This window comes from Pristiophorus japonicus, chromosome 2 (assembly GCF_044704955.1).
Source record: "Pristiophorus japonicus isolate sPriJap1 chromosome 2, sPriJap1.hap1, whole genome shotgun sequence".
Taxonomy (NCBI): domain Eukaryota; kingdom Metazoa; phylum Chordata; class Chondrichthyes; family Pristiophoridae; genus Pristiophorus; species Pristiophorus japonicus.
The window spans coordinates 329674671-329963028 of record NC_091978.1 but is presented as its reverse complement, the minus strand read 5'-3'; the positions used below and the strand labels follow the sequence as shown (position 1 = coordinate 329963028).

The 288358-nt window shown below is 43.5% G+C and overlaps 2 protein-coding genes across 7 annotated transcripts in view; both read right to left on the bottom strand.

Annotated features, from left to right (window-relative positions):
* LOC139248186 (la-related protein 1B-like) overlaps positions 1-88017 on the bottom strand; it is a 105322-nt gene extending 17305 nt beyond the window's left edge. The window contains exons 1-16 of one of the 6 annotated variants that reach the window (XM_070871928.1): positions 87549-88016; positions 86171-86623; positions 61042-61103; positions 53122-53181; positions 50244-50424; positions 43948-44091; positions 42362-42517; positions 40252-40414; positions 40018-40162; positions 35851-36025; positions 24778-24950; positions 19349-19705; positions 15639-15762; positions 6467-6675; positions 5400-5506; positions 2096-2256 (exon numbers count right to left, since the gene is read on the bottom strand). In XM_070871928.1, the coding sequence (XP_070728029.1) occupies positions 2096-2256; positions 5400-5506; positions 6467-6675; positions 15639-15762; positions 19349-19705; positions 24778-24950; positions 35851-36025; positions 40018-40162; positions 40252-40414; positions 42362-42517; positions 43948-44091; positions 50244-50424; positions 53122-53181; positions 61042-61103; positions 86171-86552 (2599 nt within the window). In that variant the 5' untranslated portion in view covers positions 86553-86623; positions 87549-88016. Of the gene's footprint in view, positions 1-2095; positions 2257-5399; positions 5507-6466; positions 6676-15638; positions 15763-19348; positions 19706-24777; positions 24951-35505; positions 35591-35850; positions 36026-40017; positions 40163-40251; positions 40415-42361; positions 42518-43947; positions 44092-50243; positions 50425-51578; positions 51673-53121; positions 53182-61041; positions 61104-86170 lie in introns of those variants that run through there. The other 5 variants (XM_070871936.1, XM_070871943.1, XM_070871962.1 and 2 more) reach the window with 5 other exon arrangements.
* Positions 88018-101682: 13665 nt separating this feature from the next.
* abhd18 (abhydrolase domain containing 18) lies at positions 101683-234409 on the bottom strand. The gene is made up of 14 exons (XM_070871918.1): positions 234041-234409; positions 230624-230804; positions 208047-208167; positions 206339-206423; positions 197422-197522; positions 187140-187218; positions 185334-185418; positions 183720-183747; positions 166324-166462; positions 162217-162306; positions 137845-137946; positions 126944-127319; positions 110367-110529; positions 101683-102417 (listed from the first exon to the last, which is right to left on the bottom strand). Exons 3-14 carry the CDS (start codon positions 208136-208138, stop codon positions 102366-102368), a joined length of 1392 nt encoding a protein of 463 aa, XP_070728019.1. The 5' UTR covers positions 208139-208167; positions 230624-230804; positions 234041-234409; the 3' UTR covers positions 101683-102365.
* Positions 234410-288358: the final 53949 nt, after the last annotated feature.

The following is a 288358-nucleotide window of genomic DNA, read 5'->3' as shown; positions in this document are numbered from 1 at the left end:
TCTCCTTTCCCCCCCCCACAATCTCCTTCCCCCCCCCACCCCAATCTCCTTCCCCCCCCCAATCTCCCTTTTATCCCCTTCTCCCCCCCTCCCTCCTCTTTCTCCCCTATCCCTCCCCCTTCCCCTTCCCTCCCTCGCTGTCAGAAACACAGACACTGACAGACAGAGAATGAGACACACACAGACAGAGATGGAGACACTGACAGAGACACACTGGGGGGGGGGATCCCAGCACGCAGTTGGAGGGCTCCCGGTGCTGCAGTCGGTAAGTAGAAAATCTTTTATTTATTGATTTTTTAAAAAAAAATTATCTTAATTTTTTTTGATTGATTTTATTGGTTGATGTATTGATGTATTTATCATTTATTATTGATGATGGCTCTTTATTTGTAAAACTGAAGTGTTTAATGTTTGTAAACTTCCCTTTAAACCCCACCCACCATTCCCTACGCCTGATTTTCTAAAGTGTAGACAAGGTTTTTTCGAGCGTACAAAAATCTTCACGTACTCTATTCTAAGTTAGTTTGGAGTAAGTTTTCACTGACGAAACTTTGAAAACAGGCGCAAGTGGTCGGACACGCCCCCTTTTGAAAAAAAAATTCTGTTCCAAAGTGAAACTGTTCTAACTGACTAGAACTGGAGCAAACTAAATGATGAGAATTCCGATTTCTAAGATCCTCCGTTCTACACCAGTTGCTCCTAAAAATCAGGAGCAAATCATGTGGAAACTTGGGGCCAAAGAGCTGTGGATTTTTCCTGTAATTTTTAGCTTTCAGTTTCACGGCCTACTTCATACAAAGCAGCTACGAGGAGCTTTATGATATTTGCATGGTATAAATCAAGTATTGTGCTACTAGTCTATTTCTGTATTCTTCGACATCATTTTCTCGTTTGTAAATACATTTGATTATTATTTTGGACATGAACAGGGTAGTACGACTGGTATTTTGAGTGGATAGGGATGTGTGGTGGGCAACCCAAGTGTTCTCCGGTGTATAATCCTGTGGTAAAGGGGTAACTTAATCCTATACCACGCTATTGTATTCATGATATGCAAACAGTGCAAGTTTCAGTTCATAGAAGACCTGGCCCTCATGTAGAAATTGTCTTTTGCTGTGCGTACAAGTCAAACCCAGGAGAACACCAGAACTGTAGCAATGAAGCTCTATGAAGGAATTCCCCAGCAGACTTCACGAAAATATGACATAGAACTCAAAATCATCAGAGCTCGATAATATTGCATGTTCTCCAGAGATTTACAACCTTGCAAGTCTCTGATAATAAAAACATATAACTTCCTTCTTCACCTACTTTCAGAAGCATGGGGCACTTCTTGGGTCGAACACCAAAGAACTGAACAATTAAGCAACATTTGAACACATTTTTTCACACCAGAATTTGTGCGTTTAGTTTCAGGTTAAAAATTAACTTTTAAAATGAATCAAAATCTTCAATTATGTGATAATTGCACTGGTAAATGTAGATGTTACATTTTTTGGCATCCAGCATTAGTAATCTAGATCATGAATAGATGTTCAGTCTATGCTGCCCCAAACACAATGTCAAAAAGCAACCGCCAGTTGTAAGGATGTGAGTTGAGACTGATCAAACACATTTAACATACAACCACCACCCCCCCGCACCTCCATCATACAGCATGTCAACATCTTTATGGTCTCTGGGACAGCCAAACTATGCTCAGTTGCATGTAACTGAGTCACAGCTACTGGAAACCAAGTTGAAACTGCTCAAACACAATTAACGCAGGACCCTTACAACCAAGAGAAGCAGTCTGTCCTGGATTAAAACCCACGACCCCAAGAGGTTCAGTGGCATTTGTCATTACTTGCTACATCACCCAAAATTCCCATCTTGATAATTTAATACATTAAAATATTTTTATTTTTACAGTGGTACACTAGAAAAGAAACCTTCATTATCTTAAGATCAGTCTAGTTCAAAACTGTAACGAGATTTTGAAATGAAAACACCGTACAAGCTTTTAGTATAAGCAACTGCTATTTTTGATGAATAATTTATGTGCACTTTACTCTTGAATGATCCAACCTCCACAAGATACAGGAAACAGGCTCACCATTTAAACACCTCCGACGATATTTGTGGTAAACTTGTTGGGTGAATCCATTTTCTCTTAAAAGCTCATGGGAAGGATGCTGGAACTTGGGCAGCGAGTTTGGTGTGCAACCGTAACTTCCAACAAATGGTGTACCTTCTGAAGGACTGGCATTTGAACTACTAAACAAACAAAAACAGCATCAAAGCTAGGAGTTTAATTTTTATTTTCCTCACTAGAGTATCTCTCATCTCGTGTCTTGTGGATCCAATGCTGAAGCTGGATTGTACTTTCTCCACTTTCTGGTCAGGAGTTTCCGCTAGTTTGGACTTTATTTTTCAGTGCAATTCGCCAGAAATCGGCCAAACTAATGCAAAAGAGCGTGGAATTTTAAGCGCTATTATGTTCGCGCACAATTTCCGTGATCTTTTGCGCTAGTTGAAAAATCATCCCATAAGCCGGCCCTGTCCACAAAACTGGCCACGTCCCCAGATCAAATTAATCACCATTGTGATTTTCTACTAATGGCACGGTTCGCAGGTCTTTGAGGAGGCACTTAAAATCAAGCTTCTTTTAAGCGCAAGGATACCAATAGACATGTTTTGAATTAAGTAGCTGACTACTGTACACCAATGTAACTTGTAAATGTTTCTCTATCATTTTTCTAAGTCAGTTTCAGTTTTTAAAAATCAGGTTACTCACAGGTGGTGGATTGGACACTGATTAAAAATACTTATTTTTTGTGATATACTAATTTTCAGCTGTATTAATAAAGCCGTACCAGATGACCATCGACTACATCAAGGGACATTTTTAATTCAAATTTTTAAAATTTAAATTAAGTTATATAACAGCTCGATGGCAGATTCTACGTTCATCAACGTGCAAATTAGTTTGAGCGAAAACTAGAGCAATTTGTGCCCGGATTGACGATATCGCACAAAGTGGAAAATCCAGGCCTCTACCCTGCCCCCTCGGTTTGTCTGTGCCTGTGACGATGTCTATTCTTGCTTTCCTACTGTTTCTGCTACCACTGCTTTCATAGTCTCCCCATATAGGTGGTAAAATTGCTGCTTAGTATTAGTGTCTGTGGAAGCGAAAGTATTTAAGTTTTAGGGTTAACTGGTTGTTTCAAAAGATTTATATTTACTTCTTGGTAGAACTTCTTCAAAGAATGAAAGGTTATCATTACTAAAAAGGGAAAGAAAAGGAAAATTCTTTTGAAACATGGCATTTGCTGTAATTTATGAACCTCTCGATCCATAAATCAGAAAGAATACTGATATTTAATGGTTGCCAGTACTTTGGAATTACTTTAAAACAAAACAATGAATGACATAAAAAGGAACAAAAAGAAAAGGATCAGTTCTGGAGGCATTTAGTTTGTTTTTCTGGACATTGTGACATTTACTCAATATTATAGTCTTCAACTGGAAGAGCAGGGAAATCTGGGTGCAACAGACCTGGAAAACAATTAGTGCAAGTTGAATTGCAGCAGTTCTAAACAACGCCCCTCTTTCTGCAACACTTTTGAGCAATGCAGTTCAGATGTCAAATTTATAACCAAAGCAAATGTCTGAGAAGGGGTCAGAGATTCAAAACTTGGAATCTTCCAGGCTGACATTTATATAAGTTACCCGAGTTACTGGATGGCTCTAACAAGGAAGGTTTTTAACACTCATTAATTCTCTGTAAACTAGTCATGAAAATAACTATTTTGCATTGCTGATGCAGAGTAAATCTGGAGTGCTACAGCTGCACACGATAATTTTACTCAGTATATTTTGTTTTGCCAAGGAAGTCATTTTTGTTAGTTTGGAAAACAGACATTCAAAACCAGTCTATGGCATTTGCAAGTTAGATGTAGATCTTTGCAAACTTCCTAACTATTCATTTCATCATAGGGTTAGATTTTCCACCTAGGCGAAGGAATTGAATGTAATATCTCCAAGTTTGCAGATGACACTAAGCTGGGTGGCAGTGTAAGCTGTGAGGAGGATGCTAAGAGGCTGCAGGGTGACTTGGACAGGTTAGCTGAGGGGGCAAATGCATGGCAGATGCAGTATAATGTAGATAAATGTGAGGTTATCCACTTTGGTGGCAAAAACAGGAAGGCAGATTATTATCTGAATGGTGACAGATTAGTAAAAGGGGAGATGCAATGAGACCTGGGTGTCGTGGTACATCAGTCATTGAAAGTTGGCATGCAGGTACAGCAGGGGGTGAAGAAGTCAAATGGCATGTTGGCCTTCATGGCGAGGGGATTAGAGTATAGGAGCAGGGAGGTCTTACTGCAGTTGTACAGGGCCTTCGTGAGGCCTTATCTTGAATATTGTGTACAGTTTTGATCTCCTAATCTGAGGAAGGACATTCTTGCTATTGAGGGAGTGCAGCGAAGGTTCATCAGACTGATTCCCGGGATGGCAGGACTGACATATGAAGAATGACTGGATCGACTAGGATTATATTCACTGGAATTTGAGGGGGGGATCTCATAGAAACATGTAAAATTCTGACGGGATTGGACAGGTTCGATGCAGAAAGAATATTCCTGATGTTGGGGAGTTCCAGAACCAGGGGGTCACAGTCTAAGGATAAGGGGTAAGCCATTTAGGACCGAGATGAGGAGAAACTTCTTCACTCAGAGAATTGTGAACCTGTGGAATTCTCTACCACAGAAAGTTAGATATATTCAGAAGGGAGTTAGATGTGGCCCTTACAGCTAAAGGGATCAAGGGTTATGGAGAGAAAGCAGGAATGGGGTGCTGAAGTTGCATGATCAGCCATGATCATATTGAATGGTGGTGCAGGCTCAAAGGGCCAAATGGCCTACTCCTGCACCTATTTTCTATGTAGCAAATCTAGCCTATTGTCACCAAATGGTAATACACATTGGGTTAAATAGAAATACATACTTTTGAATTACACATTTTAGTCATCAACAATGCTTTCTGTAGCATAAAAAACTAAATGTTTAAGAATGCAGCATGAACAATGAATAGAGGAACTTCCTGAAATTTGAGGAAAGTATCTCCTATTAAGCTATTCAGAGACATATCCAGTGTACAGATATGCCATAACCAGCATCTCAATTTCTGTCAATGTTGCAAATTTGCTGTCCCAATTATAGTACATATATAGAACTGCATTCTCCATTTTTGTGCACAAGTTATGAAATTGCTATTTATGCATTTGATGTACATCAACTAAGCATTTTTGTAAAATTGATGTAACTATGCAAGTATCCCAATATTGGCTTACAATTGCATTGTGTTTCTACACTAATAAAAATAATGTAGTCAGATTTATTAACAAAAGCATTTACCTAACAGATGACGTTCTTGGTCTGTGTTCTTTCGAATCCATAACCCAGCCAATATGACACTCAAGTGGTGGATTTGAACTATGTCTGGTCTTTCTTTTCCTTGGTGTCTGTAATAACAACCACCTTGAAGTTAAAAACTACCAATAACTTAGCTTCTGTCTCAGTAAATTACACTTTACCCTCAGTGTACACATTCACATCATGTATTTGGGCCAAGTCACTGTGAGGTCAGAAAGGGCCTGAGGTAAAGAGATTATGAGGTTAAATAGGGACGCATTGCAAGACTGGTACTGCACAAAATGAATATGATGATAAAAGTAATAAAACATAGCTTGATTTACACAGAATTAAAGGTGGCTGACTAGATTAAATTGCTTATCTTTGATAGTTTAGGTTTTAAAGTTTTCATTCTATTTTATGTAAGTTTTTGAATCACAAATTTAACGAGGATTCCTTTCATGCATTTCCCTGAAAGCGAACTCGCTTTCCAACAGAGAAAATTGTGTTTGGTAAAATAATGTTCTGGGAGGACCATAAAAATATTTTTGAAGTATTTCTTAAAGTACATTTTATAACCACAGATATATTGCAATATGTGGAGAAAGACAGAATAAAATAAATGGGAGGGGGAAGGAATAAAAAAAAAGCTAAAAGGAAAGCACCCAAATTGAGGTACTATACTACATAATCAGCAATATACCAGCATTCCATAATCCTGAGCAATGATACAAATAGACCTTGTATAAGGAGAACCTGCTGGATAATATGGCCATAGCTTTCAAAAAAAAAAATTAAAATCATGTATGATTTAAACAGAATACAATAGGTAAATAAATAAAACTGGAATGATAAAGATAATGGTAGATTTTTTATTTCAAATTAGTACTAAACTGATGCATACATTGCAAAGTGTAGTTCTCACTGGGCTGCCTATTCTCAATTGTGACGTTTTACAAAATACAAAAACTGAAGGTGACATCACTGTATATGCATTCAGAATACTGGGTCAAAAATAGTGGTACTTTAAGATCTATGTCACTCAAAATAAGAATAAACATTTATTATACCTCAATATCTAATGGTCGTCCTTCTTTCACAACAGGATAGAACCGTGGAGTTTTATTGGGATCCTGTAGCCTAGGTGTACGTGGAGTCCTTGGCGTTCTGGCAGGACATACTGGAGATTCTGGTACAGTTGTAGGCAAAGAACGGGCTAGGTTTGATGGTGGTGGCTCTGCAACACCAAACAGCTTGTTGGCTAACTCTTCAGCATAATCTGTCAGACACAAATATTTCAAGATTTGTTTCTTTAACACATTCTTTTGTTTTAAATAGTAGCTAAGTTGCACCACTAGTACAGAAGTGCGTTACATTCAAATGATTCAGATTCTGCTATTCTCAGGGGTGAATGCCCATTAGTTCATAGCTAGGTACTTAAAGGACACAAAATGGTACTTAAACAAACAGTAGTAAAAACCATGGGTTAAATGGAGGATGGCAAACATGCAGGCAAAGGGATGAGGGACTTCAGTTATGTGGAAAGAGGAGAGATGCTCCGAATGTTCTACTTATAGCAGAGAAGATTATGGGTAGATTTAATAGAAGTGTTCAAAAATGTGGGTTTTGAGAGTAAATAAGGAGAAACAGTTTAAATTGGAAGCAGGGTCTGTAACCAGGAGACTGATTTTAAGATAATTGGCAAAAGAATCAATGGGGAGAGGAGGATAAATTATTTTTTATATAGCGAGTTATGATGATCCGTAAGGATGGTGGAAGCAGATTCAATAGTAACTTTCAAAAAGGAATTCGATATATACTGAAAAGGAAAAAATTGCAAGGCTATGGGGAAAGAGCAGGGGAGTGGGACTTATTGGATAGCTCTTTCAAAGAAACACAATGGACCGAATGGCCGCTTTCTGTGCTGTTGTATTATTCTGTTTCTACAAATTGGAGATTCGGAGAAATTCCACAAATGGTCCCATGTTGCAGTAATTGATAATCAAACCCACTGTGCCGGTCTCAGCAGGGCATAGCAGCTGGGAAATGGAACAAGATTGCAGGTTGTCAGAAATCTGTAGTTGTAATTCCTTTGGAGTTCCCACATTAAGAGAGAAGCTTCGAGGATTGCTCATCATATTTTAAAGTTACTTTAAGTTGAACATGTACAAATTAGATACAGGATTTTTTATCAGAAAAATACTTAAGGATGACATTACTAAGCCCTATAAGTTTCAAATAAATTCCAGATGGCTGAATAGTAATGTTACAAAATCATAGAATAGTGCAGCACAGATGGCGACCATTCGGCCCATCGAGTGTGCGCCTGCTCTTTCAAAGAGAAATCCAGTTAGTCCCACTCCCCTGCTCGTTCCCCATATCTCTGCAATTTTTTCTGCTTCAAGTTGCACAGATTTTGTAAACCTTTCACAACACAAGCATGGCATAACATGGAAACTTTCAACATAGAAAGCAAGTTCCTCACCATTCCCCCCTTCAGTTTACAAACTAGGTTTAAATACAGATGCAAATTTGGATGTGCTAACTTTAAAGATGCAGTGTCCTATAACTGCAAATGCACCAAAAATAACCATAGTATGTGTTCATTTCAAATATCATTTCATTGCTCAAATATTGCCATTTTATGTAGAGATTATTTGTTTTTTGACGTCACGAAGTAATCATATATGCAGGTAGAACATCCGAAATCCGGAGTTCTAAAAATGAAATTTATGCAGATTGCAAGAGTTGTCCAGAATCCGGAAATATTTCCCGAAAACTGGACTTTTAAGCTGTACATGCCTTTTTCCAAACAGAAATAAAAAAAAAGACGCAGCGTGGCGGGTGCAATGCTCCGAAATCCGTAAATACACTAAAATCAGCCCACGGGTTTCAGAATTCAGGACGTCGGATTGTCGCCGAATTCCTGAAATACCCGAAACTCGACCCAGTGGTTTCTGGATTCGGGACATCGGATCGTCTCCGAAATCTGTAAATACCTGAAACTCGGTTCAGGGGTTTCTGGATTTGGGGCGTCAGATTTCTTCTCCGAAATCCAGAAAAAACAGAAAACCGGAATGGTCTCGGTCCTGAGGTTTCCGGTTTTGGGATGGTATACCTGTAGCTGCTAAATGGACATTCTAGTTTCACACTGTAAAGAATCAAAATTCAGCTTATTAAAAGCTGGGTGCAGTGACCTCTTGATATTTCATAAATTCCATATGGTACCAGATTGTTTTTTTTTTAAATAAATCTACAATAGTAAATATGGTTAAACAAAAATTTCACAATATATTTTATTTTCATGTTAAGTTCAAATGATCAAGAAACATGTTTTTAAAATGATGCAGCATCATGCTTTTAATAGAGATAAGAGTTGCAAAGCAACATATTAAAATGTCAATCTATGCCACCACCCCCCCCCCCCCCCGAGCTTGTTTCTTTTTTTCTCCTTATCTCTAATGGCAGCTGATAATTATTCCGCCATTCACACCCTATCCTGACTAATGTTTTTCTAACTCCTGGCATTACCATTTTAATCCATCCCATCATCCCTTTTGTCCCTCTAATCGCTCCTGCCTTCCACGCTATCACAGACCTTCCCTTTTGTTCTTTCTTCCCCATCTCCTTTCAGTGCTCGTTAAGAATGTGTTCTTTCCAAATACACTCCAGTTCTGACGAAGGGTCATCAACCCGAAACGTTAACTCTGCTTTCTCTCCACAGATGCTGCCTGACCCACTGAGATTTCCAGCATTTTCTGCTTTTATTCCAGATTCCAGCATACACAGTAATTTACTTATATATTAAAACTTTTGCTCCTTTGATACATGTACATGAGCAGCATGGCGGCCCCAACCTGAAAGAGACCATCAGCGGCAGGTCGGGTTCATAAAGGAGCGGCGACTGGAGCAGCGTGACAGCCCCAACCTGCAAGGGAACATCTGCGGCAGGTCAAGACCTTAAAAGGAGCAGCGGCCGGAGAGCAGGGCGGAGGCGTACCACTGCAAAGTACAACACGAGCTGGTGCAGGATGGTGCCGGCAACGAAAAGGGCGACCGGATTGGACGTCATCAAGGTCCAGGTCGGTGATTGGCATGTGGTACAGTAGGAGCGGCAAGGTTGGGGCAAAGGAGCGACGAGTGATCATGGAGCGACGCGATCTGGGCTCAGAAGGGGCGGGCCCAGAGGCAGCATGGGCCAGCCTACACTGCGATTGTGTGTGCACTAGGTCTGTGCAGCAGAGCTGGTCTCCAGTCGTCTTGGTTGATCCTTGCCACTGGACCAAGACCTAGCTCTGTTAAATCCATGTGGTGACTGGTGTGTAATGGCCACCACACATTAAAAAAACCCACGCACAGGCCTCTTCCATTGTTCAGCATGTAGTTCGGGACCTGGAATATTAGGTCCTTCATTGAAAAACCTGTGAACTCATCCCTTTTTGGCGTGAAAGCAAGTCGAAAAGAGAGTCGAGATAAATGGTTCATTCTCGGGTTGGCAATCAGTGGGGTGCCGCAGGGATCAGTGCTGGGACCCCAACTATTTAGTCGATATTAATGACTTGGAAGAAGGGACCGAGTGTAACGTAACCAAGTTTGCTGATAATACAAAGATGGGAGGAACAGCAATGTGTGAGGAGGACACAAAAAATCTGAAAAAGGACATAGACAGGCTAAGTGAGTGGGCAAAAATTTGGCAGATGGAGTATAATGTTGGAAAGTGTGAGGTCATGCACTTTGGCAAAAAAAAAATCAAAGAGCAAGTTATTATTTAAATGGAGAAAGATTGCAAAGTGCTGCAGTACAGCGGGACCTGGTGCATGAAACACAAAAGGATAGTATGCAGGTATAGCAAGCGATCAAGAAGGCTAATGGAATCTTGGCCTTTATTACAAAGGGGCTGGAGTATAAAAGCAGGGAAGTCTTGCTACAGCTATATAAAAAGGTATTGGTGGGGCCACACCTGGAAAACTGGGTGCAGCTTTGGTTTCCATATTTACAAAAGGATATACTTGCTTTGGAGGCAGTTCAGAGAAGGTACACTAGGTTGATTCCGGTGATGAGGGAGTTGACTTATGAGGAAAGGTTGACTAGGTTGGGCCTCTACTCATTGGAATTCAGAAGAATGAGAGGTGATCTTATCGAAACATATAAGATTATTAGGGGGCTTGACAAGGTGGATGGAGAGAGGATGTTTCCACTGATAGGGGAGACTAGAACTAGGGAGCATAATCTTAGAATAAATGGTCCGCCCATTTAGAACTGAGATGAGGAGAAATTTCTTCTCTCAGAGGGTTGTAAATCTGTGGAATTTGCTGCCCGAGAGAGCTGTGGAAGCTGGGACATTGAACAAATTTAAGACGGAAATAGACAGTTTCTTAAACGATAAGGGAATAAAGGGTTATGGGGAGCAGGCAGGGAAGTGGACCTGAGTCCATGATCGGATCAGCCACGATCGTATTAAATGGGGGAGCAGGTTAGAGAGGCCGTATGGCCTACTCCTGCTTCTATTTCTTATGTTCTTATCCTCAATACGAGGGACCGTCTATGATGTTGATAATGTGTGCAATATTGCATGGGAATACATCATTTTCAGAAGGATGATGATTAATTATAGTTGATCACTGTCCAGTGACCCCAGCTGAAGCACATGTATGGACATTTCTTAAGAGCACAATTGGGCTAGTCTCTGATGGTCCACTGGTCTAATAGCATGTTGTAGCTCACTGGCTAAGCTCACAAATGAAGAATAAGAATAGGTACTTGCGTGAAATACAAAACCTTGTGTAACCAGCCCATTTTCCACAAGAAAGAGCAATGGTGAAAAAAAGGAAACTACTTTTCAGTCTGGTGCATTCCAGAATGGAATAGCAACACCCGAATTTTTTTTGGAATGCAATTCCTTGAAGGGACTCTCTTTACTGGCCAAGTTGCAAAGCCACAATGCCAACAGGAACAAAAACTCACTAACAAAAAAAACTTCATGACCGGGAAGTGTTTTACATTGCATTCTAATTACCCTATTAACTAGTTGAGCAGGTATAATCACCTGACAATTTTTTTTTGGGGGGGGGGGCAGGGTGGGGAGGGGATGTGGGCACCACATGCAAGGACAGAATTTATTGTCCATCCCTAGTTGCTTGAGAAGGTGGTGGTGAACCATCTTGAACTGCTGCAGTTCAAATGAAGTTATTCCTGTCAGATAGAGAGTTCCAGGATTTTGACCCAGCAACAATGAAGGAGTGGTAATATATATTCAAATCAGGATGGTGTAACTTAGGGGTGGTGTCGAAGAAGAAATGGCAAGTTGCTGCAGTGCATCCTATAGATAGTACACATTCCAGCCATTATGCACCAATGACGGATGGGCTGCCGATCAAGCGGACTGCTTTATCTTGCATGCTAACAAGCTTCTTGAATGGATGCAGCTGTATAATCAATCATTCAGGCAAGTTGAGATTATTCCACCACACTCCTGATCTTATGTCTGGTAGGTGGTGCAGAGGCTTTGGGGAGTGAGGTGGTGAATCACTCGTCACAGAATACTCAGCCGCTGATAGCCATGGCATTTATGTGGCTGGTCCAGTTGAGTTTGACCCCCTAGATGTTGATGGTGGGGGATTTAGTGATAGTAACACCATTGAATGTCATGGGGAGGTGGTTAGACTCGGTCTTGTTGGAGATGGTCAAAATCTGGCATAAAACTTACTTGCCACTTGTGAGTGAAGCTTGAATGTTGACCAAGTCTTGCTGCATGCAAAGATGGACCGCTTAATGAGAAATTTATATTGGGTTGATTAAAGTCTCCCATTAAAATAACTTTCCTGTTCCTGGTCATTGCCTGGCACGTGTGGTGCAAATGTTACTTGCCACCAGCAGCTAAAGCCTGGATGTTGTATAAATTGCTTCAAACATCTGAGAAATTATGAATGGAGCTGAACACTGCAATCAGCAAACAGTCCCATTTCTGGCCTTATGATGGGGGTGTGGGGGAAGGTCATTGATGAAACAGCTGAAGATGGTTGGGCCTAGAACACTATCCTGAGGAACTCCTGCAGCGATGTCCTGGGGCGGAGATGATTGGCCACAAACAACCACTTCCTTCCTTTGTGTTAGGTATGACTCCAGCCACTGGAGTTTTCTCTCATTGCCACTGACCTCAGTTTTACTGGGGCTCCTTGGTACCACACTCTGCCACGAATTCTGCCTTGATGTCAAGGGCAGTGACTCTCATCACCTCTGGAATTCAGCTCTTTTATCCATGTTTGGACCAAGGCTGTAATGAAGTCTGGAGACAGGTGGTCTTGGCAGAACCCAAAGTGACCACTGGTGAGGTGAGCAAGTGTTGCTTTATAGCAGTGTTGACGACTCCTTCCATCACTTTGCTGATGATTTGAGAGTAGGCTTATAGAACGATAACTGGCCGGGTTGGATTTGTCTTGCTTTGCATGGACAGGACATACCTCGACAATTTCTCCCATTTTTGGATAGATGCAGTGTTGTAGCTGTGCTGGAAAAGCTTTGCTGGAGGCACAGCTAATTCTGGAGCACAGGCCTTCAGCCTTACAGCTGGGATGTTGCCAGGACCTGCATGTAACCACTGCTGTGCACAATGCATTCAGACATTTCTTGGTATCACATGGAGTGAATTGAATTGGCTGAAGACTTCAATCTATGATGGTGGGGACCCTCAGGAGGAGGCCAAGAAGGATGACCCACTCGGCACTTCTGGCAGAAGATGGCTGCGAACGCTTCAGTCTGATCTTTTGCACTCATGTGGTGGGCCCTACCATCAATGGGCACAGGGATATTCATGGAGCCTCCTCCTCCCGCTAGTTAATTCTCCACCACCATTTGCAACGGGACATGGGAGGACGACAGAGCTTAGACTCGATCTGTTGGTTATGGGATCCTTCAGCTGTCTATAAGCATGCTGTTTCTGCTGTTTAGCATGCATGTAGTAGTCCTATGTTGCAACTTCACCAGGTTGGCATCTCATTTCCAGATATGCCTGGTGCTGCTCCTGGCATGCTCTGCTCTACTCCTCTGAATCAGGGTTGGTCCCCTGGCTTGATGGCAATGGTAGAGGGAGAGATATGCCGGGTCGAGGTTACAGATTGTGATGGAATACAATTCTGCTGCTGGCGGCCACAGCGCCTCATGGATGCTCAGTTTTGAGCTGCTAGATCTGTTCTTAATCTATCCCATTTAGGACAGTGGTAGTGCCACACAACACAACAGATGTTCAGTGTGAAGATTGGATATGGTCTCCAGAAGGACTGTGCGGTGATAGTCCCTCATGTTTGTTGTCGCCACCTGCCGCAAGTCCAATCTGACAGCTATGTTCTTCAGAACTCTGCCAGCTTGGTCAGTGGTGGTATTACCGAGCCACTCTTGGTGATGGACATTGAAGCCCCCCCCCCCCCACTCAGAATACATTCTTTGCAACTCAGAATTTTTTCCAATATTTTTCCCACCAGAGGTTAAGCTGACTGGCCTGTAATTACTCGATCTATCCCCATCTCCCTTTTAAAACAGTACAATGTTAGCAGTCCTCTAGCACCACTTCTGTAGCCAGAGATGGACATTAAGAACCATACCCCGTCTTCCGCCTCAATACACGCGTTACCTTTTTGGTCTCTACTAGGCCCTACTCTCTCGAGTTATCTTGTTTTATAAATACATAAAGGGCATCTTTAGGTTTTCCTTGATTTTATTAACCAAGATTTTTTCATGCCCTCTCTTTGCTTTCCTAATTTCATTTTTAATTACATCTTGCACTTTTTATACTCCTCTAGGCTTTCTGCAGCATTTAGCTGTGTGTCTGACATAAGCTTCCCTTTTTTGCCTCATCCTAGCCTGTATACCTCCTGACATCCAGGGAACTCTAGATTTGGAAGTCCCACCCTTTTTCTTTGTGGGAATATATTTGCTCTGAACCCTCTATATCTCCTCCTTGAATGCCTCCCTCTGCTGTAATAGATATACCTTCAAGTAGCTGTTTCCAGTCCACTTTTGCTAAATCACATCTCAGCTTAGCAAAATTGGTCTTTTCCCCAATTGAGAACTTTTACTACTGGTCTACCTTTATCCTTTTCCACAACTACACTAAATCTAACTGCATTATGATCACAACCACCAAAATGCTCTCCCACTGATGCCTCTTCCAACTGCCCAGCTTCATTCCCTAAAACTAAGTTCAGAACCACCCCCTCGCTATTGTTGGGCTTGCTTTGCACTGGCTAAAAAAAGTTCTCCTGAATGCATTTTAAGAATTCGGCAGCCAGTGTATCTATTACACTGATTCTCAGTTAATATTAGGGTGGTTCACATCCCCTACTATTACTACCCTATTGTTACTTCACACCTCAGAAATGTGCCTATATATTTGCTCTTCTATCTCCCTCTAACTATTTGGGGGTCTATAGTACACTCCCAGCAGTGTAAATTGCCCCAACCTCACAGCTATAACGGTTTCTTTAATCATTATTGCGACCCCCTCTATCTTGTCTGAAAACTTTGTAACCAAGAATGTTGAGCTGCCATTCCTGCCCTTCTTTTAGCCATGTTTCAGTAAGTTATATCATACTTCCACATGTCTATCTGTGCCCTCAGCTCATCTGTCTTATTCACTGGACTCCTGGCATTGAAATATATACCATTAAGCACTGCCAAACCCCTTTGTTGTCTATTTTCTCACCTTTGTTTCCTCTGCCTTCCATTTCCAGTTTTGCTTCTCTCCCTTCTGAATGTACGCTCAAGTTCCCATCCCCCGCCAAGCTATTTTACCCCCCCTCGAGAGGATATTGGTCCCGACTCGTCTGGCTTGTACAGGTCCCACCTTTCCCAGAACCGGTCCCAATGCCTCAGGAATTGAAAGCCCTCCCTCCTGCACCATCTCTCCAGCCATGCATTCTCTAGCCTCCTATTTCTGTACTCACTTGCGCATAGCACCGGATGTAATTGAAGTTCCCCAAAATCTGCCAGTAGGACCTCATTTCTCTTTCTACCCAAGTCATTGGTACCAATACAGATGACAACATCTGGTGTTCACATCAGCCCCAGGCCCACTTAACTGTTAAAATTAGACAAGGTATGTCACCCACCACTTTTTGTACACATAAATTCAGCAATGATCATATGAACTTGCTCTTAAAATCATAACAGGAAATTGGAATCAGCCCGTCTTAAAGATACACTAATCAGAATTTGATTTTTCTTTGCCCTAGATTATATCGATCTTACCTTGGTGGGTCTTTGGTGGTGCAGGAGGCACCTCCTGGTTTGGGTCAACTGGTGGTTCAGGTGTCAATGTGTCAAAATGTTCTTTACTGATCACATTCAACTTCTTAAAATTCTCGATTTCTTGCTATATTATGGGTAGAAAAGCAAAAAAGTTACAATGTGTGTTTTAAAAACCTGAATGACCTCAGTCTAATTTCTTCTCACTTGTGAGAAAATGCTATATTTGTTAAATCATCATCTATGTATTGGTATGCATGCATTATCAAGAAAAAACTGGGGCAATTGTCATTGACTGGGTGGTGATGTGGCAGAGTGGATTTCAATGCAATCAAAATACGACAAACAGGCAATCTATTCCGCCACATTGCCACCAGGCGGTGAAATTAAAAATTTAAACCCGATCTTTATAGACTGTATACACTAATTCAACTAGCTGAATGGAGACTGTGAAGTCCAGTAGGTGATCAATTCTACTGTACATGTATAAAATTGTCAAATATGTCTTCACAAAGGTGGCATGTCTGTAATGGTAAAGATGAAGATTCCAGTAGGTTTTATATTGCAAAAGAGGAAAGAGATTTGAATGCAGCACAATGTGCAAAGAATTTAAATCAGTTTGATATCTCCATTCCAAAATAAAATGCATCAATACATTCAGTATGCCCATTAACACCTTACATTAATGCTTTCCTTTTCTACCAATGGGATTTCTCCAACAACCTAACCACCAATTCATTTAGATTATTAAAAATGTTGATTTTGAGCCCCATTTAAAAAAAAAAAACTACCTGACCTAACAGAAGTGCTTAACAGTATGAAAGGATAGGGCCGGGTAGATAGAACAAACAGTCTCCAGTAACAGAGAGATCAAGAATAATGGGCCATAGATAAAAGATTCAAATGAAAGAGATTTAGAACACTGGGCAGAAGAAACCTTTTTTTATATAAACAGGTGTGGGGCTGTGAAATTCACTTCTGTAAAAAAAAAAGCCCCTTTCACGATCACCAGAAGTCTCAAAGCACTTTACAGCCAATGAAGTACTTTTGGAGTGTAATCGCTTGTAATGTGGGAAACGTGGCAACCAATTTGCACACAGCAAGCTCCCACAAACAGCAATGTAATAATGACCAGATCATTGGTTTTTGTTATGTTGATTGAGGGATAAATATAAGCCAGGACACTGGGGATAACTCCCCAGCTCTTCAAAATAGTGCCATGGGATCTTTTACATCTACCCGCGAGCGCAGATGGGGCCTCGGTATAACGTCTCATGGAGTGTCAGCCGAAATTTTTGCACTCATGTTCCTGGAGTGGGACTTGAACCCACAACCTTCTGACTCAGAAGGCAAATGTGCTAGCCACTGAGCTACAGCTGACACCTAGTTAGTAGTTGAAGCAGAAAATGTGTCAACATTCATTAGATTGGATAGGTGGACAAAGGAAAAGGGTTGAGGAATATTGGAACAGTGTGAGTAAATTTGATTAGAATTATTTGCTCACATGGAGGGAAAAAGCACAGAAAGACTGATTGGACCAAACGGCCAGTTTCCAGGTTATAACTTCTATTTATTTCTATGCATGTAAGTAGCCGTATACGGATCGGATTTGTCCATAGCAACGTGACCCATATTCCAAGCAATCATCTAATTATCTGTTTAGACCAAGAGAACCACAAGACCAATAAGGAAAAGACTAGTCAATTTTTTCTTCTAACAATGGCTCTTGCATCTCACCTCTTCTGAACCTCACTCTGTTTTGACCTGACTGGCCACAGGCTGCAGGTTTCATTCTCCCTGGCTTCCCTGCTCTATAGAACTTGGTTTCAATCATATAGTGAGCTGCAAAGGGGCTGTAACGCCGACTATCTCCGCTCTTCACCCTGTTGTTCGCAACCAGGCTAACTCCTTCCCAGTCTTGGCCTCCTGTTCCAGAGGCTGAAGTGAGGAAGCAGTGGGTAGCAGGAACCAAGTGATCCCAAGGTCCTGTATCATTGCGAAGATCCACTAGTACGATCAAATTTCCAAGTTAGATAGGATATTTCCCAATGGATATTACGTGAGCAAAGTGGCTACTGTTATCTCCCTGGCATTAACATTTACAATGAAATGCAATGCAGCATATTTCAGAAGAACTAAAGACCAAAACATGCAATGACATGATAATTTTGGCCAAGAAAATTTAGTGATGTGACTGAAACACTAACTCTATGTTGCCATTTAGAACATTAACCAATAGCCACAATTAAAATCTTAGAATAAATAAATTTTAGGGGAGAAAGCCTTGTTCAAAGTACTCCTCCAATGTATGCACACACACACAAAAAATCAAACAGCTTTAAAATAAACTTCCAATCCGTTGCCCTACAACTTCACCTCTCACCTCCCTCACACAGAGCTGACTCAGTGACATTAAAGGGTTGGACGTGCCCTGGAGTTACTCAATTCACAACTTTGGGACTGATGTGGGAGCAGATCTGGAGTTATCCCATCCAAAGAAAACATGCTTCTGACTGGGATGATGCTGCATACACAACCTTTTTGTAGAGAATATTTAAAATTAAAAGCAATACATCTTATTTCAGAAGAACTAAAGGAGCAAAATACACAATGACACTGCAGCACTAATGCTCACCTTTTAATTATAACCCCCTTCCTCACCCCCTCACCTCAGAAAGTGTACTAGTAGAAGCTATTTATAGAAGCACCTTATTACATCAGAAACATTCCAAAAATGCTTTACATGCAATTAAATTACTTTGAAGTGGAATAACTATTAATAGGCAAATATGGCAGCCATTGACACAGCCACTGGATGAGTGGTCATGAAATATGTTTTTGGTGGTATTGGCTCAAGAAAAAAAAAATTGGCCAGGATATTGGGAGGGAGCTCCCTGCTTTTGTCAAAACAGACAGATGGAGCCTCACTAACACCTCATCCAACAACGCAACAATTCCCAAGTGAAAAGAGACTCACTGAACAGACTTTAGTAAATTATAGGTACGAAGTTCAATTTGAGAATCCAGACCAATATCTGTTACTCTGGCCCACAACACCGATCTCCATTAGCTGCAGGTAAAGGAGATATGGAGAAAGGAAAGAGGCTCAATAATGCTCAAACTTTGCAGCACTGAGGCTCATTTTTCCCAATTAGTACCCCCCTTAAAGAATCAACTAAGTATTTATTCTGGATTGATCTTGTAGATGAGTAAAATGCTAAATTATAGGTTAGCATTTTCTTCATAACTTTAAAGGCTCCTTGTTCTCAATAAAAGTGCTATTTATATATTATACAAAGCCATTTTATAGCACATACAACTGGTAATGGTGGCAACATCCCACTGGACTTTTAAAAAGTTTCATACTGTGTGATATACATGTCTTCCCTCCAGCAACAGTAAAATTAGGGAGAACAAAACCTATCATGCCATGTACAGAGCTTTCAGATGTAGGTGAATATATTACACATCACCCCACGAAAGGTGATGTGATGATTTTTACCCATTTGATAGCAGGCCATCACTGATTAGGATCTAATACACAGAATATTTGACTTAAAAAAAAACATTAGGCACATTAATTTGATGGCAGTACCCTTCAATGGAGACAACCTTAGCACACAAAACCATTCCATTTGATATAGCTATTGACTGGTTCAGGTCACTGACCAAACCAAACACTATTAGTAATATATAGCCAGACTGTGATTCACCTTTATTGTTGAATATTCTGGTCCATTTTCTTCCATCCAAAGATCTTGTTCGTAGTAGTATAAGCCATCATTGATAGCCTTTGCCAGTTCTGTTGTAATTTTTGCTCGTGAAACATGATTTCCTGTACGGTCACCGCCCGGATGTTTGCGCATGTGAGGAGGAGTCTGAGTCACAATCAGGATCTTATTCACATCACGATCATCAATTTCATAGTCTGAGTCATCATCGGACCAATCTGTAAAGGTATTCTTGCGTCCCTCTATCTGTTCCATTTCTTCATCAAACATGAAATCCAATTCCTCCTGCTCGTCTTGCTCCGGTTTCTGAGCTTGTTGAGGTTTGGGCGACTCGCTCTCCTACAAATTAGCAAGATTAGACAATTAGTTTACAATATATATTTATATTTTGGTACAGCAACGAGAAGAGTTGGTTTGTCTTCGTACAAACCTTAAATGCTCATGCCTGAACCACCCACCGTTTCAATATTTCAGAAAGGAGATTGACCATTTAGTGCTGTTTCACAAGAAATTGTAATGCCTTTGCAGAGGGCGTAAATATTTACTAAATGGTACCAGGGATAAGGGACTTCAGTTATGTGGAGAAGCTTAGATTGTTCTCCTCAGAGCAGAGAAGATTATGGGGAGATGTAATACAGAATGTCAGAATCATAAAGGGTTTTGACAGAGTAAATAAGGAGAAACGCTATCCACTGACAGAAGGATCGGTAACCAGGGAAGTCAGATTTAGAAGACATTTTTTAATGTAGAGTTATGATCTGGAATGCACTGCCTGAAAGAATGGCAGAAGCAGATTTAATAGTAACTTTCAAAAGGGACTTGAAATACTTGAAGGAAAAAATTGCAGGGCTATGGGGAAGGAATTGGGGAGTGGGATTAATTGGATAGCTTTTTTAAGAGCTAGCAAAGGCACGATGGGTCGAATGGCCAGTACACCAGGATTCTGTATGATCATACATTTCTGTGATGGGGAATCACCATTAAACTGCAATTTGTTTAACACAAATAATGCACCTCTAATGCAACAATGCTGTTGAGTCCAACAGGAACAAATAAGGCTCTTCCAGCAGAGCAAGTAGAGAGCCAGATGTATCTTCATTTGCAGTACAGGTGACTCTGAATAACAGCCTTAAGACATAACAGGCCTCATCAGATTTCTCTAGGATAGATCATGCTTGGATAACAACTTCCATGCATATAGCATTTTTAATGTGGAAAAATGACTCAAGTCACTTCATAAAGAAAGAAAGCACATGCTAAGCCTATGTGAATAGTTAGGAGAGATAACCAAATGCTTTGGCAAAGAGCTAGTTTTGAAATGGCTTTCAAAGACAGGGGAAGTAGGTAAAGAGGCAGAGGAGTTTAGGGAGAGTATTTCAGAGAATAAGGCAGAGATAGCAGAAAGCTTTGCCACCAAAGATAAAACAGGAAAGAGGGCAAAATTAGTGGGGTTTTGGATTATTTGGAGTTTATGAAACGCAGGAACCCAGCTCGGAAAGGCATGGAAAGCACCAGCAGTGGGCATCTGATACTGCAGAAGCCAGTCTATGCTTACTCTATAGCTGGCTCTGGGCCAGACACTGAGGAACTCTAAAAAATTTCTGATCACTGGGTAAAACTGGTGCTTCAAAGCCAAAACCTGCTCCACATACCACAGGAATGGGAAGAGTCTCGCCAACGACCACTAATCTCACAGGCATCAAAACGTGCAAAGGGAATCAGTCACAATTGCCTTCTCCACACCCACAGGAATGTGTACTCATTCAGCCTACTCCTGCAGCATTTGGAGATTGTCAAACTCCATTTAAAACAAACAAAATATCCTAGGACCAAGTAAAGAAACTGAACTCCTTTGGAAACTTAAGACAAACTTTTCTAGAATTATATATGTACTATGAGCTTTATAAAAAGTCTTTATTCCTTTGGTGAAGAAGAGAAGAAAAAGGAGGGACTAAGCGGAGTAACAGTTATCTGAATTGGGTGTTGCTATGATTATAACGATCCATTTTGTATGGTGCGCACAGGCTGTATGTTTTAAGGCATGAGGATTGCAGAGATTGCAAACAATTGGCAAGATCCCATGAAATTTATTAATCTGAAAAATCGTGAAGTTAGATGCCAACAATTGTGAACATTAGAATTCAAGTTTTTTTTTTGAACGAAAGCACTCATGAAAGCTCAATTAATTTACTTAACCCTTGTGTAACGTCATTTTAAAAAAAAAATCACGCAGAGGCTCAGAGATTGCACCAAAATAAATCCACTATAATGATTTGGAGAAATAAAATTGAGAGTCGAAGGCAACATAAGGAACAATGCAAAGGCTGCAGTGTATCTTCCCCGTCGCAAAAAAGTCTATTTCACTCAGTTATCGATGCTGAATGAATGCCTGGTTTTAAAGGATACTAGAACTAGTGGACACATGTTAATACTGGTGAAAAGAATGTTCAGCAAAGATGACAAAACTTTTCATGCAAACATTAAAAAGATAGTAGATTTACAGTAGGATAGTAATGGCAAAAACCTTTGACTCACTTAGGAAGCAATTCGATGGTGTGATGGAGGGGCAAAATAGTTTTTATTCTTGATGAATAAGCTAAGATGGGCCAAGTGATTGCCCTCATCTGTATTAATCTTGTGGTATCAGACATGAAAATTTATGTTTTCAGTGAATACTGTATATAGCACAGCTAGGGGTGAAATTTTAGGATTGCAATCTGGATACAAATAGAATTTTCCAGACATCATGCATGCTGTGATAGAAAACTGTGAAATTGGCAGCACAACCATCAACCTACAAACTCAAAAACCTTTGTCCAATTTTGTCAATTCTTTACTCTAAGGTTTTATTAACCTGCATGTCTCAGTCACTTAGGGGAGAGGGAGCAGAGGTGGAAGGTGGTCTGTTGAATCTTTGAACATTTGTATTCTAGTCTGTATGTGCCTCACTTTCTCTTACAATCTTATTGTTTTACTGTTATTTCTCTACCACAGTAGTGTGTTTTAAATCTTAAGCGGATAAGCTTTTTTTGTACTTCACATCGTTGGAAATTGATTTTCTAAAGCAGATTCATGAACTTCAGGTTCAATTGGGTTAATGGAAGGAGGACATTGGAGAAGTTAAGTCTAAAAGTAAGAAAAGCATGGACAAGGGTTTCAAGTTGCAGTGAGGGTAAAGACAATGTGTTCAAGGATCTTAAAGAGGAAAGAGAAGCTAGAGGGCAATAATTTGAGATGATAGAGGGCACGAGTGGGTTTCTTGAAGAGGGGAGTGATGATAGAATTTTTAACAGGAAGGGGAACAATGCCTGTGCGAGCCATTAAATATGTTAGTGAACATTTAAACAAGGAATGATAGTTAAATGGTCAGGAGCTGGATGCAGAGGAGACTGAAGGAGCAGGACGTGGATCTCAGAAGATGAGCATAGCGAAGACAGAGGAGAAGCTAGAGCGATGAGGAATTGAGCGTTTGAAACATAAAAAAGATTCAGTACGAATATAAACTCCAAAAAATTTATGGAACTTTTTTCCTGCAATTCGGTAAAATGGCAGAAATCTAATGTTAATTAGATCCCTGTTAATACCACTGCACAAGCTTTACAGATCAAAATGTGATTGTTACTTTTTGCATTTAAAATCAGGTGTCAAACCAGTGTCCAACTTGTGCCTGATTTCAAACACGTTACTTAGCATCTCCCGATTGAAAAGCTCACCAAAAGAAATAGCTGATCTGCCAGCATTGTCAGTAGGAGATCATTGGGCTGACATGTACTGCATGCTCCCAGCAGCTAGCAAAGACCATCCTCAGGAATCCACGATACTGCCAGTGCAGACACGTAGCAGTGAGCAGTGCTGCTGGGAGCAGGAGACACACATTCCCAGCCAGCATGCCAGCAGTAGTGTCTGAATGTTACTTTAACCAGAGCAGCTATTTCCACCAGTGGGAGTTCGGAGTTCATTTCGAAGGCTCACATCACTAAATATATAGTACTGTGCTGAGAGTGGAAAAGATGATTGCCATCGAGAGAGAGAGAGCGCGAGAGAGAGAGAGAGAGAGCGCGAGAGAGAGAGAGAGTGCGAGAGAGCGCGAGAGAGAGAGAGAGCGCGAGAGAGAGAGAGAGAGAGCGCGAGAAAAAGAACGCAAGTGGAAAGAGGAGGAAAGCGAGGAAGCGAGGAGGAGAGAATAAAGCGAGAGGAAGCAAGAGACGAGGGGAAGGAAGAGAAAGCAAGAAAAGAATGAACGATTGTACACACACAAGGAAAGAGGAGGGTGGGCGTGGGAAGGAAAGGAGAAAGCATGCACAAGAAAGAGAAAGAGGGGGGAAATGGCATGCCCCAATGACACCAAAAGGGGCAAAGTTAATTGAGACATTGCATTCTCAAGTTTCTTCCAACTCAATAAATGATTTAATCACAGAAAATACTGAACGTCAACGACCCTTCGTCAGAACATGAAGTCATCGACCCGAAACGTTAACTCTTTCTCTCTCTCCACAGATGCTGCCTGACCTGCTGAGTATTTCCAGCATTTTCTGTTTTTATTTCAGATTTCCAGCATCTGCAGTATTTTGCTTTTGTATAAATGACACAATCACGTGGTCCACTCTCTATTTGTGACAGATTGATCTGGCTCATACCCCTACACTACAACAAATTGAGGTTTACAATTTCAAACATCATGATACTCCAATTAAATTATACAAATTTTATCAAGTTGATTAACTATAGTTAAACATTACAACATTGCTAAACTAAAGAATAGCTCAAGGTTAAAAGGGATTTTATTGAAAATTCAAGAGGAAACTAGTGGCTGTCAGACTATCATTTAAACTCTGGGACCCCAAGTTCTTGTGCTGTTAGGATGAAACTCCTTTTAAAAGATATTAAGGGTCCTACTTGAAATGAGCGTATGCACTATTTATCAAGGTGATTTGTGTGGTAAATACAAAACATCACACTGGTACATTAGTATATTTTTTACTGACAAGTGGAAAAAGCTATCCCCAAGTATTCAAGATGACTGCTACTGGACAAATTAACTGCTTACAAAAATTTTCCATTATGTAAATTTTTGGTTACATTCTGAACTTTACATGTGCAAGAGTTTCAATACACATCACACCCGTATTTGTCAGACAGTATGGACAACTAAACAAACAATACCACACATTTGCTAAGTCTCAAGATTATACCTTAGAAGAGAGGTCAAGGCTTTGATGCAGTACAGTTTACTTTGTCCAAGAAATTAGCATACAATTTCGTTTAGGCCCGACATCACTAGTTTCAATTACAATACATAATTCAATATATAACCTGTTGATGTCACCTTAACAGTTTTGCTACTAAGGGCTTTGGCATGAATGTAGTTCATAATGAAGTATATATCTTAAGGTAGTAAAATCCAGGTATACCTTCAGATTGAGTGGCGATGGACGGTGTCTCTTTTTCACTTCTATCCAAGGATCAGATTCCAGATCAGGCAAACTTGTAGAAAGCCCCTTAGACATTGTCTGAAGGTTACTGGCTTCAACATTTTTCTTTGCATCAACAGGACTTCCCACCCTAGGGGAACTGGGAGCAGATTCTGAAAGTCACAAAGACAAAATATTTTCCAATATTGTGTCACATTACATAGGATTACTACATACAATTACACAGAATCTACAGGACAGAAACAAGCCATTCGGCTCAACTGGTCTATGCCAGTGTTGTACTCCAGACAAGCCTCCTCATACTTTAATTACTTCTACATATCCTGGTTCATATCCCTCTATTCCCTGCTCCCTCAAGTATGCAATAAGTTTTAAATGCGTCAATGTGAGGTTACTCACTCTGGTAGGAAGAATTTAAAAAAAAATTTTTTTAAATGGTGAGAAACTATTAAATGGTGGTGTTCAGATTTAGGTGTCCTCGTACAGGAAACACAGTTAGCAAGCAGATGCAGCAAGCAATTAGGAAAGCAAATAGCATGTTGGCCTTAATTGGGGTTGGAATAAAAGAGTAAGGAAGTCTTACTACAATTGTACAGGACTTTGCTGAGACCGCACCTGGAGTACTGTGCACAGTTTTGGTCTCCTTATTTGAGGAAGGACATACTTGCCTTAGAGGCAGTGCAATGAAGGTTCACTCGCTTGATCCCCAGGATGAGAGGGTTGTCTTATGTGGAGAGATCGAGTGGACTGGGCTTATAATTGCTGGAGTTTACAAGAATGAGATGTGATCTCATTGAAACATACAAGATTCTGAGGGGAAATGCTGGAAACCCCAGCGGGTTACCCACTGAGATTTCCAGTATTTTGTTTTTATTTCAGATTCCAGCACCCACAGTATTTTGCTTTTGTATAAGGTTCTGAGGGGGACTGACAGGGTAGATGCAGGGAGGTTGTTTCCGCTGGCTGGTGAGTCTAGAACTACGGGACATAGTACCAGGATAAGAGGTCGGCCTTTGGATGGAGGGGAGGAGGAATTTCTTTATTCAGAAGGTTGTGAATTTTTGGAATTCTCTACCCCAAAGGGCGGTGGATGCTGAGTTGTTGAGTATATTCAAGGCTAAAATAAATAGATTTTTGGACTCTAGGAATCAAGAGATATGGGGATCAGGTGGGAAAGTGGAGTTGAGGTCAAAGATCAGCCATGATCTTATTGAATGGCAGAGCAGCCTTGAGGGGTCAGATAACCTACCCCTGCTGCTATTTCTTAGGTTTTGAATGTTTCTTAAAGCCATTTGCTTCAACCATCCCACATGTTCCACATCCTTACCACTCAAAAAAAACAAATCCTCTTAAATTTTTTGTTTGATCCATCAGTGGCTATCTTATATTTATACCCTCTTATTCTATACTCACCAACAACCCCTTCATAAATTTTAAAAGACCTCCATCAGGTCTCCTGCTATTCTCTTTTCCAGAGAACAGAACCCCAGAGCTAAGGCACAGAACACAACGTTAACAACGTGCATTGTGAACAGAGTGTGAAGTTTAGAATTTGGAGAATGGGAATTCGGTGCAAAGGGAGGGGTGCTTCTTTTTGCCTTTAATGCTTGTAGTGGTGTGTGCAAGCTTAAGGCATTAAGTAGAGTAGCAGATTTAAACACCACACGAGGGCTGCCAGCAGCAAAGCCCATCAGGAGAAGCAAAGCAACAGACACCAGATCAAAAGAGGGGGGAACTCAAAAAGTGACTTAATAGTCAGCAAAGTGTGGAGCAGCACAGATAAGTTTGTTAAGTCGTTCATTTTTTTTCTCCAGTGGTTGGCATGTGTTTTAGTGTTAGCTAAACAGTTGAATAGCCTTATGGCTAAAAATACATAAATAAATGTAGACGAAGATTTGGCAGAGTCTGCACTGCAGTATGAGAGAGTTTGTGGACAGCAGGACTGTCCCGAGCAAAGGTTTCTGCAGTAGATGTCTCTGCCGAGAATCTCTCCAGTTCCGATTCATTGAGCTGGAGTGCGAGTTGGAGACACTCTGACACATAAGGGAGGGGAAGGAGTATCTGGACAGTTTGTTTCAGACTTTGTAGCGAGGTGCGGGATCAGAACTGGATTTGCGTGAACAACAGTGCACAGAATAAGGGTAACGCAGGTGAGAAAGAATGAGGATATGCAGAAACTGATCCGATCCAACAGGTACATGTACTTGCTACCCGTGAGGACAAGGATGAAGATTGTCGGAAAGGCAGACTGAATGCTGACCATGGCACTTTGGGGCAGGAGGCTTTCCAAAGGTAGTTGTAGGGAATTCAATAAGTAGGGGGACAGATAGCATAGTTTATAAGCAGTATCGAGAGTCCCACATGGCATGCTGCCGACCTGGTGCCAGGGTAACAGACACTTCAAACTGGCTTGAAAAGGATATTGGAGGGAGGATCCAGTTATTGTGGTCCATGTTGGGACTAAAAATATAGGAAAGAGTTGGTAAGAGGTCCTGTTCAGAATGTAACAAAAGCTAGGAGCACAATTAAAAAAAACAGACCCTCAAGGGCTATAATCTCTGGTTTATTACCCGAGCCATGTGCAAATTATCACAATGGCAAGCAGATTGGGAAGGTGAACATGTGGCTGAAGAAGCAGTGTGGGAAAGAGGGTTCCAGTACTGGGACAGGAAGGAGCTATTTCATTGGGATGAACTCCACCTGAACCAGGCTCAGACCAGGGTCTTGCAGAAAACATAAAAAGGGCAGTCACAAGGACTTTAAACTAGTAAACGGGGCGGGGGGGTAGAAGGAGTAGTAAACACGTGGAAAAGGTAGTATAAATAATAATTATAAAACAAATGAAAAGGAAGAGAGTAGAGCAAGTTAGAAATTGTGCTTTAGGCATTACAGGTAACAACTTATATTTATATAGTGCCTTTAATGTAATAAAACGTCCCAAGGCGCTTCACAGGAGTGTTATTAAAAATATAAATGACACTGAGCCATACAAAGAGACGTTAGGACAGATGACCAAAAGGTTGGTTGAAGAGGAAGGTTTTAAGGAGAGTCTTAAAGGAGGAAAGAGTAGAGACAAAAGAGATTTAGGGAGAATTTCAGAGCTTACGGCCTAGGCCACTAAAGACAACTGCCAGTGATGGAGCATTTAAAATCGGGGTTGTCCAAAAGTCCAGAATAGGTGGAGCTCAGAGGTTATGGGGGATTATAAGGCTGGAGGAGATTACAGAGATAAGGAGGCGAGGCCATGGAGGGATTTGAATACAAGGATGAGAATTTTAAAATCGAGAATTTGCTGAACTGGGAGCCAATGTAGATCAGCAAGCACTGGGGAGATGGGCGAGCAGGACTTGGTGCGAGTTAGCACAAGAGCAGCAGAGTTTTGGATGATCTCAAGTTTATGGAGGGTAGAGCTGGGGAGGCTGGCCAGGAGTGCACTGGAATCGTCAAGTCTAGAGGTGATAAAGACATGGATGAGGGTTTCAGCAGCAGATAAGTTGAGGCAAGGGCGGAGACAGGTGATATTACCAAGGTGGAAATGGGCAGTCTTAGTGATTGACTGGATATGAGGTAGGAAGCTCAATTCATGATCAAATATGACACCACGGTTGCAAAAAGACTTGGTCAGTCTTAGGCAGTTGCTGGTGAGAGAGATCAAATCAGTGAAAAGGGAATGGAGTTTGTGGCGTGAACCAGAGACAATGGCTTCAATCTTCCTGATACTTAACTGGAGGAAATTTCTACTCATCCAGTGCTGGATGTCAGACAAGCAGAGGATTCAAAAGGTGGAGGAGAGGAAGAGCTGGTCATCAGAGTACATGTGAAAACTCACGTTGTGTTGCCGTGTGATGTCACCAAGGGGCAGCATGTAGATGAGAAACAGGAGGGGGCCAAGGATAGATCCTTGGGGAACACCAGAGGTGATAGTGCGGGATTAGGAAGAGAAGTGATTCTATGATTATGGTTGGAAAGATAAAAATTAAACCAGACGAGTGCAGTCCCATCCAGCTTGACTATGGAGGAGGCGTTGGAGCAGAATTTTGTCGTCAACTGTGTTAAAGGATGCAGACAGGTCCAGAAGGATGAGAAGGGATAGATTACCTTTGTCGCAGTCAAATAGGATATCATTTGTGACCTTGGTAATGGCAGTTTCAGTACTATGACAGGGGTGGAAGCCTGATTGGAGGAATTCAAACAAGGGGATCTGGGAAAGATGAGCACGGATTTGGGAGGAGACAACACATTCAAGAACTTTGGAGGAGAAAGAGGTTGGCGATTGGGTTGCAAGGACGGAGGGATTGAGGGGATTTCTTTGAGGGGGTTGATAACGGCAGATTTGAAGGAAAGAGGGAGAACCGTTAATACAGTTGAGCGTCCCGAATCCGGCAATCTTGGGACCGTGGCCGAGCCGGTTTTTGTGTTTTTCCGGACTTTGGAACGGGTTTCTGATGTCCGAAATTCGGAAATGCCAGAGCCCAGGTTCAGGTATTTCTGGATTTCGGAACGTCAGAAAGGGGTTGGGGGGTGGGGGTGTGTTCAGGCGGGGGCCTGCCGCAGAGGCAGTGTTCGGGTGGGGGCCCGCCGAGGAGACCGAGGTAAGGGCAGTGGCGGTGAGGCGAGGCCGGGCAGCGGTAAGGCGCGGCGGGACCTCGAGGTTGGCAGGTTCGGAACATTTTACGGATTCCGGACTACCCTGCCACCAATCGGCCCGGCGTCCAGATTGCGGAACGTTCTGGATTTTGGACGCTCAACCTGTCTCCACTAACACTGAGGCCAAGGAGGAAAGTTAGGTTGTCAGCAATTTAGTAGAAATAAGGACAAGGGAGCAGGTAGTCAGGTCTCATTGACGAGATGAGCATTGAAAGGGCAAGGGAAGACGGGGGTGAGGGGGGAAGATAGGAGAGAAATTAGAAATATGCAAATTTTGGGTTAGGGCAGGGTTGAAAGAGAGGAATTAAAGTCTGGTTGCCTGGGGAAGGGAGGGAATTGAAAGCAGCATCAGTTCTATCTTTTTAAACAAAGAAGTTTGTTTAATGTGAGCTCCTCACATTTATTGTTAAAGGTGAGGGAGGGTGGTTTGAGAAGGTGTTTAGTGGTGTTATTTTTGCCGTGCTGGATGATCTTAGAATAGTGGGTGGTTTTAGTGATGGTGAGCAGGGCCCAGAAGTGCTTTATATGATCTAGCCAAATCTGGCAATCGGTGATTAGGCTGACTGTCCGCCAAAGATGTTCAAGTCTGCATTCCTTGTACTTAAGGGAGCGGCGGTAAAGGATGGATAAAGAGGAACCAGTAGATGTATTTGGATATCCAGAAAGCATTCGATAAGGTGCCACATAAAAGGTTATTGCAAAGAATCTACAAAGGGATATAGATAGGCTAAATGAGTGGGCAAAAATTTGGCAGATGCAGTATAATGTGGGAAAATGAGAGATTATCCACTTTGTTAGGAAAAATAAAAAAGCAAATTATTTAAATGGGGAGAGATTACAAAATGCAGTGGTAGAGGGATCTGGGGGTCCTTGCACATGAAACATAAAAAGTTAGCATGCAGGTACAGCAAGTAATTAGGAAGGCAAATGGAATGTTGGCCTTTATTGCAAGGGGGATGGTGTATAAAAGTAGGTAAGTCCTGCTACAATTGTACATGGCATGGTAAGACCACACCTGGAGTATTGCATACAGTTTTGGTCTCCTTATTTAAAGGAGGAGGAGGATATACCTGTATTGGAGGCAGTTCAAAGAAGGTTCACGAGGTTGATTGCCGAAATGAAGGGGTTGTCATATGAAGAAAGGTTGAGCAGGTTGGGCCGATACTCATTGGAGTTTAGAAAACAAAGTGATCTTATTGAAATGTAAAAGATTCTGAGGGGGCTTGACAAGGTAGATGCAGAGATGATGTTTCCCCTCATGGGGGAAATCTAGAACTAGGGGGCGTAGTTTCAGAATACGGGGTCGCCCATTTAAAACGGAAATGAGGAGGAATTTCTTCTCTGAGGGTTGTGAATCTTTGGAATTCTCTACCTCAGAGCTGTGGAGGCTGGGTCATTGAATGTATTTAAGGTGGAGATAGACACCGATTTTTGAAAGATAAGAGAGTCAAGGGTTATGGAGAGCGGGTGGGGAAGTGGAGTTGAGGTCAGGATCAGATCAGCCATGATCTTATTGAATGGCAGAATAGGCTCGTGGGGCCAAATGGCCTACTTGCACCTATTTCTTATGTTCTTATGAGATATGGGGTATACCAGGAGGAATGATTAGGGTGAGTGTGTATAATGATTTTAGTGGGGGCAAGAGCATCAAAGGTAGTGGAGAGGGCGTGATTTAGAGTCAGTAGCTGTAGAAAGGAGATGGAGAATAGTAGACCAAAAGCTAGGTAGGTGGGAATTACAAAAGTGCAGTGGTAATGGACTTGAGGGAGATTTTTTTTTCCAGGGGCAGATATAAAAAGTGGGTTTAGGAGGGGGAAGGCGAATATGGGTAGAGATTGATATAAGGAAATAGTCGGAGATTACGGAAGGGATAGTGAGGCCACGTGAGATAAGATCAAGGGGGTGGTGGGAGAGTTGACACGAAGGGAGAGATTAAGGGAGGAAAGGAGGGTAGTGAGCTCAGGAGAGGGTGCAAGAGGAATTGAGATGGAGGTTGAAATCAGAGGATGAGAAGTTGTTCAGGGCAGAGGGAGGAAAGCAGAAGATATCGCATTAAGAAAATTGGTGTGGTATTTGGGTGAGCGGTACAGAATAAGGATTTTAAAAGAGAGACGCGAGGGGTGGAACAAGATGAGTTGCCAGAGGAGTAGGGAGACAGACCACGGTGTGATTTAGATACTAAGGCTACACCACAACCACCACCACCACCACCACCACCACCACCACCATGGCAGTTTGGGGCATGGAATATGGTGGCAGTGTAGCCAGGTGGGGAAGCTTCATTAAAGGGAAAGGTGTCATCACCCCATAACCATGTCTGTCAATTTGATTGTCCACAATAAGTTCATGGATTCCCTTATTTACAAGTGAATGTACATTTTGAAGGGGAAACCTAAAAGATGTGAAGTAATTAAATCAGGAGGGAGAAATAAGAAATGAGAGAGAAAAACAACATTAGAGCAGAAGGACTGATTTTATTGCGTGGCCTAAATAAGTAGGTGTTCTTTATACAAATGCACGGAGTTCAAGGAACAAAGTGAATGAATTGCAGGTGCAAATTCAACTTAGAGGGTATGACGTGGCAACCATTGCAGAAACATGGGTGCAAGACGGTCAGGACCAGGAACTGAATATACCAGGTTATCAGCTCTACAGGAAGGATAGGGAATCTAGTAGAGGGGGAGAAATAGCATTCGCAATTAAAGATGAAATTATTTCGATGATAAGAGATGATATAAAGAGAGGTAAACTGGCAGTGGAGATTTGATGGGTAGAATTAAGATAAAAGGATTTAAGACTGTAGTGAGTTGTGTATAGGCCCCCTGGTAGCAGCTGTGACTGCCAGAATGTATTAATGCAGAGATTGACAAGCATTTAGTGAAGGCAGAGTGGTTTTAATGGGGGATTTTTACTTCCATATCGATTGGGATAAGCAGATGAGTTCATGTCAGAAAGGTAGCAAATTTCTTAGTGTTCAAGATAGCTTTCTGCAACAATATGTCAGAGAACCAACAAGGGAGCAGGCCATATTGGACAATAAATGAGCAATGAGCGAGATTTAGTTAACTGTGCGTGAACAGTTATCTAATAGTGACCATAATATGATTGAGTTCAATGCTGTGTTTGGATGGGAGAAGCTCAAAACTGTTACTAAGATTCTAGATTTGGGCACGGCTGACTTCAACTGTCCACAATAAACTGGGCAAATCTGTTAATGGGCAAAGTGACAGATCAGTGGGAGGTGTTCAAAAATAAATTTATTATACAGAACCAGTTTATACTCCTAAAGGGCAAGAACTCAACTTGCCAAAAAAAAAGCAGCCATGGTCAACGAAAGAGGTGAGGGAGAACATTAAAAATAAAAGAAAAAGCATACAAGACTGCAAAAAATAGCACAGATCCCAGTGAGTGGGAGGGATACAAAGACCAGCAAAGGGTGACAAAACATATTACGAATTACAAAAAAGTTGCATGAATTTTTTTTTGCAAGGGATGTCAAAATCAACAAAACGCTTAAATATATTAGGAAAAAAGAAGGGTGATTAAGAGCAATTTGAGCCCCTTAAAAACAGACAATGCTGATATTCCAAATGAAAATAAGGAAATGGCGGACATTAAAAAATGATTTTACGTCCGTATTTACAGTAGAAGATGCCGGACATGCCAAGGAAACTAATATTGAATCAGAGACGAGGACTCACCAAATTTAACGTAAGCAAATGAACAGAAAATAATGGCACTAAAGAATGACAAATCCACAAAGCCAGATGGTTTTTAATCCCAGGGTTTTAAAGGAAGTAGGTGAGAACATTGCAGATATTCTAACTATGATCTTCCAAAGCGCTCGATTCAGGAACTGTTCCTCTAGATTGGAAAATTGCGCATGCCACTATTTAAGAGAGGGAGAGAGAAACTAGGGAATTATAGACTGTGTAGCCTAACATCTGATGTCAGGACATTACTAGAGTTTATAATTAAGGATGGAGTGACTGAACACCTTTCAGCTGTTCAGGGAGAGCCAGTATGGATTTGTAAAGGGTAGGTCAAGCCTATCGAACCCGATTAAAATTTTTGAAGAGGTTCTGAAGTAGTGAACAGGGCTATGGATGTTATTTATATGGACTTTCAGAAGGCATTTGATAAAGTCTCTCAAGGGAATGTTAGCTAAAGTTGAAGCTCATGAAATTGGGGGCAAATTATTGACATGGTTAGGAGATTGGCAGGAGACAGAGTAGGGATAATGGACACTCTAATTGGCAGGACGTGACTAGTGGTATCCCACAGGGATCTGTGTCGAGGCCTCAAATATTCACTATTTATTAACAACTTGGATGATGGGATAGAGAGCTACATATAAAAGTTTGCTGATGACACAAAGATGGGTGGTATTGTATGCAGTGTAGATGGAAGTATAAAATTAGAGATATTAATAGAGTAGGTGAGTGGGCAAAACTGTGGCAAATGGATTTCAATATAGGCAAGTGTGAGGTCATCCACTTTGAACCTAAAAAAGGATAAATCAGAGTGCTTTCTAAATGGTGAAAAGCTAGAAACAGGAGGTCCAAAAGAGACTTCGGGGTCCATCTACACAGATTAAAATGCCATGGGACAGGTACAGAAAATAATCAAAAAGGCTAATGGAATGCTGGTCTTTATATCTAGCGGGTTAGAATACAAGGGGTTAGAAGTCATGTTGCAGCAATGCAAAGTTAGACCACAACTGGAGTACTGTGAACATTCTAGACACCACAATTAGGAAAGATATATTGGCCTTGGAGGTAGTGCAGCATAGATTTACTGGAATGATACCTGAACTCCATGGGTTAAATTAGGAGAGATTACACAAACTAGGGTTGTATTTCCTAGAAGTTAGAAGATTGAGTGATTTGATCAAAGTTTTCAAGAGATTAATGGGAACTGATAGGGTGGATTTCTCCTAGTTGGGGAGTCTAGGACTAGGAGATATATCCTAAAGATTAGAGCCAGGCCTTTCAGGGGTGAAGTTAGGAAACAATTCTAAACGCAAAGGGTGGTAGAAGTCTGGAACTCACTTTCGCAAATGACAGTTGATGGTGGGTCAATTGTTAATTTTAAATATGAGAAGAATGGATTTCGGTTAACCAAAGGTATTACGGGATATGGGGCAAATACGGGATATGGATTAAGGTCATAAATCTGCCATGATCAAACTGAATGGAAGAACCGCCTACTTCTGTCCCTATCTTCCTGTTCAATCTTTGCATCCTCTCAATTCTGCTAACTCCCATATAAATGTTTTCTGCATTTTCTCCAGTGCTTCAATATTATTTTTGTATATGAAAACCAGAGTGTGCAAAGATTTAATTGGTTAACTTTAAACTTCCAAAACACTTGAGAAAATAAAGTGAAGCCTGTCTTATGTTTTTTTTTTGGTTTCTGGGATGTGGGTATCGCTGGCAAGGCCAGCATTTATTGCCCGTCCTTAATTGCCCTTGAGATGGTGGTGGTGAACCGCCTTTTTGAACCGCTGCAGTCCATGAGATGAAGGTACTCCCAGGATTTTGAACCAACAACAAAGTACAACTACAAAGAGACCAAGCATTTAGTGTCTGAAGTAGTTCTGAAGCTGATCAGCAGAAAAGTTTCACTTAGTTTTTTTATTTAAAAAAAATCAATGGAAGCAGAATCTCCAGCGCTGTAGTTATCCGAGAACTTGATTGTTACTGTACTTCTCTAATCTGAACTATTTCATTCCTTTTTTTTTGATTAGGCCAATAAGCAGTATCAAAAAGCCAGAAATACCAGTCTGACGGAGCAGCACTTCTGTCAAGCTTTCACAGTATCTTTCTCCCAGCCCAGGAGGAAGCACAATGGTGGTACACAGCAGCAAGGGAGTGGCAGAGAGTTTAGAAACAATGCACAAACCAGTTGATAAACTAGGCAAATCTTTTTGAATATAAAAATGAAAATGCTCGGGTATTTGTTAATCACACTCTTGTGACAAACAGAAAAGGAAGAACGCCCAATACTGAACTACTATTTTCCTTCTTTAATATTTGCCCTGTCACCATGGCCACTTGCCTCCATATATTCTTTTTCAGCAGTAAGGGAAGGCGACTTCCAAGGCCAATGCCTCTCCTTCCTTAGCCTATAGCAAGCATACGTGCTGTAGGGCAAAGACAGATAAAGTGTCAGTTTACACTAAGTCGAGGCAGTTTACATTGCCGGTTTATGTCCAATAGCCTTGCTCTGTACTACAATAATTGGTCACACTTGGGGCTGCAAGTTGAGACCATTTCAAGGACTCAAACCAGAGATGACAGTACTAAGAAGCTGCAAAAGCTCAACTGCCTGACACTCAAGCTGGATGTATTATCAATGATTTTGGGACCAATGTTTTAACTGAAAGATTTACAGTATGCTTACCAGTTTGAGAGCCGTAGATCTGTCCAGGTACAAATTCTGGGCAGTTAATTAAACGGGAAAAGTCAGTTCTTGGAACGTCAGAAACAGGTGGGCCTGGAATTGGCCATTTTTCAGGACTCTCTTTTTTCCTCATTTTCTGGTCCACGATTTGTACCTCGGTGCTCCCTTTTAAAGCCTATTTGATTTTGAAAAAACAGCATTAGTAAACAGAGAAGATTTTTAGGATATACAATAAAATAAATTCAACTGATCTTAGGAACGTAGTTCCAATTAAGTTTACCTCAAACATTGTCTAAAAATATAATATATGTAACGACGTAAGTTGTCTCTGCCCCTCATTTATGATCTTTTAACCCTTTAATTGGTAAAGAATTCAAATAAATACAAATGTTCAGAATAATCTACCAGGCAAGTTAATAGATGACAAAGCATTTCACTTATTCAAAATACAATTAGATACTTTGCTAATGCTGTTGGGGAGAGTTTAAACTTGCTTGGCAGGGGTTTGGGAACTTGAACATAGATGCAAAAGGGTGAGAAGCAAAGCTGGAAATGGAAGGCAAGAAATTAGCGAGTATGGAAGGCAGAGTAAACAAAGGGACAGACAAAGGAATCAGGCAGTGCTTGATATATATTTAAATCTAGGGAGTTTAGTGAATAAGGCAGATGAGCTGAGGGCACAAAAAGAAACATATGATATCATAGCTATTACTGAAACATGGCTGAAGAGGGCAGCTCAACATTCCTAGTTACAGGGTTTTCGGACGAGATAGAAGGGGATTAAAAAAAAAGGGGGTCAGAATATTAAAAAAAACAATTACAGCTGTGAGGGATGATATGTTAGAAGAATCATGGTGAAGCCACATGGGTTGAACTGAAGAAAAAAGGGGCAATCAAATTGTGTACTATAGACCCCCAAATAGACAGAGGGAGATAGAAGAATATGTAGGCAAATTACTGAGAAGTGCAAAAACAATAGGGCAGTAATAGTAGGGATTGCAACTATCCCAATATTAACTGGGATAGAATCAATGTAAAATGTATAGGGGGTGCAGAATTCTTAAAAATGTATTCAGGAGAACTTTTTTTTAAGCCGTAACATATCAAACCCAACAAGAGAGGGGGCTGTTCTGGACTTGGTTTTAGGAAATGAAGTTGGGCAGGCTGAAGTGATTTTGCATTTTGATGGCAGTGATCGTAATTCAGTCAGATTTAGCGTAGTTATGGAAAAGGACAAAGGTCAACCATGAGTAAAAATTCTCAATTGGGGAAAAGGTCAATTTTACTAATCTGAGATGTGATTTAGAAAAAGTGGACTGGAAAAAGCACCTTGAAGATAGTGTCAGAGCAGCAGGAAGCATTCAAGGGGGAGATAGAGGGTTCAGAGCAAAATGTTCCCACAAAGATAAAAAGGGTGCGACTCCCAAATCAACAGTCCCCTGGATGTCATGGCGTATACAGGGTAGGACAAGACAAAAAAGGGAATCTTATCAGATACAGAGAGCCTTGAAGAGTAGAGAGAATGCAGGGGTGAAATTAAAAAGGAAATTAGGAAAGCAAAGAGATGGCATGAATAAATATTGGCAAGTAAAATGAAGGAAAACCCATATATAATATAAATATATATATACATACATGCACACACATACAAACAGCAAGAGGATAACTAAAGAGTAGGGCCTATTAGAGACCAAAAAGGTAACCTGTGTGTTGAGTCGTAAGACATGGGTATGGTTCTTAATGAATACTTTGCGTCGGTCTTCACAAAAGCGAGAGACGATGCAGACAGTGTTAAGAGTATTAGATAAGTTAAACATAGTGAGAAAGGAAATATTAAGTGGTTTAGCAGCTTTGAAAGTAGATAAATCTCCAGGCAAGGATGAAATGCATCCCAGGCGGTTAAGGGCAGATTTAATTGAGGTGTATAAAATTACAAAGGGCCTAGATAAAGTAGCTAGGAAGGGCCAATTTCCCTAGCAGAAAGGTCAATAACTAGGGGGCATAGATTTAAAGTAATTGATAGAAAGATTAGAGGGGAGTTGAGGAGAACATTTTCATCCAGAGTTGGTGGGGGACTGGAACTTGCTGCCTAAAGGTTGGTAGAGGCAGAAACCCTCATCAAATTTTAAAAGTGCTTGGATATGTACTTGAAGTGTCGTAACCTACATGGCTACAGACCAAGAGCCGGAAAGTGGGATTAGGCTGGATAACTCTTTCTCGGTCAGCACAGACACGACACGATTGGTCGAATGGCCTCCTTCTGTGCCGTATATTTCTATGATCTTCAAGATTAAACACCAATTTAGTCTGAAAAAACTCAACCAGTTTGTCAGAACATCACAGTTAGAGGTACTGCCAAGTCTATATGAGGCACTGGTTAGGCCACAGTGGGAGTAGTGTGCAGTCAGAGGCTGTACAAATAAGATTCATCAGGATGAAAAATTATAGTTATGAGGAGAAACTTGAGACGCACTGGTCCACTGCCAATTTAAGACAGGCCTTTAAAATTATGAACGGTTTTGATGGGGTGAATGGAGATCACTTACTTCCACTGGCTTGGTACAGACACAAAAGGGCTGAATGGCTACCTTCGGTGATTTTTTTTGTAATTGTTCCAAGAAATAAACTCTTAAATTATTAGCACCTCAGAATAATCTTGTATTGTGCACTTGAGCACAATTTCTTCCAGAACAGGCAAACAGTCTTCATTATTGGAGGATAATCACTTTCATGCATACAAAAACCTGCAGGGTCTACTGCTTAGCAGGACTGGAACCATTGGACTTCCCCTATCCCCACCCCCTTTTAGGGAATTAAGGTTGGACATATTTGTGGCAGGATAGCTTTTGCCAAGTCTGAAGGCGGCTTCGTAATTCTGCATATTGTAATAAGACAAGAGTTATAAGTATTGAATACTGGAAAGGATCAATTATATTTTACACAAATTTGAACCCAACGTGGACTGGAATTAACCAGCATATTTGAAACAAAAAACATCGACAAAGTGACAATTACTAAATAAAAAATAGCTTTGTCAAATTTCTGAAAACAACAATTTCAAAAGCTACCACAAAACTGAGTTAAGTAACTAAACTGATTTTTTTTTACACATTAAAAAGGTAAAGAACCAAAACAGCGAGTAAAAATATTTTCTGGTGTGTATAGACAAGAAACGGGACTGATGTTTGAGAAAAAAAAGAGCTGAGCATGCAATTCAGAACAAGCCCTCATGTTCAGCTAAGGTGGAATTATCGACACTAAATGGCTGTGAATGAAATTCTTAAAGGATAGTCTCCTTGAGAATTCCTTCATTAGTGAGAGAATAGCATTTCATATTTGTATATGGCAGTTCGAAGAATTTATATCCCACCGCGGCTTATATATCATTTCAAAAACAAGAGTGCTGCATGGCATACACATACAATATGCCAATTTATTTAGAAATATTAGAGCTTCGTTTTTTTTTTAAAAAGACATCATTTTAAGAATGACGAAAGCTGTTTATAATAGAAAATATTTCCTTTTAGTTGTGTCACATCACTTTCATGCATACTGAAAATAGCACACATTTTCAAATGGCAGCTCAAAATTTTAGGAACTTCAACACTATAAGAAGCTACAATTTTACACTATACTGTGTTAATACAATTTGTGGTCATTAGTTGGCACCACTCTCCCCTCAGCCTCACAGCAGAACTTGATCACATAATCCAGGCTGTAGCTCCAATGTAGTAATTCAGGAAGGTGCTGCATGATCAAAAAGCATAATCAGAATCCCAGAGCTTAGGATCTAGGCAGCTGAAGGTGCGGTCGTTAATGATGGAGTGATGAAAATCAGGAATGTGCAAGAAGCCACAATTGAAGAAGCAGAGAGATCTTGGAGGGTTGCAGGGCTGGAGGTTACAGATATAGGGAGGGGAGAGGCCATGGAGAGATTTGAAAACAAGAATGAGAGTTTTCAAAATCGAGCTGGTGTCACACTGGGAGCCAAATGTAGGTCAGCGAGCACAGGGCTGATGGGTGTACGGGACTTGGAGAGAGTTGATACACAGGCATCAGAGTTTTGGATGAGCAAGGTGGGAGGCCAGCCAAGAGAACAAATGCAATTAACAAAGTTCAGCTCCCATTTCCTGCACTTCACATTACAGGAATATTAAAAGATAGTACCTCCAAAATGAGATTTACATCTGTGGTTAGAGCCTGTACCCGGTGGAAACTAGCAATCAGAGAAATAGGTAGAAAACCTTGTTCATCCATCTTTCGCCGTAGAAAAAAATCTCGTTCCAGATTTTCAGTACTGAAGTAATATTCGCTAAAAAAAAAATTACCAATGTTAAAAGAATTCCCAGCTATGGTCATTAGGAAAGCATTGCTATAGCAGCACAAGAAATGTTCACTTACATTTGTCGTTTTATGTACTCCTTCAGTAAAGTTTCATCCACTGTGTACATCTGTGCTCCACTTCCATCATCATAATAGTACATCATGTTAGTATTGTACTCTGGTATATATTGGTCAGAGGTGTCATACGAATGCTTGTACCCATACGGGAAATCGTAATTCACTGAGGAAAAAGTAATCTAAATCAGCTGCGTTAATGAAATTACTTTCATAGTTGAAAGTTACATCTCATCATAACTAGCATCACCTCCCATGCTTGCTCCATGTATACAGCTATTTTGTGGGACTGTATGAATGTGTGTGTTCAATATACATAATTTAATGAAATACAAACACTGGAATACTGAGTAATTATTCACTGTCCCCAACAAAAGTTATTTTGCTAAACTGTTTATTACACTGCCATTTTCAGTTTCTCAGCCCAGAAGTATTATAGCAGAGTGTGATGGAAACCCTGACTTTCTCCAACAAAATGGAATTTCCTCAGAGAAACACTGATGAAACATTATGCAGTATCATAAAAGTAGCTACTTCTGAAATTTTAAATATATTTTACCTTCAGAGTAAACTATCAAAAAATATTTACCCATGCTGACCCTTGAAATAATTAATTATTCCATTACTACCCATGAATAAGCACTGGTTTGTAGTTTTCAGGAAAGAAATAAATGGAAATGCAGAATGTGATGCCATAACACTTGCGAATATCTTGGAAAATCCTCTAATCTTATGTAATAAAAATTTGACCTTGTAGTCAAAACCAACAATTGTAGCCATGAATCACTCATCATTCCCCTTGGAGAGGCTGGTAATCTGCTCCCAAGCCAAAAGACAACCACTTGGAAATAGTGGAACGTTGACCCAATGGCACAGTTAAGCTGTTTGTAGAGTTCAGGCATGCGAAGTAGTAGAACCCCCCGCCCCCCCTCCCTCCCTCCCAAGATGAATTACTTATTTACTTCCAGCAAGGTGGCCGCATGAGTACATGGAGGAATCTGAGAACTGAATCAGGCTCAACTGCGATAGAGGGTCAGCCGACTGTTACTGTGGAGGCCTATACATTAACAACTGCTATTTACGCATGGTAGCAGACGTCAAGTGGCACGTGCAACCCTTGCCACTGCATGAATCATTGCCTTCAAGAGGAGGTGGGAGGAAGGGAATAAGATTGTAAAATAAAAGCAAAATTATATTAGATTCATTTTTCAATGTTCCCTCCCTGGAATAGAGTCTAGTTTCCATTTCATGCCTCTCAGAGATCATCAAAAACTCATCTTGTAGAGATCATGGAAACAAAAGACAACCACTTGGAAATAGTGGAAAGTTACCCCAAAAGCACTATTACCAGGTTACCTTTAACATTAGTTATTGTATCTTTGAACCGTTAACTATTTTGAATGCATTCATCTGGCAATGCAAACAGAGATATAGTGTAATCTGTAAATTAGGAATATCTAAGGTACTTGCATCAGGTGTTCTTTATTTGCAGGTGTCCTTATTTTCAAAACAGCAATATGTACAGTAAACCAGATGGGCCAAATATCCTAGGATCTCCTGCAGCATTCCTTCAGGCCACATGACTTTTACAAATATTATTGGATTTACCTTATATCGGGTGGATCCACTGCAGTTGAGAATCCGTTTATGGTTTTGTACCAGCAGCTGTTGAGAGAAGTTACAAGCACCAGGAGGCCACCAGAGAGCAGGTGAAGATGAGAAACCGAGGACAGGCAAAGAGGAAACCATTTCCTCCATCTCTCCCTCCAAAGTCAGCCTCCATCTCTGTCTCCCATTCCCCCTCTTCCTGAACCCCCATTCCCCAACTCGAGACCCCTGCAATTCCCAGCCCAGCCTCCAAACCGGCAGTTCCTGCCTTTTGTGTAATGAAGATCTTTTGCAGCAGAGGAGTTGCTCTATCCATATGATTGAATGTCTATGCAGCTCTATCCCAGAAATATGCCACACTGCATGCTGTAAAGAAATCTCCATTACAGAAGTCGTTTTTTTACCCACTCCCACCACACACTTACCTGCATGTCCAGCGTTTTAAGTTGTAAACAGACTCACTGTAGATGGAATGGATATGGAAATACATTTCAAGTATACTTACTACGCGAGTTTCCCCTGCCACGTCCTCTTCCTCGACCTCGACCTCTACCTCGGCCTCTGAAACTCCCTCGCACACCACCACCCTCACTTCTAACACTGCCAATTTCATCAGCGTCATCTCTTCTGTCTCTGTCACGCTTGTCATCTCTGCGCCAACCTTTACAAAAATGAATTTAGTGTTATTCAAGTGCGGTTTCGAAGAAAATTGCTCTGAATGTATCACTAACTCAAAGGCCCCAGCACTGCCCTTCAATCTAATTTACTTGATTTGATGGAGTAATGGTCTGATTTTGGTTGATCTGCTAGTTGAAAATCTGTTCAGATACACATTTTTAGATCACAAGTACAATATATTAAAAAAATGTCCACACTGAGCCACTCAGTTTAGTCATGTAGCTTACACTTTAGTATTTCCAATGATAATCTGATCACTGACTTATAACAGCTCTCTATAATACCACATGATGCTGAATGATGTCCCCCTACAACAAATCACTCAGCAAGCTTTCTGAAAAAAACTTTCATTTCCCCCTGCTTCAGTATATGCCAGGGAGATAGAACAGATGGGCATGACATTAGATAATGAAATTAGTAAACATAGAAACAGAAAATAGGTGCAGGAGTAGGCCATTCGGCCCTTCGAGCCTGCACCACCATTCATTATGATCATGGCTGATCATGCAACTTCAGTACCCCATTCCTGCTTTCTCTCCATACCCCTTGATCCCTTTAGCCAAAAGGGCCACATCTAACTCCCTTTTGAATATATGTAATGAACTGGCCTCAACAACTTTGTGGTAGAGAATTCCACAGGTTCACCACTCTGAGTGAATAAGTTTCTCTTCATCTCAGTCCTAAATGGCTTACCCCTTAAACTTAGACTGTGACCCCCCTGGTTCTGGAACTCCCCAACAACAGGAACATTCTTCCTGCCTCTAACCTGTCCAATCCCGTCAGAATTTTATATGTTTCTATGAGATCCCCTCTCATTCTTCTAAATTCCAGTGAATATAAGCCAAGTAGATCCAGTCTTTCTTCATATGTCAGTCCTGCCATCCCAGGAATCAGTCTGGTGAACCTTTGCTGCACTCCCTCAATAGCAAGAATATCCTTCCTCAGATTAGGAGACCAAAACTGTACACAATATTCAAGGTATGGCCTCACCAAGACCCTGTACAACTGCAGTAAGATCTCCCTGCCCCTATACTCAAATCCTCTCGTTGCAAGATAAAAAGTGATATTAAATAAACTAATCAAACTCAGAGGATAAAACCCCTGGTCCGGATGGATTGCATCCATGCATTTTTAAAAAAGCTAGGGAAGAAATAGCAGAGGAATTACTACACATATTTAATAATTCGTTAGAAAAAGATATAGTTCCAGAGGACGAGCAAATAGCTAATGTAATACTTATATTTAAGAAGGGGGACAGAACATGTCCAGGGAATTATAGACCAGTCAGCTTAACATCGATGGTAGGAAAAACAATGGAATCCCGACTAAAGGAGAAAATAAAGAACATCTAGAAACCAAAAATATAATAATGAAGTTACCATGGATTTCAAGAGACATATTCAGGTCACTTACTTCTTGAATAATCATTTCTTTTGTTATTTTGTAGCGATCGTGTTGTATCTGACTGAGATCGTGAACTGTTACGTGAGCTGGGCCTTTCTTGCCCATCTTGTTTCACTTCCTCCAAGTGTAATGGAACCCATTTATGCTTGTTAGCTAAAATGTTTTGAGAAAATAAAAGTATTTATGTATACTTAAAGTTGTACTGTCCATCAAGATGATTTTACAGGATCCAAATAAAAGTTCTAAAACGCAAGTCCAGGAAATTACGATTTGGCCGCAAACAAAAATGTTTTTCCTCAAAACACCACTGTCCTGGTTTTTAAAACTTGGATCATGGATTCTGATAAGCAATTGGACTCAAAACATGAAAACCATTCACAGAAATATGTGCTGATAGGGGATTAAATAATTAAACTTGCTATGCAACAAAATTGCCACAAAAAAGGAGTTTAAAAAATGATCCACTGATCGTGATTTTATGCCAATGGAGTACCATCAGTGAAGAACCACTAAGAAATGATGGACAATAACAGCAGACCATTGTAGAGCACTGAATCACTGCACAACCAAACTAGTTGGAACGGTGAGACATACAATACAATCTAAAGAAAAATATAGCGTTCTGTTAAAATATAACATTTTACTCATCAAGCATATTTGCTGTATTTTATTTCAAATGCTGTATAATTCACTGACATAATAGGTTCTAGATTAGGTCAACAAATGAGGCAACAGCAGAGAATGCTTGTTCTTGTAGTACATGGAGTCATTTGCTGGCTGCACAAAAAAAAACAATGTACCCTGGATCAACCATACATCATAAAATTCACAGCACACAAACAGACTGAGTGTTTATGTTCCACATTTCACCCACTTTAGTTACTTCATCTCATCAGCATATCCTTCTACTCCTTTCTCCCTCATGTCCATATCTAGCCTCCCCTTAAATGCATCTATGCTATTTGCCTCAACCACTCCATTCTCGCCACTCTGAGTAAAGGAATCCGAATAACCCCATGATGGAGTAACAGGTTATCCACAAATATAGAACATAATGATTCAATTCCATATGACAATCTAACCTCAGCATGTGTTTTTTTAAAAAAAAAAGAGGGCTTTTATTTAGATTCAATTGTATGCTGTAGCAAAAAGTATATCTAAAGAAGTATTTGTTATTCAGTACAGGTTCGATAAATCAATCACTTCAATGCAGTCTATGATATTCACCCATCTTTGAAAACTCTTTAGCTACTATCATGAAAATACCATTTGAGCAGGATTTAATTCAGAGCACCTGTAGGGGTGCAAAAAAGGCCAGAGGGCGAGTGAAACAAAATAAAAACTTGGCTTTCCAGAAATCTTGAATGGCTGCCAGCAATTTGTTACACTGAAATAAGCATATTTTTTAAACTTTAAAAAGTGAATTTTAGCTGCAAAATCGTTTTTCTGAAAGGATTTATCGCTGCAGTGTGATTCGAAGAACACATTGACCAGTGAACAGGACACGAAAGTGACACTAAGTGAAACTAGGAAATAATAAAGCAATGATTATTCATTGTGGTTAATTGTACAAAGATACATGATCTGTCCAGATTTTTTTCTGTTTTACTCCTATACTGAATATCTTGTTTTTTCCTGCAGCATTCTTGGAGAAATATATCAAACGTGGGTACATGAACATCATGAGAAGAAATCAGTGGCACAGAACACATTTTAAAACCAACAATCGGCACTGGTTGGTAGCTGAGGTAACCGAGTAAGCCACTGTGGACCAATATTCCAAAATGAATCAATGAAAATTGTGCAAGAACTTCAAAGAAAATGCTCTGCATAACGTAAAATTCCAGGATACAGTTTTCAATGAACAAATACACAAGTGATATGATTTTTTTCAGGTCTGGTGGGGGGCAGCAGGGTTAACCTGTTCACTGCAGTTCTCGAAGTAGAAAATGGGTAGGTTTGGTCCAGAGGGAAGAGATGTGATCTGACAGCACATAGTCTTTTGATAGAATAGAAAAATTCCTCACTAGCTACTAGGCTGAAAATGTGCTAATTCATTTCACTATTTATCCTATCAATCTTGGATTTAAACTGAGTTTCTGACTGTGAAAATGTGCATTGATTCTTTCCCTCCCTTTCCCCTAAACTTGACCTGTAAATGAGGTGCAAGAGTGATTCTTATGGTACTTAGTACTGGGGCAGAAGGGGAGAGCAATTTGGCTTCCATTAGTAATTATAAAATAGTGCTTATTTAAATCCATGGGAAACAAACAAACTAATGTGTTTTGCTTATGCAAAGCTGTTAAGTACAGACTTCTGCCCACTGGACATGCTGGCAGCTCCACTGCAATTTTTTTGAGAGAGTGAAGCATGGCCAGCACTACCTGCCTACAACAACTATGCTGCCCATCCTATTTATTTTGACCATGGCAAATTGTAAAAGACTTAAAAAGTAGAATTTTAAAACAAATTGCCCTCATGAATGCACAGAACCCTCTCATGTAACACTTGAGATGCTAATCAAGCTATTCTCAAAACCATCAAGAGGCACTGCTAGATGGTTCAGTAGATAAATGAATTATCTACTGACCATACATAACCCAGTAATTCCATGTTTAACCCCTAGTTTGTGCTTAGTTTCAGATATTACCAGGGTAGTAAACATTAGCTAAAGCTGGCCTCAAAATCTCACTTAGGGAAGCAAAAGGGGACAACAGACGAATATACCATTTTAATGTCATTGGATTCACCCACTCCATCAATATTTTATTCAATGTGGCCAATGTGTTTTCTATTTATATAGGTATAAACAAAATAGTACCTGTATTAAAAATCTTTGAGATCTGAAAAAACCCAAAATGGAGCTATTAGCTTGAATAGTTTACATTAGAAGCCTCCCAAGGATGAAGGCATCTAATTCAGTAACAGAGGGGGTTAATGACGGTGGAGTATATGGACTTTCAAAAAGGTGTTTGATAAAGTGCCGTATAATAGACTCGTTAGCAAAAAGGAAGCTTATGAGATTAAAAAAGCAGTGGATAGAGAATTGGCTAAGAGACAGAAAGTAGAGGGTAGTGGTGAACCGTTGTTTAATCAGATAGTATATAGTGGTATCCCCAGGGTTCAGTATTAGGACTATCACTCTTTTTGATACAGATTGAACCTCCCTTACCCGGAACCCTCGGGACCTGGCCTGTTCCGGATAAGGGATTTTATCGGACAAGAGGTGGTCACGTTAAATAGGATGGTACAGGTACTGAGCAAGGGGATATCAGGGCTGGCTGGCTTGGGGCTGGGTGTGCAGCAGAGATCATTGGGGGTGTGGGAAATCATGGGGTCAGACAGCGAGGAAGGACTTCAATTTGTTCATGTTGGAGTTCAGCGCATGCGCCACCTGGTGGCCGGGAATGGTTCTGGACGAGGGGTGGCTTCAACCTGTATATAGTAAAGACCTGGACTTAGGTACAGGAGACACAATTTATGACAAGAAACTTGGAAATGTAGTAAACAGTGAGGATAGTGGCAGACTTCCTGAAGACAGACACATGGCAGATGAAATTTAATGCAGAGGTGTGAAATGATGTATTTTGGAAGAAAGAATGAGAGGCAATATAAACTAAATGATACAATTTTAAAGCGGGTGTAGTAACAAAGACCTGGTGGTTCATATCTTTGAAGGTGGCAGGACAAGTTACTATGGCTGTTAAAGCAGAGGGGATCCTGGGCTTTATAGACACAGAGTACAAACACAAATAAATGCTAAACCTTTGTAAATCACTGGTTAAGTCTCAGCTGGTAAGTGCCAAAGCCACATCCCAAGCTGTACTTGGCAGATAGGAACATGACCCCAGAAGTTGCCATGTATTCAGCAACTTTGGAGGGCAGCACCATGAAGCTATCGCTACTTGATGCCATGTGTTTGTCAGTGCCAGCACATTTCAACACAATTTCTGGGCACCACACTTCAGGAAAGATGTGAAGGCCTTGGAGAGGCTGCAGAGACGATTTACTAGAATGGTACGAGGGATGAGGGACTTCAGTTACGTGGAGAAACTGGGACTGTTTTCCTTAGAGCTGAGAATGTTAAAGGGCAATCTAATATAGGTGTCCAAAATGAAGGGGGGTTTTGATAAGTAGATAGGAAAAACTACATACATACATACAATTTGCAGGGCTAAAGAGAAGAGCAGGGGAGTGGGACTAACTGGATAGATCTTTCAAAAAGCCGGCACAGGCATGGTGGGCCACATGGCCTTCTGTGCTGCAAGATCCTACGAAAATGGGCTCTTAATGTCAACTCAGGGAAAAAGCAATAAAGAGTAATCATCTGGGACAAAGGCCCAACTCTTCGGGTGCTGCTTAAACTGCCCTTTAGAGAACAATGGAGTACTTAAACAGGGCTCAACAATGACAAGTGCCAAAGCTATGCCCCAAGCTGTACTTCGCAGATAGGAACGTGTCCCCAGAAATTGCTGTGTATTCAGTGACTTGAGGGCATCACCATGAAGCTATCTCTACTTGGTGCCGTGTGTTTGCCAGGGCCAGCACCTTTCAACATGGACATGATAAAGAATTCAACTACAATCTAGATATCAGTTGATGCAGATAACGACTAATAGTTGATTAACTGCAGCATAAGTAGCTCGACCAAACTTGAAGGCTGCTTGCACAAAGATTTAAAGCCATGCTTTGATATCGGGCACTGGGTGTGGTCCTCCACCAATAAGGGCCGAAGTACATAATGTTATGGAAGAAACCTTGGACATTGTAAGAGAAAGTGAAAATAAAGCAGCAAACTCAAATCATACAGAACAGCAGCGATGAGAATATCCCAACACAGAAATAATGCATCAACCCAGGAAAGGCAGCCTTCATCCCAGCATCAAATACATCTATTGAGAATGCACCCCGACGGTTCTATGACGAATGCTGAAGAAATGAGCTTTTGAAACCTAATTTTAGAACGTACTGAAGCTCTCAAAAGGTGGTGGGTTCAAGCCCCATTCTAGACACTTGAGCACATAATCTAGGGCAAGACTTCAGTACAGTACTGAGGAAGTGTTAAGAGTTGAAGGCACCATTTTTCAGATGAAACATTAAACCGAAGCTTCGTCTGCCCTCTCAGTTGGATGTAAAATATCTCATGGCACTATCTGAACAGCGGGGGAGTTCTCCAGGTGTCCTGGACAAAGTTTAACCCTTAACCAACATCATTTTCTCTCATTGTGGGACCGTGCAGGTATGCAAATTGGCTGTCACATTTCCCTACATTAGAACAGTGATTACTCTTCAAAAGTACTTTTGGGACATCCAGAGGTTGTGAAAAGGACAACACAAGTGCAAGTTCTATCTTTTGCCATCATTAGGGAGCAAATTTATAAATCAGTGAATTTTTAGGTCATTTCATTCTTTGGTAAGTAGTACTGTAAATACATGATTAATGGTTTTGTTTTAAGTGAAACCTAGGTAGTAATAATTTAATGGTCTCCATTTTTCTTTCATATAAAATTTAATGAAACTAGCTAAAAAATATTTAAACTGTACTATGTAAATAAACAACCAGTCACTAAAGTACACCAAGATCTCAAATTGACTGCCAGCAAGAATTTGGCCAATGTATAATTATTTACATCTGAAGAACACACTTGCCAAGGAAAAGCTGCTTATAAGAAATCCAGCCACCAACTGTCTTGGACAAAAGATTATACGCAGAAAACATACATACTTCAGTTACCATTACAGTCAAGATTATGTGCTTGCACTTAAATTGCAACGTTACTATTTGGCTGGTTTACATAAAGGAATGTAATGAATGAGGCTGTCAACTGCAGTTTGAATGTCAATTGGCATGGTGCAGAAACTGCATTTAATTTATCCATATGTATTGCTAAAGCTGTTTACAGGAACAATGTGCTTTAATTTATATGTATTTATATACATTACATTTCTGTACTTTTAGCAGACCCTTCCCATATAACTTTAATTTTTATCAAATTGTTGACATTAGAACTTCAATGTTAGATATCACTCCTTTAATGGATTACTATAGCAATTAGCTTTTTAACCCCACTAAGTCTGCTTTCAAATTTTTTTCAAGGCCCATTGCAGTGAAAGGTGCAAATCCAAGCCCAAGTGTCAATCACAGCACAATTGAAGGTAGTTGATTGTGAAATTGACTATCAAAGTAATATATTTGTTTTTTTGCAACATCATGCTGTGAACTTTTGATTTGGGGATGGTAGGTGAGGCAGGAGGTAGAGAGTACAATCTTAACTTAACACAGGTTTTTGTACAAAATAAACTACCTTTCTTTCCCTTTTGTGAAGATCCCTGGGACTCATCGTCAATGGCTGACTTTTCCTCGTCATCATTTTGCTGTGTTTCTCGGTTTTCTTTGCTTTCACTATTGTCTTTCTTTTCAGTCTTGTCTTTCTTCTTATTTTTATTCAGAGGCTTTTTGTTTGGTTGGTTCATGATGTTATGGTGCTATAAAATGTGAAAATACAAAATAGATACATACTTTAATACAGTACAACTTTTCAAGTCAATAATCCAAAAATCCAGAGATTACCACATGAATTGCAAGTTATAACCATCTAATAGTTATGTAGCAAGGGTGGGAATGCTAGTTAATTCAGTCTTCAGCCCAAATTCAGCCAGAGGAATTCAAATTTGAGTAGCATGAATGCTAGTGGTGCCTAACAATACTCGTTAGCATAAGTAAAGCCACCTATAACTTAATCCCAACATACTAAAATCGGAATCACCACCATCTAGCAACACTGTCAACTTTAATACTTGAAAATTTAGCCCAAATTGACATGCTTACACCTGAGTTTTTAAACAGCCGAGTAAGCCATAATTACTTCGGAATAACCTCTGTGGTTGTGAACAATTAAGGCATGGCACATCAATCTATAGACTTGCAAGCCTGAACTAGCTTTAAAAAAGTCTGTATTGCGAGTTTAGCCATTGCCCACTTTTCCAAATATGACACAGTTAGGATCCAGAGGACAGACAAAAATGGGTAAAAGTGTTTAACATGTGATATGGAAAAGAGTGAATAATAAAATAGAATATTGGCCTCGATTTTGCGGGCAGCGACGAAGGAACAGCGCTCGCCGTTCACCTTGAAAAAAGCTGCACACAAGTTTTAATTGGGCTCTAGAGCACCGATTCAGTCTTTTCCGATGTCAGTTTGAATTTGGCGCCTTCTACAGGAGATCTGTGGAGTCTGTGAATAGGACAAGCAGCAGAGAGGATGATCAGCCACTCAGTTTGAAGAATCCTCAGACAGCAAAGCAGGATGTTAAAAAAAACCAGGAAATACAAATTACATTTAAATCATTGTCCAGAAGACAAAATAAAGGTTGGGCCATAGACATGGAATTAAGGAAGAAACTGAAATAGAAAAAAACAAAATGAAAAAAAAATGTTTTAGAAATCCGCAACTATTAATTTTCTTCTGAAGGAATAAGACTCCACACTTGTAAAATTAATTTTTCAGAGCCAGAGAGGTTGTTCATAAATAATCATGGCTTACTACACCATTAAAAACTCAGTTACTCCTGAATGAACAAGGCTTAAGTTTTTCACCGGTCTTTAGTGCAATAACAGTGGGTATAGGTTTACGTTCTCACCTTAACAGTGATTTCTGTGGTGATTCCATTGGCGAAGACTGCAACACAGCAGCCAGTGGATGAGGACATCACTGACAGCAATTTCCAGATTTCCACGTTTAACTGCGCATGTGCGGATGCCAGAAGTTGCTGTCAGTTTTACCCAGTAATACAGCCTCGCCGTTATTACTACAGCAAATTAAAAGTTAAAAGAGAGAAAATAGGAAACTGGTTGAAGTGTATTACTCAACAAAAATACAATGTTTAAGTTAATCAGAATGATACCAGGGCTAAAGGGATTAAAGCAATGCTCCCTTTAAGCTGCATAGCCACATGACTGCGTGGGACCTCGAGTACTGCACAACCGGTTCATCGGCTTTTAAATAGAAAAAAAAAACACGTGCATGCACGGAATTTTGAATGGGCTGCGCAGCTCATTAAAAAGGCTGCACAGCCCCAAAAAAATGAGAGGAAAGTTTGCATGGTCTGCTTGTATTCCTTCAAGTATAGAAGATTAAGGGGCGATGTAACTGAGGTGCTTAAGATGATAAAATAATTTGATGGGGAGATAAACTACTTCTTCTGGTGGGCAAGTCCATAGCATTAAAATTAGAACTAGGCCATTCAGGTGGTGTCTGGAAACACTTCTTCACACAAAGGGTAGTGGAAATCTGGAAAACTCTCCTCCAAAAAGCTGTTGAAGCTAGGGCAATTGAAAATTTCAAGGTGGACAGTTGATTCAGGCAAATTCTTAGTTATGATTAAGGTTCAGAAACACGGTAAAAATTATGTTTTACAACTAAAAAAACAAGACAGGTAGAACTTTGTTTTTAAACACAAAGATGAGAAAGTAGGTAGAGGAGTTGGGCAAAATAGGGCTTGCCTGTTGGTATATATTCTTGTACCATAGAAGAAACTCCTTTAGAGGTTTTGACCTAGTGATCCACAGGAAACTAATGGTGAAACCACTTCTGGTATGGAAAACAACCATTTTGCTGTCAATGACAGGAGGAAAAAATTTTCAGAATGCACTAAAAAAACTTTAGTGAAGTGAGGAATAGGAGGTGGTCATTTGACTGCATGGAGTAGGAATTTCTTAAAAGGACTGCATCCCAAAGCAATCTCCCCCATTGGATATCAGCAATATGCTATTTGTGGATATAGGTTGAATGAATAAAAAAAAATTTATACTCCGATACAGATTGAATTAAAACATTTAGTTTGCCTAAAAAAAACATTTAAGCCAGTGGTGCATCTTGTTTCAGATGAGGCAGAACTACAGGTTGAACCTCCCTTATCCAGCACCCTCAGGACCTGGCCTGTACCAAATAAGGGATTTTGCCAGATAAAGGGAGGTAAACCCGAGGTCAGGGAAGGGGGGGTGGGGGTGGAGGTCGGTGCCCCAGGTGGGCCCGAAGTATCAGCGGGCCGCGAAGTGCGCATGCACCCCCAGCCACCAGAATCATGCCGGACAAGGGGTGGTTCCGGATAAGGGAGTCCCAGATAAGGGAGGTCCAACCTGTATTTCAATATTTTAAAAAAAGTGCACTACACAGTAACATACCTCTTTATTAGCGATTTCTCCTGGTGTAGGCCAGTTTGTGATGTCACTGAAGTCACTTGACTAAAATAGGAAGAAAATATGGATCATTCAAAAATTCAGCAGACTTGACAGAGAATCTTACAGCACAGAAAGAGGCCATTGTGCCTGTGCGGGCTGTTTGAAAGAGCTACTAAATTAATCCCACTCCCCTGCTCTTTTCCCACAGCCCTGCAAACTTTTCCTTTTCAAGTATATATCCAATTCCCTTTTAAAAATTACTATTGAACATACTTTCACCACTCTTTCAGGCAGTGCATTCCAGATCATAACAGCTTACTGGCAAAAGAAAATGCTCATGGTCTCTGTGGTTACCGACCTTCCTGTCAGTGGAAATAGTTTTTCCATATTTACATTGTTAAAACCCTTGCATGATTTTGAACACCTCCCTTTAACCATCTCAGCCCTAAAGAGAAGAATCCCAACTCTAGTCTCTCCACTTAACTGAAGTTCCTCATCCCCGATATCATTCTGGTAAATCTCTGTGCTACCCTAATCATATGCCAAATGAGAAGCCACTTAATGAACCTTTCATGACAAGTCATGGCCTGGAAATGGAATATTTGTTTGAAGAAATTATAGGTTTAGAAGTTACTGATATGCACTAAATTCAAGCACTTCTAATTAACTTGATGAATGTGAAGTTGCAAATTCAGATTTCTATCAAATTGACATATGGGGTGCCCCCCCCCCCCCCCCCGTCCCAATATCATCCTACCAATGGCAATTGTTGAATAAAACTGCAGCAATGTAGATTCTGAACTGTAAGTCTCTGGTCTCGACTATTCCAATGCTTTCCTGGCTGGCTTCAAATCTCCCACCCGCCATTAATTGGAGCTCATCCAACTCTGCTGACTGTATCGTAACGCACACCAAGTCCCGCTTACGCATCACCCCTGTGCTTGCTGACCTACACTGGATCCCAACAGCACGATTTTAAAATTCTCATCCTGTGTTCCTCCATGGCCTCCCCCACCTGTAGCCTTCTCAAGCCCGAAAACACTTCAGAAACTCTGCGTTGCTCCAACTCTAGTCTTGTGCAATCCCTACTCCTTTTGCCCCACCATTGGCAGCTGTATCTCGTTTCATTTTAGACCCCAAGTTCTGGAATTCTCTTCCTAAACCTTTCCATTTCTCTTTCATCCTTGTAGACCATCTATAAAACCTCTCTCTTTAATCAAGCTTTTGTCAACCCATCCCAGTATCTCCTCCTTAAAGCCAAGGAAGTGGCATACAAATTGGCCAGAAATAGCAGCGAACCTGGGGACTGGGAGAAATTTAGAACTCAGCAGAGGAGGACAAAGGGTTTGATTAGGGCAGGGAAAATGGAGTATGAGAAGAAGCTTGCAGGGAACATTAAGACGGATTGCAAAACTTTCTATAGATATGTAAAGAGAAAAAGGTTAGTAAAGACAAACGTAGGTCCCCTGCAGTCAGAATCAGGGGAAGTCATAACGGGGAACAAAGAAATGGCGGACAAATTGAACAAGTACTTTGGTTTGGTATTCACGAAGGAGGACACAAACAACCTTCCAGTTATAAAAGGGGTCGGGGGGTCTAGTAAGGAGGAGGAACTGAGGGAAATCCTTATTAGCCGGGAAATTGTGTTGGGGAAATTGATGGGATTGAAGGCCGATAAATCCCCAGGGCCTGATGGACTGCATCCCAGAGTACTTAAGGAGGTGGCCTTGGAAATAGTGGATGCATTGACAGTCATTTTCCAACATTCCATTGACTCTGGATCAGTTCCTAGAGAGTGGAGGATAGCCAATGTAACCCCACTTTTTAAAAAAGGAGGGAGAGAGAAAACAGGGAATTATAGACCGGTCAGCCTGACATCGGTAGTGGGTAAAATGATGGAATCAATTATTAAGGATGTCATAGCAGTGCATTTGGAAAGAGGTGACATGATAGGTCCAAGTCAGCATGGATTTGTGAAAGGGAAATCATGCTTGACAAATCTTCTGGAATTTTTTGAGGATGTTTCCAGTAGAGTGGACAAGGGAGAACCAGTTGATGTGGTATATTTGGACTTTCAGAAGGCGTTCGACAAGGTCCCACACAAGAGATTAATGTGCAAAGTTAGAGCACATGGGATTGGGGGTAGTGTGCTGACATGGATTGAGAACTGGTTGTCAGACAGGAAGCAAAGAGTAGGAGTAAATTGGTACTTTTCAGAATGGCAGGCAGTGACTAGTGGGGTACCGCAAGGTTCTGTGCTGGGGCCCCAGCTGTTTACACTGTACATTAATGATTTAGATGAGGGGATTAAATGTAGTATCTCCAAATTTGCGGATGACACTAAGTTGGGTGGCAGTGTGAGCTGCGAGGAGGATGCTGTGAGGCTGCAGAGCGACTTGGATAGGTTAGGTGAGTGGGCAAATGCATGGCAGATGAAGTATAATGTGGATAAATGTGAGGTTATCCACTTTGGTGGTAAAAACAGAGAGACAGACTATTATCTGAATGGTGACAGATTAGGAAAAGGGGAGGTGCAAAGAGACCTGGGTGTCATGGTACATCAGTCATTGAAGGTTGGCATGCAGGTGCAGCAGGCGGTTAAGAAAGCAAATGGCATGTTGGCCTTCATAGCAAGGGGATTTGAGTACAGGGGCAGGGAGGTGTTGCTACAGTTGTACAGGGCATTGGTGAGGCCACACCTGGAGTATTGTGTACAGTTTTGGTCTCCTAACCTGAGGAAGGACATTCTTGCTATTGAGGGAGTGCAGCGAAGGTTCACCAGACTGATTCCCGGGATGGCGGGACTGACCTATAAAGAAAGACTGGATCAACTGGGCTTGTATTCACTGGAGTTCAGAAGAATGAGAGGGGACCTCATAGAAACATTTAAAATTCTGACGGGGTTAGACAGGTTAGATGCAGGAAGAATGTTCCCAATGTTGGGGAAGTCCAGAACCAGAGGTCACAGTCTAAGGATAAGGGGTAAGCCATTTAGGACCGAGATGCGGAGGAACTTCTTCACCCAGAGAGTGGTGAACCTGTGGAATTCTCTACCACAGAAAGTTGTTGAGGCCAATTCACTAAATATATTCAAAAAGGAGTTAGATGAGGTCCTTACTACTAGGGGGAATCAAGGGGTATGGCGAGAAAGCAGGAATGGGGTACTGAAGTTGAATGTTCAGCCATGAACTCATTGAATGGCGGTGCAGGCTAGAAGGGCCGAATGGCCTACTCCTGCACCTATTTTCTATGTTTCTATTATGCTTAAAGTGAATAAGGATGTATTCTTAAGTTAACAGCGCTATAACGGCAATACAAGTTGTTTTTGTTGATCAAACATGTTTTGTAGATATGATAAAATTGCAATATATTGTCATAGCCCAATACAATCAAGTATGTATGCTACATGAACTCCCACATACTCATCACCCCAATGGCCTCATGGCTGCCTTCAAATTTCTGTTCCTCGTCATTAAATCCCTCCACGGCCTCACTATATTAATTATGCAAGCTTCTGCAACACTACATCCCAAGATAGACCCTCCAATTCTGGTCTATGTCCACCACTCTCTCCACACTACTGGTGGCAAAGCCTTCAGCCACTATGCCCTCACATTATGGAATTACCATGCTAAATTTCCATCTCAATCACCCCCTATTTTCAAACACATACTCAAAACGTATTTCTTTAATCAGTCTACTTCTCATCTGCCTTGGTAATGGTCTAGACTTGACTATCCCAACCCTCTGTATACTTGGTCATCCAAAGCTCGGCTGCCCATGTCCTAACTCGCACCAAATCCCATTCACCCACCACTCCTGTGTGCACGGTTAAGCAGCTCACATTTTAAAATTCTCATCCTGGTTTTCAAATCCATCGGTGGCCTCGCCCCTCCCTATTTCTGTAATCTCCTCCAGCCCCACAATTCTCAGATATCTGTGCTCCTCTAATTCTGATCTCTTCAGCATCCTTCGATGTTAATCGCTCCACCATTGGTGGCTGTGCCTTCAGCTGCCAAAGTCCTAAAGCTCTGGAATTTCCTCCCTAAAGCTCTCAGCCTCTCTACTACTCTTTCCTCCTTTAAAATGCTCCTTAAAACCTACCTCTTTTGACCAAGCTTTTGGTCATCTGCCCCAATATCGCCTTATGTGGTTCGGTGTCAAATTTTACAATGCTCCTGTGAAGCGCCGTGGGATGTTTTACTACATTAAAGGGTCTACATAAATATAAGTTGTTGTTGAACTTCTTTCCTATTGTGATCAGTGTCCACCACTCTCTCGTAAAGCACTTTAGAGCAAGCACGATATAAATGCAAGTGGTAGCTGCTGAAGTTGCAGTAGTGGCACCAAATGCTTCCATTTGTTGCTGCAGGCCTTCAAAATGGAGAAGTCTCTGGATGACAGCAACCTGATGGCACATCAAGAATGTGACTCTTAGCTTGGGAAAGATTGTACAGTCACAATCCTCCTGCAGCTCATTACAATTGGCTATTCTTATTATGAGGGCCTAAATAGTGAGCAATAGCACGCTATTTGACTTTCTTTTGGAGGGTGGGCACAGAAGAGTCACAGCCAAATTAAAGTCCACAGACACTTTCCACGAGTGGTACTCTTAGTTGATTTTTTTCCCCTTCTTTTCTTGAACTCAAACTCTAATTAAATATGCTGCTCCATTTCAAACATAAAACCAGATACCCTCTGATCTATATACTCTGTAGAACAGAGACCTGCAAGGAGATGGGAGAGAAGTGAAGTGTGCAATTCAGAACAAGGCATTATTTATAATCATCGAGAAAACATTACAACCTCACAGGGTACAAATTTCTTACAGTCTACTTCAACTCTTCTTCCTTCCTACCATCCCCCCCTCCCCACTCCGCAGTGAGATTACTTTTATGAGGTTGAAATCATAAAAATGAATGTGGTATGTGCTGTCAGGGGAAATCAAGGGCTGCAATCCAGCTCTTCAGAATGAGCTGAATTTTTCTCTCTTCCTTAAAGCACTGACTGCCCTAAGATTTGGTTCCACAATGCAGGTCTGCACAATTTTCCCTCCTTTATTATACTGGCACTGAGGCCAACTGTAGCAACTCGACTGCTCTCCAAGACTGCAGACGGAGGATCAAACATGAATCTTTCCTGGTCTGTATCGATTGGCTACTCAAACAAACCTGCTGACCCTTGGAAAGATTCCTACAATTTTAATTTCTTCATAGCTTAATTTTTGTTTCCTTGGTCACCGTTACTTTCACAGTAATTTAACCATCACCACAACCTGGAGTGGGATAATCAGCACTAATCACAGTGCCATGTTTCCTTCACAACACCACTTACTCAGGCAGTAAATTGTTTTGTTTAATCTTTTCTGCACTACTTTCCTTGCAGAAGATTCAAATGGGCACGATGCAGCAGCACATCAGTAGAATTAGCAAATCTGGGCTTGGCCTCTTGCTGCATGCCCAACCTCCCCGACAGTGCTGGAGTATAATTCCATAGGTGCTGGAAATTGTCCAAGACTATGGCAAAGTGGTCATTCTTCATGTGAAAATAAGGCTGTGTGGATTGCCACTAAATGATAAACCAGTGACACTTGTTGGAAAGTGTGTGATCAGAAGTAGGCTTATTTCATTCCCTCCCAAGTCCAGAGGTGCCAAGGCCAGTAACAACATTGCAAGTAACAACAAAAAAAAAACAAGGATATTTTCAACCTTCTGGAATGCCTTTACCCACCGTGTCAGTGATTCTATATACCTGCAGGATGCAGCAACAAATCTACCAACTCTACTGATTTGCTGATGCCTCCTGCCCATTTGAATCTGTTACAAGGAAATGATGCATAAAATAACAAAAAACAATTTACTAAGTGTTGTTGTGAAGAAAATATTTATGTCAGTGTTTAGCACCGGTTCTCCCACAGCAGATCTTACCATGATAGTTTAAAACAAAATGCAGGACTGTAGATGGGAAAAGATCATTTGGAAAGTTAAAAAAATTGATCCGAGACTTGATGCAAGAGCTTGATGGGTGGATAAAGTGCAAAAATCAGACAGCAACCAGAGAGACAAAGAAAAAAAATGCTGCAAATTTTGGAAACACAATTAGACAGTACTAGGGGTAAAAAAAAGTGTCAGGCTCGGGTTCATATTTTGGGTGACAAGCCTTGTCAGAATTGGTGAATGGTGCATACCCCAGACATTAACTCATCCCTTGCTCCTCTTTTCAGATAGTAAAAGCAGAACAGGAATAGTCACAAAGAATGGGTAAGGCATAAGAAACCTTCAGAAATAATGCAAATTAGGGGGGGAAAAAAAAGTAAAAAGAAATTGGAATTTGGAAAAATGGACCAGAGGGAAGAAACAATCTGAAACCACTGGAAAGAAATATATATTTCTCTAATAAGTTACAGAACATACAAGGATAATCACTTTATCAATTCCAAAACGCAAAGTGTCAAGCTATTTTACAAAATTATTTTTGGCTAGACCCAAAAATATATTTGAGAACCACTTCACTGGGCAATTGGGTGAGCGGTCAATAAAACTTTCCAATGATTGGGGCTATATAGTTTAATGGTTTCGACACATGATATAATTTTAATATATAGGCTCACTATGGCCCCAAGTTTCCACATGATTTGCGCCTGATTTTTAGGAGCAACTGGTGGAGAACGGACTATCTTAGAAATCGCAATTCTCCACATTTTTTTTTCTGCAGTTCTAGTCAGTTAGAACAGTTTCACTTTGGAACAGAATTTTTCTTTCCAAAAGGGGGTGTGTCCGGCCACTGACGCCTGATTTCAAAGTTTCCACAGTAAACGTACTCCAAACTAACTTAGAATGGAGCAAGCGAAGATTTTTGTAGAACTGAAAAAACCTTGTCTACACATTAAAAAATCAGGCGCAGGTTACAAATTAGGCGTCCAGAACGAGGTGGGGGGGGGGTGGGAGGGGAAGTCATTAAATTCTACAATAAATCCTTATTTATACTTATACAAATAAATCCAACCCGAATAAAAATTTATAAGCAAAGAAAAGCAAATAAACCATCTTCCTACCTGTGTGAAAGTGCTTCAGCCAGGGAGAATGCTGCAGGAAGCCTCAAGTTGAAGCAGCTGTTCGTTCCGGGGGGGGGGGGGGGGGGGGGGGGGGGGGGGAAAAAGAGAGAGAGGAGGCAGCCGTTCCCGACGGCGGGCGGGGAGTGCTTGCCCGACCGACCGAAGCAGGGGGGGGGGGGGGGAAGCGGGAGGGAGTGCGGGCCCGACCGACCGCAGCGGGGGAGCCGTTCCAGATGGCGGGCGGGGAGGGGGGGAGTGCAGGCCCAACCGACTGCAGCAGAGGGGGGGGGGGAGGAAGCCGTTCCAGATGGCGGAGGGGAGGGAGGGAGTGCGGGCCCGACCGACCGAACGCAGCGGGGGGGGACGACAACGGACGCAGCCGTTCCCGACAGCGGGCGGGCTGGGGGGGGGGGGGAGGAGACAGTGAGAAGGCTGCAGGAAGCCTCACAAGTTGAGCAGCCATTCCCGACAGCAGGGCAATGTGCTTTTATTAAAAAATGTTCAAAAATTAAACAGCTACAAAGAACTACAAAAATGGCCGAGTGCCAATGTTTCCTTCACACTGCGCGTGCGTGAACGCTCCAACGCGCAGGGTTGCCGGCAGGAAAAAACTAATTTAAATGGTACCCGCCCCCTCCCACTTACAAAATCGGCACGAGTGGTAGGCTCCGCCCCCCTGGGCGCCGCGCCAAGCTGCCATTGTGCTGCTGGGCGCTCCAGAATTGAGCGTTTTTTTTCCGGCGCCGTTTTCGGCGCGAAAAATAGGCGCCCAGCTCGGAGGGTCGCCCATTTTGTAGCATGTGGAAACTTGGGGCCTATAAAACTACACAAGGCAGTCCATTAAGGATCTGTTCGCTTCTTTTACATACCTTTCCCGTTTTCTTTGTCTTGGGCTTGCTTGCCTTGATTACTTTGGTTGAACTTTGTTGCTCTGAAATTGAAATGTTCAGTTTAAGTCTTTTGTGCATAACTGAAAATTCACGCATGGAAATTCAAGAAAGTCAATCAAAACAAAATACGCATCAGAATATTACAAAAAGGATTAAATATTACATGTGGATTTGGCCAACACCAGAAAACCCATAAAATGCACCCCTTTTGTGATGAGACTCCTTTTAGAAAATAGTGCTTTCTTCTGGGTGCCTTTGCAGTAATTTCTCAATACTGTACAATCAAGTGCGCTGCTAGTTTTCACCCTTCCGCTCTGAAGCGTGCACAAGAGTAGCCAGGAACCACACTCCCACGATTCCGCCCTCTCTTTTTTCTCATCCCCAGCAGCATAGCAAAAACAGGAGATTTGGCACATCAGAGGTGCAAATCTATACCTCATTACTTCCTGATGCAATATATTAGTGTTCTAATGAACTGCATCACCATATATTTTCATCTATATGGTTCTATTCATTTATTCCCATACAATTGCATATTAAAACGTGTGTGAACCAGACATTTCAACAAAAGATAACTGAAAGTTTTACTAGTCAGACTTGCAGGACAACACAATGGTCTGCAGATATGGCTTCGTAGACCACAAAACCATGAAGCAAAAAAAGTGCAAAGAAATTATATTCATTTTTAATAAAATAAATGTAACTGCCTACAAAGTGGTGTTCCATGAGGCTTGGTGCTGGCACCACTATTCGTTCACTATTTACAAAAAGACAATTTGGACTCGGGAATTAGAAGTATAATTTCAAAATTTGCAGACTGCACCAAACTTTGCCGGCGGGAGGGGGCAGGCGGGTTGCTGTTAATGTGGAGGAGGACTGCAACAAAATACAGGAGGACATTAATAGACTTGCAGAATGGGCATGTAATTGGCAAATGATCTTCAATACAGCCAAGTGCGATGCGGTACATTTTGGTAGGCCACATGCTCCTTCGAAAATAAGTGTCTAAATGGGGCAGAGGAGCAGAAGTACAGATACACAAATGACTAGAAATAGCAATGCAGGTTAATAAGGCCATAAAACAAGCAAACATCACATTGGAGTTCATTTCTAGAGGGACAGAATTGAAAAGCAGAGAATGTATGTAAAATGTGTATCGAACCTTGGTTAGATCATCGGGTGCACCATGAACAGTTCTGGTTTCCATATTATTGGAGGCACCGGAGAAGGTGCAAAAAACGTTTACTAGAATAATACCAGAACTGAGGTTATACCTTTCAGGAAAGATTGAACAGGCTGGGGTCCTTTTTTCTAGAAAAGATTATGAAAGGATCTGATAGATTGGATGTAGAGAAGATGTTTCTACTTGCAGGTGAAACCAAAACTAGGGGCCATAAATATAAGATGGTCACTAATAAATCCAATAGGAAATTTAGAAAAACTCCTTTAAGCAGAGAGTAGTTAAAATGTGTAACTCACTACCACAAGTAGTTGAGGCAACTAACATTGATGCATTTGAGAAGCAGCTTGGAGAAATAGAAACATAGAAAATAGGTGCAGGAGCAGGCCATTCAGCCCTTCTAGCCTGCACCGCCATTCAATGAGTTCATGGCTGAACATGAAACTTCAGTACCCCCTTCCTGCTTTCACGCCATACCCCTTGATCCCCCGAGTAGTAAGGACTTCATCTAACTCCCTTTTGAATATATTTAGTGAATTGGCCTCAACTACTTTCTGTGGTAGAGAATTCCACAGGTTCACCACTCTCTGGGTGAAGAAGTTTCTCCTCATCTCGGTCCTAAATGGCTTACCCCTTACCCTTAGACTGTGACCCCTGGTTCTGGACTTCCCCAACATTGGGAACATTCTTCCTGCATCCAACCTGTCCAAACCCGTCAGAATTTTAAACGTTTCTATGAGGTCCCCTCTCACTCTTCTGAACTCCAGTGAATACAAGCCCAGTTGATCCAGTCTTTCTTGATAGGTCAGTCCCACCATCCCGGGAATCAGTCTGGTGAATCTTCGCTGCACTCCCTCAATAGCAAGAACGTCCTTCCTCAAGTTAGGAGAACAAAACTGTACACAATACTCCAGGTGTGGCCTCACCAAGGCCCTGTACAACTGTAGCAACACCTCCCTGCCCCTGTACTCAAATCCCCTCGCTATGAAGGCCAACATGCCATTTGCTTTCTTAACCGCCTGCTGTACCTGCCTGCCAACCTTCAATGACTGATGTACCATGACGCCCAGGTCTCGTTGCACCTTCCCTTTTCCTAATCTGTCACCATTCAGATAATAGTCTGTCTCTCTGTTTTTACCACCAAAATGGATAACCTCACATTTATCCACATTATACTTCATCTGCCACGCATTTGCCCACTCACCTAACCTATCCAAGTCGCTCTGCAGCCTCACAGCATCCTCCTCGCAGCTCACACTGCCACCCAACTTAGTGTCATCCGCAAATTTGGAGATACTACATTTAATCCCCTCGTCTAAATCATTAATGTACAATGTAAACAGCTGGAGCCCCAGCACAGAACCGTGCGATACCCCACTAGTCACTGCCTGCCATTCTGAAAAGTACCCATTTACTCCTACTCTTTGCTTCCTGTCTGACAATCAGTTCTCAATCCACGTCAGCACACTACCCCCAATCCCATGTGCTTTAACTTTGCACATTAATCTCCTGTGTGGGACCTTGTCGAAAGCCTTCTGAAAGTCCAAATATACCACATCAACTGGTTCTCCTTTGTCCACTTTACTGGAAACATCCTCAAAAAATTCCAGAAGATTTGTCAAGCATGATCTCCCTTTCACAAATCCATGCTGACTTGGACCCATCATGTCACCATTTTCCAAATGCGCTGCTATGACATCCTTAATAATTGATTCCATCATTTTACCCACTACTGAGGTCAGGCTGACCGGTCTATAATTCCCTGTTTTCTCTCTCCCTCCTTTTTTAAAAAGTGGGGTTACATTGGCTACCCTTCACTCGATAGGAACTGATCCAGAGTCAATGGAATGTTGGAAAATGACTGTCAATGCATCCGCTATTTCCAAGGCCACCTCCTTAAGCACTCTGGGATGCAGTCCATCAGGCCCTGGGGATTTATCGGCCTTCAATCCCATCAATTTCCCCAACACAATTTCCCGACTAATAAAGATTTCCCTCAGTTCCTCCTCCTTACTAGACCCTCTGACCACTTTTATATCCGGAAGGTTGTTTGTGTCCTCCTTAGTGAATACTGAACCAAAGTACTTGTTCAACTGGTCTGCCATTTCTTTGTTCCCCGTTATGACTTCCCCCGATTCTGACTGCAGGGGACCTACGTTTGTCTTTACTAACCTTTTTCTCTTTACATACCTATAGAAACTTTTGCAATCCGCCTTAATGTTCCCTGCAAGCTTCTTCTCGTACTCCATTTTTCCTGCCCTAATCAAACCCTTTGGCCTCCTCTGCTGAGTTCTAAATTTCTCCCAGTCCCCAGGTTCGCTGCTATTTCTGGCCAATTTGTATGCCACTTCCTTGGCTTTAATACTATCCCTGATTTCCCTAGATAGCCACGGTTGAGCCACCTTCCCTTTTTTATTTTTACGCCAGACAGGAATGTACAATTGTTGTAATTCATCCATGCGGTCTCTAAATGTCTGCCATTGCCCATCCACAGTCAACCCCTTAAGTATCATTCGCCAATCTATCTTAGCCAATTCACGCCTCATACCTTCAAAGTTACCCTTCAAGTTCTGGACCATGGTCTCTGAATTAACTGTTTCATTCTCCATCCTAATGCAGAATTCCACCATATTATGGTCACTCTTCCCCAAGGGGCCTCGCACAATGAGATTGCTAATTAATCCTCTCTCATTACACAACACCCAGTCTAAGATGGCCTCCCCCCTAGTTGGTTCCTCGACATATTGGTCTAGAAAACCATCCCTTATGCACTCCAGGAAATCCTCCTCCACCGTATTGCTTCCAGTTTGGCTAGCCCAATCTATGTGCATATTAAAGTCACCCATTATAGCTGCTGCACCTTTATTGCATGCACTCCTAATTTCCTGTTTGATGCCCTCCCCAACATCACTACTACTGTTTGGAGGTCTGTACACAACTCCCACGAACGTTTTTTGCCCTTTGGTGTTCTGCAGCTCTACCCATATAGATTCCACATCATCCAAGCTAATGTCTTTCCTAACTATTGCATTAATCTCCTCTTTAACCAGCAATGCTACCCCACCTCCTTTTCCTTTTATTCTATCCTTCCTGAATGTTGAATAACCCTGGATGTTGAGTTCCCAGCCCTGATCATCCTGGAGCCACGTCTCCGTAATCCCAATCACATCATATTTGTTAACATCTATTTGCACAGTTAATTCATCCACCTTATTGCGGATACTCCTTGCATTAAGACACAAAGCCTTCAGGCTTGCTTTTTTAACACCCTTTGTCCTTCTAGAATTTTGCTGTACAGTGGCCCTTTTTGTTCTTTGTCTTGGGTTTCTCTGCCCTCCACTTTTCCTCATCTCCTTTCTGTCTTTTGCTTTTGCCTCATTTTTGTCTCCCTCTGTCTCCCTGCATAGGTTCCCATCCCCCTGCAATATTAGTTTAACTCCTCCCCAACAGCGCTAGCAAACACTCCCCCTCGGAAGGATATGTTGATGGGATTGAAGGGTGGAAGGAGGCCCGTGTGGAGCATGAACACCAGCAGATCTATGCTGTCAATACGATGCAATACCAAGTGTACAATGCTCAAAGTTACTCCATCTTACTGTCTACAAGAACTATTGAAAAACTTTAAAAAATGCATTTTTTCCTGTAACAAAAATAAATAAAAAGTACAATACAATGTGCCAATTCAGATTCCTGTACAGAATGAGTAATTTAGATTTCTCAATTCTAGCTTTCTTCAATCTAACGCAATGCCAAGCTATGGGAAGCTGCATCATATTACATCAGAAGCTTGAACATATCCATCACCTGATAATGCTGAATACTTTGTGCGCCATTAATAGTTTATGATCAGGAAAATGTATGTGGACATACGTACATTAACTGCAGTTATGTGGCACGTCACCACTTTTTGTGTCTTTGTCAGCGTGTTTGTGCTATCAAAGGCAAGAGACCTTTCCTACATACACCAATTGGACAAAAAGACATCCCTATTCACAATGCAGAGACTTTAAAAAAAAAAGTTCAACACCCCAAATTTCTTCAGTTACAGCTTGCATGCGGCTTGCTGTATTTGAACACAAACTTAGTGATATAGATCACAGTAAGAGACAAGCAACTTTACGAGCAAAACTTAAATGACAAGCTGCCATCAGAAAGTTTTAAAATATGGCAATAGCTGTAGCCATCTATTGACAAAAATCCCTTTCCTCAAACTTTTTAACGCAACATCTTATTTCCTATTTTTACATGATTTCTATTCCTATTCCACAGCAACATCCTTCAGATGAACTTTTCCAATACTTCTACTGTCACTCTATCTGGACTACGTGAAGGTATGAAAGTGTACATGATTTACCTTTTTCTACAATTACTCTTATCACACTATAAAAAAGGTACAACTTCACCCACCACTCATTGTTCATCTGTTACTGCTAAGTTAGTTTAAAAAAGGAGAGAATACGAAGAACGTTGCCAATCAAGAATTAATTCTATAGTACATCAATTAATGCAATACATATTCAATAAAAATATTTAATGGCACCCAGATTAGATCCTTTCAAAACAATTCATCTATTGGAATAATGCGAAAAAGGGTGGCATCAATGAACAACACTGCACTGGGTTACAGTTGAATCAGGTTTGAATATTGACAGTGCAAATATCAAATCTTAAGTGATCAAACTTTGGGCATTGCTGGTTAAGTTATTTAACAAAACATTTATGCAACTTTAGGTTATATTTATCTTTATAAAATCGATGTGAGGGAGGAGAAAGAGCGGAGCAGAGAGCGGTGCGGGTGGGGGGCGGCAGGGGAAGGAAGTGGGGGGGGGGCAGAGGAAGGAGGGAAGGGGGGGGCAGAGGAAGGAGGGAAGGGGGGGGCAGAGGAAGGAGGGAAGGGGGGGGCAGAGGAAGGAGGGAAGGGGGGGGCAGAGGAAGGAGAGGGCAGAGGAAGGAGAGGGCAGAGGAAGGAGAGAAGGGGGGGGGCAGAGGAAGGAGAGAAGGGGGGGGGCAGAGGAAGGAGAGAAGGGGGGGGGCAGAGGAAGGAGAGAAGGGGGGGGCAGAGGAAGGAGAGAAGGGGGGGCAGAGGAAGGAGGGGGGGGGGGCAGAGGAAGGAGGGGGCAGAGGAAGGAGGGAAGGGGGGCAGAGGAAGGAGGGGCAGAGGAAGGGAGGAAGGAGGGAAGGGGGGGCAGAGGAAGGAGGGAAGGGGGGGCAGAGGAAGGAGGGAAGGGGGGCAGAGGAAGGAGGGAAGGGGGGGCAGAGGAAGGAGGGAAGGGGGGCAGAGGAAGGAGGGAAGGGGGGCAGAGGAAGGAGGGAAGGGGGGCAGAGGAAGGAGGGAAGGGGGGCAGAGGAAGGAGGGAAGGGGGGGGCAGAGGAAGGAGGGGGCAGAGGAAGGAGGGAAGGGGGGGGCAGAGGAAGGGGGGGGCAGAGGAAGGAGGGGGCAGAGGAAGGAGGGGGCAGAGGAAGGAGGGAAGGGGGGGGCAGAGGAAGGAGGGAAGGGGGGGGCAGAGGAAGGAGGGAAGGGGGGGGCAGAGGAAGGAGGGAAGGGGGGGCAGAGGAAGGAGGGAAGGGGGGGGCAGAGGAAGGAGGGAAGGGGGGGCAGAGGAAGGAGGGAAGGGGGGGCAGAGGAAGGAGGGAAGGGGGGGCAGAGGAAGGAGGGAAGGGGGGGCAGAGGAAGGAGGGAAGGGGGGGCAGAGGAAGGAGGGAAGGGGGGGCAGAGGAAGGAGGGAAGGGGGGGCAGAGGAAGGAGGGAAGGGGGGGCAGAGGAAGGAGGGAAGGGGGGGCAGAGGAAGGAGGGAAGGGGGGGCAGAGGAAGGAGGGAAGGGGGGGCAGAGGAAGGAGGGAAGGGGGGGCAGAGGAAGGAGGGAAGGGGGGGCAGAGGAAGGAGGGAAGGGGGGGCAGAGGAAGGAGGGAAGGGGGGGCAGAGGAAGGAGGGAAGGGGGGGCAGAGGAAGGAGGGAAGGGGGGGCAGAGGAAGGAGGGAAGGGGGGGCAGAGGAAGGAGGGAAGGGGGGGCAGAGGAAGGAGGGAAGGGGGGGCAGAGGAAGGAGGGAAGGGGGGGCAGAGGAAGGAGGGAAGGGGGGGCAGAGGAAGGAGGGAAGGGGGGGCAGAGGAAGGAGGGAAGGGGGGGCAGAGGAAGGAGGGAAGGGGGGGCAGAGGAAGGAGGGAAGGGGGGGCAGAGGAAGGAGGGAAGGGGGGGCAGAGGAAGGAGGGAAGGGGGGGCAGAGGAAGGAGGGAAGGGGGGGCAGAGGAAGGAGGGAAGGGGGGGCAGAGGAAGGAGGGAAGGGGGGCAGAGGAAGGAGGGAAGGGGGGGCAGAGGAAGGAGGGAAGGGGGGGCAGAGGAAGGAGGGAAGGGGGGGCAGAGGAAGGAGGGAAGGGGGGGCAGAGGAAGGAGGGAAGGGGGGGGGCAGAGGAAGGAGGGAGGGAGGGAGGGAGGGGACCTTACTTTACTACATTTTAAACAGTTAAAATTATACACCAAATTTAAATTGCTCGTGAAATGTGATTACAAGCAACATCAAAGTCCAGTTGTCAAATCTTAAACATTCTCCAACTTCACTTTAGAGACAACGATTTTTGGAAAGGCTCACCTGCTAATGTAGGAATAAAATTCACGTAGACTGCAGTTCTCTGAAATTCTTCAAGGAGCTTTATAATCTTCACTAACACATAATTTGGTCATTCAGATATCTGTATTACATCCTTTCAACCTTGTTCAATGCAAATTGTTGCCACAGAAGTGCCTGCTTACTATCAACCCTACCTTCCAGCAAATTCAGCTGGGAACAGGAAAAAGGCAGTTTTTAAAAAACAACAGTGTCAACGTTCCAATACCAGTCGAAGAAACCCCCTAAACATTCTGTGTTGATTATTTAGGTAATAAACATTCTACCATTTATTGAAAGAATAGAATACTCAATCATGGTTGATTGAAAGCAGATAATAGACTGTAATTGAATAAAGTTTGAAAATAAATCAAATTGCAATCCGATCTGCACCTTCAAACAGCCATTGTATAAAACCAAAACAGCGCTAATATCTGTTAAATGGAATAATAAAATGACCCAAGACTGCAAGGAGATATTGTGCCACAATTCACAGCAGGATACAGCAAAGATAAAGCAATGGCCCGGAATTTGCAGTCAGCAGTGAGGTGAAGGCATTTGATGCTGGCCCCGAAGTACTCTTCGCACAAGGATCGTGAGAATTTCAAGTTTTCTGGCCATCAATTCCAATCAACAAACTGTAGTGAGGATTCCCTTGTGTCAACTGTTGTGTTGTCAATAGGCTGTCTGAGCAATTCTCAGACAGCGAACAAGGAAGTATGTAAGCTCTTAAACTTCTAACTTTTTAAAGTAGTTAGAGGAAAGCAAAGATCGGGGCTCTCACGTGGGGAAAAGGCAAACCTGAAATAAAGATGGACAAGCTTTTTTTTTAAAAAAAGTAAAATTTTTTGATAAGTTCCTTGACTTTAATTTTTATTAAAATGGTCAAACTGGATACTGCACAAAATTTAAATTAGTTTGCATACATCTCAAGCTTCAACTACTAAACTCCAAATATGCAGTTTAACATGTCCTTTCTCCTCCCTAAATCTCCAGCGTGGTGAAATTATGAGGCATCATTCTGCTCGTAACTAATTCTTTCTTAAGTGTGGAACTTATTTTTGGATGCTTTTAAAGCACGAGCTTCTTGCTTTATCTTACTTTCTTCCCCCGCTCCCCCCAAAAAAAAATCATGGTGTCCTTAGAGACTTCAGCTTGGTTTCTCAGTAGAGGACAATCCCAAGGATTCTCAGTGTCTTTCAAAACAATCTGACTCCATAGTCATCCAATTAAAAATCAAATCCAAATTAACTACTCAGAGTATTAAGTTTGTCTTGCATATCTGAGCCATTATACTTAATTATTACTTGTAATGTTGGTTTCAAAGCTGCAATTTAATTGACATCCTGTGAAACAAACAGGGCATCAATTCAAAAGGCATAGAAGTCCAACTCCCTACACTAAAAATCATCCCCAGTTCCAATAGACACTTCTTGCACTTTACAAGATAAACTATTTTACTGCTCAATGCCATATTCAATTGCACCATGTGTCAATGTTTGTCAAATTTACTAAAAAAGTGAAAAATATCCTTAATTGCAGATAGTTTGATATTATAATAAGGATGTGATGTTATATTAGATTCAGCCATTAGCAGACAAGTAGAGGGTGCTTTGTATAATGGCAGCCTGGTGACACACATCATTGATGTATTAATACACTGCATCAGAGAGAAATCTGCCTTAGCTGCACAATGCAGCCAATTTCCCAAACTGTAACTTACACTTTCAGTTAGCCCACTGGGAGCCAATATTTTAGGGAGCCAATACTTACTCTAAATACAGTCTTACTCTTTTGATGTGCAGCCTTCATACAAAATAAGAAATTTGCCAACACACACCCTTTATGGTTGCTGGACAGGAGGTGGGGGCGTGGGGGGGGGGGGGGGGGGGGGGAAGAGGAAGAGAAACAGGAGAATTACCTGAAAAATTAAGAATGTCATCTGCTATGCAACAGTCTTCTTTGGCAAATCTACAGACTTTTTGCCTGAAGAGGGCAGCAGTGGGACGGGCTTGTGTCAATTCAGCAACTTAAATACAGTAACTAGGCCTGTTCAGCACTCGGCAATAAATTACCAGATACCATATTTAGAAAGTCACACTATTTTGTGAACAGGGGCTTACTTCCTTGGAATGAATTCTCAGGACATGGGCACTGCTGGTAAGGTCAACTATTACTATCCATCCCCAGTTACCCTGAGGTGGTGGTGGACTAGCTTGAACCGCTATAGTCTGTGATTGCAGCTGTTTGATTATAAGTTGTGACATCTAAAAACTTTGAAAGTATGCCTCCTATACCCAAGCCCAGGTTATATAAATATACATTAAGAGGCGCACTGAGGAGTTGACATATTTTAATTAGGAACCTAGCCCCGTAAGCAGTTCGAAACTAGTGGCATTTTTCAACCTAACATTATCAAGTAATCGCACCAAACTTGAAACAAATACAACATACTATAATTTTCAAGTTAAATTTCCTTTCCAGTTTTCCACAGGTAAACATGAAAAATCTAGAAAGAGTCACTTTCTGACCTCAAGTTATAGTTGAAGCCAAGCCTCCGCATGTTCATTTATTTGAAATGTTTATATGCACTGTGGTCACATTAGTAGTCTGCAATTTAGATTTTTTTTTTCTGCCCACCATTTTTTGTCAGCTATGGCATCAGGTCATGCGCAATCTGGAAAGTGTAACAAATTTAGCTGGCCATCCCTGCTGTGGTGATGCACTTGACTTATGATTTATGCCTCCCTCTGACAACATGGTAAAGATAGGGAACTTGCGCTATGGGGAAATCACTTGTTTAGACCATGTGCTGCTACTCTTGTCATAGTGTATGGATACTTGCTTGCAAATTTTGTGAATTGTCAAAATTAAAACACATGTTTTTGTTCCTTATTGACCTTAAACACTTTGGGCCCAAGTTTCCACATGATTTGCACCTGATTTTTAGGAGCAACTGGTGGAGAACGGACTATCTTAGAAATCGCAATTCTCCACATTTTTTTTTCTGCAGTTCTAGTCAGGTAGAATAGTTCTACTTTGGAACAGAATTTTTTCTTCAAAAGGGGGCATGTCCGGCCACTGACGCCTGATTTCAAAGTTTCCACAGTGAAAACGTACTCCAAACTAACCTAGAATGGAGCAAGTGAAGATTTTTGTAGAACTGAAAAAACCTGTTCGACACATTAAAAAAAAAATCAGGCGCAGGTTATAAATTAGGCATCCAGAACGAGGTTGGGGGGGGGGGGGGGAGGAGGGGGAAGGGAAGTCATTAAATTCTACAATAAATCCTTATTTATACTTCTACAAATATTATACAAATAAATCCAACCTGAATAAACATTTATAAGCAAAGAAAAGATTAAATAAACCATCTTCCTACCTGTGTGAAAGTGCTTCAGCCAGCCTCAAGTTCGTTCGTTCGTTCCCGACGGCAGGGGGGGGGGGGGGGAAAAAGAGAGGAGGAAGCCGTTCCCGACGGCGGGCGGGACCGCCCGCCCACCCGAACGCAGGGGGGGGGGGGGAAGGGGGAAGAGGAGAGAGGAAGACGTTCCCAACGGCGGGCGGGCACGACCGCAGTGGGGGGGAAGCCGTTCCAGATGGCGGGTGGGAAGGAGACAGTGAGAAGACTGCAGGAAGCCTCAGTGCTGATGGCAATGTGCTTTTATTTAAAAAAATTTCAAAAATTAAACAGTTACAAAAAACTACAAAAATGTTTCCTTCACACTGCGCGTACGCGAACGCTCCATCGCGCAGGGTTGCCGGCAGGAAAAAAAACTAATTTAAATAGTACCTATCCCCGCCCACTTACAAAATCGGCGCGAGTGTAGGCTCCGCCCCCCTGGGCGCCGCGCCAAACAGACAAGGAGCTGCAAAGCGCTCGAGAATAGCGCGTTTTTTTTCTGCCGCCGTTTTCGGCGCGAAAAACGGGCGCCCAGCTCGGGGGGGCGCCCGTTTTTTATCCTGTGGAAACTTGGGCCCTTTGTTTCGAGTCTATTTAATTTAAATCGACTCGAAACAAAAAAAAAGCCCAATTATATAGGTTATAAAGATCAAATTTGGAACATCTTTTCCACACCGCTTCCTTCTGCCATGTCAATTATGTTAGTAAGAAGTGGAAAATGAAAATAGTATTGTAAAAAAAAGTATCTAGTTTTAAAGATGCACTTTTTGTGCCAATGCTATTTTTAAATTGAGGACTTTGTGATCACACAAAGTGTTTAAGGTCAATAAGGAACAAACAACAAAAACATGTTTTAATTTTGACAATTCACAAAATTTGCAAGCAAGTATCCATACACTATGACAAGAGTAGCAGCACATGGTCTAAACAAGTGATTTCCCCATAGCGCCAGTTCCCTATCTTTGCCATGTTGTCAGAGAAAGGCATAAATCATAAGTCAAGTGCATCACCACAGCAGGGATGGCCAGCTAAATTTGTTACACTTTCCAGATTGCGTATGACCTGATGCCATAGCTGATAAAAAATGGTGGGCAGAAAAAAAAATCTAAATTGCGGACTACTAATGTGACCACAGTGCATATAAACATTTCAAATAAATGAACATGCGGAGGTTTAGCTTCAACTATAACTTGAGGTCAGAAAGTTACGGTCAAGATAATATTTACTTGATCCTGATGGACATTACTAGTTCTAGCTTTCAAATCAGCATTAATAGGAGAAATGCACAATTAACGGAGTCATTTTTCTGTTGATCTCAATACAAGAATACATGCTAAATTAAAAGTCACTGATACTAAAGTAAATTTATTTGTGAAAGGTTTCTACACCCCAGAACAGAATGCAAGGATTGCACTATAAAATCAAACAGTTCTAATTTAAATTCTTGCTTCAATAATGGCCTACTTCTCCATCTCATAAACGAACATGGGAGAAGTATTCTAGGGACTCAAATTACTAAATTAACTTGTGCACTCGATTGGCAATTAACTTCTGAAAATTCTATAGTACCTGTACTGCAATTAACTTTGTACTTAAGGCGATGCCGTAAAGGGAAAACAAACGATTACCTAGTTTAAAGCACGTGAGCAATGAGAGGTTGAAGAACCTGGGATTGTTTATGCTGGAGAAGGCTTATGGGAGATTTTATTGAAAGTTCGAGAATAGATCTATGGAATCCCAATAATACGTCTGAGGCTTCTACAAACTTTGAAACCAGAGGATTCGGCCATAGGTTTAGAAGACGGAATCTCACAGGCAATTTAAATTTAACTATTTTACACAGAGGGTGGTGAATGCTTGGTGTGGAAACAGGTAGTAGGAAAAAGTTTAAGGGAAAACTGGTCAGAAATGAGAGCACGAGTGAATGAGAGGTAGCTGTTTTTTCTATTGACTGTATTCTTTTGATCTGTACTTTCCTATGCTCCTAACTGATGCTTGATTCTAGCACATTCCGTCAATTATCAAAATATTGTTCTATAGTATCAAAATTCTCCAATGGTACAATGATAGGAGAGATTTCCCATTTCAGCTTTATTTTAAGAATGCAGCAAGTAAGAATTCGGTATCCCCTTAATTTTGGGCAGGGTTAAAGTTAAAATGAGCATTTTCTTGGTCCACTCTCCTAGCAATCAACTTAACAGCAGCACAGTATTACAAAAAGGGAACGAATATTGAACAGAAGGAAAATAAATGGCAGCTCCATGTTAAAATACAATGAAGCAAATTTAGATAGACTTAACTGATGGACAAAACTTCTGTTGTAAATTCTCGATAATCACAGCAAACTTTGGACCTTACGACTATTAAACAACGAGTCACTAAAACAAATCATTCCACCACCGCCTGCAATCAATATTATAAAACCTTCTGCGATTTCTTTGAAATAGAAAAAACATGCACACACAATTACAATTTTTCTACAAATGCCATGTCGTAAACAGGTCATGGCAGAATTTACTATGATCCAAATCATCAGGGACTGCATATATAGGAAGGTGGAAATTGGGAAGTAGCTAGATCAGAGGTGCTCAAACTACATCTTGTACAACTTATGTTGCCCATGAGCCCTGGTAATCTGGCCCATTAAGGTGGTTACACAATCCAGTTCTCTTTGCACTTTTTACTAGCTGATTTGTCCCATTTGAATTTTATGGGTCTGAAGGTTTGGAAAGTGGTATTGTTAGCATTTTTGGATACAATCCTAAATCAAAACACCAAGATCTTAGTATCCACAAATTTATTGTATATTGGAATTAATGGGTATTATTGATTTAAACTTTATGCATGGTCTATGAAAAAGTTTGGATATTCTTGCATTAAAAATAATTGAAGTTTTGCGAGGGATGAAACTCTTCACTCATGCCTTTACCAAAAAGTCAAGCATAAAATACTTATTAACACGAAGGATTTAGGTAGATCTTTAAAAAAGATACAAGTAAAACTAGCTTCTAAATGTGTTCACACTATTTTCCAGCATGCATTTCTGCTTTATATTTTGAAAACTACAGAAATCAAAAAAATATTTGCTATTGTGGTTTACCTTTTAGAATGTTTGATCTTGCCCAGTATTGTGTAAATTGAGTACTTGTATTACCTGCTGTTACATTAGAACTTTGTTATAAAAGCAGGTTAAATGGAAGGTATAACATTAATAGGAAAGACATTGCCATCAGTATTTAAGTGCATTAACTTTTATATTCTAACAATTTTTCTTCTAGATGTAAATTTAATTCTCCATTTTACAGTCTTCAAAAGAATATAGGCAACACTGCATCCACGTGGTAGAGGGCAAGAATCTGTACCCGCTAGGTACAGAATAGATGGCTCGGATTAATGAATCCAAGCAGACCTCAATAAAAAAGGAAACTTTATCGACTTTTAAAGTGACACAGAAAAAGCAATAATAATGGCATTACAAATAAATAAACTGAATTTAACAGATGAAAGCTCAGTATAAATTGTGCAGCCTCACAACATGCACACGGATTAACTGTAAATGTCCTGTTTGTTTGAGCTGTAGGTTTTTAATCTAATGAAATAATGCAAATTTATTTAAGTGGTAATTACAGCTTTTATTTGATCAAAACGTACAAAATGGCTACCAAAGGTACATCATATTAGAGAGCACTACGCGAGCGATTGGCTGCTGTAACAAATTACGCAGCAAAATCATGCAATGAAACAAAATCAATTATTTTGTTATATTAAGACATTAGGGTTAAAAAAAGTGGACAAATAGATGTCAAAAGGACACCTCATTTAAAGGTATTGTACAGCATAATATTTTAATGTCCTCACACAAATGCTTTCCATTTCAATGTCCTCCATGCATGCAAATTATCGAGTCAGAAAAATAAATGTAAAAAAAAATAAGCACAGCATGCTCTCAAATATCTGGGCCTCAGGCCTCTTATTATCTAGGATGACTAGACAAAAGCTCAAATCTGTCCATACCACACATTAGAAAAAACAGGGACACAGCTTTCAGGGACTGAAAGGTACAGCTGCAGCTCCTAGAACTGGCACAGTTCCAAGACGCCTGAACACGAGGCAAGAAACCGCACTCACTTTACCTTTTCAAACACTATATTACCAGGTGATTTCCACATAGGCTTTACTTTTACATCTTTACGTGACTCCAATTTTATCAGCAATGTCATTATAAAATAGCATAACAATATTACAGCTTGATGCCTCACAAATCTGTTAAACTAACTGATGAAAAATGTTCCCAATTTACAGTACATGGTAGAGCACTTTGTTTTGCTATCATAGGCAGTCCCTCGGGGTTGATGATGACTTAAAGTAAATCAGTTAAGAAAAGCGAAGTCTGACATTCAAATAAATATATAGCCAATATCAATGGAGATTAACATCTTAAAGCATTTTGTTTTGGAATTTAAAAAAAAATAAAATTTACCTTTCAAGTATAATAATATTGAAAAATGTGAATTATGAAGTACAATATAAAACAGAAATGCATACTTGAATAAAGCAGCTAATAAACCATATTACTGAAGATTACAGAGATGTGTGAGGCCATGATGGGATTTAAAGACCAGGATGAGAGATTTAAGTGAGGTGCTGGGGGACTGGGAGCAGAGAGAACGAGCGAGCGCCAGAGAGCGAGACAGAGTGCGCCAGAGGAATTTTTTTTGTGGCAGTTCCCAACAGCTAGCTCAGTGATAATAAAAGGTAACTTGGGGGGGGGCGGGAGAACAGAATAGGGAAAATCAGCCCTCAAACTGTCTCACTCACCAAGGTGCCCAGTTAAGAACAGCAACCAGCAAAAAGTGTTGCAGTTGGAGCACTCGGTGGGATAAAGAGGTAAAATTAAGTTTATTCAAAAAATGGTAATGTTATTTAGTACATCTAGCAGTTTGAGCTAATGCTATCCGTTAAAAGTTTAATTTGCGCATGCATCATAGAATATTTATCAATGTATTAGCATTTTAGCTTTTTTTTTGCTAAATCCTAAACTTGTACTCAATACTGATGGTTGATGGAATATTGCCCAGGTGCATCCTATCAACAAGAAAAATTTAGCGCAGCTGTTAACTGTCCCACCAGAAGCTTCCAATCATCAAAATGATCATCATAGGCACCCTTGGAATCAAGAAAGACTTGCTTCCACTCTAAAAATATATGAGTCCTTAGGTGGCTGAACGGCCCAATACGAGAACCACAGTCCCTGTCACAGGTGGGACAGATAGTCGTTGAGGGAATGGGTGGGTGGGACTGGTTTGTCGCACGTTCTTTCCGCTGCCTGCGCTTGATTTCTGCATGCTCTCGGCGATGAGACTAGAGGTGCTCAGCAGCCTCCTTGATGCACTTCCTCCACTTAGGGTGGTCTTTGCCCAAGGACTCCCAGGTGTCAGTGGGGATGTTGCACTTTATCAGGGAGGGTGTCCTTGTAACGTTTCCTCTGCCCACCTTTGGCTCGTTTGCCGTGAAGGAGTTCCTAGTAGAGAGCTTGCTTTGGAAGTCCCGTGTCTGGCATGCGAACAATGTGGCCTGCCCAGCGGAGCTGATCATGTGTGGTCAGTGCTTCAATGCTGGGGATGGTGGCCTGGTCGAGGACACTAACATTGGTATGTCTGTCCTCCCAGGGGATTTGCAGGATCTTGCGGAGACATCGTTGGTGGTATTTCTCCAGCGACTTGAGGTCTACTGTTAATGGTCCATATCTCTGAGCCATACAGGAGGGCGGGTATTACTACAGCCCTGTAGATCATGAGCTTGGTGGCAGATTTGAGGGCCTGGTCTTCAAACACTCTTTTCCTTAGGCAGCCAAAGGCTGCACTGGCGCACTGGAAGCAGTGTTGAATCTTGTCGTCAATGTCTGCTCTTGTTGATAAGAGGCTCCCAAGACTTTGGGGGGGGGGGGGGGGGGGGGTTGGGGGGCAGTGCTGTGCAGCGGGGACAGGTTGGTGGAAAACCCTTGTCTTACGGATGTTTAGCGCAAGGCCTGTGCTTTTGTACGCCTCAGTAAAAATGTTGACTATGACTTGGAGTTCAGCCTTTCAGTGCGCAGAAATGATGGAAAGAGCCAATAGTACCATTAAAAAAAGATACCCACTCACCAACTTTCCAACACATTCTAAAGAAGCAAAAAAGTTCTTGCATTTATATAGTGCCTTTCACACCCTCGGAACATCCCAAAGCCCTTTCCAGCTAATTAAGTATTTTTGAAGTGTAGTCCATGTTATATTGTAGGAACCGCGGTAGCCAATTTGCACGGTGGAAATTGTTTTTTTAAATAATAGTGATGGTTGAGGGATAAATATTGGCCAGAACACCAGGCGAACTCTCTTGCTCTTCTTCCAAGTGCCATGGGATCCTTTAATTCCACCTGAGGGGGAAGATGGGACCACTTCAACATTTCATTCGAAAGACGGCACCCGATAGTGCAGCCCTCCCTCAGTACTGCACTGGGAATTTCAGGCTAGGATAATGGGCTCAAGTTTCTGGATTGGGGCTTGAACCCACAATCTTCTGACTCAGAGAGGAGTCATTGAGCCACAGTCAACCCAAAAGGTAGCGACTCCTGCAGGAAAATGAGAAGGAATGGGTTCTCTTGTCTCCCACTCCACCCCTCACTGGTTTGATCGGCAAGTAGTCGAGTGATACCTGCCTGGAAGACTCACTATCCTTGATCCACGCCAAAAGCTCGAAATAGACCAGTTGAGCAAGGTGGCTTGCGTCTGTGCTGTAAATTCTATATAATTCCATTAGTTAGCTGATCCGAGCCAGGGAATCAGTCAGATCTCCACAGGGCTCACTGTTGCTTTTGGGGGTGGGAGGAGGAGGAGGAGGAAGGAAGGAGGGTTAAGAGAGCCAGGATTTCCTTTCCTGGTCACTATCCTGAATCTTTCTCCTCAACCACCCTCCCTCCCCCCAAAAAAAACTGGAAACTGCAAGGACTGCTGCTGTGACTTTCATTCCCGCGAGAGAACAGCTCGTGCCAACACTTGCTATCTGAATTTGCACGAAGAATGGGGAGAGATACCAGAGGATAGCTTGCACCCGACACTCCAGCAATGAGTGGGCACGTCAGAGGAGGGGGGGGGGGGGGGCAGAGAAAGAGAGGGAGAAACAAACAATCACAAAGACTGCAGCAGTTCAAGATGACGACCCACCAATAGTCATAGGACAGCTAAGGGTGGGCAATAAATGTGGCCATGCCACCATCACCCACATCCCACGAAAACACAGACTCTTGGCATCAAGTGCCAATAAACACTCGTTTTACAAATATGTGAAATTCAGAGTAAAAATCCATTCCAGGCTGATCAAACAATATGTCTGAACCACAAACCCATTGCACATAACCGATCTTTTTTCATTTCCCCATATAAGCCAACCTTAACAAGACTGCTACTATTCCAACTTATAAGAGTTTTGTCCACCACCCACAACCCTCAAGAGTCAAGTTTGGCCACTGCACACTAAACCTTTTGGGCTAGAGAGAGAGGCAACTTGCTTTTCATTTCCATTAACATTTTAAATAAAAGGATGATCTTCCATGTGTCAACTGGCTCCCTTCCAATAGAATTCCAATTTAATTTTTTTCAATTTTACTTCAACTCTATTTAAAGGCATATAAAATGGTACACATACAATTTTACAGAACCCCAAATTAACTACAATCAGAAGTATTAATAGTGTTAGAAAAATTAAAACTTAGTTCCATTTTAATGACATGTTGGAAGGATGCTGCTTTCATTGGGTAGCCATAGTTTTAACTTTGGTCTGCCTCTATGGCTTCACTAATTCCCAATCCAATTCCACACCATACTGGACATTTCTCCAGTTCATTGCCTGCCTATATCTTTGCAACGCACAGCTGCCCAGTCATGCCTAAATACTGCACTGAATATAATGGGGTGTGACGTTCTGCTCTTGCAGCATTAACGTTATAAAATCCAAATATATTACATCTACTACATTAATTACCCTTGTCTACTCTTATTTCTTCCAAGAATTCAATAAGGTTGGTCAAGCAAGATTCCATTATCTTTCCTACCACTGACGTTAAGCTAGCTGGTTTATACTTCCCTGGATTTGTTCTAGCTCCTATTTTAAAAACCTTAAGTGGCTTCCTGAATTTGTATTGTTTGGGTGGGGGGGGGGGGGTAGGAAGAGGGAAAGAAAGGAAAAGATAAAAGATCAAAGTCCCCAAGGGATTCTCAAAATTCTTTCTAGAGGCTCCAATGTAGCAACAACTTATATAGTGCTTTTAAAGGGTAAAAAGCACCAATGCTCTTAACAGCATCTGAAGCAGATGAGGCAGTCACGGAGAAATAACACTGAGTAATGCATCTAAATATTTAAAAGCAGTGGTGGAAAGAATATTTACAATTTTGCACACATGTGCTATCACGCCTTTCAACGGGTGCTATACTTGAAAGGGTGGACTCAGAGCATCACATCTCCAAACCATTATATGTCTGGTGGGCAAAGATTTGTTATTGGGTACTTGCAGTTAAATGGTTATTTTAGCTATCAGACTGATGAACTGTATCAACTGATTTCTTTATTGTTGGCTACAGTACACACAGGGTTAATACTGGCATCTTAGTTGTTTCTGCAAAGTACACGAATATACATTATGGGGCAGTTTCAGACAGCCAAAAAGGGAGTTGAATATGCCAATATCGACAGAATACAGACTCTGATGATGTTTTGTGACATAGTGCCAGCCATCGCATGTGTTCAAAAAACTTGGCAGCCAATCTATGTAATTAAGTGCTAATTTGTTAATATGTACTGCTGTGACAGAGTTTTGAAATGATGAAACAAACTGGTCAGGTCATTTGGTGCAAATCAAAGAATCAAGCATAGGCCGGAGACATGCGTGATGGGGTAATGCCCATGATTGGCCATCATCCTTTGATTGACAGCGCTGATCACCAGAGAAACTGGGCTAGTTTGACTCCATGACAACATTTCACCACGTAAGGAGTAACCATTTCATGGTCCAGATTTATAGAGAGTGCAGGAGAAACATTTTTGTTTTAATACATGATGGATAGCAAAATTTGTAAGTTAATGTTAATGCTCTTTTGCACTGCTCACTTTTATTTACGATGTGAAATAAATCACCGTGGTTTATAGCTTTGGTCTATATTCAATCTGCCTACCAGTGTATTCAATCTATCTATCTGGCAGCAGGTGAGCCACTCCGATAAGCTGGCATACAGTAGTATGGAATTCTCTATTCAATCTCTGGGTCTTACTATTGTTTACCAATTCATTGCGCAGGTGAAGGCACACTCCACATTCCACATTCCGGGGCACTTAAGGGAATGGTTAATGTCAAATTTTGTTTGATCATGCTCCTTGGGACATTTTACTACATTAAAAGAAAAGACATGATTTATATGGCGCCTTTCACAATCCTGGACGTCTCAAAGCACTTTACAGCCAATTAAGTACTTCTAATGTTATATATTAAAGACATTATATAAATGCAAGTTGTTTTTGACACTGACACCAAATCAGAACAGCGTAACATCCAAAATTATAACAAGGGATACTACTCCTTCAACATTCTGCACAAGGTTGTAGTGCTCCAATAAATCAATATTTTTGTCTTTGATTACATATATCAAACTCTCAAAATCCAACTCTGCACCCTGCAGGGACACAGGAGTGACTTTGGACTGCCAGAGCAATTCACTGATTGACAGGAATTAGAATCAATCCTTCAGATCAAGATTTCTCAGATACGAACTTGCATGGAATAAAGCTCATTAAAGCCCTACCAGGATACAACAGCAGTTATCTTTTTGCTAAGTCAACATTTCCTGATTTATCCAGTCAGCATGGAGTAAAACATTGACAATAATATCTGCAGCAAGTGTTAAACTTCTACATCAACTCCGCTGCTGGCCTAGTGGATAAAGGGAATACTCAGTATAGTACTAAGCCGCACAGATCAGAAAGGTCCTAGGTTTGATTTCCTTTTGCTGACCTCAGCTAAAACAATTGAGGCATAATTAACTTTGATGCCCATGGACTATAGAGGGGGTTAAAAAAAAAACACAGCCGGGGTTCCTTTCCCAATTGCTGGAAGGTGCCACGAATGGTCATTGAAGGAGAAGAGGGTCCAACTTAGCTCTGATACACTTTGTAGTCAAAATTGCCACCTGACATCCACTGTCCAAAATCTAAACAAACAATCTCTAGGGTGAGGTACAGTGGGTTAGCCAGCATGCATGGACCCATACCCCACCTTTTTAAAAGTTGGAAAGGCAATGTTAAACCGCATTGGAATTGTGGTATTTCTTCTCTCCCACAAGTACTTTTGCTCCAAATATGAAACATTGTAGTGCAATTCCCATGAGAAAAGATGCCAGCAATACAACTCCACCTATTTGATTTCTTTAAACTTTGTATGCATCTATGAGTATGAACCAAATGCACAACTGGTATACCGATGTTCATGTCTCCATTTGGCCACAGATTGAGTTCTTAATCTCAAATGTGGGATGGGGGAGCATGGGGGGAGGGGGTGGGGGGAAAAACAAAGAGGGTGTGAAGGCACAGCAAAGGTTAGCCAATTCCCAACAGCGAGGGAAAAAAATAAAAGCTGAGGGCAACTCACCCTGGGATGCTCTTGCACACCTCCTAGCAACTGGTTAGAGCAGCTTTGGCAGAGGCCTGGGAGCAGGTCGCCTGCCCGCCCTCTCGGCAGGGGGGTGGTGCAGGGAGACCTAAAGAGGGGGGAAGAAAAATAAATTTTTAAAATAAGGTGGTGGAGAAATTTAATCTCCAGTCCAATCAAATCTCATCCCGCTTCATAACAAGCCAAACCCTCCTTAGTCCCGATGAATCTTTCTCAACTCCAAGGTTAAAGTTACACACTGCCACCAAAAAAGAACCACCCCCCTTCCATCTATTTTCTTCCCTCTCTTTCCAAGCGCATTAATTATCTTCTGGAGTACAATTCTACAGGTGCCAAACATGGTCTGGTACCTTGCCAAGCATCCATTATTCATGGGACAGCCAAGGCAGTGGATGCCGGCAGGGTACTTGACCACGCAAGTCATAAGCCCGATCCCTTCCTCGGATATTCACTTCAATGGTGCCACTGGTTAGTGATCAGCAATGGGAAACCTGTGCGACTTTCCCCTTGTAGCCAGGGATACCTAATTGGTATTAGTTCCAAACAGATTGGGAATTGTGAATAAGGTAAGTCCCCTGGTCTGTATGGTTCTCAACCTAATTTTTTAAACAACTGAGCCACTGGAGAATTGAACAAACTTTTAGCCAAAGCCATCCCACCAGACTTCAGTATAAAAACACACGACCACTGAATATGAATATTTATAAGTCTTGTGCACTTGCCTTCTAGAAACTTGCAATTTTGCTGGCTTTTACTTGGGCATGTCCGTTAATACATTCATACCCAGGAGTGTAATTCAATTCTCAAATTATACTGATCCTAAAATAGTGTTTTTGCATGCACCCATTTTCAAATCTGGAAGGCCACATAAGCTAGCTAACAAAGTATTAATTTGAAACAGGAAATGGCTGATTTACATCAAAATATAGACACAAGGGAAAATCTTGCCACTAGTGTTCCCTGGTGGTTGGCTACAAAGTGTATTGGCTGCAACCCTGAAGTAGGACATGTACCCTCTCAGCTGCAAAGGCACAACGGCAAGCATTTGGAAGCAGATATGGTTGGAAAAACAAAACATATACCAAAAAAAATTGGGTTTAGCTGCAATGCCTCCTGCTATCAAATAACCTAACGCCACTTGAGAAGGTTCACAGATAAATAAAATACTAGCTCTTTGAATAATGTGTCAGGAGCCATATGCCAGCAAAGAGTTAATGCCTTCGGGAGAGGACAGGCAAGGAAAATACTGGTGGGAAAGGGGATTATATTTAATAATTGGCCAGAAAATATGGCCACCACTGCCTCCAATCGCAAATCTAATTTGTTGTACAATGCCACCAGGGCAACATAAAGTAATAAGAACATAAGAATTAGGAACAGGAGTAGGCCATCTAGCCTGCTCCGTCATTCAACAAGATCATGGCTGATCTGGCCGCGGACTCAGCTCCACTTACCCGCCCACTCCCCGTAACCCTTAATTCCCTTATTGGTTAAAAATCTATGATTTATGATTTGAATACATTCAATGAGCTAGCCTCAACTGCTTCCTTGGGCAGAGAATTCTACAGATTCACAACCCTCTGGGAGAAGAAATTCCTTCTCAACTCGGTTTTAAATTGGCTCCCCCGTATTTTGAGGCAGTGCCCCCTAGTTCGAGTCTCCCCGACCAATGGAAACAACCTCTCTGCCTCTATCTTGTCTATCCCTTTCATTATCTTAAATGTTTCTGTAAGATCACCCCTCATCCTTCTGAACTCCAATGAGTAAAGACCCAGTCTACTCAATCTATCACAGCAAGTATGAAATTACAAGAAAGCGGAAACAATGATGCAATTATAAACCAGAATTCCTCAAACTATGTTAACAGTAAATGTAATTCAGCTACATGACATTGAACATGTTCAGTAACTTTGCAACCACTCAATAATGTGACCAGAATTTGCAAAACAAGATATTCAAACAGTAAAAAAAATGGTGTTGAAGGATATGAATGATCACATTCTTCAAAAAGGTACTTATATTTGCTATATCTGCCATTAAGATGCAAGTCAGCTTTAAACGGTAAGCCTATGCCTCCTACCATGTAAAATAAATTGTGCAGTATCAGGCATGGTCAGTTCAATATTTTATTGCAACACTGTTCACCCACCTCACTCAAATTATAAAACCCCGACTTCCTCCCATGAAACACTGCCTGCCTGCAGTCGCACTACACGTGGGACATTGAAATTTGATCAGAAATGGGGGATGGGAAGCATGCAAACTGCTCTGTAATCCTCAATGTGCTTTCATCAGCAGATTCATACACTTATAGCCATTACCTACAAAACTAAAATATTTGGCAATGGGAAAGAGTAAAGGTAATATAAATCCAACTCAAATTCACATTTGTCTTAAATTTTACAAGTCATATTATCTAAACCTTGCTCACGTTCATAGAAAGGCCACCACGTTTTCTTCCAATAGGATTATGGGTAAAGCTGCTTTGATCTTTGTTGTCTCGGTTCATGGAAATTGCTGAACCACCACAGTATTAAGAAAATAAACAAAATAGCTAACTTTCGAGTGTAAATACTGGGCTGAATCGTGGCAATGATCATGCACACAACTCTTGTCAAACTAAAAATAAAGTTTGACTGAATCCCCAGGAATAGATTTGTAGTTTCCAGACCGTCGTCCTTCCTTGCCAACCCTCGGCAACGCTGCCGTAAGCATAGCAGCAGTTCTTTCATTTAAAATTATTTAATTACGGTTAAATTTCACTCCAGACTGCTGGCACAAACAGACCACACCTCTTAATAGATTTGCTTAATCTGATGCCCATTTATGTAAATAAAATGGATGAATGACACTTACCAATATGGCAACACCATATGAAAACATGGACTGTATACAGATTTAAAGAAACAACACTTTTAGAGGCACGTGAGCTATAAACTAATCCAATTATCAGCTATTTACTTCACCAAACCCAAAGGTAGACAGTCCACGTGATTTTAAAACAGCACGTCAGATCAAGAAACTGTTCAAAGCTCATTTGTAAAATGATACATGCCAACTTTTATTTATTTTTTTTAAATGCTGATTCTCCCAAACTATTACTAAATCACAACTTCGTGACATACAAGTAGCAGACTATAAGCAATTAAACATTAACGGTTATCGCCACTTGACGGTCACCTTTTTTCCAAATAACCTCTCAGCCAGATTTTAAGTATAGATCCGGTGCACAAACCTGTCTCCTGACTGCTGACATTCACGCTGTTGGCAGTGACCATGTTTTTCTTCTTGGTCCAGGGATTGATTTTAGGAGGCGGCGCTTCGGTGAATTTTTTCTGCGATTTCTCCGGCGATTCCTTCTGGTTTTGGTCGTTTTCCTTATTCTCTGTCTCGGCGTCGGTCGCCATCTCCAGCGGGCCGCACCGCTCTCGGCCTCCGGCCTGCGGCTCTAATCTCGCCGATAGGCCGCTCTCCACGTCCTCGTCACCTCCCGAAGCAGACGGCGATGTGGAACGGTCGCGGGTCACCGGCTCTTCCTGAAAGCTGCTGCCGGACGGCTGAAGAGATGTGTCATGATCCGTGGGCTGGAGCATAGGGGACTCCACTTCAGTTGCCATCGTGCGCCGAATGGCTGCGCTGGTCTGGTCTCGTGTTCACCGCTTCCCCCTTTTCTCTTTTTAATAAATTGCTTTAAAAAAATCACGCTTTACTGTCAAATTAAATTAAAATATAAAATGGGCAATAAAAAAAATTAAGTGATGTGGAGCTGCACCTTCACCACTTAAATCCCACGGTCACTGGGGTTAAAAGACAGTAAGCAAAATTTAGCGAGTGCCCCTCCCGCACCCCGAACAAGGACAAACTCAAGGCGATTTAAAAATGGAGATGGGGAGGGTAAAGAGAAAGAAATATACGCACAGCCCGGTGTGCAAAGCAAACAGCTGTTCTACTGTTGCAACTATGTGCAGAAGGGGGTGCAGAATATATATTGTAAGGTAATAAATATACTCGTTCTCGAGAACGGTCTAGACGATATAATGACCACGCGTCCTGTTGCTCACCTCCCCCGTTAGGAGGAAAAAGGTGGTTATTGCAGCGGGGTGGAGGGGGTAATATGAGCGTTTGATCAGCCGGTGAAAGCGCTGCCGCCGGCCCTGGCCCACCACGTGCGAGCAGCGCTACGCTTTGCACTGACGTGGCCGCCGCTCGCTCGCTCGCTCCGGGAGCGCTCCGCCGGCCCCAAGCCGCCGCCTGCCGCCCGGCTTCACACCATTGTTGCGACACACAACTGGTTACTGTGGAAACTGGCGTTGTTTATTGTTTGTTTTCCTTCTCCTGGACCCTGTGGAAATTTTTTTTGTAAAATTCGCGTTTAAAAAAAAACACGCAAGAGGGGTTAAAAAAATTAAACGCGAGGATTCTATAACGGTCAGTTGGGGACCGCGGCAGGCGCGGGTCAGTTCAATGCCGTGCACCAGCCCGTCGATACGGAAAGCAATGTCGACCTCCTCCCCTTAGACAGGGCCTAAAAATACACCCTCAAGTCGCTTTAAAAAAAAGGCCAAGAGGGAAAACGTGTTGTTTTTTTTTAAAAAAAAGGTCAGATGCCTCACCGGAATTTCTTTTTGAGGAAAAAAAAACCCAAACGTCTCCCTCCTGCATGGGGAATTCCAACTCGCTGGGTGAAGGAGCAACAAGCAAATTGAAAGCAGGAACCAGGAGAACACGAGTCAGAGCCAGCGCCAGCACCAGCACAATATGGTGGACCAAAAGACGAGTCGCTCCCCCTTCGAACTCGAGCGCACTGGCACTGCAACAAACGTGGTTCCACGCCAGCCTCCACTCACTCGCCTCCGTTGCTCCGATCCACAGCCTCACCCCACTCCCTCCGAGACCGCCCGGGGATCAGCCTCTTATTCCAAGGAGCACTCCAATTCTGGCTTCTACTTTTTGCTTTCCACTTTACTGTGCTCGCCAGATCGCTTCCCTACTGCCCGCTTCCATTTGCTTAAGCTGACACATGCTTTCCCCCCACCATATTAATCGACAGCTTGGTCATAGCACTGCGCCTGCGTACTAGTTGCTTCGTGTGTTTTTTCCTCCTTTCCCGTCCCGGGGAAGTGGGGAGGGAGGGGGTAACGCATGCGTATCTGTTCTTTTCGCGATCGGCCGGGTGAGCACAGCTTTCCTTTCAAAACACGCCGCCGGAAGTACGCGTCCATTCTGCAGTGTGATTGATGTAAAGTGGAGCCGCATGGGCAATCGATTTAGAAGCGTAATTGTACATGCGGGCAAGAGAAATGTACTTTTGCTGTTTACAAATACCACATTTCTTATGTTTCTTATTTTAATTAAGTAAAGCAAATTGACATCATCATAGGCGGTCCCTCGAACGAGGATGGCTTGTTTCCACATGAGTTCACAGATGTTTCAATGAAGGACCCGGTATTCTAGTCCTTAGCTCCAATTGAAGGGGTCGAAGATGTCTGTGGGTGTTTTTTTTTTAACGTGTGGTGACCGTTGCATATCAGCCACCACACCTGCTTGACAGAGCTCGGATTTTATCCAGAGGGTTAACCAGGACAACGAGAGACCTGCTCTGCTGCACGGACCGAGTGTGCACACATATTGCAGTGTGGGCCGGCCTATGCTGCCCCTCTGTCCTCAGTTCTTCTGGGCCCCGTACCCTCATTTGCCGCACGTCCACCATAATCTCTTGCCGCACTTCCGCCATAATCTCTCGCCGCTCCTCCGCCACAAACATTCGCTGCACCAATGCCACAATCTCTCACCATTCCTCCGTCACAATCTCTCTCCGCTCCTCTGTCACATTCGCCGCATCTCTGCCACGATCTCTCACTGTCCTCCACCACGATCTCTCGCCGCCGCTCCGGCACAAAAACATTTGCCACACCTCCGCCACGATCTCTCACCGCTCAAATGCCCCGACCTACCCGCTCCTCCATTGTACCTGGGCCAGGCCGATGTTCCTGCCCATGCTCCAAAAGCAACCTGGGTTTTGATGACATCACCCAGTCTTTTTTTTTCAAAAATATACTTTATTCATATAAAACTTTCACAATACATTGGAAAATAGTTCAGTACCTTGCGGTCAGCAATTCCATACAATTCGTTTGGATGCTGACAGCAGTTCCATACAATGCATTAATGTACATTTCATTTCAAGGTACAGTTTAGTATAATCCATAAATCAAGTTACATGTAGTACGTTAATTAATAATTTTCTTGTGCGATGCCCCTTGGGGAAGAGTGACCACAATATGGTAGAATTCTTTATTAAGATGGAGAGTGACACAGTTAATTCAGAGACTAGGGTATTCCTGAACTTAAGGAAAGGTAACTTCGATGGTATGAGACGTGAATTGGCTAGAATAGATTGGCAAATTATACTTAGAGGGTTGATGGTGGATAGGCAATGGCAAACATTTAAAGATCACATGGATGAACTTCAACAATTGTACATTCTTGTCTGGAGTAAAATTAAAACGGGGAAGGTGGCTCAACTGTGACTAACAAGGGAAATTAAGGATAGTGTTAAATCCAAGGAAGAGGCATATAAATTGGCCAGAAAAAGCAGCAAACCTGAGGACTGGGAGAAATTTAGAATTCAGCAGAGGAGGACAAAGGGTTTAATTAGGAGGGGGAAAATAAGAGTATGAGAGGAAGCTTGCCGGGAACATTAAAAACTGACTGCAAACGCTTCCATAGATATGTGAAGAGAAAAAGATTAGTGAAGACAAACGTAGGTCCCTTGGTCAGATTCAGGTGAATTTATAATGGGGAACAAAGAAATGGCAGACCAGTTGAACAAATACTTTGGTTCTGTCTTCACAAAGGTAGACACACATAACGTTCCGGAAATACTAGGGGACCAAGGGTCTAGCGAGAAGGAGGAACTGAAGGAAATCCTTATTAGGCGGGAAATTGTGTTAGGGAAATTGATGGGATTGAAGGCTGATAAATCCCCTGGGCCTGATAGTCTACATCCCAGAGTACTTAAGGAAGTGGCCCTCGAAATAGTGGATGATCATTTTCCAACAGTCTATTGACTCTGGATCAGTTCCTAGGGACTGGAGGGTAGCTAATGTAACACCACTTTTTTAAAAAGGAGGGAGAGAGAAAACGGGTAATTACAGACCGGTTAGCCTGACATCAGTAGTGGGGAAACTGTTGGAATCAATTATTAAAGATTAAATAACAGCGCATTTGGAAAGCAGTGACAGGATCGGTCCAAATCAACATGGATTTATGCAAGGAAAATCATGCTTGACAAATCTTCTGGAATTTTTTGAGGATGTAACTAGTAGTAACAAGGGATAACCAGTGGATGTGGTGTATTTGGACTTTCAAAAGGCTTTTGACAAGGTCCCGCACAAGAGATTGGTGTGCAAAATTAAAGCACATGGTATTGGGGGTAATGTACTGACGTGGATAGAGAACTAGTTGGCAGACAGGAAGCAGAGAGTCGGGATAAACGGGTCCTTTTCAGAATGGCAGGCAGTGACTAGTGGGGTGCCGTAGGGCTCAGTGCTGGGACCCCAGCTATTTACAATATACATTAATGATTTAGATGAAGGAATTGAGTGTAATATCTCCATGTTTGCAGATGACACTAAACTGGGTGGCGGTGTGAGCTGTGAGGAGGACAATAAGAGGCTGCAGGGTGACTTGGACAGGTTAGGTGAGTGGGCAAATGCATGGCAGATGCAGTATAATGTGGGTAAATGTGAGGTTATCCACTTTGGGGCAAAAACATGAAGGCAGACTATTATTTGAATGGCGGCAGATTAGGAAAAGGGGAGGTGCAACGAGACCTGGGTGTCATGGTACATCAGTCATTGAAAGTTGGCATGCAGGTAAAGCAGGTGGTGAAGAAGGTAAATGATATGTTGGCCTTCATAGCTAGGGGTTTTGAGTATAGGAGCGGGGAGGTCTTACTGCAGTTGTACAGGGCCTTGGTGAGGCCTCACCTGGAATATTGAGTTCAGTTTTGGTCTCCAAATCTGAGGAAGGACATTCTTGCTATTGAGGGAGTGCAGCAAAGGTTCACTAGACTGATTCTTGGGATGGCAGTACTGACATATGAGGGGAGACTGGATCGACTGGACCTTTATTCACTGGAGTTTAGAAGGATGAGAGGGGATCTCATAGAAACATATAAAATTCTGACGGGACTGGACAGGTTAGATGTAGGAAGAATGTTCCCGATGTTGGAGAAGTCCAGAACCAGGGGACACAGTCTAAGGATAAGGGGTAAGCCGTTTAGGACTGAGATGAGGAAACTTCTTCACTCAGAGAGTTGTTAACCTGTGGAATTCCCTATCGCAGAGAGTTATTGATGCCAGTTCGTTGGATATATTCAAGAGAGAGTTAGATATGGCCCTTACAGCAAAAGGGATCAAGGGATATGGAGAGAAAGCAGGAAAGGGGTACTGAGGTGAATGATCAGCCATGATCTTATTGAATGGTGGGGCAGGCTCGAAGAGCCGAATGGCCTACTCCTACACCTATTTTCTATGTTTCTATGTTTCTATTACTGTGCAAATAAGGGTATTACATGGAGTAGATAAGAACAGGTTTACATTACATTCCAGTATACATTTCAATGCCGATCACGAATCACATTACATGTAGCATTATACAGATGAAAGCAGTAGACGGAATGGATGAGAATACATTTACATTTCTTTACAAGTTACTAAACAGTGCAGAGACTTTTATTATACATTGCACAACACAGGTACACGGTGCTCTATGTATACAAGCAGAGTAACAAGTACAGCCCGAGGGGGATCTGATTCCATCAGCTGGGATTCATAGCGAAGGGATTTGAGTACAGGGGCAGGGAGGTGTTACTACAGTTGTACAGGGCCTTGGTGAGGCCACACCTGGAGTATTGTGTACAGTTTTGGTCTCCTAACTTGAGGAAGGACATTCTTGCTATTGAGGGAGTGCAGCAAAGGTTCACCAGACTGATTCCCGGGATGGCGGGACTGACATATCAAGAAAGACTGGATCAACTGGGCTTGTATTCACTGGAGTTCAGAAGAATGAGAGGAGATCTCATAGAAACGTTTAAAATTCTGACGGGTTTAGACAGGTTAGATGCAGGAAGAATGTTCCCAATGTTGGGGAAGTCCAGAACCAGGGGTCACAGTATAAGGATAAGGGGTAAGCCATTTAGGACCGAGATGAGGAGAAACTTCTTCACCCAGAGAGTGGTGAACCTGTGGAATTCTCTACCACAGGAAGTTGTTGAGGCCAATTCACTAAATATATTCAAAAAGGAGTTAGATGATGTCCTTACTACTAGGGGGATCAAGGGGTATGGCGAGAAAGCAGGAATGGGGTACTAAAGTTGCATGTTCAGCCATGAACTCATTGAATGGCGGTGCAGGCTCGAAGGGCCGAATGGCCTACTCCTGCACCTATTTTCTATGTTTCTATATTTCCTGTGGCGGAAGGGCCTTAGACCGTGGCTCTTCCCCACCGTGCCTTTGCGGCGACTGCACCAACTTTTAGTGCATCCCTCAGCACGTACTCCTGGACCTTGGATTGCGCCAGTCTGCAACACTCGGTCATGGACATCTCCTTGTTCTGGAAGACCAGCAAGTTTCGGGAAGACCGAAGTGTGTCTTTCACCGAGTTGATGGCTCTCCAGTAGCAGATTATGTCTGTCTCGGTGTGTGTCCCTGGGAACAGTCCACAGAGCACAGAGTCCTGTGTTACAGAGCTGCTTGGGATGAACCTCAACAGCAACCACTGCATCTCTTCCAGACCTGCCTTGCAAAGGGGCAATCCCGAAGGAGATGGATAACAGTCTCGTCCCACCACAGCCGACTCAGGGGCAGAGTGCTGTGTCTCTGAAACCCCGGCTGTGCATGAAGTATCTGACGGGTAGGGCCCTTCTCACCGCCAACCAAGCTATGTCTTGGTGCTTGTGTGAAAGCTCTGGTGATGAGACATTCTGCCAAACGAGTTCGACAGTCTGCTCGGGGAACCGCCCGACAGGATCCATCATCTCCTTCTTCCGTAGAGCATCCAGGACCTTGCTTGCCGACCACTGCTTTATGGCCTTGTGGTCAATCACCCAGTCTTTTCTTTATTTCAAAAACATACTTTATTTATATAAAATTTTCACAATACAGTGGATGCTGACAGCAGTTCCATACAATGCACTAGCGTGCATTTCATTTCAAGGTACAGTTTAGTACATTCCGTAAATCACGTTACATGTAGTCCTGCGCAAATAAGGGTATTACATGGAGCAGTTGAGAACAGGTTTACATTACATTCCAGGATACATTTCAATACCGATCACGAATCACGTTACATGTAGCACTATGCAGATGAAAGCAGTACACAGAACGGATGGGGATACATTTATATTGCTTTACAAGTTGCTAAACAGTGCAGAGACTTTCATTATACATGGCACAACACAGGTGTTTTTCAGTACATGGTGCTCTTTGTATATAAGCAGATTAACAAGTACAGCCCGAGGGGGGTCTGATTTTATCCCCTGGGTTTACCGTGGTGGAAGGGCCTTAAACTGTGGCTCTTCCCCATCTTGCCTTTGCGGCGACTGCACCAGTCTTTAGTGCGTCCCTCAGCACGTACTCCTCGACCTTGGATTGCGCCAGTCTGCAACACTTGGCCGTGGACATCTCCTTGCTCTGGAAGACCAGCAAGTTTCGGGAAGATCAAAGTGTGTCTTTCACCGAGTTGATGCCTCTCCAGCAGCAGATGATGTCTGTCTCGGTGTGCGTCCCTGGGAACAGTCCGCAGAGCACAGAGTCCTGTGTTACACAGCTGCTTGGGATGAACCTCGACAGCAACCACTGCATCTCCTTCCAGACCTGCCTTGCAAAGGGGCAATCCCGAAAGAGATGGATGACAGTCTCGTCCGCACCACAGCTGACTCGGGGGCAGAGTGCCGTGTCTCTGAAATTCCGGCTGTGCATGAAGTATCTGACAGGTAGGGCCCTTCTCACTGCCAGCCAAGCTACGTCTTGGTGCTTGTGTGAAAGTTCTGGCGATGAGACATTCTGCCAAACGAGTTCGACAGTCTGCTCGGGGAACTGTCCGACAGGATCCATCATCTCCTTTTCTAGGGTGTCCAGGACCTTGCGTGCCGACCACTGTTTTATGGCCTTGTGGCCAAAGGTGTTTTTCTTGAAAAATTTTTCCACGAAGGACAGGTACTGAGGCATGGTCCAACTGGTTGGAGCGTTCTGCGGCAGCCTGGCCAGACCCATCCTTTGCAACACCGGGGACAGATAGAATCTCAGCACGTACAGACACTTGGTGTTTGCGTACGAAAGGTCTATGCACAGCTTGATGCAGCCGCACACAAAGGTGGCCATCAGGATGAGGGCCACGTTTGGAACGTCCTTTCCCCACTTGTCCAGAGATTTGTACATCATTTCTCTGCGGACACGGTCCATTTTCGATCTCCAGACGAAGTGGAAGATGGCTCGGGTGACTGCCATGGCACAGGAGCGAGGTATGGGCCAGACCTGCGCCACGTACAACAACAGTGAGAGCACCTCACTCCTGATGACCAGGTTCTTTCCTGCAATGGAAAGTGAGCGCAGCTTCCACCATCCCAGTTTATGTTTGGCTTTAGCGATACGCTCCTTCCAGTTTTTGACGCACGTCCCGTCCGTTCCGAACCATAGTCCCAACACCTTCAGGTAATCTGACTTCACGGTGAAGGGAATAAAGGATCGGTCAGACCAGCTTCCAAAGAACATGGCCTCGCTTTTGCTGCGATTTACCTTCGCCCCCGAGGCCAGTTCAAACTGGTCACAGATTGTGAGCAATCTGCGGACCGACTGCGAATCCGAGCAAAAGACGATGACGTCGTCCATGTACAGGGACCTGAATGCCTCCGCTGCCTGGAATTGTCACCTCCCTAATACCCGCATCCTTCCTGATGGACTCGGCAAAGGGCTCAATACAGCACACAAACAAGACAGAGGAGAGGGGACAGCCTTGCCTAACTCCAGACCTAATTAGAAAGCTTTCAGTTTCCCACCCGTTGATTAGAACTGTGCTACTGATGTCTGTGTAGAGCAGTTGGATCCAATTGCGGATACCGTCCCCAAACTCCATCTTGGAGAGCACTTCCATCAGGTACGTGAGTGATATCCTGTCAAAGGCCTTCTCCTGGTCCAAACTGATTAAACAGGTGTCCACCCTCCTGTCCTGCACGTAGGCGATCGTATCCCTGAGTAGCGTGAGGCTATCAGAGATCTTCCTGCCGGGTTCAGCGCAGGTCTGGTCCGGGTGGATCACCAGCTCCAGATTAGACTTGACCCTGTTTGCGATGACCTTCGACAGGATCTTGTCCACATTGAGCAGCGAAATGGGTCGCCAGTTTTGATTTCCTCCCTCTCCCCTTCTGCTTGTAGATGAGGGTGATGATGCCTTTCCTCATTGATTCTGACATGCTGCTGGCCAGAAGCATACTCCCATACACTTCCAGCAGGTCTGGGCCTATCCAGTCCCTTAGAGCCGAATACAACTTGTCACTTCCGGGAGTTTTACTCGTCGCGAGGGACCGGACGGTCTTTGTCAGCTCGTCCAGAGTTAGCGGGTGGTCCAGATTCTCCCGCTCACTATCGTTTAAGACCTCTAAGATAGACGAAAGGAAAGACTGGGAGGCCGCATGGTCTGTGGGCTTGACCTCGTACAGCCCGGCATCCTCAGCATGTCGGGCTGCGAAGACGTCACAGAACCATCTTCTTCCTTTAGGCTGGTGATCACAGAGCTCCCCCTGTGTACCTTTTGGAAGAAGAAACGCGAACACGTCTCATCCTGCTCGACAGAGTGGACTCTGGAGCGGAAGATAATTTTGGAGGACTCTGAGGCAAAGAGCGAGGCTTGCTGGCCCTTCACCTCTTGGAGTTCCTCCGCGACATCGATCCCCATCGGCTGCAGCAGAAGTAGGTTTTGCATACTCTTCTGGAGCTGGGACAATTCCCTGTCTCCCTCTTGCCTCCTGAACACCTCTGAGGATGAAAAACCTCTTGATGTTTGTCTTGATTATTTCCCACCAGTGCATCGGGGAATCACAGAGGGGTTTTACGGTTCTCCAACCTTTGTAATCCCTCTTGACCCTGGAAAACGTTGAGGAACTCAACAGTTTCACGTTGAGCTTCCATATCCCCTTGCCAACTTTCTGGTCTTGCTGTGGAAGGCAGTCAGCAGTAGGAGGCAGTGGTCGGAGAAGAACACCAGCGTGATGTCGGTGGATCTGACTTTGAGCGTGTGGGACACAAACAGGAAGTCTATTGTGGAACGGACGGACCCGTCTGGTCTCGACCAGGTGTATCTGCGCAGTGCTCCGTCTGCAGGGTTGCTGAAGACGTCGCACAGCTTGGCATCTTTTACCATGTCCAGCAGGAGTTTGGGTGTGGTGTCCAGTTTGCTGTCGGCTCTGCTGGATCGTCCAGCCGCATCGATGATACAGTTGAAATCACTGCCCAGAACGACCGGTCTGGATGTTGCCAGCAGCACTGGGAGCTACTGGAGGAGGGCCAGCCGCTCGCTTCTGAGAGGCGAGGCATACACGTTAATTAGCCTTAGAGGAATATTTTTATACAGTACATCTGCTACGAGGAGACGGCCGCCCACCACCTCAACTTCGGTGATCGTGAAGTGGCCTCCCCGCAGCAGAATGCCCAGGCCAGAGGAACGGCAATCGTTGCCTCCTGACCAGATGGATGGTCCGTGGGACCACCATTGCGACCACTGCTGGTAACTGCTGAAGCCACCCTCCTACAAGAACAGCAGGTCTGCCTTGACCTTGGCAAGGTACCCCAAGGTGGAAACACATCGCGTAGTTGGCTTAATGCTACGCACGTTAATGGATGCAATCTTTAAACCCATTTTTAAATTGGTGATTACAATTCAAACATTACATTGCAAACACAGTCCTTTGGCCCTGTGGCCTGTTCCCGCATACATAGGTTAGCTTTAAACTCTTCTACTGCACCTTGGCCAGTGGGCGACTGCACTTCGAAGCTGTTGCACACTTATAGCAACTCGCACCGGAAGCTGCAGTGGTATGCTCTTTTATCCTCCCAACCTGCGATGGTGTTCTCTCGCAGGTCAGGGTGGCCCACAATGTTCCAGGGGTCCGTGGTGCTCTTTTAACATCCCAACCTGCGGTAGTGTCTGCGCGCAGGTCGGGGTGGCCCACAATGTTCCAAATTGACAAGCCTCCAGCTCAATCACATCTTTTAAAAATATGATTTGAATTGCGACTACTTTTCTGCCAACCGACTTCATACAATTCGTCACGCAGCTTCGATGAGCGTGTTCATATCCTTCAGTTTCATTGCAAAATTGGGACCATTAATTAAAGGAACTTGTTTCCGCTGGAAAGTTCATTTTATAAACAGTTGTACCATGGGTCATTTTATGTGGCAGTAATCGTATTTCATAGAATAGAATTTTACAACACAGTTACTTGCAATCAGTTGTGCCTATACCACCTACAAAACAGACCATGGCTTGGAATTTCCTGTATATTTGTACCGAGACACAAGTGATCAGGGCACAAATCAAAAATGTAGCCTAAAAGATTGCAGCATTTAATACGCTCGAATCTTATTGATTTTTTACTATTGCCTATCGATCTCTGCCTGACTGCATCTCAGACCATTAAATGGCCCCACCCCCAAGTTAGAGCCTTGCTTTAAGAAGTTCTCTTCAAATTACAACTAGATTTCTTGTGCAGTCCCACAGAGTCGAGGATGACTAATATGAGGTCTAAGGTGACTAATGAATCCTATGAGGGATATACAGATTCTGTCACAGGTGGTGGTTGAAGGGACGGGTGGATGGGGTGCTTGGTTTGTCGTACACTCCTTCCGCTGTTTGTACTTGACTTCCGCATGCTCCCGGCAGGGACTCTTAAGTGTTCAGTGCCGTCTCAATTGCTTCTCCTCCACTTTGAGCGGTCCTGGGCCAGAGATTCCCAAGAATCAGTGGGAATGTTAAATTTTTTTCAAGGAGGCTTTGAGTGTGTCCTTGAAGCATTTTCTCCATCCTCCTGGGACTCATTTGCCATGATGGAGCTCAGAATGTGTGTTTTGGGAGTCTTGCATCAGGCATGTGGACAACATAGTTTATCTAACAGAGCTGATTGAGCGTGAACTATGCCTCGCTGCTGGAGATGTTGGCCTGATTTTCAGGTGTGGTATGAAAGGAGTTTTATTGAAATTTGTGCTTTTTCTATTTCTTTGAATGCATTTTAATGGTACCAGTATAACTCACATTAAAAAGTAAGCTTTTCCACATGCTGTGGTTGAATGATGGTTAAATAAGTTGAAAAATTAAATTTTCGTACTTAAATATACGGTGCAACTTCAGCACTTTCCTTAGGCCACTGATTATTTTCACTAATTTAACACCCATTTTTATATTTGGGCATGTTCTAATAAATTTGGCAAGAAATTTGAGTATAACTTGACCAGCTTTTTCAGGTCCAACTTTTGGCTTGCACCCACAGAGGAAATTGCAGGCCTATTCCCAGGCCTTGGCCATACCCTTTTCCCCAAAATATTTATGTAATTTCTTTTTTTAAAACTATTGCGGATTCTGGTTTCTATCATTGTTGCTGGTGGGGGCATTGTATGCTATAATAACCAAGTTCAAAAAATTCCAACATCTCTTCATTCTTTTGATGATCTTAAATTTAAGTACCCTAACTATCAACTCATCAACCACTGGAAATAAATTTTCCCTTTCAGAATGGCTATATAACAAGACAAGAATGCAAACAATGACTTGCATTGCTATAGCACCAGTCATGTGTTACAAGGTAGCTCACAGCATTTTACATTAAATAAAAGAAACAGTGAACAGTGAGAGTTGGAGTGGTAGGCTGAGAGTATAGAAAGTGCAATGGAAGAGAATGGGCTTAGATAAGGAATTCTAGAGAATAAACTGGATGAAGAAATGGCCGTTAATATTGGGGCAAATTTGGGAGTGGTAGAGGGGATACACAGAAGAAAAAAAAAGGATTGGATAGTTCTGGGGGATGTGTAGCTTTGGAGAACATAACACAGATAGGTATTTAAAGACAAGGAGAATTTTAAATGAGGTAATGGAGAACTAGAATGCAACATCAGAAGCTCAGTTCAGGGTCGAATAGGTGACCAAGGTGGTGAACAGTCCGGTTTAGCCTGAGAAAGTGCCCACGGAGGGGGATGGAGTCTGTAGCAGGGACAGAAGACAATGACTTTGATCTTCCCAAAATTTGGCTGAAGAAAATTATGGCTCATCCAAGACAATGTCAGTCAAGCAGTCTTAACAGTACAGAGGTAGTGGAGGAGTTGAGAAAAAGGGGTGATGAGAGGTAGAGCTGTGTGTCATCAGCATACATGTGGGAAATGCCCCATGTCTGTAGATAATGTTACCAACAGCAGCATGTAGATGATGAAGAGCACGTGGCCAATGATGGATTCTTGACGGACTGCAAAAATGATTGCATGGGGGAGGGGGGGTAGTTAGAGAGGCGTAAACTATGATATGATGGGAAAGAGTGGAACCAAACAAGGGAAGCACCACGGAGCTGGACAACAGAGGAGACACATTGGAAGATGGTGCAATCAGTCGTTAAAGATTGTATAGAGGAGAAGATGGGATAATGCGTCGACGGTCACATTTGTGACACTGGTTAAGGCTGTTTAGGTGCCCAGGAAAGAGCAAAAACCTGATTGGAGAGATTTGAACAGAGAATTGCAGGAGAGATGGACATGGATTTGGAAGGTGACGTGTTCAGAGGATAAGGAAGTTGGAGATGGTGCAGTAGTTTAAAAGGACAAAGGTTGATAACTTTAAAAAAAAATGATGATGGCTGTTTTGAAAGGGAACAATTTACAATATCAGTTAGCATGGGGGCCAGGGAGGGGAGTGTTTAGCAGTTTAGAGGGAATGGGGTTGAGGGAGCAGGAGGTGGATCATATAGAAGAGATGAGCTCAGAGAGCAGGGAGGGGGGGTATGGGGAGAGAGACTTCAGAGTTGGAGTAGGATGGTGGATCTGGGTGGGGAAGGGGAAGGGTAAAAAGGGGGGGGGGGAAGGGTAAAAAGGGGGGGGGGGAGGGTAAAAAGGGGGGGGGGAGGGTAAAAAGGGGGGGGGGGAAGAAGCAGAGATAGGAGATGATCTCACAGATATTGTAGGACAATCCCACTGAGGGATACGGAACCAGGAACTAAAATTGAAATCAATATGCTGGGACTCGTGAAGCCATTGAAGGTTAAAGAAGCCAGGGTGCAGGCAAGGGTATTTTGCAGGATATTGTGGAGGATTACGACAGGGAGGTCAACAAGGAGAACATTAGATAAATGAAACTGGAAGGCATGGATTATGGAGCAAAACATGAGGTCCAGCAGTACACCAAAGTTCTACATATCCTGGTTCAACTTCATAACCAAAGACTCTATTGTGTTATGAAATAAAAATGCAAAGGCAATTATAGTCTCAGTAAGGGTCCTGTTAATCAATTAATTAAAAGCGCAGCATAGTCTTCTGAATGGGAAAAAATCCTAAGTGGTAAGGGAAGACACCTGTACAGGTATTTAGATCTTTCGATCACAGTGATTTTGAGATGAGTGTGTGAATATAAAAAAATCATGCAAGAAGCGTAGTAAATTCTGTTTAGGCATTGATCATTTACAAAACACAGGAGGGATGGAGGAGAAAAGTCAACCACTTTGCAGAAATATTGATGCCCTCTAACTTCCATTTCAGTGATAATGCCCACAACTCACTGTCCCCATTAATCATTGAACAGAACTCCATGTCCTCATATCAGGAGTGCTATGCAGAATGTCTGGTCCCAGCCTGCTTGTACCCAGCAGTTTTTAAAATCTGAAACATGTTAAGCTCTTGAACAGGCATTTTAAATTGACCAATATTTCCTTAGGAAATATTTAGGATTAAAAACAATTTCTGATTACACCTTCCCTTTTAGAAACAATTCAATCTTATGTAGGTCAATTCCACTTTGAAATGAAGGAAGCATGTTTGGCAAATTTTTACTTTGAATATTCAGCTTTGAAGAATATGATCAGGATACATATTCTGGGGGGGTAAAGGATAGTAAAACAACCAAAAGAGCAGGAGCTGTTGAAGCTTTTTAGTTCTATTTATGCATCATATTTAGTGTAGTATTAATGCTAATTCTGAAATCCTAGCAGCATTAATACCATAATTTGAGAATTTTTCTGCTACACTGTGCACAAATAAAAGTCTTAAAAAGACAGGTTAGCGAGGACAGAATTCCGATAGAAGTACATATGGGGAACATTAAGGGAAGCAATGATTTCTTTCTGCTCTGGGCTTTCAGAAAGTACCTTTCCTCAATGAATACCACAGATGTACTCTGTAATCTCTTTGAACCTGCATGGCAATAAGTTACAATATTCCTCACTCTTATTACCTCAAAATAAAAGCAGGCCATCTTTCATGAGTTTTATTAATGAAAATTGTAAATATTTAAATGTAATTATAAAATTGACATTATGGCATTGAGCTGCTTTCTCAATTTTCAGTTACAAGTTCTCCATATAAACTGCTAAACTCAATCCAAAAATCATGGTTTTCACATGCTGCATCCAAAAATTAGATTATAAGATTACTGTATGATCTCAATTCCAGTGTAGATTCAGGAAGGCAGAATTAAGAAGTTGGAATTAAAATGTCAATGGCATTTTCAGTTTTTATTTCAGATCTACAGCATTTGCAATTTTTTTTTCATCAGCAAATAAAATGTCACCTTGCTATATTAGGATTGTGGTTTCTAAAGTTGTAGGCACTTTGTAAACAAAGTAGCACCAGATTTCTCTCTTTTATATAGTATGCTGAAGATTTCCATTACATTTGTTCAAGTCTGCTTTATTTTGTAGTAACAATTTTAGTTTCTTATTGTACTTATTTACTTACTATTGTAAAATTGCAATTTGTATCTGTTTTCCCTGAAGTTCATACTTAAATCAAAAAATAAAATTGAGCATGCTCCAACATATCCAATAAAGCTTAAGAGTTAAAATATAAAAACTATCCAATCAAGTTGACTATTAATGTTACTAAGAGCATCTTGGTTGCACCACTTATGAAAATGTAATAGTGTTAAGTCAGTTTCAACAAATTTTGAAATGTCAGACCAACAATAATCTGTATTAGGTTAGTGTACAGTACATATTTTATTACTGTAATACTAAGTGGCTTCCAACCAGTACAGGATGATTAAGTTCCCCTTCTTCGGTACAAAGTTGCTTGAACAATTATTTTCCTTGTAGCAGTAATTTGGACCAGCCGTAATGCTATCAGCTGTAAATCAAAATCACATTACAAGAGGACTACAATCAGCGTGACATCCAATGCTCAATCCTAGATGGAGTACTTCTGAAGAAAGCGTTCAAATGCATCATAAATGGCTTGCCTGTAAACAAAAAAAAGTTGTTGAATTTTGAAGAAATGTGCAATCAGAATTAGATTAGCAGTCAACAGTAAATTCAGTTTACTCATACCTTGTACCAGTTTACCTTTATTATATACAATTAACCAATCTGAGAGAGCAAGGAAACAAAATATAACAAAAAGAGAAAGGACACACTTATTCAGAACTCTAAACCCATCCTGAATTCTCACACTGAAGCTACAGAGCAGTTCCCAGGCTCTAATAAATCATTGAACCTTTGTTATTAAAGCTTTTAGCATCTCTTTCACATCGTACCCTCATGTATAATAGAAACTAAAGTGAATGTTTTCCAGCGTTGCAGTTTACCTACTGCACTTCCCACCCAATCCAAATGTGTCTATCCGTGCTTTCCCCCACTTAGCTTAATCCTATCTCCCATGCATTTAACTGCATTCCCCATCATACCAAACTGTTTTAGTGCCAAAATTTAGAATCACAGTGTCAAAGCAATGTAAAAAAGCAATGATGCAGTATTGGGAGCCAGGGCTATTTCTCCAAGTCGAGAAAACCAAACTGCAACACTTAATTCTTCATCACGGTGAGAAAATGAAAAATTTATCCCCTTTTGCATTTTGGATTGGTTAACAAGTACTGCCGTCACTTACGACCATTAAAATTAAACTATTCAAATTTAGAAAAACTGATCCAACTCTAAGTGCATGCAGAATTTTTACATATTTCTTTTTCCTATTTGGGCACAGCCAAATACATTTTTGCATTTCTTATGTTTCTTCAATTTTTAATTTTCATGGGGAGGTTTTCTTCCTAAGGTTCTGCATCTAATTATCAAAGGTTTGCTGCTAACCAGATATTATGACCAAGATTGACCGTCTAGAACCATTCATTGGTACCCGTAAACAGCAGCCACGGAAAGTCTTCCCTTCTAATCATTTCAATTTTGAATGCATCTTTTACTTAATTATCTGCCTATACCTTCTGTGGTACCTTTCGCATCCTTCTTCTCTGCTTCTTACCTCCCCCTCCTTGGTAACAAAAATCAGACAATATTTTCTATATCCAGCATGCACTTCAGGAAATAGAACAGCTAAACACAAGATATTGTGTTGGCATAGTAATAATTTACAACTCAGATCTCTACAATTAAGTACTAGTCTTATTGGGAACTAAATTCTAGCAAATTGACAATTAAACTGGAAGATCGTTAATAGATCAATTGTCTTGGCTCTGAAGTGAGCAGTATCCTGGAATCAGACTATGAGGCCGAAATTTCCCCTTTCGATAAGGCTGCCATTTAAAAAATTGCTCTTCCTCAGGAGCGGAGCGTTTTCTCGCCTCGGCGTGCACGCGCCGACCCCTTACTGTGTGGCAGAAAACCCCTCGTGAAATTACCTCGTCGGAGAAGCACGCTGCAGCCGGAGTCCCCAACAGCTTTTGTCGTCGGTGCATTCTGAAATAGCGGCACAGCAGCCCTTAAAGTGGAGGACGCACTGCCACGGCCGCCATGTTATTTTTTATTGTCGGCCGACTGCCAGGTTGGCCAGACAATTACACCCCCGGGTTTGGCCAGGCTGCCAACAGGCATAACTAAAATGAATGCAGAGTTCGCAGCAGCTCTCCTCTTTAACTGAAAAGGAGACACATTGTGACGTGCCAGCACGATGACATCATCAGCATAGCGCTGATGACTGACAGCGGCGGACACTCCGTCCCACCCCCAACCCTGCTAATGATGCCCACGCCGCTCCCATGATCCATTTCCACCCCGCTTGAAAAAAACTCACCCCAGATAGGCCGCCGCAGCCCATTGCAGCAGCCAGATCACTTCAAAAACAGTAGGTGTGCCCCATTTCTGGCGGAGGGCAATTTCTACCCCTATTTGTTTTGGGGGGAGGAAGGCTTTGGTCAAAATTGGCACAGGGTTCCATTCACCTTTTAAAGTATTCTTTCAGCTTTTCTTGGGACTAAGCAAATATTGTGGTTATGATCTTCCCGATTCGTTTTCAGTATTGGAATTTGTTTGCAGGTAGGGGACAATATTCTGCACACTATATTAAAGTCTGGTTGAATCAAAATACTAATTCGTATAAACCTCATTTAAAAACAAATCTCCCCCCCCCCCCAACCCTACTAGATGGAACTAGTTCTCACTTAGGACATTTACAGGGGTACTGATTCCTCTCGGCTTTTTAAGGCCTCCCACTCAATGGAAATGGGGCGGTAGTGACCCAAAAATCACAGGGAAAGACTTGCTTTCCGTTCTAGCCATCTTGCCCTGGCCTCAGTAATCCTCCTCTGGGACTACCACTAGGTGATCAGAACAACCCTCAGGTGGTAGGCCTATTTAAAATGCAAATCTTTGCCATTTTAGGTGAGAACTGGGCAGAGTGTGTAGCTCACACACAATGTCCAGTATAAGCTGGCAGGCCAGCTGAAGAGGATCCCACAGATCAGTCTACATTTATTATTCTAAGGCCAAGAGTGCTCCTCTTTGCCCCCTTTGGCCTTGCTACTCCTCCCGGGATCTACCTGCAGCAGGTATTGCAGCAACTGACATTCGTGTGGCCCAAAACCAGCGAGCTGCCTGAAGCCGCCCATTTGGCGACACAGCAGTTCAATTCAAAAGAGGCTTTGATCTCAAAATCAAGTCAGCCCCTTTGCTGCCAGAATGCTCTACTAGTCGGCTGCCTAAAAGTTAAAATCTGCCCCAATGATATAGATTTAACGTGACTGACAAAAGAACCAGAGGCAACATGAGGAATTTGTTTAAAGCAGTGAGTTGTGATCTGGAATGCATTGTGTGGAAGGGGGGTAGAAACTGATGAAGGAAGAAGGAAGCTGCGGACTGCAGGAATATATCAATGTATTGGTCTGGTGGGCAGAACAGTGGCAAATGGAATTCAATCCAGATAAGTGTAAGTGATGTATTTGAGGAGTCCTAACAAGACAAGGGAATGCACATTAAATGGTAGGATACTGAGTAGTGTGGAGGTACAAAGGGACCTTGGAGTACAGGTCCACAGATCCCTGAAGGTAGCAAGCCAGGTAGATAAGGTAGTTAAAGCGGCATATGGAATACTTGCCTTTATTAGTCGAAGCATGGAATACAAGAGCAAGGACATTATGCTTGAACTGTACAAAACGGTGGTTGGGCCGCAGCTGGAGTAGTGTGCGCAGTTCTGGTCACCACATTACTGGAAAGATATGATTGCATTGGAAAGGGTGCAGAGGAGATTTACAAGAATGTTGCTTGGACTGGAGAAATTTGGCTATGAGGAAAGATTGGAGACACTGGTTCTGTTTTCTTTGGAACAGGGAGGCTGAGGGGAGACCTTATTGAGGTGTATAAAACGATGAGGGGCCTGGATAGAGTGGATAGGAAGGACCAGTTTCCCTTGACTGAAGGGGGGGGGGTCAACAATCAGAGGACATAGATTGAAAGTAATTGGGGGAGGGGGGGGCAAGAGGAGGGGGAGGAGGTTGAGAGGAGATATGAAGGAAAATGTCTTCACCTAGTTGGGGATCTGGAAGTCACTGCCTGAAAGGGTAGTAGGAGCAGAAAGCCCCACCACATTTAAAAAATACTTGGGTGTGCACTTAAAGTTCTGTAACTCACAGGGCTACGGACCAAGAGCTGGAAAGTGGGATTAGGCTGGATAGCTCTTGGTCGGCCGATGTGGACACGATAAGCCGAAATGGCCTCCTTCCGTGCTGTAAATTTCTATGATAAGCAGAATCAATTGTAACTTTCAAAAGGGAGTTGGATAAATAGCTAAAGAGAAAAAAATTACAGGGCTATGGGGAAAGAGCAGGAGAGGAGGACTAATTGGATAGCTCTTTCAAAGAGCTGGCACAGGCACGGTGGGTCGAATGGCCGACTTCTGTACGGTACCATTCTATGATTCTACATGTCAGCAGGCCATCAAAGAAAGCAGTCATCCTGTCCTCATGTGCACACTTTAAAACAGAGATCACCAAATAGCAATCAGGACTTGGAACACTGGTTGATTTTTTTTCTCCTTGGAAGCAGTGGTGATGATGGCAATTTGTAACATCCCTAAGGTGCCATGCCGCGGTAGCACTCAGTCAGGTGGACGTGGGTTCATGCCCCACTCCAGGCACTTGAGCACATAATCAAGGCTGACACTTCAGCACAGTATTAGGAGAGTTTTGTACTGTTGGAAGTGCCGTCTTTCGATGGAACATTAAACCGAGAGCCCACGGAGCCATAAAAGATCCCATGGCACTATTTGAAGAACAGAGGAGTTTTCTTGGTGTTCTGGCCAACATTTATCCCTCAAACACCTAAAACAGATGATCTGGTCTTTTATTTAATTGCTGTTAGTGGGACTTTGCTCTGCGCAAATTGGCTGCCATGTTTCCTACAACAGAGACTACATTTCAAAAACATTTCTTTGGCTGTAAAGCACTTTGGAATGTCCGGAGATTGAGAAGACTGGGAAAGGTGGCAAATGGAAGTATGACTCAGCGAGAGTGGAAACAGGTGTGGAAAGAATGATGAGTGGCAGCGTGAATCAGACCAGGCGAGGATAAAATGGATGCAAAGCCTGGATCCAGTGGGGAAGCTGCCAGAGGTACAGTTGGCAGGACTAAATAGTCATGATATCGTAATTAATATAATAAATCAAGGCTCCAAGAAGAAAAAAATAAGAAATGGAAAGTTAATTTTAGCATAACTGGGTGTGGATGGAGAGAGAAGTTTAATTCCCCAGCAATGCCACCTAGCAGTGGGAGACCTACAAAGAAAATAGTGTAAGTACAGTATAAAAAGCAATTCTCCATTTAAATGCATTTCTAGGAGTTATCCATGCAGAACAAAAGGAATGAAAGAAACAGGAACTACATGCTAGACAAGGTATTTTAATAAAGTATCAAATGATCACATTTAATGTGGAACATTGTTGTATCATATAAAATTATTACTTCTTGCATCATATAACACATAAATGCAGAGGAGAGATATGGCATCCAAAACTTCAGTCAATACTACTACTGGGCAGCTCAGATCCAAATGATTATAACCTGGTTCTCATGAGACCGAATTTGCCCCGCGCTGTATTTGGGGGGGGGGGGGGGGTCATTTCACCGAGAGATTTTTTTGCATTGGCGCAAGTTGCGCCGGCACAGACACGGATTTGGGCTCTTTGTCCCACAAAAATGTTGACTGCGCTAACTCGGTGTTCCCCTGGCATTTGCACGGACATCAGCAACATGCTGATGACGTAAGCGCATCGCTCACACTCCACGTCATAGCGCTGCATTGCATCGCTACATCCCTCTCCTTCTCTTAAAGGGGATGGACGCTGTGATCTGAGCAGCACATTCAGTGCCGCCCACTGGGCCACCAGGGAGAGTGTTGGTTGGCCAGCGGCCCGGCACCCAAGAGAGGGTGCCGGCCCGGCCAAACCAGTGGCCACCATTGGTGGGTCAACTGAAAAATCAGCCAACACAAAAGAAGATGCCGGTCGCTGTGGTGGCACCTCTCTTTTAAGGGGGGGGGGGGGGGGGGGAGGCCAGGATGCCACAGCCACCAGAGTTTCGGAAGCATCGCCCGCACAGACCTTTATCCAGCGGGGCAATTTCCCCCGCGGGGTGCAAAGGAGTCGGCACAGCGTGATAAGGAGTCGGTGCGCACAGTGATAACCTCATCGCCGCGCCAGTGCGCTAATCGCGACGCAAACCACTTTTCGCCGGTGGAACCCCGGGGGCAAATTCGCACGTGCCAACGTAGTAGCGCCAACTGGCCCTAAGCAAAGAGGCAATTTCGGACCCCATGTCTTTGCTTGTGAAAACTTGGAGGAAGTAATTGTTTAGAATATTTACTATATTCAACTCATCCTCAGTTTTAAGCCTAATTGCATCAAGGGCAGCTAGCATGGGTTTGTTAAAGGCAAGTAGTGTTTGAGTTATTTTGAAGAAATGACTGATTGGATAAAGGGAAGAGTAGACATGATGTAAACAGATTTTCAGGGGTTCAATAAGGTGTTTCACAGAAGGCTGGTTACAAAAATTCCAGCATTAGTATAAAAGGAAATGTAACAGCATATGTAGAAACTTTGGTGATGGACAGGAAACAATGTTAAGATTAATGGATGTTGTTCAGATTGGAGATGGATTAAACGTCGTCTTTCGTAAGGGTGAGTGCTGAGCCCACTTTTGTTATACACATATCGATTTGGAAATTACATGCAAGTAGGAGGTTTGACAAACAGAAAGGAGGACTGCAAAAAAAACTTCAGGACTACATTGATAGGTTGGTAAAATGGGCAGACGCAATTTAATGCAGATAAGTGACAATACATTTGGGAGGGACAACCAGGAACCAAAGTTATACTCAATGGAAAGATATGGATAAACAGATAACTAAGGGATCAAATTAAGTGCAATTAAGGTAGTTAACAGCATTAAAAGGCCAATAGCATTTGGAGTTTTATAAATAGGGACACAAGTACAAGAGTGAAGAAATCTTAACATTTTACAAGGTAATGATTAGTCCACAGTTAGAGAACTTTTAATAGTTTTGGATGCCCCATTATATAAAGGGGCATTGAAGCCATGGAAACATACAGCATAGATTTCACCAGGATGATGTCAGAGATGGGAAACTATAGTTATGAGATGAGATCTGAAATGTGGGGGACTATTTACGTCACAGTAGAGAAAGCTAAAAAGAGATTAAATAGGTTTTTAAAAAAAAATTATGAGGTGTTTCAGAGTTACCTAGAATTACATAGAATATACAGCACAGAAACAGGCCATTCAGCCCAACCAGTCCAGGCCAGCGTTTATGCTCCACTCCAGCCTCCTCCCATCTTTCCTCATTATCAGCACAACCCTCTGTTCCCTTCTCCCTCATATGCTATCTAGCCCCCCCTTAAATGCATCTATCCTATTCACCTCATTCTCACCACTCTGGTTAAAGAAGTTTCTTCTGAATTCCCCATTTGATTTCTTGGTGACTATTTTATAATGATGGACTCCAGTTTTGCTCTTCCCCATAAGTGAAACACTCTCTCTTTAACAAGGAAAGGTTATTTCCTTTGATTGACAATCCCACATTACTGATTCCCCAATCTAAAAGAATTACTCAGAGTGAGGAGAGGCTTTAGCAGAAATCTCTTCATCAAGAGTGTTTACAGCATGAAATACTTTACTAAAGGCAGTGATTGAGGCAGCGGTCATTGCATTTTAAAAAATGAAATATGGATAAAGCAGAGGAAGATACAAGGCTATGGGGAGGCAGCAGGACAATTGGATTCGTTTTGTATTGCTCAAAGAGCTGTTACGGATATGAACCAAATGATCTCTTTCTGTGCTGAAAATGTTTATGGTCCTAGTATGCCAAGTGTCCCCACTTTCTCCAAGTGTAAATGATCTCTATGAACCAAAAACAAACCATGTGCCTCAATCCCTTGACTGCCACCAGACCTAGTGAAACCTCAGTCATGCAGTGTAACCGGGAATCATCAATGCACTGTGCAATCAAAATATACAATGGTTTTATAAATTATATATGTGGATATACCTTTTTGAAAAGCCAATTAAAAAGAAATACACCAACACGATAGTTCAATAAATTCTAACACAGTACTAGTCTGACAATTTTCCCAACACAAGGGGTTTCCCATTTACCCATGCCAGCAGTTAAAGACATCAAGTCATTTTCATGAATGTGTCTATAGGGTAGAGTTCAAACATTGGAAGACAAATAACTTCATCCACTTGCATATCACCAAATAGTTGGCTAAGAAAATGGAGAGAAAAATAAGATACAGAGGGATACTCATCAGTTTCCTCAACTAGGTGTGGGAAGAAAAATACAACTCATGACCTACCAACAAAAGTTAGTGTTTGGATCTATATATTCAGCAATTTCTTCCCTTTTGGCAACAGAAAAATGCCTTTTGGCAAAGTTTCACTTTTTTTTTTACCTGAATAGGCCTTGTTTGAAGAGGTAGGCACTAATGTGACCCCCTTCCAAGTATCTGATTTCACATCCAGGCCAGATTTCATTAAGGCTCCGTACTCCAGCTCGGGGAATGTAGGCATCTTCCTTTGCTTGGACCACTATGATCAGACTAGGGTCCACTGGCACTGCAATTTAAATCAAAGGAGTGATAATTAAAAGTTCCAGAAACACAGCATACATTTCACTAACTGCTTAGAAGTAACGAGTGCTCATTGAAATACTCTACTAGAGAGAAAAATTGTTTTTACTACATGGCAGGAATACAGGTTACAGTTTACATGTGTTCCTTTTAGGGTATGACAACCCACTTCTTCTACTTCAAATATTTATCCAATTTTTCCCTCAAAGTTGCAATGGTATCTGCTTCAACCATCATTTCATGCTCCAATAATTCTCAGTGTAAAGAAATTTCTTCTAACCTGTCTCAGTGATGACTTTTAATTGACATCTCATCACTGACTCCCTACCGAAAAGAAATAGTTTACTATTCACCTCAATGAAAAACTAACTTTCATAATTTTTAAAAATGTTGTTAAATTTCCACTGGAAATAGGCCATTACCTCAAGTCACTCCTCCAATATATTTTCCTAATCATCTTCTTTTGTTGAAGATGTGCGCTCTATGGCTTTAACATCCTTTCAATAATAGGGCACCCAAAACTGCACACATTACTCTTATTTTTGGGTTAACCAATTTTTTGCATCATAAGAACATAAGAAATAGGAGGAGTAGGCCATTTGGCCCCTCAAGCCTATACTGCCATTTAATAAGATCATGGCTGATCTGATCTTGGGCTCAGCTCCACTTCCCTGCCTGCTCCCCATAACCCTTCACTTCCTGATCATTCAAAAATATGAATTATCTCCACCTTAAATTTATTCAATGACCAAGCCTCCACAGCTCTCTGGGGCAGAGAATTCCACAGATTTACAAGCCTCAGAGAAGAAATTCCTCATCTCAGTTCTAAATGGGCGACCCCTTATTCTGAAACTATGCCCCCTTGTTCTAGATTCCCTCAAGAGAAACATCCTCTCTGCATCTACCTTGTCGAGCCCCCTCAGTATCTTGTATGTTCCAATAAGATCACCTCCCATTCTTCTGAACGCCAATGAGTATAGGCCCAACCTGTTCAACCTTTCTTCATAAGTCAACCCCTTCATCTCAGGAATCAACCTTGTGAACCTTCTCTGAATTGCCTCCAATACAAAAATATCCTTCCTTAAATAAGGAGACCAAAACTGTACGCAGTACTCTAGGTGTCGTCTCACCAATACCCTGTACAGTTGTAGCAGGACTTCCTGCTTTTATACTCCATCCCCCTTGCAAGGCCAGCATTCCATTTGCCTTCCTGATTACTGGCTGTACCTGCATACTAACTTTTGTGTTTCATGCTCAAGTACCACCAGGTCCCTCTGTTCTGCAGTATTTTGTAATCTCTCTCCATTTAAATAATAATTTGCTTTTTTATTTTTCATGTCAAAGTGGATAACCTCACAATTTCCTACATTATACTCCATCTGCCAAATGTTTGCCCACTCACTTAGCCTGTGTATATGTCCTCCTCACAACTTGCTTTCCCACCCATCTTTGTATCAGCACATTTGGCTTCATTACATTCGGTCCCTTCATCCAAGTCGTTAATATAGATTGTAAATAGTTGAGGCCTCAGCACTGATCCCCGTGACACCCTACTAGTTACCGTTTGCCAACTGGAAAATGACCCATTTATCTCGACTCTTTGTTTTCTGTTAGTTAGCCAATCCTCTATCCATGTTAATATATTGCCCCCAACTCTGTGAGCTCTTATCTTGTGCAGTAACCTTTTAAGTGGCACCTTATCGAATGCCTTCTGGAAATCCAAATACACCACATCCACTGGTCCCCCCTTATCCACCTGCTCATTACATCCTCAAAAGAACTCCAGCAAATTTGACAAACTTGATTTCCCCTTTATAAAACCATGCTGACTCGGTTTGACTGTATTATGCTCTTCCAAATGTCCTGCTATTGCTTCCTTAATAATGGACAACAGCATTTTCCCAACAACAGATATTAGGCTACCTGGTCTATAGTTTCCTGCTTTCGGTCTCCCTCCTTTTTTTTTTTAAAAAACAGAGGAGTTACATTTGCGGTTTTCCGATCCGCTGGGACCTCTCCAAAATCCAGGGAATTTTGGTAGATTACAACCAATGCATCCACTATCTCTGTAGCCACTTCTTTTAAGACCCTAGGATGCAGGCCATCAGGTCCAGTGGACTTGTCCACCTTTAGTCCCATTATTTTACCGAGTACTTTTTCTTTAGTGGTAGTGATTGTTTTAAGTTCCCCCCTCCCTTATAGCCCTTTGATTATCTATTATTGGGATGTTTTTAATGTTTTCTACCGTGAAGACCAATACAAAAATATTTGTTCAAAGTCTGCCATTTCCCTGTACCCCATTGTTAATTCCCCAGTCTTATCCTCTAAGGGACCAACGTTTACTTTAGCTACTCTCTTCCTTTTTATATACTTGTAGAAGTTCTTAACGGTTTTTATATTTCTTGCTAGTTTACTGTCATAATTCATCTTCTCTGAATTTTTTTAATTGCCCTTTGCATCATTAAAAAAAAAGGCCTGTAGAATTAATTAATGACTTTCTGTACCTGTATACCAATGTTAAGGAAATTGTGCAATTGAATGCCTATGTCTTAGTTTGTTCACACTTTTCAGTGTCTTCCAATTAAGTATATTTTTAAAAATTTGTTCTGGGATGTGGGCGTACCTGGCAAAGCCAGCATTTATTGCCCATCCCTAATTGCCTGAGAAGGTGGTGGTGAACTGCCTTGAACCGCTGCAGTCCTTGTGGTGAAGGAACTCCCAGTGCTGTTAGGGAGGGAATTCCATGATTTTGAACCAGCAACGATGAAGAAATGGTGATATATTTCCACATCAGGATGGTGTGTAACTTGGAGTTGGTGGCGCTCCCATGCGCCTCATGCCCTTGTCCTTCTTGGTGGTAGAGGTAGCGGGTTTGGGAGGTGCTGTTGAAGAAGCCTAGCTGAGTTGCTGCAGCGCATCTTGTAGATAGTACACACTGCAGCCAACGTGTGCCGGTGGTGGAGGGAGTGAATGTTGAAGGTGGTGGATGGGATGCCAATCAAGCGGGCTGCTTTGTGCTGGAGTGTGTCGAGTCGAACTTCTTGAATGTTGTTGGGAGCTGCACTCATCCAGACAAGTGGAAAGTATTCCATCACACTCCTAACTTGTGCCTTGTGGATGGTGAAAAGGCTTTGGGGAGTCAGGAAGTGAGAAACTCACCAGAATACCCAGCCTCTGACCTGACCTTGTTGTCACAGTATTTTGGTGGCTGGTCCAGTTAAGTTTCTGGTCAATGATGATCCCTAGGATGCTGATGGTGAGGGATTCGGTGGTTTTAATACTACTGAATATAAAGAGGAGGTAATTAAACTCTCGCTTGTTGGAGATGGTCATTGCCTAGCACTTGTGTGGCGGGAATGTTACTTGCTACTTATCAGCCCAAGCCCGAATTTCGCCCAGATCTTGCTGCATGCTGGCATGGACTGCTTCATTTTCTGAGGAGCTGCGAATGGAACTGAACACTGAAATCAACGAACCTCCCCACTTCTGACCTATCATAATAACTTTTATTTATATAGTGCCTTTAACGTAGTAAAATGTTCCAAGGCGCTTATGATGGAGTGAAGGTCTTTGTCGAAGCAGCTGAAGATCGGTGGGCCTAGGACACTGCCCTGCGGCAATGTCCTGGAGCTGGGATGATTGACCTCCAACAACCACAACCATCTTCCTTTATGTTAGGTACGACTTCAGCCAGTGGTGTTTTCTCCCTGATTCTCATTGCCTTCAATTTTACTAGGGCTCCTTGATGCCACAGTCGGTCAAATGCTGCCTTGATGTCAAGGGCAGTCACTCTCACCTCACCTCTGGAATTCAACTCTTTTGTCCATGTTTGGACCAAGGTTGTAATGAGGTCTGGAAAGGAGTGGTTCTGGCAGAACCCAAACTGAGCATCGGCGAGCACATTATTGGTGAGTAAGTGCCGCTTGATAGCACTATCGATGACGCATTCCATCACTTTGCTGGTGATTGAGAGTAGACTTATGGGCAATAATTGGCCGGATTGGATTTGTCCTGCTTTTTGTGGTTAGGACATGCCTGGGCAATTTTCCACATTGTTGGATAGATGCCAGTGTTGTAGTTGTACTAGAACAGCTTGGCTAAAGGCATGGCTAGTTCCAGAACACAAGTCTTCAGCACAACAGCTGGGATGTAGTCAGGACCCAAAGCTTTTGCTGTTTCCAGTGTGCTCAGCCGCTTCTTGATATCACGTGGAGTGAATCAAATTGGCTGAGACTGGCTTCTATGATGGTGGGGACCTCAGAAGGAGGCCGATATGGGTTATCCATCTTCTGGCTGAAGATGGTTCCAAACGCTTCAGTCTTGTCTTCTGCACTTCATGCTGGGCTGGGCCATCATTGAGGATGGGGATATTCATGGAGCCTCCTCCTCTTGTTAGTTGTTTAATTGTCCACCACCATTCACGACTGGATGTGACAGCACTGCAGAGCTTTGATCTGGTCTGTTGATTGTGGGTTCGCTTAGCTCTGTTTATAGCATGCTGCTTCCGTTGCTTAGCATGCATGTACTCCTGTTTTTTTAGGTATGCCTGGTGCTGCTCCTGGCATGCTCTTCTGCACTCCTCATTGAACCAGGGTTTGTCCCCTGGCTTGATGGTAATGGATATGTCGGGCCATGAAGTTACAGATTATGGTGGAATACAATTCTGCTGCTGTATAATCCCATACCTAATTTTTTCTCTCAAAATGTACATTTCCTCTTACACCAAATGTCTGAATTTTTTTAAACATACTTTGAGACACTTTATTGAATGGCTTCTGAAAATTAGTTTACAATACATTAACTGGATTCCTTTATCCAGCAATTTCTTCAAAATAAAATCTGATTTGTCAAACATGACTTGGCTGTAACAATTGCTAGCTGCCCTCAATTAAACCATCCATTCTGAATGCTTATTATTTTGTCTCAAATTATAGATTCTAAGGGTTTGTCTTCAACTGCTATTGGACTAATTGATCTATAATTACCCAGCTTATTCTTTTCGAATAAGAGTGTTACATTGCCTACTCTCCAGTCGCACAGCATAATTTGCATACTTGAGGATTGAAAAATTGTGGGCAGAGCCATCACTGCTCCGACTTACCTTAACAGCCTAGGGTGCATGCCACCAGGACATTTCCTCACTCAATCACTAAAAATAGATTAACTGGTTATTCATCTCATTGCAGTTTATGGAACTTCAGCATTTGTGTGACACAACATGCAGAAAAGGGATAACTGCACAATGTAATTCATTCCGTGTGAAGCACTTCAGAAAATCTTTGAAAAAATGTGATAGGTTGCTATATATATGCAGCTTTTTCGTGTCTGCATACTCTAATCCACTTTTGTACAACGATTTCTTTCATCATTTATAATTTGGTACTATATGAACAAAGGTACTTTGGAAAAAAAAATTTTGAACTTTATTTTATTTTGGTTTATTCCTTACATTCATTAGTGCCATGTGGATTTAGAGCCTACTTTCTAAATATCCTAAAAATGTTGTTCCAACTTCTTTGTAATGGATGGAAATTTTAACCTTTGGTTTCACATTTATCTAAGAAGCAAAATTGTATTTTGAAGTCTTTATTCCTAGCTTTTGTAAATCTTCAGAGATTTCACTTTGTAAATATGTATTCAGCATACACAAAAAAAAATTGTGGACACAATTTAATTTCTGTATCAAAAGAAAACATGTGAAATTTAATTCAAAAAGTAGCTGTCCTTGGTAATATTTTAACCATAATTTTCACCGTGAACATGGTGCAATATGCCATGTTTAAAAGAAAAGCACCAGGTTCAAAGCAATTAACAGGACATTTTTTTCTGGGCAGGTGAGGGGAGGAGGATTATTATGCTCATGAATGTGTCAATGCTAAAGCATAGGAGATTTTCTATGTTTGGCACAAAGTACTAGCAACTTTAGAAGAGCAACCGTATTACATCAGTATGGCATTTCCATCATTAGCATTGCACACACTCAATAAGATGGCAAATTGAGTGTTAAGCCGGAGCAGTTTTGTACTGTGAACTCTCACTGGTAAACTCAATGGCGGAGGTGAGGTAGGGAATGGAGAAATGATCTTCAGGCATATAGGAGAAGGTTAATGAAGGAAAGAAAAAAAAGGAAATGTGAAGAGTGTTAATATACTAGGAATACATTACAGCTAGCTTAATAGTGGGAAATAAATGATGAAATGTAGCTGATAGAGATTGACAGTAACAGAATTGTAATAATGGGGAACTTTATATATCCTAAGGTAGACAGAGATAAAATGAGTTTGTGATGAAATGGAGGAGTTCTTAGAATGCAACCAGGACTGTTTCATTGATTAATGCTGAAGACCAATATGAAAAGATACAGAATTAGATTTGCTTCTAGGTAACGAAACAGGAACTAGGAGAACACCAAGAAAATAGTGACCAAAATCTAATTAGGTTCACACTGCAAATAGAGAGTCAAAGATAAAGGTATTGGACAGGAAATTAGCTGATTTCATTGGCATGATGGGAAACCTAGTTCAGATTAACTCGTTGGAAAAAATGGCAGATCAAATACCAGGCAACAGTGGATCATATTTTAAGTATGATAGATTTGGTAAAAGTAACATCGTCCAACTGGGTGTAAAGGGGGTGGATCAAAGACAGGGGTTCATTCAATGGATAAATAGAAAGGTTTCAGCAAAAATGATTAAGAAAAACATTTGAAAAAGAGGGATAACAGAAGGAGAAAATTGAAGCATTTAAAAAGTATAAAAGTCAAGCAAAAAAGGGAAATTAAGAAGGTTGAGTGAGTAAAACAAGACTCAACATGAGGGAAATAACAAGGGCTATTTTAAGCATGAAAAGAAAGAAATGCTTAGATTTATATAGAGCCTCACACAACCACTGGACATCTCCAAGCACTTTACAGCCAATGAAGTACCTTTTGAAGTGTTATCACTGTTGTAATGTAGGAAAAGCATGCTAGTAAAAGGATAGTCAAATAAAATGTGACCACTTGAGATGAAGAGAGCCATCTTGTGTTTGAGAGTAAGAGAATAGCAGTGATACTTGAGTATCAGTTTTTAGAGGAAAATGAAAGTGGAACTGTAGAGTACCCAAGGTGTATGTGGAAGAGTCATGACAGATAACAAATATCAAAAAGAAAGTGTCTTAAAACATTTGTGCGATTAAAAAGTAGAAAAGTCACCAACTCAGGTGGCATGCATTTCAACACGTCAGGAAGTTGGGAAGGACCGTAGAAGAGGTCTGAATACAAGTTTCTAAAAACCTTCGCAAACAGGAATTGGATAGAATATAGAATAGGATAGGTTATACCCCTGTCCAAGGAGAAACAGAAGCCAGAAAATTGCAGGCCAGTTATCTAGGGCTCAAATTCGGCCCATCCCTTTTTTCGGCGCACTTACCAGAGATGCGCTGTTTTTCTCCATTGATAAGTGCACCGAAAAAAATAATTTCCCACTTTGGTCGCTGTTTGGCCTCTCCTCAGTTGTCACGCAGCCTGGCCAGTTGAGTCGGGGCGGAGCCAGCATCCTGCGCTGAAAACAGTGCTGGGACGTCTGCACATGCGCATTGGAGTCGGGTCGCGATGTCCGCGCATGCGCAGTAGCGCTGAAATTTGACAATCGGCCATTTTTAAAAGGAATCGTAGCTGCTTGTGTTTTGCTGACCGGTGAGTTTGCTTCCTGCAGCCTGTATGTGCTCCGATGTTGGCAGCTCCCGCCTCTATCCCTGGCTAAGTCGTCTCCCGGTCATCCTGCACCTATCCCAGGCCGAGTGGCCTCCCGCACCGGCTGGCCCGCTGTTGAAGTAGCTGCTTGTGTTTTGCCTTTGCTGCAGCCTGTCCGGTGAGTTTGTTTCCTGTAGCCTGTCCAGTGAGTTTGCTTCCTGCAGCCTGTGTGTGCCTTCCCGGGCTGAGTTTTCAGATGAAGGTAGGACTTAGTTTTATATTTTATTTCTTCCTTGAATGCTTATTACTTTTTGTGCTTTGTAAGTCTTGGGGCAAGGTCCTCTCCGCTTTTCTTCCCACCCCTATCCCAGGCCGAATGGCCTACGATGTACCTACCTGTGCTGCTTTCTTAACTCTCCGCAAGGGTTTTCTGAAGTGGCCACATATGCTGGCCAAAGTAGATTTGGAGTAACTAGTAGCTGGCCAAAGTTGCCTAAATGGCCAAAACTGGCATTGGTGGCTGGTAGCTTCTTTTGAGAAAAAATACTAAACTAAAAATTTCCTAACTCACTTACACTGGCGCAAATTGAATGTGCAAAATGGGGATTTTTAAGATACTCCAGAAAAATCAAGTTGCTCCAAAAAACGGAGCAACTCCTGGCCAAAATTGAGCTCCTAGTCTTACCTTGGCTGTGGGTAAAATCCTAGAGATCATAATATGGGGTGAAATTAATGAACACTTAGAGAGGCATCAGCTAATTAGGAATAGTCAGCATTGATGTGTAAAGGATGGGTCATGCACGGCTAATTGAATTTTTGACAAAATCGCAATGTGCAGATAAAGGGAATTAAGTTTTATCAGAAGGAGTTTGATAAGATGTCATAGAAGAGATATTATGAAAATGGAGGAACCTGCTATTGAAGGAAATATAGTTGCATTTATTAGAGAGATGGCTAGGGGCCAGAAAGCAAAGAGTAAGGGTAAAATAATGCCACAGGAATCTGCACTGCGACATCTTTTGTTTTCCATTTTGAAAACATTTGCATATAGGTATGAGTAGTGAGACTGAAGTTTGCAGATGACACCAATAGCAAGCTGTAAAGATGAATGCAGGATGATAAATTAGCAGAGTGTGCAGATAGGTGACAGTCACAGATCAGTGCATAGAAATATGAAATAGAACATTTTGGGAAAAAAAAATGAAAGCCTTTAATGGTAAAGACCATCAAAGGAACGAAGATCTAAGGGTGCAAATACACAGATCAACAAGATGGAGTGTAGGTAGAAATGGCCATAATAAGCAAATAGGATTCTGGATTTTATACATAGGGACATTGGTTAGGTCACAGATGGAGTAATGTAAGCAGTTGTGGCATCCTATTATAGGGTACAGTGGTGAATCACTAGAATTATGCTTGGAATAAGAGACTATAGATTTTGATGAAGAAACGGTCAAAAATTGAGGGGCGTTTCACTGGAACAGAGAAGGTTAAAGGGGGTGCAAGTAGACGATTTTAAATTAATGAAAGGTTTGACACCGTCACAGTATAAAACTGATTTGCTGTTGGTAAACCATTAATGGGACAATAGACTCTGTGCTAACATTGGTAGAATGTTTCAAATGATTGGAGCATAGGATGTTTTGCCGCAAATGGCAATTGAAACAGAGACTATAACTCCAGTTAAAAGAGAACTGGATAAGTGTTTGAAAAAGAATCTAAAAGCACACAGAGAAATAGCAGGCAAGTTACATTAGAATATCCAACACTAGCACAGTCGTGATGGCAATGTGGCGACCCCGACCTGCGAGAGACCATCAGCGGCAGGTCAGGGCCATAAAAGGAGCAGCGAGTGTCGGCCATGGGTAGCGTGGTGGCGTACCACTGCAAGGTACAGCGCGAGCTGGTGCAGGAGGGCGACGGCAGCGAAGAGGGATGTCATCAAGGTCCAGGTCGGTGATTGGAGCGTGGGCAGGAACAGCAGGAGCGGCAAGTTGGGACAAAAGGAGCGGTGAGAGATTGTAGAGGTTCGTGATCGGGACCCAGGAGAGGCGCAAGTTTGGGGCCAGAAGAGGCGTGGGCCCAGGGGCAGCACGGGCCAGCCCACACTACAATACAAGAACATAAGAAATTGGAACAGGAGTAGGCCATACGGCCCCTTGAGCCTGCTCTGCCATTCAATAAGATCATGGCTGATCTGATCATGGATTCAGCTCCACTTCCCTGCTCGTTCCCCATTACCCCTCATCATTTAAGAAATTTATTCAATATCCCAGCTTCCACAGCTCTGAGGCAGAAAATTCCACAGATTTACAGCCCTCAGAAGAAATTTCTCCTCATCTCTGTTTTAAATGGGCGGCTGCTTATTCTAAGATCATGCCCTCTAGTTCTACTCTTCCCCATCAGTGGAAACATCCTCTCTGCATCACCTTGTCAAGGCCCCTCATAATCTTACACATTTCGATAAGATCACCTCTCATTCTTCGGAATTCCAATGAGTAGAGGCCCAATCTACTCAACCTTTCCTCATAAGTCAACCCCTCATCTCCAGAATCAACCTAGTGAACCTTCTCTGAACTGCCTCCAAAGCAAGTATATCCTTTCTTAAATATGGAAACCAAAATTGCACGCAGTTTTCCAGGTGTGGCCTCACCAATACCCTGTACAGCTGTAGCAAGACTTCCTTGCTTTCTCCTCCATCCCCTTTGCAATAAAGGGCCAAGATTCCATTGGCCTTCCTGATCACTTCCTGTGCCTGCATACTATCCTTTTGTGTTTCATGCACAAGTACCCCCAGGTCCCACTGTACTGCAGCATTTTGCAATCTTTCTCCATTTAAATAATAACTTGCTCTTTGATTTTTCTGCCAAAGTGCATGACCTCACACTTTCCAACATTATACTCCATCTGCCTAATTTTTGCCCACTCACCTAACCTGTCTATGTCCTTTTGCAGATTTTGTGTCTCCTCCTCACACATTGCTTTCCCAACCATCTTTGTATCGTCAGTAATTTGGCTACGTTACACTCAGTCCCTTCTTCCAAGTCATTAATATAGATTGTAAATACTTGAGGTCCCAGCACTGATCCCTAGCTACTGGTTGCCAACCAGAGAATGAACCATTTATCCCGACTCTCTGTTTTCTGTTAGTTAGCCAATCATCTATCCATGCTATTGCATTACCCCCAACCCTGTGAACTTTTATCTTGTGCAGTAACCTTTTATGTGGCACCTTGTCAAATGCCTTCTGGAAGTCCAAATACACCACATCCATTGGTTCCCTCTTATACATGGCCTTCTTCGACCTTACAAAGGCCTTTGACACCATCAACCGCGAGGGTCTATGGAGCATCCTCCTCAGTTTCGGAAGTCCCCAAAAGTTCATTAACATCCTCCACCTGCTCCACGACGACATGCTGGCTGTGATCCTTACCAATGGATCTATTACAGACCCAATTCACGTCCGGACCGGGGTCAAACAGGGCTCTGTCATTGCCCCAACCCTCTTCTCAATCTTCCTCACTGCCATGCTCCACCTCACAGTCAACAAGCTCCCCGCTGGAGTGGAACTAAACTACGAAACCAGTAGGAAGCTGTTCCACCTTCGGCGTCTCCGGGCCTGTTCCAAGACCACCCCAACCTCTGTCGTTGAGCTACAGTATGCAGACAGAGGCTGAACTCCAGGACATTTTGCCGACGTATTTACCGAAGCGTAAGAAAGCATAGGTCTTACGCTAAACATCTGTAAGACAAAGGTCCTCCACCAGCCTGTCCTCGCCGTACAGCACTGCCCTCCAGTTATCAAGATCCAAGGCGCAGCCCTAGACAACGTGGACCATTTCCCATACCTCAGGAGCCTCTTAACAAAAGCAGACGTCGATGAGGAGATTCAACAATGCCTCCAGTGCGCCAGCGCAGCCTTCAGCCACCTGAGGAAAAGAGTGTTCGAAGACAAGGCCCTCAAATTTACCACCAAGCTCATGGTCTACAGGGCTGTAGTAATACCCGCCCTCCTGTATGGCTCAGAGACATGGACCATGTATAGTAGACACCTCAAGTTACTGGAGAATTACCACCAATGATGCCTCCGCAAGATCCGACAAATTCCCTGGCAGAACAGACACACTAACATTAGCATCCTCGACCAGGCCAACATCCCCAGCATTGAAGCACTGACTACACTTGATCAGCTCCACTGTGCGGGCCACGTCGTCTGCATGCTAGACAAGAGACTCCCGAAACAAATGCTCTATTCGGAATTCCTTCATGGCAAACAAGTCAAAGGTGAGCAGAGGAAACGTTACAAGGACACCCTCAAAGCCTCCCTGGTAAAGTGCAGCAACCCCACCGACTCCTGGGAGTTCCTGGCCAAAGACCGCCCTGGGTGGAGGTGGTGGTCCGGGAGGGCGCTAAGCGCCTCGAGAGTCGTTGGCGAGTGCATGCGGAAGACGATTGCAGGCTGCGGAAGGAACGTGTGGCAAACCTGTCCCACCCTCTCTTACCCTCAACGACTGTCTGTCCCAACTGTGGCAGGGTTTGTGGCTCTCGCATTGGACTGTTCAGCCACCTGAGGACCCATTCTAAGAGCGGAAGCAAGTCTTCCTCGATTCCGATGGACTGCCTATGATGATGATCCACCCTGCTCGTTACATCCTCAAAGAACTCCAGCAAATTTATCAAACATTATTTTCCTTTCATTAAACCATGCTGACTCTGCTTGATTGAATCATGCTTTTCCAAATGTCCCGCTACTGCTTCTTTAATAATGGACTCCAGCATTTTCCCAACGACAGATGTTCGGCTCACTGGTCTATAGTTTCCTGCTTTTTGTCTGCCTCCTTTTTTAAATAGGGATGTCACATTTGCGGTTTTCCAATCCACTGGGACTTCCCCAGAATCAAGGGAATTTTGGTAGATTGCAACCAATGCATCCACTATCTCTGCTGCCACTTCTCTTAGGATGTAATGCATCAGGTCCACCTTTAGTCCCATTATTTTACCTAGTACTACTTCATTAGTGATAGAATTAATTTCCTCCCTCTCTATAGCCCCTTGATTATCCACTATTGGGATGTTTTTAGTGTCTTCTACCGTGAAAACCGATACAAAATATTTGTTGATCACCTCTGCCATTTCCCTGTTCTCCATTATTAATTTCCCAGTCTCAACCTCCAGGGGACCAACATTTACTTTAGCCATTCTTTTCCTTTTTATGTACCTGTAGAAACTCTTACCATCTGTTTTTATATTTTGTGCTAGTTTACTTTCATAATCTATCTTCCCTCTTTTAATCATATTTTTAGTCGTTCTCTGCTGGCTTTTAAAAATGTCCCAATCCTCTGGCCTCCCATTAGTCTTGGCCACATTGTATGCCTTTGTTTTCAATTTGATATCCTCCCTTATTTCCTTAGTTAGCCGCGGATGGTTATCCCTTCTCTTACAGTCTTTCCTTCTCATTAGGATATATTTTTGTTGCGAGTTATGAAATATTTCCTTAAATGTCTGCCACTGCTCATCAACCATCCCATACTTTAGTCTATTTTCTCAGTCTACTTTAGTCAACTCTGCCCTCATACCTTTGTAGTCCTCTTTATTTAAGCTTAGGACACTGGTTTGAGAACCAGCTTTCTCTCCCTCCAACTGAATTTGAAATTCAGCCATATTATGGTCATTCATTCTTAAAGATCTTTTACTATGAGTTCATTTATTAATCCTGCCTCATTACACAGTACTAGATCTAAGACAGCCTGCTCACTGATTGGTTCTGCAACATCCTGTTCAAGGAAACCATCCCAGATACACTATGAACTCCTCAAGGCTACCCTGGCCAATTTGCTTTGTCCAATCAAGATGAAGATTAAAATCACCCATGATTATTGCCGTTCCTTTTTTACAAGCCTCCATTATTTCTTGATTTATACTCCATCCAACCGTGTAGCTACTGTTAGGGGGCCTATAAACTGCGCCCACCAACGACTTTTTCCCTTTATGATTCCTTATTTTGACCCAAACTAATTCAACCTCTTGATCCTCTGAGCCAATATCGTTTCACACTGATCCCATCCTTTAACAACAGTGCTACCCCACCTCCTTTTCCTTTCTGTCTGTCCTTCCGAATTGTCAAATACCCTTGAATATTTAGTTCCCAGTCCTGGTCACCTTGCAACCATGTTTCTGTGATGGCTATCAGATCATACTCATTTGTATCTACTTGTGCCATCAACTCATCTATTTTGTTACAAATGCTACGTGCATTTAGACAAAGAGCTTTTAAATTTGTTTTTTTTAACCCTTTTTTCCTGCTCGTTTCCGCTGTCCTTCAAACTCTCTATATTTTTGCTTTCTAATTCCAGGATACTCCAAGATACTAGGAACATCCACATTAATAAAGTGAGTTTAGTGATTAAACAGATGAAATATTAATGACCGTCCTGCACTCTGCTAATGAGAAATCACCATCATATATAAACACAACAGATAGCTGGAAGTAACCTCATTGTCCGGTTCAGATGATAGAAATCCTGTGCACTGTCTAACTATAGCTGCAGATTTGTAATTACTACAGAATGTGTGTTATTTTTATAACAGAACATAAAGTGCATAGGGACCAATTTTACCCAGTTCTGTTTTGGTTGATGGATGTATTATGGTGGAGATCAGTGCACTCAGTTGAGATGCAAGATTGTTGACAGTGACAGTGACCTAATGTGACAATCAATGCAAGTTTATTGAGTAATAAACAACAGCTGATTACCAAGAATGAACAAGGCCAGGATATATAGATGTTTGTAATTTTTGTCCCATTTAAATTCAATGTTTTTGTCTGTCCTTCCCTGCCAAGTCAGTTCCATGGCTGACAGTGCATACAACAACCTGCATCCAGGTCTCTGCCAATGCAATTCTCAAATGAACTGACAAAAACAGGCTGGGATGAGTTACCAGCTGATTTCACATCCACCTTCCCAGGGGAGACATCCCCCTGCCTATAAGCAGCAAATTACCCTGACATCACTGCAGATCAGCCATGATCTTATTGAATGGCGGAGCAGGCTCAAGGGGCCAGATGGCCTACACCTGCTTCTATTTCTTATGTTCTTATGATATTGGTCTCTAAGATGTGAACCATGCTGTAGCAGAGTTCTAACAATAGGTAGAAGTTTATTGGAGCATTAGCCACTCTACTTCCCAAAGTAAAAGTTAATCTGAATCTTTTTTCATTTGTAACTTCTTCAATCAATTCTCTCCAATGCTCTTTGGAGCAGTGACTTATGCTGAGGTACATTTCCATGTATATTGTCAGCTTCCAAGTACCTCAGCCAAGTTTAGACACTGAGTTTTAGAAGGCTATTCCACCACAGAATCTATTACTGCTGAGCCAATCCTACCATGCCGTGGAGCTACAGTATGCATACGACGCTTGCATCTGTGCACAGAGGCTGAACTCCAGGTCATAGTCAACATCTTCACCGAGGCGTATGAAAGCATGGGCCTTACATTAAACATCCGTAAGACAAAGGTCCTCCACCAACCTGAGCCCGCCACACAGCACTGCCCCCCCCCCCCCCCCGCCCCCGCCCCCGGCCCCCCAGTCATCAAGATCCACGGCACAGCCCTGGACAACGTGGACCACTTTCCATACCTCGGGAGCCTATCATCAGCAAGGGCAGACATTGATGACTAGGTTCAACACCGCCTCCAGTGCGCCAGCGCAGCCTTTGGCCGCCTGAGGAAGTGTTCTCGACGATCATGCCCTCAAATCTTCACCAAGCTTATGGTCTACAGGGCTGTAGTGATACCCGCCCTCCTGTATGGCTCAGAGACGTGGACCATATACAGTAAACACCTTAAATCGCTGGAGAAATACCACCAGCATTGTCGCCGCAAGATCCTACAAATCCTCCGGAAGGACAGACGCACCAACGTTAGCGTCCTCGATCAGGCAAACATCCCCAGCACTGAAGCACTGACCACACTCGACCAGCTCCGTTGGGCGGGCCACATTGTTCGCATGCCTGACAAGACTCCCAAAGCAAGCGCTCTATTCGGAACTCCTACATGGCAAGCGAGCCCCAGGTGGGCAGAGGAAACGTTTCAAGGACACCCTCAAAGCCTCCTTGATAAAATGCAACATCCCCGCCGACACCTGGGAGTTCCTGGCCAAAGACCATCCTAAGTAGAGGAAGAGCATCCGGGAGGACCTGAGCACCTCGAGTCTCATCACCGAGAGCATGCAGAAAATAAGCGCAGGCCGTGGAAGGAGCGTGCGGCAAACCAGACTCCCCATCCACCCTTTCCTTCAATGACTGTCTATCCCACCTGTGACAGAGACTGTAATTCCCATATTGGGCTGTTCAATCACCTAAGAACTCACTTTGAGAGTGGAAGCAAATCGATTTCGAGGGACTGCCTATGATGATGACCGTGACCCAATGTCCATGTACAAACACACTTCCAGCAGGGGTAATGGCATAGCGATCAGCAACTGAACCTTCACACAAATCTTTCCTCTTCATTTCAGGATATAGAGACCAATCGTAAAACCCTACCTGCTGCACTGGCTGAGATAAGCTAACCACATGATGAATTTACCCACTAAGCTATCAGGAACCACACTGGGCTTTCCTAAGTGATAAAATTAGACACACAAAGCTTCAATTATATTGTATAATAAACCATTTTTGTACATAACTGGAGTCTAATTTGCATTTCATTGAAAATTTTAAAGTACCTGAGAAATTTCCCATGTGTGTACATTCATCCATGACTCCTTTCATGAAGAGTATAGATTCTCGTTCTAGGGAGGCCTTCCTGTTTCCCCTCTTTAACAGCTCATGCTTTACAGTGGATAAATACTTGCTAGTATTTGTTGATGACATTCGGTGATTCAGGCAGCCAGGTTTTGAGGTACCTTGAAGCAGAATTCCTTGTGTAGCGGCATTAAAGTCAGCCGAGTTTGTACTAAACTGAGTAACTGTCGCAGTCCTCATCACTTCTCTCTTGGCATTTAAGTCTAGCATGTCTGTGGCAAGATCAAGGTGTTGCAAGTTGTCCAAACTGGATGTAGAGTTCTTTACAAAATCTTGGCCCATTTTAAAGGAATCTGTCTAAACATTAAACACTTAAACTTTATAAACAATTTCAAAGGCATTTTGATACATATTCAAAACAAACATTTTATGATTAGCTTCTCCTTGACTCTCTCACCCCACACTTATACATATGCAGTTGGAACAGGAATCTTGGAGTAACCACAAGGCAATCCTAAGCCAAATTTCTCCATAGCTCAGGAACGCTAAGGTCAATTATAGCACTGCTCAGCTGAGACTAAGGATCACAACTGGGAACATCCTGTTCTACATGACTCACTTACGCACTACATTGAAGATTTACACTCTGAGAATACTCACTGAGGCATTGTGAAATGGGAATTTCATTTATTTTAATTTAGTGCCCAATAATCTCCCCCCCCCCCCCCCCCCCCAATTGAATACCCATTTTCATCTTCTCTACAAAGACACTCACTCGCCTTCAGCAAAGAGCAAGTAAAGAGCAAGAATCATCCGGCCAGCCCCCAAAAAACGAGCCCCAAAATGAAACATTCTACAGCTTGAGGCACAAAATAAAACCTGTGACGCTCACTTGCAGGGGATAGGGCAAGTCAGACAATTATTTGCATTGGGATTCAAATTTAGTCCCCTGCAAATGAGATGCAAGTGCTTTACAGCTAAAGCTCCCACCACTTTTTTCTCCTCACACTTGAATCCTTTACTTTCCAGCACTCATGCTTCCTCTGACATGTGTCATGGGAGAGAAGGGATATTTATATGGTGAGCTATAAAGCCTCTCTACAGTTGACATGACTCCAACTTCATGGTCAGCTGATGAATGGTGCACTCCCAGCAGGACAAGACCAGTCCCATTAGGTTTCAACATTGCCCCTGAAATTGAAAATTTTGTTCGATTAAAAAGTACATAAAGTTAAAACTCATTCAATACAAGGAAAATGCTTGCAGATGGCACAGGACACTGTACCATGAAGTCATGCCAATTATTCCCTACGTATCAGATCCCTTGTCTTACATGGATGAATGATTTCTGTTTTTAAACCAGTCACTTCCCTACATAGACAAATAAATATAGCAAGTCACTTTGGACACCTCTCTCACTTCCGAGCAGGTAGCTATTGACTACCTGAATGTCGAGGACGAGGATTTGCAGATAGCTAGAAATGCTTTAAGAGTAAAACCAGAATGGGACAGGAAATAGGTTGTGCGTCAGACACACCGGGTCAGGTACTTTTCTGCTAATGCAAGGAATATACAAAACTTTGTAGAATTGGAAACAGGTTTTAAAAGGAAAATTACAAAAACAAGAATCTAGGTAAACCAGTGCATTAACTGGGCAATTAAAATACTGTACCTGGGTACAGAGTCTGGAGAAAGGATAGGCATAACAAAGCAGCTGGAGTGGCGGCAATATAGGCGAGAGGGGACAGTTCATTTTTAAAGGTAATAGAAACAGGCTGACAAACTTGAACACAATGTGGATAAAGATAAAGGATGTTATAGAACTCCTGATCATGAAAAGATAAACAAAATAATATTGTACTTCAAGAGGAACCATAAACATTAATCATAAGAACATAAGAATTAGGAACAGGAGTAGGCCATCTAGCCCATGAGGGATTCCAATACCTACACACTGAGGAAACTGGAGTGCATGTTTCTAGAGTTGGTCAATGACAGAAATAAAGCTTTGTCAATCCTCCAGCAGTTATATAGACTTGCATTTATGCAGTATCTTTTACAACCTCAGGACATCCCACAATGCTTCACAGCCAATGAAGTACTTTTGAAGTGAAGTCACTGTTGTAATGTAGGGAAACACAGCATATACTATCAGCAAGGAGTATGAGTTTTAAATAAATTCAGCTAGTTGTTCTTTCAAAAAGAGTTCTCTCATCTTTGTGAAGTAAAAAAGACAATACGTGAACACTATCCAGAAATATCTACATTTCTAAGGGCATATCTGATTAAGCAGATTTCCTACAGAGAAGTCATTACATGTATCCTGTATTTACAAGGTAACTACAACAGAAATGCCTTCATGTTTTTGAGACGTTAATACATCCTATCTTATAAACTTATATTGGGAGCCAAGCTAACTACATGAATGTAGGCAAACTGTTTGATATGAAAGTCAGGTGACAAAAATCAAACTAAACCACCACAATGACTACATTTCAAACCCTATTTACTTGAATGTTAACATTAATAGGATTAGACCGTGGATATGGTTGGCAAAAAAGGAATCAAAGTTGCAGAGCAAATATGACTGTACCTCTAAGATCACTAGAATTATTGGGGAACTTGTAGCAGCATAACAGGGACAGAAATTACTGACAGTAGTACATTGAACATATCTTCTATAACAAATGGTATAAAGCAGTGCTCTGTACTCATGGCAAGCCTTTTTAAGTTGTTTTTGACAATCATGTTGGACGATACCCTAGTTCAAATCTGTAATTGTATCAGCATACAATTCAAGACAAAAGGCAGCATTTCCAACTTCAAGCGATTAAAGATCAAAACTGTAATAAGGCAATGCATGATTTATGAATTTTTATTTGGCGACAACTAAGTTATGCTCCAACATTCTTAAATGGGTCCATACCATGTTATTTATCAGTTTTTTGTGACCTTATGTTACATGTTGCACATCAGCTTAAAATTCAGAACCATTTCCAGCAGTTTCTATGTTCACTGCGGACTGCATTTTCCATAAGGAAATCAGAGTTCTCTATAAACCAAAATTTAAAATATGCAGTGAACAGGAGTAATGTGCCTCAGCGTTAATAACATAGCCTTGTAGCACTGGGTTATGCAAATGAGGTCACACAGAATGTCCATTGTACATTCCTGATCTTTGATAGCCAAGAAAACAGTACTGTTGGACCAAATGGTTCAGGCTAAAGCTATAAAATAGATCGTTTATAGGAAATAAAATATATACAGAAGCAAAGTAAACCAGCAGACAAAATGAACAAAGTTACATTTATACAGTGCCTATCATGACCTTAGAATGTCCAACGTACTTCACAGCCAATGAAGTACCTTTTGAAATATAGTCACTTGTAATGGAGAGAAATGCAGCAGTTAATATGCATACAGCAAGGTCCCACAAACAGCAATGAGATAAATGAACATATAATGTGTTGTTTAGTGATGTAGGTTGCAGGACAAATATTGGCCAGGACACCAAGAAAACTCTCTTGCCTTTCTTCAAATGGTGCTGTGTGACCTTTTACAACCTACTGAGTGGACAGATAAGACCTCAATTTAAAGTCTCACTCCCTTTGCACTACACTAAAGTGTCAGCCTAGATGAAGTCCCCAAGTTCCTAGAATGGAGCTTGAACTCTTCTAACCCAAGGTGAGAGTGCGACCACTCAGCCAAGGCTAACGCCTACAGTAATTCTTCACTGTTACTTTAAATGGTTTCCAGTACCAAAATAACAAGTTCGAATTTGTAAGTCAAAAATTATCTTTTTTGTGGGACATGTCTCTACACCCATAGAGCTCTTTCTAACCACTCTAACATGAAAGATAAGTGGTTAGATTTAGTAAACTAAGTATCCTACAACTGCTGCACAAATACTCTTCACTGAAGTAGAAGCCAGTTTCTTTGAAGGACATCCAGTTATTAGTTTATAGGGCAGAAATTATATTTCCATCACTCAAGTACATGGGGTTGTGGATAAAAGTCTCAGCTTTCTGGAACAATGTTTACTGGATCAAACTAGAAAAAAAAGCTTTTGGAATATCTGCCTGCTGTAACACCTTAATGATTGTAGTAATTCAGACATTATGCATCATTTCCTATCAGTGGTAAACTTGCCCATTGTCATTTCACAGATTATTGATTCTTACTAGACACCCTGACCAAATTAGGTTTAAATTATAGGCCGCGTCCATCTCCCTCCTCCAAAGTTAGAAGCTGATCTCCAATCACTATCATTTATTGCTCTACCATCAGACTCCAAGACATGAGAGATAATTTAAGAGTTCAATTTGAAATACATTGGTCTAGCTAAATAGAAAATAGAACAATTTTATGCTACAATGGAGGGCAGAATTTCATGTTTAATCATGATAGGATGTACCAAGCTAAATAAAGAACCTGCATTTATATACAACCCAAAGAGCTTTGTGAACTGCTTTTTGAAGTTCAATAACCTATTTGGGTAAACACACAGCAGCTATTTTGTGCATAGCAAGGTCTCGTGTACAGTAAATTACGTAGAATTTACAGCACAAAAACCAGACATTTGGCCTACTAGTCCATGTTTATGATTTACAGAAGCCTCCTCATTTAACTATCAGCATAACCTTCTACACTTTCCCCCTCATGTGTTTATCCAGCTTCCCCTTAAATGCACCTATGCTATTCCACGCAACTACTCCTTGTGATAGTGAGCTCCACATTCTAACCACTCTCTGGGTAAAGAAGTTTCTCCTGAATTTCCTATTGGATTTATTAGTGTCTATCTTATATTTATGGCCCCTAATTCTGGTCTCGCATGCAAGTGGAAATGTTTCCTCTATGTCTACCTTATCGAACTCTCTCATAATCTTTCAGGTCACCTTTCAACCTTCTCTTTTCTCGAGAAAAGAGCATTGAATAGTACAGCACCAAAGGAAGCCATTCGGCCCATCGCGTCTGCATCATTTCTTTCGAAGAGCAATCCAGTTCTTCCCACTCCACTGCTGTTTTCCCATATCCCTGCAATTTTTTCTCCAAGTATTTATCCAATTTCCTTTTGAAGATCATTCCTGATAGCCGAGAGGATATAACTCTCATCACCCTTGTAAATCTTTCTTGCAGCTTGTCCAGTGCCTTTATAACCTTTATAATATGGAGACCAGAACCGTACACAGTACTCCAAATGTGGTTTAACCAAGGTTCTATAGAAGCATAACATAACTTTTCTGCTTTTCCATTCTATCCCATTAGAAATGAACCCAAGAGCTTTGCTTGCTTTATTAACTTGCAGCTACATTTGTGTATCTGTACCCCTAGATCCTTTTGCACCGCTCTCCAATTACTGTTATTTTCCAAGGAGTACGTGGCTTCCTTATTCTTCCTACCAAAATGCATCACCTCACGCTTCTCTATATTGAAATTAATTTTCAAATGACATGCCCATTATGCAAGTTTATTAGTCTCTTATATTTTGTCGCAGTTCCCCACTGTATTAACTATAAACCCAATTTGATATGTATTTAACCCTTTGTAACCTGCATGACACCTAACCACCAGAGGGCCCACCTGTTGGGAGTCCCAAGGGGTCCCAGCATAGAAACATAAAAAATAGGTGCAAGAGTAGGCCATTCGGCCCTTCAAGCCTGCACCACCATTCAATAAGATCATTCCCTCAGTACCCCTTTCCTGCTATAGAATCCCTTGGGAGCACAGTTTATAGGCAGGCCACCCATGAGGTACCTGCACTCTGGAATCTTATTAAAGGAGCTAAGGTCACACTTGCTCATTGTACACAGTTTCATCCTTTATTATGAGTGTATCAGATGTCATCCGCAATTTTTGAAATTGTATTTCTAATTCCCGAGACCAAATCGTTTTTGTAAATCGTGAACAGTGGTCCGAGCACCAATGCTTGTGGAACACCACTTCCTACCTTTTGCCAGTCTTAAGTAACTGCCTATTAACCCATCTCTCAGTTTTTTCTTTTGTAGCCAGCTTGCTATCCATTCTGCTAATGTGCTGGATGACTAATTAATTTAGATTTTTTGTTGATGGTGTTGGTTGAGGGATGGATGTTGGGCAGGACATTAGGAATACTTCCTGCTCTGCTTTGAATAATGCAACGGATCTTTTATATCCATCTAAACCACTGAAGCAGGGTACATGGGGCCTCGGGTTTAACATCTCATTCGAAGGACAGGACTTCCAACTCAGCTCTCTCTCAGTATTGCATTAAAGTGTGATCCTTAGATCATATACTTCAACAGAGTGGAGCTTGAGCTTCCACTTGACTCAGAGGGGACAGTGCTAAGAACAAAGCCAAACTGCCACAAGCGTGTAACAGAGAGCGTGTAACAGAGTGCGTAAGAGAGAGACACGTTGAGCACCCGGCGGAGAAACAGAGCCCTTGAGAGCAACCTTGATTGCACAAGAATACAAATGACAGAATATTGAGACAGAGTGCGCAAGGATGTGGGGTGCAAGAGAGCGAGAGTGAGAAACAGAGTATGCGATAGAAAGCAAAGAAACTTGTAGAGCACCCTACAGAGATAGAGCTCATGAGAGTGACCGTGCACGAAAGTATGAACTAAAAAAAGAGAAAGAGAAAATGAGAGCATAGAATGAACAAAAGAACATTGGGTGTGAGAGAAAGAACAAGCAAACGTATAAAAGAACAACCGCCAAAGAAGATCACAAAAATTCCAGAAAGAAAGAATAAATAAGAACGATCGAGCGCAAGGAACGAGCGAGTACAGGATAAAGCATGAGCAATGAAAGGGAAAAAAAAGAGAGGATGTTCTAAATTCTCAAGATGTGCACCTCTCCCCTACTTACACAACCCAGCCCATGCAACAGTGCAACATCTGTTGTGAAATGAGCAACACCAGAGGAGATTGGCTAGTTCTTTTTTTTTTTTAAGTACATTGAAGCTCAGAAGTATTCTATTAAAACTCCACAGCTAGTCAGGTTCTTTTCTCTCCTATGATTTCTCCCTTTGAACCTCTGCTCCTAAGCTTCGGGATCAAATTGGAGACCTCTCTTAATCTGCATAGCCCATTGTCACATCACAGTGCATTTACTCAATGAGTTATAGGACTTAGCTCACTCAGGCTTAATTGATTTCTTATACGCTGGGGTTAATGCCTTCAATTTGGTTTTACATTTGCAAGAAAAATTTTAATTAGCTCTTCTTTTGGAGTTTCCTTGGTGGTTGAGTTAGGATGGTGAGTGGGCCTATCTTTTTAGGCTGCAACTCGTTGCAATATGTGACCCTGACCCAAAGACTTCCTCGCCAACTAAGTCAGATTAGAATATAAAATTTTGTTTAGTAACTTGTGAAAGATGCATAATTAAGATTTATTTAAAACTCCGAAGCAAGATAACACATTATACTGTTGCTCCAAAATAACATGCAACAAAGATGCAGACTCATAGGCCCCAATTTTAATTCCAGGTGGATTCCCCACTCAGGCCTGAATTAATATTAGTCAGGTTTCAATTATGTCATCTGGGCGCAACATGCATACGGAAAGATAGACCTCATTGGCTCGAGGCGCATGTCCTTGCTGCCGACTCAGGAGAGTAGGTTAAAATTGCAGTTGTTGCGATTATGGAGGCTTTAGGACAGGTAAGAACCAGGACGATTTTAACTGTCCACCCACCAGGTTTCTGCTGAGTGAGTTAGGTTAAAGTTGACCCCATTCAAGTTGGGGTGTCCACTAAGGATCTATCCTTGGCCCCCTCCTATTTCTCAGCTATATGCTGTCTCTTGGCCACATCATCTGAAAACACGGCAGCAGTTTCCACATGTACACTGACGGCACCCAGCTTCACTTACCACCACTTCGCTCGACCCCTCCATAGTCTCTAAATAGTCAGACTGTTTGTACGACATCCAGTACTGGATGAGCAGAAATTTTCTCCAATTAAATATTGGGAAGACCGAAGCCATTAACGTTGGTCCCCGCCACAAACTGCGTTCCATGGCCACTGACTCTATCCCTCTCCCTGGCATCTGTCTGAGGAGGAACCGGACTATTCGCAACCTAGGTGTCATATTTGACCCTGAAATGAGCTTCTGACCACATATCCGTGGCATTACTAAAACCGCCTATTCCCACGCCCGCCTCTGCCCCTGCCTCGGCTTAACTACTGCTGAAACCCTCTTCCATGCCCTTGTTACCTCTAGACTTGACTGTTCCAACACACTCCTGGCTGGCCTCCTACACTCTACCCTACGTAAATTCAGCAGCCTGTGTCCTTACTCGCACCAAGTCCCGCTTACCCATCACCCCTGTGTTCGCTGACCTACATTGGCTCCCGGTTAAGTAACACCTCGATGTCAAAATTCTCATCTTGGTTTACAAATCCCTCCATGGCCTCGCCCCTGCCTGACCTCACCCCTCCCCATTGCTCATCTCCTTCAGCCTCACAACCCCTGCTGAGATAACTGTGCTCCTCAAATTCTGCCCTCTTCAGCATCCCTGATTATAATTACTCAACCATTGGTGGCCATGCCTTCAGCTGCCTGGGCCCCAAGCTCTGGAATTCCCTCTCTAAACCTCTCCGCATCTCTACCTATCTTTTCTACTTTAAGACGCTCCTTAAAACCTACCTCTTTGACCAAGCTTTTGGTCATCTGCCATAATTTCTTCTTGTGGCTCGGTGTCAAATTTATTTGTTTGGTCTTATAACACTTCTATGAACGCTCTATATAAATACAAGTTGCTGTTGTTGGATTAGGCACTTCATAAAATAGAATGATACAGCACAGAAAAGGCTATTCAGCCCATCATCACTGTACTAGCGCTTTGAAACAGCTATCTAATTAGCCCCATTCCCATGCCCTTTGCCCATAGCCCTGCAAATTTATCACTTTCAAGTATTTATCCAATTCTCTTGATAGTTATAACTGAATCTGCTTCTACCATCCTGTCAGGTAATACATTCCTGATCATAACAATTGGCTGCATAAAGAAATGTTTCCTCATCTTGCCTCTAGTTCTTTCGCCAATTACCTTAAATCTGTGTAATCTGGTTACTGAGCTTTTTGCCACTGGAAACAGTTTCTCCTTATTTACTCTATCAAAACCCTTTATGATTTTGAACACGTCTATTGAATCTCTGCACAGCCAGAAAAAAAAAGTTTCCTATAGGCTTGGAAAAAAGTTAGCCATTTGTCCTCTTGTTTGGATAATAGAATGTGGTCAAGGAGACCTGTATAGAAAGGTACAGAAAAAAATTAATGGGGAAAATATGTAAAATAATCTCTCCAATGGTGATAGTTTGTCTTTGCTTCTGAGTGGCTTTACAAGCTAGAACAGTGTAGTACAAAGTGCAGCGTTCTGAATCCGGAACCCTTGGGACCGAGGCCGTTCTGGATTTTGCATTTGCCAGAACTTTGGAATGTCTTTCTGATGTCAGAATCCAGAAACACCCGAGTCCAGGTTTGGGCATTTCCGGATTTCAGAATGTCAGAAAAGGGGGGGTGCTCGCCGAAGAGCTGTTCCGGTCACCCGCCGCTGAGGAGGGCCGGCGAGGAGGCCCGAGGTCAGGCAGCGGCGGCGAGGTGAGGCTCGTGGGTGGGCGGTGCGGCGAGGCCTGAGGTTGGGCGGTGCGACGAGACCAGAGATCGGGCAGCGAGAGGCAAGGGGCAGTGCGACGAGGCCAGGCAGTGCAGTGACGCCAGAGATCAGGCGGTGCGGCGAGGCCAAGGTTGGGCGGCAGCGGCGGGCAGTGTGGCGAAGCCAGAGGTCGGACGGTGCGTTGAGGGGCGGTGCGGTGAGGCCTGAGGTCGGGCGGCGGCGGGCGGTGCGGTGAGGTCCGAGGTCGGGCGGCCGCAGCGGCGAGGCCCGGCCCGAGGTCCGGCAGTGAGGCGAGGCCCGGTGATGAGGCAAGGCCAGAGGTCCGGTGATGAGGCGAGGCCTGGCGACGGGACCTCAAGGTCGGCAGGGTCCGGATTCCAGATGACCCTGTCACCAATCGGTCCGGAGTCCGGAGCATTCCGGATTCTGGACGCTGTACCTGTACAAGGACAAATTCTAAGAAGTATAATTCTTGCAAAATCACTGGTTTTGTTCGACCAGAACTTCCACAAGGCTCTCCTGTTTCACTAGCAAGGTGCCACCTGACACACTCACTTACATACAGCACACTGTGACAAAATAGTCATGCAAAACATTTAACCTGTTGCTATTCAGTATCAGGCAGAGGATAACAGTTAGTTTGTCGTTGTCAGGGCTTCCCATAGTTGGCAATCTCAGTAGCAATAGTGTCCACCTATCTGAAAGAATGCCATGAGCGCAGAAGCAAAGGACACAAAATACATAGAATAACACCATAAAGTAAATATTGTATTCTCAATGGCTGAATAAATGAATCCATTTTGAAAGATATAAAATGAGTCTGGACATGTATTGTGTGCATGCTGGCAGCCAGGTCCATACTTGCACAACTGACCGACATATCACATGCCTTTTTTTTTAAGTTGCATCTGTGGCTGGGTGGGGTGGGGGGGGGGGGGGCGGTGGGTGAGATACTGATTAACTACATTGGTTTGATTATATCTTGAAATACTGCTAACAAAGTAAACAAATAATTATATAAAATAGGCACAGTTTTATGCTCAAAATATATAGAGGTCTAAAGTTACTGGAGACCTTAGAAGAGGTCACTAGTTTATATGCAATATCAGATGCCCAGACATCAAGGGGCCTGTATTATACTAGGATCTTAGTCCTTAGTTAACATGGCTCCCATGGAAAATCTTTGCAGATAGTTTATATAATTTGGAATAACACTGCAGTACAAAGGCAACGATTACATTGTGCATTGACATGTCGCACTTTGCAAACTAAAACAAACTTACTCCACAGTACTCTAGCAGTCTGATAATTTCTTCTTCGTAAACAGTTTCTGTAGCATACTGCTTTTCCAGCTCTCTCCAATTCACTGCTTTGCTTAAAACACCCTGTGAATAGCAAAATATTAAAATAAAATATTCAGTGGACATATACTTGAGAGCTGCAGTTACATTTTTGTATTTCATCACAAAACAAATCAGAATGTTCCACTGTTCTCAGAACAGAGATTTGTCCTACTTACTGTATGCATGCTTTGTAATATTCAGCATTGTAACATCAAACATAAAAGCCACTCACTACTGGATTGAGAAGTATAGATAGTTTACAACAAATATATTACACTTACACACATTGCATTTTAAGTTTTTTTTCCAAGACCAATGTTGGAGCACATTACCAATTTATCTTCCATACAGATTTCCTGTCCAAAAGGAGTAGTTAAGGGAATTAAACCATAACACTTACGGCACAAGAGGTGATCATTCCGCCAGTCATACCTGTACCAGCTCTTTGCTACAGTAATCTATAAGTAATCCCACAGCCTTGCTCTCTCCCTAAAAGGCCAAATCCTAAGGTGTGCTCACAGAACTCCAGATGTGGTCTAACCAGGGCTTTGCATTGCTGCAGCATGACTTCTAACCCCTTGTATTCTAGTCCTCTAGATATAAAGGAGAGCATTCAATTAGTCTTTTTGATTATTTTCTGTACCTGTCCATGACATTTTAATGATCTGTGTACATGGACCCCCGCCTCCACCCCCAAAGTCTCTTTGGACCTCCACTGCTTCTAGCTTTTCACCATTTAGAAAGTTTAATCCTTCTTAGGTCCAAAGTGGATGACCTCAGATTTGCCTACATTGAAATCCATTTACCACAGTTTTTCTCATTTAACCTATTAATACCCCTTTGTAATTTTATGCTTCCATCAACACTGTTTACAATGCTACCTATTGGCAAACTTCGATCTGTGGCTCTCTATCCAATCATCTAAATCATTAATAGTGAATAGTTGAGGCCCCACAGATCCTTGCAGGACAACACTAATCACATTCTGCCAATTACAGTACCTGCCCATTATCCCTACTCTCTGTCACCTGTCGTTCAGTCAATTATCTAACCAGGTCAATAATTTGTCTTCAGGCACCCTAAACCGCATACAGTATTTTAACTGTTGGCTTGTACAATATGACTTTAAATTTCTATCTGCACATGCATTTTTAGGAAATTATTTGAACTCTTACACATCTGTACATCCACATCCTTCAGCATCTTTTGAATGTATATTACATTACTTGTCTTTCCTCCTAAAATGCAGTACTACACACTGCTCCACATTAAACTGCATCTGACAAAGGTTTACCTATTCCACCATTATGCTAAGCCCTCCTGAAGTCTTTCAGTCCTCGTTAATGTTTCCCAAGCCTCCCACTTATCGACTGTCAGAAAATTTCAATATTGTGCTCCCTAAGCTCCAATCTAAATCAGCTTTATATACTGAAAACCAAAGTGGATCCATTAATGACCCCTGGAGCACACCACTTCCAACCCATCTCCAATCTGGCCATCTATTGGCCCAAACATTACTTCTTACTCCAACCAACTTTTGATCTATGCCGCTTTTTTTCCTTATATCATATGCCTGAATTTTTATAACAAGCCACCTTATCAAATGCTTTCTGAAAATCCGTTTACACCACATCTATTGCATTCCTTTTATCTATCCAATTGATCACTTCCCAAAAAAACTCTATAAAACTTGCAGGAGTAGCAATAACTTAGGCTATTTTTTCTCTCCCTTGCCCAAGGGTACTGAAGCAATTGGAGCATCAAAGATCAGCCAAATCAGCACATCAAATCTGAGACAGTCATTTCCGTGCAACTCAATTACACTGCATTTAGCACCTCAGCAATCAGCTGAATTTCAGTAACAGTATTTCAATAATAAGTTACTTTAATTTTCCCAGCTTAAGTCTCCATTGTACAGATTTAATTTTTCAACTTTCTACATTTCATCAAATTTCACACAATGTAGATGGAATATCACCCATTATTTAGGCTTTACTGTGATTAAGATTATAGAGTGTAAATTCCATTCTTCTACACAAGGTCAAATCCTGCAGAATTGTTCTCTTGCTGTTCCACTCCTATTTGTCCGAAAAGTCAGAACTCTTGAAATGTTCTTTCCCACTGTAGTTAGTCACCTCCACAGACTCCATCCTTGGTCTCCTCCTAGTCAGCCATTACCTGCTATCCCTCGGTGATGTCACATGAACATAATATAAGAATTAGGAACAGGAGTAGGCCATCTAGCCCCTCGAGCCTGCTCCGCCATTCAAAAAGATCATGGCTGATCTGGCCGTGGACTCAGCTCCACTTACCCGCCCTCTCCCCATAACCCTGGATTCCCTTATTGGTTAAAAATCTATCTATCTGTGATTTGAATACATTCAATGAGCTAGCCTCAACTGCTTCCTTGGGCAGTGAATTCCAGAGATTCACAACCCTCTGGGAGAAGAAATTCCTTCTCAACTCGGTTTTAAATTGGCTCCCCCATATTTTGAGGCTGTGCCCCCTAGTTCTAGTCTCCCCGACCAGTGGAAACAACCTCTCTGCCTCTATCTTGTCTATCCCTTTCATTATTTTAAATGTTTCTATAAGATCACCCCTCATCCTTCTGAACTCCAACGAGTAAAGACCCAGTCTACTCAATCTATCATCATAAGGTAACCCCTTCATCTCTGGAATCAGCCTAGTGAATCGTCTCTGTACCTCCTCCAAGGCTAGTATATCCCTCCTTAAGGTGACCAAAACTCCAGGTGCGGCCTCACCAATACCCTGTACAGTTGCAGCAGGACCTCCCTGATTTTGTACTCCATCCCTCTCGCAATGAAGGCCAACATTCCATTCGCCTTCCTGATTACCTGCTGCACCTGCAAACTAACTTTTTGGGATTCATGCACCCCCAGGTCCCTCTGCACCGCAGCATGTTGTAATTTCTCCCCATTCAAATAATATTCCCTTTTGCTGTTTTTTTTCCCCCAAGATGGATGACCTCACATTTTCCGACATTGTATTCCATCTGCCAAACCTTAGCCCATTCGCTTAACCTATCTAAACCTCTTTGCAGCCTCTCTGTGTCCTCTACACAACCCGCTTTCCCACTAATCTTTGTGTCATCTGCAAATTTTGTTACACTACACTCTGTCCCCTCTTCCAGGTCATCTATGTATATTGTAAACAGTTGTGGTCCCAGCACCGATCCCTGTGGCACACCACTAACCACTGATTTCCAACGCGAAAAGGACCCATTTATCCCGACTCTCTGCTTTCTGTTAGCCAGCCAATTCTCGATCCATGCTAATACATTTCCTCTGACTCCGCGTACCTTTATCTTCTGCAGTAACCTTTTGTGTGGCACCTTATCGAATGCCTTTTGGAAATCTAAATACACCACATCCATCGGTACACCTCTATCCACCATGCTCGTTATATCCTCAAAGAATTCCAGTAAATTAGTTAAACATGATTTCCTCTTCATGAATCCATGTTGCGTCTGCTTGATTGCACTATTCCTATCTAGATGTCCTGCTATTTCTTCCTTAATGATAGCTTCAAGCATTTTCCCCACTACAGATGTTAAACTAACCGGCCTATAGTTACCTGCCTTTTGTCTGCCCCCTTTTTTTTTTAAAAACAGAGACGTTACATTAGCTGCTTTCCAATCCGATGGTACCTCCCCAGAGTCCAGAGACTTTTGGTAGATTATAACGAATGCATCTGCTATAACTTCCGCCATCTCTTAATACCCTGGGATGCATTTCATCAGGACCAGGGGACTTGTCTACCTTGAGTCCCATTAGCCTGTCCAGCACTACCTCCCCAGTGATGGTGATTGTCTCAAGGTCCTCCCTTCCCACATTCCCGTGACCAGCAATTTTTGGCATGGTTTTTGTGTCTTCCACTGTGAAGACCGAAGCAAAATAATTGTTTAAGGTCTCAGCCATTTCCACATTTCCCATTATTAAATCTCCCTTCTCATCTTCTAAGGGATGAACATTTACTTTAATCACTCTCTTCCGTTTTATATATCGATAAAAGCTTTTACTATCTGTTTTTATGTTTTGCGCAAGTTTACCTTCGTAATCTATCTTTCCTTTCTTTATTGCTTTCTTAGTCATTCTTTGCTGTCGTTTAAAATTTTCCCAATCTTCTAGTTTCCCACTAACCTTGGCCACCTTATACGCATTGGTTTTTAATTTGATACTCTCCTTTATTTCCTTGGTTATCCATGGCTGGTTATCCCTTCTCTTACCGCCCTTCTTTTTCACTGGAATATATTTTTGTTGAGCACTATGAAAGAGCTCCTTAAAAGTCTTCCACTGTTCCTCAATTGCAAGTGCCTTTTGCTCCCCACCCCATCCACTCAACCATAAGAGATTGATTTTTCAGTCACTAAACCTCTGCCCTCTAGAATTCTCTCCTGAAACCACTGTGTCTTGCTATCAACCTCTTTGCATTTGAGAACCTAAGAATTCTTTGTAGTGCTTTCAATTTCCTTTCATTCACGCTTGAAATTCTTCCTTTTCCTGCAAGATGATAAACTTTTTTTCCTCAAAATGCTCCAAAATATTAAGTGTATATATAAAAGCAAGGTGTTGTTGTAAATGAAGTTCTTCAACTCAGTTGGTTAAACAGTGGTCATTTGCACTTGAAAAGTGGATCTTATTCTGGAGCCATATTCAAAGAGGATACAACTGTGGCATACTATTGGTCTGCTATGTTTAAGCACATTAAAAGATGTCTGGTATCACTTGTTTTATTATTCTTTTATCAATCAATTTAAGTAGAACAGGTGAAGGAATGCTTACAGACCTCACAATGAATATTGCATAATATATTGATAATGGCAGTATGCAAGAATCCAAAGCCACATGGAAAATCTTTCGTTCACAGATAGCAAGCTAAATCAAATATACCTTCATATATAACTGTATGGGGCATAAATCAAAAGTTATTTAACAAAAGTTTGTTAACTTTCAGAAACCCCACCACAAAACAATTCTTTAGCTTCCACCTCAAAATAACTTGGAATACGAGGCCAAAATATCACAATACATAAATCCGAGTAAACCTGGGCTATGCACCAATTGCGGTTGAACGGACAGAGCCAACCTATTCCCATTGTTCCCCAATGCCACACTGACATCTGTAAAGCTCATATACTCCATCAAAATGAAATATTAAGGGCTTTTCAAGTAATGATCCAAATCAAATGTTCAATGGGTAAATGTCGACTATAATTTCTATTGCATGAAGGAAGAAACATTTCTTAACTACAATTTATCTGCAGTTTCTATCATGGGCTGTAAATGTTTTTTTCAACTAAAGTTTTTTGATTTAATTTCTATGCTCAATGTGCTTTTTAATGCCGGGAAATTAAAGACTTTACAAATTCAGACACCCAGTAGCAGCACTCCTATTGACTCAACAATCACAACCAGAAATGCAAAGGACACCTCCTACTGCATCAGAGATATATCTTCCATCCCCCTTCTAACTCCCCCCACCCCCTCAAGCCCTACTTCTTTCTCTGTCCACCCCTGCAGGAAAAAACTCTCCCAACTCTCTTACAACTGCACTTACGAAATTCCAACTGTTGAGCCTTTGTCCCTCCATTCACCATGACATTTCTGCAGTTACCAATCTGCTCAACCACACCACCACCTTTGATGCCCTGGTCCCTCTTAAAACAATTGCATTCTCACACTGGCCGTTCCCCCGGTACATCTTTGCTCCCTTAAATCCAAGGGACGCAGACTTGAACGGATGTGGCAGACAACTAATTTAGCCATTCACCGCTGGACCACATAAAGCATTATAGGGTCCTGCTCTTGTCTACCAAAATTGCTCACTATTCCAGAATCATTCTGGGATGCAAAGATAAACCCCAGCTTCTATTCTCCACCGCTAACCGTCGTCTTAAACCCCTCTCCCGTCTCCTCCACCCTCGCCTCCGACAACAAGTGTGAGGAGCTCATGGACATCTTTGTCTCCAAGATTGAGACAATCTGTTCAGCTACCTCTGTGCCACTTCCCTCCCTTCCCCTAGCCCACTGGGCCAAACTTCCTTTAAAGGATTCCCCACCCCCCACCCGAGCCCTGAACTCACATCTTTCTCCACTTTCTCACTGATCTTCCCTCAGGATCTCTCCATGTTCATCTTATCCATGAGACTCACTTACTGCTCCTTCGACCCTATTCCCACCAAACTTCCTTTTCTGACTCCCATGTTAGCTGATATTGTTAACATATGAACTAGGAGCAGGAGTAGGCCATTTGGCCCCTTGAGCTCCACCATTTATTAAGATCATGGCTGATCTGATCTTGCGCTCGGCTCCACTTCCCTGCCCGCTCCCCGTAACCCTTCACTCCCTTAAATCGCTCAAAAATCTGTTCATCTCCCCCTTAAATATATTCAATGACCCCGCCTCCACAGTTCTTTCGGGCAGAGAATTACACATCTTTACGACCCTCAGATGAAATTCCTCATCAGCTCTAAATGTGCGACCACTTATTCTGAAACTATGCGATTCCCACAAGGGAAACATCCTCTCTGTCGAGCCTCCTCAGTATCTTATATGTTTTAATAAGATCACCTCTCATTCTTTTAAACTTCAGAGTATAGGCCTAACCTTTCTTAAGTCAACCCCTTCATCTCAGGAAATCAACTTAGTGAACCTTCTCTGAATTGCCTCCAATGCAAGTATATCCGTCCTTAAATGAGAACAAAACTGTATGCAGTATTCTAGGTGTGGCCTCAGCAATACCTTGCACAGTTGTAGCAGCACTTCCCTGCTTTTATACTCCATCCCGCTTGCAATAAAGGCCAACATTCCATTTGCCTTCCTGATTACTTGCTGTACCTGCATACTAACTTTTGTGTTTCATGCACAAGGACCCCCAGGTTCCTCTGTTCTGCAGCATTTTGTAATCTCTCCATTTAAATAATAATTTGCTTTTTATTTTTCCTGCCAAATTGGATAACGTCACACTTTCCCACATTATACTCCATCTGCCGAATGTTTGCCCATTCACTTAGACTGTCTATATCCCTTTGCAGAATTTTTTGTGTTCTCCTCACAACTTGCCCATCCATCTTTGTATCATCAGCAAACTTGGCTACATTACACTTGGCTCCTTCATCCAAGTCATTAATATAGATTGTAAATAGTTGGAGCACCAACAGCGATTCCTATGGCACCCCACTAGTTACAGCTTGCCAATCTGAAAATGACCTATTTATCCCAACTCTGTTTTCTGTTAGTTAGCCAATCCTCTATCCATGCTAATATATTACCCCCAACCCAGTGAGCTCTTATCTTGTGCAGTAACCTTTTATGTGGCACTTTATCAAATGTGTTCTGGAAGTCCAAATGCACCACATCCACTGGTTCCCCCTTATCCACCCTGCTCGTTACATCCTCAAAGAACTCCAGCAAATTTGTCAAACATGATTTCCCGTTCATAAATCCATGCTGACTCTGCTTCACTGTATTATGCTTTTCCAAATGTTCTGCTACTGCTTCCTTAATAATGGACTTCAGCATTTTCCTAATGACCGACGTTAGGCGAACTGGTCTATAGTTTCCTGCTTTTTGTCTGCCTCCTTTTTTTTTTTTTAAATAGGGGCGTTACATTTTGCAGTTTTCCAATCAGCTGGGACCTCTCCAGAATCCAGGGAATTTTGGTAGATTACAACCAATGCATCCATTATCTCCGCAGCCACTTCCTTTCAGACCCTAGGATGCAGGCCATCAGATCCAGGGGACTTATCCACCTTTAGTCCCATTATTTTACCAAGTACAATTTATTTAGTGATAGTGATTATTTTAAGTTCCTCCCTCCCGATAGCCACTTGATTATCTATTATTGGGATATTTTTAGTGTTTTCTATTGTGAAGACTGATACAAAATATTTGTTCAAAGTCTCTGCCATTTTCCTGTTCTCCATTATTAATTCCCCAGTCTCGTCCTCTAAGGGTCCAATGTTTACTTTAACTACTCTCTTTATATACCTATAGAAGCTCTTACTATCTGTTTTTATATTTCTTGCTAGTTTACTCTCATACTCTATCTTCCCTCACTTATCTTTTTAGTTGTCCTTTGCCGGTTTTTAAAAATTTCCCAATCCTCTGGTTTCCCACTAATCTTGGCAACTTTGTATACCTTTGTTTTCAATTTGATACCATCTTTCACTTCTTTAGTTAGCCACAGATGGTTCTCCAAGTCTTTCCTTCTCACTGAAATATATTTTTTGTTGAGAGTCATCAAATATTTCATTAAATGTCTGCCACTGTCTATCAACCGTCTTACACTTGAATCTATTTTCCCAGTCCGCTTTAGCCAACTCGGTCTTCATACCTTTGCAATCGCCTTTATTTAAGATCAGGACACTGGTTTGAGAGCCAACTTTCTCATCCTCCAACTGAATTTGAAATTCAACAATGCTATGATCACTCTTTCCTAGAGGATCCTTTACTATGAGATAATTTATTAATCCTGTCTCATTACACAATACCAGATCCAAGATAGCCTGCTCCCTGGTTGATTCCACAACGTACTGTTCAAGGAAACCATCTCGGATACACTATGAACTCTTTCTCAAGGCTACCGTGGCCAATTTAATTTGTCCAATCAATATGAAGATTAAAATCGCCCTTGATTATTGCCGTACCTTTCTTACAAGCCTCCATTATTTCTTGATTTATACTGCGTCCAACAATGTAGCTACTGTTAAGAGGCCTACAGACTAAACCCACCAGTGACTTCTTACCCTTATTATTTCTTATCTCCACCCAAACTAATTCTACATCTTGATCATCTGAGCCAGTATCATTTCTCACCGTCAACTCATCCATCTTGAATGCTGCATGCATTCAGATAAAGAGCTTTTAATTTTTTTTTTGAACAATTTTTCCCTGCTTTGACCCCACTTTTTAATAGAAACATAGAAACATAGAAAATAGGTGCAAGAGCAGGCCATTCAGCCCTTCTAGCCTGCACCGCCATTCAATGAGTTCATGGCTGAACATGAAACTTCAGTACCCCCTTCCTGCTTTCACGCCATAACCCTTGATCCCCCGAGTAGTAAGGACTTCATCTAACTCCCTTTTGAATATATTTAGTGAATTGGCCTCAACTACTTCCTGTGGTAGAGAATTCCACAGGTTCACCACTCTCTGGGTGAAGAAGTTTCTCCTTATCTCGGTCCTAAATGGCTTACCCCTTATCCTTAGACTGTGACCCCTGGTTCTGGACTTCCAACATTGGGAACATTCTTCCTGCATCCAACCTGTCCAAACCCGTCAGAATTTTAAACGTTTCTATGAGGTCCCCTCTCACTCTTCTGAACTCCAGTGAATACAAGCCCAGTTGATCCAGTCTTTCTTGATAGGTCAGTCCCACCATCCCGGGAATCAGTCTGGTGAATCTTCGCTGCACTCCCTCAATAGCAAGAATGTCCTTCCTCAAGTTAGGAGACCAAAACTGTACACAATACTCCAGGTGTGGCCTCACCAAGGCCCTGTACAACTGTAGCAACACCTCCCTGCCCCTGTACTCAAATCCCCTCGCTATGAAGGCCAACATGCCATTTGCTTTCTTAACCGCCTGCTGTACCTGCATGCCAACCTTCAATGACTGATGTACCATGACACCCAGGTCTCGTTGCACCTTCCCTTTTCCTAATCTGTCACCATTCAGATAATAGTCTGTCTCTCTGTTTTTACCACCAAAGTGGATAACCTCACATTTATCCACATTATACTTAATCTGCCACGCATTTGCCCACTCACCTAACCTATCCAAGTCACTCTGTAGCCTCATAGCATCCTCCTTGCAGCTCACACTGCCACCCAACTTAGTGTCATCCGCAAATTTGGAGATACTACATTTAATCCCCTCGTCTAAATCATTAATGTACAATGTAAACAGCTGGAGCCCCAGCACAGAACCCTGCGGTACCCCACTAGTCACTGCCTGCCATTCCGAAAAGTACCCATTTACTCCTACTCTTTGCTTCCTGTCTGACAACCAGTTCTCAATCCACGTCAGCACACTACCCCCAATCCCATGTGCTTTAACTTTGCACATTAATCTCCTGTGTGGGACCTTGTCGAAAGCCTTCTGAAAGTCCAAATATACCACATCAACTGGTACTCCTTTGTCCACTTTATTGGAAACATCCTCAAAAAATTCCAGAAGATTTGTCAAGCATGATCTCCCTTTCACAAATCCATGCTGACTTGGACCTATCATGTCACCATTTTCCAAATGCGCTGCTATGACATCCTTAATAATTGATTCCATCATTTTACCCACGACTGAGGTCAGGCTGACCGGTCTATAATTCCCTGCTTTCTCTCTCCCTCCTTTTTTAAAAAGTGGGGTTACATTGGCTACCCTCCACTCGATAGGAACTGATCCAGAGTCAATGGAATGTTGGAAAATGACTGTCAATGCATCCGCTATTTTCAAGGCCACCTCCTTAAGTACTCTGGGATGCAGTCCATCAGGCCCTGGGGATTTATCGGCCTTCAATCCCATCAATTTCCCCAACACAATTTCCCGATTAATAAAGATTTCCCTCAGTTCCTCCTCCTTACTAGACCCTCTGACCACTTTTATATCCGGAAGGTTGTTTGTGTCCTCCTTAGTGAATACTGAACCAAAGTACTTGTTCAATTGGTCTGCCATTTCTTTGTTCCCCGTTATGACTTCCCCTGATTCTGACTGCAGGGGACCTACGTTTGTCTTTACTAACCTTTTTCTCTTTACATACCTATAGAAACTTTTGCAATCCGCCTTAATGTTCCCTGCAAGCTTCTTCTCGTACTCCATTTTCCCTGCCCTAATCAAACCCTTTGTCCTCCTCTGCTGAGTTCTAAATTTCTCCCAGTCCCCAGGTTCGCTGCTATTTCTGGCCAATTTGTATGCCATTTCCTTGGCTTTAATACTATCCCTGATTTCCCTTGATAGCCACAGTTGAGCCACCTTCCCTTTTTTATTTTTACGCCAGACAGGAATGTACAATTGTAATTCATCCATGCGGTCTCTAAATGTCTGCCATTGCCCATCCACAGTCAACCCCTTAAGTACCATTAGCCAATCTATCTTAGCCAATTCATGCCTCATACCTTCAAAGTTACCCTTCTTTAAGTTCTGGACCATGGTCTCTGAATTAACTGTTTCATTCTCCATCCTAATGCAGAATTCCACCATATTATGGTCACTCTTCCCCAAGGGGCCTCGCACAATGAGATTGCTAATTAATCCTCTCTCATTACACAACACCCAGTCTAAGATGGCCTCCCCCCTAGTTGGTTCCTCGACATATTGGTCTAGAAAACCATCCCTTATGCACTCCAGGAAATCCTCCTCCACCATATTGCTTCCAGTTTGGCTAGCCCAATCTATGTGCATATTAAAGTCACCCATTATAACTGCTGCACCTTTATTGCATGCACTCCTAATTTCCTGTTTGATGCCCTCCCCAACATCACTACTACTGTTTGGAGGTCTGTACACAACTCCCACTAACGATTTTTGCCCTTTAGTGTTCTGCAGCTCTACCCATATAGATTCCACATCATCCAAGCTAATGTCTTTCCTAACTATTGCATTAATCTCCTCTTTAACCAGCAATGCTACCCCACCTCCTTTTCCTTTTATTCTATCCTTCCTGAATGTTGAATACCCCTGGATGTTGAGTTCCCAGCCCTGATCATCCTGGAGCCACGTCTCCGTAATCCCAATCACATCATATTTGTTAACATCTATTTGCAGTTAATTCATCCACCTTATTGCGGATACTCCTTGCATTAAGACACAAAGCCTTCAGGCTTGCTTTTTTAACACCCTTTGTCCTTCTAGAATTTTGCTGCACAGTGGCCCTTTTTGTTCTTTGTCTTGGGTTTCTCTGCCCTCCACTTTTCCTCATCTCCTTTCTGTCTTTTGCTTTTGCCTCATTTTTGTCTCTCTCTGTCTCCCTGCATAGGTTCCCATCCCCCTGCAATATTAGTTTAACTCCTCCCCAACAGCACTAGCAAACACTCCCCCTAGGACATTGGTTCCGGTCCTGCCCAGGTGCAGACCGTCCGGTTTGTACTGGTCCCACCTCCCCCAGAACCGGTTCCAATGCCCCAAGAATTTGAATCCCTCCCTGCTGCACCACTGCTCAAGCCATGTATTCATCTGCGCTATCCTGCGATTCCTACTCTGACTAGCACGTGGCACTGGTAGCAATCCCGAGATTACTACTTTTGAGGTCCTACTTTTTAAATTTAGCTCCTAGCTCCTTAAATTCTTTTCGTAGGACCTCATCCCTTTTTTTACCTATGTCGTTGGTACCAATGTGCACCACGACAACTGGCTGTTCTCCCTCCCATTTCAGAATGTCCTGCACCCGCTCTGAGACATCCTTGACCGTTGCACCAGGGAGGCAACATACTATCCTGGAGTCTCGGTTGCGTCCGCAGAAACGCCTATCTATTCCCCTCACCATCGAATCCCCTATCACTATCGCACTCCCACTCTTTTTCCTGCCCTCCTTTGCAGCAGAGCCACCTACGGTGCCATGAACTTTGGCTGCTGCTGCCCTCCCCTGATGAGTCATCCTCCCCAACAGTACTCAAAGCAGTGTATCTGTTTTGCAGGGGGATGACCACAGGGGACCCCTGCACTATCTTTCTTGCACTGCTCTTCCTGCTGGTCTTCCATTCCCTATCTGGCTGTGGACCCTTCTCCTGCGGTAAGACCAACTCACTACACGTGATACTCACGTCATTCTCAGCATCGTGGATGCTCCAGAGTGAATCCACCCTCAGCTCCAATTCCACAACGCGGACCGTCAAGAGCTCGAGGCGGATACACGTCCCACACACGTAGCGCCCAGGGACACCGGAAGTGTCCCCGAGTTCCCACATGGTACAGGAGGAGCATATCACGTGACCGAGCTCTCCTGCCATGTCTTAACCTTAGATACCCTTAAATTGGTAATAACAATGTTACAGTTCACTTACTGATATAAAAAAGAAAAGAAAAGCTACTCACCAATCACCAGCCAATCACTTACCCCATTGGCTGTGACGTCACTTTTTGATTACTTTCTACTTCTATTTTGCTTTCTCTCTCGCTGTAGCTGCACCGGTACGCCTTTTTATAGGTCGCTCCCCTCTCACCAACTGCCGCTGGCTCTCGATCTCCCGCTGGGCTTTTGATAGGTCGCTCCCCTCTCACCAACTGCCGCTGGCTCTCGATCTCCCGCTGGGCTTTTGATAGGTCGCTCCCCTCTCACCAACTGCCGCTGGCTCTCGATCTCCCGCTGGGCTTTTGATAGGTCACTCCCCTCTCACCAACTGCCGCTGGCTCTCGATCTCCCGCTGGGCCTTTTATAGGTCACTCCCGCCTCTCACCAACTGCCGCTGGCTCTCGATCTCCCGCTGGGCCTTTTATAGGCCGCTCCTGCTTCTCACCAACTGCCGCTGGCTCTCGATCTCCCGCTGGGCCTTTTATAGGTCGCTCCCCTCTCACCAACTGCCGCTGGCTCTCGATCTCCTGCTGGGCTTTTTCTCTCTTATTTTTATACATTCTGTCCCTTCCTATCACACTTTGGTCATCATTTCCCTCACCACTACCCTGCTCTATTGCCTTCTCCTTGCTCTTTGACTTTTAAAAAAATGTCTGCTCACCTGAACACTCCCCCCACCACCCCCCCACCACTATTTAGTTTAAAGAACACTCTACAACCCTAGTCATTCAATTCGTCATGACACTAGTCCCACAGCATGGTTCAAGTGAAGCCCGTCTCAACAGAACAGCTCCCTCTTACTCAAGTACTGGTGCCAGTGCCCCACAAATCAAAACCCATTTTTCCCACACCAGTTTTTGAGGCTCGTGTTCATCTCGCTGATCTTATTTACCCTATTCAAATTTGCTCGTGGCTCAGGTAGTAATCTAGAGATTACTACCTTTGTGGTTCTGCTTTTCAATTTAGTCCCGAGCTGCTCATACTCCCTCAGCAGAACCTCTTTCGTTGTTCTGCCTATGTTATTGGTACCGACATGGACCACTCCCACTCCAAGTTCCTCTCCAGCCCAGAGATGTCGTCTTCAGGACTCGCACTTTCTGCTGCAGTTAACAATATCTATCCCCTTAACGGTTCTCGTTCTTCAGGTACTGTCTCCCTCCCTCAAATCTGCTGTCATCGCCCCTCTCAAAAAAACAACCCTTGACCTCTCCGTCCTTACAAACTGCCCCCTCTTCAACCGCTCTTTCCTCTCCAAAGTCCTTGAACATGTTGTCGCCTCTCAAATCCATGCCCATCTTTCCCGCAACTCCATGTTTGAATACCTCCAATCAGGTTTCCACCCCTGTTATAGTACCAAAACGGCTCTCCAAATTCACAAATGACATCCGTTGTGATTCCAGGAATGAGGGACTTCAACTACGTTGGCAGACTGGAGAACCGGAGGTTGTTCTCCTTGGAGCAGAGATTGAGAGATTTGATTGAGGTGTTTCAAATTATGAGGGGTCTGGACAGAGTAGATAAACTGTTCCATTGGCAGAAGGATCGAGAACCAGAGGACACAGATTTAAGGTGATTGGTAAAAGAACCAAAGGCGACGCAAGAAAAATCATTATTTTTATTTATTTATTTTTATTAATTTTTTTTTTTTTTTTTTACACAGAGTGGTTAAGATCTGGAATGCACTGCCTGAAAGGGTGGTGCAGACAGACTCAACTTAACACATTAATTGACTCAAAACTGAACCGTAACAAGATTGCCTTTAAAGAAATTAGAGATAAATTATAGGGCTAGACTTTCCACTATGATCGCTATTGCCCAAAAATGGAAGATATTTCCGGCCTTAGTGCTTTTTTTATTTATCAGGATCGCTGTAATGTCACCCATTTAAAAAAACGCTGTTTTACCTTTTTAATTTGGCAATAGCCTCAGCGATGTGAAATGAGCCTTAGCAATGTATTCAGTCATGCAAGGCTGGCGTCCATAGCAATGGCCGTTCTGCGCAAGCGCGGTTTTTTTTCCAGCAAATAACTTTTCCCGCGATTCGGGAGGTCAGGGGTCATCTGCACATGCTCAGATGGCAGAGAGAGAGAGAGAGAGAGAGAGAGAGAGAGAGAGAGAGAGAGAGAGAAGGAAGGTTTTGAAGGAAGTTGATTTTTGAAGGAGTGCTCAAGATGTCGCAGGAAGATTCGGGAGATAGTATGCAGGAGGTTTCAGGGAGGAGGGAGGACGAAAGTCTTTTCAGATGAGGTTAATGAGGCCTTAGTTAACGAGGGAGAATCGATGGGACCAATTAACCCGGGGTCGGTGTGGGAAACCTCCACCCCGAATTTATCAAAAAATATGGGGCGATATCACCGCCCTCATATCATCAGTGGCCCACGATAAGCGTGAGGCAGACCAGTGCCGCAAGCGATGGAACAGTCTTGTTGCATCGGCAAGAGTAAGTATTAAATTATATTTAAAATTGTCATCATCATCATAGGCAGTCCCTCAGAATCGAGTGAGTTCTTTGGTGGCTGAGCAGTCCAATACGAGAGCCACAGACTCTGTCACAGGTGGGACAGATAGTCGTTGAGGGGAGGGGTGAGTGGGACTGGTTTGCCACACGCTCTTTCCGCTGTCTGCGCTTGATTTCTGCATGCTCTCGGCGTTGAGACTAGAGGTGCTCAGCGCCCTCTCGGATGCACTTCCTCCACTTAAGGCGGTCTTGGGCCAGGAACTCCCAGGTGTCAGTGGGGATGTCACACTGATCAGGGAGGCTTTGAGAGTGTCCTTGTCGCGTTTCCGCTGCCCACCTTTGGCTCATTTGTCGTGAAGGAGCTCAGAGTAGAGCACTAGCTTTGGGAGTCTTGTGTCTGGTATGCGGAATATGTGGCCTGCCCAGTGAAGCTGATCGAGTGTGGTCTGATGCACTGACTCATTAATTAGAATGTAAATCTTCCGGATTGTAACTAAGCTGGGTAATCTTGGGTAGCTTCCCTGGTAAGACTTGAACTGGGGTCGGAACCTGCGCCCTTTAAGTCTAATTTTGCTGTGATGCCTTAAATTTAATTAGCAGTATTAATTATTATTTAAAGGCTTTGATCGAAAATTGTGGCAAAGGGAATGACTGGAAACAGACAGACAGACAGACCGCAAACATTCAGCATTTCTATCATTTTAGTTTAGAAGTAGAATTATTAAATTATATAACTGCTTGTGTGCTGTGAGCAACTCTTTGGCACCGTCGCCATTTTGTTTACGTTGGTGGATGGGGCACGACTAAGCACTGAGGGGTCCGGTCAGCTTTCCCCAGACTGCGAGAGTTTCTCCGGCTGCCGTTAGTCAAAGAGTGACCCAGCCTGGACTGGGGGAGAGCTGCCCTGCCTCACTGTCTGCCCTGGGACACTAGCTCCGGCCACACGGAGGTCTCCGAACACAGCCCATGGACACGGTACCCCCTCCCATTACAGTCCTGTCATTGCCGAGCTCACCAGCGGTCCTAATTTCCTCTCCGGGGGACATCCATCGATTCAAATAAACCGCCTACCTCCCCTCAGGCGCCGAATGGCACGACCAGTAGATGGGGCCTTTCCTGGAGATTGTAGAGATGTTTGGTGTCAAGCATTAGTTCCTAGACACAATTTTATTAAATATTTGCTTTGAACACAGATGTGATAACCATGCATCCATTGGTTACAAACCACATTAGCATATAACGTTAACGATGAATAGCATATGGGGTGACTAATTGTGGATTACAATATCTGTTGTGTTTCCGTAATAGTACCTAGTCAATTAGCCTATGCCATGCTCTGGTCACGTTTGCAGAAGATGATATCTGAGAATCATGCAGAGCAGAAACGGATTGGAGGAGGACCTACTGAGCTGCACCCTCTAATCAACCGCAGCCTTAATGGGCAGGCATAATAGTTCTGCCACCTGTGGTGGTGCAGATCCCATTGTTGCGCCACGTGAGTAATGTGTATAGTAGTGGTAAAGCAGTGGTAATTTAAAGTAATTTAGTGGCATTTGATTATAATATATGAATGATGTAATATTATGCTTGCAGTTTGTGTACTCATGTTAATCACGTGTAACATCTCTCGTTCACATTTATTGCAGTCGTGTTGCTCCTCAAACATGTGCCTGCGCAGCGCAAGCATTCTCATGTCTCCCCTTCTCTTCTACTAACCTCAATTCTGTTTTCCAGCTCACCAGGCACAACAGGAGGCTTCTGCAGCAACACCTGTACCGCTGCAGGTCGTGCTCACCACGGGTGATGAACAGCAAACCGAGGAAGAGGAAGACGATTCTGAGCCAGAAGTGTCATCTGTGATACCTGCGGCCACATCATCCTCAACGAACGAAGTAGCGGGGCCAAGTGGCTTGCAGCAGGCCACTCCAAGTCGTCCAGTGCCCATGCCGACCCCGCAGAGGTAGGCATATTCTGCAACGGGCAGATGTCAATGAGGACATGGTGTCACTGTCGAGGGCGAGCATCGACATAGGTCGAGAGCTCCTCCAGGCACTTGGTGGGTTGACCAGCAACAGTGCCAAACTGTCTGCCAGAATAACGGAGGGCATGGGGCAGATAGTTGCGGTAATGGGGCCAACGATCGACTCAGTTGATGCCTTTCGGCACATGATAGTTTCGGGATATGGCACTGCACCCCAAGGTGGTGTACCACCAACCAGCACGACTGATGCGAGACAGGACGAAGAACTCGGAAGACGTTTCTTCACAAACATCTTCTCTTCAATCCATTGAGGTCATTCTGCCGATGTCACACTCTCCTTCCCCCACTCCGGCGGTTCCCCTTAAAAAAAAATTGTTGAATGTTGGGGATGGTGGTGGGTGGGATTATATATGTTTGTTTAAAAAAAATTAAAAGTAGCTGTTAAATTATTAAAATTTTTTATTTAAGTTTACAATTGTTGTGAAGTGTCTTCTAATAACATAAGGTAAAACATCAATACAAGGGTTGCAAACAATGGCCAGGCAAGGATGAAATGTAACACAACTGTAACTGTCACCAACGTAACTTCATGCAAAAGCGTTCATTTATGAAATGCTGACGCAAGAGTTTTGCAGCTGCGTAACTACCACGGGGCTTTTCCAGTAGTATGGGGGGGGGGGGGTCATGAGTTCATCGCCAGGCTGATTGTCCTCCCCGAGGTCCACGTCTTCCTCCACCCCTCTCTTCTGAGGTGGGCCAGTTCCATCTGGCAATTGCTGTCCTCTCCTGATAGCTAGTTTATGCAACATGGAGCACACCACAATGAACTCAGCGACCTGCTCAGAGTGGTATTGTAGATCGTCTCCTGAGTGATCCAAGCATCTGAAGCGCTGCTTCAGAACTCCAATTGTCTTGACAATATTGCGTGTAGCTATATGGCTTTCGTTGCAGCGCTTCTCGGCTTCTGTCTGGGATTTACGCGGGGGGGGGGGGGCGGGCCATGAGCCAGCTGGCAAGGCCATATCCTTTATCCCCCAGCATCCAACCGTGACCCTGTGGCTCACTCTTACAAGTCAGACACAGTGCTCTCACGCAAGATGTGCACATTATGGATGCTCCCTGGAAAATTTGCATACACTGCCATGATTATTTGCTTGTGGTCGACAACAAGCTGCACATTTAGGGAGTGGAATCCCTTTCGGTTCCAAAACACCTCTGCATCCTGTAAAGCTGCTCGCAAGGCGATGTGCGTACAGTCTATTGCTCCCTGCACCTTGGGGAAGTTTGTTATTCTCAAGAAACCCAAAGCCCTCACTCTGTGCCTCCCTGGTGATAGGAAAGTTTATAAAGTCATCCTGCATGCGTAAATGGCTTCAGTCACCTGTCGAATGTAGCAATATGTGGCATGCTGAGAGATACCGCAAATGTCGCCAGCTGAGGCCTGAAAGGAGCCTGATGTGTAGAAGGAAAGTGCCGCAGTAACCTTAACCTCAACAGGCAGTGCGGTCCTGATGGTGCTGGTAGGCTGCAGATCTCCCTTAATTAGCTGGCATATCTCATTGATGACCTCCTTTCAGAATAGCAGCTTTCTAACACACGTTATCGGACAAGACCAAGTACGATTGCTTATCCCTGTAAATGCGTTGGGTGTAACATAGAAACATGGAAAATAGGTGCAGGAGTAGGCCATTCGGCCTGCGCCACCATTCAATAAGATCATGGCTGATCATTCACCTCAGTACCCCTTTCCTGCTTTCTCTCCATACCCCTTGATCCCTTTAGCCGTAAGAGCCATATCTAACTCCCTCTTGAAAACATCTAACAAACTGACATCAACAACTCTCTGCGGCAGAGAATTCCACATTCTCTATACACATCAAAACATTACCCCCAATACCATGTGCATTAATTTTGCACACCAATCTCTTGTGTGGGACCTTGTCAAATACCTTTTGAAAGTCCAAATACACCACATCCACTGGTTATCCTCGTGAGCAGTCTGCCACCTTTTTGATTGGGCACATAATGCTCTTCAATACACCTTCTATCTCTATTCTGCAGCATGTGATTAGTCATCAATACTGATTGAGAAATTACAGGCCCGATCACTAAAAATCACAATCAATGCCCTTAATTTGTCCTCAACAAATACAAATGTGATTAGATGATTGACAAGTCAAAAACACCCTTAAAATCACTCACAAATTGCTTCTCCTGCACTTCATGCAGCCTTTTATTAAAGATCCTCCGAGTTACGAAATTGCGTCCATAGTGCCGAGTTAAGGTCGGGTGAGTGCAGATTTTCGAGCACCTTTTTGGGCAAATTATGGGCAAAATGCCGAAAGTAGCGCTTGGTGATAATAGAGCGCTAGTTTCCATTATAAACAGTATTCTCGGCCTTGAACGAGAATGACATCATTTTTTTTTTTAAATAGGCTGGGCGATGCAGCTCATTCCTGTATGCCGAAAGTTGCGCTGGCGATAAATGGGCGATAATCGGGCGCTAGTTTCCATTTTTCAGCAAATATGGGCGATAGCCTGAATCTCATCACTTATATGGGCGTTAAATGGGCAAAAGCGTGCCGAAAGTCTAGCTCTATATGGGAATTTACTCAAGTCTGATAACGTTTAAATACTAAATAACTTGCATTTATGTAGCGTCTTTAACAAAGAAAAATGTCCCAAGCACTTCACAGGTGCATAAGGAGAGAAAAATTGACACCGAGCCAAAGAAAATGATTTTAGAACAGGTGGTTAAAAGCCTGGTTCACGTGGTAGATTTTAAGGAGCGTCTTAAAGAAGGAGAGAGAGGTGGAGAGGCAGAGAGATTTAGAGGGAGAATTACAGAGTTTGAGGACTAGTCGGTTGAAGGCATGGTAGGGTGAAGTGAGTGGGGGATGCACTAGCGGCCAGAATTGGAGGAACACACAATTCTTGGTGGGTTGTATGGCTGGCAAAGGATATACAAAGATAGCAAGGGAGGTGGAGGGGGTGTGCCATGAGTGATTTGAACAGGAGAATGAACATTTTTAAAATCGAAGCGTTGGTAGACCGGGAGGCAATGTAGATCAGCACAGAGATGATGGGTGAACAGGACTTGGTGCGGGTTAGGATATGGCCAGCAAAGTTTTGGATGAGCTCAAGTTTATGGAGAGTTAAAGATGGGAGGGCAGCCAGGAGAACATTTGAATAGTTAATTCTGGAGGTAAAAGCACGCATGAGAGTTTAAGCAGCAGGTAAGCCGAGACAGGGCGGCGACAGGTAAGTTGGAAGTAGGCGGTGGAGAGGATATAGGGTCGGAAGCACAGCTCAGGGTTGAACAGGACTGCAAAGTTGAAAACAGTCTGGTTCAGCCTGAGATAGTGGAATGGAATCAGTGGCGAGGGAACAAAGTTTGTGGTGAGGGCTGAAGAATATGGCTTTGATTTTCCCAATGCGAGGAAATTGCAGCTCATCCAGTACTTGATCTCGGACAAGCAGTCTGACAATACATAAGTAATGGAGGGATTGAGAGAAGAGGTGGTGAATTACAGCTGAGTGTCATCAGCGTATATGTGGAACCGAACATAGAAAATAGGTGCAGGAATAATTTTGCACTCTAATCTCGTTGTGGGACCTTGTCAAAAGCCTTTTAAAAGTCCAAGTACACCACATCCACTGATTCTCTCTTGTCCACTCTATTAGTTACATCCTCAAAAAATTCTAGAAGATTTATCAAGCATGATTTCCCTTTCATAAATCCATGCTGACTTGGACCGATCCTGTCACTGCTTTCCAAATGCTCTGCTATTTCATCTTTAATAATTGATTCCAGCATTTTTTCCACCACCTAACCGGTCTATAATTCCGTGTTTTCTCTCTCCCTCCTTTTTTAAAAAGTGGTGTTACATTAACTACCCTCAGTCCAGAAGAACTGATCCAGAGTCAATAGAATGTTGGAAAATGATCACCAATGCATCCACTATTTCGAGGGTCACTTCTTTGAGTACTCTGGGGTGCAGCCTATCATGCCCTGGGGATTTATCAGCCTTCAATCCCATCAATTTCCTCACAATTTCCTGACTAATAACGATTCCCTTCAGTTTCTCCTTCTCACTAGATCCTCGGACCACTAGTATTTCCGGAAGGTTATTTGTGTCTTCCTTAGTGAAGACAGAACCAAAGTATTTGTTCAATTGGTCTGCCATTTCTTTGTTCCCCTTGATAAATTCACCTGATTCTGACTGCAAGGGACCTACTACTGTTTGGTGGTCTGTACACAACTCCCACTAGCGTTTTCTGCCCTTTGGTATTCCGCAGCTCTACCCATACAGATTCCACATCATCCAAGCTAATGTCCTTCCTTACTATTGCGTTAATTTCCTCTTTAACCAGCAACGCTACCCCACCTCCTTTCCTTTCTGAATGTTGAATACCGCTGGATTTTGAATTCCCAGCCTGGGTCACCCTGGAGCCATGTCTCCGTAATCCCAGTTATATCATATTCTTTAATAGTTGCCTGCGCAGTTAATTCGTCCACCTTATTACGAATACTCCTTGCATTGAGACACAGAGCCTTCAGGCTTGCCTTTTTAATACACTTTGTCCCTTTAGAATTATGCTGTAATGTGGCCCTTTGATTTTTGCCTTGGATTTCTCTGCCCTCCACTTTTACTTTTCTCCTTTCTATCTTTGCTTCTGCCCCCATTTTACTTCTCTCTGTCTCCCTGCATAGATTCCCATCCCCCTGCCATATTAGTTTAACCCCATCCCAACAGCACTAGCAAACACTCCCCCTAGGACATGGGTTCTGGTCCTGCCCAGATGCAGACCGTCCGTGTTGTACTGGTCCCACCTCCCCCAGAACCGGTTCCAATGTCCCAGGAATTTGAAACCCTCTCTCTTGCACCATTCCTCAAGCCACATATTCATCTTAACTATCCTGCTATTTCTACTCTGACTAGCACGTGGCACTGGTAGCAATCCTGAGATTACTACCTTTGATATCCGTCATATCTTCGGAAGATGTTGCCTGGGGGCCAGGAAGGAAAGTTGGCCAGTCAACAATTTTGTGGGAATAGGATTGGGAGAGCAGAAGGTGGGTCTCATGGACAAGATGAGCTCGGAGAGGGCATGAGGGGAGATTGAAGAGAAACACGAGTTCAGGGTTAGGTCGGGGGGAGGAAATGTTGGGGTTAGTTTGGCTTGGTGGACAAGCGGTGGTCCAGCCAATCTGGCAATGAATGGCTAAACCAGTTGTGCACATTTATGTTCCAAATCTGCAAAGATAGGGCTGTACAGAATGGGAGAGAGCAAGAGTTTTACTGGGGACAAGGGAATCAAAGGTGGAGGCAAGAGTGTTATTGAGCAGATTGATAGCTGCAGATGTATTGGAGGATTAAAGGCTGGACAGTTGGGAGTTTGAAAGTGTCATTATAAGTAACTTGGGAGAGCGCTTTTTCCAAGGATGGAAGCAGAGGAAGTTGGGTTGGAAGGGGGAATCGGGGATGTTGAGTGTTGAGGAATACAGGAAGGCATGAGAGATGATCAAATCTGCAATTGAGATGATGGGAAAAGAAAGGCCATGTGAGATGGCAAAGAAAGAAAGACTTACATTGATATAGCGCCTTTCACGACCACTGGACATCTCAAAGTGCTTTATAACCAATTAAGTACTTTTGGCATGTAGTCACTGTTGTAATGTGGGAAACGCGGCAGTCAATTTGCGCACAACAAACTCCCACAAACAGCAATGTGATAATGACCAAATAAGCTGTTTTTGTTATGTTGATTGAAGAAAAAATATTGGCCAGGACACCAAGGGTAACTTCCCTGCTCTTCTTTGAAATAGTGCCATGGGATTGTTTACGTCCACCTGAGCGAGTAAACAGGGCCTCGGTTTAATGCCTCATCCGAAAGACAGCACCTCCAACAGTGCAGCACTCCTTTCAGCACTGCACTGGAGTGTCAGCCTAGGTTTATGCTCAAGTCCTGGAGTGGAGGGGGGACAAAGCGAGTCAAGATGAAGGTTGAAATTACTGAGGACCTGTCACTCTGTGCAGAGGCTGTGGGAGGAAAGCAATGGGGTGAGAAACTTGCCATGAGCTTAGGTGGTAGAGAACGAGAGGCAAGAGGGATGGAACAAAGTGAGGTACTCAGAGGAGGTGCCGCCAGAGGAGTAGGGGATAAACCAAGATGAGATTGGCAAAATTAGCCACAAGCAAGCGGTTGGGTGGGAAGATAGGTGAAAGATTAGATTGGGGCAGTTAGGTTGCTGCTTGTCAGGAGGCAGCGACAAGTACCTCAATGAGCTCTTCGGAGAATGCAGAAAGGCGCACAGCGGGAAGCTTTGGGCTTATCCCAGAGGGGAAAAATCACTTTCAAATTAAGGTATACAGCATTTAGGAGCTATAAATGGCAGCAGAAAAACAAATTGGTGTCTAGCGCTCCTCCCCATAGTATTGGGTTGGGGAGGAGAAAGAAACAGAATAGTGCGCATTTAATGTGAAATGATTTTTCCACATACAAAGTTGCATGTGGACTGTTACACGTTCCTTTAAAATGTGTTTGAGGTATACAATTGAGTTACTTAGCTCAAGGCTTAATATTTCTAATTTGAACGAGAAACCAGAAATCAATGTTTCTGGAATCAAAGATTTCAATTCCATTTTCAAAAAGGACTTCATAAAAGTATCCATAGGGCAAGTGTAACAAAACAAAAAGTTTAACAAGCACACAAACTCACAAAACTGACAGGATCTTTTTGAAAGTTTAGAAAGCCTTCCACTCAGTCTCTCCACACAATGTTTAAACATTTCTTCAGATTAAATAAACCAGCGAATCAGAGAACTGAAACCAATAGTGATTACTCACTGTCGTAAAAACTCCTGAGGCTGTAGACCAAGACAGACAGGGTACTAGTGGCATGGGTTTGGGCCAGTTAGTTGCAGCTAATGATGCCATCTGCAAATAAAATATTTAGCGTGTCACTGCAATTAATGTAAAGCATGCTTCATTGGATGTCATTTTATGTAGCAACTCCCTCAAATCGGTACAAAAATGCAACAATGGTCCAAGGCCATTCTACCTATTAAACCTGCTAGTTTCAAAAAGCAATGTAGCAATAGCAAATGAATTCTCCCCCCAATTCATTCTTGGGAAGGTGAAGTGACCACAGGTCAAATTTCTTGCAAGATAAAACTCAAACTTACTTTTAATTGTTTTAAAATTCTATTATAACAATTAATATTGAAATGTATACTAACATAGAAACATAGATAATAGGTGCAAGAGTAGGCCATTTGGCCCTTCGAGTCTGCACCACCATTCAATATGATCATGGCTGATCATGCAACTTCAGTACTCCACTCCTGCTTTATTTCCATACCCCTTGATCCCTTTAGGCGTAAGGGCCACATCTAACTCCCTTTTGAATATATCTAACGAACTGGCCTCAACAACTTTCTGTGGGAGAGAATTCCACAGGTTCACAATTCTGAGTGAAGAAGTTTCTCCTCATCTCGGTCCTAAATGGCTTAGCCCTTACCCTTAGACTGTGACCCCTGGTTCTGGATTTCCCAAACATCGGGAACATTCTTCCAGCATCTAACCTGTCCAGTCCTGTCAGAATTTTATATGTTTCAATGAGATGCCCTCTCATTCTTCTAAATTCCAATGAATATAAGCCTAATCGATCCAGTCTTTCTTCATATGTCGGTCCTGCCATCCCAGGAATCAGTCTGGTGAACCTTCACTGCACTCCCTCAATAGCAAGAATGTCTTTCCTCAGATTAGGAGACCAAAACTGTGCACAATATTCAAGGTGTGGCCTCACCAAGGCCCTGTACAACTGCAGTAAGATCTCTCTGCTCCCATACTCAAATCCTCTCGCTATGAAGGCCAACATGCCATTTGCCTTCTTCACCGCCTGCTGTACCTGCATGCCAACTTTCAATGACTGATGTACCATGACACCCAGGTGTCGTTGCACCTACCCTTTTCCTAATCTGTCACCATTCAGATAATATTCTGCCTTCCTGTTTTTGCCACCAAAGTGAATAACCTCATATTTATCTACATTATACTGCATCTGCCATGCATTTGCCCACGCATCTAACATGTCCAAGTCAACCTGCAGCCTCTTAGCATCCTCCTCGCAGCTCACACTGCCACCCGGGCTTAGTGTCATCTGCAAATTTGGAGATATTACATTCAATTCCTTCGTCTAAATCATTAATGTATATTGTAAATAGCTGTGGTCTGAGGACTGAACCTTGCGGTACTCCACTAGTCACTGCCTGCCATTCTGAAAAGGACTCGTTTAGTCCCACTTTTTGCTTCCTGTCTGCCAACCAGTTCTCTATCCAGGTCAGTAGATTACCCCCAATATCATGTGCTTTAATTTTGCACACTAATCTCTTGTGTGGGACCTTGTCAAAAGCCTTTTGAAAGTCTAAATACACCACATGCACTGGTTCTCCCTTGTCCACCCTACTAGTTACATCCTCAAAAAATTCTAGAAGATTTGTCAAACATGATTTCCCTTTCATAAATCCATGCTGACTTGGACCGATCCTGTCACTGCTTTCCAAATGTGCTGCTATTACATCTTTAATAATTGATTCCAACATTTTCCTCTCTACCGATATCAGGCTAATCGGTCTATAATTCCCTGTTTTCTCTCTCCCTCCCTTTTTAAAAAGTAGGGTTACATTAGCTACCCTCCAATCCATAGGAACTGATCCAGAGTTTATAGAATGTTGGAAAATGACCACCAATGCATCTACTATTTCTAGGGCCACTTCCTTAAGTACTCTGGGATGCAGACTATCAGTCCCTGGGGATTTATCGGCCTTCAATCCCATCAATTTTCTTAACACAATTTCCTACTAATAAGAATTTCCTTCAGTTCCTCCTTCTTGCTAGATCCTCGGTCTCCTAGTATTTCCAGAAGCTTATTTGTGTCTTCCTTTGTGAAGACAGAACCAAAGTATTTGTTCAATTGGTCTGCCATTTCTTTGTTCCCCATTATAAATTCTCCTGATTCTGATTGCAAGGGACCTACATTTGTCTTCACTAATCTTTTTCTCTTCACTTATCTATAGAAACTTTTGCAGTCAGTTTTTATGTTCCCTGCAAGCTTACTCTCATACTCTATTTTCCCCCTCCTAATTACACCCTTTGTCCTCATCTGCTGAATTCTAAATTTCTTCCAGTCCTCAGGTTTGCTGCTTTTTCTGGCCAATTCATAAGCTTCTTTCTTGGATTTAACACTATCCCTAATCTCCCTTGTTAGCCACGATTGAGCTACCTTCCCAGTTTTATTTTTACACCAGACTGGGATGTACAATTGTTTAAGTTCATCCATGCGATCTTTAAATGTCTGCCATTGCCTATCCACCGTCAACCCTTTAAGTATCATTCGCCAGTCTATCCGAGCCAATTCTCATCTCATCCCATCAAAGTTACCTTTCTTTAAGTTCAGGACCCTAGTCTCTGAATTAACTGTGTCACTCTCCATCATAATGAAGAATTCTATCATATAATGGTCACTCTTCCCCAAGGGGCTTCGCACAACAAGATTGCTAATGAATCCTCTCTCATTACACAACACCCAATCTCGGATGGCCAGATCTCTCGTTGGTTCCTCGACATATTGGTCTAGAAAACCATCCCTTATACACTCCAGGAAATCCTCCTCCACCATATTGCTATCAGTTTGGTTAGCCCAATCTATATGTAGATTAAAGTCACCCATGATAACTGCTGTACCCTTATTGCACACATTTCCTGTTTGATGCCATCCCCAACCCCACTATTACTGTTTGGTGGTCTGTACACAATTCCCACTAGCGTTTTCTGCCCTTTGGTGTTCCGCAGCTCTACCCATACAGATTCCACATCAACCAAGCTAATGTCCTTCCTTATTATTGCATTAATCTCCTCTTTAACCAGCAACACTACCCCACCTCCTTTTCCTTTCTGTCTATTCCTCAGCTGACTGATGCACAAGAATTAGCCATACATTTTATATAACACTAACTGACCCTCCTGTCTCCATCTCATTCTTCCCATCTTTGTTCCGCTCATGTTTGTTCTGCTACAATCTGATACAAACAACCAACCCCTCCTTTGTCTTTCACAGTCTGCTCCACCTGCTTCAAGCCCATCCCAGTCTATCCATTTCTGCCAACTCGTGTCTAGTCATCATCGACCCATCCCATCCTCTTCTGCCTGTTTCCTTCTCGCTTCATCCATTTGTCCAGCAATCCCCATCACTGTCTCCATTTCGTAGGTTCTCAATCTCATTTTAGTCAGATGAAACTTTCAGTTAAAAAACCTAAATCCTTCACATCTATAAATTTAAAAATATAAAAAGTTCTGCACCAGGCAACTAAATGTTCAATTTTATTTTTATAACATGTTAAAATGTTATGTTTCATAGTTTTACAAAATTCTGTCAATTCAATTATTCTAAAAGGACCAGATTGCCTGGCAGTGATGATAAATCAGAAGGAAATCAGTCTTTTCAGTACTCAGGAAAGAAATGGGGTACTTTGGCCTGAGGATAAAGCCAGGAGGCAGACTGAGGCCAAAGGAAGAGAGCAGAGAGCCCAGAGCTAAATCCTAGAAGCAAGTAACCAGAAGGAAAATGGACACGAGGAATTAGCAAAATAGACAGAAGGAGCCTGGAGTCATCAAAGCAGAAGCTCCAAGTCCTGCGGCTGAAGATTAGGTCAAGAGTTGAGAGGCTGGGTACCAGAGAGGAAGGCATTGGCAGGAGTGGCGGGGTTGGCCCCTCGTAACTAAATGACAAATTAACAATTTACCTAGCCTCATTTCAGAAAAACAAACACAAACTAAAATTGAAAATCACTTAGCACAGTGGATTTGCAGCATTTTCAACCTTTATTTTCTTCAGCTTTAATATTTGCTCACCTTTTGGGCAGTTTAGCAACTTTATAAAATGTTGAAACTTACATGACCTCCCATTGATATCCCAGTCATTCCTAGAGGTCCATAACCCCCTCTCTCCAGCCAATGAAGAAGAGCTGCAGACTCTAGGACAAGAGCTCCTCCCATCACAAAGAGATCAGAGACATTCCTTAAATTTGACCTCCTGTTCAGAGAAAACAAAATGGAACGTGAAAACCGTGGACTATTTAACAGCAGCTTTGACATTTTCCCCTTCAAATCACCCTTTTATTATCACTATAAAGTATAATAGAAATCCCCTCTTGCAATCATAAGTTATTAGATTCCTTTATTTTTAGGCAAGTTTCTCTTTCCTGAAGGGGCTGGTGTTTTGTTCAAGGATGTTTCCTTATACTTCACCCACATGGCCAGTCTTCAGGCATGAGCATAGACAATGGGCTCCAGGCTAACTGACCACGAAGGAGGCCAATATTGAGATGTCAAATCCTTTTCTGACCCAACATGAATCACAGGATAGTGAACAGGAGTGGGTGGCCCAGCTCACCTTCCCCTCCCAAAATCAAATGTGCAGAGTTAACTGCAGCACCTCTGCTATCGTATCAATTTTGTTTTCATAGAAACTACCATTTTACTGCCAGCACAGAGATTCTGGATTCCAATCTTCCCCACTGCTTGTTGACTCTGGCAATGTTGCTGATGGGGAAAACCCTCATGCTTCCTGGAGCAGATTCATAGAAAATAACATGGACTACAGCCAGAGACTTCCCGGAAAACAGTATCAAAGTCCCAGAACCATGCAAAATCATGCTCCTGGCTAAAGATGAAGATTTTCCAGTCAGCTGTAGCATCCCTTTATGTTTTCTATTGAACTGTAGCAAGATTCTCCCTATCAGTGACATCACCAAAGCCTCCTAGCAGGAAGGGAGATCCGCCTTGATGATTTCCATGGTGGCAATAATGTTCCTATGTAAACAAATAAAACAATGATAAAAATGGTAGAGATTTAATAGCAAAAGAGTACCCAAAGGAAGCATGAGGCCAATTAGGGACTAAAATTGTAGAGGCAGAGGCTGTAGCCGAGGTACTAAGGGCCCAAGTTTCGGGCCGCGCCGACGCCCGTTTTTCGCGCCACAGTGCGCCTAAAAAAAGCTTCCAGATTCTCCGGCTCCCTGCAGGTAGTTTGCAGCTCGGCGCAGCGCAGCACGAGCTATAGGGGGCAGAGCCAGGTCCCTGCGCTGAACACAGCGCTGGGACCTCTGCACATGCGCTACAGTGGGCGCGCATGTGCAGTAGCTCCAGGCGCCCAAAACTGTGTGGGAGGGGCCCGAAGCACGCAGCCCCTAGCCCTGGCCGAATGGCCTCACTGGGGCTGTGTGCATAAGGCTCCTCCCACGCCCAGCTCCTGCTTCTTCCGGACCCGACCCCCCCCCCGACCGACCGCCGCTCTGACCTCCAACCCCCCCCCCCCCCCTACCGATCGGCTCGGTCTCTCTCTCTCTCTCGGTCTCTCTCCACCCCAGACAGAGTGATAGAGACACAGACAGAGATAGAGACACAGACAGAGATAGAGACACAGACAGAGATAGAGACACACCGGGGGGGGGGGAGGGGGGCATCCCAGCATGCTGTTGGAGGGCTCCCGGTCTGCAGTCGGTAAGTAGAAAATGTTTTATTTATTGATTTAAAAAAAAAAAAATTCTTTATTAATTTTTTTTGATTGATTTATTGGTTGATTTATTGATGTTTTTATCATTTATTATTGATGATGGCTCTTTATTTGTAAAACTGAAGTGTTTAATGTTTGTAAACTTCCCTTTAAACCCCCCCCCCGCCCCCCCATTCCCTACACCTGATTTGTAACCTACGCCTGATTTTCTAAAGTGTAGACAAGGTTTTTTCGAGCGTACAAAAATCTTCACTTACTCCATTCTAAGTTAGTTTGGAGTAAGTTTTCACTGCCGAAACTTTGAAAACAGGCGTAAGTGGCCTGACACGTCCCCTTTTGAAAAAAAAATTCTGTTCCAAAGTGAAACTGTTCTAACTGACTAGAACTGGAGCAAACTAAATGCCAAGAATTTGAATTTCTAAGATACTCCGTTCTACACCAGTTGCTCCAAAAAATCAGGAGCAACTGAGGCCGAAACTTGGGCCCTAAATGAGTATTCTGCGTCTGTCTTCACTAAAGAAAATGCTGCCAATATCACAGTAAAGGAAGAGGTTGTAGAGAAATTGCATAGGATAAAAATAGATAAAGAGGAGGTACTTAAAAGGTTGGGAGTGCTCAAAGTAGAAAAGTCACCAGGTCCGGATAGTGTTGCATCCTAGGTTGGAAATTGCCACAATCTTCCAATCCTCCTTAGATATGAAAGTGGTGCCAGAGGACTGGAGTTTTGCAACTGTTACAACCCTGTTCTGGCAGAAAAGGGGAAAGGAAGAAACCTGGCACCTACAGGCCAGTCAGCCCAATGTTAATGGTAGGGAAATTCTGAGACAATAATCCAGGCCAAAATGAATTGGCATTTGGAAAATATCGATTAATTAACGTCAGCACGATTTGTTAAAGACAAATTATGTTTGACTTGCTTGATTTGAGTTCTTTGATGAAGTAATGGAGAGGGTTGACGAGGATAGTGTGATCGCTGGTGTATGTATGGGCTTTCAAAAGGCACTTGATAAAGTACCACATAATAGGTTTGTTAGTAAAACTGAACCCCATGGGATTAAAGGGGCAGTGGCTGCATGGATACAAAATTGGCTAAGGGACATAAAATACAGTGGTGGTGAGCGGTTGTTTCACAGACTGGAGGGAGATGTGCAGTGGTGTCTGGGACCACTGCTTTTTTTGATGCATATTAATGATGTGGATTTGGGTATACAGGGTTTAATTTCTAAGTTTGCAGGTGACACGGAACTCAAATGTTGTATGCAGTGCAGAAGTTAGCACCAGATTTCAGGATCTAGGCAGACTGGTGAAATGGGCACACACGTGGTAGATGAAATTTAATGCAATGAAGTGTGAAATGATTCATTTTGGTAGGAAGAATGAAAAAGAAAGAAAGAAGAAAGACTTGCATTTATATAGCACCTTTCACAGCCTCAGGATATCCCAAAGCGCTTTACAACCAATGAAGTACTTTTGAAGTGCAGTCACTGTTGTAAAGTAGAAAATACAGTAGCCAATCAAGCTCCCACAAACAGCAATATGATATGACCAGATAATCTGTTTTAGTGAGGTTGATTGGGGGATAAATATTGGCCAGGACACAGATGATAACGCTCATGCTCTTCTTCAAAAATAGCGTTATGGGATCTTTTACGTCCACCCGAGAGCAGATGACGCCTCGGTTTAACGTCTCATCCGAAAGATGGCACCTCCAACAGTGCAGCACTCCCGCAGTACTGCACTGGAATGTCAGCCTAGATTTTTATGCTAAAGTCTCTGGAGTGGGATTTGAACCCACAACCTTTTGACTCGGGCGCAAGTGCTACCAACTGAGCAAGGGTGAGAGGCAATATAAATTAAATGGTATAATTTTAAAGGGGATGCAGGAACAAAGAGACCTTGGGATGTACGTGCGCAAGTCTTTGAAGGTAGGAGGACAAGTTGAGCAGGATGTTTAAAGGCATACAAGGTCTTTGGCTTAAGTTTATCCTAAACCTTTATAAAACATTGGTTAGGCCGCAGCTGCAGTATTGTGGCCAATTCTGGGCACCACACTTTAAAATTGTCAGGGCCTTACAGTGGATGCAGAGAAAATATTCTAGAATGGTACCAGGGATGAAAGATTTGTGTTACATGGAGACTAGAGAAACTGTGGTTGTTCTCCTTCGAGTAAAGGTGGTTAAGGGGAGATTGTGAAGTGTTCAAAATCATGAAGGGTTTTGATAAAGTAAATATGGACAGATGGTTACAGTTGCAGCTCCAGTTGCAGGAGGATCATTAACCAGAGGACAAAGATTTAAAGTAATCGGCAAAAGAACCAGGATTTTTTTTTAAACGATGCGTTATAATGATCTGGAATGCATTGCCTAAAAGGACGGTGGAAACAGATTCAAGAACATCTTTCAAAAGATAATTGGATAAATACTTGCTGGTGACAATTTTACAGGTTATGGGGAAAGAGCAGGGGAGTGTGACTAATTGGATAGCTCTTTCAAAGAGCCGGCACTGGCACAACGGGCTAAATGGCCTCCTTCTGTGCTGTATTATTCTTTGAGTGCATTACTTTTATTTAGGAAATAGGAGCACTTTGAGCAAAAAGTACTCCCTCCTAAACCTCCCTTCTCCTTTAATGTCTAGATGTTTTTCTAAAACTCTTTTTTTTTTTAAAAAACAAAAATTGGCCTGAGACAATCACAGTAAGTGGCTGCTACTGAATCAAAATGTGAACTTAAATAGTGATTACTACATGGTTGGCTAAAATCAAGACTGGCTAACCAGCACACTAATCAGGACATTTGAACAAAAAATATAAATTCTTTAAAACAGAAATAAACAAAATTCTATTCCAAAAGCAACTTGCAGACAACTTGCAATTGAACAGACAAGAGGAAAAGTGTTTTTGCCTTTCAAAAAATGAAATGCCTCATTCTAAACCATTTAATGGCATTGAACAAACCACAGAATTATTAGCTAATTTTGTCATTTAGCTTTTTGTCTCTTATTTCAGCCTAAGATTTTGATTACTCACTACTACCCTAATTAATTGCTACATGCCACCTGAAAAAATACATTACAGTTTTATTTTATTTCTCTCTCATCTTTAGATTCCACAAAGAATTTGCTCTGCTCGTTTCGTTGATCTGCTCAGTTGATTTACCTGAACAGTGATCCTTTCCCCAAAGGTAAATTTATCTGGTCACAAGATGCGCCTATACAATTTATAATATTATGTGCAGATCACAATTGGAAACTATGCTACCTATAATAGTTAAAAATAGATTACTTAATTTAAAAAGTGCGAATGGAACAAATTATTACATCTGAATAAAAATTCCAGGCAGCCTTGACCACATTAAAATGAACGCAAGTCAACATATAAATCACTGACACGTTATACTTTCAAGCAATTAATAACCTATGACATTCTTTGAGTTTAAAACACGGTGAACCAGCAATCTAAAAAATGTGCTATTGCTTTCAGCAATTATTAAGGTAGAACAACTTTATACTTCTTACATTTATTTTTTAAATTCTGAACTCAAAATGAAATAATGGAGAACCACAGTTTACTTTTGTTTCCAAAATAATGGAGAATGAGAAGAAATGTTTCAGGATTCATCATTTATAACGAAGATTTTATATGTGATGCCATTTAGCTTGGATGTCTATGTAAAACAGGATCTTGTGGATCTTGTCCAGGCTAACATCCCCAGCACTGAAGCACTGGCCACACTCGATCAGCTTCGTTGGGCAGGCCACATGGTTCACATGCCAGATAAGAGACTCCCGAAGCAAATGCTTTATGCAGAGCTCCTTCACAGCAAATGAGCCAAAGGTGGGCAGTGGAAACATTACAAGGACACCCTCAAAGCCTCCCTGGTAAAGTGCAACATCACCATTGACACCTGGGAGTCCCTGGCCGAAGACCGCCCTAGATGGAGAAAGTGCATCCGGGAGGGGGTTGAGCTCTTCGAATCTCAACACCGAGAGCGTGAAGAGGTCAAGCGCAGGCAGCGTGTGGCAAACCAGTCCCATCCAACCCTTCCCTCGGAGAATGTCTGTCCCACCTGTGACAAGAGTCTGTGGCTGTCGTATTGGACTGTTCAGCCACCAAAGAACTCACTTCAGGAGTGGAAGCAAGTCTTCCCTCGATTTCGAGGGACTGCTTATGATGATGATGACGACGACTATGTAAAACAACCAGTTCATGTAAAGAAACGATCACAACTAGTGGTTAGCCTGAATATAATGCAGTATTGGAAAGATTTTCAAACAATCTTTACCACACATAGAAGCCTCCAAAGACATGACAAACTTCAATATACTGACATTTGTTTAACTATATTTATTATAATTATTGTAAGGCTTAGTATCAAGGGTCACAGTAAAAGTTACTGATAATATATTTCACAGGGAATCTGTAATACAGATTGAGGATGAGGAAGTTGTGTCAGAAACGAGCGTACTATGCTTAAACAAAGGGGACTACAGTGGGATGAGGGCAGAGTTGGCTAAAGTAGACTGGAAACAAGGACTAAACGGTGGCACAATTGAGGAACAGTGGAGGACTTTTAAGGAGCTCTTTCATAGTGCGCAACAAAAATATATTCCAGTGAAAAAGAAGGGCGGCAAGAGAAGGGATAACCAGCCGTGGATAACCAAGGAAATAAAGGAAAGTATCAAATCAAAGACCAATGCATATAAGGTGGCCAAGGTTAGTGGGAAACTAGAGGATTGGGAAAATTTTAAGCAACAGCAAAGAATGACTAAAAAAGCAATAAAGAAAGGGAAGATAAATTACGAAGGTAAACTTGCGCAAAACATAAAAACAGATAGTAAAAGCTTTTACCGATATATAAAACGGAAAAGAGTGACTAAAGTAAATGTTGGTCCCTTAGAAGATGAAAAGGGGGATTTAATAATGGGAAATGTGGAAATGGCTGAAACCTTAAACAATTATTTTGCTTCCGTCTTCACAGTGGAAGACACAAAAACCATGCCAAATTTGCAGGCCACAGGAATGTGGGAAGGGAGGACCTTGAGACAATCACTATCACTAGGAGGGTAGTGCTGGACAGGCTAATGGGACTCAAGTAGACAAGTCCCCTGGTCCTGATGAAATGCATCCCAGGGTATTAAAAGAGATGGCGGAAGTTATAGCAGATGCATTCGTTATAATCTACCAAAATTCTCTGGACTCTGGGGAGGTACCAGCGGATTGGAAAGCAGCTAATGTAACGCCTCTGTTTAAAAAAGGGGGCAGGCAAAAGGCAAAACTATAGGCCGGTTAGTTTAACATCTGTAGTGGGGAAAATGCTTGAAAGTATCATTAAGGAAGAAATAGCAGGACATCTAGATAGGAATAGTGCAATCAAGCAGACGCAGCATGGATTCATGAAAGGGAAATCATGTTTAACTAACTTACTGGAATTCTTTGAGGATATAACGAGCATGGTGGATAGAGGTGTACCGATGGATGTGGTGTATTTAGATTTCCAAAAGGCATTCGATAAGGTGCCACACAAAAGGTTACTGCAGAAGATAAAGGTACGCGGAGTCAGAGGAAATGTATTAGCATGGATAGAGAATTGGCTGGCGAACAGAAATCAGAGAGTCGGGATAAATGGGTCCTTTTCCGGTTGGAAATCAGTGGTTAGTGGTGTGCCACAGGGATCAGTGCTGGGACCACAACTGTTTACAATATGCATAGATGACCTAGAAGAGGGGACAGAGTGTAGTGCAACAAAATTTGCAGATGACACTAAGGTTAGTGGGAAAGCGGGTTGTGTAGAGGACTCAGAGAGGCTGCAAGGAGATTTGGATAGGTTAAGCGAATGGGCTAAGGTTTGGCAGATGGAATACAATGTCGGAAAGTGTGAGGTCATCCACCTTGGGAAAAAAAAAAAACAGTAAAAGGGAATATTATTTGAATGGGGAGAAATTACAACATGCTGTGGTGCAGAGGGACCTGGGGGTCCTTGTGCATGAAACTCTTTTTGGCCCAAAAGGTTAGTTTGCAGGTAATCAGGAAGGCGAATGGAATGTTGGCCTTCATTGCGAGAGGGATGGAGTACAAAAGCAGGGAGGTCTTGCTGCAACTGTATAAGGTATTGGTAAGGCTGCACCTGGAGTACTGCGTGCAGTTTTGGTCACCTTACTTAAGGAAGGATATACTAGCTTTGGAAGGGGTACAGAGACGATTCACTAGGCTGATTCCAGAAATGAGGGGGTTACCTTATGATGATAGATTGAGTAGACTGGGTCTTTACTCGTTGGAGTTCAGAAGGATGAGGGGTGATCTTATAGAAACATTTAAAATCATGAAAGGGATAGACAAGATAGAGGCAGAGAGGTTGTTTCCACTGGTAGGGGAGACTAGAACTAGGGGGCACAGCCTCAAAATACGGAGGAGCCAATTTAAAACCGAGTTGAGAAAGAATTTCTTCTCCCAGAGGGTTGTGAATCTGTGGAATTCTCTGCCCAACGAAGCAGTTGAGACTAGCTCATTGAATGTTTTCAAGTCAAAGATAGATAGATTTTTAACATAAGGGAATTAAGGGTTACAGGGAGAGGCCGGGTAAAGTGGAGCTGAGTCCACGACCAGATCAGCCATGATCTTATTGAATGGCGCAGCAGGCTCGAGGGGCTAGATGGCCTACTCCTGTTCCTAATTCTTATGTTCTTATGAATCTGAAAAATACAATTATCACAGTATGAGCTGCATCTAACCCAATAGTAATATTAAAATTCATTTTTCAAAGTTGCAGCAGCTATTAGAAGAATTCAAAGTGCAAAGCAGGGCAAGTATACTTGCAGGTTAAGTCTCTGAATTTTAATTACCAGAGATAGAAAGGGTTTAATGTAGAAGATTAGCTGGAGTATCAAACATTTTAGTTGATTTGGGTTTCATCAAATTACCTTTGGTCATCTTCCTGCTTATCGTAGAATAGTAAGCACAGAAGGAGGCCATTCGGTACTCAGTAAGATAATGGGATTAAAGGCGGATAAATCCCCTGGACCTGATGGCTTGCATCCTAGGGTCTTGAGAAGTAGCGGCAGGGATAGTGGATACATTGATTGTAATTTACCAAAATTGCCTGGATTCTGGGAAGGTCCCAGCAGATTGGAAAACTGCAAATGTAACACCCCTATTTAAAAAAAGGAGGCAGACAAAAAGCAGGAAATTATAGACCAGTTAGCCTAACATCTGTGGTTGAGAAAATATTGGCGTCCATTATTAAAGCAGTTGGAAAAGCAAAGTTCAGTCAGGCAGAGTCAGCATAGATTTATGAAGGGGAAGTTATGTTTGACAAATTTGCTGCAATTCTTTGAGGATGTAACGAACAGGGTGGATATAGGGGAACCAGTGGATGTGGTGTATTTGGACATCCAGAAGGCATTTGATAAGGTGCCACATAAAAGGTTGCTGCACAAGATAAAAGTTCACAGGGTTGGGGGTAATATATTAGCATGGATAGAGAATTGGCTAACTAACTGAAAACAGAGAGTTGGGATAAATGGTTCATTAAGGGGTTGGCAATCAGTAACTAGTAGGGTGCTGCAGGGATCAGTGCTAGGACCCCCAACTATTTACAATCTATATTAACTTGGATGAAGGGACTTAGTGTAACGTAGCCAAGTTTGCTGACGATACAAAGATGGGAGAAAAAGCAATGTGTGAGGAGGACACAAAAAAACTTGCAAAAGGACATAGACAGGCTAAGTGAATGAGCAAAAATTTGGCAGATGGAGTATAATGTTGGAAAGTGTGAGGTCCTGGTGCATGAAACACAAAAGGTTAGTATGCAGGTACAACAAGTGATCAGGAAGGCCAATGGAATCTTGACCTTTATTGCAAAGGGGATGGAGTATAAAGCAGGGAAGTCTTGCTACAGTTATTCAGGGTATTGGCGAGACTACACTTGGAATACTGCATACAGTTTTGGTTTCCATTTGGAGAAAGGATATACTTGCTTTGAAGGCAGTTCAGAGAAGGTTCACTAGGTTGATTCCAGAGACGAGGGAATTGACTTATGAGGAAAGGTTGAATAAGTTGGGCCTTTACTCACTGGAATTCAGAAGGATGAGAGGTGATCTTATCGAAACATGAAAGATTATGAGGGGGCTTGACAAGGTGGATGCAGAGAGGATGTTTCCACTGATAGGGGAGACTAGGGGACATAATCTTAGAATAAGGGGCCGCCCATTTCAAACTGAGATGAGGAAGAATTTCTTCTGTGGGTTGCAAATCTGTGGAATTCGCTGCCTCAGTGAGCTGTGGAAGCTGTGTTATTGAATAAATTTAAAGCAGAGCTAGACAGTTTCTTAACCGATAAGGGAATAAGGGGTTATGGAGAGCGGGCAGGGAAGTGGATCTGAGTCCATGATCAAATCAGCCATGATCATATTAAATGACGGAGTGTATGGTCTACACCTGCTCCTATTTCTTATGTTATGTTCAGCCCATAGAGTCTACGCCGGCTCTTTCGAATAGCAATCAGGTTAGTCCCAATCCCTCACTCTATCCCCATATCCCTGCTTTATCGCATTCAAATATTTTTCCAATTCCCTTTTGAAGGCTACAATTAAATCCGTATCATCACCTTATCAGACAGTGCATTCCAAATACCAACTCATTGCATAAAAATGTTTTTCCTCATGTTGCTTCTGGTTCTTTTACAAATCACCTTAAATCTGTGCCATCTGGTTATCGCGCTTCAGCCATTGGAAACAATTTCTCTTTACTTTATCAAATCCCTTCATGATTTTAAATACATTTATCAAATATCCTCAGCCTTCTCTGCTCTAAAAAGGGATCAAGCCCAGCTTCTCCAGTCGATGTAACTGTAATCCTTCTTCCCCGAAACCATTCTAGTAAATCAAAAATCTTCATTGCTTAATTATTGAAATCTTTAATTTAAAATCCTCCAAAACCCACCTCCTGATGTCCCACAACTCTCTTCCAAACACCTCCTTTCTTTTAAGACTTTCTAATTTAGGTGAATGATGTTGGATTTTAAAATATCTTTGACTACGACAACAGCCATCACTTCAGGCAAATGGACCAATTACAGCAAGGCTCAGATTTATTTCCCATCCATAACTGCCTTCGAGTAGGTGATCTTCTTGAACCGCTGCAGTCTGTGTGAAGATATTCCCACAGTGCTGTTAGAAACAAAAAAATAGAAAATAGGTGCAGGAGTAGGGCATTCGGCCCTTTGAGCCTGCACCACCATTCAATATGATCATGGCTAATCATTCACCTCAGTACCCCTTTCTCGCTTTCTCTCCATACCCTTTGATCCCTTTAGACAGGGAGTTCCAGGATTTTGACACAACAACAATAAAGGAATGGCAATATATTTCCAAGTCAGGATGGTGTGTGACTTGGAGAGGAACTTGCAAGTGGCGGTGTTCCCATGCATGTGCTGCCTTTGTCCTTCCAGGTGGCAGAAGTCGCAGGTTTGAGAGGTGCTGTTGAAGAAGCCTTGGCGAGTTGCTGAAATGCATTTTGTAGACATTAAACACTGCAGCCATGTTGCTCTTGTAGTGGAGCGAGTGAATGTTTAAGGTGGTGGGGATGGGGTGCCGATCAAGTGGGCAGCTTTGTCCTGGATGATGTTGAGCTTTTTCAGTGTTGTTGGAGTTGCATCCACCCAGGCAAGCGGAGCGCATTCAATCACACTTCTGACGTGCCTTGTAAGTGGTGGAAAGGCTTTGGGGAGTCGGGAGTCACTCATCGCAGAATATACCCAGCCCCTGACCGGCTCTTGTAGCCACATTATTTATGTGGCTTGCCCAGTTTAAGGTTCTGGTCAATGGCGAAGCCCAGGATGTTGATAATGAGGGATTCGGCAATGGTAATGCCACTGAATGTCAAGGGGTGGTGGTTAGACTCTCTTGTTGGAGATGGTCATTGCCTGGCACTGGTGTGGCGCAAATGTTACTCGCCACTTATCAGCCCAATCCTGGATGTTGTCCAGGTCTTGCTGCATGTGGGCACGGACTGCTTCATTATTCAAGGAATTGCAAATAGAACTGAACACTGCGAACACCTCACCTCTGACCATATGATGGAGAGATCATTGATGAAGCAACTGAAGACTGCCCTGAGGAAATCCTGCAGCAATGGCCTGGCCCTCCAACAACCACAACCATCTTCCTTTGTGCTAGGTATGACTCCAGCCAGTGCAGAGTTTTCTCCATGATCCCCATTGACTTCAATTGGTACCATACTCTGTCACATGCTGCCTTGACCTCAAAGGCAGTCACTCTCACCTCACCTCTGGAATTCAGATGGTGTCCGAACTCATTGAATAGGTCAGAAGCTCCATCAACAGCTATCCAATTGCACAATCAGCATGGAAAAAGTTGACACAAAAACGTAACAATGGGAGGTCAAGGGCAGACTGCAAATGCATGCAGACGGAAGATGTTTTGTAAATATATTATAGATATTTGGAGTTGACTGTCTAAATATTGTGTAGTACACAAAAATCTTGATTCAAATAATGACCTACGATGCAGATTTCTGAATTCAATTGTATATTGAGAGATTAGACAAAGTATAGAAATTGGACAGAATGTTATCAAACAAAATTTGGCACCGAGCCAGGAAATATTAGGACAGATCAGAGGTAGGTTTTAAGGAGCATCTTAAAAGGACAAGAGGGGTTTAGGGAGTGAATTCCAGAGCTTAGGGCCTAGGCAAGGGTGGAGCGATTAAAATAGGGGATGTACAAGAGGGTAGAATTGGAGGAGTGCAGAAATCTTAGCGGGCTGTAGGGCTGGAAGAGGTTATAGAGATAGAGAGGGGCGCGGCCATGGAGGGATTTGAAAAAAAAGGATGATTGAGGCGTTGCCGAACTGGGAGCCAATATAAGTTAGCGAGCACAGGGGTAATGGGCGAACAGGACTTGGTGCGAGTTAGGATATCGGCAGCAGATTTTGGATGAGCTCAAGTTTATGGAGGGTGAAAAATGGGAGGCCAGCCATGAGTGTGTTGGAATAGTCAAGTCTAGAAGTAACAAAGGCATGGGTAAGGGTTTCAGCAGTCAATGAGCTGTCTTATATGCCAGATCGTCAAGAATTCTCTGCAGCTTTCCCTTGATCCAACAATTGCTTTCAGTCTTTTTATCCTTTTATGCCAGTGATGCAATTAATATTTTATCTTTTCCCCCCTCCATCAGATCTGATGTTATATCTTAGTCTAATCATGCCTGCCATGTTGTTGTTTATCTGTGGCTCAGTGGGTAGCACTCACCTCTAAGTCAGAAGGTTGTGGGTTCAAGTCCCACTCCTGGGACTTGAGCACAAAGTAATTTAGGCTGACACTCCAGTACAGTGCTGAGGGAGCACTGTACTGTCAGAGGTGCCGTCTTTCAGATAAGACGTTAAACCGAGGCCCCGTCTGCTCTCTCAAGTGGACGTAAAAGATCCCATGGCACTATTTCGAAGAAGAGCATGTGAGTTATCCCCGGTGTCCTGGCCAATATTTATCCCTCAATCAAAAAACAGATTATCTGGTCAATATCACATTTGTTTGTGAGAACTTGCTTGTGCGCAAATTGGCTGCTGTGTTTCCTACATTACAACAGTAACTACACTCCCCCTCTCTCCCTCCCCACCCCCCCAAAAAGTATTTAATTGGCTGTAAAGCGCTTTGAGACATCCGGTGGTCGTGAAAAGCCCTATATAAATCCAAGTCTCTTTCTTTCATTTTATCGTTAAAAAACAATGACACCTGGGATCTTGATCTGTCTGAAGCACTCCCAGCCAACTTCACATCAGTTTGCAATGTCTGTAAACCTTCCATAAGAGCTGCTCAATACAACTTTATGAAAAAGCATCAATTACTATTTCCCTGCCCTCCAGCAACTATTTCTTCTGATCCTTTGCCAAAATTGCCCCCTTCAACATCTTTTCCACAAATCTTCTATTCTGATGGCATACCAGCTCTTCTAAAAAAAAATATATATAATTTTGGCTTATCTTTCTCTTTCAACACTAATCTTGAAGATCTCAACAAGAATCTTCTTTCACTGCTCCTTTCTTCTCTACTATTATGACCTAACATATTGGGCCAAATCTTGCAGCATTAGTAAGACTTTTTCCTGCACCCATCAGCTCAAAATATGTATGCAACATAACTTATTGGAAGTGTGAGCTGATAATGGTTTGGCAAGGGCAAGAGGGGCATCTGGGAACTATCTGAATGGTGGGACCAACAGTCTATCTCTTAACATAAGATTGAAGTATTAACAGAGGAACGACGGAGGAGGAGGGAGAATTGGGGTCAAATCAGGTAATGAAAGAGAAATAGGAAGGGAAAGATTGATTTGATTGAGAGAAGAGACAGAAAGGAAGATGCTGCTGCATAAATTGACGTGTGCTTTTAAGACCCTAATACTGTAAGATGATCTACATGTTTAGCTGAACCAATGAGCCAACAAGACCACAGGCAATCTAGAGGTTGATTTATCAGGAGTACTAGTATCATCCTAGGCAGTCCCACAAAATTGAGGAAGACTTGCTTCCACTCAAAGTGTGTTCTCAGGTGACTGTACAGCGCAATATGGGAATTACAGTCTCTGTCACAGGTGGGACAGACAGTGGTTGAAGGAAAGGGTGGATGTTAATTTTGTGGGACTGCCTATGATGATACCAGCACTCCTGATAAATCAACCTCCAGATTGCCTGTGGTCTTGTTGGCTCATTGGTTCAGCTAAACATGTAGATCAACTTACAGCATCAGGGTCTTAAAAGCACACGTCAATTTATGCAGCAGCATTTTCCTTTGTCTCTTCTCTCAATCCAATCTTTCTTTCCCTTCCTATTTCTCTTTCATTACCTGATTTGACCCCAATTCTCCCTCCCCCTCCATCGTTCCTGTTTCTTAATACTACAATCTTATGTTAAGAGATGGACTGTTGGTCCCACCATTCAGATAGGTCCCAGATGCCCCCCTTGCCCTTGCCAAACCGTTATCAGTCTGGTTTTCCGCAAGCTCCTTCCGCTGTCTGCATTTGGTTTCTGCATGCTCTCGGCGACGAGACTCGAGGTGCTCACCGCCCTCCTGGATGCTCTTCCTCCACTAAGGGCGGTCCAAGGCCAGGGATTCACAGGTGCCGCTGGGGATGTTGCACTTTATCAAGTAGGCTTTGAGGGTGTCCTTGAAACGTTTTGTCTGCCCACCTGGGGCTCGCTTGCCATGTAGGAGTTCCGAGTAGAGTGCTTGCTTTGGGACTCTCGTGTCGGGCTTGCGGACGATGTGGCCCGCCCAACGGAGCTGGTCGAGTGTGGTCAGTGCTTCGATGCTGGGGACGTTGGCCTGATCGAGAACACTGAAGTAGGTACGTCTATCCTCCCAGTGGATTTGCAGGATCTTGCGGAGGCAGCATTGGTGGCACTTCTCCAGCACTATGAGGTGTCTACTGAATTATGGTCCACGTCTGAGCCATATAGGAGGGCGGGTATCACTACTGCCCTGTAGACCATCAGCTTGGTGCCAAATTTGATCTCCTGGTCTTCAAACACTCTCCTCCTCAAGCGACCGAAGGCTGCGCTGGCGCACTGGAGGCAGTGTTGGATCTAGTCGTCAATGTCTGCCCTTGCTGATAGTAGGCTCCCGAGGTATGGAAAATGGTCCACATTGTCCAAGGCCACGCCATAGATTTTGATGACCGGGGGACAATGCTGCGATGCGGGGTCAGGTTGGTGGAGGACGCCTCGGAGAAGATGTTGACAATGGCTTGGCGTGCAGCCTCAATGTGCGCAGATGCAAGTGTCGTCCGTGTACTGTAGTTCGATGACAGAGGATGGGACGATTTGAATCTAGCCTGGAGGCGACGAAGGTTGAACAGGTTCCCATTGGTTCTTTAGTTTAGTTCCACTCCAGCGAGGAGCTTGTAGAGAGCGAGGTGGAGCATTGCAGCGAGGAAGATCGAGAAGAGCGTTGGCACGATGACGCAGCACTGCTTGACCCCGGTCTGGATGTGATTGGGTCTGTTGGTCAGGATCAACAGGCCATGAGCTGGGAGTTTTGCCCCTCTTCCTAAAATTGTTCAAATGGGAACAATCCATTTGTCTCAATGTTCTAGATCGACAGATGACAGTTTCTTCCCCACAGGGAAGGGTAGACTGGTTGTGGCCAGAATAATCTAGACCAAATAGACAACTTTTTAGGTGCCCTAGAAAATATATATTTTCTTTTTAGTGTTTACCTCAGTTTAGGTCTGCCATTTCCATGATTCAAGGCTAAACAGTCTTACAGGTTGTACCTCTCCAGTCCGGGACTCTTTGGTCTGGCAACATTCCCGGCCGGGGGTCGAGGTCTGCCCTGGCTGATAGTAGGTTGTGTGCTGGGGCTGGCTGCTCCTCTTCTCCCCGCTGCCTCCAGTGTTCCCTCCTTGGTCGGTTCGGCACAGCGAGGGAGTGAGGAGCATGGTGACTAACTGAGGCGCCGAAGCTGGGCTAAGAAATGTTGCGCAGTAGACTTCTGCGCAGCGCATGCGTAGAATGCGGCCGGGTCGTTGTCAGCAGCGTCATCAGCAGTACCCGGTAAGCATGACCTCCCGTGGTCCGGAAAAGTCTCTGGTCCGGCACTGGTCAGGTCCCACGGGTGCCGCACTGGAGAGGTACAACTGTACTAGGGTAGCAGATACAAATTTAGCAAGTGTATGGATCATGAGTTGTGGAGAAACAATTTAAGCAATTCTCATGACCAACTGCATCAGAAAGTGGACTATCACACTTCTGACACTATTTTACAGCATTCGAATCAATGGACCAGCCATGAATTCCTATCTCAAAGTCTTGGATCTGAACTGAGTACCAAGTCTGGGCAATAAAACAAAGATCTCGCCCAAGTAATGCTATTTCTTTCCATCCCAAATTTCTTAGGTACAAATAAAACTTAATTGCAGCGGAGGTCCCCTGCTCTAATTATATTGTGACCTTATGCTAAAGTTTGGACCTTACTCAAAGCCAGAGTACCGAGTTCTAAGTTTTATACATGACTAGGAGACCAAGTCCAAGGGACAAAATTTGAAATATCAAGCTCCCAGCTTGGAGGAAAAAAAGCACCTGCTCCAGACCAGATGATTATTTTGTTGTTGTAGTTGTTAAAAGTTACCATCTGGAGATATCCAGAACAAACAAAAAATAAGAATTAACCGAGAATTTCAGGTATTTATTGCTTTACAGGCTAAGCCTGCATGGAGAACAGCCTGAAACTGATAACTATCCCACAGTAAGACTAGTTGACTGGAGTGAAAAAAACAGATAAAAGTATAACTAAGCATTTAAAGAGATACATGTTGCTTTTCACTCCTAGAATTCGAGGTCTGGTCATGGATATTAAACAAAAGTGACACTGGGAGTTTGGAAACATTTTTCTAAATTGGTAGGGGGAAGGGAGAGAAAGAGAGGTCCAGTTCAAGAACTGAACAATTCTGCAGGTCCTGGGCATTTACAGAAGGCAGGTGCAAAGGGTCACATTGGGGATAATCCTGACTGCATCAAGACAAAATAATCCAATGGGAATCATCAGAGGCATCAAGGGGGGGGTTACAGAATTGAGGTATGAACACCAACGAATGAAGGTGTTGATTCAGAATTATGTCCATTATGCAAACAATCCAGCATTTGTAGTAATAAGATATAACAACATTTGAACATGGTTAGAGAAAGCAGAATATTCAATTTCTTGGGAGATAAAAAAGACAGATTAAACATGGAGATACATGGATACACAAGCATGCATTACTAAAGTACTTACATTTGATCTTTAGGTTTCCTATAGCCATGTAACAACACTGTCAAGGGAAATAGCTAATTTCACAACGTGCTTTAAAACAGCTATGAAAGGGAGCACAGATTCAAAGAAATACAGTAATTACATCAGTATTTTCAGTATTAAAGCTAGAGGATAAATCTATACATATCCTAACTGCTATAGGTAGCAGTAACATAGTAATTAAATACGTAATTTGGCCACCTGGATTTTTTCTTTTGAAAAGTAATCCGACCTGGAGGATACAAGGAAGAAATTGGCAAAGGCTCAAATCCCAGATAGTGTAAAAATTATTCCTTCCCAACCCTTGGTCACAATTAGCTACCTGGATCATCAAAAATAGCTAACACCGTATGTAGATTAACTAGTTTATAATAAAAAAGTAATCTGCACCTGCCTGCTTCACCCAATTCTCGTGCCAATATAAACAGATTGAAGGTTACTGGAAAGTATAGACACAGATGATCAAATACTCTATGGAGTACTGTGGCTCCCACTCTGTTCTGGAAAAGAATGAAACCTGCAGGAACTGAATGTTATTTGGATAACCTAGAGTTCTTGCTCAATTATTTTCAAGGTTAAAAAGAAATTTAGTATTCAGAAGTTTTACTCATTCACTATTTGTCACATTCAAAAGATTAATAAATAGGTTAAGAGTTCAGGTCGGCCCAGGGAACAGCACCATCAATGGGATAGTGCACTTGGGACTGCGACATGAAATTGATTTAATTCCTCATTTTTTGGAGATATGAATTTCAGCAATATTGATCAGAGGGAAGCACTGCGCAGAGGACCAAGCCTCTTGCATTCCTACTGTCAGCTGACCATATACAGCGTTCTGAATCCATCCTTGGGACAGATTCCACCTTTTTCCAGACTTTGGATTGTCTTTCTGATGTCACGAATCCGTAAACACCTGAGCCCAGGTTCGGGTATTTCTGGATTTTGGAACGTCAGAAAGGGAGGGCCCCGCCGCTGAGGAGGCGTGCGGGCCGGCAGGGCCTCGCCGCCAAAACATCTCATTCACTATCCAGTGAACCCTACTGGAAGTGCACCTGTAGACAGGATTGGGCTCAACTGTAGTGCCAACCAACACTTATGATCTTGGCTCATGCATGAAGAAGGGCCACTTGGATGAGATACTGAAGGGTGACCAGAGCCCTTTGAATCTTACCCAAAGAGTGAATCTTCTTTTGGACATGAGGGAGCAAAGTGAAGAGGTGAAGCGAGGTATCTTCACTATTCAGGGCTTAGGACATCAGGAAAAGTTCCTCCATTAAAGTAAACAGCATTCACCTTCCAAATTATTTTTTTTAAATCAAGTTGAATTCTTTAATTAAAAAAAAAAGTACGGACACGATTCCCTCTTTTAAAAAAAAATGGCATAATAAAAACTTATAATACATCCAGAAATAGCCTTACCATTTTACTTCCCATGGTTGTTTTAGAAAAGGCAGTTTATTGATCTGATCTCTACCAACAAAGTCAGGAAACAGCCCTTTGAAATCATAATTCCAAACAACCATGCTTTCTCATAAAATATTCAGTGTGGCTTTGCAACATTTACTGTGACAGTAAAATTTATACACAAAAGGATATAGTAAGGATTTTCCAGAAGAAGTGATCCAATACATGCTTCCTTTATCATTGGACGGGCCATCAAAGTCCGTCTTCGCCAATAAAACTAGGAATAGTTTTGAAGGGAAATGTGTTAAATGAAATTCTTAATGTGTAAAGAATTTTTATTAAAAGCCACAAACAATTTAAGGTGACAACATTTTTAAGTCACGTCATGTCATCTTTCAAGCTAATACGCACTTATGTGATTACTACAAGTAACACAAATTATAACATTCAGATTTATATTTTATTTTGCAACCAATCCTGAGCTTTCTTCCCGTCCCCAAAAAACATACATATGCACACAGTTATTGCAAATAAGTAGTAACTGAACAAGAGTTTCATTTTTGGGGAATAAAATGGAGATGGTGTAAATACCAATATTGAAAGCATTGTTAGAACTTTCAGTCCTGATTATACGCTAGTCATCAATTTGGCCAGGAGCCTAAATGATCACTCTAACTGACTGATCATTGTAACCATTTCTCTATAGGTATTGGGACTTAGCTGTGACATGTGAAAGTTGCCATTAAATAAGAATATTTATTTATAAGAGATATATCCATCCATCGCAACATTTAAAGATAAACAATGTTTAATAAGGAATTCAATCAAATTGTTTGTTTACATAGGAGTCTAGCACAAAGGTAAAACTGCACATAAGATTTTGGCAAAAGGGATTTGAAAATTATATCCACATGATCAAGACAAGCAGATTCTACTGTACTACAAAGGATGCAACTCATTCCAAATTGCTACTTTGTTAGCTCGCTGAGACCTTTTATAAGCGGACACCAACAAAACCTAGAATTTGGTAGCAACAGTCCAAATTGAGGTATAGATCCCAAGGATACTGGCAGGCAAATCCACCACGGAGGTCGCCATTACCATGTTTTATCCTGTCCGCATGCATGTACCTTCTAGGAAGGAGTCACAAACTAACAATCTGGAGTTGGAACCCTGTATGGCTTTTCCCTTCACTAGCCCAGGTATTGTAAGATGTAGGATCTCAATCGCAACTCAAGTGGTGATCAGTTAACTCAGACTAGGGATAAAATGTGGGCCTTCATGGCTTGTTCTCCTTAGCACCATACCAAGTAGTACATTTACCATTTTTTTGGGGGTAGCGGGAGGGCAGGCAAATGAGAACAGTTCCTTTTCTTTACGAAACATTTAAACCAATTTTTCTGAAGGTGCTGACTTGTTGCTGGGGTATGGTTCCGCAGGCATTAGTCATTCTTCAGGACCTCGCTCAAGTGTGGTGTCACAGAATGTTAGCAGGCTATTCAACTATGGAAGGGGGGAGGAAAACGCAACTGAGTCCAATCCTATCATCAGACATCCACACTAGTTGGTGTTACACTCGAGGACTTTGGCATGGTGTAGGGGGGGCAAGAGAGATAAAGGAAAGAGAAAGAGAAACTTTTTTTTTTTTAAAAAGCATGGGCAGGATCTGGGTCAACTATAATGTCCCCTCAGTCAAATAACCCACTATTACTTTCTGTCAAGACTTCTACATAAACAATGATCACTTGTGTGACCAGCATTTATGGAATCACATTCCAGCAAACTGTCGAAGTATTTTAAAGAGGAGACCAAATGCTTGCAGCAAATGTAAAGAAATAAATAATGCCGCAAATACAAAAATAACCCTATCACAATTTTAAATGCGTTTTAAAAAGTGCAATACTATTTGTCATGTATTTAAGAAATCATACATCAGGCCACTTTATGTTAATTACTTCAGAAAAATTTAAAACGATCATTACTACTCTCTCCACTTACATGGTCTCCAGTGCCAGCCAGATGAACGCATATAGGTCGGTATTTACTCTTCCATTCTTTCGGAACTATAAACTGAAACCTGCAGCAATGGCAGTGTGAGTAACTTCACGTGGCTAGTTGTACAATGATGTGATAATCATAAATCCTAAACACACAGAACCTAGACTGAAAAAAAACATCTGAAATATACTTAATATCTTAGAAAGCTAACATGCAAACTGTATTGTTTGTTCAGTGTGAAGAAACACAGGATTTTACATATGCTTAATATATTTCAATTTATTATTAAATCAATGCCATATGTTAATATTTTCTATCGCTATAGTAAGGACTTGGTAATGCCAATCATTAGAATTCTGAACAGATTATGCTAAATCTTGAATTCTGCTGGAATAGTTTTCCACTCCTTACCCAAGTAATCCACAGCATCATCAAATTCAGCTCAATCTTGACCAATACATCTATGTATATATATTCACTTTTAAACAGAATCACTATAAAGTGACCATACATAAGATACTCGCCATTTTTTCCCCATCCCAAGCCCAAAGAAATTGAGGCAATTTCTAACACGCCACCCGAAATGATATCTGCCCAACTGAGATGACAGAAACCTAGGTCCCTTCTGTTCTGTATTGCTCAGTACTACACTATATCATGCATTTTCCCAGTGGGCTATCAGGCGGTTACTTAATTTTAATTACTGGATGTGCAGTGCCACAAATTATTTTCACAATATGTTGAAATTATTATTTGTTATTGGTTGTTAGTTGAACTTTAATGATGCAATAATTATAATGTTAATCATCTCAATAATCCGTGAATAAACAAATGTATTCAAATTTTGTAACTATCCAAAAATATTTTCAGTGCTACATTTTGCATAACCAAGACTACAATATGCTGCGATATAATGCATAATTAAAATAAACAGAACTTGACAGTATTATATTGAACAGCAGGTCTTCAAATCTTCAACATGGTGGGGGTGGTAATTTACCATGTGATCTTGTAAATGATCTTGACAAAGCACAGGCTGAAGATTTATATTTGCTTATGTGACTTTAAACTAGTCATCACTAATCTTTGAGGCTAGAAATTACTCTTGGCTTCTAAAAATATATTGGTATACTGAAATCTTGCAATTCACTATTTCATCATACTGTTATAGAAACTGATACTTAACGTTGGGTGAACGCCCTCAAACCCTCTAGCCAAAGATTCAATTTGTCAAGACATTGTGAAACGAGATAGCCAGGATAGCAATAGGAAGCGGGACAATGGGCCCAAGATGGTAAACAGGTTAGCATCTGGTGTTTTGTAGGAACCACCTCTTTTATGGGGAACTTGGTCACAATAACTACTGTCATGGTACAATGAATCATCTAGGATAGTATGCAATGACTAGAGGCCTATAAAGATCTTGAGTTTTCCTTCACAATTTGAGACGCAAGAATGAAAGGTTTAATGATACGTCACTATCCAGAGGAAAAACTTTATATTCCTCTGTATGACTACTGCTTACAGACATTGAGTACATCAAGACTTGGCTGAACACAAAATATTTAAGTTGCAACCCTATTTAGTGTCAGATTCGAATTCTCATAACTAGCCTCCTCCTACCTTTCTTCATCTGAGCTAAACATATCCTTCTATTCCTTTTTCCTTTATGTACTTATCTAGCTTTCCCGAGTTCAATATTCTCACCACTCTAGGTAAAGAAGTTTCTTAAATTCCTTACTGGATTTATAGGTGACTCTCTTATATTTGTGGCCCCTAGTTTTGGAATCCCCAAAAGTGGAAACATTCACTATTTCTACCCTATCAAACCCCTTCATAATAACTTGTATTTATATAGCGTCTTTAAGCCCTTTAAAGCGCTTCACAATTTCACAACTTCATAATTTTGAAGACCTCTACCAGGTCACCTCTCATTTTTCCTATTTTTGGAGAAAAAAAACCCTTGCCTATTCAGTCTTTCCTAACAGTTGCACCCTCTTAGCTCTGGTATCATCATTGTAATTATTTATTTTGTATTTTCTCTAGTGCTTCTATATCCTTTTAGTAATATGGAAACCAGAACTGTGCACAGTACTCCATATGGTCTAACCAAGGTTCCATACAAATTTAACATAACTTTTCTTCGTTTCAATTCTATAACTCGAAATAAACCCCAGTGCGTTATTTGCATTTTTATGGCTTTGTTAACCTGCATTGCTACTTTTAATTATTTGTAAATCTGTAGCTCTAGATTCCTTTGCGTCTCTACCCCATTTAGACTCTTATTTTCAAAGGCGTAGTTGTGTCCTTATTCCTGCCAAAATGCATGACCTCATACTTAGATTAAAATTCATTTACACGCTCATTCTGCAAGTTTGTTAACATCGTCCTCAGTATTAATTATACCCACTAATTTAGTTTCATCTGCAAATTGATATTGTATAAGATTCCAAATCATTTATGTAAATAGTAAACATTGGTTCTAGCATCGATCCCTGTGGAACACCGCTTCCCAACTTTCGCCAGTCTGAGTAACTACCTTTAACACCTACTCGCTTTTCTGTTTTGTAGTCAGTTTGCTAACCATGCTGCTACTTATCCCCTGACAAAAAACATTAGTAGGAGTTGTGTACAGACCTCCAAACAGTAATAGGGATGTTGGGGAGGGCATCAAACAGGAAATTAGGGGTGCATGCAATAAAGGTGTAGCAGTTATAATGGGTGACTTTAATATGCACATAGATTGGGCTAGCCAAACTGAAAGCAATACGGTGGAGGAGGATTTCCTGGAGTGCATAAGGGATGGTTTTCCAGACCAATATGTTGAGGAACCAACTAGGGGGGAGGCCATCTTAGACTGGGTGTTGTGTAATGAGAGAGGATTAATTAGCAATCTCATTGTGCGAGGCCCCTTGGGGAAGAGTGACCATAATATGGTGGATTTCTGCATTAGGATGGAGAATGAAACAGTAAATTCAGAGACCATGGTCCAGAACTTAAAGAAGGGTAACTTTGAAGGTATGAGGCATGAATTGGCTAGGATAGATTGGCGAATGATACTTCGGGGGTTTACTGTGGATGGGCAATGGCAGACATTTAGAGACCGCATGGATGAATTACAACAATTGTACATTCCTGTCTGGCGTAAAAATAAAAAAGGGAAGGTGGCTCAACCGTGGCTATCTAGGGAAATCAGGGATAGTATTAAAGCCAAGGAAGTGGCATACAAATTGGCCAGAAATAGCAGCGAACCTGGGGACTGGGAGAAATTTAGAACTCAGCAGAGGAGGACAAAGGGTTTGATTAGGGCAGGGAAAATGGAGTACGAGAAGAAGCTTGCAGGAACATTAAGGTGGATTGCAAAAGTTTCTATAGGTATGTAAAGAGAAAAAGGTTAGTAAAGACAAACGTAGGTCCCCTGCAGTCAGAATCAGGGGAAGTCATAACGGGGAACAAAGAAATGGCAGACCAATTGAACAAGTACTTTGATTCGGTATTCACTAAGGAGGATACAAACAACCTTTCGGATATAAAAGGGGTCAGAGGGTCTAGTAAGGAGGAGGAACTGAGGGAAATTGTGTTGGGGAAATTGATGGGATTGAAGGCCGATAAATCCCCAGGGCCTGATGGACTGCATCCCAGAGTACTTAAGGAGGTGGCCTTGGAAATAGTGGATGCATTGACAGTCATTTTCCAACATTCCATTGACTCTGGATCAGTTCCTATGGAGTGGAGGGTAGCCAATGTAACCCCACTTTTTAAAAAAGGGAGAGAAAACAGGGAATTATAGACCGGTCAGTCTGACCTCAGTAGTGGGTAAAATGATGGAATCAATTATTAAGGATGTCATAGCAGTGCATCTGGAAAATGGTGACATGATAGGTTCAAGTCAGCATGGATTTGTGAAAGGGAAATCATGCTTGACAAATCTTCTGGAATTTTTTGAGGATGTTTCCAGTAAAGTGGACAAAGGAGAACCAGTTGATGTGGTATATTTGGACTTTCAGAAGGCTTTCGACAAGGTCCCACACAAGAGATTAATGTGCAAAGTTAAAGTACATGGGATTGGGGGTAGTGTGCTGACGTGGATTGAGAACTGGTTGTCAGACAGGAAGCAAAGAGTAGGAGTAAACGGGTACTTTTCAGAATGGCAGGCAGTGACTAGTGGGGTGCCGCAAGGTTCTGTGCTGGGGCCCCAGCTGTTTACACTGTACATTAATGATTTAGACGAGGGGATTAAATGCAGTATCTCCAAATTTGCGGATGACACTAAGTTGGGTGGCAGTGTGAGCTGCGAGGAGGATGCTATTAGGCTGCAGAGTGACTTGGATAGGTTAGGTGAGTGGGCAAATGCATGGCAGATGAAGTATAATGTGGATAAATGTGAGGTTATCCACTTTGGTGGTAAAAACAGAGAGACAGACTATTATCTGAATGGTGACAGATTAGGAAAAGGGAAGGTGCAACGAGACCTGGGTGTCATGGTACATCAGTCATTGAAGGTGAGCATGCAGGTACAGCAGGCGGTTAAGAAAGCAAATGGCATGTTGGCCTTCATAGCGAGGGGATTTGAATACAGGGGCAGGGAGGTGTTGCTACAGTTGTACAGGGCCTTGGTGAGGCCACACCTGGAGTATTGTGTACAGTTTTGGTCGCCTAACCTGAGGAAGGACATTCTTGCTATTGAGGGAGTGCAGCAAAGATTCACCAGACTGATTCCCGGGATGGCAGGACTGACCTATCAAGAAAGACTGGATCAACTGGGCTTGTATTCACTGGAGTTCAGAAGAATGAGAGGGGACCTCATAGAAACGTTTAAAATTCTGACAGGTTTAGACAGGTTAGATGCAGGAAGAATGTTCCCAATGTTGGGGAAGTCCAGAACCAGGGGTCACAGTCTGAGGATAAGGGGTAAGCCATTTAGGACCGAGATGAGGAGAAACTTCTTCACCCAGAGTGGTGAACCTGTGGAATTCTCTACCACAGAAAGTAGTTGAGGCCAATTCACTAAATATATTCAAAAGGGACTTAGATGAAGTCCTTACTACTAGGGGGATCAAGGGGTATGGCGAGAAAGCAGGAAGCGGGTACTGAAGTTGCATGTTCAGCCATGTGCTTTTTAACAATACTGTTGACAACAGGCTTCAAGGGGATATAGATTGGCTAAGTGAGTGGGCAAGAACATGGCTAATGGAATATAAATGGAGAAATGTGAAGTTATCCACTTTGGTAGGAAAAATAGAAAAGCAGAGTATTTTTTAAATGGTGAGAGATTGGAAAATGCTGGTGTTCAGGGGTACCTGGGTGTCCTTGTACACAAATCATTTAAAGTTAACATGCAGGTACAGCAAGCAATTAAGAAAGCAAATGGTATGTTGGTCTTTATTACAAGACGACTTGAGTATAAGATGTCTTACTGCAATTATATAGGGCCCTGGTGAGAACACACCTGGAGTATTATGTACAGTTTTGGTCTCCTTACCCAAGACAGGATATACTTCCAGTTAAGGGAGTCCAATGAAAGTTCACCAGACTGATTCCTGGAATGGGGAGATTGTCCTATGAGGAGAGATTGAGTAGAGTAGGCCTATATTCTCTAGAGTTTAGAAGAATGAGTGTTGATCTCATTGAAACATACAAAATTCTTAAAGGGCTCGACAGGGTCGATGCAGGGAGGATGTTTCCCCTGGCTGAGGAGTCTAGAACCAGAGGTCACAGTCTCAGAATAAAGGATTGGCCATTTAGGACTGAGATGAGGATGGAAAATCTTTGGAATTCGCTACCCCAGAGGGCTGTGGAGACTCAAGTCTTTGAGTATATTCAATACAGAGATCAATAGATTTTGGATATTAAGGGAATCAAGGGATATGGGGATAATGCAATATAGTGGAGTTAAGGTAGACGATCAGCCATTATCTTATTGAATGGCGGAACAGGCTCAAGGGGCCAAATTGCCACCTACTGCTCCTATTTCTTATGTTCTTTCATGACTTCGCTGATGATTGAGAGTAGACTGATGGGGTGGTAATTGACCGGATTAGATTTGTCCTGTTTTCTGACAGGACTTACCTGGGCAATTTTCCACTGTCAGGTAGATGCTAGTGTTGTAGCTGTACTGGAACAGCTTGGCGAGAGGCGCAGCTAGTTCTGGAGTACAAGTCCTCAGCACTACAGCCAGGTTGTTGTCAAGGTCCATAGCCTTTGCTGTATCAAGTGCATTCCTTGCTATCATGTGGAGTGAATCGAATTAGCTGAAGACCAACTTCAGTGATGGTGGGGAGCTCAGGAGGCGGCAGAGATGGATCACCCACTCAGCCTTTTTGGCTGAAGATAGTTGCAAACTCTTCAGCCTTGTGTTTTACACTCAGGCTGGGTTCAGCCATCATTGAGGATGGGCCTCTTCCCATTAGTTGTTTAACTGTCCATCACCATTCACGACTGGATTTGGCAGGACTGCAGAGCTTTGATCCAATCCGCTGGTTGTAGGATCGCTTAGCTCTGTCTATAGCATGCTATTTAGCATGTATGTAGTCCTGTGTTGTAGCTTCACCAGGTTGGCACCTCATTTTTAGGTATGCCTGATGTTGCTCCAGGCATGCTCTTCTACACTCCTCATTGAACCCAGGGTTGGTCCTCTGGTTTGATGGTAATGGTAAAGTGAGGGATATGCCAGACCATGAGCTTGGAGATTGTGGTGGCATACAATTCTGCTGCTGATGACCCACAATGCCTCACAGATGCCCCGTTTTGAATCTATCCCATTTAGCACAATGGTAGTGCCACACAACACAGCGGAGGGTGTCCTCAGTGTGAAGACAGGACTTTGTCTCCACAAGAACTGTGCAATACTGTCATGACAGATGCATCTAAGACAGGTAGATTGGTGAGGACGAGATCAACTAGGTTTTTCCCTCATGTTGGTTCTCTCACCATCTGCGCAGGACCAGTCTGGCAGCTATGTCCTTCAGGACTCATCTAGCTTGGTCAGTAGTGGAGCAACCATGCCACTCTTGGTGATGGACATTGAAGTCCCCCACCCAGATGCCCTTGCTATGCTCAGTGCTTCTTCCAAGTGGTGTTCAACATGGAGGAGTACTGATAGGTCAGCTGATGGAGGGCAGTAGGTGGCAATCAGCAGTGTTTGACCTGATGCCATGAGACTTCATGGGATCTGGAGCAATGTTTCCTCTAATATTTTTTGGTGCCGCATGGCCCTTTCAAGGGGCTGTGCGGGCCAAAATACTGGGCATGTGCAATTTTTACATTGAAAAGCTAGCTACGCGAGATGCCTGGATCCCACACAGCTTAGTGTTGAGCAATCCCAGGATCACTCCTCCTCGACTGTATACCACTGTGCTGCTATCTCTCATGGGTCAGTCCTGCTGGTGGAACAGGACATACCCCAGTATAGTGATGGAGGTGTCAGGGACATTGACTGAAAGGTATAATTCTGTGAATATGACAGTCAGGCTGTTGCTTGACTAGTCTGTGGGACAGCTCTCCCAATTTTGGGATAAGTCCCCAGATGTTAGTGAACAAGACTTTTCAGGGTTGACTGGGTTGGATGTGCCTTTGCCGGGCCCGAACCTGGTGTCAAGGTCGATCTCAAGTAGTCCATCTGGTTTTATTCTTATTACTAACGGTTTGAAACAACCGAGTGGCATGCTAGGCCATTTCATAGGGCAGTTAAGAATCAACCACATTGCTGTGGGCCTGAAGTCACATATAGGCCAGAGCGGGTAAGGTTGGTAGATGTCATTCCTTAAAGGATGTAGTAAAGCAGATGTCAACATGCAGAGGAGATTTAAACAAATAGTACCAGGGATAAAGGAATTCTGTTGTGGAGTGTCTAAAGAAGCTGAGATTGTTCTCCTTAGAGCAAAGAAGATCAAGGAGATGATTTAATAGAAGTGTTTAAAATTATAATAGATTAGAGAGAAACTGTTTCCACTGTCAGGAGGGTCAGTAACCAGAAGACACAGACTTAAGATAATTGCCAAAAAAGCCAGAGGGAAGATGGAGAATTTTTTTTAAACTCCAAGTTATGATAATCTGGAATGCACTGCCTGAAAGGGTGGTGGAAGCAGATTGAATAATAACTTTCAAAAGGGAATTGGATATACCTAAAAAGGAAAATCATTCAGGGCTATGGGGAAAGAGCAGGAGAATCGGACTAAGATATCTCTTTCAGAGAGCCAGCATATAATGGGCAGACTGGCCTCCTTCTGTGCCATATGATTCTAAGTTTAATTAGTTTATTATCTCCCTCCTTTCTATCTTAAATGTCCTGATCTCTTCTAATGTCATGTTTACCTTTTTAGTTTCCCTGGTAAAAACTGATACAAAGGGCCCAAGTTTCCACATGATTTGCGCCTGATCTTTTAGGAGCAACTGGTGGAGAACGAACTATCTTAGAAATCGCAATTCTCCACATTTTTTTTTCTGCAGTTCTAGTCAGTTAGAACAGTTTCACTTTGGAACAGAATTTTTTCTTCAAAAGGGGGCGTGTCCGGCCACTGACGCCTGATTTCAAAGTTTCCACAGTGAAAACGTACTCCAAACTAACTTAGAATGGAGCAAGTGAAGATTTTTGTAGAACTGAAAAAAACCTTGTCTACACATTTAAAAAAATCAGGCGCAAGTTACAAATTACAAATTAGGCGTCAGAACGAGGTGGGGGGGGGGGGGGAAAGGGAAGTCATTAAATTCTATAATAAATCCTTATTTATACTTATACAAATATATCCAACCTGAATAAACATTTATAAGCAAAGAAAAGATTAAATAAACCATCTTCCTACCTGTGTGAAAGTGCTTCAGCCAGGGAGAATGCTGCAGGAAGCCTCACAAGTTGAGGCAGCCGTTCCCGCGGTGGGGGGGGGGGTTCGTTCCCGCGGCGGGGGGGGGGGGGGGAGAGGAGGAGGCAGCCGTTCGTTCCTGCGGGGGGGGGGGGGGGGGAGAGGAGAGCCGTTCCAGACGGCGGGCGGGGGGGGGGGGGGGGGGGGGGAGGAGACAGTGAGAAGGCTGCAGGAAGCCTCACAAGTTCAGCAGCCATTCCAGACGGCAGGCGGGGGGAGGGGGGGGCCGTCGGGAAACGACTGCCTCAACTTTCTGAGGCTTCCTACAGCCTTCTCACTGCTGCAAGAAGCCTCAGTGCTAATGGTAATGTGCTTTTATTAAAAAATGTTCAAAAATTAAACAGCTACAAAGAACTACATAAATGGCCGAGTGCCAATGTTTCCTTCACACTGCGCGTGCGCGAACACTCCAACGCACACGCGCAGGGTTGCCGGCAAGAAAAAAACTAATTTAAATGGTACCCGCCTCCTCCCACTTACAAAATCGGCGTGAGTGGTAGGCTCCGCCCCCATGGGCGCCGCACCAAGCAGACATGGAGCTGCAGGGCGCTCCAGAATCGAGCGTTTTTTTTTTCGGCGCCGTTTTCGGCACGAAAAACGGGCGCCCAGCTCGGAGGGGCGCCCGTTTTTTATCGTGTGGAAACTTGGGGCCAAAGTAACTATTCAATATTCCGGGCATTTCAGTCATTACCTGCGAGTTTATCTTTTGCATCCCTTAGTGGCCCTATCCTGATCTTAATTTTACTTTTGTTATTTATGTCTGTAGAATACCACAGTTTATTTTTAATATTCATAATTCCTCTGCTATCCCAATTGTTTGCTTGACTTCTTTCCTAACCTATTTGTATTCCCTTTCATCATCCTTTCCTGTATTGGCTATGTGCTCGAGTGTATACTTTAAAAAAAATGTTAATGTTATCCTTATCTCTATTCATCCATGATCTCATTATTGGCGAGTTTGTCCATGATTTTTTTTTTAAGTGTAATTTGCTTCTCTTGAACTCTATTGATCTTTTAAAATATTTCCCACTGCTGTTCTGCCAATATTTTTTTCCAGTTTACCGTCCCTAGTTCCATTCTCATTCCCTCAATTATCTTTTTTCCAACCTTTGTCTTACTCATGTCTCATTCAATCATGATCTTAAACCTTATTATGTTGTGATCACTATTGCCCAGATGCTACCATATGCTTACTTATCTTATCTGCTCTGGTTCATTTCCCATTACTAAATGCAGTGAGTACATAAATAACCATTCAGGATGTCATTGGAAAACACTTAGAACTTTCAGAGTGTAACCTGTACATTCCAAACAGAAGGATCCAACAATTATTTTTACCTGGTTAAAAAAGGAGACATTTCACATAGCTCAGAAAAAAAATGCAAGAACATCGAGGATTCATTACTATGCCTTTATTTCCTTACCTGGCTTTGACAGATTCAGCTGGCATAATCCCTGGTAGATAATGATCGAGTGGGGACACAAAGTGTCCATCCATGATCTGACAATCAGCCTGTTCTTCCATCTATAACAGACAGGTTTCAGTTTCTATTTTATTCCTTCATGAACACAAAGAAACTTTCTTTTTTGATTTATTATCTCACTTGTCATGTTTTCCCAAAACATATGGGAGGAACGAAAGAGTGAGCGAGAAATTGATACAAAGAAAGAGACACATGATTTCTAAACCAAGAAAGCAAATAGAGGCTTTGCCCTAACCATCTCCTTTTCACCATGGATATCCAATCTATCTACACACCTTCAACCCCCACCAGGAACACCTGAGTACCCTCCGTTTCTTCCTTCAATGGAGGCCCAACCAGTCATCATCCACCACCACCTCCTCTGCCTGGCCGAACTTCTCCTTTGACTCCACTCACTGCCTCCAAATAAAAAGGTGTTGCTATGGGAACAGGCACGAGTCCTAGCTTTGCCTGCCCTTTTGTGGGATATGTGGACCATGATTTGGTCCAGTCCTACTCTGGTCCCCTCCCTCACCTCTTTTTTGGATACTGATGACTGCTTGAATGTAGTTTACTCCTCTCGCCCCAAACTGGAAAATTTCATCAACTTTGCATCCAATTTCCATCCCTCCCTTGCCTTCACATAATCAATCTCCTACTCTTCCTTTCCTTCCTCAACTTCTCTCTCTCTATTTCTGGATATTGGCTGTTGACCAATATCCACTACAAACCCACTGACTCCCACCCCGCTTCCTGGAAGGCTATTTTATTCTCCTAGTTTCTCCGTCTCATCTGTTCTGATGATGTCACCTGCCATACAAGTGGTTCCTTTGGGTCTCCCTTTTTCCTCAAGAGGATTCCCCTCCACCATGGTTGATAGGGCCCTCGACCATGCCTCTCCATTTGCTGCACTTCTGCTCTCACCCCTCCACCTCCTTCCTAGAACCACGATAGGGTTCCCCTTGTCTTCACTCTCCATACCACCAGCCTTCACATTCAATGGATCATTCTCCATCATTTCCACCACCTCCAGCGTGATCCCGCCACCAAACACATCTACCCCTCCCTTCCCAGCATTCTAAAGGGACCATTCCCTTTGCGACACACTGGTCCACTCCTCAATCACCCCCAACACTCCCTCCCCTTCCCACAGCACTTTTCTGTGCAAGCACTGGAGATGCAACACTTGCCCTTTGCCTCCTCCCTTCCCACCATCCAGGGCCCCAAACATTCCTTCCAGGTGAAACAGCAATTTATTTACTTGTACTTCTTGCAATTTCAAGGCAAAAGAGAGATAGGCTCAGTCTGAGCCCAGGGGAAGCAGAGCCAAGAATGGCAGGGTGGGTCAGACCAAAGAGTTAAGGTAGCTGCATATAGAGTTGGCAAGTTTTTTTTTAAATACAGGTGCGACGCCCAAAATGCAGTTCCAGAATCTGGAATGTTCTAGAATCTGGGCCAATCCGTGGCGGGGTCGTCCAGAAACCTGAAAATGCTCCGAAATCCGGACACCTCAGCCTCGGTCCAACCTCGGCCCGACCTCCAGCCGCCCAACCCCCCAGACCTACGTCAGCCCGGCCAACCCCTGCTCCCCGACCTCCGGCAGCCAGACGGACCCCCGCTCCCTGACCCCCGGCGGCCAGACCGACCCTCGCTCCCCGGCGGCTCGCCCACCCGATCCCTCTGCCGACCGACTTTGTTGGCAGCAGTCACTGCCCATCAGAAATATTTCACAGCAGATGATGTTCTCATCCTTTGTGATGTCATTATTACAAATAATTAATTACAAGGAAGAGCATCAACAGCATCGAATATATAAGGGAATGATTAATAGAGTTTAGATGTCAGCTGTAGACATGTCAGCTGCATCATATAGCTTTAAAATCATTTCCATATATCTCAACGCCTCTGTGCTGAGATCATAAATAAGCCCAAATTCCTTCAACATTGGGAAGAGCAAACCCATAGTTTTCAGGTCCAATCACAAGCTCCGCTCCTTTGCCACCGACATCTTCCATCCAGTCACACAGTCAGACTGAACCAGACCATATAGATCCTTGACATCCTGTTTGGCCCAGAGCTCTGCTTTAAATCCTAAATCCTTTCCATCGCCAAGACTGCCTATTTCCACCCGAGCAACATTGTCCGCTCCACCCTGACCTCAGTCCCTCCAACAACTAAACCCTCATCAATGCTGTGGTCACCTCCAGAGCCAATTGTTACAACGTTCTCCCTTCTGGCCTCAAGCTCCAGATTGTCCAAAACTCAGTAGCCCATATCCTATCCTGCAGGTCCATTAGCCCATATCCTATCCTGCAGGTCCATTAGCCCATCCACACTGATCTACGTTGGCTTTATGACCCCGAAGTATTATATTTAAACTAGTTTTAAAATCTTTCCGTAGCCTTGTCGCCATCCCTTTCTGCGACCTCCTCAAGTCTTGTATCTTCCCCCCCCCACACCCCGACATTCTTCAATCCTCTGACCTTTTTTGTGTGTCGCACCCTCACTTCACTCCACCATCACTTCTTCCAGTTGCCTTTACTCCATTCTCTGCAATTCTCCCTTTAAGCTGCTCTGCCTTTCCACCGTTTTACCTCAAAACCCAACTTCTTTTATCAGGTTTTCAATCACCCCAACTAGAGCTCAAGTTTCGGCCCAAGTTGCTCCTATTTTTTGGAGCAACTATTTTAGAATAGAACATTTTAGAAATTGCAATTCTCGGCATTTAGTTTGCTCCAGTTCTAGTCAGTTAGAATAGTTTCATTTTAGAATAGATATTTTTTCAAAAGGGGGCATGTCTAGCCACTTTCGCCTGTTTTGAAAGTTTAGGCAGCGAAAACTTACTCCAAACTAACTTAAAATGGATTAAGTGTAGATTTTTGTATGCTCAGAAAAACCTTGCCTACACTGATAAAACAGGCGTAGGGAACAAAAGATAAGGGGGGTCGGCGGAAAGTTTTACAAACATTAAACACTTCACTTTCACAAATAAGGAGCCATCATCAATAATAAATGATAAATAAATCAATAAATCAAAAAATTTAAATGTAACAAAATAAATAAAAAATTATTTCCACTCACCTACTACAGCCCTCCAACAGCGTGCTGGGACGGGTACCCCCACCCCGTCAGTGTCTCTGTCTCTGTATCTGACAGGGAGGGGGAGGTGAGGTGAGAGGTCGGAGGAGGGGAGGGGAGAGGTCGGAGGAGGGGAGGGGAGAGGTCGGAGGAGGGGAGGGGAGAGGTCGGAGGGGGGAGGGGAGAGGTCGGAGGGGGGAGGGGAGAGGTCGGAGGGGGGAGGGGAGAGGTCGGAGGGGGGAGGGGAGAGGTCGGAGGGGGGAGGGGAGAGGTCGGAGGGGGGAGGGGAGAGGTCGGAGGGGGGAGGGGAGAGGTCGGAGGGGGGAGGGGAGAGGTCGGAGGGGGGAGGGTGAATTCTCCTGACCCCTCAGTTTGTTTTCTTTCCATGATTTTAAATTTATGTGGTCTCGTTACCAACTCACCGACCAATGGAAATAGTTTTTCTTTAATTGACCTGATCAAAATCCCTCAATTTTGAGCACCACCATCAGTCACTTTGCAACCTCAAGTTTACGCAGTGTAGAATGTGGGAGGCCAGCTCGGAGCAAGTTGGAGTAGTCAAGTCTAGAGCTAACAAAGACATTAATGAGGGTTTCAGCAACAGAAAAGCTAAGGCAGGGGTGGAGGCGGGCAATGTTACGGAGGTGGAAAAAGGCAGATTTAGTTATGCTGTGGATGTGTGGCTGTAAACGAATTTCAGGGTCAAATATGACACCTAGATTGCGAACAGTCTTGATCACCCTCAGATTGATGCAAGGGAGAGGGATGGAGTCAGTGGTTAGGGAACGTAGTTTGTGGCAGAGACCAAAGATAATGGCTTCGGCCTTCCCAATATTCAATTGGAGAAAATTTCTGCTCATTCTGTACTGGATGTCAGACAAGCAGTCTGACCATTTAGATACCAAGCAGGGATCGAGAGAAGTGGAGGAGAGGAAGAGCTGGGTATCGTCAGCGTACATGTGGAAACTGACTCCTAGTTTGAGTCTTGACATCTATCCTCAAGGCACCAAAACCAGACAATATTCCAACTGCAGCCCATTCACTGATTTACATATATTCAGCATTACCACTTTGCTGTTCTACTTTCTATCTCTGATTTATAAAACCAAAGATCCCATTTGATTTTTTTTTTAAATATATAAACTTGTCCTCCCGCTTTTAAAAATGTGTGTATCTGAACCCCAAATATCCATACTCTTTTACTCCTCAAAGTTTCCAGTGTATACACTCTCTCCTTATCCTCCCAAAAGAGAAATTCATAATTCTGCACAATAAATTTCACTGACATCTAACTGCCCAGGTTGCTTACGGTCATCTTCAATTAACCATGCAGGGACACAACTGTTAACATCACTCCACTCTGAAAAACATCCATTACTGTTCCTGTTTTCTACCCCTTAACCAATTCCCTAACTATGCTACCACACTCCCGTTAATAGTGTGTCTTTATTTTAATGAAGCCTCCTTATGCAACACCATATTAATACATTTTGAAAATGCTTATCCATAACATCCATGATATTTCCTTTGTCAATACACTCTATTGTATAGTCAAGAACTCCATTAAAATTGTCAGACACAACTAGTCTTTTACAAATCCATGTTGGTTGTCCTTAACTAACCCATGTGCTTCAAGTCGACCATTAACTTTATCCAGTATTGTGGTCTGTGGAAGCTTCACTTCTAATGTTAGACTACATGATCTACAGTTACCAGATTGCTCTCATTTTGAAGAGATTTACATTGGCAATCATCCAGTCCTCATGTGAAGAATTTCAATTAAAAAGGAAACTGTACAGTTTGTCTATCATATTCCTTGTGTCCCCAGTAACATTGTAGTGTACTGGTATAGTAACAATGTAAACAAAGAGGCTACCTTGACATGCTCTCGATTAGAAGAGATGCAACACATCGGCTGTAAATTGCTAAGATGACATTTTTCACTTCTAATTTCCTACATAGTTCCTAATCTCAAATATGATATGAGTTGCCCAGTGATGAATAAATGCTGACCCATAGGATGGAAATATTGTGCAGCCAAACATTCTGATTGCTCTTGTGTATCTCCTAGCTCTACAGGGAGTAGGAAAGATGCATGGTGAAGGGAAACAACAACCGCAACTGAAACCAGTTTTTGTTCCTATTTTGGGTAAGCTGTTTAGAAACATAGAAAATAGGTGCAGGAGTAGGCCATTCGGCCCTTCGAGCCTGCACCACCATTCAATAAGATCATGGCTGATCATTCACCTCAGTACACCTTTCCTGCTTTCCCTCCATACCCCTTGATCCCTTTAGCCGTAAGGGCCATATCCAACTCCCTCTTGAATATATTGAACGGACTGGCATCAACAACACTCTGCAGAAGAGAATTCCACAGGTTAACAACTCTGAGTGAAGAAGTTTTTCCTCATCTCGGTCCTAGATGGCTTATCCCTTATCCTTAGACTGTGACCCCAGGTTCTGGACTCCCCCAACATCAGGAACATTCTTCCTGCATCTAATCTGTCCAGTTCCATCAGAATTTTATATGTTTCTATGAGATTCCCTTTCATTCTTCTACACTCCAGTGAATACAGGCCCAATCGATCCAGTCTCTCCTCATGTGTCAGTACTGCCATCCCAGGAATCAGTCTGGTGAACATTCGCTGCACTCCCTCAATAGCAAGAACGTCCTTCCTCAGATTAGGAGACCAAAACTGAACACAATATTCCAGGTGAGGCCTCACCAAGGCCCTGTACAGCTGCAGCAAGACCTCCCTGCTTCTATACTCAAATCCCCTAGCTATGAAGGCCAATATGCCATTTGCCTTCACCGCCTGCTGTATCTGCATGCCAACCTTCAATGACTGATGTACCATACACCCAGGTCTCGTTGCACCTCCCCTTTTCCTAATCTGCCGTCATTCAAATAATACACTGCCTTCATGTTTTTGCCACCCAAGTGGATAACCTCACATTTATCCACATTATACTGCATCTGCCATGCATTTGCCCACTCACCTAACCTGTCCAAGTCATCCTGCAGCCTCTTAGTATCCTCCTCACAGCTCACAACGCCACTCAACTTAGTGTCATCTGCAAATTTGGAGATATCACTCTCAATTCCTTCATCTAAATCATTGATGTATATTGCAAATAGCTGGGGTCCCAGCACTGAGCCCTGCGGCACCCCACGAGTCACTGCCTGCCATTCTGAAAAGGACCAGTTTATCCCGACTCTCTGCTTCCTGTCTGCCAACCAGTTCTCTATCCACGTCAAATACATTACCCCCAATACCATGTGCTTTAATTTTGCACACCAATCTCTTGTGTGGGACCTTGTCAAAAGCCTTTTGAAAGTCCAAATACACCACATCCACTGGTTCTCCCTTGTCTACTCTACCAGTTACATCCTCAAAAAATTCTAGAAGACTTGTCAAGTATGATTGCCCTTTCATAAATCCATGCTGACTTGGACTGACCCTGTCACTGCTTTCCAAATGCGCTATTTTATCTTTAATAATTGATTCCAACATTTTCCCCACTACTGATGTCAGGCTAACCAGTCTATAATTCCCCATTTTCACACTCTCCTTTTTTTCAAAAAGCGGTGTTACATTAGCTACCCTCCAATCCATAGGAACTGATCCAGAGTCTATAGACTGTTAGAAAATGATCACCAATGCAGCCACTATTTCTAGGGCCACTTCCTTAAGTACTCTGGGATGCAGACTATCAGGCCCTGGGGATTTATCGGCCTTCAATCCCATCAATTTCCTGACTAATAAGGATTTCCTTCGGTTTCTCCTTCTCGCTAGACCCTCGGACTTCGAGTATTTCCAGAACGTTATTTGTGTCTTCCTTCGTGAAGACAGAACCAAAGTATATGTTCAATTGATCTGCCATTTCTTTGTTCCCCATTATAAATTCATCTGATTCTGACTGCAAGGGATCGATGTTTGTCTTCACTAATCTTTTTCTCTTCACATATCTATAGAACCTTTTGCAGTCAGTTTTTATGTTCCCTGCAAGCTTCCTCTCATACTCTATTTTCCCCCTCCTAATTAAACCCTTTGTCCTCCTCTGCTGAATTCTAAATTTCTCCCAGTCCTCAGGGTTGCTGCTTTTTCTGGCCAATTTATATGCCTCTTCCTTGGATTTAACACTATCCCTAATTTTCCTTGTTAGCCACAGTTGAGCCACCTGCCCTATTTTATTTTTACTCCAGACAGGGATGTACAATGGTTGAAGTTCATCCGTGTGATCTTTAAATGTTTGCCATTGCCTATCCACCGTCAACCCTTTAAGTATTATTCGCCAGTCTATTCTAGCCAATTCACGTCTCATACCATCGAAGTTACCTTTTCTTAAGTTCAGGACCCTAGTCTCTGAATTAACTGTATCACTCTCTATCTTAATAAAGAATTCTACCATATTATGGTCACTCTTCCCCAAGGGGCCTTGCACAACAAGATTGCTAATTAGTCCTTTCTCGTTACACATCACCCAGTCTAGGATGGCCAGCCCTCTAGTTGGTTCCTCGACATATTGGTTTTATAGATCAAATCAACGGAATTCAATCTTTAATCTCCCCATCTAAATTTCTCAACACTTAGTTCTGCTACCGAAATTATCCTATGAATAGCCAGTGCCACCTCAATAATCTTTGCATACTACTGTGAATGTAAGCACATGTAAACTGACAACCAGCTTTATCTCTCTACCACCCTAAATCTATGGAAGGTGCCCAGTGGAGGCTAGATACTGTTCCATAGGCATGGGATTACTGAGTGGTCAATTTCTCTGACTGTAGCTGTGTTGTCTGACATGAAGTCATGATTGAGCCAGAACTTCCCCCAGCTAGACAATAGCAAGAGTGAAGCCACACGGTTTGTGACCGATTCCTTAATTCTAACCTCCTCCTTGGCTGCTCAGAGATTGAATCCAACATTATGCAACCTCAATGTCCTGCTGACCCAGAGCTGGGCTTCTCACTCGATAACTGCAACTAAAATGCTCAACCATACCCTTTGCACCACCAGGCTTGACTTTTCCAACATCCTCCCAAACTCCTCCCACAAGCACTCCAATTCATTCATAACTATAGCACCCACATCCCACTCAAACTAAGCCATGCCCACTTAGCACTCCAATTTTCACTAACCTCCATGGGCTCTTTTCCCCCACAGCACATTGATTTTCATGGGCTCATTCCACCTTACCTCTCCATACTCCCCCATCCTTTCCCAGCTCATACTTTCTGCCCTCATGTCTGGGCCACTATTCATATCCCCTCCCTTTATCATATCACTAGCAGCATTACGATCATGCTGAACCGAATTCCTTTCCTAAACCTCTCCCTATCTTCAAAAGCACTCTCAAAACTAACCTCATTGACAATGTTTCAGTCATCTCTGCTAACCTCTTCCAATTCCTACTGTGTCTGATCTGCTCGTTTGTCAAGTGGTTTCCTATATTAAAGGTTCAATATAAGTGTAGCTATTGGTGAAAAATGCATTAGGCTCAATTGAACTCACCGGAAGCAAATGAGACTGCACTCAACTGGTGGTTGAACTTAAGAGAAAATATTCAAGCAAACCCAATTATTCATGTGCTTCACTACCCCCAAGAAATTTTGCAGGAGTTGGAGACTAGAGTCAGTGCTTGCCTGCTTTCACAACTGAGCCAAAAATCTGATTTACAACGATATACAAGTTAAATTAGGCAAAGAAGATTAGAATTATGTTTTATCTTATCCCACAGCATAATCTAACAAAAATAGTGCACCAGTACAAAGGCAATTCTACCACTAAATGATTACCTTGTCAATGAATATAGGGTAATCTTTTGGAACCAACTGTTGACATTTTTCTCTGTTTCCTATTGTTTTTCTAAATTCAAACAACCTGCAATTTTAAAAGAAAAACAATTACAGTATTTTCAAAACTTTTACATCTGCATGCTTAAACACAACATCCACTTAAATGCAAGGGCCATATTAGCCTGATTTATAACTACAGGTACCTAAGGGCGCACACAATCTAAACTCCAAGGAACACACAAAACCATGTTGTTGCTTATTTACTGTTGCAATTTTGGAAATTTGATCAACCACCACTAACAGTTAGCAGCTAAATACAGTACAATTTTGGGCTTTATAATTTTTCTACGGCATACAAATAAAAATAAATCCTATGTTTAAAATTAATTCAATTTAGATCTTTAGAACAGTTTATATAAGCATATAATGCCACAGCATTGAAATACCCAATACATTGTAGCCAGCTGCAGTTCAAACAACATTCTATTGAATTCCTAATCTTAGCTACTTCAATAGAGAGGCACTGAGTGTAGATGAGACATTTTCCATCTAAGGGGTCTCTTTCCTTGACTGCTCACTCACACACGACTGGTTTTGAACTGTACTTGAGGACAGGGACGGATTATGGAGGGGGGGGGGGGGGGGGGGAGGGGCAGATGGGGCAGCCGCCCGGGGCCAAGCCGAGAGTGGGGCCCATACAGGGTCGGATTAAGGATATGGGTAAACAGTATTGACATAAGTGACGTAGCAAGAGCAGAGCAAAGCCATGAGGGCTCAGGCGCATGTTATTCTCAACTTGATGTAAACAGACTCCAGGTGCCCTTTTGCTGGAGATGCATTCTACACACAAATCGGGGGCAAAAAAAAGGAAAGAGCACCAGGTACGCGAGGAGCAAAAGAGCCGAGAAGTAGGTAAACTGTTTAAACTAGATAATTTTTTCCAACTAAAAACTCAAGATGAAAGCCAAGACGATGCAGTGCAGTCAACTTCAACAACAAAACCACTAGTGGCACTGGACCCAGAGTTGGCAGAGTTGGCGCTTCAAATCCAAAAAGTTGAAGATGAAAACCAACTAGCACATATAGCATGAAAGAGGTGCAACTTAAGAGTGACATTGGGCTGTGGGGAGACAATATCTCAGAAGACATGCACCCTTAATCCCTGCTTGAGGAGGTCTTGCAAGCAGAGGAAGCAAAGTAAACAACCAAGTCCACGGCCCCACTGTACGAAGCTCTACATCTCTTCTTTCTGTTAAGTAGTATAGCTGTTTTACTGCTAATACCCAGGACTGCTGCAGAGCAATTTAAAACTGAATGGAGAAGGAACATATGGAAAAACGTGGAAGCTATGCATGCACACAATGCAGTTTAAAATTTTTCCTACCAAGTTCCATCTCCACCTCTGCTCCAAGTTCCATCTCCACCTCTGCTATTTTTAGTCAAGACAAGCAGCTCGTCAGAGAAACAAATTTGTCCACAGCCACCAATTAAGCCTTATAGTAGCTGAAAGGTGATATGCTGCAATGTTGCTGAATAGGATAGAATTATTTATTTTCTCACATCACAAGGATCCAAAATTGAATTTGAACTCAGACTAGCTTCAAAATCAATCCCTCAAAATAAATACTAGGTCACCTCAACAGTGCAACACTAAAATAATGTTGATTGGCATGGTCAGTAAATGATAAATAGTATATTTATACAGTACCTTCTGAGATCATCTGGCTTTCCCCATCCTTGAATGAAAAGTTTTGTAAGAAGGAACCGCCTATAGAGAACGTCCAATTTACTGACACCCATCCGAAGGAGCAATTATTCTAATACCGCATCTATTTAAAGAAAGAGGCATTACATTTTTAATATATCAATCAAATATGTACCTACATTAAGGATATTATTTAAAATGGTTACTGTAGCCAAAATGATTAAGAAGAATGAAATGAAAAAACTTAATTTATCAAATGAGTGGCTGAAACAGTGGTGTGGAGGCAGGGGATTTGATTCATAGGCACTGGCACTAGTTTGGGGGAAAGAGGAACTGTTCCGTTGGGACGGGTTACACTTAAACTAGGTTGGGACCATTGTCCCAGTGAACTAGGGTGAGAGATAGGGCTTTAAACTAATGAAAATGGGGTGGGAGGATTCAGGAAAGGGTAAATTCAAAAGCAGCAAGAGAAAAGCCAAGGCTGTAGAGGCGAGTAGCGACTTAGGTAAAAATAAACAGAGTGGGTCTGGAAGGGACAGAGCTTAACAAAGGTAATAGCGCATTACTGACTAAGCTGACATCAGGGAAATATAGAAAAAAGTTGAAGCTAAAGGCACTAAAGGGTTTGATCTAATAGCCATTATGGAGACATAGTTGCAAAGAAACCAAGGTTGCGAACTAAATATTCCAGGATACTTGACTTTTACAAGAGATAGGCAAAATGGAAAAGGAGATGTGGTCCTGATAATAAAAGATGAGATAAATACTGTAGAAAAGATCTTAGCTCAGAAAATCAAGATGTAGAATCAGTTTTGGTGGAGCCAAGAAAAAAAAAACAAGGGGCAGAAAACACTGGTAGGACTAGTTTATAGGCCCCCCAACAGTAGGTGTAATGGTGTGCAGAGTATAAATCAGGAAATTAGAGGTGCATGTAACAAGGGTAATACAGTAATCATGGGGGACTTGAATTTCCATATAGACTGGGGAAACCAAATTTGCAGTAAGTGTGGAGGACGAGTTCATAGAATGCATCAAAGGTAGTTTTCCAGATCCGTATATCGAGGAACCAACTAGGGAACAGGCTACAAAAGCAAAATACTGCAGATGCTGGGAATCTGAAATAAAAGCAGAAATGTTGGAAAACTCAGCAGGTCAAGCAGCATCTGTGGTGAGAGAAAGAGAGTTAATGTTCCAGGTTGTTGACAAAATGTCCTTGACCCGAAACGTTAACTGTTTCTCACTTTACAGAAGCTGCTTGACCTACAGAGTATTTCCAGCAATTTCTGTTTTTATTTTAGGGAATGTTCTATTTTAGATCTAGTACTGTGCAATGAGACAGGGTTAATTAATAACCTTGTACTAAATGGAAGAGTGATCATAATGATAGAATTTTATATTGACTTTGAGAGTGATTTAGTCACATCTGAAATTAGGGTCTTAAATCTGAAAAAGGCAAACTAGGTAGGTCTGAGGGGAAAGTTGGCTATAGTAGATTGGGAAAGTAGGTTAAAAGATATTATGGTAGATAAGCAATGGCAAACGTTCAAGAAAATAATTCATAGTTCGCAACAAATATACATTCCCTTAAGGAATAAAAAAAACACGGGATAAGTGGTCCAATTATGTGTAATAGGAGAAGTTAGATAGTATTCGATTAAAGTAAGAGGCTTATAATTTTGGCAAAATTAGTAACCCTGAGGATTGGGAGGACATTAGAATTCAACAAAGGAGGACCAAGAAATTGAGAAAATAGAAGAGTAAATCAGCAAGAGACATAAAAACAGATTATATATGTGTTGATTGGAAAAGGAAGAGATCAGCAAAAGTTAACATGGGTCCCTTTCAGACAGAGACAGGGGAAATTATAATGGGGAATAAGAAAATGCCAGACACATTAAACAAATACCATGAAGACAGATGCAAAATAACAACAATAAATTCTGGAAATAGTGGTGAACCAAGGGTCTAGTGAGAATGAGGAACATAAAGAAATTATTAGTAAAGAAATAGTACTGGAGGAATTAATGGGACTAAAAGCAGGCAAATCCACTGGACCTGGTGGCCTACATCTGAGGGTTTAAAAAAAAAAGGTGCCTACAGAGATAGTGGATACATTGATAAAGAAAGGGATTGTAGAATATATGAGAATAAACTAGCAAGAGACATAAAAACGAACTGTAAAATCTTCTATAGATATGTACAAATGAAACGATTAGCAAAAGTAAGTGTGAGTCCTCTATAGGCTGAGACTGGAGAATAAGGAAATGGCAGAGAAATTAAGCAAATACTTTGTATCTGTCTTCACGGAAGACACAAAAAACCAATGGTCTAGTGAGAATGGGGAACTGAAAGAAATTAGTATTAGTAAAATAATACTGGAGAAATTAATGGGATTGAAAGTCGATAAATCCCCTGGACCAGATGGCTTACATCCTAGGGTTTTGAAAGAGGTGGCTATAGCGATAGTGGATACATTGGAGTTTTGGAAGATGACAACCTAACGACTCTCGCAGATTGGAAGGTAGCTAATGTAATCCCCGCTATTTAAAGAAAGGAGGGAGAGAGAAAACGGAGAACTGCAGACCAGTTAACCTGACATCAGTAGTAGGGAAAATGCTAGAATCTATTAAGGACGTGGTAACAGAGCACTTAGAAAATAATAGGATTGGGCAGAGTCAACACAGATTTATGAAAGGGAAATCAACAAATCTGAGTGTGTTTTTTTTGAAGTTGTAACTAGTAGAATAGATAAGGCCGGGGGGGGGGGGGGGGGGGCGGGAAACCAATGGATGTGGTGTATTTGAATTTTCAGAAGGTATTGGATAAGGTGCCACACAAGAGGTAATTAAATAGAATTAGGGCTCATGGGATTGGGGGTAATATATTAGTATGAATTGAGAATTGGGTAACAGACAGAAAACAGAGAGTAGGAATAAATGTGTCATTTTCGTGTTGGCAGACTGTAACTAGTGGGTTACTGCAAGGATCAGTGCTTGGGCCTCAGTTATTCACAATCTATATCAATGATTTGGATGAGGGGACCAAATGTAATATATCCAAGTTTGCTGATGATACAAAGCCTGGTGGGAATGTAAGTTGTGAGGAGGATGCAAAGAGGCTTCAAGGGATATAGACAGGCTAAGTGAATAGCAAGAACATGGCAAATAGAATACAATGTGGAGAAATGTGAAGTTATCCACTTTGGTAAGAAAAATAGAAAAACAGAATATTTTTTAAATGGTGAGAGATTGGGAAATGTTGGTGTTCAGAGAGACTTGATTGTCATTGTACAAATTGCTGAAAGTTAACATGCAGGTACAGCAAGCAATTAAGAAAGCAAATGGTATGTTAGCACTTATTACAAGAGGATGTGAGTTTAAGAGTAAAGATGTCTTAATGCAATTATATAGGGCACGAGTGAGACCACACCTGGAGTATTGTGTACAGTTTTGGTCTCCCTACCCAAGGAAGGATGTACTTGCTATAGAGAAAGTGGAGCGAAGGTTCACCAGACTGATTCCTGAGATTGTGGGGGGGGGTCCTATAAGAGACTGAATAGACTAAGCCTATGTTCTCTAGAGTTTAGAAAAATGAGGTGTAATCTTATTGAAACATACAAAATTCTTACAGGGCTTGACAGGGTAGATGCAGGGTGGATGTTTCCTCTGGTTGGGGAGTCTAGAACCAGGGATCACAGTCTCAAAATAAGGAGTTGGCCATTTAGGACTGAGATGAGGAGAAACTTTGTCACTCAGAGGGTGGTGAATCTTTGGAATTCTCTATCCCAGAGGGCCATGGAGGCTGTGTCTTTGAGTATATTCAAGACAGAGAACAATAGATTTTTAGATATTAAGGGAATCAAGGGATATGGGGATAGTGGAATTGAGGTAGAAGATCACTCATGATCTTAGTGAATGGTGGAGCAGGTTCAAAGGACCAAATGGCCTGCTCCGATTTTTTTATGTTCAATATAGTTCTTCCACAGACCATGTACAGTGGTCAAGCTGAAATCTCTGGCACTTTACAAGTTACATGCATCCTATAATAAACAACCACACTTAAAATTCTGTATAAATACTGTTGATTCCTGAAAGAAAATGTAGAAATCCTGGTATATCTCAACCTTAGCTAGTTTCCCTCAACACTTCACCGAACCCCAAAATCATAATCATTTTGCCCCATGGAGAATCTGATTACATCAGGCTACATTTATCCCTTTATTAGAATCTTAGATCACAGAAAGAGGTTATTCAGGCCATCATACCTGCGCCGGCTCTTTGAAAGAGCTATCCAATTATGCCACTCCCCTGCTCTTTCCCCACTGCCCAGCAAATTTTTCCTTTTTCAGTACGCATCCAATTTCCTTTTGAAAGTTACTATTGAATCTGCTTCCACCACCCTTTCAGGCAGCATATTCCAGATCATAACTTGCTGCGTAAAAAACATTCATCTTGCCTCTAGTTCTTATGCTAATTACCTTAAATCTGTGCCCTCTGCTTACTGACTCTCCTGCCAGTGGAAACAGTTAACATAAGAAATAGGAACAGAAACATCCATAGCCCTCTGGGGTAGAGAATTTCAAAGATTCACAGCCCTTTGGGTGAATAACTCTCTCCTCATCTCAGTCCTAAACTGCCAGCCCCTTATCCTGAGACTATGAACCCTAGTTCTAGACTCTCCAGTTAGGGGAAACAGCCTCTCCGCATCTATGCAGTCAAGCCCTCCAAGAATATTATACTTGTCAATGAGATCACCTCTCATACTTCTAAGCTTGAGAATATAGGCCTATTCTACTCCATCTCTCCTCACAGGACTAACCCTCTCTCCAGGAATCAATCTTCTGAACCTTTGTTGCATTCACTCTTAGGCAAGTATATCCTTTCTTCAGGTCAGACCAAAACTGTACATAGTACACCAGATGTGGCCTCACCAAAGCCCTATATAATTGCAGCAAAACTTCCTTACTCTTTTACCCCAATCATTTGCTTTCCTAACTGCTTGCTGTACCTGCATGTTATCTTCCGATCATACATTGCAGACTTTTTTTTTTAAACTATCAAAACCCTTCATAATTTCTCTATTAAAACTTCTCAACCTCTCTGCCCCAAGGAGAACAATCCCAGCTTCTCTCATCTCAAAATGTGTCCTCACCGGTGAACTATCTACAAAGTTTTAATTTTTTCCCACTTTTAATTAAATTCAACGGCCATGTTAGCAATGCAGTGCCACCATGGTTTTGTGACAAAACAATCACAATTAATAACATTACATCACATGAAATCTCTGGTACATTAGGCTGCAATTGGTTAAGTAGCTATTGTGTCACTATTACATTGTCAAATTACCATCAGGATCCCAGAGTTCAATACAAGATAATCATAGCAACTTGAAAGTGCAGAACAGGTAAACACAGGAATGCCAGTGTAATTGGGGGAAAAAAAATCTCTTAAACATTAACAAAAAGGTGAAGACAGACTAAGTTTTTTAAACATATGTTCAATTTTGGCAAGCCATACAAATAAATAGGATGAGCAAGATATTGCCCAAGAATCTTTTCAAACATTTAAGATTTTTAAACTCAACCTATTAAAGACAAACAAATTGCATTTATTTCTTTCCAGGTGAATATTTAGTGTCAACACTAAATTCTTCCATATCCAACATAAAAACTCTTAAAGTACCAAGTACAATCAGAAAAGGAAATGATTTTTCTTTCAGATATAGTGCTCCAATAAAAGCATGCAATATACCATCACAGAGCGTAGCTATAAATTTATTTCCAATGATGAAAATCACTAACAGTTTAAAACAGGGTTCTCATATGGTCAAATACTGATCTGGTCAACACCATGGACCATGCGCATGCACCTGGCTAATCTAAAAAATAAGTATACCGTGAATGAAGAGTCAAATCAGTCACTACCCAGTTACGCACCCACATTTATCGCCTTGTGTCTTTTAATTTGGAATTGGGGCAACCTATTATAAAGTCTAGTTTTATCAATTTTGTGTAGAAATTTTCATATTAAAAGGCATTTTTTGGCTTTCAACAAATGTAACATTCTCCAACCACCATCACAATCATAACCCACTACCAGCACCCTTTCCACTGCAAGCTCTTACAACTTATACATTTGAGAGCATCAAAAACATTTTAAATAGCTCTTGCCCCATATTTCAGTTTCCATCCTTTCTACACTCCATGAAAGGGGAAAACCACCACAACCAAACACACCCTCTCTGCTAAATAGGAAGTCACCACTGGTACACACCCTCCCACCTGCTGAAGCAACATTTGAACACTAGCAATCTCCTCCCTTACTGGCTGGCTGACCACACCTCGCCTCCGCCCCGCCCCGCCCCCCCCCCCCCCCCCCACCCCGCAGCACAACACCTCCCTCCATTCAGTCCACAAGGGCAACGCCATGCTTCCAGTTGCCTGTCATTTTAATTCTCTGCCCCACTCCCACCTCAGCCTCCTACACAGTTCCAATGAAGCTCAACATAAGCTCAAGGAACATCACCTCATCTTTCTATTTGACACTTCACAGCCTTCACAGGACTCAATATCAAGTTCAACAATTTCAGACCATAACCTCTTTCCCCATTTTTCCAGACAGCAGCTGTTAGTAAAGATTCTGCTATTCCCATTTACACCTTCTGTAGGTTCATCTTTTGTTTCTTTACTTGTTCCATTACCATCTCCTTTCACCTTGCACCATCAACCCTTTTGTCACTTAATCTCTCCTGCATTCCACCTTTTCCAGGCCTTCCCTTTTGTTCTTTCCACCCCTCCCCCTTCCTCTGTACTTGCTTAAAACCTATTACAACTAACTTTTTCCAGTTCTGACAAAAGGATATCGACCTGCAATGTTAAACTCTTGTTTCTCTCTCTCTCTCTCTCCACAGATGCTGCCTGTCCTGCCGAGCATTTCCAGCATTTTCTGTTTTTATTAAAGAGTTCCATCAGCAGTATTTTGCTTTTGCATCTATGCACATGTCTGGTGATTGACAACATTTATAGAGCAAGCCAGGACTTGGTGTTTGTAAACCCAAGCCCACTTCCATATTGGTGTACCAATGGAAAATTGCTGACAAATGCAGAAAATATTGAGGGTAAAATAAATTTAAAAATAAAAACAGAAACACCATAAAACAAACACGAGATTTTTTTTTGTTGACAGGATTGCAACTTGTGCTTATTAAAATATTTATTTATTATTCCACATTCAATTATTTACACCATCTGTCAGAACAGTGCATTGGTTTGTTTTTTATTAGTTTACAGGCCCAGGTTTAGGTGTCATCCATGTCTTTGTTACTTCTAGACCTATTTCAGTGCTCTCCTGGCCAGCCACCCATCTTCCACATTTCATAAACTTGAGCTCATTCAAAGCTCTGCTGACCATCTAACTCACACCAAGTCCTGTTCACCTATCACTCCTGTGCTCGCTGACCTACATTGGATCCCGATCCGGCAACGCCTCAATTTTAAAATTCTCAGCATTGTTTTTAAATCGCTCCATGGCCTCACCCCTCTCCATCTCTAGCCTGCTCCAGCCAGACGACACTCAGATCTCCGTGTTCTTCCGATTCTGGCCTCTTACGCATCCCCAATTTTAATTGTTCCACAGTGGCTGTGCTTTGAGCTGCCTTGGTCCCAAGCTCTGGTATTCCCTCCCTAAACCTCTCCACCTTTAAGACACTCCTTAAAATCTAAGTTTTTGATCATCCGTCCTAATATCTCGTGGCTCGGTGTCAAATTTTGTTTGATAACACTCCCGTGAAACACCTGGGAGTCATTTTACTATGTTAAAGGGGTTATACAAATGTAAGTTGTTGGTGTCTGGAGCTCCTTGTCCCACTGCATCCTTACCAAACCCAATCAACAACTGAACTTGTTGCCATTTTCCTCCCATTCCATACATTCAGTACATGCATACAGTAATTATGCAGCCACATAATCAATATAGTTGAAGGAAAACTTGGATAGGTACAAATTACTATGGGATTAAAATAAACCCTATTGCATTGCAAAAGTCTCCCACTCAAGTGTTTTTCCAGCTATCTGCAAAATTTGCCCACTCCAAGTACTTTCCAGCCAGCCCACATGCTCCCTCACCGAGCACAAGCACCCCATACCACAATCCAAACTATTCCTAGACCCCAGTGCAACTAGATACCATCATTACTCTGAAGTCTAGCCCTCTCCTTTCCAGAACATGCTCCCCTCCACCAAGTCACCAAATTCCAATCCCAAACCCTTTGCTTCCTCACTCCCGGCTGCAGCCCTGTTTCCATTCCCACTTCCTCTCCCATGCACCACATCACTGGCAGGTGCTCAACACACTGGGTTGCCTCTCATCTTCCTGCCTGAAAGAAGTTAGGATTAGATAGAGTACATTAAAGAAACAGAAAAAAAAGGAACAGACTTGGAGAATGAGAAAACTGTGACTGCAAAAGTGAAATATAGCTGATTCATTTTTTTGTCCATTAGCAATGCCATAGGACTTGATAATTATCATATTCAAATCTTTAAAATTGTCCCCAAAGCCTAAACCAATCCTGCTGAAAAGTGTAATGCATAGGTCATTGGGTTTGAAAGAGACAGAACTATTTGGCTTTTCTTTACCATGTCACACACAAAAACAATTGCTTTATAAACATTTCAAACCATGTTGTCAACCCCTCATCTGCACATTGTGGTGAAGCTTTAAAGCTGGTTAATCCAGATCATATTTAAGCACCTCTAATGTCGAATTTTGCCCATTCTAGTAACTCGTGTTTAGAGGATTTGCCAGTCACTTATAGCCATAAGTTATGTATTTTAATCACTAACAAAAAAATCCAATATTATTTTGAAATGTTGGATTTAGCACATGACATACTATGCTGTGGGGCAATCAAGCCTGGAGCTAAAGGCTTCTGAAGGTAGTTTGTATATCAGGAGTCCTAGTTTTCCCAGTGTATGGAAAGAGGAACACAAAAGGGCTACACTGGAAGACCTCCTCCCTTCCAAAAAACTAACTCTTGTTCTGCTTACCTAGACTCATTTAGAACTACCATCTGATTACATTGCCTAAGGAATTCATATGACTTGTGCAGTCAATGATTCTATTGTAACCAATATATATATGTATTTATATTTTCAGATATCTTTCTTTCCTCAAGACTTTAGTTGCCTGAATAGTATTCCATTTTATCAAAGGAAATTACCCATTTCATCATTCCTAAAATTGTTACAAATCTTACTTCCAATTTAAGATACACAAAAAATTGAGTAGCAATGCAGTACCAAAGCATTTTGCAAGTGACACAATGCCATGATTTCTAATTTCAACTCTGCATAGGGAGCTATACAAAAGTCCAAAGCACTTCCATGGGAAGGAAAACCACCCAAAGATACTGCCTGAAACCACCTATTAAGTCCCTCATTCAGCAAGTTATGAGAATAAATTATTTGTCGCCTTTAATTGCAATGTCATGTTGCATGGGGTGATGAAACCTGCATCATGCCTACCAAATTTGTGATCAGTTGCAATTTATAACTGCAGCTTTTGTAGAAATTCTTCTAAAGTTTAAATGCAGTTTATCAAAACACATAGGAGCCAAGCATAAATTCTAACCCCTTTTATTTACTATTAAATACTGACTGTCATGACTAGATACTACACAGCCCAAACGCAGTCTTATTTCTAATGATTTAGCATACAGTTTAAAACTATTACTGGCTTCTCAGTTTCAAGTCCAAGGACTGACTGTCCCTCAAAAGTTCCAATTGGGATTCAGTTGAGCTGACAGACAGCAGCTTACTATAACAGTATTCAATAGAGAAGAGAAACTAAAAGTTTTGTCCTTCATTAAACACAGCCGTGGCTCAGAAATAGCACTCTCACTTTTGAATCAGAAGTTTGTGGGTTCGAGCCCCACTACAGAAACTTGATAATCTAGGCCAACACTCCAGTGCAGTACTGAAGGAGAGCTGCACCATTGTAGGTGCCGTCTTTGGTGAACCAAGGCCCCCTCTGCTCTCAGGTGGGCGTGAAAGATACCTTGGCACTATTTCGAAGACCCGGGGTGCGGGCGCGGTCCTGGCCAATATTTAGCCCTCAACCAACATCAAAAAGAAGAATTGTGGTCATTGCTACTCGTGAGAGCTTGCTGTCTGCAAATTGGCTAGAACATTTCCTACATCACAACAGTGACTGCACTTCAAAAGTACTTAATTAGCTATGAAGTGATTTGAGACATCGGACGTCATGAAAGGCACTTTATAAATGCCTGTCTTTTTCTTTCACAAAGTACAACGGATAAAAAATTGGAATATGCATCAATAACTGATAAATGTACAGCTGCACTTTTATTCAAAGGAAAAAAATTAACCTTCATGGTTTTTTCCCTTCCTCCCAGAACATTAATTTCCAATGTCTCTGCTAATATGAATGTTGACCCATCTGCTACAAGTTGCACAAGAATTGCATAGGCCAATTTGCTGTAGATTTTCTCGATCTTTGGGAAAGTGTTTTGATGCTTCTCAATGTCGTGCTTCAGAGCACGAGACTCAGAAATTCACCACCTTGGGAAATCCAAAGGTGCAACTTGGTAACATTGTCATCAGTCAGAAGATTGTGGGTTGAAGTCCCACTCCAGGCCTGAAGCACATTTCAGTGCAATGCTAAGGGAGGAATCATCCTGATAAGACTTTAAACCAAGGCATCCAACTGTCTGCTCAGGTGGATGTAAAAGATCCTATGGCACTATTTGAAGACTGGTGCATTCTTCTAGTATCCTGTTCAACATCCCTTCTTCCAACCAATACCACCAGAAAGACTGACTACTCATTCATCCAACTTGCCTTCATGGGATCTTGCTGTGTGCTTATATAACAATTATTACATTTTAAAAGTAATTAATTGGCTGTGAAACATTTTTGGACGTTAGAAACATAGAAAATAGGTGCAGGAGTAGGCCATTCGGCCCTTCGAGCCTGCACCACCATTCAATGAGTTCATGGCTGAACATGCAACTTCAGTACCCCATTCCTGCTTTCTCACCATACCCCTTGATCCCCCGAGTAGTAAGGACATCATCTAACTCCTTTTTGAATATATTTAGTGAATTGGCCTCAACAACTTTCTGTGGTAGAGAATTCCACAGGTTCACCACTCTCTGGGTGAAGAAGTTTCTCCTCATCTCAGTCCTAAATGGCTTACCCCTTATCCTTAGACTCTGACCCCTGGTTCTGGACTTCCCCAACATTGGGAACATTCTTCCTGCATCTAACCTGTCTAAACCCATCAGAATTTTAAATGTTTCTATGAGATCCCCTCTCATTCTTCTGAACTCCAGTGAGTACAAGCCCAGTTGATCCAGTCTTTCTTGATATGTCAGTCCAAACATCCCGGAAATCAGTCTGGTGAACCTTCGCTGCACTCCCTCAATAGCAAGAATGTCCTTCCTCAAGTTAGGAGACCAAAATTGTACACAATACTCCAGGTGTGGCCTCACCAAGGTCCTGTACAACTGTAGCAACACCTCCCTGCCCCTGTACTCAAATCCCCTCGCTATGAAGGCCAACATGCCATTTGCTTTCTTAACCGCCTGCTGTACCTGCATGCCAACCTTCAATGACTGATGTACCATGACACCCAGGTCTCGTTGCACCTCCCCTTTTCCTAATCTGTCACCATTCAGATAATAGTCTATCTCTCTGTTTTTACCACCAAAGTGGATAACCTCACATTTATCCACATTATACTTCATCTGCCATGCATTTGCCCACTCACCTAACCTATCCAAATCACTCTGCAGCCTCATAGCATCCTCCTCGCAGCTCACACTGCCACCCAACTTAGTGTCATCTGCAAATTTGGAGATACTACATTTAATCCCCTCGTCTAAATCATTAATGTACAATGTAAACAGCTGGGGCCCCAGTACAGAACCTTGCGGTACCCCACTAGTCACTGCCTGCCATTCTGAAAAGTACCCATTTACTCCTACTCTTTGCTTCCTGTCTGACAACCAGTTCTCAATCCACGTCAGCACACTACCCCCAATCTCATTTGCTTTAACTTTGCACATTAATCTCTTGTGTGGGACCTTGACGAAAGCCTTCTGAAAGTCCAAATACACCACATCAACTGGTTCGCCCTTGTCCACTCTAATGGAAACATCCTCAAAAAATTCCAGAAGATTTGTCAAGCATGATTTCCCTTTCACAAATCTATGCTGACTTGGACCTATCATGTCACCTCTTTCCAAATGCGCTGCGATAACATCCTGAGTAAGTGATTCCATCATTTTACCCACTACCGATGTCAGGCTGACCGGTCTATAATTCCGTTTTCTCTCTCCCTCCTTTTTTAAAAAAGTGGGGTTACATTGGCTACCCTCCACTCCATAGGAATTGATCCAGAGTCTATGGAATGTTGGAAAATGACTGTCAATGCATCCGCTATTTCCAAGGCCACCTCCTTAAGTACTCTGGGATGCAGTCCATCAGGCCCTGGGGATTTATCGGCCTTCAATCCCATCAATTTCCCGACTAATAAGGATTTCCCTCAGTTCCTCCTCCTTACTAGACCCTCTGACCCCTTTTATATCCGGAAGATTGTTCGTGTCCTCCTTAGTGAATACCGAACCAAAGTACTTGTTCAATTGGTCTGCCATTTCTTTGTTACCCGTTATGACTTCCCCTGATTCTGACTGCAGAGGACTTACATTTGTCTTTACTAACCTTTTTCTCTTTACATATCTATAGAAGCTTTTGCAGTCCGTCTTAATGTTCCCTGCAAGCTTCTTCTCGTACTCCATTTTCCCTGCCCTAATCAAACCCTTTGTCCTCTTCTGCGGAGTTCTAAATTTCTCCCAGTCCCCGGGTTCACTGCTATTTCTGACCAATTTGTATGCCACTTCCTTGGCTTTAATACTATCCCTGATTTCCCTTGATAGCCACAGTTGAGCCACCTTCCCTTTTTTATTTTTACGCCAGACAGGGATGTACAATTGTTGTAATTCATCCATGCGGTCTCTAAATGTCTGCCATTGCCCATCCACTGTTAACTCCTTAAGTATCATTCGCCAATCTATCCTAGCCAATTCACGCCTCATACCTTCAAAGTTACCCTTCTTTAAGTTCTGGACCATGGTCTCTGAATTAACTGTTTCATTTTCCATCCTAATGTAGAATTCCACCATATTATGGTCACTCTTTCCCAAGGGGCCTCGCACAACAAGATTGCTAATTAATCCTCTCTCATTACACAACACCCAGTCTAAGATGGCCTCCCCCCAGTTGGTTCCTCGACATATTGGTCTAGAAAACCATCCCTTATGCACTCCAGGAAATCCTCCTCCACCGTATTGCTTCCAGTTTGGTTAGCCCAATCTTTATGCATATTAAATTCACCCATGATAATTGCTGCACCTTTATTGCATGCACCCCTAATTTCCTGTTTGATGCCCTCCCCAACATCACTACTACTGTTTGGAGGTCTGTGCACAACTCCCACTAACGTTTTTTGCCCTTTGGTGTTTTGCAGCTCTACCCATTCTAGATTCCACATCATCCAAGCTAATGTCCTTCCTAACGATTGCATTAATCTCCTCTTTAACCAGCAATGCTACCCCATTTCCATTTCCTTTTATTCTATCCTTCCTGAATGTTGAATACAGGACAGCGAGTTCATGAAAGGTACCGTGCAAGTGCAATTTCTTTATTTCTCACTCCCATGCAACGAATCAACATTGCACCTTTAATACATCATCACTGAAAGTGAACAGATTAGAATTGCATTGTAGGTATAATTAAATCTCAAGAAACTAATGCTACTGTCTATACTTCCAGAGCACAAAGAAATAGAAAGAATTGCTCAGCACAAATTGAAAGATCCAGAATCTAGCTGTACTCAGTACCTAAACAATGGAAAATTTAACGAGATTTGCACCCAGTGCTATCCTTTAGTACAGGTTACGGCCACTCATCTTTGCTAGCATCTACTTACAGGGTTCTCTCATTTTTCAGGGATTTTTGAATGAAAGAAATGCAGGTAGAAAAATGTAAATATTCTGGGTGAAAACTAGGCAGTGAAATAAAATGTTATAAAACTCACTAAACATCACACTATGTTGCTAACTACCATTATAAAACAGTTACAAAGCGCTGGAGAAATACCACCAGCGCTGCCTCCACAAGATCCTGCAAATCCACTGGGAGGATAGACGCACCATCATCAGTGTTCTCGATCAAGCCAACATCCCCAGCATCGAAGCACTGACCGCACTCGACCAGCTCTATTGGGCGGGCCACATCGTCCGCATATCCGACACGAGATTCCCAAAGCAAACGCTCCACTCGGAACTCCTACATGGCAAGCAAGCCCCAGGTGGGCAGAGGAAAAATTTCAAAGACACCCTCAAAGCCTCCTTGATAAAGTACAACATCCCCACCAGCACCTGGGAATCCCTGGCCCAAATCTGCCCTAAGTGGAGGAAGAGCATCCGGGAGGGCGCTGAGCACCTCAAGTCTCATCACTGAGAGCATGCAGAAACCAAATGCAGACAGTGGAAGGAGCATGCGGAAAACCAGACTACCTACCCACCCACCCGTTCCTTCAACCACTGTGTATCCCATTTGTGAGACTGTAATTCCCGTATTGGACTGTACAGTCACCGAAGAACTAACTTTTAGAGTGGAAGCAAGCCTTCTGCGATTTCGGGGGACTGCCTATGATAATAATAAAACAGCATATTCTCCAACTCATTGAGCAATGCTACGGGAGCTCTCAAATAATTGCACTTTTGTGAAGTTTGAAATTATTTTATATTACAAACATGAAGGCACAAAGAACTATACCTCAAGTTGGAAATGTGTCAATTTTCAGGTAAAAGTCACTAATTTATTGGAAATACTTTAATATCTGAATTTATTGGGATCAGTAAAAATGCAAAACTAAAAACATTTTTGATCTCGTAGAGAGATTTAATTGCATCAGCCTGCTGACTTTTATGAACTATGCAACATGCGAGATTTTATTGGCAAAAGTTGTTCATAATTAAATGAACAAGCAGGAAAGAAAGACAAATCACCACCTGAACAAAACCTGCAGGGCTATAAGCACATGTTCCACAACTATAGAACAGTTCATGACAATATGGGAGAATTTTATTTATAAACATATATTTAAAAGCAGTTATCTGTAGATCATCTGTCCATTTCCAGATGTCTGGTGAAAGATAAGGAGTGAGCAACAAACCAGATACAGAGACAAGAACAAAGTTATGATAGAGACTGCCAAAGAGAGACACAAACAGAGGAGGAGATAGAAATAATTGAGTGGGTGACAGAAGCAGGTTTTACTGGAACATTCTCCACTCCCTCCCCCACCCACCCCATCTGAGTGTTTGTCTACATGCAATGCTACTGCAGATAAAACTACTGTCTTTTAAGAAAACAATTAATTATAATGGTCTCCTCCAATATCTAGACATTAAGCTAAATGCACCAAAAGGTTCCAGTTTCAATTTCCAGTCTGCAATGAATCAATTGATCTCAGCTGGGGTGGCAATTGGTACACTACAATTGTCTTCAACAAATGAGACATCTGATCAGTTAATCTCTTTTTGGTGGTATTGAATGGAGAAGGAATGGTGGCAAAAGTACCAAAGAATTCCCTCTGCTTCTTCAAGGAATACTGTAGAATCTATCACTTACTTGAAGCAGCAGACCAGGCCTCGCTTTAGCATCGTATCTGAAATACAATACTCAGAATATTCAGCATTCCTTCAGTATTGCACAAGAGTAGATTACATGCTCAACTGCTGAGAGTAGTCAGGCTTGAATCCAAGAAAGGTGCCAACTGAGCAATGATGACACTTAAATCTATGACTGTTTAATGGAATGGAGGTGGTAAAATGAATGCAAGTGGTTTTCTATTCAATTATTAATTTAATTTTCCTTCCTTTTACCAACTTATCTCTACTCTTGACATTTCACCTAAAATGAACTAGTACAACTAATGTAATTTACGAATATTTTAAAAGCCAGTTGTATGTAAGGCTTCAGATAATTAGCTTGGGATCCAGAGTTTGAAATTCCTACCACCACTACCTTAGTATGTTTTGATCCATTCCACTTGCTTATTTGACGACATCATTCAGAAGCACAAATTCAGATGTGTTTGATGACACCCATTTAGTCTGTATGCTTTTCCAGTGTTCCCAACACTGCTGAGTTTTTGTATCTTTGCCTCAAGATACTTTCCTTGCGCTCAGCATCAAAGACCACCAAAGCACTTGTTCTCTAAACTGCATGTTCCTTTAGATGCCCAATATCCGGGCAAGTGTAACAAATCCAGAGGTTAAACAGAAACCAGTTACGATATTTGGCTTACTAGCTACATCACATGATCTCTCCTCGACTGCAGAAAGCAGTAGAATAAAAACTCTAGCAGGTTATGGTTTAGGGTATAAACTACAAGCAAATGTGTTAATGGACAAGAAAACTAAGACCAATAGCAGACTTGCAGTAATAGGCATAACTCAACTGTTCCTACTTGGAATGCCTCTAGCATTAAAATGTTCAGTAAAATTGGATCGGAAACAAGGATCCTGGCAATAACTATGTTGCTAACCTCCTACAAAGTCTACTAGCTTAACTGAAGCACGTCGAAGATATTTTTGTTACTATATTTGGTTTACTAAATTCATCACGAGAAAGTCAGAAAAGGAATAGTGCCACTAAATAATGGAGAGGATAAAAATCACAGGCAACAGTAGCGAAATGGTAGAAATACTAAATAATTACCAGGGAGACAGATCAGGTGGATATGATATCGGAAGATGAGATTAGAGATGCTATAACCCACATTTAAAATAAAAAGGAGAAATAATAAACTAAACTAAAAGATTAAAAAAAACCTGGTCCAGAAGGAGAGCATCCACACATTTTAAAAGAATCTAGAAGAGATACCAGAGGCATTATTACACACTTAATAAAACAAAAGTTTAGTGCTAGAGGACTGGTGGATAGTTAACGTTATACCTATATTTACAAAGAGAGATAGTCAGCTTAACATCGATGGTAGGAAAAATAATTGAATTCCTACTAAAACAGAAAATAGAAAAACATCTAGAAACAAAAATATATAATAATGTAGTCAGTATGGATTTCAAAAGGAGTCTTGCTTGACCAACCTCACTGAATTCTTTGAAGAGGTAAGAGAGTGGACAATAGTAATGCAGATGTAACTTATCTAGATTTCAAAAAGGCCATCAATTAGGTGTCACATAGACTAATTTATACATAGAAACATTGGCCCCAAGTTTCCACACGCGGCGAAAAAGGCGCACCTCAGAGCTGGGCGCCTGTTTTTCGCGCCGAAAAAAAAAGTGCGGTATTCTCGAGCTCCTTGGAGCTCAATGTCTGCTTGGCGCGGCGCACAGGGGGCGGAGCCTACCACTCGCGCCGATTTTGTAAGTAGGAGGGGGGCAGGTACAATTGAAATTAGGCTTCTTGGTGCCGGCAACCCTGCGCGTGCGCATTGGAGTGTTCGCGCATGCGCAGTCTGAAGTAAACATTGGCACTCGGCCATTTTTAAAAGTACTGCAGAAAAAGTGAAGATTTGTTTCTTGGACCCCTGCAAAGGCTTGTATTTTAATTTTCTTGATATTTCTGTGTGTGAGGGAGTGCTTTTAGCAGCACTGCTGAATAAATCACCTGCTGAAATCAGTGAGTTCAGCTTTTCACTGCTAAACTTGCAGAACCGGTGCCTGCAAATTAAGGACTGTGTGTTTGGAGAAATAAAAGTGCCAATTCAACTTTGCAATGGATCAACGTCCACCAAGAACAAAGAATTTCTTGCATGAGGAAGCAAACCATTGCATAATATGTGGTGTTGACAATGCAGCACCCATTCTGCAAATTTAAATATAAAGGTGTCGATGTGGCTGCCTCTCCCTGTCCAAATGGCCTCAGTCAGTCCCCCTCACAGCTCGAAGGCTGCTGCTGTTCTTTCTTCGGCTCCCGGCCAGCCACTGACGCCGCTGCAATCCCATGGCCGAATGGCCTCACGTCCGCTCCTGATTCTTCAGCTGCCTTCGAGCCACTGACACCGACCCATAAGCGTGGCCGAACGGCCTAAAGAATTTTAAATCTGCAGCTGCGTGTGTCCGGTGTTCATTCTTCGGCTCCCGGCCAGCCACTGATGCCGCTGCAATCCCATGGCCGAATGGCCTCAAGTCCATCCGGGTGTTGCATCTTCGCGGGGAATGAAGGCCTGCCTCAAGCACCGCAGCTCAGCTCGAAGGCTGCTTGCTGCCGCTGCCGTTGAGACACTGACGCCACACCGCTGCCTGAAAGGCCTGCCTGAAGCACTTTCACACAGGTAGGAACATGGTTTATTTAATCTTTTCTTTGCTTATAAATTTTTATTCAGGTTGGATTTATTTGTATAATATTTGTATAAGTATAACTAAGGATTGATTGTAGAATTTAATGACTTCCCTTCCCCCCCCCCCCCCTCGTTCCCTACGCCTAATTTGTAACCTGCGCCTGATTTTTTTTTAAAAAGTGTAGACAAGGTTTTTTCAAGCGTACAAAAATCTTCACTTACTCCATTCTAAGTTAGTTTGGAGTACGTTTTCAGTCACGAAACTTTGAAATCAGGCGTCAGTGGCTGGACACGCCCCCTTTTGAAAAAAAAATTCTGTTCCAAAGTGAAACTGTTCTACCTGACTAGAACTGGAGGAAACTAAATGTGGAGAATTCCGATTTCTAAGATACTACGTTCTACACCAGTTGCTCCTAAAAATCAGGAGCAAATCATGTGGAAACTTGGGGCCATAGAAACTAGGTGCAGGAGTGGGCCATTCGGCCCTTCGAGCCTGCACCACTATTCAATAAGATCAGGGCTGGTCATTCATCTCAGTACCTCATTCCTGCTTTCTCTCCATACCCCTTGATCCCTTTAGCAGTCAGGGCCATATTTAACTCCCTCTTGAATATATCTAACGAACTGGCATCAACAACTCTCTGCAGTAGAGAATTCCACAGGTTAACAACTCAGTGAAGAAGTTTCTCCTCATCTCGGTCCTCAATGGCTTACACCTTATCCTTAGACTGTGACCCCTGGTTCTGGACTTCCCCAACATCGGAAACATTCTTCCTGCATCTAACCTGTCTAGTCCCGTCAGAATTTTATATGTTTCTATGAGATTCCCTCTCATTTTGCTAAACTCCAGTGAATACAGGCCTAGTCGATCCAGTCTCTCTTCATATGTCAGTCCTGCCATTCCGGGAATCAGTCTGGTGAACCTTCGCTGCACTCCTTCAATAGCAAGAACGTCCTTCCTCAGATTAGGAGACCAAAACTGAACACAATATTCCAGGTGAGGCCTTGCCAAGGCCCTGTATAACTGCATTACAACCTCCCTGCTTCGATGCTCAAATCCCCTAGCTATGAAGGCCAACATGCTATTTGCCTTCTTCACCACCTGCTGTACCTGCATGCCAACTTTCAATGACTGATGTACCATAATACCCAGGTCTCATTGCACCTCCCCTTTTCCTAATCTGCCGCCATTCAGATAATATTCTGCCTTCATGTTTTTGCCAAAATGGATAACCTCACATTTATCCACACATCTGCCATGCATTTGCCCACTCACCTAACCTGTCCAAATCACCCTGCAGCCTCTTAGCATCCTCCTCACAGCTCACACCGCCACCCAGCTTAGTGTCATCTGCAAACTTGGGAGATATTACACTCAATTCCTTCATCTAAATCATTGATGTATATTGTAAATAGCTGGGGTCCCAGCACGGAGCCCTGCAGCACCCCACTAGTCACTGCCTGCCATTCTGAGAAGGACTCGGTTATCCCTACTCTCTGCTTCCTGTCTGCCAACCAGTTCTCTAGCCACGTCAATACATTACCCCCACAACCATGTGCTTTAATTTTGCACACCAATCTCTTGTGTGGGACCTTGTTAAAAGCCTTTTGAAAGTCCAAATACACCACATCCACTGCTTCTCCCTTGTCCACTCTACTAGTTACATCCTCAAAAAATTCTAGAAGATTTGTCAAGCATGATTTCGCTTTCATAAATCCATGCTGACTTGGACCGTCCCTGTCACTGCTTTCCAAATGCGCTGCTATTTCATCTTTAATTGATTCTAACCTTTTCCCCACTACTGATGTCAGGCTAACCGGTCTATAATTCCCCATTTTCTCTCTCCCTCCTTTTTAAAAAAAGTGGTGTTACATTAGCTACCCTCCAGTCCATCGGAACTGATTCAGAGTCGATAGACTGTTGGAAAATGATCACCAATGCATCCACTATTTCTAAGGCCACTTCCTTAAGTACTCTGGGATGCAGACTATCAGGACCCAGGGATTTATTGGCCTTCAATCCCATCAATTTCCCTAACACAATTTCCTGACCAATAAGGATTTCCTTCAATACCTCCTTCTCGCTAGACCCTCGGTCCTCCAGTATTTCCGGAAGGTTATGTGCGTCTTCCTTCGTGAAGACAGAACCAAAGTATTTGTTCAACTGGTCTGCCATTTCTTTGTTCCCCATTATAAATTCACTTGATTCTGACTGCAAGGGATCTACGTTTGTCTTCACTAATCTTTTTCTCTTCACATATCTATATAAGCTTTTGCAGCCAGTTTTTATGTTCCCAGCAAGCTTCCTCTCATACTCTATTTCCCCCCTCCTAATTAAACCCTTTGTCCTCCTCTGCTGAATTCTAAATTTCTCCCAGTCCTCAGGTTTGCTGTTTTTTCTGGCCAATTTATATGCCTCTTCCTTGGATTTAACACTATCCCTAATTTCCCTTGTTAGCCACAGTTGAGCCACCTTCCCCGTTTCATTTTTACTCCAGACAGGGATGTACAATTGTTGAAGTTCATCTATGTGATCTTTAAATGTCTGCCATTGCCTATCAACCGTCAACCTTTTAAGTATCATTCGCCAGTCTATTCTAGCCAATTCACGTCTTATACCATCGAAGTTACCTTTAAGTTCAGGACCCTAGTCTCTGAATTAACTATGTTACTCTCCATCTTAAAGAATTCTACCATATTATGATCACTCTTCCCCAAGGGGCCTCACATAACAAGATTGCTAATTAGTCCTTTCTCATTACATATCACACAGTCTAGGATGGCCAGCCCTCTAGTTGGTTCCTCGACATATTGGTCTAGAAAACCATCCCTAATACACTCCAGGAAATCCTCCTCCACCATATTGCTACCAGTTTGGTTAGCCCAATCTATATGTAGATTACAGTCACTCATGATAACTGCTGTACCTTTATTGCATGCATCCCTAATTTCTTGTTTGATCACTACTACTGTTTGGTGATCTGTACACAATTCCCACTGGCGTTTTCTGCCCTTTGGTATTCCACAGCGGTACCCATACAGATTCCTAGCTAATGTCCTTCCTTACTATTGCGTTAATTTCCTCTTTAACCAGCAACGCTACCCCACCTCCTTTTCCTTTCTGTCTATCCTTCCTGAATATTGAATACCCCTGGATGTTGAGTTCCCAGCCTTGGTCACCCTGGAGCTATGTCTCCGTAATCCCAATTATATCATATTCGTTAAAAGCTGCCTGCGCAGTTAATTTGTCCACCTTATTACGAATACTCCTCACATTGAGGCACAGAGCCTTCAGGCTTGTCTTTTTAACACACTTTGTCCCTTTAGAATTTTGCTGTAATGTGGCCCTTTTCGATTTTTGCCTTGGGTTTCTCTGCCCTCCACTTTTACCTTTCTTCTTTCTATCTTTTGCTTCTGCCCCCATTTTACTCCCTGCATAGGTTCCCATCCCCCCTGCCAGATTAGTTTAACCCCTCCCCAACAGCACTTGCAAACACTTCCACCAGGACATTGGTTCCAGTCCTGACCAGGTGCAGACCGTCCGGTTTGTACTGGTCCCACCTCCCACAAAACCAGTTCCAATGTCCCAGGAATTTGAATCCCTCCCTGCTGCACCACTCCTCAAGCCATGTATTCATCTTAGCTATCCTGCCATTCTTACTCTGACTAGCAGCAATCCTGAGATTACTACCTCTGAGGTCCTACTCTTTAATTTAACTCCTAGCTCCCTAAACTCAGCTTGTCGGACCTCATCTCGTTTTTTACCTATATTGTTGGGACCTATATGTACCACGACAGCTGGCTGTTCACCCTCCAGAATGCGCTGCAGCCGCTCCGAGATATTCTTGACCCTTGCACCAGGGAGGCAACATACCATCCTGGAGTCTCTATTGCGGCCGCAGAAATGTCTATCTATTCCCCTTACAATGGCATCGCCTATCACTATAGCTCACCCATTCTTTTTCCTGCCCTCCTGTGCAGCAGAGCCACCCATGGTGCCATGAACTTAGCTGCTGCTGCCTTCCCCTGATGAGTCATCTCCCCCAACAGTACCCAAAACAATGCATCTGTTTTGGAGGGAGGTGACCGTAGGGGACCCCTGCACTACCTTCCTTCCACTGCTCTTCCTGATGGTCACCCATTCCTTATCTGCCTGTGTAATCTTTGCCTGCGATGTGACCAACTTACCAAACGTGCTATTCACGACATCCTCAGCATCGCGGATGCTCCAGTGAATCCATGCGCAGCTCCAGTGCCGCAGTTCAGTCTGTCAGGAGCTGCAGCAGGATGCACTTCCTGCACATGTAGTCGTCAGGGACAGTCAGATCATGTAGTCAGGGGACAAGTAGTAGAATGGATAGCTAGCTGTCTGCAAAACAGAAAGCAGAGTGTAGGGGTAAAGGGTAGTTAATCAGAACAGGAGATGGAAAGTGGGGTCCCATAAGGATCAGTGCTGGGACCATTGTTGTTCATAATTTAGACTTTGGAATCAAACAGAATTTCTAAATTTGCAGATTACACAAAAAAAATTGGAGTGGGGTGAGAAGATAGTCAACAATGAGGACAACACATTACAAGACGACATTAATAAACTTGCAGAATGGGCATATAATTTGCAAATGAATTTCAACACAGACACCTGTACCAAATCCAGCACTCATGTCAATCCTGGTTTCCGCCCTAAACAAACTAACTTCAAGATCATCGTCCTCACCTTCAAGTTCCTTCATAATCACATCTGATGCTATTTAAATAATCTCCAGCTCTGTGCCCCCAAACACCAGTTTAGTCCCAAAACAGAAAAATGCCAAAACACTCAGCAGGTAAGGCCACATATGGAAAAGGAAAAAAGGAAAAGTTCTGACGATAAGTTAACACTTCAGATATAAAACCTATTTTTTTCCTATAGAGTCTACCTGACTTGCTATGTGTTTCCAGCAATTTTCTGTTTTTGTTTCAGATTTCCAGCATCTGCGGCATTTTGTTTTACTAACTTACTTGTTGCTTGCTACTTCCTCATCCACAGCCACTCAGTCCCTGCCCTCTGGAAATCTCTCCCTGAATATCTCCACCCTACAACCCACTGCTTTTTAAAGCCTGCATAAATCTTTTCTATTCAATAAGTAATTTCATTCAACCTTTGTATTCTTCCTTCACCTCCCCACTCGCTATCAATCTCTGTTCTCCACTGTCAGCCACTCTCATCAATATCTTAGCGAGGATGCTGCCGAAATGGAAATAGTTGTCAAACAATATGTAGCAAAAATATTCCATAGCATTAGAAGTGTAGAAGAGGCTTTGGTTCTCAAAAAGGTCCAAATGATTCTTGACTAGTTTGAATTAAAATTCCATATATAGAATGATAGAATAGTAAGCACAGAAGGAGGCCATTCAGCCCAGAGTCTTTCGAAGAGCAATCCAGTTAGACCCAATCCCTCACTCTATCCCCATATCCCTGCATTATCTCCTTCAAATATTTTTCCAATTCCCTTTTGAAGGCTACTATTGAAACTGTATCCATCGCCCTATCAGACAATGCATTCCAAATCCTAACGATTCATTGCAGAAAAATGTTTTTCCTCATGTTGCCTCTGGTTGTTTTGCAAATCACCGTAAATCTGTGCCTTCTGGTTATCGCGCTTCAATTTCTCTTTGCTCTATTAAAACCATTCATGATCTTAAACACCTTTATCAAATTCAGTATCCTTTTAACCTTCTCTGCTCTAAGAGAACAAGCCCAGCTTCTCCAGTCTATCTATGCAACTGTAATCCCTCATCCCTGAAACCATTCTAGTAAATCTCTTCTGGACCCTCTTCAAAGCCCTCACATTCTTTCAATAGTGAGGTGCTCAGAATTGGACACTGTACTTCAGATGGGGCTGAACTAGTGTTTTATATAGGTTTAGCATAACTTCCTGGCTTTTGTACTCTATACCCCTATTTATAAAGCCCTAGATCCCATATGCTTTATTAACCTGTCCTACCACCTTCAAAGATATGTGCACAAACATACCTAGGTCTCTGTCTTGCACCCCCTTTAAAATTGTACCATTTAGCTTGTATTGTATCTCATTCTTCCTACCATAAGAAAAAACAAATTTGCATTTATATAGCGCCTTTTACAACCACAGGATGTTCCAAATTGCTTTCCAACCAAGTACTTTTTTTTTTTAAAAAGTGTAGTCACTGTTGTAGTGAGGGGAAACGTGGCAGCCAATTTATGCACAGCAAGGTCCCACAAACGGGAATGAAATAAATGACCCGACAATCTGTTTTAGTGATGCTGGCCGACAGATAAAATATTGGCCAGGACTTCAGGAGAACTCCCCTGCTTTTCTTTGAAAAGTGGCATGGGATCTTTTGAATTCATGAGAGGACAGACGGGGCCTGGGTTTAATGTCTCATCTGAAAGCCGGCAACTCTGATAGTGCAGCACTCCTTCAATACTGCACTGATGTTTCAAGTTTATATTGTGCTCAAATTTCTGGAGGCACTGAGGCACAGCTGACATCTAAAATATGAATTTAAAAAACTGTAATTTTGCTGAGACCATTAAAAAAAATCATAATACATTGAAACATTCTTTACCAGAAGCAAAATTATTCCAAAACATAAGCATTACAAAGATTTTAAACGGACTTAGTGATTCCTTTTGTTCAAGTTTAAGTCTTGCGTAGATATGGATATGATTTTCATGAACTGGAGAGTAGATTGTCAGGAAGCTTTTAAACATAAAGCCATATAAATGATGCCTTTGCTGACTTATACCAAACTCACAATTTGATCCCCAACAGCACATTATTTGCAAACAATATTTTTTATCTAAACTTACATATCCATGAAAACATTTTTAAAATATTAAAATTAGCACTGCAGCACTTTGACCATTGAAAGTGGAATTTTGTCAATTGAAAAGAAAACCGTGAACTACCATTCCTTCAATGACTATAAACATAACTAGAACAAATCATCATCATAGGTGGTCCCTCAAAACAAGGATGACTTGCTTCCACGCCAAAAAAAGGACGAGTTCACAGGTGTTTCAATGAAGGACCCGAACTACATCCTGAAGTGTGGAAGATACGTGCATTTTTTTTTTAAAAACGTGGGGTGGCCGTTGCACACCAGCCACCACACGGACTTGACAGAGCTGGGTCTTGGTCCAGTGGCAAGGATTACCCAAGACAACTGGAGACCAGCTCTGCTGCACAGACCTAGTGTGCACAAGTATCGCAATGTGGGCTCGGGAGTGTGCCGGGTGGCCAAATACTCAAGTCAATCTGTCCCTGAATCCGGGAGTAGCTGGGCCCATTTTAACACACGGAAACCACAGCAACCAGTGGATTCGTTTGGAAATTATTTTAAAAATGTAAAAATCACTTTATACAAATACAAGCGGCTTTCTATTGTATCTCACTGACACTTAAATAATGTTCTTAAAAACTGTTCATTTACTCCTTTGCATCAGATACAAACTGGAACAGGTTATTGCACAGTCCCTAAAGTGTAATAATTCATAATTATAGAACAAAAGGGAGCCTTTAATCTCGGTTTCAACCCCTTTTAAATTAATTCAGTTTATTATTCACAAAAAAAATTATTTACCAAAACACATTAAAATTCTGCAGTGTGTCCTACGGAGCTCCCCGATTTAAGTGAAAGTTTTGTCCAAAACAGAAATCGCTTCCTTCGCTGGCAGCTCTTTACTATCACCCTAGACTGGGCTGAACCAGGGCGGGCCATCCAGCTACAGATCTGCTACGCAAGAGGACATCAGAGGTCAACTCTCACCGGCCATCAGATCACCTTGTGGGAGCTTAAATCAAAAGATAGAGTAAAGTAACACAATAAATTGGCGCCGCCCGCTCGCTTGTTGTCTCCCTGTGTCTCTGTCTGTCTGTCTCTCTCACATACATACATACACTACACGTTCGCTCTCAGCCCGTTACAAGGACCGCCGCCATCTTGCAACCATCATGTGTCCGCCAGGCTCAGCAACCTGGCCAATCAGCGCTCAGAACGACCGCCCGTCACAGCAGCGCGAGAGCTGGGCCTAACTCAGGTAATTCATTTAAAAGCATTCAAATACTGCGGATGCTGGAATCTGAAATAAAAACAGAGAATGCTGGAAATACTCAGGAGGTCAGGCAGCATCTGTGGAGAGAGTCACAGAGTTAATGATTCAGATCGATGACCCTTCGTCGGAATTCATTGTATGGCGGTGGGAAGAGATGAGTCCGGATGAGGAAGGACATTCATCCCATCTTAATTCATCGTTCCAGAGATATCCCAATGTCCCATCTTGTAGCATTCAGGTGTTTCTTGATTGAAACCATGGTTTCAGCCTCCATCCTCACCTGGTAGTCTATAGCACATCTCAGTAATGCCAACCCCACCTTCTCCTAAATCAAGACACAAACTTAATAATCAAGAGATTTGGTATTTTAAAAAATCATGGGGGTTTTTTTCCCCCCAAACTGAAACCGGCATAGATTGATAATTGGTTTTTAAACCTCATTATTGGACTAAATAATAGTTGACATTCCTTTATTAGTGTAGTTGTGAACCTTAAAAAAAGGCAGGCACATATAAATTTGTTTTCTTTCCACTGATAACATGTGGGCAACCATTCTCAATAAAATAGTAGTTATGCTTATGCTCTTACATGTGGTTTGATCAACCTTTATTGATTTAATTGAAACTGTATCTAAAACACAGAAACTTTAAAATAAAACATAGAAACTTTAAAATAAAACACAGAATGTGGTTTTGTTCCGAGTAAATCCAGTCCGGTTCACTTGCGATTTCTTTGATAATTGTAAATGGGTAATCTAAATTAATTATTGATTATTGTAGGTGAAGAATCTGAGCGATGTTTTCTTGTTACCTAGTTCTGAAGGGCTGAACTGTGATCTCTGCAAACCTTCTGGAAGTTCAACCGCAGCCCCGTGTTGACCAGGCTGCCGGCTCGGGCCTGCGCCCTTGCTCAATTAGACAGGTGTGGCGGAGCGGGCAGTTCAGGATTGCTGATTTTCACCATTTACTGGAAGCAGCCCTGGCACAGCGAGTGTCTGCACAGCGGCATCACTGGCTTCATCAGCAGCAGCTCCTGGCAAATCGGGCACAGGCACCCGGCCAAGCTGAGAGGTGGGGCCGGAACCGAGGCCAGGCTTTGGGCTCGGCTAGGCTGCTCTGTTTCTTGCGCACCATTGGAGCCGCTCGAGCTCCGTTTTAATCCAGTTTGGGAGTGGTATCGTTGTCGTTTCAAAAAAATAAAATAAAATGACAAATTGGTTGAAGCCTGTGCAATTAAACTTAACTTGGAATTGATTAAGCTGCAAAGTGGTTGCACGCACATATGCAGATCATTTTTTTGCAGGATTGCTGAGGTAGCGGCTCTGATTGACACTCAGGCACAGCAGTTCAACTGTCCCTGTGCCCTGGCTCCCCAGAGGAGAGAGAGAGAGAGAGAGAGAGGGGGAAAAAAGAAGCGCTCATGAACTCGGTGTGAGCAGCGGCTCCCGGAGCCTGGGACTCGCCACTACCCTTCTCCTTGGACAGACTATGTAGTGCTTCCTCGACCTTTGCTCCCGGAGAGGAAGTGCATTCTCCAACCATTGCTACTGGACAGGAAGCACATTTGTCTGTCACTAACCGATTACTAACATCTGAAGGTGAGCGCGACCAGCTTTGCAAGGGGAGAAAAAAAATTACAAGATTTGACATTTCTGTCGCAAGATCATTGGTGAGGCTTAATGTTACTTTGAAATTGTGTCTCTTGCGATAAATTCACAAGAGTTGGCATGTCTGAAAGTTCTCCTGGTATCTTGGCCAACATCTATCTCTCAACCAAAACAGGTCATTCATCTTGTTCACTATTTCTAGGATCTTGCTGTGTGAAAATTGGTGACTGTGTTGGCCTACAAAAACAGTGACTGCATTTCAGAAGTAATTCATTGGTGGTGAAGAGCTTTAGGATGTCCAGAGGATGTGAAAGTTTAACCTCTTTCATTTTTTAGGCACTTGGGCGACAAGGAGAGCTGGAAATGTTTATACTGGAGTAAAAGCAGCTTCAGGGAGACTTTATCAAAGAGTTAGAGGTAAACTGAGACTTAGTACATTGATTGGCAGAATCACAAACTCTGCAACCAGGAGGCTCGAGATCAGAAGAACGGATGCCAGCAGTTTTGTCCACTTTCCCTACTTACCCTATTCCATTTGACAAGTACATCAGTGACATATGGAGATCACTACTGACAGATAATGCCCTAGCCATGGCTGCAACCAAATATTGAATGACTTAAAGTAATTGTATGATGGTGGCAGAGATCCCTATGTCAAAGATACAAAAGATTCAGCAACTCAGCAGCCTTTAGCTGTTTTCTGTGCTTTGTGAAGTGGTATGTGAGTATGACTCATGGGAAGTGATAGACATTCTATACCCCCAGTTAGCCAGCACCCTTCTGAGTCATCTCAGCTTCAGTGTCTGGATTTCCTACCAACTTTCTAAGAATTCCAAATTCCAACTGTCTCTAAAACATCATGATGCTGATGCTTGCCATTACTCAGCTGAGATACTTCAAGTTGTCTTGACACAAGGAAAGGAAGATAATATAAACATGAGAGAAATGGGAAGTTGGGATCATATCACAAATCCAGGAAAGCACCATGAGGGAGTTACACTGCTTGCAAGCACGTTGACCGTGCGTGTGCTGCCTTTCATCTGATCAGCATTGTGGAGCAACTCACTCTTTTCCATATCAACATAGGCGAGAGTCAGAGAGTCACAATAGTTGCCTTCTTTAGGGAGCTTATAAATCATTCAGTGGTGTTGGACTTGTTGCTTACATACTGTTCTGGAAAGTTTGTTTTGATGCTTGATTGATGAGTCTCCTATTGTCCAGTGGCTTGCTGTAGAAGGTTTGGGAAAAGCTGCAATCGGATCTTCTCAAAAGGTAGACAAATACTTCATTAAACTGTTGTCCATGTTGTGTATGTATAACATAAGTATATACCCTGTACACTCAATGTACAATTACATAAGACTACTGGATGTATCTTCACACTGTATACACTATGCCTGTACCACCAGAGGGGTGCAACTGGTGGAGACCTAGGGGTCACCTGTACTCTACAGGTAACCAAGTATAAAAGGGAACTCACCATGCTGTACCCTCACTCAGGAGCTGCAATAAATGGACTAAGGTCACAGCAGTTCAAGTACAATACCTTACCTCGTGGAGTCATTACTCGAGTGCTTACAAATACAACAGTCCATATCATCATCATCATCATCATCATAGGCAGTCCCTCGGAATCGAGGAAGACTTGCTTCCACTCCTGAAGTGAGTTCTTTGGTGGCTGAATAGTCCAATACGAGAGCCACAGACTCTGTCACAGGTGGGATAGACAGTCTTTGAGGGAAAGGGTGGGTGGGACTGGTTTGCCGCAAGCTCCTTCTGTCATAATGATATCTGTGATTGACCAGAAGTCCAAACCCAAGAAACACATTGCCATTGAGGCAAAGTTGAGCATTTCCAAATTTATAGTTCAGCTACAGGAGAATTATACAAATCCCATGCTTGGCGCTATAGCGCTTGCAGTTCAGCATTACTTTGTAAATTAACATGAGAAAGTGTGAACTGTGGCACTTAATGTACTTGTGAAGCTAATCAGATTTGGGGCTGTGGAAATGAACCCTCCACTTATGGAGCACATCAAGTCCTCCTTGATCAGCTTCCTGCTGCATCTCAACGATGAGAGCAATGTGGTAATCGAAGTCTGCAAATCAGTGCTGAATTTCTATGACCCAATAATAGAGTCAGAAAACATACCAAGATGTTTTAAGAGCTTTCATTGGAGGAGACCATCCTGGAGTATGAGAAATAGTAAAGCAACATATTCTGTTCGTATTCTGAGTCTGAAGTAGAGGAATTCGCCTGTCAAAAATGGCCAAAAAGAGGAAAATATCACTATGGAAACAACCTGAGCTGTTCTACAGACGACACGAATACCCCAAATGCAGAACTGTAGGGTTTTTACTCTATTTTGTACACTAATTCTATATTTGAGAAATTTACATAGGATTCCATAGGATATGCGGCACAGATACAGGCCATTCGGCACAACCAGTCCATGCTGGCGTTTATGCTCCACTCGAGCCTCCTCCCGTCTTTCCTTATCTAAATCTATCTGCACAACCCTCTATTCCCTTCTCCTTCATATGCTTGTCTAGCCTCCTCTTAAATTCATCTATACTATTCACTTCAACCACTCCCTGTGGTAGAGAGTTCCACATTCTCACCACCCTTTGGGTAAAGAAGTTTCTTTTGAATTTCCTATTGGATTTCTTGGTGACTATCTTATATTGATGGTCTCTAGTTATGCTCTTCCCCACGTGGAAACATTCTCTCTGTATCCACTCTATCAAAACCTTTCATAATTTTAAAGACCTCTATTAAGTCACCCCTCAACCTTCTTTATTCAAGAGAAAAGAGACAAGCTCCAATTTCACTTATTGGAAAATTAATTTCTGAATAAAGAAAATATTTTATTGGAAGGAGTTGGTGGGTTGTGTGGGGAGAACTGTCACATTTATTCTGTCGGTATCTAAAATGACTGCAAGCCTTCCCTTGCCAGATTTCTGCTATTCTTAGTTTTATAGTGCAACACCATTGAAAGATAAGTTAACTGTTCTCCTGATAATCAACTATTGATTATCAATCAATTTATGTTAGAATTGTTCATCCTTCAATCTGAGTGTCAATCTGACTGCATCAAACGAGCCAAAACTAAATTACTCAGAGTTCCCAAGTGTGTTTCTAGTCCCGGCATTGGGACCCTCCCATCCTTTCTCCGCGACTCGCCTGGTGACAGCACAGGTTGGAGGTCATCACGGCAGATTTGTGGTGCGCCTGATTATTCCCGGGCATTGATTTTAATAGCCAGATAACAGGGGGTGCCATGGGTCAGGTGCACAGACCCTCAGTGCCCAATTTGTCGATCTGTGCTTTCGTCAAGTGAGACTTTGACCCAGGAGCAAAGTCCTTGTACTTTCAGTCCTCAGGTATATAGGCGGAGTACAGGTGAGTGAGTGCTGGGCATGGCTCAGAAGGATGTGGCATTAGGTGTGGGGCCTAATTGCCAAAATTATAATATTAAAATCAGACCAGAGCTGACCTCTCACTGCGGATTTCGTTGCCCCAAGATTGGACACTGCAGGATTGCCCGCCCAATCATCCAGTCTCGATGAGGCTCAAAGCTGCATCAGCACTAGGACCCTGTGGAATCCGGATGACGGTTGGGGAAGGGGGACAGGAGTAGGTAGCTCCAGTTGAGCAGCTAGCAGCAGGCACGATGGGCCGAATGGCCTGCTGTAGGTTTTATCATTCAGCTCTATAAGTTTGATCACCTATCCTAATATCTCTGGGGTGATGGATGAATGGGATTTAGAGCTGGGAATTACTACAATTAGGCCTGTGTGTTTTTGTGTGTACAGTGAAATAAAGAACTTGCATTTATGTAGTGCATTTCGACCTTCAGATGTCCCAAATATCTTTACAACCAATGAATTACTATAGGGATGCACTAGTTTGCAACATCTAAAGCTCCAATTGGGTCCCCTTGATCATAAGACCTGATTGCTGATTGGTCCCCTTGGAGGATAAGACACACCCAGCAGTTTCTCTGGAATGTGTAAGTAAGAACCGCCCTGCCGATGTAATCAGTGACTTTGCAAAGTGTAATTTGAGCCATTCTGACTGCCAATTCCAGACAGAACAGAGCTCACTTGGAACAGGCAGAGCTCACTCTTACGAGTTAAGACCTTCTCCCACCCACCCCCCAAACAAGTTCCTTCCCCCACCCACCCCGCCCAGGTTTCTGACCTTCTCCCCTCCCCCCCCCCCCGCCTTAGACCTGGTTCACATTCTTCCCCCATCCCTACTGTGCTCTTCGTGCTCTTTACCTCCCCGCCCCCACATGTTCCCGACGTCCTCTCCCTGAGTTCCCTCTCTCCCCTTCAATCCTTTCTCCACACCTCCACTCTCTCTCTGCTACCCCTCTCTCTGTCTCCTCCAAGTCTCTCTCCCCCAGTCTCTCTCTGCCCCACTCTCTCTCTTCTACTCTCTGTCTGCCCCCCTCTAACCCCCTCTCTCTTTGCCCCCTCTCCCTCTCTATGCCCCCCTCTCTCTGCCCCATTCTTTTTGTCTCTGCCCCTGTCTCTCTCCCCCACTCTCGCTATCTCCCTGACTCTCTTTCCCACCTTTGATTTCCTCTCTCTCAGAAGGCCGCTGTAATGACTCACAAGACTTGTTCCTGTAAACTGCTTCAGGTGTAAACCTGATCCAACTTTATTCACGCCCAAAAGTAACCCGCGTGACAAGGTACCTGCGCTTATATACCAGTGACTGCGCACACGCGCGTAAAGCCCAATGACCTCCAACAGTGGTGTCCCCTGGTGTCTGGTGACCCCAAGCATAAATACATAACAACATCTCCTTTCAAGATCTTAATATCAGTCTTTTTACAAATTAAGACGGTCTGGGATTTTCCGCTCACAAGTTGATCGTCTCAGTTCAACTTCAGTTCTAGGCGAGCGTTCTGACTCAGTTGTGACTGAAGGCTGAATAATCGATCTAATGACCACATCAGGGACTGGAGATCCAGTTTCAATAATGACAGTGAAATCCTCTGATGAATGAACATTGGTTGGTTGGTCACTGACTGCATCTTCCTCAAGCGGTTTCAGTTGATCCATATGCCGCAGTTTTATCTGATCAACATGTTTCCTGCATGTTTGCCCATTCTTGAATACGACAATAAACACTCTGTTACCCTTCTTGGTTGTAACAGTACCGGCGATCCATTTTGGACCTTGACCATAGATCAGTACACAAACCGAATCTTTGACAGAGATGTCACGTGACACAGCAGCACGATCATGATACCTTTGCTGACTTTGACATCTGTTTTCAACACGATCATTCAAATCGGGATGAACAAGAGAGAGCTTGGTCTTGAGACTTCTCTTCATCGGTAGTTCAACAGGGGAGATTCCAGTAAATGTATGAGGTCTGGTCCTGTAACAGCAGTCTGCAGTGAACCCTGAGTTACACGTTTCATACTCTGCTTGATCGTTTGAACCGTACGCTCTGCTTGACCATTAGAAGCAGGTTTGAATGGGGCTGACCTCACATGTTTGATACCATTGAGTTTCATGAACTCTTGAAATTCCAGATTTGTGAAGCACGATCCGTTGTCGCTCACAACAATGTCAGGCAAACCAAGAGTAACAAACATGATACGAAGGCTCTCAATAGTAGCTGTAGATGTACTGGATGACATAATAATACACTCTATTGACTTTGAGTATGCATCCATCACAACAATAAACATCTTTCCCAGGAAAGGGCCCACAAAATCGATGTGGATCCTCGACCATGGTTTAGATGGCCACGACCAAAGACTCAGCGGAGATTTCGCTGGTACTTTACTTAGCTGCATGCAAGTATTGCACTGATGCACACATGATTCCAGATCAGAGTCAATTCCAGGCTGCCATACATGAGCCCTAGCAATGGTTTTCATCAATACCAGGATGAGTGCTGTGTAGTTCACATACAAACTTTTCTCTACCTTTCTTAGGCATGACAGCACGATTGCCCCACAGCAAACAATCTGACTGAATGGACAATTCATCTTTGCGATGGTTGTAAAGTTTGGTCTCATCACACATTTCCATAGGTATTGCAGACCAATCACCACTGAGGACAGAACATTTCACAACCGATAAAATAGGGTCACGGCTGGTCCAGATCCTAACTTGTTGAGCAGTGACAGGTGTTCCTTCACTCTGAAAAGCATCCATTACTAACATCATCATCATAGGCAGTCCCTCGGAATTGAGGAGGACTTGCTTCCACTCCCAAAGTGAGTCCAATACGAGAGCCACAGACTCTGTTATAGGTGGGACAGGCATTCGTCAGGGGAAGAGGTCAGTAGGGCTGGTTTGCCGCGTGCTCCTTCCGCTGCCTGCGCCTGGCCTCTCCATGCTCCTTGCATTGAGCCTCAAAGAGCTCAACGCTCTTCCGGATGCACTTTCTCCACCTCGGGTGGTCTGCGGCCAGGGTCTCCCAGATGTCAGTGGTGATGTCGCACTTTACCAGGGAGGCTTTGAGGGTGTCCTTATAACGTTTCCACTGTCCTCCTTTGGCTCGTTTACCATGAAGAAGCTCCGCATAAAGCATTTGCTTAAGGAGTCTCGTATCTGGCTTGCATACTATGTGGTCTGCCCAGCAAAGCTGATCGAGTGTGGTCAGTGCTTCAATACAGGGGATGTTGGCCTGGTCGAGAACACTGATGTTGGTGGGCCTGTCCTCCCAGGAGATTTGCAGGATCTTGCGGAGACATCATTGGTGATATATCTCCAGCGACTTGAGGTGCCTTCTGTACATCGTCCATGCCTTAGACCCATACAGGAGGGCGGGTATTACTACAGCCCTGTAGACCATGAGCTCGGTGGTAGATTTGAGGGCCTGGTCTTCAAACACTCTTTTCCGCTGGCGGCCGATGGCTGCGCTGGCGCACTGGAGGCGATGCTGAATCTCCACATCAATGTCTGCCTTTGTTGATAAGAGGCCCCCCGAGATATGGGAAATGGTCCACGTTGTCCAGGGCCGCGCCGTGGATCTTGATGATTGGAGGGCAGTGCTGTGTGGCAATGACAGGCTGGTGAAGGACCTTTGTCTTACGGATGTTAAGCGTAAGGCCCATGCTTTTATATGCCTCGTGAATACATTGGCTATATCCTGGAGTTCAGCCTCTGAATGTGCACAGACGCAGGCATCGTTCGCATACTGCAGCTCAATTACAGAGGTTGGGGTGATCTTGGACCTGGCCTGGAGGAGGCGTAGGTTAAACAGCTTCCCACTGGTTCTGTAGTTTAATTCCAACTCCAGCGAGAGCTTGTTGATTGTGAGGTGGAGCATGGCGGCGAGGAAGATTGAGAAGTGGGTTGGAGCGATAATGCAGCCCTGTTTGACCCTGGTCCGGACGTAGATTGGGTCTGTAGTGGATCCGTTGGTAAGGATCACGGCCTGCATGTAATCATGAAGCAGGCGAGGGATGTTGACAAACTTTTGGGGGCATCCGAAGCGGAGGAGCCCTCCATAGACCCTCACGGTTAACAGTGTCAAAGGCCTTTGTAAGATCGAAAAAGGCCATGTATAAGGGATGGCGCTGCTCCCTGCATTTTTCCTGCAACTGGCGCGCTGCAAAAGTCATGTCTGTTGTGTCCCGTAGGGGACTAAATCCGCATTGTGATTCCGGGAGGAGCTCCTCGGCCACAGGGAGAAGACGATTGAGGAGAACTCGAGTGACAACTTTCCCAGTGGCTGAAAGCAGGGAGATTCCCCTGTAGTTGCCGCAGTTGGACTTGTCCCCCTTTTAAAAAATGGTCACAATCACTGCATCTCTGAGATCTCCCGGCATGCTCTCCTCCCTCCAGGTGAGAGAGATGAGGTCATGTATCCGTGCCAACAGCACCTCTCCGCCATATTTTAGAGCCTCAGCAGGGATGCCATCCGCACCTGTAACCTTGTTATTCTTAAGCTGTTTTATGGCTTTGCCAACCTCGTGCAACATTGGAGTCTCACTGAGTTGGTGGCGGGTGGCATGCTGCGGGCTGGAATCGAGAACACTCGAGTCAAAGCCAGAGTCTTGATTGAGGAGATCTTCAAAGTGCTCCTTCCATCGGGCCCTGACAGCCTCGGTGTCCTTGATGAGTGTTTCCCTGTTCTTGGCCAGGAGTGGGGTGGGGCCTTGGGAGTTTGGACCGTATGTGGCCTTTACTGCGGTGAAGAATCCTCGCATATTGTGGCTGTCGGCCAGTTGTTGTATCTCCTGTGCTTTCTCCATCCACCACCTGTTCTTTAGGTCCCGAGTTTTTTGTTGGACCTGAGCCTTGAGCTGTCTGTAATGTTGTTTTGCAACTCCCGAATTGGGCTGTTGCTTGAGGCTCAGAAATGCTTTGCGCTTGCGATCTATTAGTTCTTCGATCTCCTGATCATTTTCATCAAACCAGTCCTGATGTTTTCTGGTTGAGTGACCAAGTGTCTCTTCACAGGCACTGGTTATAGAGGCCTGGAGGGCAGACCAAGCGCTATGGGGATTCAACATCTCAGGGTCATCAAGGCACGCCAGATTTGCTGTGAGGCGCTGGCTGTATTGGGCTCTCTTAGATGGGCCTCTAAGTGCCCTGGCATTAACTTTTTTGCGGAACTGCTTCTGCTGTCTCCTCTGCTTTGGGGCAATATTAATGTTGATGATGGATCGAATTAGGCGGTGGTCCGTCTAGTAGTCATCAGCTCCTGTAATAGTGTGGGTGATGCGCACATCTTAGCGATCCCTGGCTCGGACGATGACATAGTCAAGCAGGTGTCAGGGTTTGGAGCAAGGGTGTTGCCACGATGCCTAATATTTATCCCTCTGGCAAAACAGGGTGTTGATAATGAGGAGTTCATGTTCTAGACATTTTGTCAGGAGTAGGGTACCGCTGGAATTGGCTTTCCCTACCCCCTCTCTGCCAATCACGCCTCCCCAGAGGGCTGTGTCTTTGCCTACCCTGGCATTAAAATCACCCAGGAGGATCAATTTGTCGCCCGTGGGCACACGGGACAAGGATGTCTTGAGGTTGGAATAAAAACCCTCTTTAGCCTCATCCGTTGCATCGAGTGTGGGGGCATACGCACTGATGACTGTGGCACATTGGTCCCGAGATAGGGTGATACGGAGAGTCATGAGGCTTTCGTTGACCCCACAGGGGGAGTCTTTGAGGCGGTTGACCAGCTCATTCTTGACGGCAAAGCCGACTCCATGAAGGCTCCAGTTCTGCCTCTGGTTTCCCTTTCCAGAAGAAGGTGTAACCTCCACCATGTTCCTTCAACTAGCCTTCCCCTGCCCGCCGGGTCTCGCTTAGGGCAGCGATGTCAATGTCAAAACGTCTGAGTTCCCGGGCAACTATGGCGGTGCGGCATTCCGGCCTGTTGCTGTTGGGATTGTCCATGAGAGTCCTGACGTTCCAGGTCCCGAACGTCATACCGACGAAGTGGAAGATGCCTGTGCGTGAGTTCTTTTAACGTGGAGTGGCCGCTGCACACTGGCAAACACACAGGCTTAGCTGAACAAGGTCTTGGTCCAGTGGCAAGGGGGCCCAAGACAACTGGAGACCAGGCACAGCTCGATAAGCCTAATTGCCTACGGCAAAATGTTGGCCGCAAGCTCGGCGTCGGGTAGCGCCATTATGGTAGATGGCCCGAGGCTAGGTTGGGGGGCAGGCATTAGGAAGGTGACTTTCAAAGTTATTTTAAAAGATTAAAAGTTAATAAAGGTTCCCAATTTATTTCAAAAGTTTCTAAGAGTTGTTCAAACATTTTAAGAAGTTTCTAAGAGTTATTAAAAATCTAAGATGTAAATCAATAATAGATTATAAAAGTTTCCCCAATTTAAAAAGTTTCTAAAAGTTGTTAAAAGTCAAAGATGTAGGTTAATAATAAATGTTTAAAAGTATTTCGGTTGAGAGTCTAAAATGTAAGTTTTAAAACTTGTCAGTCTCCAGCTCAGCTACTGAGGTTGGGCCACGCCTCCGGTCAATATCCCGCTGAAGGTGGAAGGCGAGCCGGCCTAAAGGTACCGGTATCGGTGGTCCGGGCGCGGCTGGTGTCCCTGGAGCTCCGCTGGGCTGGAGTCCCTCTTATCTTGGTGTCTCCGCTGGGCTGGAGCCCCTGCTCTCTTACTAACAGTAGATCTGCAGGTTGAGGCATCTCCACCTCAGGTGTGGACAACGGCAGACAACTCAGTGCATCGGCACAATTCTCAGTGCCAGGTCTATGATGAATAACATAATCATAGGCAGACAATGTCAACGCCCACCTCTGGATACGGGATGATGCATTGGTATTAATCTCTTTGTTTTCTGAAAACAATGCAATGAGTGGCTTGTGATCCGTTTCGAGTTCAAAGCAAAGACCAAACAGGTACTGATGCATCTTTTTGACCCCATACACACAGGCCAAAGCTTCTTTTTCTACCATGCTATAGGCTCTTTCCGCCTTTGACAAACTTCTCGAAGCATGCGCAACAGGTTGTAGCTTACCCGATTCATTTGCTTGTTGGAGTACACAGCCAACCCATATGATGAAGCATCATAGGCCAATACAAGACGCTTACACAGATCATAATGAACAAGCAACTTGTTTGAACAGAGCAGATTCTTAGCTTTCTCAAAGGCTCTGTCTTGAGACACACCCCAGACCCAGTTGTCGCCTTTTCTGAGTAGCACCTTCAGTGGCTCTAGCAAAGTGCTCAATCTGGGTAAGAAATTACCAAAGTAGTTGAGTAGTCCAAGGAATGAACGCAGCTCCGTCACATTCTGAGACCTGGGAGCATTTTTAATGGCCTTGGTTTTCGAATCAGTAGGCCTGATGCCATCAACAGCAAAGTTCCTCCCCAGGAATTCAGCTTCAGGTGCCATGAAGACACACTTCGAACGTTTCAGCCTGAGCTCCAGTTTGTCCAGACGATGTAGGACTTCTTCAAGATTGTTCAGATGTTCAATAGTGTCGCGACCTGTGACCAGAATGTCATCTTGAAACACGACAGTTCTGGGAATGGACTTCAATAGACTCTCCATATTCCTCTGAAATATGGCTGCAGTCGAACGAATTCCAAAAGGACACTTGCTGTAGACAAACAGTCCTTTATGGGTGTTGATGCAGGTGAGTTTCTTCGAAGTGTCGAGAAGCTCCTGTGTCATATAGGCCGATGTCAGATCCAGTTTAGTGAACGACTTTCTACCAGCTAGCATGGCGAACAGGTCATCAGCCTTCGGTAACGGGTACTGATCCTGTTTCAAAAATCGGTTAATCATAACCTTGTAGTCTATACAAAATCCTGACAGTGCCATCACTCTTCAACACAGGAACAATAGGACTGGCCCACTCGTTAAACTCGACCGGTGATATGACCCCTTCATGTTGGAGTCTCTCAAACTCAATTTCAACCTTCTCCCTCATCATGTAGGGAACAGGCCGAGCCTTATGATAGACAGGCCTTGCATCAGAATCCAGGTGAATCTGCGCCTTGCCTCCAGTAAAATTGCCATTTCCCGGTTCAAACAAAGAAGTAAACTTCTTCAACACTTGAGCACACGAAGTGTCATCCACCAATGACAACGCTTTGATCTCATTCCAATTCTACTTGATTTTCTCGAGCAAATTCCTGCCCAACAGCGTTGGACCATTACCCGGGACGATCCATAATGGTAGATTATGAACCACACCATAGAAACATAGAAAATAGGTGCAGGAGCAGGACATTCGGCCCTTCGGACCTGCACCACCATTCAATATGATCATGGCTGATCATGCAACTTCAGTACCCCACTTCTGCCTTCTCTCCGTACCCCCTGATCCCTTTAGCCGTAAGGGCCACATCCAACTCCCTTTTGAATATGCCCAACGAACTGGACTCAACAACTTTCTGTGGTAGAGAATTCCATAGGTTCACAATTCTCCGGGTGAAAAAGTTTCTCCTCATCTCGGTCCTATATCCTTATCCTTAGACTGTGACCCCTGGTTCTGGACTTCCCCAACATCGGGAATATTCTTCCTGCATCGAACCTGTCCAATCCCCTCAGAATTTTATACGTTTCTATAAGATCCACTCTCAATCTTCTACATTCCAGTGAATATAAGCCTAGTCGATCCAGTCTTTCTTCATATGTCAGTCCTACCATCCCGGGAATCAGTCTGGTGAACCTTCGCTGCACTTCCTCAATAGCAAGAATGTCCTTCCTCAGATTGGGAGACCAAAACTGCACACAATACTCAAGGTATGGCCTCACCAAGGCCCTGTACAACTGTAGCAAGACCTCCCTGCTCCTATACTCAAATCCTCTCACTATGAAGGCCAAAATGCCATTTGCTTTCTTAACTGCCTGCTGTACCTGCATGCCTACTTTCAATGACTGATGTACCATAACACCCAGGTCCCGTTGCACCTCCCCTTTTACTAATCTGTCACCATTCAGATAATAATCTGCCTTCCTGTTTTTACCACCAAAGTGGATAACCTCACACTTATCCACATTATACTGCATCTGCCATGCATTTGCCCACTCAGCTAACCTGTCCAAGTCACCCTGCAGCCTCTTAGCATCCTCCTCGCAGCTCACACTGTCACCCAGCTTAGTGTCATCTGCAAACTTGGAGATGTTACATTCAATTCCTTTGTCTAAATCATTAATATATATTGTAAATAGCTGGGGTCCCAGCACTGAACCTTGCGGTACCCCACTAGTCACTGCTGCCATTTTTAAAAGGACCTGTTTATTCCCACTCTTTGCTTCCTGTCTGCCAACCAGTTCTCTATCCATGTCAATACATTACCCCCAATCCCATGTGCCTTAATTTTGCACACTAATCTTTTTACGTCCATAATAAAGTAATGTGATTGAGTACTGCAGACGTGAGTAAGTGTGACCTTATTCTCTTTACTCTAACTCCAGAGTGTTGGTACAGCATGGGAGGCCTGCTTATATTCAGTGCTCCCAAGGGATGCTGTGATCCCCTGGGACTCCAACAGATACGCCCTCTGATGGCGGTAGAATACTGGTTACATAGGGTTGCATACATAACAAATCTCTTGTGTGCGACCTTGTCAAAAACCTTTTGAAAGTCCAAATACATCACATCCAATGGTTCTCCCTTATCCACTCTACTAGTTACATCCTCAAAAAATTCTAGAAGATTGGTCAAGCATGATTTCCCTTTCATAAATCCATGCTGACTTGGACTGATCCTGTCACTGCTTTCCAAATGTGCTGCTATTACATCTTTAATAATTGATTCCAGCATTTTCCCCACTACCGATGTCAGGCTAACCGGTCTATAATTCCCTGTTTTCTCTCCCTCCTTTTTAAAAAAGTGGGGTTACATTAGCTACCCTCTAATCCATAGGAACTGATCCAGAGTCCATGGAATGTTGGAAAATGACCACCGATGCATCTACTATTTCTAGGGCCACTTCCTTAAGTACTCTGGGATGCAGACTATCAGGCCCTGGGGATTTATCGGCCTTCGATCCCATCAATTACCCTAACACCATTTCCTGACTAATAAGGATTTCCCTCAGTTCCCTCAGTTCCTCCTTCTCGCTATCTTGACTACTGCACTGCCAATCACCGGTATTAGTTCCATGGTGTAAGTATGCAACTTGGCATTGACTGGACTCAGCTTAGGCTTCACAGCCTTAGTGTCCCACAACTTGTCGAATGTCCTTTGGCTCATTATTGACTGACTCGCATCCGTATCCAGCTCCATTGATACAGGCGCGCCATTCAGCTTCACATTTACGATTATCGGCTGGCTCTTTCCCAAGAACGAATACACACCATACACTTCCTCCTCGGGTTGTGTATCCGGGCCAGCACTAGACTGGTCATCATCAGCAATGTGATGAGCAGCAGCACGCTTGCTCAGTTGTGAGCACATTCTCTGAAGATGCCCCACTTTCAAAAAGCCGTTACAGGAGTACTGTTTATACCGACACTGATGAGGCTGATGATTGCCCACAAAACGCCAACAGGGCGAAATCAGAAATCAGTTGGCGGACTTTGAGCAGCTACAGTTTTCACATAAGCAGTCAAGTAGGCCCTGCCATAAGCAGCCCTGCCAGACGATGACACAATCTTGTTTATAGTACTTGCCATGGAGCTCTGACTCTTCGATGATATCTGCCTCAAATTATCATCAGTCGTCATGATAATTTGAGGCAGATATTGCTCAAATCCAGCTTCTCTTCGGCCAATAACTTCCGAAGAATCACATCATGGTTGATGCCTATCACGAAGAAATCTCGCAGCATGTCTTCCAACATGTTCCCAAACTTACACGGCTCAGCAAGACGTCGCAGGTCAGCGACCAATCCAGACACATCCTGGCCCTCAGCACGAACATGCATGTAGAAGCAATAGCGTGAGATGATGATCCCCTCTTTTGGCTTAAGATGGTCACGCACCAAAGCACACAAATCCCCATATTTTTTGTCCATTGGATGTAAAGGCGAGAGAAGATTCTTCATGAGGCCATAAATCTTTGGACCACAAATGGTGAGGAAAACCGCCCTGCGCCGAACTGCGTCAGCGTCTCCCTCCATTTTGTTGGCCACAAAATACTGATCCAGGCAGTCGATAAAATCCACCCAATCCTCGCCATCCGTGAATCTCTCCAGAATTCCAATAGTGCCCATTGTACATGCGAAAGTTCTTAAGTTGCCTCGTCACCAAATGTAATGAATGTAATGACTCGCAAGACTTGTTACTGTAAACTGCCTCAGTGTAAACCTGATCCAACTTTATTCACGCCCAAAAGTAACCCGCGTTTATATACCAATGACCATGCACACGCGTGTACAGCCCGCGGACCTTCGACAGTGACGCCCCCTGGTGTCTGGTGACCCCAAGCATAAATACATAACAGCCGCTAAAAAGTTTGTGTCGATAATCACAGCGATATTCCAAGCAAAAGTCCTGGAGGCTCCTTTAGTATAGTCCTTGATTTTCAAAAGATAACCCAAAAGCCCGACTAGTAGGCTCAGACTCGAGCTCCAAGCTCAGCAATGTGGTTTCTTCATATATCGTACTATGCATGCACAACCGGATCCCTGCCCTAATATCTAATTTTGTGACTCTGTCAAATTTTGTTTGATAATCGCTCCTGTGAAGCACCTTGGGATGTTTTACTACTTTAACAGCACTATATAAATGCAAGTTCTTGCTGTTCTTGCTGTTAGTGGCTTCTGGACAATTCATTTCCTTCTTTGAGATAACATAACCTGTAAGCCAGTTCAACACTCTTCAATGTACCAGTGTAATTAAACCACAACAGACCAGGAAAGATTGAAATTAGGTGTTAACATGGCTGTTAATTTATTGGAACATTGTTTGTGCTACAAGCAAACACAAAATATGAACCCATATAGCAGCAGTGGCTACAATCCAATTGTATATGTAGAATTTTAGTTAGTAGGTTATGACCTGAAGAAATTGTAGGTTTTAACACTGAGAGCATGTTTAATTTGGTTGGAGAATGGGATTATCTCATGTTTGCAGTGACTGCTTCCTCTGATTCTGCATACACCTTGTTAATCTGCTTCAATAAATCACATGACATTCGCATCACAGTCGATAGTGAGTTGAATCCCTACCTTGTGCTCTTAAGACCACAATCCCCAGCTCCAAATGAAATAGGGGAGACGAGCAGGACGCTTGCTGAACTCATCAACCCCCATCAATCTCCAGGGGCCTGGAGACCCTGCTGCTGCTGCTGCTACACCCATCCCCTCCCCCTGCCACCAAGTTAGTTGCCCAGGCAACGGCAAATGCTCTTCAATGGATAGCTCCGGGAGTTAATGGCAGATGCAGATACTTTCGCTGGCTAACCGCCCCCGCTCCATAATCCCCCGCTAATCTCTGTATTGTGATGTGGAGCCAAAGGGTGATCTTTGGGCTACCTATCCCCGCCTATTCCATCGCAAGAGCTGACAATACTGATTATTTTAAAGTAACAATATTCTATTTTAGTCAATCGATTGTCTTGTGGTTCAAAATAGTCATTTTGAGCTGTAGTGATACCCGCCCTCCGAGATGCTTCAGAGATATGGACTATTTACAGTAGGCACCTCAAAGCACTAGAGAAGTACCACCAATGCTGCCTCCGCAAAATCCTGCAAATTCATTGGCAAGATAGGTGCACCAATGTCAGTGTTCTCTCTCAGGCCAACATCCCCAGCATCGAGGCAGTGACCATGCTCGACCAGCTCCGATGGACGGGCCACATTGTCCCCATGCCCGATACTAGACTCCCGAAACAAGCACTCTACTCCGAGCTACATCACAGCAGGCGCGTCCCAGGAGGGCAGAGAAAACACTTCAAGGACACGCTCCGAACCTCCTTGAAAAAACGTAACATCCCCACCGACTCTTGGGAATCTCTGGCCCAAGAGCGCTCAAAGTGGAGGAGAAGCATTCGAGAAGGCGTCGAACACTTTGGGCTAGACTTTCCAATAGGTGGCCATCGCCCCCAAAAATGGGCCTTGTTCCAGCGATGTAGGACGTCTCAGCCTTATTGATCGCTGGTACATGGCCCATTTTCTTTTTTAGCGATTTTCCACTCGGCCTTAGGCCGTCGATGTGGAATGGGCGATCTGATTTTTCGGCGATGTCGCGTTCGCCCACCAAATGAGGAAGTCAAGAGCTTCCCAGCAACAGCCTTCTGTGCGTGTGTGAGATTCTTTTTTCGGCCAACTGGTTTTATCACGTTTTGGGAGGTCAGAGGTCATCACACATGCTCGGAAGGTACAGGGTGGAGGAGAAAGAGAGAAAGAGAGAGAGAAGCAATTGTAAAGGCACTGAAGGAAGCAGAGAAATGTCTGAAGTGCATAAATCTCAAGTAGAGGCGTCAGAGGGAGAGAGGAAAAGGGCAAAGCCCTTTAGCGACGAGGCTAACGAGGCACTTGTGAATGAGGTGATTGCACGCTGGGGGGACTTAATTCGGGGTGCACGTGGCAAATCCCCACTGCATACATATCGTAAAATCTAGTCTGAGATTGCTGCCGTGGTGACCTCGGCATCTCATGAGACAAGGGGCTCGGACCAATGCCGTAAACACTGGAATAGCCTGGTGGCTGCAGCAAGAGAAAGTAGCATTTTATTTTACTTATGAAACTTGTGAGTATAATATTGAATCTCTTGGATGGAAATGTATTTTATGATTCATACATGTATTACATCAACTTCGTGTTAAGATCCCGACATATTTAGAAGGAGTTTTACTCTGTAAATAACCCCATGCTGTAGTTGGCCTTGAAGTTTTTGATGGGACATTGTAGAGGGCGTGTCAATCTGTATTGGACCCGTGTTGTAACTGTCCTGGGTGTGTTTAATGGGATTGAAGTCTCTCTGGCTGCTGCAGCATAGAGAGATGTATCTGTGCCAAGCTGTAGCATGTAACGTTTTAACTGTCGTGACTCCATGATACTACCTAGTGATGCTTTTTTCTCGTTTGCAGAAGAAGATATCTAACAACAGGGCAGAGCAGAGGCATACTGCGGGGGCGGGGGGGGGGGGTGCGATCTGCTCAGTTGACTCCACTGACAGACCTGGAGGAGCGTGTGGCCTCGCTCGTAGGGTCGGAAACTCGTGCGGCCACCACACGCGGTCTGGCAGAGCCCAGCAATGCGTCTCGTGAGTAATATGTCAAACAGTATTAAAGAGTAATGTACTGTGATGTCCTGTAAATATAATGCAATTCGGAATATACGAATTATGTCATGTCATGCATGCAGCCTTTGTGCATAAGAAGCAGTCGCTGCAGCAGATCACAAAGGGTTCAGGGGTTCACACAGTTTGCATAAGACTTCTCACAGGTGTCTGCCGTGCTACCCAAGCTATTGGAGGTAGCACGGCAGATCCTGGAAGGGGTATGCGAACAGACCGCCGCAACAAATGCCCTTCGGCAGACACGGCACTGCACCCCAAGGTGTCGTGTTACGTCCTGGTGACACCCCGAGCACTCAAGCGAGTACGGAGGGTACAGTTTCTCTGGACTCGGAAGACGAGCCACTACCCTCGTCTTCCATTCCAACACCACCACCACGGCAGGAAGTCTTAGCGTTGCCCGCTGCAGGCCAGCGACGTCTCAGTCTGCGGGGACCAAAACGGGCGGGAGGGCCTAAGATGCAGGGGGCGGGGGGGGAAAAGATCTGGAGGGAGACGTGGCCGCAGGTAGGAAAGAGGGGGGGGGGCGGTTTCCATGTTTAAAAAGTTGTTTTCATGTTTAAAATGTTAAAACGTTAATATTCATATAAAGTTGGGGGTGGGGGGGGGGTTGAGTGGGGGTTGTTGAATAAAAATATTTTTTTCAAAATTAAAAGTTTGATGAATTTAACATATTGTTGTGCATTGTCTTACAATAACAATAATATAACTTTAGCTCAATTAAGCATTAATGCAAATGTTGTACAACAATGGACAGGCAAAGCCAGTACGGGCGAGACTAAAACGAAACTTAAGGTAACTCAAATGCAACTTTTGTTTAACCATAACTGTAAATGTAAATTTTACTGTCCCCAATGCAAGTTCATGCAAAGCGTTCATTTATGAACTGTTGGCGCAACAGCTTTGCAGCCGCGTAACTCCCACGGGGTAATGGTCTTCTGGGGGAGGGGGCCGTGGCTACATCGCCAGGCTGATTGTCCTCCCCGAGGTCCTCACCAGCTTCCTCCTCCTCCTCCTCCTCTTCCTCTTGCTCCTCGCCGGCTGGCTCTTCCGTCTCCCCTCCTTCTGGAGGTGGACCTGCAGCCCCATCTGGCATTAATTGTCCTCTCCTTATAGCTAGGTTATGCAGCATGCAACACACCACAATAAACTCAGCGACCTGGTCAGGGTGGTACTGTAGGCTGCCACCAGAATGGTCCAGGCATCTGAAGCGCTGCTTTAGGACTCCAATTGTCTTTTCGACAATGTTGCGTGTCGCTATGTGGCTTTCATTGTAACGTTTCTCTGCTTCAGTGACGGGATTACGCAATGGGGTCATCAGCCAACTGGCAAGGCCATATCTTTTATCCCCCAGCATCCAACCATGACCTTCTGGCTGATTGAGAAATAGGTCAGGGATAGCACTCTCACGTAGGATGTGCACATCATGGATACTGCCAGGAAATGTAGCATTTACTGTCATGATTATTTGGTTGTGGTCGACAACAAGCTGCACATTTAGGGAGTGGAATCCCTTTCTGTTACGAAACACCTCCTCGTTCTTTAAGAGGGCTTTCAGGGCAATGTGTGTGCAGTCTATTGCTCCCTGCACCTTGGGGAAGTCTGCTATTCTCGAGAAACCCAAAGCCCTCCCGGTCTGTGCCTCCCTGGTCATAGGGAAGCCTATAAAGTCCATCCTGTGAGTGTAAAGGGCTTCAATCACCTGCCGAATGCAGCAGTGTGTGGCGTGCTGAGAGATATGACAGATGTGGCCAGCTGAAGCCTGAAAAGATCCCGATGCATAGGAGGCTAGGGCTGCAGTAACCTTCACCTCAACGGACAATTCGGTTCTGATGGTGCTGGAAGGCTGCAGATCTCCCTTGATGAGCTGGCAAATCTCATCGATGACCTCCTTCCGAAATGCAGCCTCCTAAGACATGCGTTTTCAGACAAGTTGAGGTAAGATTGCTTTTCTAAGTACCTTCATTGACTATACGCTCACCTCCTCTGTCTCTGTCTATGCATTACTCTGCCACCTCTTCGATTGATCCTTTCAGAAACCAGCTTCTGAGCAGTTACGAGTAATGGCGCAGAAAGCATAGGCCCCATCACTATCAATAATTATTTTCATTTGCTATAAAGGCACTGTTCACTAAAGAATGTCAATCTATTAAACTACTCTTTCTATACAAGCTCCAGTCTAACACTGTATACTAATCTCAGTCTAATACTCTCTCTATTCCAGCCCCAGTCTAACACTAGGCCCCATCACTTTCAATAATTATTTTCACTTGGTATAAATGCACTTTTCACTAAAAAATGCCTAATCTACTAGGCTACTATTAGTAAAATTAATTATAATTAATAATCTGAGTAGATCGATCTATACAGGACTCTTAAATAACTCACAACAGTCTAAGCATGATTTTTTAGCTGTCTCCACCCTTCCTCCGATCTTCAAACTAGCGTCCGTAGTGCCCATTTCCTTCAGTAAAGCCCGGGAAAAGCAACTATTACCCAGCGATGTTCTCGGCGAGCGATCAGCCCAGCCTTGTGATGGCGATGTGCTGAAACTTCAAATCAGCCACGTGTAGGCAATCAGTTCGGCGAAGTGAGCCGAAACTTGGGGGCTTATTTTTCCGGCGATCTTTCTGGCCTAGTTTCCACTTTTTGCTCAAAGTGGGCAATAGAAGTCAGTTTTGGGTGATATATGGGCCACAGATGGACGATGTGAAGTGGAAAGTCTGGCCCTTTTTGAGTCTCTTCTCCGGGAGCACACGGAAGCCAAGCACAAACAGCGGAAGGAGCGTACGACAAATCAAGCACCCCACTCACCTGTCCCTCCAACCATTGTCTGCCCCACCTGTGACAGAGACTGTAGATCCGACATTGGTCTCATCAGTTACCTTAGAATTCATTTTAGCGTGGAAGCAAGTCTTCCTCGACTCTAGAGGACTACCGAAGAAGAAGAATAGTTTTAAACCCTGAATTGGACTGACTTATTTGGGGAACGAGTTGGAGATGGTCTGTTTTTCAATGGTTCAAATTAGGTAATCATACTGACATTTAAAATCTTTTATTTTTCAAAATGAATTTTTATGAGGATGATTGCACTCATTGAGTATCTATAAAGGTTTGCTATAGTCCTGGAGTGGCCATTTTATCAGTGCCAAATATAAAGCAATATACAAATACTGGGCTGTTGTTTTAAACAATCTTCTGTTATTCAGTTGAATAGTAAAGAGTTCAGTCTCATGGTTATAATCACTTTATTTTTTTCTACTTTAACATAAAAACAATCTAACAGCGGAGTATAATTTCTTCAGAGAATAATGCAATTTACAAGCGGAGTTTTGTCAGTAGTTCTGAGTGTAAGCATGCGCTCATCCTTGCACATTTGTTTCTTCTTTCTCAACTTAACACAAAAGCTTCTGTTTTATACACTCATTTTTTTCTTAACAAACTGGAAGTGGCCTTGCCCTATTTGGTAGTCGCCGGTCAATGGTCAATCATCCTTTAGCCGATTCTTACGTACACAAGTTTACATTTCTCTACACATTCGTATGTCAACATCCCTTTGCATAGGTTGCAATGACCTTGCTGAACATCCTATTGGCAGGAATCCCAGTTTCAGTTCCAAGGTCTGAAACTGGTCACTTGAACAAATTGACTGTTACTAAGTGAAATATCTGTATTGTGGCGTGGAGCCAAGGGGTGATCTTTGAGCCACCCCTCCCCCCACAGAGGTGGCTCAATAGGCCCAGGTACCCCAGGACCAGACTTTGGTTTGGGCCCGGGCCACTTGCGCTAATTTTAAAATGGCGCTTGCTCCCGCACCACCTCTCAGTTTTCAGCGACAGTTGATCCCCCGAGTCACTCTCTCACTCGGAGGCCACTGCGATTTCAAACAATCTGAGAAGAGGCCATTCCCCGCCAAATGGCAAACCATGTATTTTGCCGCACATGTGCAAATCGGTGTAGTTAAAAAGACCCGCAAGATTTAGGCATTCCATCACGAGATTGTGAGTGCAGCATTAGCTTACTCTGAAATCGCAACCCTTGTGATTGGCTCACGAGAGTTGGCAACAATGACATGTTGAGCACTCTTGTGTAAAGAATTTCCTGATATTAAACTTTCACTATAAGTCCACTGACTCCCATAGGTACCTTGACGAGACCTCCTCTCACCCTACTTCCTTTAAGCACTCTATTCCATTCTCCCAGGTTCTCTGTCTCTATCGCATCTGTTACAATGATGCCATCTGCTGTACCGAAGATTCTGATATGTCTTTCTTTTTCCTCAACCGAGGATTCCCCTCCACCCTAGTTAAGAAGGCCCTCGAACGTGTCCATTTCCCACACTTCTGCTCTCAGCCCTTCCTCTCCCTCCCAAAACCATGATAGGATTTCCCTTGTCCTCACTTTCCACCCCACCAGCCTCCACATTCAACGGATCTTCCCCCGCCATTTCCGCCACCTCCAGCGTGATCCCACAACCAAAAACAACTTCCCCTCCCCTTTCAGCATTCCGAAGAGATTGTTCCCGTTGCGACACCCTGGTCCACTCCTCAATCACCCCCCAACACCCCCTCCCCTTCACACGGCACCTTCTCATGTAAGCGCAAGAGATGCAACACCTGCCTTTTTACCTCCACCCTTCCCACAGTGCCCCAAATGCTCCTTCCAGGTGAAACAGCGATTTGCTAGTACTTTTTGCAATTTAGTATCGTCATCATCATAGGCAGCCCCTCGAAATCGAGGACTTGCTTCCACTCTAAAAGTGAGTTCTCAGGTGACTGTACAGTCCAATATGGGAATTACAGTCTCTCACAGGTGGGACAAACACTGGTTGAAGGAACGGGTGGGTGGGGAATCTGGTTTGCCGTATGCTCCTTCTCCTGTCTGCGCTTGATTTCTGCATGCTCTCGGCGACGGGTCTCAAGGTGCTCAACGACCTCCCGGATGCTCTTCCTCCACTTAGGGCGGACCAGGGCCAGGGACTCCCAAGTGCCGGTGGGGATGTTGCACTTTATCAGGGAGGCTTTGAGGGTGTCCTTGAAGCATTTACTCTGCCCATCTGGGCCTCGCTTGCCGTGTAGGAGTTCCGAGTAGAACGCTTGCTTTGGCAGTCTCGAATCGGACATGCGGATGATGTGGCCCGCCCAACAGAGCTGGTCGAGTGCGGTCAGTGCTTCGATGCTGGGGATGTTGGCCTGAGCGAGAACACTGACATTGGTGCGTCTATCCTCCCAGTGGCTTTGCAGGATCTTGCAAAGGCAGCATTGGTGGTACTTCTCCAGCGCTTTGAGGTGTCTACTGTATATGGTCCACATCTCTGAGCCAGATCACTACTGCCCTGTAGACCATAAGATTGGTGCCAGATTTGAGGTCCTGATCTTCAAACACTCTTTTCCTCAGGCACACAGGAGGCGGCGTTGGACCTCGTCATCGATGTCTGCCCTTGCTGATAGCCAGCTCCCGAGGTATAGAAAATGGTCCACGTTGTCCAATGCCGAGCCGCGGATTTTGATGACCGGGGGCGGGGGGGGGCAGTGCTGTGTGGCGGTGTCAGGTTGGTGGAGGAATTTTGTTTTATGGATGTTTAGTGTAAGGCTTTTGTACGCCTCGGTGAAAATGTTGATGATGGCTTGGAGTTCGGCCTCTGAATGTGCGCAGATGCAAGCATCGTCTGCATACTGTAGTTCGATGACAGAGGATGGGACGATCTTGGATCTAGCTAGGAGGCGACAAAGGCTGAGCAGGTTCCCATTAGTTCTGTAGTTTAGTTCCACTCCAGTGGGGAATTTGTTGAGAGTGAGATGGAGCATTGCAGCAAGAAAGATCGAGAAGAGCGTTGGCGCGATAACACAGCCCTGCTTGACTCCAGTCCGGGCGTTGATTGGGTCTGTGGTGGATCCGTTGGTCAGGATGACGGCTTGCATGTCGTCGTGGAGCAGGCGGAGGATGGTGACAAACTTTTGGGGGCAGCCGAAACGGAGGAGGACGCTCCATAGTCCCTCACGGTTGACAGTGTCAAAGGCTTTGGTGAGGTCAAAGAAGGCCATGTACAAGGGTTGGTGCTGTTCTCTGCATTTTTCTTGTAGTTGTCGCGCGGTGAAGATCATGTCCGTTGTAACCCTTAGAGGACAGAATCCGCATTGTGACTCTGGGAGGAGCTCTTCAGCCACAGGGAGAAGACGGTTGAGGAGGATTCTTGCGATGATTTTCCCAGTGGCCGACAGCAGGGAGATTCCGCTGTAGTTATTGCAGTTGGACTTGTCCCCTTATTTGAAGATGGTCATGATTATGACATCTCTGAGATCTCCTGGCATACTCTCCTCCTTCCAGATAAGAGAGATGAGGTCATGCATTCGTGCCAATAGTGATTCTCCGCCATACTTTAGTGCCTCAGCGGGGATTCCATCTGATGCCTTGTTGTTCTTGAACTGACAGATGGCCTTTTCTACCTCGTGCAGGGCTGGGGTTTTCCTGAGATGGTGGCGGGTAGCATACTGCGGGATTTAGCCGAGGACACTCGTGTCAAAGGCAGTGTCTCGGTTAAGGAGATCTTCGAAGTGCTCCTTCCAGCAGGCCCTGACTGCCTCGGTGTCCTTAATGAGTGCCTCCCCATTCTTGGCCAGCAGTGGGGTGGGGCCTTGGGTGCTTGGGCTGTAGTTGGACTTAACTGCGGTGAAGAATCCTCGCACGTCATGGCTGTCGGCCAGCTGCTGGATCTCCTGTGCTTTCTCCACCCACCATCTATTCTTTAGGTCGCGGGTTTTTTGTTGGACCTTGGCCTTCAGCCACCTGTAGAGCTGCTTTGCTGCTCCCGAATTGGGTTGCTACTTTAAGTTCAGAAATGCCTAGTGCTTGCGGCTTATTAGCTCCTGGATCTCCTGGTCGTTCTCGTCAAACCAGTCTTGGTGTTTCCTGGTTGAGTGACCGAGCGTCTCTTCACAGGTGCTGGTTATGGTGGCCTTGAGGGCAGACCAAGCGCTGTGGGCACTGTGTGTCTCGGGGTCATCGAGGGTCACCAGGTTGGCACTGAGGTGCTGGCTATATAGGGCTTCCTTAAATGGGTCTTTGAGTGCCCTGACATTGATTTTTCTGTGACATTGTTTCTGTTACCATCGCTGCTTTGGGACTGGCTATATTGATGTTGATGACAGAGCAGATTAGGCGGTGGTCCATCCAGCTGTTGTCGGCTCCTGTCATGGCGCGAGTGATGCGCACATCCTTGCGGTCCCTCACTCGGACAATGATGTAGTCAAGCAGGTGCCAGTGCTTGGAGCGAGGGTGTTTCCACAATGCCTTGTACTTGTCCCTCTGATGGAACAAGGTGTTGGTGATGACAAAGTCGTGTTCTAGGCATTTTGTCTAGGAATTTAGTATACTGTAATCACTGCTCACAATGTGGTCTCCGCTACACTGGGGAGACCAAACGCAGATTGGGTGACTGCTTTGCAGCACACCTCCGTTCAATCCACAAGTTTGATTCCAAACGTCCGGTCGCCTGTCATTTTAATTCTCCGCCTAACTCCCACTCTGACCTGGATGTCCTCAGCCTTTTACACTGTTCCACTGAAGCTCAACATAAGCTCGAGGAATAACACCTCATCTTTCTATTCATTATAGGCAGTCCCTCGAATCGAGGATGACTTGTTTCCACTCTTAGCATGAGTTCTTAGGTGGCTGTACAGTCCAATACAAGAACCACAGTCTCTGTCACAGGTGGGACAGTCAGTGGTTGAGGGGGCAGGGAGCCTGGTTTGCCGCACGCTTCTTCCGCTGCCTGCACTTGATTTCTGCATCCTCTCGACAACGATACTCGAGGAGCTCAGCGCCCTCCCGGATGCACTTCCTCCACTTAGGGCAGTCTTTGGCCAGGGACTCCCAGGTGTCAGTGGGGATGTCGCACTTTATCAGGGAGGCTTTGAGGGTGTCCTTGTAACGTTTTCTCTGCCCGCCTTTGGCTCGTTTGCCGTGAAGGAGTTCCGAGTAGAGCGCTTGCTTTGGGAGTCTTGTGTCTGGCATGCGAACTATGTGGCCTGTCCAGCGGAGCTGATCGAGTGTGGTCAGTGCTTCAATGCTGGGGATTGTTGGCCTGGACGAGGGCGCTAATGTTTGTGCATCTGTCCTCCCAGGGGATTTGTATAATCTTACGGAGACATCGTAGGTGGTATTTCTCCAGCGACTTGAGATGTCTACTGCACATGGTCCACATTGCTGAGCCATACAGGAGGGCGGGTATTACTACAGCCCTGTAGACCATGAGCTTGGTGACAGTTTTGAGGGCCTGGTCTTCAAACACTCTTTTCCTCAGATGGCCGAAAGCTGCACTGGCGCACTGGAGGCGGTGTTGGATCTCGTCGTCAATGCCTGCTCTTGTTGATAGGAGGCTCCCGGGAGAAGAGAAGTGGTCGACGTTGTCCAGGGCCGTGCCGTGGATCTTGATGACTGGGGGGCAGTGCTGTGCGGCGAGATCAGGCTGGTGTAGGAGCTTTGTCTTATTGATGTTTAGCGTAAGGCCCATGCTTTCGTACACCTCAGTAAATACGTCGACTATGTCCTGGAGTTCAGCGTCTGTATGTGCACAGACGTCCGGTCGCCTGTCATTTTAATTCTCCGCCTAACTCCCACTCTGACCTGGATGTCCTCAGCCTTTTACACTGTTCCACTGAAGCTCAACATAAGCTCGAGGAATTGTTGCGAAGGTTGCACAGCTTCCCACTGGTTCTGTAGTTTAGTTCCACTCCAGCGGGGAGCTTGTCAATTGTGAGGTGGAGCATGGCAGCGAGGAAGATTGAGAAGAGGGTTGGGGCGATGACACAGCCCAGCTTGACCCCGGTCTGGACATGAATTGGGTCTGTGATGGATCCGTTGGTAAGGATCACGGCCTGCATGTCGTTGTGGAGCAGGTGGAAGATGGTGACGTACTTTTGGGGGCATCCGAAACGGAGGAGGACGCGGTTGACAGTGTCAAAGGCCTTTGTAAGGTCAAAGAAGGCCATGTATAAGGGCTGGCGCTGTTCCCTGCATTTTTCCTGCAGCTGTTGCGCTGCAAAAATCATGTCCGTTATGCCCCAGAGGGGGCGAAATCCGCACTGTGACTCTGGGAGGAGCTCCTCAGCCACGGGGAGAAGACGGTTAAGGAGGACTCTGGCGACGACTTTCCCAGTGATTGATAGCAGGGAGATTCCTCTATAGTTGCTGCAGTCGGACTTGTCCCCTTTTTTAAAGATGGTCACGATCTCCTGGCATGCTCCCCTCCCTCCAGATGAGAGAGAGATGAGGTCGTGTATTCGCGCCAGCAGTGCCTGTCCACCATACTTCAGTGCCTCAGCAGGGATTCCATCCGCTCCCGTAGCCTTGTTGTTTTTTAACTGTCTTATGGCTTTTTCTACCTTGTGCAATGTTGGGGTCTTACTGAGGTGGTGGCGGGTAGCATGCTGCGGAATGGAGTCGAGAACACTCGAGTCAAAGGCAGAGTCTCGATTGAGGAGATCTTCAAAGTGCTCCTTCCAGCGGGCCCTAACTGCCTCGGTGTTCTGCCAAACAAATGGCAGGAGGCCCTTGTTGCAAGTCTTCCGCACCGTGTGGAGGGAGATAGCGCAGCACATCTCGGACAGCACTGTGGTCCCCAGGACCCACACACAGTGCAGGAAGAACTTTACCAACCTCACTCAGGTGGTCAGGGTGAGTGAATGCTTCAACAAATGCTACATACCACCTGAACCTTAGTCTTCACGCACTGCACAAAGCACCACACCCCAGCACTCACCCACCAACAATCTCTACCTACCCCAACACTCACACCCACATCTCACACCATGAACACAATGACAGCTATTCAACTATGGCAGGCAAATCACCAAAACACATTGCTCCACACTCACTCACAAACTTTCCTTTCTCTTGCAGGCCAAGGTGGCTCACAACAGGAGGGAGCAGGAGCACACAAGCGGCAGACAAGCCGGCACCCAACTACTGTCTGCCCTAAGAATAGAGGGCCCAAGTTTCCACACGATAAAAAACGGGCGCCCCTCTGAGCTGGGCGCCCGTTTTTCGCGCCTAAAACGGCACCGGAAAAAAAACTCGCGATTCTGGAGCTCCCTGCAGCTCCTTGTCTGCTTGGCGCGGCGCCCAGGGGGGCGGAGCCTACACTCGCGCCGATTTTTTAAGTGGGAGTGGGCGGGTACCATTTAAATTAGTTTTTTTCCTGCCGGCAACGCTGCGCGTGCGCGTTGGAGCGTTCGCGCACGCGCAGTGTGAAGGAAACATTGGCACTCGGCCATTTTTGTAGTTCTTTGTAGCTGTTTAATTTTTGAACATTTTTGAATAAAAGCACATTGCCATCAGCACATCAGCACTGAGAAGGCTGCAGGAAGCCTCAGAAAGTTGAGGCAGCCGTTTCCCTCCCCCTCCCCGCCCGCCGTCGGGAACGGCTTCCTCCTCCCCCCCCCCCGCGGGAACGAACGGCTTTCTCCTCCCCCCCGCCCCCCGCGGGAACGAATGCCTGCAGCATTCTCCGTGGCTGAAGCACTTTCACACAGGTAGGAAGATGGTTTATTTAATCTTTTCTTTGCTTATAAATGTTTATTCAGGTTGGATTTATTTGTATAATATTTGTATAAGTATAAATAAGGATTTATTATAGACTTTAATGACTTCCCTTCCCCCCCCGACTCCCCCCCTCCCACCCCCACCTCGTTCTGGACGCCTAATTTGTAACCTGCGCCTGATTTTTTAATGTGTAGAACAGGTTTTTTCAGTTCTACAAAAATCTTCACTTGCTCCATTCTAAGTTAGTTTGGAGTATGTTTTCACTGTGGAAACTTTGAAATCAGGCGTCAGTGGCCGGACACGCCCCCTTTTGAAGAAAAAATTCTGTTCCAAAGTGGAACTGTTCTAACTGACTAGAACTGCAGAAAAAAAAATGTGGAGAATTGCGATTTCTAAAATAGTCCGTTCTCCACCAGTTGCTCCTAAAAATCAGGCGCGAATCATGTGGAAACTTGGGCCCTGAGTGCTGCAGATTATTGGGCACCAGGTGGTGGGTGCTGTGGTCACAGGTGATGTTGACCCTCTTGGGGACAACAACGGTATGGTCATCCCTACTCCTTCTTCTCACATCCCACTTCGTCCTCACCCTACCAGCGTTTCGCACTTTCCAGCTAATCATGCTGCATGCATGCATTTCTCCCTTCCTGCCCCCCTCCCCTCACCTTAACCCAACTCCTTGCCTTTATGCTTTCAGATAATCAGCAAGCACCTGAGCAGTCTATCCCTGAGCCCACCACAGGGAGTGAGGCCGGAAAAGAGGAGGAGGAACACACCACGTCACTGCATCTCTAACCCGCAAGCACCAGCTTAGATACTGGCACGATGCATTCTTTACATAGAAACATAGAAACATAGGAAATAAGTGCAGGAGTAGGCCATTCAGTCCTTCTAGCCTGCACCGCCATTCAATGAGTTCATGGCTGAACATGCAACTTCAGTACCCCCTTCCTGCTTTCTCGCCATACCCCTTGATCCCCCTAGTAGTAAGGACTTCATCTAACTCCCTTTTGAATATATTTAGTGAATTAGCCTCAACTACTTTCTGTGGTAGAGAATTCCACAGGTTCACCACTCTCTGGGTGAAGAAGTTTCTCCTCATCTCGGTCCTAAATGGCTTACCCCTTATCCTTAGACTGTGACCCCTGGTTCTGCACTTCCCCAACATTGGAAACATTCTTCCTGCATCTAACCTGTCTAAACCCGTCAGAATTTTAAATGTTTCTATGAGGTCCCCTCTCATTCTTCTGAACTCCATTGAATACAAGCCCAGTTGATCCAGTCTTTCTTGATAGGTCAGTCCCACCATCCCGGGAATCAGTCTGGTGAATCTTCGCTGCACTCCCTCAATAGCAAGAATGTCCTTCCTCAAGTTAGGAGACCAAAACTGTACACAATACTCTAGGTGTGGCCTCACCAAGGCCCTGTACAACTGTAGCAACACCTCCCTGCCCCTGTACTCAAATCCCCTCGCTATGAAGGCCAACATGCCATTTGCTTTCTTAACCGCCTGCTGTACCTGCATGCCAACCTTCAATGACTGATGTACCATGACACCCAGGCCTCGTTGCACCTCCCCTTTTCCTAATCTGTCACCATTCAGATAATAGTCTGTCTCTCTGTTTTTACCACCAAAGTGGATAACCTCACATTTATCCACATTATACTTAATCTGCCATGCATTTGCCCACTCACCTAACCTATCCAAGTCACTCTGCAGCCTCATAGCATCCTCCTCGCAGCTCACACTGCCACCCAACTTAGTGTCATCCGCAAATTTGGAGATACTACATTTAATCCCCTCGTCTAAATCATTAATGTACAATGTAAACAGCTGGGGCCCCAGCACAGAACCTTGCGGTACCCCACTAGTCACTGCCTGCCATTCTGAAAAGTACCCATTTACTCCTACTCTTTGCTTCCTGTCTGACAACCAGTTCTCAATCCACGTCAGCACACTACCCCCAATCCCATGTGCTTTAACTTTGCACATTAATCTCTTGTGTGGGACCTTGTCGAAAGCCTTCTGAAAGTCCAAATATACCACATCAACTGGTTCTCCCTTGTCCACTTTACTGGAAACATCCTCAAAAAATTCCAGAAGATTTGTCAAGCATGATTTCCCTTTCACAAATCCATGCTGACTTGGACCTATCATGTCACCTCTTTCCAAATGCACTGCTATGACATCCTTAGTAATTGATTCCACCATTTTACCCAGGCTGACCGGTCTATAATTCCCTGTTTTCTCTCTCCCTCCTTTTTTAAAAAGTGGGGTTACATTGGCTACCCTCCACTCGATAGGAACTGATCCATTTAGAGACCATTATAATAGCGGGATCTGCACAGGGTGAGGCACCGGGGATGAATGGGCTGCAGCAAGGCTGTGGGAATAGGTAGCTCGGGGCCAGCTCCCCGGAGGACGAGTTCGCGGACGAGTTCTGACACATAGGACTGAGATGAGGACCTCGGTGTTTTGAAGCAGGGTGATGGGTGTAAGTCCTGTCCCTATAGTACAGATTCACACGAGACACATACTGAAGTCAAGGTCACTCAGGACCTGCACCTTTATTACACAGCTCTCGAATGCCTCACTTGCCTGGGACCTCTCCTTATATACCTGTCTGGGACAGGTATCCAGTGTCTCCTGCAAGTGCACCCCTGGTGGTAAGGTAAGTTTGTGGTTACAGGTCATCTCTAGTTACAGTCATGTATAGCATGGTAAGATACAGTTATGTACAGTAGTGTGAGATACATGACATCACCCTTCCTCAAGGTCTTATTGTCTTCATAGGTTCAGTCTCTCAGGTGGTCTACACTCTCGCGTGGAGCGTCTTAGTTGTGGTTCAGTTGTTTACCTTGGTGCCTGTTGTTCTTTCGATGTGATTGCTGGTATCTCGCCTGGGCTGTCTGTTTCGTTCAGTATGATTGTTGGTGTCTCGTCTGGGCTGTCTGTTGGGATTGCCCTTTCCTCAGGTCTGTCCACCAGCTGTGGTGTGAGTTCCACATTGTAGTCTGCCTCTGGTTCTGCAGTGTTGTTGGTGAATCTACTTTTGACTTGGTCGACATGCCTCCGGCAGGTTTGGCCATTGTCCATTTGTACCACCAGCAGCCTGTTTCCTTCCTTGCCTGTTACTGTCCCTGCAAGCCATTTGGGACCCCTGCCATAGTTTAGCACAAACACTTTGTCTCCTATCTCATTCCACCTCCCCCTCGAATTTCGGTCATGGTACTCGGTTAGCTTGCGGCACTTTGCCTCAACGATTTCATGCATGTCTGGGAGGATTAATGAGAGCCTTGTCTTTAAGGTCCGTTTCATTAATAGTTGCGCGGGGGGAACTCCAGTCAATGAATGCGGACGAGATCTGTATGCCAGCAGCAGTCGCAACAGGCGGCCCTGCAGCGTGGGACCTTGGATTTTGAGCATGCCTTGTTTAATGATCTGCACTGTTCGCTCCGCCTGGCCGTTGGAAGCCGGTTTGAACCGTGCCGTCTTAACGTGATTTATGCTGTGGTCACTTATAAAATTTTTGAATTCTGCACTGGTGAAGCACGGACCATTAACACTGACCAATATGTTAGGAATGCCGTGCGTTGCGAACATGGTTCCAAGGCTCTCCACAGTAATGGAGGTGGTGCTCGAGTTTAAAATGGTGTATTCGATACACTTAGAAAATGCATCTACAACTACGAGGAACATTTTGCCCATGAATGGGCCCGCATAGTGCACCCGCGACCACGGTTTGGTGGGCCAGGGCCAGGGGCTCAGGGGGGCCTCCCTGGGGGCATTACTGAGTTGGGCACAAATGGTGCACCGTTGGACGCAGAGCTCCACGTCCATGTCAATGCCAGGCCACCAGACGTGGGATCTGGCTATGGCCTTCATGAGAACGATCCCCGGGTGCTCGCGGTGGAGCTCCCGGACAAATGCCTCTCTGCCTCGCAGAGGCGTAACTACTCGGCTGCCCCACATCAGGCAGTCTGCTTGTAGTGACAGCTCATGCATGTGCCTATGGAAAGGTTTGATCTCCTCGGAGCAGGCATTGCAAGCCTCTGCCCAGTCACCGGTTAGGACACATCTTTTTACTAGGGATAACGTGGGGTCGCTGGCCGTCCAGGCTCTGATTTGGCGAGCTGTCATGGGCGAACCTGTGGACTGTTCATCAGACCCTTCCGTGGTTGCCAGGGGTAGCCTGCTAAGCGCTTCGGCACAGTTGTCTGTGCCTGGTCTGTGCCTTGTGGTGTAATTGTAAGATGCCAGCATGAGTGCCCATCCTTGAATGCGCGCTGAGGCGTTGGCGTTTATTGCCTTGTTTTCGGATAGTAGGGACGTGAGGGGCTTGTGGTCAGTTTCTAACGCGAACTTGGCCCCGAAAAGGTATTGGTGCATCTTTTTGACACTGTATACGCACGCGAGCGCCTCCTTCTCCACCATTCCGTACCCGCGCTCCGCCCGTAAAAGTGACCTGGAGGCATAAGCTATGGGTTGTAATTTGCCCGCACTATTGACATGTTGTAAAACGCACCGACCCCGTACGCTGATGCATCACATGTAAGAATCAGCTTTTTACCTGGATCAAAGAAAGCCAAAACACTGTTGGAACACAGAAGGTTGCGTGCCTTATTGAAGGCGCGTTCCTGGGCGTCCCCCCAAAACCAATCGCACCCCTTTCTGAGTAGCACGTGGAGAGGCTCCAGCAGTGTGCTTAAGTTCTGCATAAAGTTCCCAAAGTAATTGAGAAGCCCGAGAAAGGCGCGCAGTTCTGAGATATTCCGGGGCCTGAGTGCCAAGCGAATTGCTTCGGTTTTGGACTCTGTTGGGCAGATTTCATCAGCGGCAATCCGTCTGCCCAAAAATTCAACCTCGGGCATGAGAAACAGGCACTTGGATTTCTTAACTCTTAGGCCTACCCGATCCAACCGCTTTAGTACTTCCTCCAAATTGCGGAGATGGGAGTCGGTGTCCCTGCCCGTGATAAGTATGTCGTCTTGAAATACAACCGTCCCCGGGATGGACTTGAGCAGACTCTCCATGTTGCATTGGAATATAGCAGCTGCCGACCTGATGCCGAATGGTCATCGATTGTACATGAAAAGGCCGCAATGTGTGTTGATGGTGGTGAGTAGCTTGGACTCATCGGTCAATTCTTGCGTCATATACGCAGATGTGAGATCTAGATTTGAGAAAAGTTTTTCTCCAGCTAATATGGCAAATAAGTCCTCCGCTCTGGGCAGTGGGTATTGGTCCTGTAGGGAGACTCTGTTTATGGTAGATTTGTAGTCCCCACAGATTCGTACGGATCCATCAGGCTTCATGACTGGGACGATGGGACTTGCCCAGTCGTTAAATTCCACGGGTGAGATAATGCCTTCCCGCAGAAGCCTGTCCAGTTCATGTTCAATCTTTTCCCTCATCACATAGGGCACAGCTCTAGCCTTGTGATGGACCGGTCTAGCATTCTGTGTGCTGCAGATTTTGACTTTAGCCCCTTTGAAGGTGCCCACACCTGCCTGAAAGAGATGTTCAAATCGACTTAGAACTGTTGAGCAGGAGGTCCGTTCCTCTGACGACATGGCATGAACATCATCCCATTTCCAGTTGCCAGCCAGCTTCTCCCCAGCAGTGCTGGGAGATCTCCGGGGACAATCCACAGGGGAAGTCAGTTCACTGTCCCTTTGTGTTTGACTGAGAGCATGGCGCTGCCGAGGACTGGGACGATTTCTTTGGTATAGGTCCTTAGTTTGGTGTCGACCCTTGTGAGTTTTGGTCTGTCTCTTTTGTGCGGCCACAGCTGTTCAAATTGTTGAGCGCTTATGAGAGATTGACTCACTCCCGTATCCAGCTCCATGTTGATGGGTACCCCGTTGAGTAGGACCCTCGTCATTATTGGAGGCATCTTGTTGTAGGAGCAGTGGCCATTGATCGTGTTGACCCGCTGTACATCGGTGTCCCGGGTACTGTCCCCACCGTCTTCTGGTCCGCTTTCCGACGCTTCCGATTCGTATACCAGCCGAGCTGCCGTTTTTCTGCACATGCGGGCCAGAGCCTGTATAGTCGCAGTTTCTGCAAACAGCATGCTGAAATCGACACCTCCTTGATGAGTGCCTTCCCCCACATCTCCAGCGCAAACCACTTCCATTGTTCCCAAAGAATGAGCTGCATCTGGCTGATCTCTCTTGAGCTTCTCTCAGTTTGGAGTTGATTGCTCGCATTGTGGGTTGATGAGGTGTGAACATCCGTTCATGTGGCCCTTGATGGCTTCTGGCGCCACTACCTGCTGTTAAGGGCCTGCTCACCTGCCTTTGTCTGTGTGTGGGGTTAGTGGTTTGTTTCACGCTGTGAACCCCTTGTTCCTTCACGGTGGGGCGCACAATAATCAAGGGAATAATGGAGGCATGTGAAAAAGGAACGGCAGTAATCATGGGGGATTTTAACCTACATATCGATTGGTCAAATCAAATCGCACAGGGGAGCCTGGAGGAGGAATTCATAGAATACATACGGGATTGTTTCTTAGAACAGTATGTTACAGAACCTACAAGGGCGCAAGCTATCTTAGATCTGGTCCTGTATAATGAGACAGGAATAATAAACGATCTCCTCGTAAAAGATCCTCTCGGAATGAGTGATCACAGTATGGTTGAATTTGTAATACAGATTGAGGGTGAGGAAGTAGTGTCTCAAACGAGCGTACTATGCTTAAACAAAGGGGACTACAGTGGGATGAGGGCAGGGTTGTCTAAAGTAGACTGGGAGCACAGACTAAACGGTGGCACAATTGAGGAACAGTGGAGGACTTTTAAGGAGCTCTTTCACAGTGCTGAACAAAAATATATTCCAGTGAAAAAGAAGGGCGGTAAGAGAAGGGATAACCAGCCGTGGATAACCAAGGAAATAAAGAAGAGTATCAAATTAAAAACCAATGCATATAAGGTGGCCAAGGTTAGTGGGAAATGAGAAGATTGGGAAAATTTTAAACGACAGCAAAGAATGACTAAGAAAGCAATAAGGAAAGGAAAGATAGATTACGAAAGTAGACTTGCGCAAAACATAAAAACAGATAGTAAAAGCTTTTACAGATATATAAAAAGGAAAAGAGTGACTAAAGTAAATGTTGATCCCTTAGAAGATGAGAAGGGGGATTTAATAATGGGAAATGTGGAAATGCCTGAGACCTTAAACAATTATTTTGCTTCGGTCTTCACAGTGGAAGACACAAAAACCATGCCAAAAATTGATGGTCACGGGAATGTGGGAAGGGAGGACCTTGAGATAATCACTATCACTAGTGGGGTAGTGCTGGACAGGCTAATGGGACTCAAGGTAGACAAGTCCCCTGGTCCTGATGAAATGCATCCCAGGGTATTAAAAGAGATGGCCGAAGTTATAGCAGATGCGTTCGTTATAATCTACCAAAATTCTCTGGACTCTGGGGAGGTACCAGCGGATTGGAAAGCAGCTAATGTAACGCCTCTGTTTAAAAAAGGGGGCAGACAAAAGGCAGGTAACTATAGGCCGGTTAGTTTAACATCTGTAGTGGGGAAAATGCTTGAAACTATCATTAAGGAAGACATAGCGGGACATCTAGATAGGAATAATGCAATCAAGCAGACGCAACATGGATTCATGAAGGGGAAATCATGTTGAACTAATTTACTGGAATTCTTTGAGGATATAACGAGCATGGTGGATAGAGGTGTACTGATAGATGTGGTGTATTTAGATTTCCAAAAGGCATTCCATAAGGTGCCACACAAAAAGTTACTGCAGAAGATAAAGGTACGCGGAGTCAGAGGAAATGTTTTAGCATGGATCGAGAATTGGCTGGCTAACAGAAATCAGAGAGTCGGGATAAATGGGTCCTTTTCGGGTTGGAAATCGGTGGTTAGTGGTGTGCCACAGGAATCGGTGGTGGGACCACAACTGTTTACAATATACATAGATGACCTGGAAGAGGGGACAGAGTGTAGTGTAACAAAATTTTCAGATGACACAAAGATTAGTGGGAAAGCGGGTTGTGTAGAGGACACAGAGAGGCTGCAAAGAGATTTAGATAGGTTAAGCGAATGGGCTAAGGTTTGGCAGATGGAATACAATGTCGGAAAATGTGAGGTCATCCACCTTGGGGGAAAAAAAACAGTAAAAGGGAATATTATTTGAATGGGGAGAAATTACAACATGCTGCAGAGGGACCTGGGGGTCCTTGTGCATGAATCCCAAAAAGTTAGTTTGCAGGTGCAGCAGGTAATCAGGAAGGCGAATGGAATGTTGGCCTTCATTGCAAGAGGGATGGAGTACAAAAACAGGGAGGTCCTGCTGCAACTGTACAGGGTATTGGTGAGGCCGCACCTGGAGTACTGCGTGCAGTTTTGGTCACCTTACTTAAGGAAGGATATACTAGCTTTGGAGGGGGTACAGAGACGATTCACTAAGCTGATTCCGAAGATGAGGGGGTTACCTTATGATGATAGATTGAGTAGACTGGGTCTTTACTCATTGGAGTTCAGAAGGATGAGGGGTGATCTTATAGAAACATTTAAGATAATGAAAGGGATAGACAAGATAGAGGCAGAGAGGTTGTTTCCACTGGTCGGGGAGACTAGAACTAGGGGGCACAGCCTCAAAATATGGGGGAGCCAATTTAAAACCGAGTTGAGAAGGAATTTCTTCTCCCAGAGGGTTGTGAATCTGTGGAATTCTCTGCCCAAGGAAGCAGTTGAGGCTAGCTCATTGAATGTATTCAAATCACAGATAGATAGATTTTTAACCAATAAGGAAATTAAGGGTTATGGTGAGCGGGCGGATAAGTGGAGCTGAGTCCACGGCCTGATCAGCCATGATCTTGTTGAATGGCAGAGCAGGCTCGAGGGGCTAGATGGCCTACTCCTGTTCCTAATTCTTATGTTCTTATGTTCCGATGTTTTGTTAGTTGTCGCACCCGCTGTGTAGATCAACCTCATCTCTTCTCCTGCAAGGAATGTCTGTGCAACCAGTGCTGCTGCCTCTAGGGTCAGGGTCTTGGTCTCTATGAGCTTTCGGAATATGCCTGCGTGGCCTATTCCTTCAATAAAAAATCTCTCAGTACTTCTCTCCTTAGTTCATCGGAGAACTCACATAAGCTAGCCAACCTCCGAAGTTCCGCCACGAAGTCGGGTATGCTCTGGCCCACACAGTATCTGTGGTTGTAGAACCTGTGTCTGGCCATGTGTAGGCTGCTCGCTGGCTTCAGGTGGTCTCTTACCAGTGTGCTCAACTCTTCAAACGACTTGCTTGCTGGTTTCTCGGGTGCCAGCAGGTCCTTCATTAAGGTGTATGTTTTCGAGCCACAGCTGGTCAAGAGATGGGCTCTTCTCTTGTCTGCCTTATCGTTGCCTAACCAGTCTTTGGTTACTAAGCTTTGCTGGAGCCTTTCTATAAAGTCCTCCCAATTATCTCCAGCATTGTATTTTTCATCTGAGCCGTTGGTCGCCATTCTGTGGATTCTGTAATCCCGTAACTCGTCGCCACTGTAAAGTCCTGTCCCTGCAGTACAGATTCACATGAGGCACATACTGAAGTCAAGGTCACTCAGGACCTGCACTTTTATTACACAGCTCTCGAATGCCTCACTTGCCTGAGACCTCTCCTTATATACCTGTCTGGGACAGGTATCCAGTGTCTCCTGCAAGTGCACCCCTGGTGATAAGGTAAGCTTGTGGTTACAGGTCATCTCTAGTTACAGTCATGTATAGCATGGTAAGATACAGTTATGTACAGTAGTGTGAGATACATGACAATGGGCATGCTCATGGAGGTGACAGGTGCAATGGAAAGGGTGCCCGAGAGTCTCTCGGTAATGATAAGGTGCGTGGAGGAGTTTGCCTCCAACATTGCATAAGGCACTGCGCACACCATCATTTCCAGTCTACAAAGGACGCTAGACTCCCAGAGAGACCATGGCGATCCAGACCTGATGCCGCATGTCGTGGGCGATCTGGCAGCTTCCATTGCAGCACAGATGGAAGCGACGCAATGTCTTAGTGCTGTAATGCAGTCTATGCTTGGTGGCATCCAATCTCGGACTGCTGTCATGCAGTCTCAGCTTGATGCCATGCAAGCTCTGACTCTGCCGTCATGGCTGGGTCTACCACCATTGACCGGGGCTTTCACGGTGTCACAGCAGGCCAGCAATCTGTGCTCCAACAAATTGCTAGGGATGCTGTGGTGCTTCCCCAGGGGAGTGTCCAAGGGTCAGTTAAGCAGGAACCTGCTGTCCTCTCTCAGGATGACAGCATTCCTGCTCCCACCGCTGGCACTCTGCCATTGCCCTTGTCACTGCCTGTCACCCAGACTGCTGAGGGACTACAGTCGGGCCTTCCAGGCCCAGAACTGGTTGAAGGCGTCCTGCAAGGCCATCTGAAGTCTCCGCATGGACACTCAGCAGCTTTACACCAGCCCTGCTGCAGCCACAGGGCCAACACTTCATAGAAGCACTAAAGTAGGGCAAGGCACAGTAACGAGAGATACCAAGGGATTGCACAAGGGTGAATAGTTATAATTTTTTTTCTAAATATGTGTTCACTGATTTTTGATAAATTTATTAATTCAGTTTTGATTCTTTTGCGGTGTCTCTCATTTCAGCTTTGCACTGTGATATGGCCTGCCACAGGGATAGATTGATGGGGATGTGGTGAGCAACCGCAATCTGATGAGGCGATCACGAACCATCCTTATGGAAGGCCGGTTGAGTGGCTGCCTCCTCCCTCGCTCCTCTTCCTCCTCCTCCTCGCTGTCCTCCTTTCCCTCTTCCTGCTCCTGAGGTGGTCCCGCAATCTCTGGTGGCAAGGGCTGGGCCCTCATGATGGCCAAGTTGTGGAGCATGCAGCAGACCACCACGAAATGGAACACCCGCTCAGCTGAGTACTGGAGGGCTCCTCCCGAGCGGTCAAGGTAGTGGTTTCAGCAGGCCGATCACTTGCTCGATGAAGTTCTTGGTGGCTACATGACTGTCATTATATGAGTGCTGGGCAGGAGTATTGGGGTTGCGGAGGGGAGTCATGAGCCAGGTCGAGAGCGGCCAGCCAACCACGAGCTTGACATGATGACTGGAAGAGTGTTGGCACACCGGTCTGGTGCAGGGAGGCATCATGGCTGCTGCCAGGATAGCGTCATTGACATTGAGGATTTGCTGTCTGTGATCGCACACCAAGTGTACATTAAGGCGGTTAAGGAAGATCTCAGGATTGTTATATGGTGCCTGCAAAGCCACGTGGGTGCAGTCACTGGCGCCCTGCACCATGGGGAATCCGACTATTCTGGCACAGCCACATACACATTCGTCCTGCTTCTCTCTGGTGATGAGAATGAAATATAGTCCCTCCTCCTTCTGTAGAGAAATTCTGTGACCTCCCGGCTGCAACGATTGATGGAGAACTGTGAGATGTTAGCTATGTCTCCTGTTGCAAATGGGAAGGATTGGCTAGCGAAAAGATTGAGGGCAATGGTGACCTTGATTGCCACTGAGAGAGCTGTGGTTGTCCTGATTTGAGGCTGGAGATCTGGTTGCAGGAGGTGGAAGAGTTCTGTGCCGACCTCCTTGGTGAAGCAGAGCCTTCTAATACACCACTCCAGGTGCTAAGGCAGGTAGCGACAAAACAGTTTTTCAAATTGGGCAGTCAGTGAGTGTTGCACACTCACTGACATCATGTTCCACCTGCCCTTGTGGCTCTCGGCGATAACTGTTAATGCCCGCACTACAGGGGTCGGGGAGGGGGTGTGGGGGAGGTGGGGAGAAATTTGGCGTATGGCACTGGATTTGCCTCACCCCAGCGATAATGCTCTAGCACCCCGTTAGCCATATGCTGGCGCTAAGGTACCGAATTCCCCCCCGCCCCCCGAGATAGTCCATCTTCGTTCATAACTCAGACCCTTGACACTGATGATTATCTTCCTGGCTCTTCCCTACAATGTCCCTAGCGTTTGGATGTCTCATTTGTTCGTGGCAATCAGACACAGTCGTGCATGAAGATACTGTTGAAATCATATACCACTTGAGTATATTATAAGTAAGATGGCTTTCCTTTAAAAATAACTCATAGTAGGATTAAAGATACTACATAGCTACAATCAGTAGTAACAATGACCAAACCAGTAATGACCAAAAAAAAAACTTTTTAGGTATTGATTATCATTGTTGCCCTAATAGGGAGGGAATCATCTTGAACATTGTACTATTGATTTGAGAACCCAGAAGAGGCTCCTTCATTATCAATATGCAATTAGCTGATGCAAGCCATGTTTAGCTGGAGGGGGGCAGTTCCATATCCAGTTCACCCATTTAATTTCTTTTATTTTTCAGTTATTCCTTGGTCAGCAGCAATGTATACAATATTTGAAGGTTACAAATAACATACATTATTTTGAATTTAACAATCTAAATTGGCACATATAACTTGGTTAAAGCCGATAGAGCACAGAATGGAGCAGAAGGACCCAGCATGCAGATCAATTAAAGGAGCACTCCACAATTACCATTTGTGCTATATAGTATATAGAATTATAGAATGGTTACAGCACTAGAAGGAGGCCATTCAGCCCCTCGAACCCATGCCAGCTCTGCGAGAGCACTTCAGCTAGTCCCACTCCACTGCCCTGCAATTTTTTTTCCTTCAGGTTCTTATCCTTTTGAAAGCCATGAAATTGCGCGGGAGTTAGTGGAGGCACAAAACCCATAGTGCCCCATTCCCACCGGTAGCACCCGGGCTGCTGCACCTCCAGCAATCACATCATTACCGTGCCCAACGACCGTTTTTGCCCCGTGACGGAAATTGTGCAGCTTGCCGTGAGGCTTCCGTGGGCGATGTCAGCGCCAACCTCGCGGGTCACGAACCAAGCTGCACTCCACTCACGGGGCAAAAGTTAAAGGGGAGGTGCGTGGCACCATTTTTAATTTTCGCCTGACTTACCGCTCCATGAGTATTTCGGGGTCCGTGTTGCGATGGTGCAACTGAGCAGTCTGCACCAGTGCCAGTCTGTAGCTACAACACCCCGCATCCCCAGTGGCCAAGTGGAGGCCCCTCAAACCCATGCAGAGCTTGCAGCCCGCCCTCCACTTTAATGGAAGGGGAGGGCCCTGTGATCGCGTCAGCATTTCGCACAGAGGCCGCGTAGCGCTCCGACTTTCGTCCAGTGAGTGCCCCAGACCCGCCCCCGAGAGGAAGTGAAGTGCCTGACATTGCGGGATGGTAACCCGAAATTAGGTCGCGGGGTGGGACTTCCACGTCAGGCACAGGAAGTCCCGCCTCACGAAGGTTACCGGTCCCAAACGGGGCGATACGCAATTTCGACCCACAAGTGTTACTAAATTATATCAAGGTAAGGTACATTCTAAATATTTATAGAAATACAGTAAAATATGGCATTGCCCTAGAAATTCGAACATTCCATACCCATTTTAAATTGACGCCCAAGGGTTCAATATGGTCTTTGCTTCCACTCCCTCAATGTCAAGCTTTTTTGCTACCACAGGCAGCACATCATGCGTGATATGCTGATAGGGTTAGATGAAGTAGGGTGGGATGAGCATAAACACCGGCATAGACCAGTTGGACCTGTTTCTGTGCTGTGAATTCTATGTAATCCATGTCATGCAGGACTATACCCAGCTTACTGGCAGCAGTTATAATTAATTTATCCTGCGCCAGTCCTCTGCACTGGCTATATTCCAACCAGGCCATCAGGTCACAGGCTGTCTATTGGGGTATCCCCTTCCGACGTGGCTAATGACTCCTGTCAGGACCCTGAGCATAGCCGCAGAACTGGCCTATAACGATAGTCATGTGCCGCAAACAGGAACATTATTGAGCAGACTGATCCAACACTTCCACTGCCTAGACCTTTCAAGAGGAGCTTTGCAGTCCAGCCTGGACCATGTTTCCAGATCTGTGATTGTGAGTTGCATGCTTCACAACTGTGTGATAATGAGGGTTCAGCCCTTACCACCACCTGGTCAATAAGAAGTGGAGGAGGAAGAACAGCACAACAAGGGGGAAGAGTATGAGCAGCATCACCCATCACCCTAGCTGCCAGAGTTCTTGACAGCAACTCATCCAAGAGCACTTTACATGAACCATTCCTCTGTTAGGATGTATTTTTTTAATAATATAGATAAAGGCTGCAGTCCTATGTGTGCCAAGAATAAACTTGAGATGTGGACCCAATCACTTTCATGATTATTAAGGATTAAATTAACATTGTGTTGCCAATTTAAGTGTATTTAAGAGTATCTAAGGGTTAAGTCATGGCAGGAGAGCTCGGTCGGGTGTTATGCTCCTCCTGTACCATGTGGGAACTCAGGGACACTTCCGGTGTCCCTGACGACTACGTGTGCGGGAAGTGTATCCGCCTCGAGCTCCTGACGGTCCGTGTTGCGGAGTTGGAGCTGAGGGTGGATTCACTCTGGAGCATCCACGATGCTGAGAATGATGTGAGTAGCACGTGTAGCAAGTTGGTCTTACCGCAGGAGAAGGGTCCACAGCCAGATAGAGAATGGAAGACCAGCAGGAAGAGCAGTGCAAGGAAGGTAGTGCAGGGGTCCCCTGTGGTCATCCCCCTGCAAAACAGATACACCGCTTTGAGTACTGTTGGGGGGGATGACTCATCAGGGGAGGGCAGCAACAGCCAAGTTCATGGCACCGTGGCTGGCTCTGCTGCACAGGAGGGCAGGAAAAAGAGTGGGAGAGCGATAGTGATAGGGGATTCAATTGTAAGGGGAATTGATAGGCGTTTCTGCGGCCGCAACCGAGACTCCAGGATGGTATGTTGCCTCCCTGGTGCAAGGGTCAAGGATGTCTCGGAGTGGGTGCAGGACATTCTGAAAAGGGAGGGAGAACAGCCAGTTGTCGTGGTGCACATTGGTACTAACGACATAGGTAAAAAAAGGGATGAGGTCCTACGAAACGAATTTAAGGAGCTAGGAGCTAAATTAAAAAGTAGGACCTCAAAAGTAGTAATCTCGGGATTGCTACCAGTGCCACGTGCTAGTCAGAGTAGGAATCGCAGGATAGCGCAGATGATTACGTGGCTTGAGCAATGGTGCAGCAGGGAGGGATTCAAATTCCTGGGGCATTAGAACCGGTTCTGGGGGAGGTGGGACCAGTACAAACCGGACGGTCTGCACCTGGGCAGGACCGGAACCAATGTCCTAGGGGGAGTGTTTGCTAGTGCTGTTGGGGAGGAGTTAAACTAATATGGCAGGGGGATGGGAACCAATGCAGGGAGACAGAGGGAGGCAAAAGCAAAAGACAGAAAGGAGATGAGGAAAAGTGGAGGGCAGAGAAACCCAAGGCAAAGAACAAAAAGGGCCACTGTACAGCAAAATTTTAAAAGGACAAAGGGTGTTAAAAAAACAAGCCTGAAGGCTTTGTGTCTTAATGCAAGGAGTATCCGCAATAAGGTGGATGAATTAACTGTGCAAATAGATGTTAACAAATATGATGTGATTGGGATTATGGAGACGTGGCTCCAGGATGATCAGGGCTGGGAACTCAACATCCAGGGGTATTCAACATTCAGGAAGGATAGAATAAAAGGAAAAGGAGGTGGGGTAGCATTGCTGGTTAAAGAGGAGATTAATGCAATAGTTAGGAAATGCATTAGCTTGGATGATGTGGAATCTATATGGGTAGAGCTGCAGAACACCAAAGGGCAAAAAACGTTAGTGGGAGTTGTGTACAGCCCTCCAAACAGTAGTAGTGATGTTGGGGAGGGCATCAAACAGGAAATTAGGGGTGCATGCAATAAAGGTGCAGCAGTTATAATGGGTGACTTTAATATGCACATAGATTGGGCTAGCCAAACTGGAAGCAATACGGTGGAGGAGGATTTCCTGGAGTGCATAAGGGATGGTTTTCTAGACCAATATGTCGAGGAACCAACTAGGGGGGAGGCCATCTTAGACTGGGTGTTGTGTAATGAGAGAGGATTAATTAGCAATCTCATTGTGCGAGGCCCCTTGGGAAGAGTGACCATAATATGGTGGAATTCTGCATTAGGATGGAGAATGAAACAGTTAATTCAGAGACCATGCTCCAGAACTTAAAGAAGGGTAACTTTGAAGGTATGAGGCGTGAATTGGCTGGGATAGATTGGCGAATGATACTTAAGGGGTTGACTGTGGCAGACATTTAGAGACCGCATGGATGAACTACAACAATTGTACATTCCTGTCTGGCGTAAAAATAAAAAAGGGAAGGTGGCTCAACCGTGGCTATCTAGGGAAATCAGGGATAGTATTAAAGCCAAGGATGTGGCATACAAATTGGCCAGAAATAGCAGCGAACCCGGGGACTGGGAGAAATTTAGAACTCAGCAGAGGAGGACAAAGGGTTTGATTAGGGCAGGGAAAATGGAGTACGAGAAGAAGCTTGCAGGGAACATTAAGGCGGATTGCAAAAGTTTCTATAGGTATGTAAAGAGAAAAAGGTTAGTAAAGACAAACGTAGGTTCCCTGCAGTCAGAATCAGGGGAAGTCATAACGGGGAACAAAGAAATGGCGTGACCAATTGAACAAGTACTTTGGTTCGGTATTCACTAAGGAGGACACAAACAACTTTCCGGATATAAAAGGGGTCAGAGGGTCTAGTAAGGAGGAGGAACTGAGGGAAATCTTTATTAGTCGGGAAATTGTGTTGGGGAAATTGATGGGATTGAAGGCCGATAAATCTCCAGGGCCTGATGGACTGTATCCCAGAGTACTTAAGGAGGTGGCCTTGGAAATAGCGGATGCATTGACAGTCATTTTCCAACATTCCATTGACTCTGGATCAGTTCCTATCGAGTGGAGGGTAGCCAATGTAACCCTACTTTTTAAAAAAGGAGGGAGAGAGAAAACAGGGAATTATAGACCGGTCAGCCTGACCTCAGTAGTGGGTAAAATGATGGAATCAATTATTAAGGATGTCATCGCAGCGCATTTGGAAAATGGTGACATGATAGGTCCAAGTCAGCATGGATTTGTGAAAAGGAAAGCATGCTTGACAAATCTTCTGGAATTTTTTGAGGATGTTTCCAGTAAAGTGGACAAAGGAGAACCAGTTGATGTGGTATATTTGGACTTTCAGAAGGCTTTCGACAAGGTCCCACACAAGAGATTAATGTGCAAAGTTAAAGCACATGGGATTGGGGGTAGTGTGCTGACGTGGATTGAGAACTGGTTGTCAGACAGGAAGCAAAGAGTAGGAGTAAATGGGTACTTTTCAGAATGGCAGGCAGTGACTAGTGGGGTACCGCAAGGTTCTGTGCTGGGGCCCCAGCTGTTTACATTGTACATTAATGATTTAGACGAGGGGATTAAATGTAGTCTCTCCAAATTTGCGGATGACACTAAGTTGGGTGGCAGTGTGAGCTGCGAGGAGGATGCTATGAGGCTGCAGAGTGACTTGGATAGGTTAGGTGAGTGGGCAAATGCATGGCAGATGAAGTATAATGTGGATAAATGTGAGGTTATCCACTTTGGTGGTAAAAACAGAGAGACAGACTATTATCTGAATGGTGACAGATTAGGAAAAGGGAAGGTGCAACGAGACCTGGGTGTCATGGTACATCAGTCATTGAAGGTTGGCATGCAGGTACAGCAGGCGGTTAAGAAAGCAAATGGCATGTTGGCCTTCATAGCGAGGGGATTTGAGTACAGGGACAGGGAGGTGTTGCTACAGTTGTACAGGGCCTTGGTGAGGCCACACCTGGAGTATTGTGTACAGTTTTGGTCTCCTAACTTGAGGAAGGACATTCTTGCTATTGAGGGAGTGCAGCGAAGATTCACCAGACTGATTCCCGGGATGGTGGGACTGACCTATCAAGAAAGACTGGATCAACTGGGCTTGTATTTACTGGAGTTCAGAAGAATGAGAGGGGACCTCATAGAAACGTTTAAAATTCTGACAGGTTTAGACAAGTTAGATGCAGGAAGAATGTTCCCAATGTTGGGGAAGTCCAGAACCAGGGGTCACAGTCTAAGGATAAGGGGTAAGCCATTTAGGACCGAGATGAGGAGAAACTTCTTCACCCAGAGAGTGGTGAACCTGTGGAATTCTCTATCACAGAAAGTAGTTGAGGCCAATTCACTAAGTATATTCAAAAGGGAGTTAGATGAAGTCCTTACTACTCGGGGGATCAAGGGGTATGGCGAGAAAGCAGGAATGGGGTACTGAAGTTGCATGTTCAGCCATGAACTCATTGAATGGCGGTGCAGGCTAGAAGGGCTGAATGGCCTACTCCTGCACGTATTTTCTATGTTTCTATGTTTCTATATACTCACAGCTAACACCGAGATTACAAGAGATGTTTTGCTATAGAAGAACGCATGTTACAGTTAGTTGAGCTCAACCTTCTTTCCTCTCTCCCTCTTCTTCTGCTTCTTCTAACTTGTGGGTGCAATCTCACATCATTTATGCTGTTTCTGGCTGCATTAATCCATATGTGTTCTCTATTCCATGACCTTTTACACACACTCAGTATGAGTTAGTACCAGTCTTTATCAAGATGTTCTCGGTCTCCTAAACATTAATCTCTGTTCTGGGTCCAATGGTTCCAAAGGTTAACAATCTGGTAAAGCATAGACTATTATTATGGTTTCATGACAGATAATTTAGTCTCTAGGCATACATTGATAGAGTCAGGTTTAAATATAAATATCTGTCATCAAACCTAGAAAGCAGGCTACTTCTGACCTCTGTGCAGACATGCACTGTCAGCTACATTTGCAGGCTTTTAGTTTTAGTCTTTTAACTATAGATCTGAATATAAAATGGAACTGAATGCATATGGATTGTTTTTGTACAAAATGGATTCCTTTACTGCCTCTCAATCTAGTTCGCTAACACCCATTCCTTATTTTATTGATTCTTTGGTTAAGGTCTCTAATGCCTCCCATTCCCAATATACCAACAGCCCTAGAATCCTTACCACCACCATCCTCACTACCACTATCTGATTGCCTTTCTTCAGTCCAGTCTTATGGATGTTGCGCTCAGTTCACTACAACTATCAACATCAACATCAAATCCAGAAAACAAAAATGTAATCCAACAATTCAGTTCCATCTGTGCATAATATTTAACAGGAAGAATGAAGTTACCCTTATGTAACCCCTTAGTGTCTGTCTTGTGTGCTTGTTTACTGATCCTAGTGCTCCTACGAAGTACAAGATATAGTTACTGTCTTGTATCTTACATTATTATATATAACTGTATCCCAACATGCTATACATGACTGTAATAAGATATGACCTGTAACCACCAGCATACCTTACACCGGGGGTGCACTTGCAAGAGACAGGTATATAAGCGCAGGTCTCAGGCAAGTGCAGCATGCCAGAGCTGTGAAATAAAAGGTGCAGGTCCAGAGTGACCTTGACTTCACTACATGCTTCGTGTGAATCTGTACTGAGGGGACAGGACTTTACAGTGACGATGGGTTACGGGATTACAGAATCCACAGAATGGCGAACAACGGATCAAATGAAAAGTACAATGCAGGAGACAATTGGGAGGACTTTATAGAAAGGCTCCAGCAAAGCTTTGTAACCAAAGACTGGTTAGGCGATGATACGGCAGACAAGAGAAGAGTCCATCTCTTGACCAGCTGTGGCTCGAAAACATACGCTCTGTTGGCACCCGAGAAACCAGCAAGCAAGTCATTTGAAGAATTGAGCACACTGGGAAGAGACCACCTGAAGCCAGCGAGCAGCCTACACATGGCCAGACACAGGTTCTACAATTACAGACGCTCTGTGGGCCAGAGCATACCCGACTTCGTGGCAGAACTTCGGAGGTTGGCTAGTTTATGTGAGTTCTCCGATGAACTGAGGAGAGAAATGCTGAGAGACTTTTTCATTGAAGGAATAGGCCATGCAGGCATATTCCGAAAGCTCATAGAGACCAAGAACCTGACCTTAGAGGCAGCAGCACTGGTTGCACAGACATTCTTGGCAGGGAAAGAAGAAACGAGGTTCATTTACAATGCACGTACGACAACTAACGAAATAATGGAACAAGGAGTTCACAGCATTAGAAAAGCTGCTACCCCCACACACAGACAAAACCGGCAGAACAGACTTTCAACAGCAAGCAGTGGCAACAGAAGCCATCAAGGGCCACAGGGACGGCCGTTTACACCTCATCAACCCACAATAAGAGCAATCAACTACAAACTGAGAGAAGCTCAAGAGAGATCAGCCAGATGCAGCTCATTCTTTGCAAGCAGTCTGTGCTGGAGGTGTGGGGGTGGGCACACGTCAAGGGAATGTCGATTTCAGCAGGCTGTTTGCAGGAACTGTGAATATACAGGGCATTTGGCCCGCATGTGCAAAAAACCGGCAGCTCGGCTGGTATACGAATCGGATGGGTCGGAAAGCGGACCAGAAGACGGTGGGGACAGTACCCGGGACACCGATGTACAGCGGGTCAACACGATCAATGGCTGCTGCTCCTACGACAGGACGCCTCCTATAATGATGAGGGTCCTACTCAACGGGATATCTGTCAACATGGAGCTGGATACAGGAGCGAGTCAATCTCTCATGGGCGCTCAACAATTTGAACAACTGTGGCCGCATAAAAGAGACAGATCAAAACTCACAAGGGTCGACACCAAACTAAGGACCTATACCAAAGAAATCGTACCAATCCTCGGCAACGCCATGCTCTCTGTCACACACACACAAAGGGACAGTGAACTGACTTCCCCTGTGGATTGTCCCGGAGACCCCCCAGCACTGCTGGGGAGAAGCTGGCTGGCAAAACTAAACTGGAAATGGGATGATGTCCATGCCATGTCATTAGAGGAACGGACCTCCTGCTCAACAGTTAAAAAGCGATTTGAACATCTCTTTCAGCCAGGTGTGGGCATTTTCAAAGGGGCCAAAGTCAAAATCTACATCACACAGGATGCTAGACCGGTCCATCACAAGGCCAGAGCTGTACCCTATGTGATGAGGGAAAAGATTGAACACGAACTAGACAGGCTTCTGCGGGAAGGCATTATATCACCTGTGGAATTTAGCGACTGGGCAAGTCCCATCGTCCCAGTCATGAAGCCTGATGGATCTGTACGAATCTGTGGGGACTACAAATCTACCATAAAAAGAGTCTCCCTACAGGACCAATACCCACTGCCCAGAGCGGAGGACTTATTTGCCATATTGGCTGGAGGAAAACTTTTCTCAAAACTAGATCTCACATCTGCGTATATGACGCAAGAATTGACCGATGAGTCCAAGCTACTCACTACCATCAACACACATTGCGGCCTTTTCATGTACAATCGATGCCCATTCGGCATCAGGTCGGTAGCTGCCATATTTCAGCGCAACATGGAGAGTCTGCTCAAGTCCATCACGGGGACGGTTGTATTTCAAGACGACATACTTATCACGGGCAGGAACACCGACTCCCATCTCCGTAATTTGGAGGAAGTACTAAAGCGGTTGGATCGGGTAGGCCTACGAGTCAAGAAATCCAAGTGCCTGTTTTTCGTGCCCGAGGTTGAATTTTTGGGCAGAATGATTGCCGCTGATGGAATCCGCCCAAGAGAGTCCAAAACCGAAGCAATTTGCCTGGCATCCAGGCCCCGGAATGTACCAGAACTGCGCGCCTTTCTCGGGCTACTGAATTACTTTGAGAACTTTATGCAGAACTTAAGCACGCTGCTGGAGCCTCTCCACGTGCTACTCAGGAAGGGGTGCGATTAGTTTTGGGGGGACGCCCAGGAACGCGCTTTCAATAAGGCACACAACCTTCTGTGTTCCAACAGTGTTTTGACTTTCTTTGACCCAGGTAAATAGCTAGTTCTTACATGCGATGCGTCAGCATATGGGGTCGGGTGCATTTTGCAACATGTCAATAGTGCGGGAAAATTACAAAGCTTATGCCTCCAGGTCACTTTCGCGGGCGAAGTGCGGGTACGGAATGGTAGAGAAGGAGGCGCTCGCGTACGTGTATGGTGTCAAAAAGATGCACCAATACCTTTTCGGGGCCAAGTTTGCATTAGAAACCGACCACAAGGCCCTCACGTCCCTCCTATCCGAGAGCAAGGCAGTAAACGCCAATGTTTCGGCGCGAATTCAACGGTGGGCACTCATGCTGGCGTCCTACGACTATACTATAAGGCATAGACCAGGCACAGACAACTGTGCCGACGCGCTCAGCAGGCTAGCCCTGGCGACCACGGAAGGGTCTGATGAACAGGACTGTGAGATAATCATGGCAATCAATGCCTTTGAATCCACAGGTTCACCCATGACGGCTCGCTAAATCAGAACCTGGACGGCCAGCGACCCCACATTATCCTTAGTAAAAGGATGTGTCCTAACCGGTGACTGGGCAGAGGCTCGCGATGCCTGCCCCGAGGAATTAAAACCCTTTCACAGGCGCATGCATGAGCTATCACTACAAGCAGACTGCCTGATGTGGGGCAGCCGAGTAGTCATGCCTCTGCGAGGCAGAGAGGCATTTGTCCGGGAGCTCCACCACGAGCACCCGGGGATCATTCTCATGAAGGCCATAGCCAGATCCCACGTCTGGTGGCCTGGTATTGACGCGGACTTGGAGCTCTGCGTCCGAAGGTGCACCATTTGTGCCCAACTCAGCAATGCCCCCAGGGAGGCTCCACTGAGCCCCTGGCCCTGGCCTACCAAACCGTGGTCGCGGGTGCACATAGACTATGCGGGCCCATTCATGGGCAAAATGTTCCTCGTAGTTGTAGATGCATTTTCAAAGTGGATCGAATGCACCATTTTAAACTCGAGCACAACCTCCACCACTGTGGAGAGCCTCGCAACCATGTTTGCAACGCACGGAATCCCTGACATATTGGTTAGTGACAATGGTCTGTGCTTCACCAGCGCAGAATTCTAAGACTTTATAATTGACCACGGCATAAATCACATCAAGACGGCACCGTTCAAGCCGGCCTCCAACGGCCAGGCGGAGAGAGCAGTGCAAATCATTAAACAAGGCATGCTTAAAATCCAAGGTCCCACACTGCAGGGTCGCCTGTCACGACTGCTGTTGGCATACAGATCTCGTCCGCACTCACTGACTGGGATCCCCCAGCGCAACTGTTGATGAAAAGGACTTTAAAAACAAGGCTCTCATTAATCCTCCCAGACATGCACGAAATCGTTGAGGCAAAGCGCCGTAAGCTGACTGAGTACCATGACAGAAATTCGAGGGGGAGATGGAATGAGATAGGGGACAAAGTGTTTGTACTAAACTATGGCAGGGGTCCCAAATGGCTTGCAGGGACAGTAACGGGCAAGGAAGGAAACAGGCTACTGGTAGTACAAATGGACAATGGCAAAACCTACCGGAGGCATGTAGACCAAGTCAAAAGCAGATTTACCAACAGCACTGCGGAACCAGAAGCAGACTACAATGTAGAACTTGCACCACACCTGGTGGACAGACAGAGGGACCAACCTGAGGAAAGGGCAATCCCAACAGACAGCCCAGGCGAGTCAACAACAATCACACCAATCGAAACAGACAGCCCAGGCGAGGTACTAGCAACCACACCCAAAGAAAAACAGACACCAAGGCAAACAACTGAACCACAACTCAGACGCTCCACGCGAGAGCGTAGACCACCTGAGAGACTGAACTTATAAAGACAATAAGACCTTGGGGGAGGGTGATGTCATGTATCTTACATTATTATATATAACTGTATCCCAACATGCTATACATGACTGTAATAAGATATGACCTGTAACCACCAGCATACCTTACCACCGGGGGTGCACTTGCAAGAGACAGGTATATAAGCACAGGTCTCAGGCAAGTGCAGCATTCCAGAGCTGTGAAATAAAAGGTGCAGGTCCAGAGTGACCTTGACTTCACTACATGCCTCGTGTGAATCTGTACTGAGGGGACAGGACTTTACAGTTACAGTTTGGGAGGTGGAAGGCTGCTGAGCTTCCATTGAGGATACTTCAGATAGCCTTAGTGAGCACTCGAGCAGCGCTAGACTTTGTCAGACCAGCTGTCCACTGCAGCATCTTGCCAGGGCAGTC

What these genes read in the sequence shown, in the direction of transcription:
- abhd18 (XM_070871918.1), bottom strand. Translation starts at nt 208,138, where the DNA reads ATGGGTGTCAGTAAATTGGACGTTCTCTATAGGCGGTTCCTTCTTACA. An exon ending in TCTTCTGGAAAATCCTTACT is followed by an intron (nt 183,748 to 185,333) that starts ATATCCTTTTGT and finishes CAGTGTTGTTAC; the next exon opens with ATGGCTATAGGAAACCTAAA. An exon ending in GACTGCTAGAGTACTGTGGA is followed by an intron (nt 127,320 to 137,844) that starts GTAAGTTTGTTT and finishes TTTAATGTTTAG; the next exon opens with ACAGATTCCTTTAAAATGGG.